Source organism: Conger conger, chromosome 4 (genome assembly GCF_963514075.1).
Source record: "Conger conger chromosome 4, fConCon1.1, whole genome shotgun sequence".
In the NCBI taxonomy this organism is placed as follows: Eukaryota; Metazoa; Chordata; class Actinopteri; order Anguilliformes; family Congridae; genus Conger; species Conger conger.
In genome coordinates this window covers 35,077,708-35,366,065 of record NC_083763.1, presented here as the reverse complement: position 1 = coordinate 35,366,065, position 288,358 = coordinate 35,077,708, and the positions used below count along the sequence as shown (strand labels likewise).

General features: G+C 40.6%; 5 protein-coding genes across 14 annotated transcripts; all 5 read right to left on the bottom strand.

Annotated features, from left to right (window-relative positions):
* Positions 1-23,689: 23,689 nt before the first annotated feature.
* On the bottom strand, positions 23,690-48,782 carry eif2s3 (eukaryotic translation initiation factor 2, subunit 3 gamma). The gene is made up of 12 exons (XM_061239949.1): positions 48,598-48,782; positions 44,320-44,383; positions 43,935-44,062; positions 40,862-40,983; positions 40,502-40,596; positions 39,928-40,086; positions 38,488-38,622; positions 38,151-38,245; positions 37,706-37,850; positions 36,507-36,676; positions 31,769-31,941; positions 23,690-24,003 (listed from the first exon to the last, which is right to left on the bottom strand). Exons 1-12 carry the CDS (start codon positions 48,664-48,666, stop codon positions 23,940-23,942), a joined length of 1,419 nt encoding a protein of 472 aa, XP_061095933.1. The 5' UTR covers positions 48,667-48,782; the 3' UTR covers positions 23,690-23,939.
* Positions 48,783-60,715: 11,933 nt separating this feature from the next.
* Positions 60,716-122,618, bottom strand: LOC133125869 (acyl-coenzyme A thioesterase 9, mitochondrial-like). Of its 5 annotated transcripts, none has more exons than XM_061237560.1 (16): positions 122,441-122,618; positions 112,999-113,093; positions 106,738-106,764; positions 101,893-101,938; positions 101,442-101,612; positions 98,462-98,499; positions 96,746-96,829; positions 95,516-95,619; positions 94,628-94,701; positions 94,468-94,535; positions 90,925-91,036; positions 85,795-85,885; positions 80,653-80,738; positions 76,895-76,982; positions 64,186-64,336; positions 60,716-63,483 (listed from the first exon to the last, which is right to left on the bottom strand). In XM_061237560.1, the coding sequence occupies exons 1-16, from the start codon at positions 122,452-122,454 to the stop codon at positions 63,425-63,427; spliced, it is 1,308 nt and encodes a 435-aa protein (XP_061093544.1). In that variant the 5' UTR covers positions 122,455-122,618; the 3' UTR covers positions 60,716-63,424. The 5 variants fall into 5 exon arrangements, 4 of the variants coding, with proteins under 4 accessions (XP_061093544.1, XP_061093541.1, XP_061093545.1 ...); XM_061237557.1 differs by lacking the exon at positions 122,441-122,618 and adding an exon at positions 122,048-122,159; XR_009708475.1 differs by lacking the exons at positions 60,716-63,483; positions 122,441-122,618 and adding exons at positions 77,709-78,009; positions 122,048-122,164 and having other exon boundaries at positions 64,291-64,336.
* Positions 122,619-125,919: 3,301 nt separating this feature from the next.
* LOC133127229 (MAP7 domain-containing protein 2-like) lies at positions 125,920-213,341 on the bottom strand. Of its 2 annotated transcripts, XM_061239951.1 has the most exons (13): positions 212,860-213,341; positions 187,715-187,851; positions 187,372-187,496; positions 186,723-186,877; positions 184,375-184,501; positions 184,136-184,310; positions 181,634-181,681; positions 168,621-168,725; positions 158,146-158,193; positions 146,091-146,169; positions 139,374-139,542; positions 137,119-137,381; positions 125,920-127,505 (listed from the first exon to the last, which is right to left on the bottom strand). In XM_061239951.1, the coding sequence occupies exons 1-12, from the start codon at positions 213,056-213,058 to the stop codon at positions 137,123-137,125; spliced, it is 1,626 nt and encodes a 541-aa protein (XP_061095935.1). In that variant the 5' UTR covers positions 213,059-213,341; the 3' UTR covers positions 125,920-127,505; positions 137,119-137,122. The 2 variants fall into 2 exon arrangements, with proteins under 2 accessions (XP_061095935.1, XP_061095936.1); XM_061239952.1 differs by lacking the exon at positions 181,634-181,681 and having other exon boundaries at positions 212,860-213,340.
* A 17,771-nt stretch (positions 213,342-231,112) lies between these two features.
* On the bottom strand, positions 231,113-256,020 carry LOC133126200 (zinc finger protein 345-like). Of its 5 annotated transcripts, none has more exons than XM_061238149.1 (3): positions 255,824-256,020; positions 246,844-247,309; positions 231,113-236,017 (listed from the first exon to the last, which is right to left on the bottom strand). In XM_061238149.1, exons 2-3 carry the CDS (start codon positions 247,220-247,222, stop codon positions 234,675-234,677), a joined length of 1,722 nt encoding a protein of 573 aa, XP_061094133.1. In that variant the 5' UTR covers positions 247,223-247,309; positions 255,824-256,020; the 3' UTR covers positions 231,113-234,674. The 5 variants fall into 5 exon arrangements, 3 of the variants coding, with proteins under 3 accessions (XP_061094133.1, XP_061094135.1, XP_061094134.1); XM_061238151.1 differs by lacking the exon at positions 255,824-256,020 and adding an exon at positions 252,947-253,014; XM_061238150.1 differs by lacking the exon at positions 255,824-256,020 and adding an exon at positions 247,761-247,870.
* Positions 256,021-265,312: 9,292 nt separating this feature from the next.
* Positions 265,313-285,827, bottom strand: LOC133126199 (zinc finger protein 345-like). Its single transcript, XM_061238148.1, has 3 exons — positions 285,757-285,827; positions 283,526-283,914; positions 265,313-270,101 (listed from the first exon to the last, which is right to left on the bottom strand). The coding sequence occupies exons 2-3, from the start codon at positions 283,878-283,880 to the stop codon at positions 268,687-268,689; spliced, it is 1,770 nt and encodes a 589-aa protein (XP_061094132.1). The 5' UTR covers positions 283,881-283,914; positions 285,757-285,827; the 3' UTR covers positions 265,313-268,686.
* Positions 285,828-288,358: the final 2,531 nt, after the last annotated feature.

Genomic DNA, 288,358 nt, shown 5'->3' with positions numbered 1-288,358 from the left:
CTCATCCGATTCCTTGATTTTCACATCACATCCATACCAAACAGATTACCCTTATGTTTTATTATGTTGCAGTTATCATGAAACTTCCCTCCTGATTAACCATTTTACATGCAATTCCTGTTACCATTACATAAGACTTAATGCAATAATACAAGGATCACATGGGCAATGTTTTCAAGGTGTTACCGGGTCTATTTTCTATCTTAATAGCAGTTTTGAATATTTAATCTAAGAGAGCAGTCACCGGTGTAATGACAGCAGTGCCCAAATGAGGGCAATGTGGCATTGTCCGGAGTCTTCCCCCTTGGAAGTGACCAGGTATGGGGTCACAGGGAGGTCACCAATGTTCGGGAGGATTCTTTTCCCATGACCCAACTGGCCTTGGACCACTCATACATCTTAACTCCCCAACAGGTAGTCTAAACAACATTGAAACCCCCAGCTCTCAGGCCCCTCACAAATGGCAGCCATTCCTGACCTTAACCACTATGCTACAGGCCGCCCCATCATATCTATGAATGCTGTAGTTGGGAGTTTTCATGATAACTGCATTATGCTGTAAATATGTCTTTGTGCCTCTCATGGTAATATACCTTTGGGATAAACCTGATTTGGGTGAATGAAAGGAAAGGAGACATCCCAGACTGTTTGGTTTCTTCTCCTTATCTCCGAAATCCAGGCCTTAGTTCTTGACTCTAAAAGTGAGTCACCCATCTATAATTTACAGCCAGGCCCACCAGGCAGGGGGCTAAAACACATGGCTTCTACAGAGACAGCTTTTGCCCAGTTTCCCCTCGGCTCCTGAATGGTTGTGATATCAAAGGTAGACTGTTACAAAAACTAGACCATTACACCAGTCGCACTGAACCAATCAGAATAACACCAAACATCTGACCTGGGATTATCATGAAACATCTTCATCCCATCTCCAATATTCCTGTTCTGGAATGTGAGAAAAGGGGGCCCCCAGGGCCCAAGAAGGCGCCTCTAAGAATCCTTCTCTAGCTCTCCCCCACAGGCATGTGTGCCAACGGTGGGGGCTAACAGTGCATGCTCCAGGAGGGGGAAGTCAGCAAGCTGACCAGCGCATGAGACCAAATGTTACTTATGACTGGCTTACAGAAGGATGCATAGCTACTGGATGTAATTAATATTAATATAATATAATAAGCGATGTGAATTTTATCATGTCAGCATGTCAGTCTTTGTCTGTCGCTGTGTTTGTTTATAGGACAAATGTTTGACAATATTTGTTATTTTGTTAATGGTAACATTTTGGAATCTTGTGGAGGGCATACAGATCTTTTCATACATTGAAACAGCAAGGTTTGATTTTTTTATTCTGAAAGTCTATGCTTGGTGATACATTGCTCAGTGAGTGAGACCTAGCTTGTAGGTTCTCATTGTGGAAATTGTTCACAGAGAAATCGTTGATCCTTAGCCTTCAATCATAATAAAGCAGCATTTTTTGGACATCTTTTTGGAGATGTTTGGGGAACTGAGCCTGGACCCCTTTGCCTGGCCCACCTTGCTGAGTGGGCCCTGGCCTGCAGGTCTTCACCATGGGATTTGCGCCTGGACCCCTTTGCCTGATCCACCTAGTTGAGAGAAGCCTAGTTTGCAGGTCTTTGCTGGAGTTCTAGCGCAGCGTGCACTTGTCTGGCCTCCAGTGCGGTGTGTGTCTTTGATCGCAGGGCAGCATTGTTTGTGCTACCGCGGTAGCCAAAATGAAAAATCTGCTGTCCACTCACTTTCTGTGGCGAACAAACATTTCGGAAATCCTACAGCATCTGTACTAGTAATTTTGGAAAGCAATAAAATCCATGAATCCAAATTGTAACTATGATCTACCATCTTGTGTTACAAAGGGCTCTGATATGGTCACTGACAGCAGAAATGTTGAACTGTTTTAATGAATGTTTTATTTCCTCTGGTTCTCTGTTTGAAACTGCAGCATCTTCATTTAGGGATACATTTGTTGATGAAGAAGTGAGAAGTGGACAGAGTTTTTCTCCTTTTACTGTAGCCGAAGTACATATAGCTCTTAAAGATATAGATCCAAAAAAAGTGGCTGGACCTGATCAATTGGATCCTTATCTTAATATTTCAGCTGATTTGATTGCAGAGCCTCTAACATATCTTTTTAACCTTACCTTGGAGCTAAATGTCATCCCTAGGTTAAAAGGAGGTTGTAAATATAAACAGATGAATTGTAGTCCATAAATGCCCAATCTGAATGAATTAAGTCCAAGCAGAGATGACTCCGCTGAGGTGGAGGCATGGCAGGAACACCAATGGGTGGCACTGTCGGGCAAGGGGACAGGCTTAGTGCTTTTTATATTGGTTTGCATCTAAGTACATTCTCAAAATATTTTATTATTATTCAGTATGCTTATACATAAGGAACAAGCCTGCTTTTGAATAATAAATAGCATGTGAATTGTGGAATTGTGTGTGTTTGACTTGTTGATGGGGGTTGGATATTGACAAAAACTTAAATCAATGGACCTTAACAAATACATTAGTGTACAAGATGTTATTATCTTCTCAACCCATTGCTGTTTCAGGAGAGTGCAAGGAGAGGGAGGTTGAGAGAGAGGTAGTGGGAGGGTGACAGGTACAGTTGTGTTCAAATAAATAGCAGTATGTCAAAAAAAGTGAATAAAGTGCAAATGTTTATAGCTTTTAGTTCAATATTTCAAATGTAGTGGAAATATTACACATTCAATTCCAAATCAAAGCATTGACAAATTTTATCAAGTCTGTATTATTCTTTTACAGGAAGCAAAGAGAATGAATATTATTATTATTAATATCTGTTAAAAAAAATGGCAGTGTCGATATTTTTCTCTTCAAACTGAATAAACTGAAGATTTAATTCAAGATTTGACTTCACTTTAAATTACTGAACTAATATTTAGTTGTATAACCATTGTTTTTAAAGCATTTGAGATCATTTTAGCTGAGCGTCCTATGATTTGCTGTGCGTCTTTATGTGTTTTCCCCTCTCCAATCAAGTTTTTCATCAAATGACGTTGTTCCTCCGAACAATGTTTGGAACGGCCCATTTTACTTAGCAATTTGGAAGGAAATATATCTTATAACAATGTGTGAAACATATGCTTCCCTTCTTCCTTAATAAAGGACAATTAATGACACCTGTTTTTTCACAGAATGAATGAATTCTCGAATTAAACTCCACACTGCTATATTTTGAACTCGCCCCTTTCAATGAATGAGTCAGTTACTCAGAACAAGCAGTGTGCATCAGTGGAGGCTCCTCCATAGAGGTGGAGGAGGCCTGGCCTCCCCAATAATTTGAGAGAAGAGAGAGATTTAAAAAAAACAATAAATATATTTATTTTATTTATTTATTTTAACAAAAAACATTTTTTATTTTTTATATTCATATTATTTTAGTTTTGTTCATAAATCTAAATTTTCCCATGGCTAAAACCCAATATTGCAATTGTAAAGCAACAGGCCAGATTTCCCTATCAGTTTGTATTAAGGGAGGCCAGGCCTCCCCTAGGAAATTAGCTTCTCATAGAAGTCAATGTAATGCATTTTTTTTCATGCCAATATGTGATTGGCCAGATCACTGAAAATTGGTGGGCAACGGAGGCCTGGCCTCACCATGCATTGTGTCCAGAGCTGAAAGATTGACATTTTGTTCGTCCAATCACATGCTACTGGTTCATTTGGAATCAACTATCCTTTCCTTTCCTATTCAACACAGAAGCCATTTCAGGAAATTTAGAGAACACCCCTGGCTATCATCCCTGAAGTGTATAGCTCATTTGGCCAAATACTTTTGCTTAAAACGACCTCGGAAGTCGGCGAGATTCTGGCGCAATTTGAGATCTTGGGCTGGAGATATGCAGATTCCAGATACTAGGGAGTGAGAATGACATTCAATAGGTCATGTTAGACACCATTTGGGATTTATTGAACAGTTTTATTTTTAATGTAGTCCATTTCGTTTTATTACAAGTCAATTTAATAATCTTCCATATCAAATTACTGAATTGTTGCTCTGTGAGGAAATTCACTCTAAATACGAATAGAGTGCTGCCCTCTAGTGGATAACGTTAACGTTAAACCCTTCACTCTAGGCATTTCTCCTTGAGTTGACAACATCTCTGAGACAGATTTCGAAAGCAAAAGCTGCTGCTGCTAATCGCTCGTTGACATTTATCTCTGAATATCTGTAGTTTGGACATTTTTACAGTTGAAGTTTAGCTCATTGTTTTCCATCCAGTTAGCTGTGTGTGTTCGAGTAAGCCTAGATTAGCCAGGCAAAATGGATGTGAGAGAGGAAAATGTACATGGAACAGGTGCTTGTGGTGGTGGCATGGGTCCATGTCTCTACCAGTGTTACACCACTAGTTCTCTGTAGTAATAACACTCCATTTTGTCTGTGTTTCTCAGCAGATAAAGCCAACTGGAACCATATTTTTACATATTTTATATTAAATATATTGAATAAAACTACATATGATAAAGAAAGTGTTATCTTATCTTTTTTATATGCTAAACTTGATTAAATTGGTGATTACATGTTGAAGCTGTAGAAGAATGAAAAATGTAAGCTAAACAAAATTGTTTTTAACTACATAATTAAAATTCCTGCCTTTTACACATGTTCACTTGGCATTTATATTACATCCAAATGTCATTTCTCAGCTTAATTATCAGGCAGGCTCATAGACTTACAGCAATGTCATTTCTTCAGGAAGGCACAAGGCTAAGCTCTGCACAATGCATTTCATCAGCCAGAACTTTCTGACTGTAGCTTACACTCCAAATAGTATGCCTTTGGCCAGCACAAAGACAGATAAGAGAACAGGGAACATTCCATCGCGAGTGAAGTGAGCAAGCGGAAAAAAATGGCCTCCTCAATTCTGGAAGTCACCAGCCTCCACTGGTGTGCATGCATGATCACTACTACTAATAACAGTGGTTCATCAGGTTACTGAAGTTCTGCTATTTTCTTGAACAACTGTGGGGGAAGTGCAGGATAAAAAGTGTGGAATAATTTAGCTTGAAGTCACCCAGGAGGATCAGGGGGGTGTCATTGACTGGTGAGGAGCTGAGGAGGATGTCCATCTCATCCAAGAAGTTCCCTAGAGGACCCGGGGGGCGATAAACAACAATAATAAACAGTTTGCACAGCAAAGTAACAGAAACCGCATGAAATTCAAAAGAGGAGGAGAGGGATGGGGAGAAGACACTAGATCTCCATGAGGATGAGATTAGGAGACCTGTGCCACCTCTGCCAGAGGTTCTGGGTGTGTGGGAAAAAGAGAAGGCAGAGGAAAGGGCAGCCGGGGTGGCCGTGTTCTCTGGTGAGAGCCACGTTTCAGTTAAAGCAAGAAAGTCGAGGTTGAGGTGGGAGGCATAGGCAGATATGAAGTCTGCTTTCTGGACGGCGGACTGGCAGTTCCAGAGGCCACCAGCCACACAGCGATCAATACCAGCCGATCTGGGAGGGAAGATGAGGTTAGAGATATTCTGCCCATGTTGGCGGGAGGCGAACCTCCTACCTGACTCGGACCTGGGGAGAGGAGAGAGGACAGGGATGGGAAGGAAACACATGGAGGCAACGAGGGAGAACAAGAGGAATACTACACAGTGGAATGAGGGCAGGCGGCAAAAACAAAATCAAACATCAGGCTCTCGGACAGCCTGGATGGACACCCGTAGATAGACACCCCCGACTTTGTACACCTGCGAATTTGTACGCCGAGGCAAGTAGCCGAGGCTGCCGCTGGTGCGCTACACAACTGCTTAAATAACACTGACACTGAATACAGAAAATGCAACCAACCCACTGCAGAACACTAATGCACACTGAAGTGAGTTCAGGTGTGCCAGTAATTATACCCTGAGCAGGGTGCAAACTATTGGCTCCTCCTACAACAAAAGCTGTGGCCTGCCAGCCAGTAAAAACAATAGCCTAGCTCACCTGAGAGAAACAAACACCTAACCCAGTTTCACTGTAATCTAAATAAACACCACTTGTATTAGCTAACAAACAAACAAACAAACAAACACACAGCAGAACACTATAATGACAACTAAACTGAATTTAGAAACAGCAAGCAAACAAATAATACTTAACTAATCCAGGAGAAAATGCAACCAACCCACTGCAGACCACTAATGCACACTGAAGCAAATAAACATCAGGTGAGAAACATGAAAGGGGAATAGGACAATAACGAGGGGGAAACGAAAACGCGGACTGGATTCACAATGACACACATGTAATACAAACGGCTCCGGAGAGTAGACAATTGCAGAGAATCAGGAGATGCGGAGATAGAGAGAGACAGGTGCGAATACTTCGCTGAAACTAAGCAAGTCATCAGTGATAGAATAGGGAGGCGGAGTTACAGAACAGAATTGAAACTGGAGATGCGTTAGTAAGTTAGTTAAGTGATTTAAATTACAAATACCCAAAACTAGTGAATGTTAGTTTGTTAGTTTGACAAACATTAGTGTGTTAGTATAATTAGCCTGTACAAATTCTATGTTAGTTGGGATTAGTATATTAGTGCTATGTACAAACATGAAATGGAGAGAAAGCAGGAAGTAAGGAATGTAAGTTTGGAAGGAAGACTGAACCCCGGAACTACCGTAAACACCCGAATAGTGGGGCACGCAGACAAGGGAGTGACTGGGCTAGAAAACATTCAGACTCAGACATCACAGGGGAAGACGAGTGCAAAGACGAACGAATATAAACAGAACCAGACATGAAATATGAAAAATAATAAATTACAAGAATAATAATAATAAACAATGATAAACTAACACACAGAACACAGGAACATAACAAGTACAGTTCCGAGTCCTAGTGTAATCATACAGATATAATCAAACCCTTGACGAATACATCAACTTCTAAACTAGCATACCACAGTTGGCAACTAGAATACCCCGAGTACAACAATACAATAACTAATACAAAAAACAACATCTATACAACTGCCATTACAGTCTATGGCATATATAAGGCTAATCATGGTGGTGAGTTAGGGAGGGAAAGGTGTAGCCTGAAGAGATGAGTCTTCGGTCTGTGCTTGAAAGAGGTCAGAGACTCTGCGGTTCTGACATCCACTGGGAGGTCATTCCACCACCGTGGGACCAGGACAGACAGCAGTCGTGAGCGCGAAGTGCAGGTGTGGTGAGGGGGAGGTGCCAGACGGCACGGAACTGGTGTATAGGTCTTGATGAGTGATTGAATATACAGGGGTTGATCCCTTTACTGCCTGGTACGTGAGCACCAAAGTTTTACATTTGATGCGAGCCATAACAGGCAGCCAGTGGAGGTTTCTGAGTAGGGGGGTGACATGTGAATATCTGGGAACATTGAATACCAGATGGGCTGCAGCATTCTGGATGAGTTGTAGGGGTCTGATGGCAGATGCTGGAAGGCCAGCCAGCAGAGAATTGCAATAGTCCAGGCGGGACAGTACCATTGCTTGGACAAGGAGCTGAGTGGAGTAGGTGGTCAGAAAGGGGCGGATTCTCCCGATGTTGTACAGGAAGAACCTGCACGCCCGGGTCACCGTAGCGATGTTTTCAGAGAAGGAACACAACACAACAACAAATACACAACAAATGCACAACAAATGAACTACATCAGACAAGGATTATGAATTTGGCAATAAACCAAGCAATTAAAGAAGGAGCAAGCAGAAAGGGTTATTAAAGCAATTTGCTTTAAAGACAATAACATCACCCAACATCATCATTATTTCATATTATATTACATCATTATATCACCCAAAAGAGATTAACCAAGCCTTTTATGAATTTTATAATAAACTTAAACATAAATCACATAGTAACTATTCACAAGATGAACTCGATAACTATCTCAAAAACATAAATTTACCTAAACTATCCCAATTAGATCAACAATTCCTGGATTCACCATTTACAGAAGCAGAAGTTCTGGCTACAGTTAATCTAATGCCTTTAAATAAAACCCCAGGCCCAGATGGCTTTTAGGCTGAATTTTATCGAGAATTCTGGACTGATCTTCAGCCAATTTTTATGTTAATGATGAACAACTTTTGTCACAATAGTATACTCCCTCAATCAATGAATCTTGCACATATTAGTGTGTTACATAAAAGTGGCAAGGACCCCTTAAACTGTTCATCATTTAGATTTATAAGTCTTCTGGACCATTATTAAGTTTAAATTATTAGCCAAAAGACTTGAATTTATTTTGCTTAAATTAATAAATCCGGACCAGTCAGGCTTTATAAAAGGGAGATATGCTGCTGACAATATAAGGAGAGTCTTAAATGTAATAAATGATTTGGACACCTGTCGAAGGCCTTCTCTGCTTCTATCTTTAGATGTGGAGAAGGCTTTTGACTGGGTTGAATGGAACTTTCTTTTCTCTGTTTCACAAAAATTTAACGTGGGCTCTAATTTCACTGCATGGATTAAATGAATTTACAAAAATCCTAAAGCAGCAGTTATAACCAAAGGTGCCAAAGGGGCAACATGGCTCAGGCAGTAAGAGCTGTCGTCTGGCAGTTGGAGGGTTGCCGGTTCGATCCCCTGCCTGGGCTGTGTCGAAGTGTCCCTGAGCAAGACACCTAACCCCCAAATGCTCCTGACAAGCTGGTCAGGGCCTTGCATGGCAGCCAATCGCCAACGGTGTGTGAGTGTGTGAGTGTGTGTATGAATGGGCGAATGGAGAAGCATCAATTGTACAGCACTTTGGATAAAGGCGCTATATAAATGCCTGCCATTTACCATTTATTCCTCTGACTTAACCAGAGGGATAAGACAGGGATGTCCATTGTCACCTTTGCTTTTTGCAAATACAAACATTAAAGGATTGGAGATTAACAATAATGAACACAAAATATCCTTTATATGCGGATGACATCATTCTATTTATAACAGATCCCAGGTAAATTATGACAAATCCATTGCTTGCCTCTTATATATGACACCAACAGAAAAAATGAATCAGTCTTGTCTTTTTCACTGGACACCTGAGGGTTTTAAATATCTGGGAATAAATATTACACCACATTTAGATAATCTGTTCAAAGAAAACTATATCCCTCTCATAGATAAGATTAGAACAGATCTGTGTAATTGGTCCACTCTACCATTATCTCTGTTGGGAAGAATAATAATGTTATACGAATGAATATAAGATTACATTTTATTTTCCAAATGTTACCATGTTACTTATCTGCAGATTTTTTTAAATCTCTGAACAAACATATTTCAAAGTGTATATGGTCTAACAAAAAACCAAGGATTAGTTTAATGACCCTCATGAAGCCAGAGCCCATCTTGATCTCCTCAATCTCCAGTACTATTTCTGGTCAGCCCAATTACGAAATCTGTGGCCTCATTTATCAAAATGTTCTTAGATTTATACTTGAACTTAGTTTTAAGATTATTTCTGATAGTGTGCTTATGTTAGATTCACAAAAGTACTGAACATAAAAAATCTTGCTTATGCAAGTTCTAAGAAGCTCATTTGTAACTTATGCACCTGTGATCTATAAATCATAAATTAACTTAAAATTAACAGCACCTGAAGTGCCTTACAATCAGCGATTTCCCCTTATATAATGCTAGCACAAATTAGGGTTTAGTCAGGAATAACCATGGACCTAAAGAGAAAAGCAAACTTTTTGGAAAACGAGACCACGGCGATGGTAGATGAGATTGAAGACAGGCAACATGTGGGTTGACAAAAAAAGCCAAACTGGTAGCTTGGGAGTGTGTCGCCGCTGCAGTGAACGAGGTGGGGCAGCAAGACAGAACTGTGGCTGATCTGAAAAAGAAATTGTCTGAACTTAAACTGCAAGGGAAAAAAAGAATAGCCATACATAACCACAGCATTAAGACAGCAGGAGGGGGGCCTGGCACACCGGAGCTCTCCCAAATGGACCAGTGCAACGTGGGAATCATTGGGGAAAGCACATACATTGACACATGCTCTGACGGCAACAGTGAATGTTTAAAAAAAAAAAGGTGAGTTTCTTCTATTTTGCTTTTTAACTTTATTTTTATTTAATATTTTTTAATCCCAACTTTACATCATTTAGTAGTAACATTGGAAATTGTGAAATTGGCGCGCGAAACCCCCACGACTGCATCACGGGAAGATGGTAAGTAATTAAGACAATGTGAAACTTGGTTGTCAGTAACTTGAACACATTGGTTGGGATACAAAATAGAAACCAACGACTAGAGAGCTCTCTTTGGGAGAAAAGCAAGCATTTTGAAGTTTAGAAAAATGGTTAAACCGATCAGAGCCATTGCTCAAGCATTGGGTATAGCTTGTACAACAACTTGGATGTCCTGAAAGAGAAAGAAACCGCTGGTGTGCTGAGCAACAGACATTGAACAGGTCGAATAACGAAAACAAAAGCAGTTCATGACAGAAGCATTGTGAGAGCAGTGAAGAAAAACCCAAAAACATTACTCAGTCACATCACAAGAAATCTCAATAGGGCAGGGGTGAAGGTATCTCAATCACTGTTCGAAGAAAACTTGGAGAGCAACAATATAGAGGCTATACCACAAGATGCAAACCATTCATCAGTAGTAAGAATCAGAAGTTGACATTATAATTTGCAAAGAAGTGCAGAGATGAACCACAAATGTTCTGGAACTGATGAGACCAAGATTAACCTCTACCAAAGTGATAGAAAGCATAATGTGTAGAGAAAGAAGGGATCTGAACATACAAACTCATCTGTGAAGCACGGTGGAGGAAGTGTCATGGCTTGGGCTTGGAGTGGGCTCACTAATCTTTATTGATGTTGTAACTCACGATGGTAGAAGCAGGATGATTCAGAAGTCTACAAAAACATTCTCTCTTCCAGCTTGTATTCAAACCAATTGGGAGGAACTTCGTCATGCAGCAAGACAATGGCCCAAGACACATTGCCAGCACAACAAAGGACTTCATTAGGGAGAAAATGTGGAATGTTTTAGACTAACCAAGTCAATCACCAGACCCAATCGAGCATGCATTTCACCTCCTGAAGAGGAGATTGAAGGGGAAACCCCCCCCAAACAAACAACTGAAAGAGGCTGCAGAAACAGCCAGGAAAAGCATCGCAAAACAAGAATACAACAGTTTAGTGATGTCAATGGGTCGCAGACTTGATGCAGTTATTGCAAGCAATGGATATGCTACCAAATATTAAGTGTTATTTACTTCAATTTACTTAAATTCTCTCTGTTCCAATACTTTTGCTCACCAAATGTTGGGTGGTCTGATACCAACGATGCTATGTTCGAAGTAGTTTAACACATCTATCATGTTCATCTTTTGATCTCACCTCAGGCCGGGTTGCAGAATCTGGTGCACTGTAAGAAGAAAAGATCTGTGAATAATTCTAGTATATACACACAATACAATGAGTCACAAGGTTTTTGACCTGAAATCTGTTGTTGAGGGCCTTGGAAATACAGGCATAACAAAATAAATACTTCACACCACACCAATGCATTTACCAACTGAATACGATGCAGTATACTGTACATCCTCACATAAAATGATCGCTGAGATATTGAATGGCACAACGCTTGAATGTTCTTGTGAGAGTAAAACATTATTCATTCGATAACTAGCGAGACAAATTAAACTGTAAAATTAACAGGAAACACTGGGGCAGTGCACACTGCTGGCTGGCACGGCGACAAAAAGTTGTGTGATGCTGATACCGTATCGCACCCATATGTAACCACGTTTTTTCCAAAATGACTGCTGATGCAGGAACCCACCATTGCAGAAAAACATGACTGACAAGTCCTTTTTTTATTTTGCCTACACAATTTTACAATTTGAAACCTAGTTACCTAGAGGGGGTGAGACCAGGGGCGGTACTAGGATTTTATTACTGTGGTGGCCAAGGGTTGTCTGGGGGTGATATCTCCTGGCTTCACACGCAAGAAACATTTTTGGGGGTTATTTATGTTTTTTTAAATTGTATCATGTGTGAAAAAAACAACGACAAAACAATATGCATTACTAGTCTATTAAGACATAAATTAATAGGCTATAGGCTACTGATACGCTAATGTACAGGATGATGGCTTTTGTCATCAAGGCCTTTCTCTGAGCTCACTAACAAGGCTATTCAGTCGATAAATGCTCTAAGCAAACAAACAAAAATGCATTATGCAAACCCTGGGTATCTTTCTCTGAATTAACACAAAGGGCACAATTTTGAGGCTCTTTCTTTGGTGCGCTGTGTGCAAAAACAGGCAGTGTGGCAAAAATGTGGCATGGAATAAGGAATAGAATGCTCTGGGACCCTTTATCCAAAGTGCTGTACAATTGATGCTTCTCATTCACCCATTCATACACACACTCACACACCAATGGCGATTGGCTGCCATACAAGGCACCGACCAGCTCGTCAGGAGCATTTTAATGTTCACAAACAAATGTAATATACTGTAATGACCCGGTAATTAGTCCAGTTAAATGTTCGGATTGTGGGAAATGTTCTCCTGTATCTGTTCACTGTATAGGTTCGGTATCTGAGCGGGCTGGGTTTTGTGGGGGGTCTTAAGAGGGTGCATGCTGGGAGAGAGGTCTCAGTTCAGGACCATGGTGGAGCCCAGTAAATGGTGGAGCCCAGTAAATGGTGGAGTATGTAATGGAAAGAATTCCCTGTTCCCCTTGTTAAAGTCCCGTTTTTGTTATAGTTCAATAAACCGTTAATTTGTGTATCTAGGTCTCTGTGTGGACTGCTGTTTTTCCTGACGGATCACTGGAATCTTGGAATTCCTTAATCGCGACGATTAATTAATACAGCACAACAATAAAGCTTCCTGGTTTGCAACCTAGCTAACTTTCCGAATGGAAGTTTTATTTGTAGGCAGTTTTCTTTTGTGGAAAGGCAGTTGTAAATACCTTAATGTTTTGCCGTTTATCGCACATAGCAGGTCGATAATACGCGGTGGCATTCTAGCTAACTTAAGCTAGCGACAGTTATTATCTGACTATCTAGCTAGCTTTTTTTTTCTCTTTTCTTTAATGAAAGAACAGATAATACAAACAATCAGGTAAACAATATTAGCACATACATAACATCAAAGGTCATACAATAAAGAGTATACAATACAGTTATTCACATACTATTACTTTAAAAAATAAAAAATAAAATAAAAAATGTGACATGCACGCACAAATAAAACACATTTAGCCAGAGGTTTCAGGGAAAAAGGATCTATAATGTTTCAATAATTTGTCATTCTTAGCAATTTTTAACAGATTGAGAGATTTGAGGAGAAATTTAAATTCAATGAGAAAATGGGATATTTCAGGTAATGACTTAGCAAACTTCTGTGAACAAAAAACTTGGCATATAAAATAATGAAATGAACTACAAATTCAAGAGTGCCATCTACTGGGTTATCATAGTAACATATAATGTCCTTTAGAGTAAAAGAATAAACAGAGTTAGCAGCTTCAAAAACATGAGATTCTAGGTCTTTCCAAAATTTTTGGGGATATTTCACAGTCAAAGAACAGATGAGATATTGTTTCTATATTATGATTGCAAAAAGAAGTATAACTACAAACTTAGAAATAAGGCAATTAACAGGGTATATCTTATGTAAAATATTGAAGTGCACTACCTTAGCTTTGTTTAGAATACAGTACTTATAGAGCCAAGCCCTTCTCCAATTAATATTTTCAAATTGCGATCTCCAGAAAAATTTGCCTCTAGGAACAGTCTTATTCTTTCTTTGAAAAGTCTGGTGAATATGCTTATTATTACACTAAATATCTGTTAGTTCAATTCCATCTAACATCAAAAGAGGCTGTCATAAAATTCTCACTATAACTTAAATGGCTTTTCACAAGTTGAGTTATTCCAGCAGGAATAGCACGAGTTAAAGATTTAAAATCTTTGAAGGGAATAGGGAAACTGTGCACAGATAAACTGTTCATAGGAGAGCATATTACCAAAGTCATCGAAAAGATGAAGAACATAATTTATACCTCTTTGGAACCATCTAGGAAAGAATAAGGATTTGTTTCTGATCATTATGTCACAATTATTCCTGAGAAAAGCTTTGTGAGGCGAGAAATTGTGTACAAAGGACAGCTTCCAAGCTAGAAGGGCTTGCTGGTGAAATTTTGATAACTTGATGGGCAATCTGTTTGGAAGAAAGTTGCATGACTAAAGAAAAGAAAGACCTCCAACTTTGCTGAAAATATAATTTGGGATGAAATACCAAACAGAAACAGGATTCTTAAGACATCTTTTTAACCAATTGACCCTAAAAGTGTTAACGGTATCAATGAAATCCAGGATTTCAAGACCACCCTCTGCTTTACTATTGGACAGAACACATTTTTTTAAGTTTATGGGACTTAGAAAGATTTTATTTACTTCTGTTGCTGTTGAATCTTTCACAAATAAGGATAAAGAAGGATACACAAAACGAGAAAGGCCTTCTGCTTTAGAAAGGAGAACTCTACCTAGGATAGACAAATCTCTTTGAAGCCAAATGTTGAAAATTAACTTGGTCTTCTTTAGTCTACCTGAGAAATGCAGATGTTGTCTAGCTATAAGATTTGTCATAAATATTCCTAAATATTTAACGGAGTCCTTAATCGGGATATTTTCAATTGCAGTATCCTCACAATCATGCAAAGCTAAAATTTCACACTTGGACATATTCAATCTTAAACCCGAAGCGTTGGAAAATCGGTTAACCAAATCAATAGCATTGGAAAAAGCGTGGTATCATCTGCCAATTGAGAGATTTCTAAAATTAAAATTCCTTTAAACTTTGTCATTTACAATATTAATTGACAATAATTTGGTTACTAAAATAAATAAAAAGGGAGAAATAGGGCAACCCTGTCTGACCCCTCTATTAATTTTGAATCTATGAGAAGTGTTAAAGTAACTTAACTGAGCTGTTAATATCTTTGTAAAACATATGGATAATGTCAACAAAGTTATTACCAAAGCCAAATGCCTTGAGAGATTGTAAAAGAAAAGTATGCTCAACTGTGTCAAAGGCCTTATAAAAGTCTAAAAACAAAATAAGAGCCTTAGAATCAACTGCATCTGCATAATCCAGCAGGTCAAAAATGAGTCTAAAGTTACAGCTAATGTGTCGATTTCTCACAAATCCTGTTTGAGTTTCAGCTATAATGGAATATAGACATTTCTTTAATCTGTTTGAATATGTTAAGGCCAATATCTTATAATCTATTGTCAAAAGAGTGATAGGACGCCAATTATCTATCTTTATCGGGTTTGGGGATAAGAGATATAATGCCCTGTTTCATTGTAACTGTCATCTCTCTCTGACTGATGCACTCTCTATACATAGAGATTAATGGACCACTAATAAGTTCCCAAAAGTGTAAATAAAATTTGACAGATAAACCATCAATACCTGGTGATTTGCCTTTCTTCATTGAAAATAATGCATCTTTAATTTCCCTAGCTGACAATTCAGAATCACAAATAGATTTAAAATCTTCATCGATTGAGGGGATATTAGTATTAATTTTTTCCAGAAAATTTGCGCTATCCTTTGCATTAAAGTTGGATTCATATAATTTTTCGTAAAATGCAGTGACAAAATTAGAAATCAACTTTGGGTCTTTAGAAGGAGTTCCATTAATATTAAGGGCAGTCAATGATTTTTTTAGAATTTCTTTTCCCATTTTTTTATAGAATCATTGAAAGAGTCACCATTTATCATCATTGAGTCATTCATTTTTGTTAAATTTCCAATAACCTCGCATACCAGAGGTCTCCTGTGTAGCACTGAATTTCAAAATAATTTGGTTATGATCCGATAAAGGGGCATGAAAGTGATCCACTTCTTTCAGGAAGAAATTAAAAAGAAGTCAATTCTTGATTTTAAGGTTAGCTTTCTATTACACCAAGTGAATTCTATTGCATCAGGGTTAAAGAAACGCCATGCCTCAGTCAAAGAGAGGTCGGAACAGAGCATGGAAACTCATCGAAATTGCTCTGAGAGGTTTGGCTGAGATTGTCTTGCTTGACTATCAAGGCAGTCCATCTACCATCGCAAGGCACTGTTTCAAGAACATCCCCTTTAAATCTATGCAACCCCAGCAGAATGATTAGTACCATGACTAAAATGAGCTAAGATACACCATAGTGTTTTCCAGAATTTTGTATCCGATTCACAAGAATGTGAATTAAATCAGCCTCAGTTCTCTTGCACAAAAAAAAAAAAAACTGCTTTCCTCTTAGTAAGATTCCCAATACCCCTGACATTTAAAGACATAACATTGAGAGTTAAACGTAAAATCCATAGAAAATAAAAAAAAGATAAAAACCTTAAGATGTGCTGAAGAATACTACCAAGAATGAGGTGGTGATAAACAACCATTTGAACTGGCTTAACACATAGTGACAGAGAAAAATACTATATAACCATGTCTAATATGGGATCAAAGAACAATCAAAATAAAATAATAATTTGAACGATCCTGTATACAGAAGCAATAAAAAAGGCAGCAACCTAGATACAATCAACTGAAGAAGAGAAACTAAAATATACTTGCCTATGTGCTTGAAAATGTAACTAGTGCAGGTCCATTAGGTAAAAAATTAAAATAAAAAAGCCCATGCATATAGTTCACGAGTCAATAAGCATTGACATAAGCATTACTCGTACAAACAACTAAACGTCCATGAGAATATTGTCGAGGACCAGGCCCTAGGCCCCCCTGATGAGAGATTGACGGGGGATGGGTTAGAAAGGAATGCATTGTTAACCCCTCGAACACGCCATCGAGGTGGTAGTAAGAACGCCCGTAAGAAGAAAAATATGTGGTTCAGAGAATGAGCAGCCATGCTTGTCAGTAGAGGAGTCTGAAGTCGGGGGACTTAGATTTAGGGTTTTAAGGAGCAAGGTTAAAGTTCTGACTGAGAATACCCCAACCCTACAGGGGAGGGGCACAATGCCTGGCTAAAGAAAAACAAAAATAAGGAAAACGGAAGGGATTAATGGCGGATGATTTACACTCAGCTATTAGCTGGATGTCCTTTGTAGATCCCTTAAGGCGCCGTGGAGAGGGGCACCTGAAGAGTGTGTTGGGATGGTGGCAGGCTTTAACGTCTGGCTTGCATGAAATCAAAGTTTGGAGGAAGTCAAGGAGAGATTATGAAACTGACACAGACACCAGTGATGAATAGGTTCATTAAAAACAACATAAGGGCTAGTGTTTTTCCACTCGTATATTAAGATGGTGGAAATTCCCAAACCAGAGGGGCCCATGAAATAAAATATTGGGGACAGTTCTTTTGAGGTATGAGAAAATGACAATTGGAAAAACAGAAATAATTAATATGGTCATTAAAAAACAGGTTATATAAGAGATAAATGTCTTCCCGCTTGACATAATGGGGGCATTTCTTATCAAAAAAGGTACACTTTTGTATGCAAAAAAGATATATAAGGGATAAGTTTTTAGACCTTAGGGCAGGATCCCAGAATTTGGCTTCAGAAGATATCTACGAGCTGGTGAAGAGAGAGCAACACAAGACAGCTGTAGTCAAGCTGGAGTGGCGCGCTCCCTCTGCGCGCCACTCCAGGATATGGATATGGAGAGAGGAGTGACGTACGCGGTGCGGACTCAGCCCAAGAGTTGTGACAGCAGGACTGATGTCGAAGAGGTGTTCACGCGCATCCCTCATCATACAGAAAAGCTGGTGAAAGAGTTAAAGGGCTTTTACAACATGCTTGGAGCCGTGAACTGCACCTGGAGGCCAACAGACGGGACGCGGGGTTCCTCCACGCTACAGAACACCTTCCTGCTGGACCCACGCAAGAACCTGAAGCCTCCCACCCTAACCTCAGTGTCAGTGAGGAGAGGCATATGCTGCGGCTGCACTGCAAAACCCCCGACGTGTTCGAAGAAATACCAGTGCACATCCCAGACAACAGGCAGGAGAAGTACGAAGTGCAAAGTCACGTCTTTCGAAAGTCTGGGTCCTGATCCTGCCCCAGATTCCCAAACCAATGCAGCTGTTCAAAGAGCTCATCAACAGCAAGGAGGAGGGATCAAATCCCGCAGAAAACGAGATGGCTATATTTAAGGCATGGGTGGTAATTATAATCTATATTACTTGTAGAAGTAGGAAAAGTAGTACATAGAAGTAATACATTTTAAGTTTCCTTTCATTTTTATGTCTTTTATTTTTTAGAAAGATACTATATACGATATAAATAAGTAGTAGACTTTAGGGGTGTTCGTACCCATTGTATTAATGGAAGTTCAGTAGCTTTTATCTCCGTGAAGGGGGAGCCATAAGATAAGGTAAAGGCCAAAGAGGAGGATGGATATTGGAGGGGTGTACCTTGATTTTTAAACATCGTGGTGGAAAGGTAATTTAGAAAGAGCTAAGAGGGGTATATGTAACTTGCATGTGATTAGCAAACTGCAAAAGATGATATGTACACTGTAATCTGTATAACTCTATTCTTTTGATTGATTATAATAAAGTATATCTTACTATAATCATATGTGATAAAGATTCTTTAGAGAAATACATTGAATACAGGACATCGATTACCAGATTTGCATCACACCCTTCACTTCGAGACTGGGCTGGAAGTTCAGTAGAACTTACCAGGGCTCCAGGACGTTCGGAGTACTTGAGTTCGTCCCCGAGACACCTCATTGTGAGGTACTGCTCGTGGGAACGTGAGGTCTGAGCTCGGCAAGGGGTCCGTGGCTCACGACAATATAACTCAGCTCGTCAATGAGCGAAAGTAGGCCTATGACTTCATCATTTTGAAATAAGAGCACAGCTAAGCATGCGACACACTTCTCAGCTAAACTGGTAATTTATCAGATACTGAGTAGGGCTGGGTATCGGCAAGGCTCTCACGATACGATTCGATATCGATACAATGGGTCACGATACGATTCGATTCGATACCGATACGATTCGATACTTGTATGGGGCGATTCGATATCGATATATTGCTATATTATATGATGAAAATGTATACAAACAGTGTATCATCTGATTATTCTGATATGACAATGTGCATTACTGATGTACTTTAGGGTACAAATTGAGTCAAATAAAAATAAATACAGAATGCACTTTAATATTCCAATTTCTCTTTATTAGCAATGAAATGAAATGTCAACTCCTAAAAATAACAACATTGCGCACAAACATAACAACATAACATAACAACATTAAATAATGAATATAGAGGGCTACAACATACATTCAAAATGGCAACTTTGCTTAACAGAGCTCCTCCACGCTTACTTCTGGATTTTAAGGTTTTTGTTTAAGAAGAGGAGCTGGTCAACATGCTCTGGTTTAAGAGCACTTCTCTGCGCAGTGACAATGTCACCGGAGGTTGAGAAGTCTCACAGCAGACCCAATAGATGTGACGACCGATTCCTTCACCTCTTCATACAGCTTCGGGACCGAGATTTCGGTGATGTGTTTGCGGGTTGGGACGATGTAGCGCGGCTCCAGTGTGTGGAGCATGTGCCTGAAACCATCGTTCTCCACAACACTGTAGGGGCGTATGTACAGATGAAAACTGCCACAGACTCAGTCATTTTTTTTGAGCGCGCCGAGGAAGAAGGCAGCTTGCAGACGAAGGCTGAATCCATTGTTAACTGGTTTGGCGCGAGATGTTTTTGTTTAACGCTAACGTTAGCCTGTGGAACATCCACGTGGTGTCTCGCGAGGTGAGATTTGTGGTGTTACCACTGTATTTCAATACCGAATGGCAAAGCTTGCAAACAACGTTGCTTTCATCAAGCTCTTCTTGCCCCTCTTTTTTTTTAAACCCAAAATGAGCCCAAACATCGGCTTTGAGTGTTGAAGGCGCTGGACTGATAACAAACGCCATTCTGCTGCTACCAGACAGCGTGTGCCTCAGAGGCAGTCACGCAGCCACTGACACAGTCACAGAGACTGCGTGACTGCCGCACGTCAGATGACTCTGGCGCCATCTAGAGGAGCGGAGTCCTAACTAATGTGCTATTTTTGGCTGCAAAATATGTCAAAACAAGGTATCGATATTAGGATTTGCCGAATCGATTCACAATCAGGAAAATTATAATCGCGATGTATCGGTGTATCGATTTTTTTGCCCAGCCCTAATACTGAATAGTCTACCTATGTTACCTCTGAGCAGTCAATCTTTTTCCCATTTTTGAAGACAAAAGGGCCTCGAAACGAGGCTTTCTTCCCTCGCTTTCTTCACGAAGGGCCAAAGCTTCTCTCGTGCAGCTCTAGCTTCGGTGATTCTCAGTTTGTTATCAATAAGAAATTTCGAACCTTTCGCCTCTCGCCATACAATATCACGGTAACGTCTCATTGCAAACAGGACGATGCTTGATCTAGCTGAGTTGTCTTGTCGTCGTTGCCCAACGCCAACGATATCGACCCCCTCCTTCAAACTATCACGAATATTGGGAGCCGTTTTCCCGAGGATGTCAACGATCTTTCTCCTGATGTCTTCCCCATCTTCCTCTCTCACGCCATGGATCTTTAGGGACCACTTTCGGCTGTAACGCTGACCGTCAGAGACAGCCGTCTTCAGTGCCTTGTTTTCTGTTTGCAGTTTATGAATCTCGTTACTCATGCTTTCCAGTGTTTGCTTCTGTTGATTAACGTCCAAAGTAAGCTGCTGGACTGTCGATGCTAACTTCTCCACCTGTCTTGAAGTAGACTCCGTTGTTTTTTCAATGGCGGAGATTTTTCGGAAAGTTTCATCGTGCTTTTCAGAGAGCGAATGGATTGCTGCTAGAATCTCAGCATTATCTCCACTGTTTCTAAGGGTGGTCAGATTGGAAGTTAAAGTTAGCTTCGGCCCCCTCTTCATTAAGTTCATCTAAATCCTGCATGATTGCTGGGTTGTTGCTAGCAACAGGCTCGTGCAACCTTAGCTTCTCTTGTGTTGTGTCCGTGAACAAACTTTACTGCCTTTTCTTCTTTTCCCCATTCAAGTTAAAATCATCTCGGGTGTCTCGGTGGCGCAGCCTGTAGAGCACTGACCGCATGCTCATTGCAAGCCGCGACGTCGGCGGTTCGAATCCGACCGTCCGACATTTGCCGCATGTCTTCCCCTCTCTTTAAACCCGAAATGAGCCCAAACATCGGCATTCTTCCTGTCTCTCTATACTATATACTGTCCAATAAAGCTGAAAAAGGCCAAAAAAATTAATCAAAAATCATATAAAAAGTAACTTGTGCGTTGCCTTATGTCAGTAAATGCGATTGCAGCGGTTGTTTAATCACAAACCCTCCTAAGAACCTGGCAGAGCAAAAAACACACGCCCTCCTACATAGCCACCATCTTGGCCCACCCGACTATCTGCAAACACAGCATTGCTGTTTAAAAGCCAGCTTCCTCTGTATCTCTGGCTGTGGTGGCGGCGGCTTGTGTTCGGCTTCAACCATTTAAGAATATCCATCGCTAAGGTATCCGCATTTTGGTTGCTTGTTCAATTGCACATTAAAAAGTTGACCTTGGTGTAGCAGCTAATGTAATGTTTCGTTTTTATGTATTTATTTTCATACACCAAGGATAATTACTTAGCTAAGTTGTAGGATTTATATTTAACGCAGTCATAATTAATTAATCTTCTGAGAACATTTTAAAACGGCATAATAAATGTTTCCTCTCGTCAAACAGATCGTAACTTCTTTGCGCCACCCATAGGTCACAATTGTCTGTTACACCAAACAAATGCTATCACCTAATTCCGCCTGCTGCATGTGATAAAGCTCAGTAAAGTCTGCTGAACATTTGTAGCGCTTTTTGAAGTTTTATTACAATATTCAATTGAGTGCAAAATATTAACACCTCGTAGAATCGGGGCTGTCTCAATCCCAAATTATTTCCTGTATTGCAAAAACAGAAATGACATTTATGTTCCAATACTTTTGGAGGGGACTGTAGGGTTATAGCACCTGTGGTGCTTGGACCCCCAATTACATTCAGCTGATTGGACAGACAGGCTTGATTGCAGCCAGCCATGTTGAATCAAAAATCCATTTATATTGAACCTTACCGTGAGAGAAGTAAATTTCCCCAAGGGCGCAGCAACAACACAACCAAGAAGTCACAAAAGATCCCAGAAGAGCGCTCAAACTGCAGGCCTCTCTCGCCTCAGCTAAGATCAGTGTTCATGGCTCCACAATAAGAGACTGGACAAAAATGGGTTTCATTGGAGAGCAGCAAGGAGGAAACCACTACTAACCAAGATAAACATCAATGCTCCTCTGACATTTGCCAAAAAAGCACCTGGATGATCCCAAAGCCTTTTGGGATAATGTTCTATCGGTGGGCAGACCAGTCAAAAGAGGAACCTTTTGATTGATACTGTTCAAATTATGTCTAGCATAAAGCAAATACAGCACGTCACAGTATGAACCTCATACCAACACTCAAACATGGTGCTGGTAGTGTGACAGTTAGGGGATGCCTCAGGCACAGGGGGCGCTTGGCAAGGGCAAGAATATTGAGAAACACTGTTCTACAGCCTTGTAAAAATGCAGATTCCCAGCTTTTATTAAAGGGCATTTTCACATTTTGGTTTCACCATGAGTGTCCAATTTTACGATCAGTGACATGCTGGTAACCCCCAACTCTCGCTTTATTAGTGGCCATTAGTAGCTGTGCTAAAGCCACAGCAGAAGACCACCATGCAGGATTCCACTCCTCGTCTTACTTTTCTTAATTGACAGAACAGGATGTGATGAAACCTGCATCTCAATTACTGCTGCAACATGCAGTTAGTAGTCATAATTAGTGAAAAGGCATCAATACATCCTGCCTTGTGTCAACAGAGCAGGCTGGTGGTGTATTGGTGAGGGTAATGTTTTCTTGGCACACATTAGGTCCCTTAATACCAACTGAGTTTAATATGAATGCCTGAGCATAGCTAAGAATTGTGGACCATTGCATCCCTTTATGGCCAGTCCACTCTTTTTCAAATGGATACTTCTAGCAGGATAATGCGCCATGTCACAAAGCTAAACTGGTTCCACAAACAGAACGGTGACTTCATGTCTCAAGAAAGATTTTCAGAAAAGCACTTTGGGATCAGGAGGAACTGCAGGTTTGCGGCAGGGAACTGCATGATACAATCGAGTCAGTATGGACCAAAAACCCTCAGGAATGTCTCCAGTACCTAGCTAAACCCATTCTACAAAGATTTCAGGCTGTTCTGGAGGCACGAGTGCTAGATAGGTGTACATAACTTCTGTATACATCCTGTACTCATTTCAACTGATTCGATTCAATTACAGTACAAACTTACTCCGGAAATGGTTTCCAAGTGATTTCACCGGTGTGTGGAAACCTGCATACCCAAAAGCCGGCATACACAGCGGGTCCCCAGGACTATGGTTTGACACTGCTTTAACATACATGTAAATGCACCCCATACCAGTTACACACAAGGGAGGGGGGTGGTGGAATTTACCCTTCATACAGAAGTAAACATCATGGTCTTTGAAGCCATAACGCACAATGGACACACATGACTATTAGCTGCAAGGTTAAATTACACGTCACAATCAGTTATGTTTGAATGCTTAAATCCTCAAGACTCCCCGTGGACATGAAAAACCTATGAAGAGGCAACCAGACCCTAAAAGAGATGTCAAACTAATTTCTGTCCAAAAATTCTTTATTAGTTTTCTTTGACAGAGGTTGGCAATGATGTACTATCAAAACATCCTATGTTCCCCACACTGTTCCTCTGATGTAAAATTAGGCAACTCCTGTGATGGAAGAAAGTACTGATTTTAAAATGAGAACTTGCCCCACAGTCCCCACCCCCACCCAACTGAGCTCCACAGGTGTGACACAGGTGTATGGGTTGGGCGGGTGAATCACAGTCATCACATTCCTGCAACCCATTAGTCATCATCCACTGTGGGTGTAATGGTCACACCTCTCCGGATCTGGCCCCAACCAATCAGACTGCAGAGAGAAAAACAAACAGCCAATTAGGGACAGGCCTGGACTTTCAATCCTCAACAAATGCCCACCTGTTTCATCACTCAGTAGTATTTCCCACTAAAAGTCTTCTTGCATTTAGAATTTACATGGCCATGGTGTATGGTAAGCCTTTTAATTCATCCCAATCGCATCACACAGCGCTGCTCAGTTTTTGTGTGCAAACCAATTTGGTAGCGCTGAGCAGCTGAATTGAAAAGTTCCGACTGATTCAACTGGTAAGCGCGGTTCGATCAAATCCAATTCTGCACCATGTCAGAGCCACCGAAATTCAAATGCAGATACGTCAGTCACCACAACAGTCTGCTGCAAGAACAGCCTAGTAGAATTGATGTTTAATAATTAGGCCTATTAATGGTTTAAAGTATTAAGTTTGCTTTATTATTATCAGCATACACCAGTGCCTTTATTTTCGAAAATACATTCGTTTTAATTTTGTTAAAATATCACAACAGCTCTTTGACATTCTCTTCATGTTCCAGGCTACATCTGTGGAGGCAGAGTTTTCTAGCCGTGGACCATTCAATACAAATACTGGCTGCGTCTCAAACCAAAGGCAGTAACCTTGATGCCACGTTGCCCAATTAGTTACTGTCCTTTAAAGGTGTGTTCAGAGGTGCTTAGACAGCACCTAATGAGACGCACTTTGAAAGCAGGAAGTGATGCGCGATTACAAGCTAGTTAGCTGGTTAGTTCATGGAATTTTCACAGAGGCTTAAAAACATTAAATATGTTATTGCAGTATATTAATAAAAAATGTTTAAATTCAACACTATAACAAATCTCCCTGTATACACTTTGAAACAGCCCTTATACAATTTTGTGTGAACTCTGCTGCCATTAACAGATGCAAATTGGGCAGTAGGTGAATAAAGATTTGTTTGAAAATATTGGTTTGAAGTGAACTGAGTGTACCAGATCATCACTCAAAATGATTTCTTTGTATGTGCTTCTTCGAGTGAGAGTGGAAAGAAAATCCAGCTGGTTGTCATAAGCAGTCTAATGCGTAGCCGGCCAAACACATTACATTACAAAGCATTTAGCAGACATTCTTATCCAGAGCAACATACAGTGAAGTGCAGATCAAAGACAGGGACAAGTGTGAAGAGGACCCGAGAGGAAAGTACAGTTCCGAGTCCTAGCGTGACCATACAGATACAATTGGAAGAATACATCAACTTGTGAAATAGAATACCCCCAAGTACAACAATATCTATATATAACTATATATAAATATACAAGGCTTGCAATTCAGTTTAAGTGAGAAGGGGGTGGGATGAACAGTCCTGACCCAACTGCTTCTGAAAGGACAATGCTATGAACCGCTGACTATCTAGTAGGCTATTGGTGAACTGAAGCCAATGTCCCTCTCTGTAGAAGGGCTCCCATCCATCCATCCATCCATCCATCCATTATCTGAACCCGCTTATCCTGAACAGGGTCGCAGGGGGGCTGGAGCCTATCCCAGCATACATTGGGCGAAAGGCAGGAATACACTCCAGACAGGTTGCCAGTCCATCACAGGGCACACACACCATTCACTCACACACTCATACCTACGGCCAATTTAGACTCTCCAATCAGCCTAACATGCATGTCTTTGGACTGTGGGAGGAAACCGGAGTACCCGGAGGAAACCCACGCAGACACGGGGAGAACATGCAAACTCCGCACAGAGAGGCCCCGGCCGACGGGGATTCGAACCCAGGACCTCCTTGCTGTGAGGCGGCAGTGCTACCCACTGCACCATCCGTGCCGCCCACAGGCTAGAAGAGCCCTAGAAGGGCTCCCCGTTTGTTTTATTGTACAATATCAATATCATATTGTTGTTGTGGTGGGTGGCTGAACAGGGGCGGGTGAAGATGAATTTTCCTACTCAAATGGTAGTCTGAAATGTTGAAAAACACATGCGCAAAAGTCATGGTTTCGCAAAGGCATGAGACCTTAACTACCAAAATATTATACAGGTTAGGCTGGTATTTAATTGAGTTATGATTATTAATTCACTCATCTTGATGTTGGTCCAATTTGCTAACATTGCGTTATGAATTCAATCGTTATTTCAAACCGGCAAATGCCGCTGTTCGATGTCACCGATGTCACCTGGCAGTTGGATTTCTTATTTCTCATTTTTCTTTTTTAATCGATATGCATTTTTTTAGTCCCGCCTTAACTAGAAAGCACTGCGGGAAATACTGTAGCTTAATCTTTAGCGCCAGTTTGTTGTCCTGACAAGTCAAACAAACATTAAAGTTTGTTTTACAAAGTAAAATTTTATAAAAAGTTTATAAAAATACAATACAACATTTTATATGCCTTAAAAACAAGCCCAGTTTGCAATTTCATTGTGAGTAAAATTGTTTTCTCCACCGTCTTTTTTTATTCATTATTGTGAATCCCTCTACAAAGAACTTCCTGGTTATAGTGACGGATATTCAGAGATATATGAGATATATATATATATATATATCATGGGTTGCTCAGCACGACAGAATAGGATCGAGCTGTGCTGACCAGTTGGATGAGTCAGTGCTATCGAATTAGGTTGTGCACATTAACTGAGGAGCACTGCATGATCCAATTGGTTTACAATGATAATTGGATTAGGGATGTGCACGGATATCCGAATAAACAATTAAGTGTGGGAGGTACCGAATGCTCGAATACTAAAAATATGTTCCATGACAGTGCGTCAGGCGGAGGCACACTCTTTGCTTCCAACAGTAGCTATATCTCTGTACTCAGTCTTCTAGATTTAAGTGCAGCATTCGACACAGTTGATCACCTCAGAAGAAGAAGTGAATGAACAGAAGAAAAATCGAAATCAAATCAATAGCTGGTGTGCAATTCTTCTAGGCATCAATTCTTCTAGGTATACTTGCACACAGTTTTTGAAGGAACCCGGCAGGTATGTTGTTCCAAACATCTTGGAGAACTAGCCACAGGAGAACTGTGGATTTAGGCAGTCTCAAATGCTTCTGTCTTTCATGTAATCCCAGGCAGACTCGATGTTGAGATCAGGGCTCTGTGGGGGCCATACCATGACTTCAAGGACTCCTTGTTCTTCTTTACGCTCAAGATAGATCTTAATGACATTGGCTGTATGATTGGGGTCCTTGTCCTGCAGCAGAATAAATTTGGGGCCAATCAGATGCCTCCCTGATGGTATTGCATGATGGATCTGCCTGTACTTCTCTGCATTGAGGAGACCATTAATTCTGACCAAATCCCCAACTCCATTTGCAGAAATGCAGCCCCAAACTTGCAAGGAACCTCCACCATGCTTCACTGTCGCCTGCAGGCACTCATTCTTGTACCGCTCTCCAGCTCTTCGGCGAACGAACTGCCTTCTGCAACAGCCAGAGAACCTGCTGCCATTTTTCTGCACCCTAGTTCCTGTGTTTTCGTGCGTAGTTGAGTTGCTTGGCCTTGTTTCCACGTCAGAGGCATGGCTTTTTGGTCGCAATTCTTCCATGAAGACCACTTCCGACCAGACTTCTCCATACAGTAGATGGGTGTACCTGGGTCCCACTGGTTTCTGCCAATTCTGAGCTGATGGCACCGCTGGACATCTTCCGATTGCAAAGGGAAGTAAGCATGATGTGTCTTTCATCAGCTGCACTAAGTTTCCTTGGCCGACTACTGCATCTATGGTCCTCAACGTTGCCCGTTTCTTTGCATTTCTTCAAGAGCTTGGACAGCACATCTGGAAACCCCTGTCTGCCTTGAAATTTCTGTCTGGGAGAGACCTTGCTGATGCAGTGCAACTACCTTGTCAGGTTTTACCATGGTGTAAGACTTCTGACTGGCTGTTCCGCACCCAGATTTAACCCTCCTACACAGCCATTTCTGTGTTTCAACCTACATATTAAATTGATGATCATTAGTTCCTGTTTGGTATAATTGGTTAATCACACACCTGACTATATGCCTACAAAATTCCTGACTTTGTGCAAGGGTACCTAGAAGAATTGATGCTGGTTTGAAGACAAAGGGTGGTCACACCAAATATTGATTTCTCTTATGTTCATTCACTTTGCATTTTGTTAACTGATAAAAAAAAACTATTAACAATTGTATTTTTTTAAAGCATTCTTACTTTACAGCATTTTTACACACCTGCCTAAAACTTTTGCACAGTACTGTATATGCTTCCCCTGGGACACGCTATTCACAAACATGGCATTATCTTCCACCGCTATGCAGATGACACCCAGTTGGATCTATCAGTCAATCCTGACTAAGTTGTCCAGCTGTCAAAGATAGAGGCTCGTCTTAGACATAAACAAATGGATGGCCCACAACTTACTCTTGTTGAACTCTGATAAAACAGAGATAATGGCAGTGGGGCCCAAGTCCATGAAATGCAAATGATCTGACGATATGCCTAACATTGACGGAACTTCAAGTGCTGTCATCAAAGATGTTGGTGTTACTTGTGATCCAGATCTTGCACTTGATACACATATTGAAAACATCTCTTGCTTTTCATTTGAGGAATATTTAAAACAATTGGAAAAAACTTTCCTTACATGATGCAGAAAAGCTAGCCCATGCTTTTGTTACCTCAAGATTAGATTACTACAATGGTATTTTGCCTGGATGTGCAAATTCCTCTCTGAAAGGGCATCAGCTAAATCAAAATGTAGCAGCTTGTATGCTCACTAGAACAAAGAGATTTGAGCAGATCAGCCCAGTGTTAGCTTCACTTCACTGGTTGCCAGTCAACTTCCGGAGCTCTAGCCCAAATTTTCTTGAGTATCTCCCTCCTGGCCCAGAGCTCCAGCCCAAGAACAGCACTGTTCCCCCACTGAGTCAGGTTCTGAACTGAAGGTTGAAGGTTTCTTCCTATTAGCCTGGGAGTTTTTCCATGCCATTGTTGCCCTAGGGGGCCAGTTGTCTGTAATGCTGCTTTGTGCCAAAGCCCCCTTGTTAAAAGCACTATAGAAATAAAATTAGATTGATTTGAGGATAAGGTCCCGTCAAGAAAATCTAAAACTACAATGATGTTTTGTTTTGTTTCTAAAAACTTAGAACAAGTCTTTTCATTAATCACTTACAAACTGCTACATTTCTTTTAATTAAAATATAATGAATTAAAACACTGCAAAAAAATTAAAAATAAGGCTGGCTTATTTGTTTTTGGAAAAGTTAATTGCCAGTTGTACTGCCGCACAATCGGAATATCATGTCACATTAGTCTAAGGTAGATGAGCATAATATACCCCCATTTTCATGATTTATTGATGAAACATTGATGTTTGTGTGTCTTTTTTTTGTAGGGTGGGGGATGGCTGGCTTCAGTTTGCAAGATTTTGTGAATGGTGACATTCTAATGGTTTACAGATTATATTCCAGTTTATTTTCAGACAGATTCACATGTACCAATAATATCAGTTATCAGCACGCAATTAAAACATGGCTTACTAATCTATATTTTCCAAAAGACAGAACTGTAATTACACTATAATCAACATATTGAGAATGAACACGGCCCAATGCAGTTTTAATTGTGGTGTATTTGGTTTGGTTTGTCTTTTACTACCTACCGTAGCTGCGCGCCAGGTATGCTGGGTAATTCAGAGACGTGTTGTTGTGATACTGTCTACTACAATAAAAGGTCCATAAACTATCCATAGTGGTCAGAGCAATCATTGTTATACAGGTGAGAATAAAAGTCCTCAGGGTATAACATTAATATGCATACTAATTCAGATTTAAAACTCCCCAACATCAACAACATAGTTCTGATGGTAATCCAGCCCCCAACAGCCACAATAAACACGTGACCTCAAACATTGTAAAGAGCGGAATCTCTGATTTCTTGCACAACCAACATGACAGAGTGCACTCCATAACGTTTGGGACAAAGACCCATTACTTATTTGCCTCTGTACTCCACAATTTGAGATTTGTAATAAAACAATTTTTTATACATTTTGTTTTTACCATGTAGAAATTACAGCACTGTTTATGCATAGTCCTCCCATTTCAGGGCACCATAATGTTCGGGACAGAAATTCTATGTAAATGAAAGTAGTCGTGTAGTATTTTGTTGCACATCCTTTGCATACAATGACTGCTTGAAGTCGCTGGGTGTCTTCTCTGGGGATGCTATGCCAGACCTGAATTGCAGCTTTCTTTAGCTCATGCTTGTTTTGGGGGCTAACGTTTTCTCTTCAGGATATGAAAGACATGCTCAATTCAGATCAGATCTAGCCACTAAAGACTTGACAATTAATTTTTTTAGCTTTGAAAATCTGCTTTGTTGCTTTAGCAGTCTGTTTGGGGTTATTGTCCTACTGTACAATGAACTGCCAGCCAATTCATTTTCTGCTTGAACTACAGCAGACAGGATGCATCTATACACTTCAGAATTAATTTTGCTACTACAGTGGTTATATCATCAATGAAGATAAGTGAGCCAGTACCTTCGGCAGCCATACATGCCCAAGCCATAACTTGCTTTGAATCTTGGGGAGTTGCTTCTCTCCTCCATAATTAGCTCTTGCCATCACTCTGATACAAGTTAATCTGTCGAGCTGACAAGACCATTTTCCAGAACTGAACCCTGGAAGTCTCACTGGCCCAGACCTGGTGGGGTTTTTTTTTTTTTTGCATTCACTAATTGTTTCACGGTGCAATATTCAATCACTGTGGTAACAAGATATACCATTTGAAAACATTAAAACTCACAACTCCATTTGTATAACCTATTCCATGATGCCATTGCTTTAGCAACAACAGTCCTTTATTGTAATGTGGGTGGCAAAACAAGTGTGGAGGGACTTTGCCTTCTCTGCCTTTTGGAAATCCACGTACTACAAGAAATAAGGTAACGTCAGTGTCCTTATCACAGCAAGGGTCCAGCAAACCAAATGCATTTTCTAATTCTAGAAACGTGATGACTTGGATAAACATTGATGGAATATCCATGTTGCCCGGTTTGCGGTTGAGTACTTCGACAAAAGTATTTGTACATAGGAATGAAGTTATCTCCGTTTTGTATAGGCCACTAACAGTGATGGAAAAAAACAAAAAAACAACAGTCCAAGTTCTGCTCACTGTACAGCCGGCTAGGGTTATGGTATTGAAGTTGAAGTGGTATTGATGATGGAGAAACATTTTAGCGAATGACATTACGTTTCCAACAGTGTATAGTTTGTTAGGGTCGCATAAATCCCAGGATTTTTTCGGCTGCGTAGCATTTCCAATACGCGCGCTGAGACTTACAGTTTGGCAAAAAAGATCTAGATTTTATGCCAAAAAAGCTTTGTGTTTTTCAGCAAAACATGTATTTTGCGATGCCTACGTCTAAATGGAGGACTTCCTTTGGGGGGTTTCCAAGGAATCCCTTTTACTAGCTAGAAAACGAATTTCCCTGAGGCGACATTAAAATTTTATATGAATAAAAAGTTCAGTTTACGTTGACTTAAGACCCATAACACTGAACGGGGTAACATAAGGAAAATAAAAAGCAACACAAAAGTGGTGAGGTAATAAAAAAAAACGTCAAACCAGACTGTACTTGCCATAACACACAGATTTACAGAAGGCTTTAAAGCAATCTGCCATGTGCATCATGCAGTTTATCTGCATATGTAACTACAAGTAAATTACAGAATACAGAACTGTATTGTAGGGTTGATTGTAATTTTGGGTGAAAAATAGAAAGTGTTGGAGAAGTATAGAAATGGGGAGAGATTTTAGGAGGAGGAGCATTACTCACCGCCAGTGTTTCTCCACTCTGCGACTCAGCGCAATCTTCTCGCCCACCTCTGTGCACACAGGGCTGGTCAAAACGATCTTGGCCAGATCGGCCTTCACCGCGCTGACTCGTCCACCCGTGGACAGAGAGCCAATATTGACCATCAGAACCTCGTTTTTAGACAGTTTCTGCACCTGGATACAACACAAAGAGGATCTTGTTAAAAAAAACAAGATTAAAATGATTTAATGCAGTTTAACAATGCAACCATGAAATCCAAATTCTAAACACTACAGTACTGTGGAAAAGTTTTAGGCAGGTGGGAAAATGCGGTAAAATAAGAATGCTTTCAAAAATAGAAATGTTAGTAGTTTCAATTAACAAAATGCATGAAGAGAAGAAGTGAATGAACAGAAGAAAAATCTAAATCAAATCAATAGTTGGTGTGACCACCCTTTGCCTTCAAAACAGCATCAATTCTTCTAGGTATACTTGCACACAGTTTTTGAAGGAAACCGGCAGGTTGTTCCAAACATCTTGGGAGAACTAGCCACAGGAGAAATGCTTTTGTCTTTCATGTAATCCCAGGCAGACTTGATGTTGAGATCAGGGCTCTGTGGGGGCCATACCATCACTTCAAGGACTCCTTGTTCTTCTTTACGCTCAAGATAGTTCATAGACATTGGCTGTATGATTGGGGCTTCACTGTTGCCTGCAGACACTCATTCTTGTACCGCTCTCCAGCCCTTCGGCGAATTAACTGCCTTCTGCGACAGCCAAATATTTCACATCAGTCCAGAGAACCTGCTGTCATTTTTCTGCACCCCAGTTCCTTTGTTTTCGTGCATAGTTGAGTTGCTTGGCCTTGTTTCCACGTCAGAGGTATGGCATTTTGGCCACAATTCTTCCATGAAGACCACTTCTGACCAGACTTCTCCGCACAGTAGATGGGTGGTACCTGGGTCCCACTGGTTTCGGCCAATTCTGAGCTGATGGCACTGCTGGACATCTTCCGATTGCAAAGGGAAGGAAGCATGATGTGTCTTATCTGCTGCACTATTTTTCCGTGGCCAACCACTGCGTCTACGGTCCTCAACGTTGCCTGTTTCTTTGTGCCTCTTCAACAGAGCTTGGAAAGCACATCTGGAAACCCCTGTCAGTCTAGAAATTTCTGCCTGGGACAGACTTTACTGAAGCAGTATAACTACCTTGTGTCTTGTTGCTGTGCTCAGTCTTGCCATGGTGTATGACTTCTGACATTAAACTGTCTTCAGCGTGGAAGCAGTTTGGCTGTTCCTCACCCAGATTTAACCCTCCTACACAGCCGTTTCTGTATTTCATCCTACATATTGAATTGATGATCATTAGTTCCTGTTTGGTATACCGTAAATCCTCAAATTTATTTACTTAGGCTGCACAAAGCACAGGCCTTTATTTGGGGCAGGCCTGTATTCAAGGCAGGCCTTTATTTCTTATTAGGCTTCTGTTGTAGAATTTTATTCTTAGAAATAAAGTAAAAGGCTACACTTAAAGTGGGCCAACACAGTTCAACACTTCCTGTAACCGTTCAGAAACGCAACTTGAGTAGCTAAACCATTAATGAAAGCCAAAACAGATGCGTCTTCATAAAATACCAACTTGCCAGACACGCCTTCAAGAACAATAACAAATTAGCGTAGATAACAGCAAATTAAGGATCTTTTTTTCCTAAAGTGCGTTTTATTGTGACATGCGTTTCGTTTGGAGCAGCATACCGGTAGGCTATCAAAAAATTTTCGCTTTGGTTTGGGATTTAATTTACTTTTGGACTGTTTGATTCTATTGCTAAATGTTGAGACTGATGGGCACTGAAATCTGGGGGGTATTTGATGGTTCACTGTTATGTTTTATGTAGTTGAAAGAGTGCCGGGATTTCCACCCGTCTGTTTATTGCGAGTCAAGGCAGCCGCTTTCATTCATTCATTGAACGTGCACTGTGCTGTAAATACATGGAAACCTTATTGCGTAGCCAAGTAGCCTAAATTGAGTTAATTTTTAATTTTGCCTGATTTACATTTCATTAAATTCTTAGGCTGGAATGCCTTGCGGCAACAATTGTGTTTAAATATATACTGCTTCAGCCTTTGGCAAGCTACTCAGAAGGGGGCGGCAAGCGACTGGTAGCTTGAGAGCAATGTGCTGGAGACCCATGGTGTAGGACAACGACTTTTCATTGGCAACAGTATTAAACCAACCAACAATAAAAAATATTAAGAAGAGCTCTTATTTCATTGAGTTAAATCGAAATAATGTCTTCTAGTGCTCATGGACTGATAGCTCTACTGGTAGGCAATATTACTTACCCCGGCTTGTATTTGGGGGCCGGCCTTTATTTGTCCAAATCGACCACGCCCCCGGCTATTACAGTGGGAGCTGATTTTGTAGGTTTGCCCACTTACAAAGAATGGAACTGTGTAGAATTTTAATCATAGGTACATTTTAACATTGAGAGACAGAATATCACAAAATAATCCACAATAACATCATATAAATTTTATATCATATTTTCACATGAAATAAGTATTTGATCCATAGAACAATAGGACTTAATACTTGGTGGAGAAACCTTTGTTGGCAAGCACAGAGGTCAGACATTTGTTGTAGTTTTTCACCAGGTTTGCACAGATCTTGGGAGGGATTTTGGTCCACTCCTCTTTGCAGATCCTCTCCAAATCCTTAAGGTTCTGAGGCTGTCGCTTGGCAACTCGAAGCTTCAGCTCCCTCCACAGATTTTCGATGGGATTTAGGTCTGGAGACTGGCTAGGCCACTCCAGGACCTTAATATGCTTCTTTTTGAGCCACTCCTTTGTCGCCTTGGCCATATGTTTTGGGTCATTGTTATGTTGGAAGATCCATCCACAACCCATTTTCAGTGCTCTCACTGAGGGAAGGAGGTCGTCGCCCAAAATTTCTCGGCCCCATTCATCCTCCCCTCGATACGGTGAAGTCGTCCTGTCCCCTTAGCTGAGAAACACCCCCAAAGCATAAGGTTTCCACCTCCATGCTTCCCAGTGGGGATGGTGTTCTTGGGGTTGTACTCAGCATTTCTCTTCTCTTCCTCCAAACACGAGTCCTTAATCCTTTGAGTTGATTCCAAATAGCTCTATTTTGGTCTCATCTGACCACATCATCTTCTCCCAAGCCTCCTCTGGAGCATCCAGGTGTTCTTTGGCAAACTTCAGACGGGCCTGTACATGTGCCTTCTTCAGCAGAGGAACCTTGCGCGCACAGCAGGATTTTAATCCTTCACGGTGTAGTGTTACTGATGGTTCTCTTCATGACTGTGGTCCCAACTTCCTTCAGGTCATTAACAAGCTCCTCCTGTCTAGTACTGACCTTTCTCATGATCATTGAGATCATTGAGATCTTGCCTGGAGCCCCAGACCGAGGGAGATTGGCAGTGACTTTGTGTTTCTTCCATTTTCTAATAATTGTTCCAACAGTTGTTAACTTCTCACCAAGCAGCTTGCTTATTTTCTTGTAGCCCATCCAAGCCTTGTGCAGGTCTACAATTTTGTCCCTGATGTCCTTAGACAGCTCCTTTGTCTTGGCCATGGTGGAAACATTGGAATCTGATTGTGTGGACAGGTGTCTTTTATACAGCTACATAACGATTTAACGAGTTGACACAGGTGTTTTTGGTAATGAGTTGAGATCAGGAGTGCTTCTCAATGGAAAACTAACTGGTCTGCGGGAGCCAGAATTATTGCTATTGTAGGGGATCAAATACTTATTTCATGCAAAAATACGATAATAAATTTATAAAAATTTAAATGATGTTGTTATTGTGGATTATTGTGTGATATTCTGTCTCTCAATGTTAAAATGTACCTATGATTAAAATTCTACACAGTTCCATTCTTTGTAAACGGGCAAACCAACAAAATCAGCAAGGGATCAAATAATTATTGCTCCCACTGTATCCGAGGCCCGGCTTCAAATAGAATCCCGGACACAATTTGAGGATTTACTGTAATTGGTTAATCACACACCTGACTATATGCCTACAAAATTCCTGACTTTGTGCAAGGGTACCTAGAAGAATTGATGCTGGTTTGAGGGTGGTCACACCAAATATTGATTTTTCTTCTGTTCACTCACTTTTCCTTCTGTTAATTGATAAAAAATAAACTATTTCTATTTTTGAAAGCATTCTTTCTTTACAGCAATTTTTCCACACCTGCCGAAAACCTTTGCACGGTACTGCATATATTCAATTTCAGTTCATCCAAACATCCAATAAATATTTTGGAGGATACTAGATTGAAAATTTATGCAGGTGATTTGCTGTAATACGCAGTCACAACATTGGAACCTTTGAAAAGTTATAAAGCTATTTTTTTAAGTTAGTTTTTAACATTTATATACAAATTTAAAAAGACAAAAACCAAACCAAATCGAATTCCAACTAAAAAAACAAAAACAAACCAACCCTAATTTCTTGGCCTTCTTTAATGGTTTAGTGCTGAGATATGAAATGCAGGTGAGAAAATTCCTTTGGAAATAATTGGGCTCTACAGATGAATGGATGAAATGGACCAACAGTGGATGCTGGTTTTTAGGTATGCAGGTTTCCATACTCTCAGCAAATGGGACAAATGTGATTTCACCAGTCAGTTTGCAATTTAATCAATCAAAAAAGAACCTCCAGTTCAAATAATTAGCCATGTAGTATCCTATACAGCACTGTAAATGAAACCATTTTTCCAGTACTGCCCACCTTGGCTGCCTTCTTGTCGCCCTCGGTGCGCACTCCCAGAAGCCTCCGCAGGAGAAAGTAAGAGATCTCCAGCTCAGTGAAAATCTCTGGTAGCGCTCCCACTGCTCCCAGCACCTGCCCCACCATGCGGTCTGCCCGGCACAGGGTTGGGTCAATCTTCGTCCCCACACCTGCAGCAGAATGACACATTCAAGTCTCAAATGCATCTACAGAACACCCAAACCTCACACACAGCTGACGTAAAGCAACCCAAGTTTGAGAGAACGCATTTAACACCTCCTAACATTGGCACATGGGGGACCAGTGGTGACAGTAGATGCATCACATTTGATTTCAAATTCAAATACGTAGCTAGTTTCTACAGGAATTTCCACATTCAAATGTGAATAACTGACATTTAATACCAGTTTCATTATAGCCTCCACCTTCTGATTTAAAATCACTCTACTATCCTAGTTATTCACATGCCGAAGATAGCAAAGCAGGAGATGCAGTGCAGTCCATAAGTGACAATGACAATTTGTATTATTTTGGCCCTGTACATTGGAATTGAAATGTAAGCATTCATGTGATGAACTGTGTAGGAATGAGTCTTTTTATTCGACAGTCACCCTTCTGGGGGAGCAGAAGTAATTGTGCCTTTCTTAATGACATTTCTTATTGACATGTTTGTGAATTACACTCCAGTGGGGCGTCTTCTTGCTGCTCTTCCTGCATTTTCAGCTGTAGGGTACTGGTGACCAAACTGCCCAATTGTCTTTTAATTAGGACAGGCTAAGCTTTGATTTCAAAGTTATCATGCAGTCAACAATAATCTAATCTAATCTAAGTCAGGGAAAAAACTTCCCGGTAAACTGGAAATATGTCTTTTGCAAGAAATCAAGACTTTCAAAGTTCCAAATGGCAAAAGCATACAATTTCCTTCCACTGCATTATTCTTATGGCTTTTCAATCTGAACTAGTAAATCAGACAGGAACATGTACAGCAGGTAAAGGTGAACCATTAAAATAAATGTTCATGTTGCAGTGAATAATTTCTAAATTTATTATATATGCGTAGTCATGTTTAGTATGCAGAAGCAAATCATTTGCTTGGCTGTTCTCAATAACTTGAAATGACTTTATCGTGAATTAATTGATAAAATCTAATCTTACAGCGCAACCATTTTTCAGACAAGAAGCAGAGCCTGAGGCCATACCAATAAGCCCTCCAGGTGCAGCATACTGCAAGTCATTGTGTTCAGCAAACAGAGAGACGATCTTGGAGAAGATGGGTTTGCACATGAGCTTCCCTTCATGGTCCTTTGACACAATACCTGGCCGCACCTCTAACTCCTGCCCCACCTGCGAAGTGGGAAAGGAAGGAAGACGGTAACTGGACTGAAACAATCACAAGAATACAATTATGCATAGATTGAGTCAAATGCATAAAAATAATTCAGACAAACACAGAAATGATCACTAATGCCAAAGGAAGCATTTAGAACATTCCCACCCACTCAAACTCTAAACTCTATTTTTTTATTGACAGCTGTAAATATTGTCCACAGAAGCAAGCAGAGGAAAACGCATGGATCCTAAAAACAATTGAGACGAGATGCCCCTTTGCAGTCCATTTAGAACATATAATGCCCACAGGCTCACCTTGAGCACCCCTTTGAGGATACTACCGCCAGCCACACCACCTTTTAGATCATCCACCTCACAGCCTGGCTTGTTCACATCAAATGATCGGATCACTGCAACATACATACAGTGGACTCAGATCACAGCAACTTAGTCATACTCAAAGACTACTGTGCAATACCTGCAACTAGCAAGGAGGTACAAGCCCCAGCATCAATAAAAGCACTGTTATGTCCATTATTTTGCTGAACCAATGCATTAGCTGGAACCTACACAGCAGCACCTTTTTATTGCAGCAATACAGATGAAGACCTCCACCTAGGACTGAAACCCACAAACCCAGCAAAAACCTCACCGATAAGCCGTGGCTCAGAGGTGAAGTCCCTCAAGGGCACGGGGATCTTCTTCACAATGTACTCGCACACCACCTCAATGTTGTACTTCAACTGGGCCGAGATGGGGATAATGGGAGCACCCTCCGCCACTGTGCCTGCAGGGGGAGATGCATCATCGAATTAAGCTTCAGCTTCAACACATGTACAGATGACCAGACATTCTCCCTTAAGAGTTCTGGCACAGTACAATGTTCTTACTGTGAAATTCTGTATTTGGCTTTTCGCCAGTCATAATGGGACCCATATTGTTCAAACGGTTCCATTTTTGACTAATCTGTGTATAGAAAATTATTCCAAAATGCTAGGGAATCATCCAGGTGCTTTTTCGACAATTGTGAGATGAGAATTGATGTTTCACTTGTTTAGCAATGGTTTCCTGGTTAATTGCAGTCATGAACTCCGGTATAGTGAGGCTAGAGAGGCCTGCAGGTCTGGGTAGCTGTCACTTGGAGGAATTTTGGCAGGCCAGCCAATCTTGTGATTATTCACCACTGTTCCAACCATTCTCCATTTAGACATAATGGCTTGGATTGTGGTTAGGTAAAGTGCCAGAGCATCAGAAATGGCTTTTTTCCCCCCTCATTTCTTTTGGAGTTTCCTTTGATCATGGCATACCAAACTTATGAATTTGTCTGAATTAAAGCATTCCTGAAATTTCACAGGGGTGATTTTGGTGTTTGCAAACTTTTTTTAAAATTGCAATTAAAAAAAATGTGTACACTTCTTTTTTGTAATATTACATCTTGTCTAAAGATCTGAAACTATTCTATGATGAAAAATGAGGAAATCAGAAAGGCAAATACTTTCACAGCACTGTATATATCCATGAAGACATGTGGTAGGCCAATATCCACAGTATTACACACATTACAGTCATTTAGCAGATGCTCTTATCCAGGAGCAATGTACAATAAAGTGCAAATCAGAACCAGGGACAAGTGCGTTGAAAACCCAAGAGGAAAGACCTAGTAGGGCAACCAGTAGTGTGGCACAATAAAAAAGTTAATCACTTCACTTAAGAGGGAATCCTCAGCCACTGACCGGACGGATATTTTAGGGGGCCTTGAGATAAGCTGGGACTGAGAAAATATGAGGGAATGCATCACTTACCCCCAAAATAATACAACTATTCACACTTATAATACACTTACACTTCACAAGATTCCAATCAATTATTACTTTTAATTCAATTATAACTGCGGTGGGATAGGCAGCAGCAGCAGCTAAGACATGGCAGGTTTTTTTGATCCATGCCTAGGCTCTCCTGTGTAAATAGTACCAATGATCAATACAATTGTACATCCTAAATTGTTGAAAAAGAGGGGGAAAGCATAACATTTAACACAATATGACAAGAGCTCGAGCATAAGCATGGAGGAGCATGGTGCGGGAAGACCCACCCTGTACAAAGGCCAGGATCTGCTCATACTGCTCCTTGGCCTGGCTCTCCTTCACCAGGTCAATCTTATTCTGCAGGATCAGGATGTGTTTCAGCTTCATAATCTCGATGGCTGCCAGGTGCTCCGATGTCTGTGGCTGTGGGCACGACTCATTCCCCGCTGAGGGGGCATGGAGGAATTGGTTAGCTTTCTTCACCCTGTTACCCAAAGCCCAACCTGTCTCACATACATGCTGTCACGGAGCAACACACCACACACCTCAGGCCCACACTGTCACTGGCCAACACACCACACACCATCACTGAGCAACAACAAAAAAAACCTCTTGCTCGCATTGGCACTGACCAGCACATCACACACCTCTTTCTCACACAGTCACTGACGAACACACCACACATGGACTCTGACCAAAACAAAACTACAAACCTTTCCCTCACATTGTCTCTGACCAACACACCACACAGCTCTATGAACAATGGCAATGGAATGGCAACTTGCCCAATCCCAAGGACCTAAGACCTAAGACCATTCATAAACAATATAAAAGTGTCTCCATGGTTCAAAAGGAGCTCACCAATCAGCAGCAGTGCAGCATCCATAACTGCAGCACCGTTCAACATAGTGGCCATCAGGATGTCGTGACCCGGACAGTCCACAAAGGAGACATGCCTAAGGAGGAGATCAGGGGAGCGCAAGATATCAGGAGGAAAAGAAAATGGGTAGAAAAAAAGAGATGAGAAGGAAAAGGAGGCAGAATGGAGGGAAGGGAGAGAAAGGGGAATCGGTGAGGCATACAGAAGATTTAGGGGGAGGCGGCAGAGACTGAGATTTGGTTCTTGTGGAATATGGCCCAGTGAAGCTGCAGCACAGAAAGACTCCAAATTATTACTTTTAGTTCCCGCCAAAACTAGATACTGAATAACAGTGCCCCTACCGGACCAGTTTGAAGTTGCCCTTGGTGCCAGGGATGTCAGTGGGGAACTCATCAGGCGTGCTGCTGCCACACGACCTGTAGCACTCTGGCCGTGGGCAGCTGGGGTCATCCAACTTATAAACCTGCAGGACACACATGGTCTGGTCATTCACATACAGGGCATGATTAAACACAAGGGTGTCTGTGACCAGACAGATGGAGGGCCCAGATTAATATGGTCGATAATGTACACGTATTTCAGCACTCCCAAAGCCAAGGGGGCAAAAAAATGAATAAAGAAATAAAGAAATAAATTAATTCATTAATAAAAAATAAAAGTCAAGCCATCAAGTCACTGAATTCATTGCAACAATCATCTCAGTTAATCCTTGGAATTACTATTTAAGGCAAAAGAAAATTAAATCCAAATTTGGCTGACACCACATGGTGGGAATAAATAAAATTGAAATGCAAAAAAATGATGTTATTTGAGTAACCTGCTCGACAGTGTTTTAAAAAAAACAAAACAAAGAAAAACAAGATTGCAAAGAAAAACCCCCCAAAAAACAAGTCATTAGCAGCAGGGGCACATAAAATGGGCTGCTGTAAATTTCCTTTACATGAAAGTGGGACACCGTCCAATGCCCTTTACGCTGATACCTTGATCAATGGGTGTTGATTTAATCTCTTATTTCATGGTTTGACCCTGATTTACAAAAGGTGCCCCAAATACAGTTCCACGTGAAAATTGTATTGTCAGAACTATAGCAAATCAGCATTGTCAAGTACGTGTCGTGAGCCACGGACCACTTGCCGAGCTCAGACCTCACGTTCCCACGAGCAGTACCTCACCATGAGGTGTCTCGGGGACGAACTCAAGTACTCCAAACGTTCTGGAGCCCTGGTAAGTTCTACTGAACTTCTAGCCCAGTCTCGAAGTGAAGGGTGTGATGCAAATCTGGTATTCAATGTCCTGTATTCAATGTATTCCTCTAAAAGAATCTTTATCACATATGATTATAGTAAGATATACTTTATTATAATCAATCAAAAGAATAGAGTTATACAGATTACAGTGTACATATCATCTTTCAGTTTGCTGATCACATGCAAGTTACATATACCCCTTTAGCTCTTTTTAATTTACCTTTCCACCATGATGTTTAAAAGTCAAGGTACACCCCTCAAATACCCATCCTCTTTGGCCTTAGCCTTATCCTATAGCTCCCCCTTCTGGACGTTTAAAAGAAACTATTCCTAGAATATTATATTTAGCTAAACTATAAAAACTTCTCTACATTTTTCTACCTTATATAGTACCTTAATGAGAAATAAAAGACATAAAAATAAAAGGAAACTTGTAAAGTTGAACTTCTATGTGCTACTTTTCCTACTTATACAAGTAATATAGATTAGAATTACCACCCAAGCTTGATTATAGTTGTTCTGGGTTGCTCTTTCGACATCAGTCCTGTTGCCACAACTCTTGGGCTAAGTCCGCACCGCGTACATCACTCTGTTCTCCATATCCAGATCCTGGAGTGGCGCGCAGAGGGAGCGCGCCACTCCAGCTTGACTACAGCTGTCTTGCGTTGCTCTCTCTTCAACAGCCCATAGATATCTTCTGAAGCAAAATTCTAAGATGCTATCCTAAGGTCTAAAAGCTTATTCCTTATATATCCTTTTTCCGTATAAGAGTGTACCTTTTTTTTTATAAGAAATGTCCCCAATATATCGAGTTGGAAGACATTTATCTCTTATGCAACTTTTTTTTAATGACCATATTCATCACTTCTGTTTGTCCTACTGTCATTTTCCTCATACCTCAAAAGAAATTTCCCCAATACTTTATCTCATGTGCCCCTCCGGTTGGGAATTTCCACCATCTCAATATACGAGTGGAAAAACACTAGCTCTTATGTAATTTTTCAATGAACCTATTCATCACTGGTATTTGTCTCCCTGTCATAATCTCTACTTGGACTCTCTCCAAACTTTGACTTCATACAAGCCAGAAGTTAGTGCCCTCCACCATCTCAACACACTCTTCAGGTGCCCCTCTCCGCGGCGCCTTAAGGGATCTACAAAGGACATCCAGCCAATAGCTGATTGTAAATCATCCTCCAACTCTTCTACAGTCAGTCCTTTGAATCTATCCAATAAATTATCAGATTATAATCAGGAAGGCCCTTAAAGCCTCTTAATATTCTTTCGGTATTGACATCCCTTCCGTTTTCCTTATCTTTTTGCTTTAGCCAGGCATTGTGCCCCTCCCCTGTAGGGTTGGGATATTCCCCGACTGCCCGCTCAGCATGTTGAATCTCCTCCAAGGTTATGCTGGAACTCATTCTATGCATGGCCTCAGTCAGAACTTTAACCTTGCTCCTTAAAACCCTAAATCTAAATCCCCCGACTTCAGACTCCTCCGCTGACAAGTATGGCTGCTCATTATCTCTGAATCACATATTTTTCCTCTTACGGGTGTGCTTGCTACCACCTCGATGGCGTGTGCGAGGGGTTAACAATGCATTCCTTCCTAACCCATCCCCCGTCAAGCTCTCATCAGGGGGGCCTAGGGCCGGGTCCTCGACATACGCTTATAAGATATCTTGAGCTTGTTGTTTATCGCAGAAAACAACGTGGTTCAAAACGTGGTTGCTAGTCAGGGATAGGCAGCATAAAATGTGATTGAAATGGAAATGTCCTATGATTTTGCTGAATATCTGTCACATGAAATTAACAGTTTCATTATCTTCATCTTCATTAACATTAACAGTTTAGTGATCAGTCTGTGCAGTGAACCTGTTGTGCCAGTAATGTACATAAATCCATCCGCACAAATTTAATGTAGGTGTTGTGAATTTTGACATCAACCAGGGGGATAAGGTCAATCTGATTAGATGAACGAGTCTCTGATTGCATATAAACAGTCAATTTCAGCCAATTGCCAATCATTGTGCAATTCTGGAGTAACCCAGAGGCAGCTGGAGTAACTGCTGAAATTCAAAGAAAGTACAGAGGTGTGCTCAATTATTTATTTGGGATTAAAACAGATGAGGCCTGAGAGAGAATGTCACCCTCCTGAATGACTCACCTTTGCATTAGCGTAGCCCAGCTTGATTGTAATGTTCCTCTCCAGCTCATTCTTGAACCTGACAGTGTGCACCCCAGAGATGGCTTTCACAACTGTTGACTTCCCATGAGCCACATGGCCAATGGTACCTGGATATCAGAGGTCATAAGTCAAATGTTATATTTTAAACTACAGAATGAAAATGTTTTCTGCTTCTCTGACAAAGCAGAATGCATTCAACGGTCTCTTAAATTTGTGTTAGACCAATGACTGCCAATATATTTGAACAATATCAAATCCAGGGGGTGTTAAATCAGTGGCAATTAATGTGTTTGAGACCCGGGGGCCAGGGTGTGAAATTCCAAGTGAACAGCTTTGATTGCAATAGGCAGGACTGGCAACTCACCAATATTTATTGTAGCCTGTCTGCTAATGATTTCCGGAGAGAGAGGCGTTAGTGTGGTCACATCCTAAGGAGAGAACAGTAAAAAAATAATGTCTGTTGAATTCAATTGACTGAAAAGCTGTTCACACAGAAATCAAAACTTGGATTGTTTGTCTGCATAGCTTTTATTCAAACTAGGAGGGACCATTTACTTGAGTGAATGGGTCTGCAGCAGACCCATTTCCTCGAGTGAATGGGTCGGCAGCAGATTCGGAAAGGCAAAAAATAGAGAAATCTTTAGGAAATATTTTGTCTAGTAAAAACAAGGCACAACCAATAAACCAAATAATAATAATTTTTTTTTATTTATTTTTTTATGTTTTACTTGAAACATTGTGTCTGCATGTGGCACATAGGTTATGCATTTTATCTGTTACTAGTCAGACAAACAAAATAAATATTATGTATGGCTGGGTATAACTTCCGGTCAGCACTCTTTGGGCATTTCAGGGGGTTAAGAATGCAAACCCCATAGAAAATTGAATACTGCAGTAAAATAGTTAAATAATTTCTGAGTTATATTACCAAGTAGGCAAGTTGAAAAAAATCACAAAGTCATAAAGGCTATAATTGCATGTAACTACTGTTCATAATTGCTCCTGAAGAGTTCATAACTCGCACGCACGCACACAAGAGCCAGTCAGGCCCTGGTCAGCCTCACAGGCGGGCCCACAGAGAGTCCCATGCGAGCCTCAAAGAGAGCCTCCAGGCAGTGCAGAGATAGAAGAGGAAGAAGCCCATGCCCTACTGAACAAAACCATTCAAACTGACTTCACTTCATTTTCCAGTCTCCACAGGAACTTAGCAGAGCATTGGTGTCTCTTGACAGAGCCTGACATGGATGACTGACTATATAAACCTACTAGTTGAATTTGTAAATAGTCATATTAGAGTTATTGTTCAAGATTATTAAAGACATTATACTTTTCGGCAACGCTTTGTAAAATACCTTGTTTACTCAAGAGTTATCATTTACATATTTTCTTCTTTCTTTCTGAACAAATTTCTGGTTATGCACGACAAGATAAAAAGACCAGGAGACATCATCTGAACCCCCCAGGCCGGCTACCTTTTCTCTTTGGACTAGTACTTAAATATTTGGGGAACATGCCACTCTGCTTGACAAGCATAAACCTTGCAGCCGCAACATCAACAATGGCGGAGTATACCAGCAAGCGATCCTTAGATCCTCCTGTGGTTAAACCAAAGAAAATGAAACCTACAGGTGCATCTCAAAATTAGAATATCGTGGAAAAGTTAATTGGTTTTCCGTAATTTAATTCAAAAAGTGTAACTCATATTCTAGATTCATTAGTGAAATATTTCAAGCCTTTTTTTGTTTTAATCTTGATAAGTTTACAGCTCACAGCTCATGTAAATAAAAAATCCAGTATCTCAAAATGTGAGAATATTACATTTCTGTATTACAATAACGTATTTAATACAGAAATGTCGACCTTCTGAAAAGTATGTTCATTTATGCACTCAATACTTGGTCGAGCAATCATGATGAAGACTGCGGACTTGACAGTTGTCCAGAAGACACTCATTGACACTCTTCACAAGGACGGGAAACCAACAGAAAAAAAACCGCAGGTCATTGCGGAAAGGGCTGGCTGTTTGCAGAGAGCTGTGTCAAAGCATATTCATGGAAAGTTGACTGGGAAAGGCGTACAAGCAACAGGGACGACAGCAGCCTTGAGAGGATTGTCAATCAAAGCTGATTCAAGAACTAGGGGGAGCTTCACAAGGAGTGGACTGAGGCTGGAGTCAGTGTATCAAGAGCCACGACGCACAGATGTGGACAGTGTCCAGGAAATTGGCTACAAGTGCCGCATTCCTAGTGTCAAGCCACTTCTGAACCAGAGACAACATCAGAAGCGTCCTACTTGGGCTAAGGAGGAAAAGAACTGGGCTGCGTTTCCTGAAGCCTTTTAATGCTATGACGTTTGTAAGTTATACCTTAAGCTCTACCTTAACGTTTCAGCGCATTTCCCGAAACGTTCTTAGCGAAGTATACCTTCTGTACGTCGTAGTTTTGTAAAGTTGGTCTGGCCCACTAAGCTATACCTTACCGAAGTTGTCAGCTCACTCCACTAGTCGCCACCACTGATATGACCACAAGCCTCTGAAATCAGCTGTTGCTCTTAGTTACATCTCAATCTGTTAAGCAATACGTACACCAATAGTTCTACAGTTCTAGTTGGCTAATAAGATTACTAAAATACCACATTAATGGGACTGTTTTCATGCAAAGAAAAAAAGTATGCGTTACAAAGGATGCATGTTGCACTTTATTGAACAGTTGCAAAATTTCCTTTTAAATGATATGTATAAAGTGATGATTTCCCACTCTCTGTGGGCTGGAGTGATGTTTAACCATAGTTCTTTCTTTGTTTTGTTGGACACCGTAATCCTAAAACTGGAAATAATTTCCATGCCACGTCCTCTAACAATATCTGCATTTCACTGCAAAGCTGTGGGACCGCTTCTTTATTATTTTTTTCCCCAACTATAGCTAATGTTATTTTTGTGTTGGTGCGTTTTGATTGTTGGTGCGCTTCTATTGAAAACATCAGCTAATCAGAAAAAAGAGAATAACACCAGTAATGTGATGGTGCTTCTGGTAAATCAACCCTGATTGCAAAGTAATTTAAGGCACCATGACAAAGATATTAAAATAATGTAAAAAAAAAAACGACATGCCAAAGAAGGCGTATTGCTAGGTGACATTGTGGTATCGCACCTGTACAAACTGTATATATAATTTGGTGAAAATGATATATACACGTTTGGATAATTTCATTTGTACACTTTTAATTCTACTGATAGGTTCCCACCAGCCGTGATGAATGCAATATTTTTAAGTATTCCTACAGTGTTTTATTCATAAAGAACACTAATTCCTCTCATAATGCAGTCACTACATGGAGTGAATAATCGATCTTAGAAAGGTTGATGGGCCTAGTAATGAATGGTAAATGTCTGCGTTTATATAGCACCATTATCCAAAGCGCTGTACAAGTGATGCTTCTCTCACACACGCACACCACTCGTCAGGAGTAATTGTGGGTTCGGTGTCTTGCTCAGAGACACCTCGACACACCCGGGGCGTTATCGAACCGGAAACCCTCCGACTGCCAGACGATTGTTCCAATATCATACTTGCCATTCTCCTGTGGTTTTCAGAAGTTAATTACGAAAATTCTGAGCTTAGAGTTGAAGTTGTTTTGGAGCGTTGACAGAATACGTGTCAGAAAATCGGAGGAGCTGGTCACTCTGTTGTTTTATTAATAATTGTATTTTTAAGCCTCTATAAAATGTATCAAAGAATTGGGTTCGAATTCAAGTACATATTGACAGCTTTCCGACCCCCTGACCGGACCGGTAAAGTATATGCATGAACATCGGGAAATTAAGTTATTTTATAAGTAAGAGAATGGCATAATTTGAGAACCGTTTCTCAGCATGACCGGGAAACGAGCTTAAAAAAATAAAAAAAAAGATAAGCCCGGCTTTGGTCGTTTGTTTCCGACATGCTGGCCACTAGCTGGACCATTTTCACTCACCCCTGTTGCTTTTCCAGCAGGGTTCTAGTGTAATAGTACAAACGATTTATTAAATATTAGAGTAATAAACTACACATGTGGAGACCTAACGTACAGCTGAGAAACACGTACTGCCAGTCAACTATATGTTATCTATCAGTTAGGTGAGGAAGTTTGTTTGTAGCTTGCCCAGCTACAAACGATAGCTAAACAATTTAACATGGCCAGATAGCGAGTTAGATAGCTACCAGGCTAGTAGTAATGTATTCCTTTGAAAAAGATTCCTCTGCAAGATTATGCTAATAGATTTCACAACCATACTCACACAGATACATGGATTACACCTAGCTAGCCATCAAGCTACGTTAATGTCGGCTAACTAACGTTACAGCGTCATTCCACTCCTATCGATAGTGAGCATAAATACGAGTTATATAGTCGTGTATTCTAACATAAATACTGCCCGAATAAATAGCCTATTTCATACTAGCAAACATTTATTTAATTTGATTCTGAACGTCTCATTGAACTAAATCACCATGCCCACGCTGTCCCCATGGTGCAGTGGTATGGCATCATGTGCTAACTCGCCGCAAGTTTTCTTGGAACCGATCTCATCAAAAGCAAACCGTTTCGCCCCAAAAAAACATGAACAACATTTAAATGCTCTAAAATGAAAATGGATACTCACTAATGTACTTAGATCTTGTCGTGAAAGATGTGGCTGGCCCAGCGTTACTCCTGACTCGTCGCCCGCCATCTTGAGTGAAAAGGAATATTGTATTCCAAGGCGATTGCCTGAATGGTTATATCTCCGAAATGTTTTTGAAAATATATATTTCACTTAGATGTTTTTTTAGGAATGTATGGAATTTTGTAAAGATATTCAGTCGAAATAAAGATGAAAAATCTTACATTTTGATTAAAATGAAAAAGGGTAATTTGATGGTAGATGATGCAATAGCTAGCTAACGTACGCGTTGATACGTGGAACAGGCTAATATGGGATAAAATACACGTTTTGTGAAACGATTAAATGCAATAACCGTAAAGCTATACAGCTGAAAGCAGTTTATTGACAGTAAAATACTAATCCTAAGTAAGTACTTTTGTATTTCATGAATGGCACAGGAGTCATAAAGAGGCTCAGTGCACATGCGCATTGTGTTTTCAGACTTTTCAAGATATTGAGATATTGTACAATACATTGTATTTAATTTGCATTTTATTATGGAGATGGCCAATAAACTGCATGACGACATCCACGGAGCTTCAGAATATGTCGATCTGTGCCGTCAGTACATGCATAAATGTCAGATATCGAGATGGGCGTATTTATGAACTAGAGACAGCTTCCGCTTACAGGTTCCATGGATTCCTATAGAATTAATACATAAATCTCATGAAGCCAGTTCGTGGAGGCTGCCATGTTTGACTATGCGGCTTTTTTTTTTTTTTTGCATGGTCGCCTAAGAATGGATATGTTTGGCATGGACACAATTTAACTGTAATATAACTAGAAGTGAAACGGCCACAGAAAAACGACAAACTAATGCTGTATTCCAATCCAACTTTCCCAGGTAACGTTCCAGGTAACATTACACGACGCCAAACGTAAACACAAAACATGGCTGACCGTGGAAAAACTGGTTGTGTTTATGTGGCAAGTGTATAACCACATGAACTGTCCGCATTCTGCACTGACCCAGCGGCAGAAATATACCACTCGTTAACTGTGCTCCGGTCTACCTACAATGGTAGCTAATCTACAAAAGTCAGTAGGCCTAAATGGTATATTTGCGAATGGTTTCAACATGTTTCTGGCATTTCAAAAAAGAAAATCCCAAATAACTTTTGTGAAGAGAAAATAACTTTCAGAGATAATTTGCCCTAGCCAGCTAACTAATAACATTGGCAACATTTTTTCCACATCGATTCACATGCAGGACAGGCTTCACTATATGACAGTATGCTTTATTTTAATGTCATGTAGGAACAAATTCTTTGCGTTTCCTTTTAGTTGATGGTTCACCAGGTAAACTTTATCATAGAAGATGTGTGCCTCCATGGACCTATTACACTGCCGCCATCCGAAATCGAGTCTGAGGTGGGAAATCCTGGACGTGAATCTCAACAACATTAATTTATTTATTTCTTATATATACACACCCACTAAGCACTTTATTAGGAACACTATACTCATACTGGATAGGCCTAATTTAGCTCTAAAAACAGCCTCAATTCTTTGTGGCATGAATTCTGGAAGATGTTGAAAATATTCCTTCATGTTGACATGATTACATCGCACAATTTCTCCAGATTTGTCAGCTGCACATTCATGCTTTGAATCTCCCATTCTACCACATCCCAAAGGTGTTCTATTGGATTTAGATCCGGTGACTGGGAAGGCCACTGAAGAACATTGAACTCATTGTCATGTTAATGAAACCAGTTTGAGATAAATTTTGCTTTGTGACATGGTGTTCTGCATTCTGAGATGCTTTTCTGCTCACCACAATTGTACAGAGTGGTTATCTGAGTTACCGTAGTCATTATGTCAGCTCAAACCAGTCTGGCCAATCTCCATGGACCTCTCTCATCAACAAGACATTTCCGTCCACAGAACTGCCACTCACTGGATGTTTTTTGTTTTTCGCACCATTCTGAGTAAAATCTAGAGGTGTTGTGCATGAAAATTTCACTGTTGCTGGTATTCATTTGTCTCGATGCAAACTGAAATGTCAGGTTCCTGTTTTTACCGGCCATTGCATCAGACTATACAACTTGTGCTTGAAACATACAAGCGATTTTGTAGCTTTAAATGGGCTGACCACGTGTATGATCTCTAATTGGCTATGGGAATATGTATGGGCTCGGCAATAATGATTATGATAGGGCTACTGTACACACACAAAAATGGAGGTACAAGACAAGAAAGGTTCTGTAGCTTTTATGGTACAAAGTGATTTCAAAACAGCATTGGGGACACTGACATAACTGATGCCACTCTGCTCCATGCTATTGTATATATTGGTAAATGTACAGGTAGGTGGAATTTCCTGCTCAGCATTGCTGCCTGTCGCACCTCCTCCAGTGCCCATGGGTCAGCTGCAGGGTCATCAGCCAGGAACCACCATTCACCGACGTTTCGCCCCTTTAATCCTGGAACATCTCCTGGTGGCGGGGCAGTGACAGGGATGTCTCCCTGTCACCCCCTGCAGCTGATGGATCTTCCCCCCTGCGGCTGTTGTTGGGGTTAGTTGTTCTTTCCCCAGCTCCTGTCCTTCCTCCTCAGCCAGAGCCAAAAGCTGCCGTTTTCAGCCTCCTCTGCCAGTTCTTTCGTCGCCTTTCTCAGCTTTCTTCCGGTCACTCCTGCGTCCCTCAAGAGGCGTGCGGTTGACAGACCCACATAGCCTCGGCATCCAACCTCCACTGGGTAGATGGTGGTCTTCCAGCCAGCCTCCCGGCACTCGGCAGCCAGCTCAGAGTACTTGGCCTTCTTGCGCTCGAAGGCAGCCTCGATCCCCTCCTCCCGTGGTATTGTGAGCTCGATGAGGTGCACCGATCTTGCCTTGATCGACCACACAACGATGTCAGGATGGAGAGATGTGGCGGTGATCTCAGTGGGGAACCGAAGCTGCCTGTCAAGGTCGACCCTCATGTCCCACTCCTGGCCAGGGAAAAAGGGCCTTGGTGTTTTACTTGAGTTGGTATATCTTCGTCCCCCTCCTTCCGTGACAAAATTGATGTGGCTCTCTGCTGGTGGTGATTCTTTGCTGCCCTGTCGAAACCCCTCCAGTACCTCGGCTAGCTTTCTCAGGACCTGGTCGTGTCGCCATCTGTAGCGCCCCTGAGAGAGCGCGGTCTTACAGCCTGACAGGATGTGCTGGAGGCTTGCGTTGGGAGCGTTGCAAAGTGAGCAGTATTCGTCGTTCCCAAACCACTGGTGAAGGTTACGAGGACAGGGAAGCGTGTCGTAAGTTGAGCGAATTAGGAAACTGAGCCTTGCCTGTGGCATCTTCCACAGGTCTGACCAGCTGATGTTCCGGTTGACAACTCCCTCCCAGGTTGTCCAGTTTCCTTGTCGGCTCTGAGACACAGCCTTGATCCTGTAGCGCTCTTCCTCCATCCTTGTCACCTCTGCCACCACCATCTCCTTCCTCTCCTTGCGGTTGGCCTTTGACCAGAAGCATGGCGCCTCTCCCCATCCTAGTCCTGCTCTTCCTGCCTGGATTCTGCCAACAATCTCCTTGTGGTCAACCTCAGCTTGAGCATTCCACTTTCGGCCAGTAGGAACCTTAGCATTTGCGTTCCTTACTGACTGATCAGTGGACTCTCTTAGCTCGAGAACCAGCCTTGTCTTCTCTTGCAAGTAGCCCAACCTGATGGACTGCAGTGGCAGCTGCAGCGTGTTCTTCCCGAAAAGGCCCGTTTCAGAGAGGCACCGTGGCAGCCCCAACCACTTTCGGATGAATGAGTTGGCTTTTCCGTCCATCTTATTTGTGGTGGATGAGGAGATCTCACTCATTTTCAGCGGCCACATCACCCTCCTGTACAGCGTGAACTGGTAGCACCAGACCTTGTACTTTCCAAGGAGTTGGCTTTGATCGATTCTTGCCAGGCCATCCGTGAGCTGTTTCATGATGGTTCTCCCCATCTGTTTGTCAGACAGTTCTGCAGTGTACTGCCTCCCCAGGCTTTTGATGGGCTGCTCAGACAGGAGAGGGATTCTCTCTCCCCCAACGACGAATATAGTGGTGTCGTTTCTGACTCCCTTTCTGAGTGACAGGCTACGTGACTTGGTGGGCTTGATCGCCATTCTTGCCCAAGACATCAATTCGTCCATCCTTTTCAGCTGTCTAGCTGTACATGGTGCTGTTTGGAGGAGGCTGGTGACGTCGTCCATGTAGCTCCTCAATGGGGGTAGCCTTTGACCAGATGGTAGTTTGATCCCTCCGACTGTTTGTCTTGGTCCGATGAGGATTATCTCAAAGGCTGCTACGAACAGGATTGGAGAGATGGCACACCCCATGGCGATTCCTACCTCTAGCTGCTGCCACCCGGTGGTGAAGTCCTGGAGGGCAAAGCACATCTGCAGATCGCTGAAATAGCGTGCCACCAGGTTCTTGATGCAGGAGGGCATATGGAAGAACTCCATGGCATAGTTGATCAGCTGGTTTGGGACAGATCCATACGCGTTGGCAATGTCAAGCCAGATGACATGCAGGTCATTCTTCTCCCGTTTGGCCTTCTGGATCTGGTCCCAGATCATTGTAGAGTGCTCTACACACCCTGGGAAACCTGGGACTCCTGCTTTCTGGCAGTTGGTATCGACGTAGCCATTCTCTAGCAGGTAGGTGGTCATCCTTCGGGCCAATACTGAGAAGAAGATTTTTCCTTCTACGTTCAGCAGGGCGATGTTTCTGAATTGGCTGATGTCTTTGGAGTTTGCTTCCTTAGGGATGAAGACCGCTACTGCTCTTTGCCACTCTGATGGGATGAGTTCTTTTTTCCAGGCAGTTCTCATTATTTATTTTGTGTATTTAGTTAGTTTGAAAATGTTTGTTTTTGTTTTGCTGTGGTGTCTTGAAAAGCTGGACGTGGTGATAATTTTCACATGGTGAAAAACCCTCTGGGGTTTTTCCTTTTCTCCCCTCTTTTTTTCTGCTTTTTGCAAGTGACGGACCCGGTGTTGAGCTGCTGGCTGGATCTTTGGAACTGTCATGGCGGCCCTGCTGCCACTGATTACTGCATCTGCAGTGGATGTCCTGGCGGCTACTACGCTCGGTCCATGCTGTGGCATGAAAAAGCCACCCAGCTCCTAGTCCAGGCGCTGGTCATTTCCCGCCTGGATTACTGCAACTCCCTCCTAGCCGGTCTCCCAGCTTGTGCCATCAAGCCCCTCCAGCTGGTCCAGAATGCTGCAGCCCGCCTGATCACCAGTCAGCCCAGGTCGGCTCATGTCACCCCCAAGGCCCTAGTGTTGGCATTTGAGGCTGCTAAGGGGACTGCCCCACCTTACATACAATCCTTATTCGCTCCCTACCCCCCAGCTAGACCACTCCGGTCTGCTAGCTCTGGTCGCCTTATGGTTCCCTCACTACGAGCACCTGGCGGTCGAGCTGCACGTTCGCGCCTGTTTTCGTTCTGGTTCCTCAGTGGTGGAATGACTTGCCTACCACTGTCAGGACAGCAGAATCCCTGTCCCTATTTTGACGCAGACTGAAAACACACCTTTTCAAACTGTACTTTAGTCCTCCCTCCTGATTTCCCCCGCCCCCCTTTCTGATATCCCTATCCCTCTTGTCTAATCCCCCCCCCCCCAAAAAAAATGATGACTATATGTTTAGAACAACACTTCATGTGAATTTTACTAGTTATGGATGTGATGCTTTAACTTTAACCTATGCACTTGTAAATCGCTTTGGATTAAAAGCGTCTGCTAAATTACAAAAATGTAAATGTAAATGATGTTCATGATCATGTCTATCTTAACAGGCATGCCAGGACCAGGAATTTTTAATGTAAAAAAATAACAATAAAGACCTGCCATATTTAAAACTGCATGGGATCTATTCCGTGTTAGGGAAAAATGCCCTTTTTAACATTTCACAGGTGAGTTGAGCGTCATCTGATGAAACAGTAAAAACAACAATAGCTATACTTGAGTTTAACTTCCATTTTTATTTGCAAATAAATAATAGAAAGTGAGAAAGCTTACCGGCTTTCTGATTTGAATCAGACATAGTAAGACTTATATCCAATTTTCAGCACTTTCTCCCAGAAGGGGGGGCTTTACCAAAACTGGCCACTAACATTTATCAGTATTTTGTCTTCTGATTACCACTTGACCTTGCTGTAAGACTGGAATGTGCTAGCTACCCCCTCCTAGGAGAAGCAGAGCTAGCTACCCCCTTCTAGGAGAAGCAGAGACATTAAGGTCAAAGGCTGTCTGTCTGCTGGGACAGAGACAGAGAAAGACTTTATTCAGCACTTAATTCAGAAAGTGGTCTAATAAGTAATAAGGATTAAAAATAAAAGGTTATTTTTAATCACGTCATTGTCTTTATGTTAACATACATTGTCAATTAAGAATCAAGACAATTACCCTTACATCCAACATAAATTTCACCACATGCAGTACCATGTAATTCCAATGGAGGGAAGAAGAAACTGTAGTATTAGATGCCATGCATTTTTAAATATGGTGGGTGGTCTTTATTTCTTGTTAAATATAAAATATTTTACAGGTTCTTGGGCATCTATTTTGATAGACGTCATCATGAACACCAGGACGTACCAAGATATTTAAAAAACAATACAATGCACCCCCCCTCCAAATGAGCTTACAAGATTTCCATTTTCATAGAATTCAGAAATCTAAATTCAGATTAAGTGCAGTAGCATCAGCCCCCATAGCCACAATTTTCTCAAGCCAGTCCCCACACTGTTCTCTGCGAGCAGCATTTTCTTTTGGCAGCATCGACTACTTTGAAAAATAATAACATTGCGATGACATTTCTATGGCTATTTTATAAACAGTTTTTGTCGATCAACAGGTGTCAGAAATTGCTACTTGAGCCCAGCAGAGGGCAGTCTCGATCGTTAAGTGTTTCTGCTTGTTATATATGTACATAATGCAACAAGGTTAGATAATTATTTTATAATTATCCCTTTCAAAACTACATCTCAACTTCAACTGAATGTGTGTGCAAACTGTGTGGCAGTGATGAAGCTTTCAGAACTTCAGTGGCATCCTCTTGTGTTTCTAACCGGACACGTTGCAGTGGGACAGCATGTCTAACCACTTTTAAGAGATATATCTCCTTACAACACTTTTCATGTAAACATCCAGAGGAAAATATGGCTTTAAAACAAAGAAAATGATCATGAAAAAATTAATAACACAGATTTCATAGTTAGAGCTATGATCATTATTCATCATATCTGAATAATAACTATAAAAATTAGTTGCAAGTCTTATTTCTGCTTAAACTAGAGCAATTTGGGTTACTATGTATAACATTGGTGTACACGCACCTTGTGAATCGGCATGCTCCACCTCGATTACACAAGATGTGATGTGGCTGTAGACGATCTCACATCCTTCGTGAATATGTCTGTATCTCCATCAATCCGTGATTTGAAGTGGTCTTCTTCTTTTTTTTTTTTTTTTTCAAAGATCACCCCAATGAATTGGGCAATGTCATTGCTGTAAGTCAGGTTTACATTTAACCTGTTTTTTCATAAGGATGACCTGGGAAGGGAAATGTAGCTCTTCTTTGGCTATATTATAAGCAGTGTTAAATTTTATTATCATTTTTTATTATAATTTTGGAGGGGGCCTGCTCTGCCAGCCACGCACTTGTCACTGCACAGGATGTGTTTCTTGGAGACACTGTGCTTTCTTAACGTTTCAATTTGGAACGTCGATGCTCCGATAGCAAAAACATGCTTTGGCTGCACACTTTGCAATAAATGCAATGCATAACGTTGCCCGTTTTGTGCCACAGAAATTCTTTGTGAAAGGCATATACAGTCCCATCCAAGCATTGGAACAGCAAGGCCAATTCCTTTGTGTTTGTTTTACACTGAAGACAATTGAGCTTGAGGTCAAAAGATTTACATGAGATGAAAGGTCCGAATTTCAGCTTTTATTTTCTGGTATTTTTATCTAGATTTGTTAAAGAACTTAGAACATATTACCTTTTGCATCAGATCACCCAATGTTTAGGTGAGCAAAAGTATTGGAACATGTAACACTGTTTCCTGTTGTGCCCAGATGTGTCCTCTAAGATTGATTGGTTAAAACAATAAATAGTACTCTTAGCGTTGGGGTTTGCCTGTGAAGACTGAATTTGTGTTAGAAAAGATAAACCAACATGAAGACTAGAGAGCTTTGGGAGAAAAGTAAGCCATTTTGAAGCTTAGAAAAGATGAGAAATCAATCAGAGCCATTGCAGAAGCATTGGAGATACTTGGAATGTCCTGAAAAAGAAAGAAACCACTAGCGTAGACATCAAACAGGTCGACCAAGGAAAACGACAGCAGTTGTTGACAGAAACATTGTGATAGCTGTGAAGAAAACCCCCAAAACATCAGTCAGTGACATCACAAACAATCTCCACAGGGAAGGGGGGGAAGGTCTCAATCAAGACTTAGACAGCAGCAATCCAGAGACTATACCACAAGATGCAAACCACTCATCAGTAGAAAGAATCGGAAGTCGAGATTACAGTTTGCAAAAAAGTACAGAGATGAGCCACAAGAGTTCTTAAACAAAGTTTTAAGGACTGGTGAGACCAAGATTAACCTCTACCAAAGTTATGGAAAGGGCAAAGTATGGAGAAAGAAGGGATCTGCTCATGGTCCAAAACATACAAGCTTATCTATGAAGCACAGTGGAGGAAGTGTCATAGTTTGGGCTTGCATGGCTGCTTCTGGAGTGGGCTCACTAATCTTTATTGATGTCACTCATAATGATAGCACAGGATGAATTTAGAAGTCTACAAAGACATTCTGTCTTCCAACTTGCATTCAAACCAATTGGGAGGAACTTCATCATGCAGCAAGACATTGTAGGGTCCTGGCACGGGCTGCCAATTAACGTAGGGATTTTACTCTATAAAACCGGGGCACCAATTAATGTAGTGTAGCATTATCACTGCAATAAGTAATCAGTCTCATAAAATTACTGTTATCAGAAATATCTTACCACAAATGTAGTATTTTCATTTACATTCAATTTCAGTAAATTCATTAAAATAACCAATATCAATGAATAAAACATACTGATAAGGTTGGAAGTTCTTTGAAAGACTGCTCTTGTCTATGTGACACCAAAATAGACACCGGATTTAGTAAAATATATTTATTAAACAAATTAAATGTACAAACACAGAACAGATATAGGGTTGGACTAACGGGAGGTTAGTAGGGTAAAGTATGTTAGGATATGTGTGTGTGCGCGCAAGCGTGCGTGTTCCTTAGACAAAGGAAAGGTAAAGTGGGAGTGTTAGCTGGGGAAAGAGAGACTACTTGCATAGTTTTACTCTATAATTACATACGCGAAAGACGGCGAATCAATTCACACATATATATATATAGCTAACAAAATGCATTCAACAGTAACACAAAGACAAATGTTACTGCGAGGTAACTAGGTGTGTCCAAAGGCCTGGTGGTGCACTGAGTCGCAGAGCAGTTGAGGTGAAGAGAATGGCCAAAGAGGGTGCGTCGATAAAGAAGTGAGAAGAAGGGGGCAATCCCGAGAACATGCCTTGCTCTTATACGGGGAAAGTTTATTGCTCCCGCCATTACAGGATTGTCTGAACCGGGTGGACGTCGCTGAATTGTCCTGTGGGATTGTGGGAAATGTGGTTCCTACAACAATGACCCACAGCACACTGCCAGCACAACAAAGGATTAATTCAGGAGAAAAAGTGGAAGGTTTTCGACTATCAGACCTTAACCAAATTGAGCATACATCTCACCTCCTGAAGAGGAGATTGAAGAGGAAAAGCCCCGAGAAACAAATAACAACTGAAAGTAACAGTAAAAGTCTGGATAAACATCACAAAAGAAGAATGCAACAGTTTGGTGATGGGTCGCAGGCTTGATGCAGTTATTGCTAGCTATAAGCAAGGGATATGCTACCAAATATTAAGTGTTATTTACTTACATTTATTTAAATACTCTCTGTTTCAATACTTTTGCTCACCAAAAATGGGTTGGTCTGATACCGAAGGAACTATGTTCCAAATGTAACATATCTAGGCGTAAATACAGGGAAATAAAAGCTGAAATGCTGAGCTCTTGTCTTGTGTTCATCTTTTTATCTCAACCCCAAATCTATTTGTATTGCAAAAAAAACAGAATTGGCCTTGCTCTTCCAATACTTTTGGAGGGGACTGTATATGTGTCGCTGCTTTTGTAATTGTACTACAATACTAAACATGTTCCCCTGTGGATGTATGCAACATTACTAACACTATTCTTGGCACCTTCCAGAACAGTAGAAAGAATTCTCCAGAGATGGGTAAAAAAAACATTTATTTTATATTTTACTTCCAATACCATCAAAAGGGAAAAAGGGTTGCTCCTGACAAGAATACACACATGCATATACACTCAGTGAGCGCCTTATTAGGTATTTATTATACTTATTTTTCTTTTGCTGCAGTAGCCTATCCACTTAGAGGTTTGACACATTGTATTTCAAACCATTTTCTGCAAACTCTAGAGACTGCTGTATGTTAAAATCCCAGGACATCAGCCGTTTTTGAGATACTCAAACCACCCTGGCTGGCATCAACAATCATACCACAAAATCACTGAGATCACATTTCTTCCCCATTCTGATGGCTGATGTGTAGATTAACTGAAGCTCCAGACCCGTATCGGCATGATTTTATGCATTGCACTGCTGCAACGCGATTGGCTGGTAAGATAATCGCATGAATAAGTAGGTGTACATGTGTTCCTAATAAAGTGCTCAGTGAATGTACACAGACGATAGCAATCTTTACAGTTGCCCAACATTACTTGAGTATAAAAATATTGAATATAAAACATTTACAAGAGGAAAATCATGTGCTTTGCATGCATAAGACCTGCAAGTCATATAACTATCATGACAACAAATCTGTGGAGTGGAGTAACATTCTGTACTCCAGATCAGTAACACCATGTTGGTTTAGTCAGTGATTCACCATGTAGAAATTACAGCAACCCCCCCTCCCCCATTTCAGGGCACCATACGGTTTGAGACACAGCAATGTTATGTAAATGAAATGTTTAGTATTTTGTTGCATGCAAAGTCTTGATGTCATGATGTCTGTGACCTATCAATATCATCAGTCTGAATATCTTATTTTCAGGTTGTCCTACAAGTGATATTAAACCCTTTGCATTTGAATGGACCTCTATGCGAATTGGGGGGTGGGACTAGATTCAGCTGTAAATTATGCTGATACAATATGCAACACATTTCTTGGTCAAATGGCTTTAAGTCATCAAGAGTCCAAGGTATCAAATGCGCCTCAATCCACCGTGCTGCTGGCAGATATGCCGTAGATACAAAAATAATTGTTTCTCTGGACAAATTACTTTTTTTTATCTACTGCACATCTGGCAGCAGCACAGTGGTTTTAGGCTCATTTTAAACCTTAGTCCAATGATGACTTAAAGCCTTTTAGATTCTACTTAAAGCCATGTGATGGTTTTATCACAAATCTCAAATTGTGGAGTAGAGGCAAATAAATAAATGATGGGTCTTTGTCCCAAACATGGGGAGCACTGTAGCCTATGGCTCAGACAAGCAATTATATAGTGCCTTTATCCAAAGTGCTGTACAATTGTTGCTTCGCATTCACCCATTCACACACACACACTCACCAATGGGAGGCCATGCAAGGCACCAACCAGCTCACCAGGAGCAATTGGGGGTTAGGTATCTTGCTCGGGTACACTTCGACGGGCAACCCTCTGTCAGACGACTGCTCTTACCTCCTAAGCCAATGTCACCCCATATGATGAAGTGTCAATTTTGCCGTACTAGTCGATGAGCTCGCAAATTCACTAAATTGCTTGCTAATAAATGAATTGTCACTGCTAATGTCCTGCTCCATGTTAATGTGTACATACACCGACGGGAAGATTAAAATCTATGTATAACTATTTAACTGGGACTTGCAATGCAATGAAAAAGCATGCCCCCTTCCTGTTTTTCTACATTATTGCATATGTCACAGCAAATGGTTTTAGTCTTTTGACAAAATGTGTTCAAATAAATAGGAGTGCATAAAAAAAAAAGTGCAAATATTTTTTATTAGCTTTTAGTTCAATATTTCAAATGTAGTGGAAATATTACACATTCAATTCCAAATCAAAGCGTTATTCTTATAGCAAAGAAAATAAATATTAATCCATTCAAAAAAATGGCAGTCAACATTTTTCTCTTCAAACTCTCTTCAAACTCTCTTCAAACTGTAAAACTGAAAACATTTTTCAAGATTTAACTTCACTTTAAATTACTGAACTAATATTTACTTGCATAACCATTGTTTTTGATAACTCTGCGTTGCATGAAGTCAACCAACTTCTGGCACCTAGAAACAGGTATTTCAGCCCAGGATGAACAAACTACATTCCAGTTACCGTGAATTTTTGGGTTTTGCTTCAGAAACTGCATTTTTAATGTCACCCCACCACTTTTCAGTGGGGTTGAGGGACTGAGCTGGGCACTCCATTACCTCAATCCGTTTTGTCTGGAACCAAGATGTTGCTCGCTTACTTGTGTGTTTGGCATTTCCTCTTCGGCATACAGCAACATAATCTCTTCAAGTATTTTGATGTATTCAAAAGTATGAAAAACATCCCCATACCATAATTTTTGTGCCACCATGCTTCACTGTCTTCACGGTGTACTATAGCTTGAAATCAGTACCCGGGGGTCATCTGACGTACTGACCCAAAAAGAACAATTTTACTCTCATCAGTCCAAAGAATGCTACGCCATTTCTCTTTGGGCCAATCGACGTGTTCCATGGCAGATTTTAACTGATTCTGCACCTGCCCTTTTTTTCCAGTAATGGTACTTTACGGGGGCTTCTTAGCTTCGATCAAATGTCTTCTGACTGTAACAACACCTACAGGTAATTGTAGATCATCTTTGATCTTTCTGGAGCTGATGAATGGCTGAATCTTTGCCATTCTGACTATTCTTCGATCCATTTTAACAGGAGTTGCTCATTTTCTTCCGCTTGTTTCAGGTTTTTGTTGCCATTTTAAAGCATATGCGATCATTTTAGCTGAGCATCCTATAATTTGCTGCATTTCTTTATATGTTTTCCCCTCTCCAATCAACTTTTTCATCAAATGATGTTGTTCCTCCAAATAATGTTTACATACTTATAAAATATATTTCCTTCTGAATTGCTAACAATGTGTGAAACATTTGCTTCCCTTCTTCCTCAATAAAGGACAATGACACCTGTTTTTTCACAGAATGAATGAATTCTCGATTTAAACTCCACACTGCTATTATTTTGAACTCACCCCTTTCAATGAATGAGTCAATTACTCAGAACAAGCAGCGTGCATGTCATGACAGTTGGGTCTGTTGTTTTTCTATTACACTACTACATCTACAAGCAAGGTACTTGCCATGCAGAAATATCACTACTACTAATAATAGTGATTCATAGTGGTTACTGATGTTACACTGCTATTTTCTTGAACACAACTGTAATATTAGACAAAAGGAAACAGAGTAAACACAAAACACATTTTTTAAAGCATTTCATTTAATGAAAAAGGTTACCAATTGCCCCCTTAGGTGGTCAACCAATTAACCAAATTGAATTGATAAATATAACTGCAAGGGATAATTATTGTGGTCCAAGCAGCATGCAGCAATTAGAAATGTTCATACTGTAAAGACACATATTGGATGAATAAGAAAAAAATCAGTCCATCACAAAACTTGACATGGTATTCTCTAGCATACACATTTGCTGCCATTATCTGCCATTAGCTTAAAAAAACAATGCAGACAAATGTTTGGAGATATTGTGATCAAATTTGAAAGGTGATTTCTGTTTTGGCTGTGGCTCCATTGTGCTTAGAAGCACGGCAGGCACTGCCACAATAATCTGTATCCACTATAAAATAAAATCTTTTCAGTGAGAAAAAGATCATCCACATGCACTGTGTTTGAGCTTCAGTAACTTTCCTTTAATAATACTTAAAGTAATAATAACTTTTAGAAAACAAACCCCAAAGGGAAGACAGTGATTATAGGTGTTGTCAAAAGGGTTCAAGAATAGTAACCATTTGATTTTGGGTATGCAAGTTTCAAGCTTGTGTCAAGAAACAGGGTGAAATTATTCTGCAAGAAGAGTGGAATATTGCACAACAGTGTTGTGAAAGACATGTCAAATTCTAGAAAGTGTTTGGTTGCAGTTACTGCGGATTAGGTGGTGCAACCATCGTGTTAAGAGTGCAATTACTTTCTTACATGGGCGATACAGGGGTTTCATAACTTTTTTCAGTAAACAAATGAAAAAATCATTTTTAACGTTAAGTGTTTTTCCCGTTACTCAGGTTCCCTAATATGATATTCTAAAGATCTGAAACCATTCGCATTTTTTACTCTTTCACGGCACTGTAGTAAAATATAATGTTGCTTGATAGATGTCTTAGTGAAACAAGGCAAGCATCCAATAATGCTTTGTTCTCACCGACATTGAATTTCCATGAATGTTAACTATTCCAAAATGCTTCGGCTCTCATTCACAAATGGCCCCTAAACATTGTACATGTGAAAATGATTTATAACACACAACTGCTGACTGAAAAAAGAGAAACTACAGTGTATTTTGTGAATGATACGAAAGCAAACCTTGGTCTAATGCACAATATCTCACACGCACACACCCAGAGTTTGGGTAAGCAGGGATTTAGCAAGGATTTGGCAGTAAGCTTCTTGGAAGGTCATCCTGTGACAGTTCAATACATCATTGGCTGCTCACTACCACGTCCAAGTGCCTCTTTCCATCCAGGTACAGCATAGACTCTGCAGGTAAACCAAGAGAAAAATATCATGTTGCATTCTTGTAGTGCATTCACCTGCCTTTAGATGGCCAGGTAACGCTCATACTCCTGAAGGTGATCTCTGTTGAGAGATGGTAAAGATGCATGTTTGACAGTGCACATAAACATAAACACTCCACGTCATCATGATATACAGGGAGACAACTGTAATCAATGTTCACCATATGGATGCATCCTCACATTGAACAGCCATTACTGTTCAGTCTGTTAGAGCTGTCTTATGTTATGGGTGTATTTGCATTTGCATGAAGCTCAACCTACACTGAATTTTTTTTTCTGTTGAAGATGCTCTACATGATGCAACCTAAAATAAAGGGGCACACCCTGATATATCAGATTATCAGGGTGTGCTCCTGATTCCTAATTCTGATGAATTTTTGGGCACCCTCTACCAATGTCTCCCTGTATTCCATAATAACTTAACATTAGAAACATGGCCACCTAGTGTACCATCTCTTCTGTAATTAAATTGCCTCTAACGAGGCTAGTGACAAGGATTACAGGTGTGACCATACACCCCTCATAAAAAATAAAAAGATTGAAAAAACAATTACTGCAGAGACCGTACAGAAAAAGAGCAATTGCAGATCAGATCATGCTGCTGACAAATAATACAGGAATTACAGACCATCCACACAACAGGACAGGAGAAGAGCTGTCTTACCTCCGTAACTCCTAGGAATGATTGCTGGTACATCCACCGGGGAGCTTAAGGTAAAATGGAAGATGTTGGTGGTGTTGTGCTGACCTGTCAAGGGGTCAAGCACCTCCGTGTGAACTCGGACCTGGATATACTTGTCCTGTGTGTAGCAAACCTGCAGGGAAGAGACAAATCTAACCATGTACAAGCTATATTACAGGTCTCTTGACAAACTTGATAAAGCAGGGATCTAATGGCAGATTCAAGCCACAGTTGTGATCATGGAATTTCCTTGGCCGTGAAAGTGAAATCATATAAGCTAATACAATCCAGTTTCATCTATGGTTTAAATTGTAGGGACAGCATAATTCCATAGAGGAATCTGAAAAGCCTGGCAGATAAGACACAGGAGGCAGAAAGAGGAAGGACCAGTAGAACCCTGTGCCACAAAAAAAAAAAGAATATTTGAATACAAATGTTTTAATAAATTTAATTTTAATATCAAACATTAGCTTTTCTGTCTGCCAAATCGCAAAGGTACCATAAACATAAATACATTGGGGACATTTACATACACGAAGCTTGCAGCGCAAAATGCGGCCTGACAAGAGTGTGTTGGTGTGGTCGCAGTCTGCCTGAAATGAATGAAATTACATTAAAGGGGAATTTAAGACACTTCGACGCACGCAGTTTGGGATCAAACTGGGAGCCCTCCGACTGCCAGATGACTGCTCTTACCACCTGAGCCAATGTCGCCATGATTCTAATGTTAAGTAAGTGCATAATTTTAACCATGTGTGCTGGTATCGCTGCGGGCCATCCACTAGACGCGGTAAAGTAAATTTGTAATTGCTATTTTAAACAGCAGAGGTTAGGGCTTGAGCTAGTTTGTTTTTATCGCTGTGTTAATCACTGAAACTGGTTGCATACCTGTCAAGTGATTGAACGTTTGTTTTAAATAGCACTGGAATTTGTCAATAGATTAGCCTTGATTTGATATTCCTTGTAAGCGATTGTAGGCAATTCCAATAGGTGTGCTCAGAGCGACACTGAGTATATTAGACTCAGGAAACTTGTCGTTAGTCAGTAAGTGCATAATTTTAACCAGGTGTGCTGGCATTGCTGCGGGCCGTCCACTAGACACGGTAAAGTCAATTTGTAATTGCTATTTTAAACAGCAGAGGTTAGGGCTAGAGCTAGTTTGTTTTTATCACTGTGTTAATCACTGAAACTGGTTGCATACCTGTCAAGTGATTGAACGTTTGTTTTAAATAGCACTGGAATTTGTCAATAGATTAGCCTTGATATTCCTTGTAAGCGATTGTAGGCAATTCAAATAGGTGTGCTCAGAGCGACGCTGAGTATATTAGACTCAGGAAACTTGTCGTTAGTCAGTAAGTGCATAATTATGATATGATATGTTGCGTCCCAGTTTGTTATGTTATGTTTCACCCCATCCCAGTCTCCCTCGAAGACGCCCCCTGCGACGTGGGCCTCCACGGTGTTGGAACCCCTCCAACCTCAGCTACCCCCCGCTGACCCCCTGTGAGGACTTTGTGGTCACAGGGGGACTATGGAACTGCCAGTCTGCCACTCGAAAGGCTGACTTTATCCCCGCATATGCCTCCCTCCAGTCCCTACAATTCCTTGCCCTAACTGAGACCTGGATCACACCTGACAACACCGCCACTCCCTCTGTCCTCTCATCCTCCTTCTCCTTCTCCTTCTCTCACACTCCCCGGCCTTCTGGCCGTGGCGGTGGTACTGGTCTTTTAATTTCCCCCTCATGGAAATTCTCTGTTCTCCCCCTCTCTGACCTGTCCATATCCACTTTTGAATTCCACTCTGTTGCAGTATCCTACCCTACTAACCTTTTTATTGCAGTTATCTATCGTCCTCCAGGGCCCATGGGAAGCTTCCTGGATGAGCTAGACACCCTTCTCAGCTCCTTCCCTGAGGATGGCACCCCACTGATTCTCCTTGGAGATTTCAACATCCACCTTGAAGCCTCCCAGGCTGCTGCCTTTCTACCACTACTCCACTCCTTCGGCCTCTCCCTGCAACAGTCTCCTCCAACCCACAAGGCAGGCAATGTCCAAGACCTTGTCTTTGTGAGGAACTGCTCACGCTCTGATTTCACGGTTACCTCTCTGCATACATCTGATCACCACTTGATATCATTCTCCCTCCCTCTTCCTCCCCATCCTCCGCCCCCTCCTCCCACCCACACTTCCTCAGCCCACCGTAACCTCCACTCCCTCTCACCCTCTTCCTTTGCCACCACTGTCACCCCCTCCTCTCGAATCCTTCTCCAAACTCCCCACTGACTCTGCATCTGCCACTCTCCTTTCATCTCTCTCCTCCGCCTTTGACTCTCTCTGTCCCCCGTCTCAAAGCCACCTCGCACATCCCCTCCCAGTCCTTGGATATCTGACGCCCTTCGTACCTCCAGGGCCAACCTCCGCGCAGCAGAGAGGAAGTGGGGGAAATCCAGAGACCCTTCAGACCTCATAACTTACCAGTCTCTCCTGGCAGCATTCTCTTCTGCTGTCACTGCCGCCAAAGTAAAATACAGAACTTCACTTCTAACCCCCGGAAACTGTATTTTCTCCTCTCTCCTCAGCACACCGCCTCCTCCACCTCAGTCTTCCTTCGCTGCTGACTGCAGAGTTTTTCGATGAGAAGGTCACAGACATCCGCAGATCCTTTACAACCACCGCCGCCCTCTCTGTGCCCTTCCCCCCCTCTAGGCCCATCCATTCCTTTTCCACTTTCTCCCCCCTTACAGACTCTGAAGTTTCTAAACTCCTGCTCTCCCACCGCCCTACAACCTGTGCCCTTGACCCTATCCCCTCTTCTCTTCTCCAGACTATCACACCTGACATTCTCCCATTTGTCTCCTCCCTGTCTTCTGGCTGTTTTCCAGCATCCTCCAAGAGGGCCACCCCACTACTAAAAAAGCCTACTCTGGATCCCTCCATCATCCAGAACTACCGCCCGGTATCTCTTCTACCTTTTCTATCTAAAACCATAGAACAAGCTGCTTCTAGTCAACTTTCTTCTTTTCTAACAACAACCTGCTAGACCCCCATCAGTCTGGCATCAGATCTGGTCACTCGACAGAGACCACGCTCCTCTCCGTCAGTGAATCACTACATGCTGCACGAGCAGCCTCCCTCTCCTCTGTCCTCATTCTTCTAGATCTCTCTGCTGCCTTCGACACTGGATCACTCCATTCTCCTGTCCGCCCTGTCAACAACGGGCATCTGTGGCACAGCCCTGGACGGGATTGAGTCCTATCTCTCTTGTCGCTCCTTCCAGGCTGCCTGGGCTGGTACGGTATCGACACCTCGGCCCCTTGCCACAGGAGTTCCCCAGGGCTCAGTCCTAGGCCCGCTTCTTTTTTCTCTTTAGACTCGTTCCCTTGCCCCCGTTATCACTGCACATGGTCTATCCTACCACTGCTATGCGGACGATACCCAACTCTTCATCTCATTCCCACCATCTGATACGCAGGTTTCAGCCCGTATCTCTGCCTGAGTATGCCTAAGTATTTTTAGTTTGGCTAGGTAAGCAGTGTTTGGCTAGTTAAGGGGTTTGCTCATACTTTTGCTTTGTTTGTTTGTTTAAAAAAAAATAAAAAAATAATTCAAATAGGCCCTGGTCCTTATCTTTGTTGTGCAGGTAGCAGTTGAAATTGTACTTCCCCTCTAGGGTCTTTCAGCGCACTTATCCCTGGTTATGGGTATTCACTTTGTTGTTCGTCGCTCTGGATAAGAGCGTCTGCCAAATGCCATTAATGTAATGTAAAGTTATTATTATGGAATACAGGGAGACTGCTTTACTGACTGGTAGTTCAAGGAGGGTGCCCAAAAATTGAGAATTAGGAATCAGGAGCACACCCTGGTAATCCGATTATCAGGGTGTGCTCCTCTATTTTAGGTTACAATTGATAGTGACTCTACAGTGCATCCAGAAAGTATTCACAGTGCTTCACTTTTCCCACATTTTGTTATGTTACAGCCTTATTCCCAAATGGAATAAATTCATTTTTTTCCTCAAAATTCTACACACAACACCCCATAATGACAACATGAAAGAAGTTTTTTTTGAAATTTTGGCAAAAACTAAGAAATCACATGTACATAAGTATTCACAGCCTTTGCTCAATACTTTGTTGATGCACCTTTGGCACCAATTACAGCCTCAATTCTTTTTGAATATGATGCCACAAGCTTGGCACACCTATCTTTTTTCTTTTCTTTTTTTTTCCCAGATTTTTCCCTTTTTCTCCCAATTTGGTAGCCAATTGTACCTCGTCTGATTCAATTGGAGGTAGTCGTATTAGATGTACCGCCCGTACCGCGTCCCTCGGCGGCCCGAATGAGAGCGACACACCTTCTTCAAGCCGTCTCGTGCCCGTTGCCGTGATTCTGAGGCGCCCGAGGTGCTTATTGTGCGGCGATCTAATAACCTAATAACGATCTAAGTCCCTCCCTCTGGAGCAGCGAGCCAATTATTGCTGCCCAACGTGAGCCGGCCAAGAATCGAACCCCGGTCCCCGGTGTGCAACTGCAGCAAACTGCAACCGCAAGTCTGCTGCGTCTTAGCCTGTTGCGCCACCGCGGCTCGGCACACCTATCTTTGGGCAGTTTCGCCCATTCCTCTTTGCAGCACCTCTCAAGCTCCATCAGGTTGGATGGGGAGCGTCGGTGCACAGCCATTTTCAGATCTCTCCAGAGATGTTCAATCGGATTCAAGTCTAGGCTCTGGCTGGGCCACTCAAGGACATTCACAGAGTTGTCCTGAAGCCACTCCTTTGATATCTTGGCTGTGTGCTTAGGGTCGTTGTCCTGCTGAAAGATGAACCGTCACCCCAGTCTGAGGTCAAGAGCGCTCTGGAGCAGGTTTTCATCCAGGATGTCTCTGTACATTGCTGTATTCATCTTTCCCTCAATCCTGACTAGTCTCCCAGTTCCTGCCGCTGAAAAACATCCCCACAACATGATGCTGCCACCACCAAGCTTCACTGTAGGGATGGTATTGGCCAGGTGATGAGCGGTGCCTGGTTTCCTCCAAACATGACGCCTGGCATTCAGCCAAAGAGTTCAATCTTTGTCTCATCAGACCAGAGAATTTTGTTTCTCATGGTCTGAGAGTCCTTCAGGTGCCCTTTGGCAAACTCCAGACGGGCTGCCATGTGCCTTTTACTAAGGAGTAGCTTCCGTCTGGCCACTCTACCATACAGGCCTGATTGGTGGATTGATGCAGAGATGGTTGTCCTTCTGGAAGGTTCTCCTCTCTCCACAGAGGAACGCTGGAGCTCTGACAGAGTGACCATCGGGTTCTTGGTCACCTCCTTGACTAAGGCCCTTCTCCCCCGATTGCTCAGTTTAGACGGGCGGCCAGCTCTCGGAAGAGTCCTGGTGGTTCCGAACTTCTTCCATTTATGGATGATAGGAGGCCACTGTGCTCATTGGGACCTTCAAAGCAGCAGAAATTTTTCTGTACCCTTCCCCAGATTTGTGCCTCGAGACAATCCTGTCTCGGAGGTCTACAGACAATTCCTTTGACTTCATGCTTGGTTTGTGCTCTGACATGCACTGTCAACTGTGGGACCTTATCTAGACAGGTGTGTGCCTTTCCAAATCATGTCCAATCAACTGAATTTACCACAGGTGGACTCCAATTAAGCTGTAGAAACATCTCAAGGTTGATCAGTGGAAACAGGATGCACCTGAGCTCAATTTTGAGCTTCATGGCAAAGGCTGTGAACACTTATGTACATGCTCTATATAGGCAGAGAAATTTCACAATTCACCAGAATAAATAATCAGCTTCACTCATAATATTTACGCCCTTGACTTGCGTGATCCACCCTTAAATGCATATGCATTAAGGACAGAAGTGCATCTTGCAATCACTCGACTTGATCACACGCATACTGTGGTTCTACGCATACGGGGTTCAATTGGAGGGGCAGGTTCTCTTTTGGGTGACGTATTATTTTTTCCATGCTGCTGCCAATTTTGCACCTCTGGGCCATTCCCAGAAACCCCTGAGAGCCTTTACTAGAGCAGCAACTGCCAGTTATTGGTTTACAGTGGGTGTTTCACTGCGATTCAAGCGCTAACAGCAGGCTGGATCCGTAACCATCATATACGTTAGTCATTTATTTCTTTTAAATATTTATTTATTTTGTTTAGCCATCCAAAATGGATGGACTTTGCCTCCCTTCATCGTTAGCTTATTGAGCATGTTTATAGCTGCAGCACGTTAACTGGCCAACTGATTTATAAAAGCAAGATGCTGGTTCCTGTGCGCTGCCAAGATTTAACCAATAAATTATCTGTTCCCAAATTATAATTAGATCGCTAACTAGCTAGCTAATCTGAATAAAATCCTTGAGGGTTTGTTGTATCTACATGTAGCTTCTCTTAGGATATAGCCAATACAATATAAAAAGTTTCTACAACTTGTGATAATTTTTCATTTTATTCCAATGTTTTTCTGACAAGGAACCAAACCTGCTGATCCTAGTCAGCAGGTTGAATTATTCATATTGTTTTAGGCTTTAGAAAAACCTGATAAAATGCAACTATTTGCAAAACCTGCAACTGCTTTTTAAAGCTGCTCCCCTCTAAACAGGCTCAGTTTGGATTTGGAAATGTTAACCAGCGAAATATTTCAAGCCTTTTTTGTTTGAAACTTGATTTCGGGATATAGCTCATGAAAAATCCAGCATCTCAAAATATTACATAACCAATCAAAAAAAAGGATTTATAATACAGAAATGTCGACCTTCTGAAAAGTATGTTCACTCTATACTTGGTCATGGGGAATCATGGGGAAGACTGCTGACTTGACAGTTGTCCAGAAGACACTCTTTGACACTCTCCACAAGGAGGGTAAGCCACAGAAGGTCATTGTTGGAAGAGCTGGCTGTTCGCAGAGTGCTGTATCAAAGCACATTCATGGAAAGTTGACAGGAAGGGAAAAGTTTGGTAGGAAAAGTTTTACAAGCAACAGGGATGACCGCAGCCTTGAAAGGATTGTCAAGCAAACCGATTCAAGAACTTGGGGGAGCTTCACAGGGAGTGGACTGAGGCTGGAGTCAGTGCATCAAGAGCCACGACGCACAGAAGTGTCCAGGAAATGGGCTCCAAGTATCACATTCCTAGTGTCAAGCCACTCCTGAAACAGAGACAATGTCAGAAGCGTCTTACCTGGGCTAAGGAGAAAAAGAACTAGACTGTTGCTCAGTGGTCCAATGTCCTCTTTTCAGATGAAAGTAAATTTTGCATTTCATTTGGAAATCAAGGTCCCAGAGTCTGGAGGAAGAGTGGAGAGGCACAGAAACCAAGTTGCTTGAAGTCCAGTGTGAAGTTTCCACAGTCAGTGATGATTTGAGGTGCCATGTCATCTGCTGGTGTTGGTCCACTGCGTTTTATCAAGTCCAGAGTCAACGCAGCCGTCTGCCAGGATATTCTAAAGCACTTCATGCTTCCGTCTGCTGACAAGCTTTATGGAGATGCTGATTTCCTTTTCCAGCAGGACTTGGTACCTGCCCACAGTGCCAAAACTACTAGGAACTGCTTTTCTGACCATGGTATTACTGTGCTTGATTGGCTAGCCAACTCGCCTGACCTGAACTCCATAGAGAATCTATGAGGTATTGTCAAGAGGAAGATGAAACACCAGACCCAACAATACAGACGTGCTGAAGGCCGCTATCAAAGCAACCTGGGCTTTCATAACACCTCAGCAGTGCCAGAGGCTGATTAAAACAAAAAAAAATTTCATTTTATGTTAAATGAATCTAGAATATATGAAAGTTTCAATTAAATTACGGAATTACGAAAATAAATTTTCCATCCATGAGCTTTGAGGAAAGGTTGCGAAAGGTTGTTAAACACTAAAAATTCAGATCGAAAATGAAATTGATCCAACAAGGTTTCGGTCAATCAAAGTTTCAAATAATCACGCTATCAAAAAGGGGACAAGTAGCTATCCGCAGGTATAGCTGGTCCTGTGTGTTACAGTTGTGTTCAAAGAAATAGCGGTGAGTTAAAAGTGCAAATATTTTTTAATAGCTTTTAGTTCAATATTTCAAATGTAGTGGAAACATTACACATTCAATTCCAAATCAAAGCATTAGCTAATTTGATCAAGTCTGGGTTATTCTTTTACAGGAAGCAAAGAAAAGGAATATTAATCTGTTCAGAAAAATGGCAGTGTCGACATTTTTCTCTTCAAACTCTCTTCAAACTGAATAAACTGAATACATCTTTGAAGATTTAACTTCACTTTAAATTACTGAACTAATATTTACTTGCATAACCATTGTTTTTCAATCTGAGTTGCATCGAGTCAACCAACTTCTGGCACCTAGAAACAGATATTTCAGCCCAGGATGAACAAACTACATTCCACAGTTCCTGTGAATTTTTGGGTTTTGCTTCAGAAACTGCATTTTTAATGTCACCCCACCACTTTTCAGTCGGGTTGAGGTTGAGGAATTGAGCCGGGCACTCCATTACCTCAATCCTTTTGGTCTGGAACCAAGATGTTGCTCGCTTACTTCAGTGTTTAGGGTCGTTGTCTCACTGAAACACCCATTTTAGGGGCGTTTCCTCTTCGGCACACAGCAACATAATCTCTTCAAGTATTTTGTATGTATTCAAACTGATCCATGATCTCTGGTATACGAACCCAACACCGTAGTATGAAAAACATCCCCATACCATGATTTTTGTGCCACCATGCTTCACTGTCTTCACTGGGGGTCATCCGATGTACTGTTGAGGACCACGAGACCCGAAAATAACTATTTTACTCTCATCAGTCCACAGAATGTTACGCCATTTCTCTTTGGGCCAATCGATGTGTTCCATGGCAAATTTTAACCAATTCTCCACCTGCCTTTTTTTTCAATAATGGTACTTTACGGGGGCTTCTTGCTGACAGCTTAGCTTCGATCAAATGTCTTCTGACTGTAGCAGCACTTACAGGTAATTGTAGATCATCTTTGATCTTTCTGGAGCTGATGAATGGCTGAATCTTTGCCACTCTGACTATTCTTCGATCCAGGAGTTGCTTGTTTTCTTCCGCTTGTATCAGGTTTCTGTTGCCATTTTAAAGCATATGCGATCATTTTAGCTGAGCATCCTATAATTTGCTGCATTTCTTTATATGTTTTCCCCTCTCCAATCAACTTTTTCATCAAATGATGTTGTTCCTCCAAATAATGTTTACATACTTATAAAATATATTTCCTTCTGAATTGCTAACAATGTGTGAAACATTTGCTTCCCTTCTTCCTCAATAAAGGACAATGACACCTGTTTTTTCACAGAATGAATGAATTCTCTAATTAAACTCCACACTGCTATTATTTTGAACACACCCCTTTCAATGAATGAGTCAATTACTCAGAACAAGCAGCATGCATGTCATGACAGTTGGGTCTGTTGTTTTTCTATTGCACTACTACATCTACATGTAAAGTATTTGCCATTCATAAATATCACTACTACTAATAACAGTGGTTCATCAGTTAGCTGATGTACTGCTATTTTCTTGAACACAACTGTATATAAGTGCACTGCTGCAGAAGACCACTTCAAAGTTTGCAAGATGGCTTTGATGATTTATATTTCCACAGGTCTGTTAAGATTCATGCTAAATCTAAAGAGCAGGTCAGTGCAACAGTGCAATTAAGCATGTTGGAAAATGTGCCAATTGAGCATTTCATTGATGAAAGTGCCAGTATCCAATTAGCAAACCATAACGGAATGGTGCGGAAAACCCGTGCAATTTTCAGGAATTGATGCGATTTCATTCTTGGGTGATCAGGAGCTGGCATTTTGGGGGGACGAGAGTGAAAGTTTGGATAACGGGGAGCTGAAGCTGAACTATAAAGAGCTGACTGAAGTTTTTTCCTGCGATGACAACATTCTGGCTGCTCATTTTAGGTCGTCCACTGTGTTTTCTGGCATGTCCAATACCATAGAAAATGATAATAAAATGTAAGCAACTGTAGGTACGAGATAAAGAGTGAAGTTCTTGCGCCTCCTTTTTTGTATGGCAAATACATGAGCTAATACATCACCTACTATCACTTGAGTGAAGCTCAGCTGTCCATAGTTCAGCTGTTGGAATAATTCAAGAACGTTTCATTGGGTTCTTCAGTGTCATCACGCAGGGATACAGCTTCGGTTTTAAATTTTGTGGAACTGGACACGGCTGGTGATATGTCAATCTGACTGTTAATAAATGTGATGACTACATGACTACATGACTCTTCTGCATACCACTGTTGTAATGTGTGGGTATTTGGGATTCTGTCACCTTCCTGTCTGCAGAACCTGTGCTCGAGACTAGTATGCATGAAAATTCCAGGAGATCAGGAGTTTCTGAGATACTCAAACCACAATCTGCCACCAACAATCATTCCACGGTCAATTAAGCCTCCAAGGTTAAGATTGTATATGCAACTGTATAACTATATAGAAAAATTTATTTCAATATTGGTATTTGTTTGTCTTTCCTTTCTAGAGGGTGGAGTACTGGTGTGTGTCTGTGTGCCTGTATTGTGCATGCTGGCGGGTGTGTATATGGCACGCCACCCAGGTAAATGGCCACCTGCTGTGACTGAGTCTGTGGTCTAGTGTAGTAAGTTCTCTATTCTGTACATTTTCATATTGCAACACATTACAGGTGTTCAGAAAATAAGTTGAATTTATTTCAAAGCTATGTGCCTGGTTACATAAAACACCTTAATTGTAATTTCCCCTTAAGGTGTCCCTTAAGTTTCCCTTAAATTTAAGAGAGTTGCACAACAAACCCTTAAGTGTGTCTTAAGGCTTTCCTGAAGTGAAATGTCAGAAACCCTCAAAAATACCCTTAAGCATTGCATTTCCCCGTAAGTAATCCGTTAAAAGCCTGTGTGTAGTATAAAACACCTTAACGATAATTTCCCTCTGTAAAATTTAAGGTTAGCTACAGATTACCTTAAGTCTCGGTCAACGAAGGAATAGCTGAGTTTTTTAGCCATTGGAGGAAGAAAATGTTCTTTCTTGAAAAAAGATTTGGACGTAAATCTATTTACGAGATCACCCAACATACCGTGTATATATTACAACTTTTAATTGCACTGCGGTTTTTTGCTAAAATTTTCAAAGCAGTGCCATGTCTACAGAGAAGAGAGTGATTATACTAGGCATACTCTTTTATTTCATATTTCAGAGTTACTTCGCAACTGACTCTCACTCTGCTACTCCATCGGTTCAGGTAGTCCACAACTGAGTCCTCTCTAAACCACCTGGGATACCAGCCAGAACCAATGAGTCCTTCCCAAGAGTATTTGACCATTTTCGTGGACTCTGATAAATTGGCTGGGCGTGGTCCACTTCCTTTCAACCAATGTAACTTGCATTAGTTTGGCTTCAACAGCGCCGTAGAATTGTAGCTGATCATTTGGCTTTCAAACGTTAATACAAAATGTAATTTTAACGTTACTCGATCGATTATGGCTTGTATAGTCTATGGGTAGCTAAGTAGCTAGCTATTACTTCAGTTCTCACTGGTTTTGCTGGATTCCCTCCAAATTGCTCAATTCTTTTTTCGCAGATATGCATATTCTCGTATTTTTTAAACAACCTCCTGAATTGTCTTCACGGCTATATTTCTAGCGTTAATCTAATCTTTATTTCCTCCCACATCTCCTGTTTTTGGTCGCTGTCACAGTTGGATTGAGCTTTTTAAAATGGTTTATATTTTCACGTATTCCCCCACAGTATACACTTCCCCTCATCCGTCCAATTCGGTTTCCTTTTTTGTTTTCCGTATTTTATATTTTCGCAAAATAAAATATAGCTAGGCTACCATAGGTTAGGGGTTAAAACCTAATGTTATTGTATAGCCTAAAAGTGATCGTAACCGATGAGATTACGCATCCATGGTTATGGTCGAATTTTGCTACAGTAAAACGTCAACTATTGCAGCAAAGCACTTAACTGTTTCCCTTACCTAAGAAAAATGTCTAAGGGTTTATATGCAACACTCTCAGGTAATCCAAGATAGTGATATTATGCTGTGAGAAGCATGTTAAACAGCCACTGCAGTGCAGTCTCTAGTGGGTGTTGGACAAAATTCTCAAAGACTGACCATTTAAAGGAGCTGAAGGTACTTCATTTAGAAATTTTGGGAATCCTCAGGGCAAAGATATGAGGCCATTTCCATTGCTTGATTTTCCCAGCAGACCAGTGTTAATTTTGAGAACAAATTTAGAATTTGTTTTAGCCATAAAACGAACAAAATCACATTTTAGTCATTTACATTGTATTAATTTTAGTCTAGTTTTAGTCAACAAAAAATCTAATTCTCATTTTATTTCACCGGAGTGTCCATACTTAATATTAAATACCAACCATTCTCTCCACACAGATTGTGTTAGATTCATTATAATTTATTCCAAGAATCATCACAGCATAGCTGTTGTTACTGTGTGTTGTTTTTTTTTTTTTTTAAGAATATTGACATTGCACACCTGAGCCCACCTGACGGCACATAACGTCATAGTTTTCGTTAACAAAATTAACACTGCAGCAGACATAGTATTCATGATACTTGCTGCACTGCAGCTTAGAGCAGATAATCACACTAAAGCTAATCAATCCTGACTCACAGGTAAGGTGACATACAGGAAGACAGATCGATCGACATGTCTCACCTGTGAGGATAGAAGCAGAAGGGAGCCTATCTCCACCGGCTTCTGGAAGAGGATGTCATCAACAGCAACAAGGTTCGGTCGACAACCACTGCAAAACACAGAGGCATCAATTACAGCACTTAAGTAGTTAACATACATTCAAGTAAAGCTTACACACTATGTGTTGACTGCGAGGATTGATAATTAAGACGATTCCATCCTTAATAATCCTCAAGTTTGGCGTCAATTATGTGGTACCGCAATATAACTGCAAAAAGTAATCAGTCTCATAAAATTAGTATCATCTAAACTATCGAACCAAAAATGAGGACATTTTATAATTATAATTATGAATATTAAAATATATTCGATAAGCTGAAGGTTGTGAGTTCTTCAAAAGACTGATTTGACTTGGCTCCCATGTTCATGTGACACCATAACAGACACCGAGTTTAATAAAATAAATTTATTAAACAGACGTACAAACACAGAACATAAAGTGTTTTGAGCTAATGGGGAAGCTAGGTAAGAGAAGGTATGGGACTTGTGTGTGCAGGTGCGCAGGCACATGTAAGCACACATGTCCCTTGAACAAAGGAAAGGTACAGGTAGCTTGCTAGGGTAGTTAAGAGTTCTGAGTGGGAGTGTTAGAGGGTTAGCTGCGAGGACAGACGTGCTTAGTTTAACTCTACATACACGAAAGACGGTGATCCTAAATGTGTATCTGTAAACACACAGCTAACAGAAGGCATTTTATTGATAACAAACAGAAACACACACATTCACAATCTCAGTTCAGAGTAAGTTAAACACAGGCTATGTTGTTCAGTCTTACTGAGTCCATATGCACTGCTGGCTCCGGGGATGGCGGGGTGCAATGTGGAGCCATGAATTGTGGATGTCTTGAGAGCGTATTCTTGAGTCTTTTTCCATGTGCTGCACGATGTCGGCTGGTCCATTCAGCCGTTGAAAGATGTCCTTTTTCCGTGAGGAAAAGTTGTTCTGCAGTTCCTTGTGGTCAGCTACGTGTGCGTACACCAGATTCCACTTAGTTGGTAATAGGCCTCTAGACTGTAGTTATCATGAGGTAAGCTTTGTCTGGGAGGCCTTGTCCCTGTGGAGAACTCACTCGGGCTCTGTGCACGTCGGGAGCAGAATGGCAACGAGAGAGTCCAAAGAAAACAGAAAAGAGAGGAAGAGTCTTATGCACGCAAAGCCCATGCATGTAAACTTTTTGTATTCAGTATTTTTATACTCAAGTAGTACAGAGCAACTGTAAAGATTGCTATAGTCTGTCTGTGATTGTTGATGCCATACCTAATAAAGTGTTCATTGAGAGCATTTGGTGGTTGTAACATACTGTTCTTTTTTTTATTTTATTATATTTTTATAATTTCTTTTAAAGGGCAAGACACTAACATAAAAGTATAAAAATGTACATGATACAATGTCTCACAATACAATAAGGGAGGAAATCAGATAACAGAAAAGCACCGACTTGTGCATGAGGGGAATTATGTAGCAAGCTACATAAAGCTTCTTCTGCAGAAAAAGCACTTTCACTGACTGAAACATTATCCTCCTTCATAGAATGAAAACCTTAATATAAAACAAAATATAAAATAATATAATGTAAAAATAATATAAAATAAAACTAAATAGAATAGTGGCATTTTTCTGAATAATTACACAACAGTGCAAATTGCAATAGGTTTATTGTTGGTTTTCATAAAAAAATGTTTCTCGGTTTATAAATAAATAAATAAACAAATAAATGCATACTTGCTAGCATTAGAGCACCTGTTATCGTGTATAATAGTGAACGGCATTACCCATTAAAATGCAAGTACGGTAGAAATACACATTAATTGTTTAAATAAATAAATAAATAAATGCACACATATACATTTTGTAACATTAATACAACCTTGTTTACAATATTATCAACACAATTGGAATTCCTAAATCACTAAACTAAGGTTGCTTGGTTTCCAACCTAACTGTCCTATTGGTGGTTTTGTTTCTAGTCATTAAAGGGCTAGAATACATTTCACTAACAAGAGAACAATTTGCATTATGCAAGATATGCATTATGTTTGATAATTCTTTTAACTTTATAAGGGTGAGTATAGGAATATCAGAAGCACAGGCGTTACATGTTTATATCGCAAATCAGTTTTTTTGGTTCTAGTGCGTGAAAGTTCCGCCACCGCTCCTAATATTTAGAAAATTAAGCACAGGAGGTTAGATTAGTTAGCTTGTTAATCTCTAAATCAGGTTAGCTTCTTAATCTCAGTTGTACAATGTGCTGGTTAGGTAAGATTTATGAAATGAGGTTAAAACACAATAACTTATCATCAGCCACATTTACTTATCTAGTTGTTTTCCAAGTTCTGAATGTTCCTAACCAATGTGTGGCGCTGTAGGCAACAGGCACTTATGAGCAGTGTGTCATGGGTTACAACAGCCTATGATATAGTGTCCCTGAGTGAGTGACTACCTGAGTGAGTGCACAGAATTAGTGACTTTCTGCCACATGTCCATCATGGGAAAAATATCCTGGGGTCATCTGGGGCAGTGTTTCTCAAGAGTTTTGGCACCCCTATGTCCACAGAAATATTCCTGGAACTACCCCCCCTCAACAAAAGACAGCATAACCTGTTTGCCTGTCATCATCACGTCTCCAACTGTACACACTCTAATGTAGTTTGTCAAACCTATTCCCCATAAACCCAAACAACCACCAAAGATTTTCAGCATTCATAACATACAGTCCCCGCCAAAAGTATTGGAACTGCAAGGGCAATTCCAGTTTTGATTTTACGCTGAATACATTTGGGGTTGAGATAAAACACGAGACAAGAGTTCAGAATTTCAGCTTTTATATCCTGGTATTTACACCTAGATTTGTGAAACTACGTAGAACATAGCACCTTTTGGTATCAGACCACCCAATTTTTAGGTGAGCAAAAGTATTGGAACAGAGAGTAAATGAAAGTAAATAACACTTGATATTTGGTAGCATATCCCTTGCTTGCAATAACTGCATCAAGCCTGTGACGCACTCTTCAGGAGGTGAAATTCATGCTCAATTGGGTTACGGTCTGGTGATTGATTTGGCCAGTGAAAAACCTTCCACTTTCTCTCCCTAATGAAGTCCTTTGTTGTGTTAGTGTATTTTGGGTCATTGTCTTGCTGCATGATGCAGTTCTTCCCAATTACTTTGGATGCATTTCTCTAAGTTGGAAGACAGAATGTTTTTGCAGACTTCTGATTTCATCCTGCTGCTACCATCATGATAATAAAAATGATCATCAATAAAGATTAGTAAGCCCACTCCAGAAGCAGCCATTCAAGCCCAAGCCACGACACTTTCTCCACCATGGTTCACAGATGAGCTTGTATGTTTTGGATCATGAGTAGATCCCTCCTTTCTCCACACTTTGGCCTTTCCATCACTTAGAGGTAGAGGTTAATCTTGGTATCATCAGTTCCAGAACTTTTGTGGCTCATCTCTGGACATCTTTGCAAATTGTAATCGCGGCTTCCAATTTTTACTACTGATGAGTGGTTTGCAGCTTGTGGTATAGCCTCAATATTGCTGCTCTCAAAGTCTTCTTCAAACAGTACATTGAGATACTTGCACCCTTGCCCTGTGGAGATTGTTTGTGATGTTACCGAGTACACCATTACCTAATATGGCCAAACTCCAGTCCTGTTTCATGTGCCATAATAGTGACCCTGCCCCTGCAGGAGATGTGTGGTAGTGCTGCTCTTACCCATAGGCGCAAGCGTTGGCCCAGGCAAGCTCATATGATTTCCTCATTAGGAAGCCACCAAAGATCCGATTAAATATGTTCCTTTCCTGAGACACACACAAACAGATGTACACATTACACATACAACTTGCATTGGAAACATTACACATGTACACACACACACAACATTAATCCAATCGGGAAAAGCTGCTATGACTGCTTAACTCCGACATTCAGTGCTCCTGCAACCGCAGGATGAGAGATAACAAAGTTTTTGTTCCCAATTCATTACTAAGCAACGCGGGAAAAGGTTTAAAATGCTGCTTTCGGGGGCTGCGGTGGTGCACAGCTAAAGTAACGGACCTTGATGCAGGCATCAGTTTGTTACAGTTGCACACCGAGGACTAGGGTTCGATTCCCGGTCCTGTCAAAAGCTGAGTTTGGCCGGCTTGCATGTAGTGGCATAATTGGCTCGTTGCTCAACAGGAGGGACTCAGCAGAGATCGCCGCGTGCATGCACCCTGGTGCACCTTGGAATTACGGCCGCAGGCTGTGAGACGAGGCAGCTTGAAGAAGGCATGTTGTTCTCCCTCTGGGCTGCCAAAGGGACGAGGTCGTAAGCGGTGTATCCCCAGCTAACACAAATTGGATTAAGGTACAATTGGCTACCAAATTGGGAGAAAAAGGGAAAAAATGGAAATAAATAAAAAAAAATAAAAAATAAAAATGCTGCTTTCGAAGGCGTACCACTGGTGTCTCCGGTCAAACAGCCCCACCTAGCCCAGCATCAAATGCAACTACAGTGACCCACTGGAGAATAAACTCAATATGTTGATAAGAAAACGGGTTTACTATCTTATATTTTGCAATCAAAATGTCATATTCCGTTGTAGCAACAACATAAGACAAAGAAAGCCTGAATCATTTTCCGATTCTGAATAGCAAAATAAACAAATTTCTTGTGTAATTATAATACATCGTTCTACTATCAATATCTGCAAGTAAATATGCAATACCTATACAATCTAACCGCGGCCTTCATTCAAGTCATTTATGGTTTTGGACAATCCGATTTGGGAAAACGGGTTCATTTGTAAAGCCTGTCCATTGTTAGAATGAGCCATGCATAAAACCACACTTCCCGTTAGCTTGTTGTGGGCGGGGGCGACATGGCTCAGGCAGTAAGAGCAGTCGTCTGGCAGTCGGAGGGTTGCTGGTTTGATCCCCCACCCGGGCTGTATCGAAGTGTCCCTGAGCAAGACACCTAACTCCCAAATGCTCCTGACGAGCTGGTCGGTGCCTTGCATGGCAGCCAATCGCCGTCGGTGTGTGAGTGTGTGTATGAATGGGTGAATGAGAAGCATCAATTGTACAGCGCTTTGGATAAAGGCGCTATATAAATGCCAACATTTACCATTTACTATTTGTTGTGGGTCGTTTCTAGGAATTGCGATTTGAGTGACATGCGGCTCATCCAGTTAGTACATTAACTAACTATCTTTTCTCCTATTTGAGCTTCCATCAAAGAGTCTGGAGGGAGGCGTAAATATGAAAGTTTCAATGCATTTGTGTTATGCACTGTTGGCTGGTAGATTAACACTAGGCATGTGACAAATCATCAGTTTTAGTAACCGGTCACCATCCCATTTTTTAAACAGTTAACCGGTTAACCGTTATCTTTTTTTTTTTTTTTTTACTGGATTACTGAGAAATTTAATTGGATTTTCAAACTTTATTTTGCAATTTTCGCTTTCAATATCCGATGGATAAATGTATTGCTTTATTTATTTTTATGTAGATACCGCACAGTGGAAAGCGAAGTTCGCCGGTAGTGTCAACAAATTCGCCTGTCAATGAATAAACATAGATGAAGAAACGCCACAGAATAAGCCATAAGTGAACTAACAGCTACAGATTTAAAACACACAGAAATTATTTAGTACTGTGGCATTCAATTCCATGCGGTGTTTGCATTCTTAACCCTCTGAAATGGCCGCAGATTGCTTGCTTGTACAACTGTAGGTGAATGTAAACAGCGTATTGTAATATTTTGTGCAACATTTGTGCAGTGATGTATCGCTTTGTTAATTTTTATGTGGATACAGCATAGTGGAAATTTATGTTCAGTTTGCCGGTAGTTTCGCATGACAACGAATAAACACGGATCTTCTGTGAACCTTAAGAAACATAACGTTACAATAAGCTTCATAAGCTAAATAGTTTTTTTAACTAACAGCTTTTGAAATTATTTGATAACTGAAATATTGTAGAATTCAATTCCCTATGGTCTTTGCATTTTAAACCCCTTGAAATAGCCAGATTGCTTGCTCGAACTACTGAAGCTAGTCGATTGCTAGTTTAGAACCGCAATAATACGCCTGGTGATGAACGTGCATTTACTTTAAACAGAGCTTACAATTTCACCATCAGAAAAAAATATCGGTTATCGGTAATACATTTTTTCAGTTTCGGTTAACCGTTTAACCGTTCACACCCCTAATTAACACATGCCGTCTGTAATTGCCATTTGTAATTGTCTTCTATGGCATCAAAGTATAGATTTCTGAGAACATCTCGGCATGGCTAAGGTATATCCTCGCCTAGCTAATACAGTGGATAGAACATTTTCCATCAGATTTACTTGACATATAGCCTGTAATTAAAGTGCAATTAATCTATGTGTTTTTTCTACAAATCTACATACAGTACTTAACCTTACCATGGTCCCTTAGTATGCAAGAGCAGTCTCACTGAAAGGCAGAAGCATGGGCGCCAAAGATCTCGCAAAAGAAGTCTGTGACAAAGTTGTGGAAAGGTACACATCAGCTGAGGGATATAAGAAGATTTCTAAGGCTTTGAAGATACCTTGGAGCACTGTTAAGACCATAATTAAGAAATGGAAAGTGCATGGCACCACTCACAGTCTGCCAAAATCAGGGCGTCCGTCTAAACTGGATAACCGGGAGAGAAGACAACTGGTCAGAGAGGCTACCAAGAATCCAATGGCAACATTGAAAGAGCTCCAGGATTTTATGGCCAACAGAGGGAAACTTGTGCATCATACAACTATATCAAAGATATTGCACACATCTAGCCTGTATGGAGGGTGGCCATTTCTCAAAAAGGTCCACCAGGAGGCCCGCTTGAAATTTGCAAAAGAACACCTTGGGGAACCTGCAACAAACTGGCAGAACGTTTTGTGTGGTCTGATGAAACCAAAATAGAACTTTTTGGCATGAATGCCAAACGCTATGTTTGGCGAAAACCCAACACCGCTCATCACCAAAAAAACACCATCCCGACTGTGAAGCATGGTGGTGGCAGCATAATGTTATGGGGAAGTTTCTCATCTAAAGGGAGTGGGGAACTTGTCAACATTGAAGGGAGGATGGATGGGGCCAAAAACAGGGATATTCTGGAGAAGAACCTGAAGAAGTCTGCATGGAGACTGAGAATGGGTCCAAAATTCATATTCCAGCAGGACAATGACCCAAAGCACAAGGCCAAAGCTACCACTGAGTGGCTTGTAAAGAACAAGGTGGATGTGCTGGAATGGCCAAGCCAAAGCCCTGACCTAAATCCAATTGAAAACTTGTGGAATGACTTGAAGGTTGCTGTCCATCAGCGCAAACCAACAAACCTCTCCCAGCTTGAACAGTTCTGCAAAGAGGAGTGGGGGAAGATCTCCAAGTCCAGGTGCGCCAACCTTGTGCAGAGCTACCCAAAAAGACTGGTAGCTGTAATTGCTGCCAAAGGCGCTTCCACCAAGTATTGACTCAGGGGGGTGTATACTTAAAAAATTAGGAAATTTCAGTTTTGTCCATTAAATGCACTCTTTTTTTTTCAAATTAAAATAATTTCACTGCATTCATATGGTATGTTGTGTTCTTTGGGTCAGGGAAAAACAAGTCCCATTTTAATCCATTAAATTTACATTCCGTGACACAAGAAGACAAAAATATTGAAGGGGGTGTATTCATTTTCTATCCACTGTATGTGGACAGTGAATCAGAAGAGTGAAGTGAGAAGAAAAAGCAATGGATTTGTATATGACACAGACTAGTAGTTACCAGTTTTCAGCTAATGTTTGCACTATTTGAATTATAAAGCTAGCTAGTTAGCGACTTTACCTTACCACTTAAATACATGTAACTTACAGTATTTGTTTGGAGGATTCATATAGCTGATATGTGCTACTGCTTAGCTAGTATTTGAGCTTATGTTTGCTGGTGTTTTCACAATTTTAAAGTATTTTTCTTTTCACCTTGCAATGTAAATTGTTTATGCCTCCTAAAGTCTAACCCATTGTCCACACTGTAGGAAGTGGTAACAGAGTTCTTACTGGTTAATGTTATAGTGCCATTCTTTTTTGTTAATACTTATTGTGATGAGTAACTGTGCTTGCTAACAGGGCTCTGGTGGAAAAAAGACAAATATAAATGCACTATACTGGACAAAATACATTTACTTCTTGTCTGGAAAGGTTTTGGGTAGTTCTTTGGACACTTAGATATTTGAAGATGCTGTTGAAAATATAGTAATTCTCACTTGAGTTTCATAGGTCAAAACAACAGAAATTTGTTGAAAAATATGTTTCTTTTATGATTTACCACAATGCACACTATATCCATTTGTATAGATTTGGAGACACCAGGGTACACTGCTTACATTTTGCTTCATAGATCTTTAGTAGTTCCATCTATCATCCTCAGATTTTGCACACTTGTGGTGAAGGGCAGTATAATACAGAAAATGCATAAGTTTACCTCCTACCTGCTTGTGATTCTAAGTATTTCATTGCAAAATAAAGGAGAACAACCTTTTTTGTATTTTCACCTACTATGTGTAGCACTTTATATCTAAATTATGAAAATATACTAGATTAAGTTGGTATTGTAAATGGTACAAGTGTTATGAAGCCTCAAATTAGAACACTGCAAAAATACCATCTGCGCAAAGGGTTAACCTCAAACACAGTCATGGACACATTACACATGGAGAACAAGGTGATCCTGCTGAAAATTGCATCTTAAACCAAAGCTAGTCAAGTTGGTTAAGTGTTGAAAAAACAGTTTAAACCAACTTTGAATCCCAACCGGTCTTGGATGGATTTTCCAGCAGTGGAGTGACATATTCCAGTGGTCCTTTTCCTCTCCTTCTCACCTGTGGGTGGCAGATCTCTAGCCCCTTCATCTTGGCGTCCTCCATCCATACAGAGTTGGGAGGGAGAACTCTGCTGCGGAAACTCACTGTCCTTCAGGGAGAACCAGATACAACCAAAGTTACCACAGGCATCAAGTCTGAAAAGTTACCACAGGTAGAGACCACAGGTTTTTATGGGTCCAAACAGTGAATCTGCTGGAACCACATTCCATTTGTTATGCTTATTATTATTTTCATAATTATTATTATTTGGGTTCCAAGCAGCACTGATGGAAGCTTGTCGTTTTGTGAGGATACTTTTTTTTCTGCCCTTTCACCTAAAATAATTGAGCTGAAATGGTCCAGAAACCCTTGGTAGGCTTGTTTGGATGGCGTATCTCTTGGATCCATTAATAATAATAATAATAATAATTTTGGGTGGGATGGGTAACTGTGGACACGGTAGTTATATGAATGATAGGTTAATAAGTAAAATCAGTGGAGATAATGGTTGAGATATATATTTTAGAGATATTGAGTTAACTTAATAGTCTATATGGCAGCCTTAAGCTCCTAGCTTTTGACTTGGGAGATTGGAATTATGATCTCAGAGCTTTCCAGTTGTTACCTTGTGGCAACGGTTAGTGGGCTATGGCAAGAAACTGTCGCTACTGTAGGACATTTTACATATGTGTGCCTCTGCAGACCCCAAAAAAGAAACAGACCGTGTTTACCATGTTGCACAGGGTCAGCAAGGTTTGATGAAAAGACAGTGCTCGTCAATGCAGAACTATTGCTCCCATCATTGCACTGCCTCTGCACAATTCTGCCACCTCAGTGGAATGCTCCCAGAACTGTTTTAAGTTTAAATATTACTGTATAGATCATGGGTTTTCCCACATATAGTGTAGGCTATACGGGCCAGAGGTACGTCCACGTCTATAGAGATAGATAGCGATCGTACAGAGACATTTGCAGTTCCTTTTGTTGAACTGTTAGAACAGAGGAGCAGTTAAAACTCTTGGAGTTAGATAAATGTGAAAACATTTAATTAACCCTGTTCCAGTAGCGCCTGGTAAGACTACACAAGTTTCTTTCACCTCTTAGATACTTCCCCTTTTTGGTGTATTTGGGGGGTTCCTACAGTTGGTGACCTCGATGTGATAAGTTTTGATCAGCGGCAGCTGGCCAATAGAGGGCACTGAGGCGCCGCCCCCACTCCCCTTCATTAAATAAGCAAAGCCAATATTATTTAGTTATTGAGTAAAATGGATAATCTGTTATACATTTATGTTCTACGTTGTCTAAGTTAGAATACATACACTTTCTGGGTGAACGATGCCGGCCAAATGAGTGTAGATGTTAATCGTTCAACTTTTGGCAAGCATGTGACCTGAGGCTGCTCTCTAAATGGTTGCTTCAGATTTTCCACGGGACACAGCTCTCTGCGCCCCAGACACTCCCAATGTTATTGATAGGGAATCTGTATTAAGTTTTTTGATCTAATGTCATTGGACAATAGCACAACCTGCTAGACCCCCATCAGTCTGGCTTCAGATCGGGCCACTCGACAGAGACTGCGCTCCTCTCCGTCAGTGAGTCACTCCATGCCGCACAAGCAGCCTCCTTCTCCTCTGTCCTCATTCTTCTAGATCTCTCTGCTGCCTTCGACACTGTGGATCACTCCATCCTCCTGTCTGCCCTGTCAGCAACGGGCATCTGTGGCACAGCCCTGGACTGGATTGAGTCCTACCTCTCTGGTCGCTCCTTCCAGGTTGCCTGGGCTGGTTCGGTATCAACACCTCGGCCCCTCGCCACAGGAGTTCCTCAGGGCTCAGTCCAAGGCCAGCTTCTTTTTTCTCTTCACACTCGCTCCCTTGGCCCTGTGATCACTGCACATGGGCTATCCTACCACTGCTACGCGGACGAAACCCAACTCTTCGTCTCGTTCCCGCCGTCTGATACGCAGGTTTCAGCCCGTATCTCTGCTTGCCTGAGGGACATCCAGAGCTGGATGGACAACCACCATCTAAAGCTCAACCCAGGCAAGACTGAAATGATATTCATCCCTGCTAAAACCTCTCCCCATCTGGATCTCTCCATTTCCCTCGGGGATACCACACTCACGCCGTCACCCAGTGCAAGGAACCTCGGCGTGGTGATGGACAGCAGACTGTCCCTCTCCGAGAACATTGTGGCGGTGACCCGGTCATGCAGGTTCTTCCTATACAACATACGGAGAATCCGCCCCTTTCTCACCCCCTACTCGACCCAGCTCCTGGTCCAAGCGATGGTTCTGTCCCGCCTGGACTACTGCAATTCCCTCTTGGCTGGCCTCCCAGCGTCTGCCATCAGACCCCTCCAACTCATCCAGAATGCAGCAGCTCGTCTGGTCTTCAACCTTCCCAAATACTCACACGTCACCCCCCTGCTTACTTCCCTCCACTGGCTGCCTGTCATAGGTTGCATCAAATTCAAAACATTGGTGCTAGCCTTCCAAGCAGTTAAAGGGTCTTCCCCAGCTTATCTACAAAAAAATCATCAGACCCTACACCCCTGCCAGACCTCTTCGTTCAGCCTCCACAGGCCGCTTGGCACCTCCCCCTCTCCGAACCTCCACATCACGCTCACGACTACTGTCTGTTCTGGCTCCACGGTGGTGGAACGAACTCCCCGTTGAGGTCAGAACAGTAGAATCTCTCCCCACCTTCAAGCGCAAGCTGAAGACACACCTCTTCAAGCAGCACCTCTCCCCATCCCTCCCTACCTCCCTGTGAACCTTAATTGTTGTCTCTGTGACTTGCTTTGTGTATCGGTATTTTTAGTTGGCTAGGTAAGCAGTGTTTGGATAGTTAACTTTGGTCACTTTTGCTCTGTTTGTTTGTTTCTTTGTTCTCAAAAAAAAAAAAAAAAAAAAAAAAGGCCCTCGTCCTTATCTTTGTTGTACAGGTAGCAGTTGAAATTGTACTTCCCTCTAGGGTCTTTCAGCAAACTTATCCCTGGTTATGGGTATGCACTTTGTTGTACGTCGCTCTGGATAAGAGCTTCTGCCAAATGCCAATAATGTAATGTAATGTAACAATAGGCCACATATCGCACATTGTAAATACCTACCCACCGGTCGAAATGAACTTCATAGCCAATAGCTTCCGATTATCTTGGTTGTGTCTTGTATCACCTGCATCAGTTTGTGATTTTTATTCAGTTTTTTGTGAATAATAGTAGTTAGCTGGTCATATATCGTAGAAGTATTGTTGTCTGTTTGTAGTTTATTCAAATTTGAATCTAGCTACACAGCACTAGATTTAAAAATACTAGATTTGAAAAGTCTAAATTTGAATAATTTGTTAGCTAGCTAGCTTGAGGCTAGCTTTCAAGTTTGTGTGACTGTCACCCATGCTCTGAGGTACTTTCAGAAGATGGCAATTTTCGGGTCTTTTCTCGGTCTTGTTATGACAAACGGAGTTGGCTAGCTGGATGTAGTGATGAAGTGATGCCTTTTATTGCTTTCCCTGTTTGCTATTAAAAAGTGTCGGCACCGAAGCATTGTGGACAACGACGGGGGTACAAGACTTAAAACATCTGTCTGAAAAATGCAAACAGCATGAAAGTAGCCACAGCAGTCTAGACAATAGCATGAGGCTATGTTGGCAGGCTTAGCATTGCTGAACATCTAGACAAAGGCTACAGGATTGGTACAATGAAGAGGTGACAAAAAATCGACACATCCTGTCCAGAATAATAGATTGTGTGAAATGTTGTGGATCCTTTATGAGTTGGATTTGTGTGGCCATGATGAGAGTGAGAGCTCCGATAATCCCGGGATATTTCGTGGGTTGGTCAATTTTGTTGCCTCCCTTGATGGAGTGTTGAAAGAGCTCCTTGAGAATACCACTGTATTTAAGGGGACTTTTTTCCCAGATCACCCAAGCGGACTGGTGTTCTTGATATAGTAGGCTATAGGCCATAGGCTGCCAACATCCAGCAATATCAGATGGAACTTTAACACCTCTGCCATCAATACCGTGTTTGAGCACAGAGAGGACCTCATTCACTGCTTTGAAAGCATGACTTTGACCCCAATACCATCAGAGAACAGGATCCTTTTTTTAATCAATATGTTTACATATCAGTTCATATAATTTCACCCTAATATGTAGGCTACTATTAGAGCAGTTTATATGTTGACAGCATCTAATCTAATCGCAATATTGCTCTGAAATTCTCAGAATTATCACCAAATGTTTGGGGTAATGTTAGCTTGCCCACTTCACAGTGATGAACGCAAAAACAAATTTAACAGACGTTGAAATTATGAAATGTCTAAATAGGTTTTATTTTCTTGCATGCTGTCAAGAAAATTATGGCCCAACGAAAAATGGGCTACTTCTCACTTTGATATCGATTTGTCTTTTTAACTGAAACAGAGGAGCATTAGATAAAACCTTTGGTTTTCGTGATTCTGGCAATGGCCAGATAACATGCAGACAAAGCCAGTGAGGTGATATGAAACCAAGCCAGCTAAGTCAGCTCTATGAAGAAAATATTTTGGATATAAAAACTCTAATTCTAATATCATATATCTAATATCTAAGTATCTAATATAAGCAACAGTAAGTTAAAAGAATAAAAGCATACAGTGAGTACAATATTTTTTGTTTTACTTTTGACTCTGTCTACATCTAGCAGTCAACTGTTTCAGCAGCGGTTCTAGCTGCAACCAAGGCTGTAGACTAGTGTGCTACCTGTTTTGCTGCTATCAATTGACAGAGAAAAAATGAATCATGAAATCCAAACTAGATAGCAAACAGATTACAAACTAACACAATATGAAATAAATATTTGTGATATGTAAATGAACAATCTAGCAAACATTAGCAGCAGTAAGTAAAAAAATAGCTGGTTCAGTTAATATTTTACAATATATTTCCTGTTATCCTAGCTGCCTACATCACTACCTGAAGAACGACCAGTTAGTTGGCAAACAGACATTGGTTTGATTTAATGAGTCAACTCTGATTGTAACGTTACATATCGTGGCGGGGCTAAACCACTGAGTGCTTACTTGCAGGGGGCACAATGGAGGGCTGTAATGTAATGTAAAAAATATCCAATCTTAACAGGCCCCATGAAAGGTATGCAAGCTCTTACTTGGACTCCAGCGTGTTGAGGAAGAGACTGTGGATGATCTTCCTCTCCTCAGCAGTGGGTGCGGCTTTCAGCAAGGAGGCAGTGCTTAGCTCCACACGCCGCTTCTTATTGGCTGAGAAGAAGAAACTGTGAGCACAACCACTGGGCCGAATTAGACTGTGAATTTAAAACTGTGATTCTGCCACCTTTTCACCTTTTCAGCTTTCTGAGATTTTACAAAATGTTCCCACTACTGCTCTGTAACTTATTTTCCAATATTTTCTAAAACAGACACCCAGCCTTAAGGCTTCAGCATGCTTCAAAAGAGCCTGTTACCACTAACCTAAATGCCTTATTAAAATAAAATAATGTGGGTTCCCCAAACACATTTGTAATGAAAGTATCTCTTTAGTTCACCCTTAAGGCAATATCAGCCTTTCCAAATGAAAACTAAATTAATCTACGAATATGTAATTGGTAGTTCCAACAATTTGTCATCATATACTTAGACTGAACTATATATATATTATTATTTATTTTTTTTCGATTTTTCCCTTTTTCTCCCAATTTATTAGCCTATTCCAATTCAGGTTAGCGTTAGATACACAGTCCACACCCCGGGCCCTGGTGGGCCGAGGAAGAGCGACATGCCTTCTTCAAGATGTCTCATCTCTCTAATCGTGCCCGTGGTTCCAAAGCGTCCAAGGCGCTTATTGTACGGCGATCAGCTAACCGCTCCACGTTAGCCGGCTAAACTTGGCTTTTGGCAGGACCGGGAATCGAACCCCGGTCCCCGGTGTGCAACTGCAGTGAACTGCAACCGCAAGTCTGCTGCATCTTAGCCTATTGCGCCACCGCGGCCCATATATATATTTTTAAAACATATTTTATTGACATTCATATATTAGAATGACATTACAGATGTTTTTATAATAACCCCATCCCAGCCTTGGACATGACAAAAAAAAAATTTGTGAGATTACAAGGTGCCTGAAAGCATCTGTCAGGTCATATTTGGGTATATCTTGGCGAGTCTAGATTTACTGGAGTGTGCCCTATGAACTATTTTGAATTATATGAGTTGAAATTTTGCACAAGATGATTTACACGATTTAATTTCTTTCAGGGCCTTGAGCCACCACTCATCAGACATGACAATATCCAGTTCTTTTTCCCATTCTGTTTTAATCTTAAACAAAGCTGGAGGTGAATCTGGAGCAAGGTCCATTTTTGTCAGGTTATCAATTCCTGAAGGGGGTGGGGCATTTGATAATGAGGGTGTGTTTGATGATTTGATGAAATGTCAAATTTGAAGAGGTCAGATTGCTGCAGGTTGAAGGCAGTTCACAACTGAGCAAAGCTGAACAATGTGCCTTCACTGTAGCAATTGCCAACTGTGGAAAGACCTTGACTGTCCCAAATAGAGAATCTGGTGTCAATGGTAGCAGGTTTGAACGGCTCATTTTTGCATATAGGAGTGTTAAGAGGAAATGTGTTCCAGCCAAGGTGTTGCTTAATTTGTTGCCATATTTTCAAGTGGATATAACTATTGGATTATCTGTGTACTGTCTGAGTTTAAGCCAACTAGCATGGCATATCAAGGCTTCCAAGAAAGCATGAATGTAATTCCAATTGCCACCACTGATTTTCAGGAGAAAAGGCTCAGTATACAATTTTTTGCATGTCAGCTGCCCAATAGTACCATTGTAAATTTGGTAATCCGAAAAACTCCCTCAGATCTGTTCCTCTGTAATAAGAGTTTTTGAAGCCTCTGAGATTTCTTTCCCCATATAAAAGAGGAAAATACGCTGTCAATATTACAAAAGAAGGATTTGGTGAGGAAAATAGGTAAATACATACAGGTACCGTGGGACAATATTAATCTTAATCCATTGTATTCTTCCTATTAATGTGATCTGTAAGTGGTTCCATTTCTGGAAATCTTCCTCAACTTTTGTTGTTAGTGCAGAGAAATTGTTGTCAAATAGCTGTAGCATATTCCATGAAATGTTGATTCCTAAACATTTAAATGTTGTTGCGGAAAGAGTGAATGGCAGATCAGACTGTGTAATGTCCCCTGCCAGCCGGTTAATAGGGAAAAAAAAACTTTATATTATATAGTTTATAGCCAGAGAACGCACCAAAGGCCTTGAGAATGTCTAAGATACGAGGGATGGTTCTTTTTGGATCCGATAGGTAAATTAGCAGGTCATCTGCATACAGGGACACTTTGGGTTCAAATCTCCTATGATAAAATAATATATGCGAGAGTGAGACTTCTGAACATGCAAAAAAGGAAAACTGCTTATCCGTCGGGTGTGGAGATCACCAAGAATCAGCATAGCCATATTGGTTCATAAATTGTGATAAGCTCTGCAACATTTCAGAAGCGATTGCATTCTTGCCGTTTCATTTATCCAAGAGGGGATTTATTACAGTGTTCATATCTCCCCTGAGTATCAAGTAATGAGAATGTAGTCTAGAGATTAAAGAGAGGAGCTTCTTCATGAAGTCTACATCATCATGGTTAGGGGCATATACATATACCAACACAACTGGATGTTGGCATAAAGTGCCAGCCACAATTACATAGCGCCCATTATTATCACAGATAGTTTCTGCAGGGTTAAAAGGAACATTTTTCTTTATCAGTATTGCTACTCCTCTTGTTCTAATTCCAAATCTAGAATGATATATTGAGTTTATCCAAGGTCAACTTAATTTCTGATGATCAATAATACATAAATGAGTCTCCTGTAAAAAAAAAATATGTCTGTGTTAAGATCTTTTAGGGGGGGAAAAAATTGTTCTTTTAACTGACCCATTAATCCCCCCCACATTCCAGGAGATAATTTTGACTGTATGTCCCATATCCTTATTTACAGTTGTACTAGGCATATGAGGGACAGTTTAAATTTAGAAGTGGCTGTGGCATGCAGAGTGGACCCATACATGTTTGTCCCCAGGCAAGTGAGAAGAAAACAAAACAAGAAATAATTTGCATATAATAAGCAAATAAAGTGCATTTCCCTTCAAAACGATGGCTTTACCGTTTTCTTGCCAAATAATAATAACAAAGTCCCTACACCAGTGGAATACATTCAAACTGGTGAATACGGCCTATGTTTAAACAAGTTCTAGGTTATAGCTTATTTAAACACACACTCATTCATTCCCCCTACTTACCCCATAGGATTAGGATGTCAACAGAGAGAAAAGAAAAATACAAAACACCAAACTATATTCTCCCACGCATTTGTACTCATGTGCGTCTGGGAGTAGGCCTATGCTCTAATGGCACTTTACAGTTCAAGCAAATTATTTGCAACTCCTTTTAAAACGATACTGGAAGGTAATTTAACATTACATTTAGGGTGACCTCGCAATTAGGGACAATGTAAACAATGTAATAGTGGTGGTGCATCACTCTGTTCCTGCTATTGCGCTGCTGGGAAACTATTGTGTTCAACCACTATAAAGTACATTTACTGTGGCTATGCAGCAGGTTATTATAGCTCACTGGAAAACCAGTGTCTAAAGGTTAAAAAATGCCACCAGCTTTACCCTCTCCTTCCTGGAACAGTTTATCCTCCTCAAGCCCCTCTGGCTTCAGTGGGTTCACATACGCTGCCCTGGAATAAGAAGTAAATATGAATGTACAGGAAGTAAACACTGATCATTCAGCAGCAATCCTCCATAACTGCAGGCCACTTCTCTACTTTACCTCTTATTCTCAGGATCACGGGCAACCAGGACAAACGTGGCATCTAACACAGGACTGTAGGCTCCATCATGGAACTGCGAAAGGAACAACAATCTGATGGTGAGGACATTTAAATTCCATTTCAGACATTCTGCATGGCAAAAATCTGTATTTTCAAGCTGCATGTTTACACACATACTGAATACAGTGCCTTGCAAAAGTATTCAGGCCCCTATAAAGATAAATATTGATTATAATGATACTAATACATATTTTTCAATCGAATACAAAACCGGATGTTGAGATATTTTTACATTGTACTCTCCCGACAGCATAACCACCCGGTCCATGATGAAAATATTCCCCAAAATGTATTGAAAGAGACTCGTGGATTTAATTGTACACTTTGTTTCTCCGACCATTTGGCAATACGCTATGCTTAACCCTTTCAGTTTTTCTCCCCCTAGAGGGCAATTACTTTACATTACAAGCATTTAGTAGATGCTCTTATCCAGAGCGGTGTACAATGAAGTACAAATCAAACCCAGGGACAAGTGCGTTGAGGACCCTAGAGGAAACTACAGTTCCGAGTCTTGTTAATCTAGTTAATCTTGTTAATTGCTAAAATATAAACTATGGACATTTCTATTTTTGAAAGCATTTTATTGTACAGCATTCTTTCACACCTGCCTAAAACCTTTGCACAGTATATATATATATATATATATATATATATATATATATATATATAGCAAAATTAAGAAATTAACCTTCACTTTAATTTGTACATATATACACACACATATTTTCCTTAAAATGTCTTATCGTGAGCAATGGATGGATAACAGAAACAATGTGTGATACCATGTGGTGGTATAAATGTTTACGTCTGCTCGGTGGTGTTGGTACCTGCGACATGTGCATTTTGGCTTCAATGGAAGTCTTGCCCACCCAGGTCACGTGACCGGTGAACTTGATGTCACAATCTGGGTAGATTGTTTGTTTTCTCATGTCTGCAAGAGCACAGACCATAGTCATCTCAAGGCTATAAAACCACTGACATCATTTTACATCATTAACCTGATTACTTGCTATTCAAACTCAATGTTTTAACAAGTCAGAGAGTATGGGAGACTGTAATGGAGATAAATGTCATGAATTCAAGCTCTCCAAATCAGTAAACACCAGAGAAAACATGCTGGTCACCTCTTTCATTGCTGCACCAGTTTTGTAAATATTTGTTTAAAGGTACAATTGGTAAGATTTTTGTGTTAAAACATTGTTAAAAGACCACTGTAAATCCCTTCCCTTCCAAATGTATCAAAACATTGTACAGCTGCACACCAGTTCAAGGTCATTGGTTGAAAATTGGTTCTAACTTATCCAAACGAAGGCTACATATCTAATCATGAAACAATCCCAGTTTGTTATCAGTAGGAACAAGCAAATTAGCTACAGTTAGCTTGAAGAATTTACAAATATCCACTTAAGCAATACGAACCTAGTAGCGATTGCACAAGCGTTGTGCTTCAGGTGGATATTTGTACATTCTGGAAGCTAACTAGCAATCGCTAATTTGCTTGTTGTGAACTGATTCTGTTTTATAACTACATAAGCAATAGTATAGAGAGTTTCAGTGATCGATTGTCTGGAGTGCAATTTGGGCAGTCCTTTTGTCTCTTTACATGTTCAATCATCCGTAAACGTTTATGTCTCTCAAACTGTAAGTAGACTATCATATCTTAGTTATATAGCCAGCTAGTTACATAGCCATGGTTAGCTAAAGTGAGAACTATAAATAGTGTTGTGTAGCACACCAAAGTCAAGATCTCATAAAGTCACCTGTTCAGCGAACATTTTCTTACTAGAACACGACAAAAAGACAAGAAGCTCTGTTGTATTTGTCACTGTCAGCTTTCCAAAACAGTGCACGAGAACACTGAACTGTATAATAACAATTTATATTACACGTTATATTCATAGACAGTGGGAAGCATAAGCAGTGTTGTGGCTTGAGGTTATCTGTTGTCCAAAATGACCTATTATACCTTTAAGTCCTTAACTTTGGCAGCACAATCAGTGGAACTTATTCAAGGTTTATGGTGCAGAACAAAATGCCTGGAAAACATCAAGCCATACCAATTTTGTCCACCAGGGCAGTGACAATGGACAGAGGAGACCGTTGCAGGGCATCATTCTTTGTGTGGGAGTAACAGATGAGTACTGTGGAGAGAAACAAAGATGAAATGTGAGAGTATGCATGCAGAAGAGTGCTTGCGTTCTTTGTCACGCATGAGCAGGCATTTGGAAGCTGGGTTTGGCCTTGATGAAAACAATATCAGACAATGGAAGTGCACATGAGATGTGTTTCCTGCAGCCTACACCCTATGGGAAGGGTGCTAACACAAGTCATTTGGACCACACTTTTAAATTAAAATCACTACATCACATGTACAATCACATGTTACTCAGTTCTGGTGGCCCCTTCACACTCCTTTGGTTTAAATATCAATCTGGTTAATTTCACAATGATGGAACTTTCAAGTTGTACAGACAGCAACATACTGTATCCAAAATTAAATAAACTCTGTCCTTCCATCCTTTGACAGTCCCATGGAAACAGCTGATATTAGGATGTTATTATGTTAGCATGTAGCTCGATTCAAGCATAATAAACCCTCTGATTGTCTCCCCCATTACCATTACATTTTTTTGAGAACAAAGAAACAAACAAACAGAGCAAAAGTGACCAAAGTTAACTATCCAAACACTGCTTACCTAGCCAACTAAAAATACCGATACACAAAGCAAGTCACAGAGACAACAATTAAGGTTCACAGGGAGGTAGGGAGGGATGGGGAGAGGTGCTGCTTGAAGAGGTGTGTCTTCAGCTTGCGCTTGAAGGTGGGGAGAGATTCTACTGTTCTGACGAACGGGGAGTTCGTTCCACCACCGTGGAGCCAGAACAGACAGTAGTCGTGAGCGTGATGTGGAGGTTCGGAGAGGGGGAGATGCCAAGCGGCCTGTGGAGGCTGAACGAAGAGGTCTGGCAGGGGTGTAGGGTCTGATGATTTTTTGCAGATAAGCTGGGGAAGACCCTTTAACTGCTTGGAAGGCTAGCACCAATGTTTTGAATTTGATGCGAGCCATGACAGGCAGCCAGTGGAGGGAAGTAAGCAGGGGGGTGATGTGTGAGTATTTGGGAAGGTTGAAGACCAGACGAGCTGCTGCATTCTGGATGAGTTGGAGGGGTCTGATGGCGGACGCTGGGAGGCCAGCCAAGAGGGAATTGCAGTAGTCCAGGCGGGACAGAACCATCGCTTGGACCAGGAGCTGGGTCGAGTAGGGGGTGAGAAAGGGGCGGATTCTCCGTATGTTGTATAGGAAGAACCTGCAAGACCGGGTCACCGCCGCAATGTTCTCGGAAAGGGACAGTCTGCTGTCCATCACCACGCCGAGGTTCCTTGCACTGGGTGACGGCGTGAGTGTGGTATCCCCGAGGGAAATGGAGAGATCCAGATGGGGAGAGGTATTAGAAGGGATGAATATCATTGATATCAATGGAATATCAATGTGCAGTGATCACAGGGCCAAGGGAGCGAGTGTAAAGAGAAAAAAGAAGTGGGCCAAGGACTGAGCCCTGGGGAACTCCTGTGGCGAGGGGCCGAGGTGTCGATACCGAACCAGCCCAGGCAACCTGGAAGGAGCGACCAGAGAGGTAGGACTCAATCCAGTCCAGGGCTGTGCCACAAATGCCCGTTGCTGACACCACACCAGGAAACCTTTTTTGTTTTGTTTGTAACACAGTTGAGATCTCAAAACACACAACTCAGAATGAGGAAAACTCAGAAGTACCTGCCAGACTGTCCAGGTCTTCCAGGATTCGGCCAAACCTACAGGAAGGCAGTGCAGAGAGTAACAGCTGCTTGAGTAAGAGAACAGCCTGAAAGTCCAGTCAGCAATGTTAATTTGCAAAATAAATCTTAAACTACTCATTTAACTAGAATACCAAAACCATAATTTATATTTCTGTGACTTTACAGACAAATAAATATTACTATCACTACGATCATTGATAATAGTGATCGTAATATTTATTTGTCCGAAAAATTGATAGTAGTGTTAGTAATATTTATTTGTTTGAAAAGTCACAGAAATATAAATTATGATTTTAGTATAGATACAGTGGGGCAAAAAAGTATTTAGTCACCCACCAATTGTGCAAGTTCTCCCACTTAAAAAGATGAGAGGCCTGTAATTTTCATCATAGGTATACCTCAACTATGAGAGACAAAATGAGAAAAAAAAATCCAGAAAATCACATTGTCTGATTTTTAAAGAATTTTTTTGCAAATTATGGTGGAAAATAAGTATTTGGTCAATAACAAAAGTTCATCTCAATACTTTGTTATATACCCTTTGTTGGCAATGACAGAGGTCAAACATTTTCTGTAAGTCTTCACAAGGTTTTCACACACTGTTGCTGGTATTTTGGCCCATTCCTCCATGCAGATCTCCTCTAGAGCAGTGATGTTTTGGGGCTGTCGCTGGGCAACACGGACTTTCAACTCCCTCCAAAGATTTTCTATGGGGTTGAGATCTGGAGACTGGCTAGGCCACTCCAGGACCTTGAAATGCTTCTTACGAAGCCACTCCTTCGTTGCCCGGGCGGTGTGTTTGGGATCATTGTCATGCTGAAAGACCCAGCCACGTTTCATCTTCAATGCCCTTGCTGATGGAAGGAGGTTTTCACTCAAAATCTCACGATACATGGCCCCATTCATTCTTTCCTTTACACGGATCAGTCGCCCTGGTCCCTTTGCAGAAAAACAGCTCCAAAGCATGATGTTTCCACCCCCATGCTTCACAGTAGGTATGGTGTTCTTTGGATGCAACTCAGCATTCTTTCTCCTCCAAACACGACAAGTTGAGGTTTTACCAAAAAGTTCTATTTTGGTTTCATCTGACCATATGACATTCTCCCAATCCTCTTCTGGATCATCCAAATGCTCTCTAGCAAACTTCAGACGGGCCTGGACACGTCTGGCACTGCAGGATTTGAGTCCCTGGTGGCGTAGTGTGTTACTGATGGTAGCCTTTGTTACTTTGGTCCCAGCTCTCTGCAGGTCATTCACTAGGTCCCCCCGTGTGGTTCTGGGATTTTTGCTCACCGTTCTTGTGATCATTTTGACCCCACGGGGTGAGATCTTGCGTGGAGCCCCAGATCGAGGGAGATTATCAGTGGTCTTGCATGTCTTCCATTTTCTAATAATTGCTCCCACAGTTGATTTCTTCACACCAAGCTGCTTACCTATTGCAGATTCAGGCTTCCCAGCCTGGTGCAGGTCTACCATTTTGTTTCTGGTGTCCTTTGACAGCTCTTTGGTCTTGGCCATAGTGGAGTTTGGAGTGTGACTGTTTGAGGTTGTGGACAGGTGTCTTTTATACTGATAACGAGTTCAAACAGGTGCCATTAATATAGGTGACGAGTGGAGGACAGAGGAGCCTCTTCAAGAAGAAGTTACAGGTCTGTGAGAGCCAGAAATCTTGCTTGTTTGTAGGTGACCAAATACTTATTTTACCGAGGAATTTACCAATTAATGTATTAAAAATCCTACAATGTGATTTCCTGGATTCTTTCCCCCCCTTCTGTCTCTCATAGTTGAAGTGTACCTATGATGAAAATTACAGGCCTCTCTCATCTTTTTAAGTGGGAGAACTTGCACAATTGGTGGCTGACTAAATACTTTTTTGCCCCACTGTATATACACACTTGTTAGTGATCTAGCTAACTAACAGTTTTCCTCTCAGGTTTATATTAGCCAACGTTAGGCTTCTAATGTTAGCTAGCTTGCTAATTGGAACAAACAACATTATCATTACCAACATTATCAGCTTGCAAGCTAATATTAGCTATTGGTAGTTACATGTATAAGACATTGCATTTACAAATTACTCCACCCTGTAACATCTAAGTCTAGGATGTACACAGGTCGTACTATCACATCTTCCACGGTCACAAACTTTATAGATTTTTTACATTTCAGCTAGCCACTTGTCCACTGATGGTATGACAGATGGATTAGCTATTGCTTTACACAAATAAATACCTGCCCCATGGTATATGGACTACACACAGGCTCTCAAAAGTCTCAACTAAACTGCAGGTATTTCTCTTGGCTTGGAAAGAGAGCCTTGGTGCTTGTAAGTATTCCCTTTCTTGTGCTAGGGCTTCTAATTTTGCAAAGCTTAATCAAGGAAATAAAAACAATTCCCAATTTCTGTTAAAAACGGTCACTGATAATTGGAAGTACTAACAAAATAATCAAAATTTGGATCCCACTGTTCTAGCCAATTATAGACCTATTTCAAAACGTCCCTTCTTATCAAAGATCCTTGAGAAATGTGTAAGCTTTCTTCTTTCCTACAGGCCAAGAAGGTATATGAGAAGTTTCAGTCTGGGTTCAGGAAGCATCTTAGCACTGAAACAGAATGATTTGTTTCTCTCCCTGGATCGTGGCTGTATCTCTATTCTTGTCCTAAAGTGCTACCTTTGATACCATAGGCCACTACATTCTCCTCCGTAGGCTGTAGGGGTGTAACGATACACAGAAGTCATGGTTCGGTTCACACCACTGTTTGGACATCATGGTTCGGTATGAGTTTGGTACAACAGGGAAAAAGGCAACAAAAAACCCTGAATGCATAGGGCCTCATTTCTCTTCAGGGGCGATGCCATGTGCGAGAACGGCAACTGTAAACCACGTAAGTGTCACAATTTGAAATATTGAAGGAGTGGAAAATACCTTTTGCCGGTGTTGCCGTGGGCAATTACCTGACACTGTTGTGGAAAGTGAGATATTTCTCTCTCAGTTCTGGCTGCGTGCCTAAAGGCAGGTGCACTTCGATGTAGCTGTCCTTCATCCTCCGCACAGGTAGCTCATCTTGGGAATGTGCAAGGTGGGAGCTGAGGGACACCCTCTCTGCCATCGCCTGTTGGTGATCCCTAGAGGGATAGAGTTCCTGTCTCACTGTGGTGATGTCTCAGAGGCTCAGTGCTAGATGAATTTAGACTGGTCTGTAGTTGAATGGCATACAAGTCAGCATCAAAATGGTGGGTTTTAGTTTTGGTAACCGACCGGATATAAGCACAGGTCCTTTTGAACTGTTAATGGCAATCATACTGCTGTCTGCAGTATGCAGAAGCTAAGGAGATTGATCTCTTGTGGTGCTCAAAGCTCAGACACCCAGACTGTACAGAGCTGAAAGAGGAAGTGGAGGCTTACCTCCAGTTGGTGGATGCTCCTACGGTCTCCATCAGTCTGTTCCTGACTGGAAAACAACCAGATCATCATCTCTCAATTGCACACATCCAGTGCCGTGAAAAATAATTCCTGATTTCCTCTATTGCATATTTATCACACTGAATGGTTTCGGATCTTTAGACAAACTATTATTTTAGACAAATGGAACCCGAGTAAAAAGTATTTAAAATGATTATTAAATAAATGGAAAAAGTGAAACATCTGTATCACTTGTGAAAAAGTAATCACCCTCTTAGCTAGCGCTTTCAGTCCCCAGCCCAATGAGAAGAACCTGCACCCAAATCCCAAGTGGCTTTGGCTTTGGTTGAGAAAATTGAGTAAGTTGTGAAAATATAGCAGGGTTTTAATAGGGGCTCAAAACAATTGTCTAGCAGTAATTTTGATCAGTTGAAAAGGTACAAGGTCAACAGCGTCATATGGCACTCTTTGGATTTGACAGAACTGTTACAGAAGTGTGCAAAAAGTGAAGTTCTAAGCGAACAGTTCTTACCACCTGACATTTTTAGGGGTGACATTGGCTCAGGCAGTAAGAGCAGTTGTCTGGAAATCGGAGGGTCACCGGTTCGATCCCCGGCTGGGCCGTGTGTCAAAGTGCACCTAACCCCAAAATGCTCTTTGCATGGCAGCCAATCACCATTGGTGTGTGTGAATGAGTGAATGAAAAGCAACAATTGTACAGTGCTTTGGATAAAATATATATATAAATATATAAATGCTATATAAAATGACCATTTCTACTGTCTGTCCACAGAATTTGGGAAGATGTTGTGCTTTTGTATTGAATGTTGTAATCTCTGCTTGTTCCTTCCTAAGGTCAGGGCTCCCTTGTGAAAGAGATAATGATCTATATGGTTAAATAAAGGAGAAATAAAATAATTAATCTTTTTATTTATTTGCTCCCTTGTGAAAGAGATAATGATCTATATGGTTAAATAAAGGAGAAATAAAATAATTAATCTTTTTATTTATTTATCTGCATGCAGTGAACTCAGAGCATTGTCTGATCATGCAGTATGACTACAGCTGTAGCTTTGCGCTCTTCAGTTGCACTTTTCCCGGTGCATTGTGCTGATTATGACACAGTGCCACATCTGACTAATACCACCACTGCAGTTACAAATGGTAGAGATTCACCATGCGTAACACTTGTATTTATAATGTTTTTGTACACTGGTCAGAATTTTGGGGAGGTAGCACGAAATTCAAGGTGGCCTCTTGATATTGGTCTGGAAAAGGATGCAAAGGCATTTCTAAGGCTCTGGGACTGCAACCACCCACAGTGAGAGCCATTGTCTCCAAACAGAGAACACTTGGCACAGTGGCAAATCTTCCCAGGAGTGGCCATCCTGCCAAAAAAAGGGCACAGCGACAAGCCATGCAGAAAGACTCAAAAGATCCCAGAAAACAGCCAAAGAACTGCAGGCCTCTTTCTTCTCAGCTAAGGTCAGTGTTCATGACTCGACAATAAAGAAAGAGACTGAGCAAAAATTGGATTAATGGGTGAGTAGCAAGCCGGAAACCACTGATAAATAAGAGAACCATCAATGCGCATTTCCAAAAAACAGATGATCCCCAAGGCTTTTGGGATAATGTTCTGAACAGATGAGTCAAAATTAGAATACAAAAAAAAAAAAAAAAAAAACTTTATGACTGCCACAAATGCAGCATTTGACATTAAGGACATCAGATAGAAAACAGTGATGTCAATGATCCAAAACACAAAAGCAAGTCCATATCTGATTGGCTGAAAAGAAACAAAATTAAAGTTGTGAAAAGGCCTAGTCAAAGTACTTGAACCCAATTGAGATCCTGTGGCAGTTTAAGCTAGCAATTTGAATCTAAAAGCAGTACTGAAGAGTAGGCTAAAATTCCTCCAAAGCGACGTGAAAGACTGGTATCAAATTATAGGAACCATTCGGTTGGAGTTATTGCTGCTAAAGGTAATGCAACCAATTATTAAGTTTAAGGGGCCAGTTACTTTTCAACATGGGTGTTTGAGAACTTTTTTCATTAAATGCCTAAAATCATAATAAAAAAGGGCTTTTATCATTTTCTCTTAGTCTAATATTAAGTTTTTTAAAGATCTGAAACCACTCAATGTGACAAATATGCAATAATAGAGGAAATCAGGTCTCAGATGATAATACAGTATGTGTGTGCACACCGGACCCATGTTCAGCAAGCTGCACAGATAGAAATACAGATTGATGTTCCGTATGGTCTCAAAACACAAAGTGCATTTACCGGACAGCCAGGAATACAACAATACAACAATTTTATTTGAATCCATACCATGAATATCCAATCATCATGCATTCTGAGATTCCACAATAACAAGGTGGCATTGTTATGGGTAGAAAGATTCAAAAGACTATTAGTGGAGATGACAGACTGAAATGGCGTTCAATCGGTTATAATCTTGTGGCTATATAAATTTAACGCCATGCAATATCTAAGTTAAAAGACGAGCTGAAATCTTTTTCCTAAATTTAGTCAATTCTTCATAAGCATACAAACACATTTGAAAGTATATATTCCAAAAACATTTCATACTGAAATTTCAATTTCAGAGCATTTTTGTTATAACCTCAATTAATTCCATGCTTGACAGTAGTTATATTGCATATAACTAATATCACATAATTACAGTTACACTGCAGCTGCAAGTATTTGGACAGTGGTACAATTTCAGTTCCTTTGGCTCTCTACTCTGGACTACTAGACATTAGATTTAAAAATAAATAATGAATCCGAGGTTAAAATGCATCCAAAAGGTATTGCCATTACTTGTGTTTGGTTCAACGGTACTTTTGGAGACATATGCCAATTCAAACAAAGGATATTTACTTCAACATACAGTACTGTGCAGAAGTCTTAGGCAGCTGTATAACATTTTGTACAGATAAGATTCTTTCAAAAATAATTCAATGAAAAGTCCTAAATAAACATACTATACATTTTATATTACATTTTAGTAATTTGGCAGAATAGTTAAAAACTGAATCAAATCAATATTTTTTTTGACCACCGTTCGGCGTTAAAACTGCATCACTTCTCTGAGATATGGAACTGCAGGAGAGCATTGGCTAAGGCAATCTGCAGGGAGGTTGTTCCGTGTTGGAGAACTTGCCACAGTTCTTCTGAGACTTTGGTTGGCTCCTTGCTTCTGATCTCAGACAGCCTTGATCAAGTTTTTATGTAAAAAGTAGTCAATTGCTTACAGTAATATGTTACTTATTTTAATTAAATACAAAAATGTCTCTGTAAAATTAAATCTTTTGGAAAATGAATATTTGGAAATCTCAAATGTGTTCTTTTATACTAACACACACACAAAATAAACATATATATATAATAAAGTCTAGGGTGCCCAAGACTTCTGCACAGTACTGCACGTTTCTTCCATGCCTCCTACAAGAAGTGGCAACATTTCAAGAAATCTATGATTTACTTACGTATTTACTTATTTCAGTTTGGTATTCCAACCACAGCATCAATCACCTGGCTGAGTCGATGTCATGCAACACACTTTTTGAGTTGAGACCATACTGAATCACAGACCAGCAAGAGGACAGACCGATGCTTGTGTAGCCATAACAGTTGGAAAAAATGTGAGTAAGAGTAAACTTTGAATTGCATAATTTGAAGTCTGGGAAAATGTCTTAATCTTATCCTTTCTATATTGTGTATCACTGGCATCCAGTATTGAGACTGGTTCCATACTAGCACTCAGTTATAGAACTGAAACACACCGACCCTCAACAGACAATGTATTCACAATGTTTTTGTTCTTGACCAATAATATTCAGTCGATTTTCCTCTAAGTTGTGCTGATCCTACTTTTATGAGTTGTTATTCTCGCAAAAAGAAGAAAGAAGAAAAAGAAGATAAAGTTCAGGTTGAAAGACTGCCTGCCACTACAGCACCTCTTTGTGCAGAAAATACTCTCATTTATACCCAGTTTGCATAGCATTAACATGGCTTTGTGCAGAAAATGCTCTCATTTATACCCAGTTTGCATAGCATAAACAGGATTAGCAGCATTGCGTGATTGTGTAAGCACAGTAGTTACACTATGGAGGCCTGCCGGTTCGATTCCACCCTGGCTGTGTCGAAGTTTCCCTGAGCAAGACACCTAACCCCTAAATGCCCCTGACAAGCTGGTTGGTGCCTAGCATGGCACCCTATCGGCATTGGTGTGAGCGCGTGTATGAATGGGTGAATGAGAAGCATCAATTGTGCAGCGCTTTGGATAAAGGCTCCACATAAATGCCAATCATTTACCATTTAAAGTGTCGGCCCACGTACATACTGCATCTGCTTCTTAGCAAACTTCTATCCAGAGCAACACACAGTAGGCCTATACGAATGAGATAATAACAATATAAACCCTGCAGTCTATCTATTAATTAATCGCACTAGTTTAAAAACCGTATGCTTCATAACAACAGTTCATGGTCAAGCATTGCTGAAAGAGTGATACAAGACATGTGGTCCCAAATAGGACACATGGACATGTTGGAAATATAGCATGCTTTCGGAAAGTGCCAAATCAGTAAGTATATTGCCTCTTGACTCTTATCAGCCAGTCACCACAGATGTCAGTAAATCCAAAAATAGACACTTTAAATAAAACATATAATCAGATTTAAGGGAGAGTTCAGTACATCCAAGAGGACAGAACCCAATGCAGACGTCCAGAGAAGTAAAGCTTAGTGAAGCTGCATGCAAAGCAGGTGCCACCTATGCTGACATTCAACTGCGACAGAATTAAGAAGGATTTATTTTATTTTTTTACCAACACACCATTGGTCACAAGTAAGTGCGGGTTTCCTGTAAAAACACAAAACAAGGTCACCACACCGATGGCACTGGGGCATTTCATCAGAAATCTATCACTTTCTGACCACACCCTTTTGGATTTGAACAGATTTTGTTTTCATGTTAACCTATATGAGAGGGTGGTTTAAAATGTGGTTTGAATAACCAGAATGACCAACCATTCAAAGTGGATCCATATTGGACCCCCCACCCTACCTAAACACCGATATTTATTAATACTGTAAATAAACATTAGTCGTGGAGAGTGGGGTGAGATTAGCCACATCTTTATCGTGAGGGGATGACAATTATGTCTCCAAGTAAGATATGTACATACATATATTTCAGGAAGTTGTCCATCACTGGAAATCACGATTATATCTTGTTATTACATAAAATAGCAATTAAATTAGACTTACCGGCAACCAAGACTCAAACTAGAAGTGTGCTCTTGGCTCAATTAGCCCAGATGAGGGGTACGTTGAGCATGAGGAGAGGATGAGTTGAGCAACATGCTCTGTAAGGTGAGTATAACTTAGATTTATCCTCAAGACCCTTGCTATGTATCCCAGCATCCTGTTGGCCTTTTTACTGCTACAGCACATCAACTAGGACCAGGACGGCTTTGATCAGAAACTATTAAGTCAAATCAGCGCATTCCAATTTTGTACCACCCATAAAGTAATCCTGCCTTATGTTTTTATTTCCCACATGTAGAACTTTATTTAGTATTTTTACTTTAATTTAGTTCATCTCAGTTTAAAGGAATTATATTGTGTAATTCAATCACTTCCTCTTTCACTACAGTATAAAAAAATGAAGTTACAATCATGCAAAATCCCTTCGCCAATCATCAGCTGGTGAAAAGCCAAAGAACTGTCAATTCAAAAGACACAGATGGTAATTGACCATCACAAGTCGGGTAATGCATAAACGGTTAACCATACTTAGCACTGTAAGGGGAATAATGAAAAGGCCAGACTTGAGACGATCAATTACCATCAGTCGGTTTTGAAATGACAGTTTGGCTTTTTCCCCATGCTGATGGGTGACAAATGGAAATACTGCGGTGTAATAGGAAGTGATAGAATAACACTATAGTTCCTTCAGGCAGAGATTCACTAAATTATGCAAATTTGTATTTAACTTTGTTTGATTTTATTTACAGTAATTATGAGGGGTTACTGTAAAATGTATTGGAACAACAAGGCCAATTCCTTTGTTTTTGCAATACACTAAATACATTTGGGGTTGAGATAAAAAAAAAAAAAAAACATTAACACGAGACATTTCAGCTTTTATTTCCTGGTATTTACACTTAGATGTGTTAAACTACTTAGAACATCGCACCTTTGATATCAGATAGATTTTTTGGTGAGCTTATAAGTATTGGAACAGAGAGTATTTAAGTAAATGAAAGTAAATAACACTTAAAGGTACAAAAGATAATTTCAGGCTTCTAACGGTCAAGAGAGGAATAGCAGCAACAACACCACAACACTGTTCATACATCCCCCTTCTCTGTAAACACACTGACATTGAAACGCGATTGACTGTGGCAATTAGGACCAATGTTTAACCAATGAGCTTGCATTATTGTAGTTATACAATGTTTTGGTACAGAGCCTTAACTGTATATTTTGAAACCTGAATTTAAGGACTATAAACACAGGCAGAGGGTGAGTCAACATGTCAGTGGGGATCATCGATAGGAAGGGATTTACAATGGTCTTGTAACAATGTTTTAACACAAAAATCTACTTTTAAAATTGTACCTTTAATATTTGGTAGCATATCCCTTGCTTGCATTACATTACATTACAAGGAATTTAGCAGACACTCTTATCCAGACTGACGTACAACGAAATGCAGATCAAACACAGGAACAAGTGTGAAGAGGAAGGACCCTAGAGGACAGTACGGTCCTAGCGTGACCATACAGATACAGTTGGAACCCTTGAAGAATACATCAACTTACAAAATAGCATACCACGGTTGGCAGCCAGAATACCCAGAGTACAACAATACAATATCTATATATAACTATATATAAATATACAAGGCGAATCATGGTGGTCAGAGACTCTGCTGTTCTGACATCCACAGGAAGGTCATGCAAGCACAAGCCATGACACTTCCTCCACCGTGCTTCACAGATGAGCTTATATGTTTTGGATCATGAGCAGATCTCTTTTTTCTCCACAACTTGGCCATTCCATCACATTGGTAGAGGTTAATCTTGGTCGAATCAGTCCATAAAACTCCTCGCCTTCCAATTCTTACTACTGATGAGTGGTTTGCGTCTTGTGGTATAGCTTCTATATTGCTGCTCTCCTTTGAACAGTCTTCTTTGAACTTGATTGAGACACCTTCCCCCCCTTCCCTGTGGAGATTGTTTGTGATGTCACTGACTGATGTTTTGGGGGTTCTCTTGACAGACAATGTGTCTCTCATCAACTGCTGTTGTTTTCTGAGATCGACCTGTTCAATGTCTGTTGCTCAGTATGTTAGCGGTTTCCGTCTTTTTCAGGACCTTCCAAACAATGCTTGTGCAATGGCTCTCATCAATGTCCCCTCTTTTCTAAGCTTCAAAATGGCTTGCTTTTCTCCCAAAGACAGCTCTCTGGTCTTCATGTTGGTTTATCTTTTCAAACACAAATGCAGTCTTCACAGGCAAATCCCAAGGCTAAAAAAGTAGCACTATTTATTGTTTAACAAATCAATCGAACAGGTCACATCTGGGCAACAAGAAACACTTGTCAGTCACATGTTCTAATAGTTTTGCTCACCTAAAAATTGGGTGGTCTGATAAAAAAGGTGATATGTTCTCAGTTGTTTAAAAAAAAATCAAGATATAAATACCAAGAAATAAAAGCTGAAATAGTATAGCAAAAACAAAGCAATTGACCTTGCTGTTCCAATACTTTTGGAGTGGACTGTAGATTATTATCCGTGTTGTTTAGTATATGCAGCCTTTTTTCTTAATTCTTATCAAAACCCGGAAGTAGTCAACCACCACCATTTTGTTGACATACAGTCAGGTCCATAAATATTGGGACATCGACACAATTCTTATCTTTTTGGCTCTATACACCACCACAATATCTAAAAAAACATATCTTGTTCGTTTCATTTCAAATCCATTGTGGTGGTGTATAGAGCCAAAAAGAGGAGAATTGTGTTGATGTCCCAATATTTATGGACCTGACTGTATAAAAACGTGTTACTAGTCTGGAGCAGTTTACTGACATTAACTACAGTCGACAGTTAACTCGTAAATATGGCAAGCAAAGAGAAGATGCACAGAAAATCGGAATGGCTTCAGTTACCCATTAGATTAATGTGTGTGTGGAGACCATACAAAAATAACTCCAAACCCCATCTCTTTGCATTACATGTTGTAAACACACAGCCATATGTTTCAAACAAGCTAACAATAGACTCACCCTGTTCCGAGCGCCAAGTTAGCTCACAATGTTCCAATTTCAGGACGAATAAATAACAAAATTACAAGCAGATCAGTTGTGGTTATTGTGTGTGTGTAAAGTCTAACACATTTTCCTAAAAACTTTCAGCACACAGTGACATGGTAATGGTGCTCTCCTATGACACTGTGGTGGGGAAGCTGTTGCTAGCGAGAGACTACGAGCCGGGCAGGCTTATATGGCTCATTGCTTGTAAAATTGTTCATGCACGTACATACATCGTTTAAATAGAAGGTATCAGTTTTTCAATAATGTTGAGATTTACCAGATAAAGATTTAATAGAGAGGCGGCACGGATGGTGTGCCGCCTCACAGCAAGGAGGTCCTGGGTTCGAATCCCCGTTGGCCGGGGCCTCTCTGTGTGGAGTTTTCATGTTCTCCCCGTGTTTGCGTGGGTTTCCTCCGGGTACTCCGGATTCCTCCCACAGTCCAAAGACATGCAGGTTAGGCTGATTGGAGAGTCTAAATTGCCCGTAGGTATGAGTGTGTGAGTGAATGGTGTGTGTGCCCTGTGATGGACTGGCGACCTGTCCAGGGTGTATTCCTGCCTTTTGCCCAATGTATGCAGGGATAGGCTTCAGCCCCCCTGCGACCCTGTTCAGGATAAGTGGGTTAGGATAATGAATGAATGAATGAATGAATGAAGATTTAATTTAAGATTTGTCTGAAAAATTGCAGTAGTTGTGCTTCAGGTGGTGTTTGGAACATCGTGATCATGCGTCTGGAACATCGTGAGCTACCATGGTCTTCCGAACACAGGGAAGTTGTGTAGTTCTTCATTTTCTCTAGAATTATCCAAGTGTTTATCCAATTATCCAAGGCCACTTCTTCATGTTCTGTTCTGAACACAGTGAGTCTATGTTATGGTACAGAGCTAATGTTAGAAGTAAATGCAAAAGAAAATGCATAAGTTATCATTAGTTGTACAGATGGAGGATGCTATCACGATTTCATGGATATGTAGATTATTTTAGTTAAAGCCGTAAGGTAGTACAATTACTAAATTTGGCTCTTTCTGGTGGTTAGTTATTCTGGTTATTCACATTTAGACAAGTTTATTAGCGAGATAGCTAGCTAAGTACTGATTGTGTAGCTCTCAAAAGTTTGGCTGATAGCCATCTGCTTCATTTGCTTGTGAAGTTGTTCGTGGTGGATTTTCTGGATTCTGATAATGTTAGTGTCGCTAAATCTTGCTAGTTTGTGATCTGATTTTTCTGGTAAGATTACATGTGATCTAAAGTGGTCTGAACGCACTTTGATGTGCAAGAACTTGATAAATTCTTATCTTGGCTTATTGCAGTTGTTGCTACATGCATGTATTGCACAGAATACCATTTTAGCTAGCTCTAGACTACAGTATCTGCTGGAGGTAGCGATCTAAACTCACAAAGCAAGATTGCTGCACTGAATAAAACCCGCAGCAACTTTTTACTTCCATGTTCCTGATTTCAGAGTTTCATTCAGCGCAGTTACAGTAACTCCGTGATCCCGCTTCACGAAATACCCCCTGAATGCTACAGTCATCTGATTTTTTATCCACCATATACAGTTATAGATTTTTGCTTCTATGTCAACAAAATGGTGGCGGCATGTCAATTATGAAAATCGAATACCATCTACACATTTAAAGTATTCAACAGGTGGTTTGTATCTCATGGGAGGTCTTCAAGTCTGTTTTCTCCATGGTCCAAACTGGATGTAATGTCTGTGCATGAAGGGCTACTGCGATACAAACTTATGGTGTGTTTCAATGATCTTACTGGTGGCTGTTGTTACATACTATATACTTGTAATATCTTAGTAAATTGTTTGTTGTTGTGAATTCTTACAATGTCCAGCTTTTGATGTCATAGAAAGAAGCTTTGGTTCCAAACAATATTCAGTAATATTTAACTTAATATTTCAGTTAGCCTATTGCTAAAAGCTGAGTGTAGTATGAATTGATGGCCTGCAGAAAAACTTCAAAAATATGTATTTTTCCACATCCAATATCTTAAGGCCGCATTTACACTGCCTGGAAAAAGTGACCCAATTCCGATTTTTTGCTCACGTGGCACAAATTGGATATGTATTATGAATGTGTAAACAGGAAAAAAAGCACATGGAATCGAATAATCAGTTTCAAGCCACAATAATACATGGAAATAAATGGCAAGTGGCATAACTACTCTCCACTGAAAAAAAGGCTCAGGCCAGAGGACACCTGCGGAGGTTACCAGCCTTTTAAGCCTTTAGGGGAAGAGTCGGAGAGCCTTGGCGATAACCGCTTGCACAACATGTTTCCACAAGAGTTTGAATTATTATTTTGAATTTGTTTGCATCCATAGCAAATACTGAAAAATTTTCGGCTGCTTATTTACTTTTGTTTCGGTAACCAAACCCTCATATAAGCATGCAAGTGTAAACACAGGTATCAGATATAGGTCACTTTTAAAAGTAGATGTAAACAGGTGGTCAAAAAAAACTGGATATTGGCAAAAAATCTGAAACTGGGCATCAAGACCTGCAGTACAAATGCGACCTGCAGTGAAGCAGCATGTCATTTTTTTTAAAAATTTTTATTCAGGGTAGTTTTCCATTTTGGAAAATGGAAAAATGGAGTTCAGGAAAATGTGCTTGATGCAGTCTCTCTGGACCAGGTGTCGACAAGCCCTCCCCAAAATATATTTTCGTAGGGAAACATTGCTGTGCGTAGTAAAGTGTCACCAAGGAGTAGAGCAGCAGCTATTATCCTTCTGATCTTTCTAAGTCACGGATTTACCTTCTGCCATGTCAGGGGCCTTTCCCTGTAAGATTCTGGACCCAAGGCACAGGGTCCGGGTCATCAAGGAAGAGGCCGTTCTTACCAACCGTAATCTGATGAGACAAAGGCATTTTTGTGACAGAGTGACATTTAAATGTGGCTGGCTACATGTAGCAGGGGGAATGAAAGGTGCAGGAAACAGAAATCCAAGAATTATTTGCTGATCTGTTGTTTTAATTATTTTCTTGCATTCACAAAATAAATATCAGAAATTATTCCTGCAAAGAAAATGTTGAAAAGAAAATTGCTCTGGGTGTGATTGCAACGGCATTATTGGTCAAGCTCAATTTTATAATCATCAGTGCTTCAAGCGTAATATTCTTTAGTCATCATTATCTGTTCTATTGGGAATGCATGACGATACACCTTTTTTGCTTTTTTGACTAGAGCTAGCTAACTTAGCTTAGGGAGAAAATATTCAGCGATAAAGAACATCCAAAACATTAGCCACATTGGATTTATTACAGATATTTTCTTTAAACGAGGGGGGTAGGACCCAAAATGAGTGTTATATCTGTCCCATTAAAGCAGGGAAACCCCTGAACAAATAGTCTGGCACAATTTCCTGTCTACTTTCAGATTATGAACAATTTTGATAATAGTGCTCAGAAAACTCAGTATTTTGTGGCTTACTACAACAGCACCACTTGGTAGACGAGTAGATATTTTGGTTAAGAACAGCCACAAGGAAGTCAAATAGATAATTTATTTTAGAAAATCATACAATGCCAAGTTGGGGCCTGGCCAGAAAATTACCAAAAAGTGTTGCATATTCAACCAAGATGGAGTTACTGCTATGCCTTGGCATGTTTTGATTATTCCAAAGAGAAGCTTAATTCACAATAAAACACAAACAATCACAAACAAAATTAAGTCAAATAGATCATTCATTAAAAAATATACAATGCTAAAGTTGGGTCTGGCCTGAAACAACCTATGTACCAAAATTTGAGTTACTGTAATGCATTTGCATGTTTTGATCGGTTAAAACAGGACCTGAATTTACAGGAACATTTACACTCACAAGTAGCAGTGTTCGGTGTGAGCTCCCGCAATTTCATTGCAAAATATTGCAGAATTTCACATCTGATTCAGCCTAAATTGACACAAAACACCATCAGCACTTCTGGGCCAAAACTTTTGTGAAAATGGCTTCTGAAATTGCTGAAAAGAAGAGCGTGGCTAGCAAAGCTGACAAAGCACAAGACAGCGGTACAGAGACAACTGAGACTGAACTCCAACGATGACCAAAGCCATTGCCACTATTACGGGATTACAAAAATTGGAGATATTACAAAATAATTGCACACGTGTTTGATTCATGCTGTGACAGGATTATAGCCTTGCATTTCCCCTAAAACGTATAGCCTAGATTTTAAGCCTAACAGACACCATATCAGAAAACATCATACTTCCCAATATGCATTTTAACATGTTGGGCAGAGGTAATTACAGTATAAGCCAATCTTTGAAGTAGCCCTACATCTTTCTCAATGGCCTACGACATGCTGTAGATCATAAATTGTCATAGAATGTACTGATATAATGTAACCCATTCATTGTTCAGGAAATAAGACACTTTGAAATTTCCATTAAACCAAGGAAGACCAAGTGAGTAATGCTCTTTACCAGCAGAGCCATGGGATACATAACAACGCACAAATCAAATAACAAAATACAGAGAAAGAAGAATCACAATCACACAATGACAAGATTGTTGACTTATGTGTTCTCATTCATCAAACTATTATGGATTACTTTATTTTTTTTTTGTATTTGTATTATTTTATGTTACAGATTGTATTCTTATTTGTTTGATTTAAGCTCTCATTATGTTATGTGCACTTTTGATATCGTGAATTGACGTGACTACCTATGGGACTCTTAATTTGACCCCTATTGAGTACAGGAACTAATATTTGGTGCCTATATAAGCCCACGTATTTTGTATACCACTGACACTGATACACTGCCGGTGCTGTGAGAGTAAATCATGTCAATAAAGACTACTTATAAATTGAACTAATCTGCGTGAATTCTCATTTTCATGGATGGATAACAGAAACATTTAATTAATCAAAATGGATCCAGATGAAGGAACCTTAACAGGTTATGGGCCCAGACGCGCAAACGTTTCTGGAGGGAGATGGCAAAGGTTAGTCTTCGATGGCGACGAAAATAACTACGAACTTTGGGAAGTAAAATTCCTCGGGCATCTTAGAATAATGGGTTTGAAAGAAACGATCCTGTCCACTGAGGATGTCAACCAAGAAAAGAATGAGGACTGCTACGTCAAATTTATCCAGTTTCTCGACGACAAAAGCCTTTCACTGGTGATGCGAGAGGCAACGGATGACGGGAGGAAAGCTCTCCAAATACTTCAAAATCACTATGCCAGTCAGGGTAAGCCCAGAATTATCGCCCTGTATACCGAACTAACTTCACTAAAGAAAGAATGTGACAAGACCATAACAGACTACATTATTCGAGCTGAGAAGACAGTGACATCTTTAAGAAATGCAAAAGAAGTGATTAGTGATGGACTGATTATAGCCATGATTCTGAAGGGCCTTCCAGAATCATACAAACCTTTTGCAATTCATACGACACAGAGCAGCGAAGAATTAACGTTTGTCCAGTTCAAATGCAGACTACGAAGCTACGAAGAGACAGAAAAATTTGACGGTAAAAATAAATCGGACAATGTGATGAGAGTGGACATATCATCCGTCACCTGCTATGGATGTGGAAACCGCGGTCATATTGCGCGTGACTGCCGCCAAAAAGGAATACCTAAGTGGTGCAGTTACCATAGGAGTTCAACACACAGTGAGGAGACATGCAGGAGAAAGAACAAGTACAAGCATGAGGCAAAACAAACAGCAGAAAGACAAGGGGAACATGAAAATGAATAAAACTTTTGTGTTCAAGGTCAGTCAAACGTTTCTCACAGACAACATTAAAAGAAATGGACTAATGGTAGACTGTGGAGCAACTTCCCACATCATAACAGAGAGAAACTGCTTCACAAAATTTGATGAGAGCTTGAAGAGAGGCGATGCAGAGGCGCTACTGCTGGACGTGGAGGGGAGATGCGTCAGGGTCACATTGAAGAAGGCCTTGTTCATTCCATCATACCCACCGAGCCTCATCTCAGTGAGAGCGGTCACAACCGACGGAGTCAAGGTCATCTTCAGACAAGGACAGAATGAACTGATAAACAAGGATGGGACTGTGTTTCGCATAGAAGAGCATGAGGGACTGTACTACTTGAAAACGGTAAATAACCATAAACAATGTGTTGATGCGTCAGTTAATGACATGATGTCCCGAGACAAAGTGAGCCTAGCTTGTGATGTTAAAACGTGGCATGAGATCATGGGACACTGTAATGTTGATGATGTATTGTACTGCAATGTTTGTACTGACGGGAAGTTCATCAACAGCAGAAATAGGAAAGCTGACCCAAAGGCTGGTGAGGCTCTAGAGTTAGTACACACTGACTTAGCAGGTCCCATTGATCCAACATCTAAAGAGCGACATAAATATGCAATCTCATTTACAGATGATTTTTCAGGGGCAATATCTGTTTACTTCCTTAAAAACAAGAGTGATACAACTCTAGCTACAGAAAAGTTCCTTGCAGACAGTGCACCATACGGTAGAGTCAAATGCATAAGATCAGATAACGGCACAGAATACACAGGCAATGCATTTCAATCACTTTTATGAGAAAAGGGCATAAGATATGAAACATCATCCCCTTACTCTCCTCATCAAAATGGTACGGCTGAGAGACAATGGCGAACCATCTTTGAAATGGGAAGGTGCCTGTTAATGGGGGCGGCCTGTAGTGTAGTGGTTAAGGTGAATGACTGGGACACCCAAGGTCGGTGGTTCTAATCCCGGTGTAGCCACAATAAGATCCGCACAGCCACTGGGCCCTTGAGCAAGGCCCTTAACCCTGCATTGCTCCAGGGGAGGATTGTCTCCTGCTTAGTCTAATCAACTGTACGTCGCTCTGGATAAGAGCGTCTGCCAAATGCCAATAATGTAATGTAATGTAATGTTAATAGAGAAGGGATTGCCAAAAGTTCTGTGGCCGTATGCCGTCCAGTCTGCAGCTCACAATCGAAACAGATGCTATAATGACAGAATTAAGAGTACACCCTACTTCATGGTGACAGGAAGAAAGCCAAACCTTTCTAAAATGTGGATTTTTGGATCAGACTGCCATACAGTGGGGCAAAAAAGTATTTAGTCAGCCACCAATTGTGCAAGTTCTCCCACTTAAAAAGATGAGAGAGGCCTGTAATTTTCATCATAGGTACACTTCAACTATGAGAGACAGAATGGGGGGAAAGAATCCAGGAAATCACATTGTAGGATTTTTAATACATTAATTGGTAAATTCCTCGGTAAAATAAGTATTTGGTCACCTACAAACAAGCAAGATTTCTGGCTCTCACAGACCTGTAACTTCTTCTTGAAGAGGCTCCTCTGTCCTCCACTCGTTACCTGTATTAATGGCACCTGTTTGAACTCGTTATCAGTATAAAAGACACCTGTCCACAACCTCAAACAGTCACACTCCAAACTCCACTATGGCCAAGACCAAAGAGCTGTCAAAGGACACCAGAAACAAAATGGTAGACCTGCACCAGGCTGGGAAGCCTGAATCTGCAATAGGTAAGCAGCTTGGTGTGAAGAAATCAACTGTGGGAGCAATTATTAGAAAATGGAAGACATACAAGACCACTGATAATCTCCCTCGATCTGGGGCTCCACGCAAGATCTCACCCGTGGGGTCAAAATGATCACAAGAACGGTGAGCAAAAATCCCAGAACCACACGGGGGGACCTAGTGAATGACCTGCAGAGAGCTGGGACCAAAGTAACAAAGGCTACCATCAGTAACACACTACGCCCCCAGGGACTCAAATCCTGCAGTGCCAGACGTGTCCCTCTGCTTAAGCCAGTACATGTCCAGGCCCGTCTGAAGTTTGCTAGAGAGCATTTGGATGATCCAGAAGAAGATTGGGAGAATGTCATATGGTCAGATGAAACCAAAATAGAACTTTTTGGTAAAACCTCAACTTGTCGTGTTTGGAGGAGAAAGAATGCTGAGTTGCATCCAAAGAACACCATACCTACTGTGAAGCATGGGGGTGGAAACATCATGCTTTGGGGCTGTTTTTCTGCAAAGGGACCAGGACGACTGATCCGTGTAAAGGAAAGAATGAATGGGGCCATGTATCGTGAGATTTTGAGTGAAAACCTCCTTCCATCAGCAAGGGTATTGAAGATGAAACATGGCTGGGTCTTTCAGCATGACAATGATCCCAAACACACCGCCCGGGCAATGAAGGAGTGGCTTTGTAAGAAGCATTTCAAGGTCCTGGAGTGGCCTAGCCAGTCTCCAGATCTCAACCCCATAGAAAATCTTTGGAGGGAGTTGAAAGTCCGTGTTGCCCAGCGACAGCCCCAAAACATCACTGCTCTAGAGGAGATCTGCATGGAGGAATGGGCCAAAATACCAGCAACAGTGTGTGAAAACCTTGTGAAGACTTACAGAAAATGTTTGACCTCTGTCATTGCCAACAAAGGGTATATAACAAAGTATTGAGATGAACTTTTGTTATTGACCAAATACTTATTTTCCACCATAATTTGCAAAAAAATTCTTTAAAAATCAGACAATGTGATTTTCTGGATTTTTTTTTTCTCATTTTGTCTCTCATAGTTGAGGTATACCTATGATGAAAATTACAGGCCTCTCATCTTTCTAAGTGGGAGAACTTGCACAATTGGTGGCTGACTAAATACTTTTTTGCCCCACTGTACAAACACAACCATAAGAAATTGGATCCTAAGTGTTAGAAAGGGATATTTGTAGGCTACAGTAAGAATAGCCCGGCTTATCTGGTGTACAACCCACAGACAAGAAACATTTTAAAACACAGACTGGTGAAATTCATTAGGAAGAACAGTGCTGAACAGCAGACACAAACTGATGAAAATGAGTTAGAAATCCAGGACTACAGTGACAGCAAAACGGATAGTGAGAACAGTGAGGGTGTTTTACAACGTGAAGGAAGCACAGAGGACCAGATCCCAGATGCAAACAAGGAGAGTGCTGAGAACAGAGGTGTCAGAACCTGATGAAACTGTGGAAAAAGTAGCCATAGAAGATGAGAAAAACAATGCAGGACCATCTGCAACAGTTAGTCAGAATCATTACTACTCAAAAAGGGAAAGGAAAGCCCCAAGGTATTTAGAAGACTATGCAACATGCTCTAAAGATGATGTGACCAACGTGAGTATTGATTATTGTTACAGGGCAGTATGTGGAGTTCCCCAAACCTATAGAGAGGCCCTTATGTCACCTGAGGCTCCCAGATGGGAACGTGCTATGAAGGAAGAGATGGACTCACTTAAAGAAAATGACACATTTGAACTGACACCTGTACCAGAGGACAGAAAGACAGTGGGGGGAAGATGGGTATATGCTCTATGCAGACACAGGAAAGATCTTCAAGGCTAGGTATGTTACTAAGGGATACAACCAGACTGAAGGCATAGACTACCACAAAACTTTTTCCCCCACAGCAAATCTCACCTCAATACGAGCATTAATGCAAATAGCTGCTCAGAACCACTTCCTTGTTCATCAGATGGACATGAAAACAGCATATTTACATGCTCCGATAGAGGAAGACATATACTTAGAGCAACCAGAGGGTTTTGAAAAGACATCAGAGACAGGGGCTAAATTAGTATGCAAGTTGAAGAAATCCCTGTATGGTCTAAAGCAGTCTGGGGGGAATTGGTAAAAACTTCTGAATGACCACATGGAACAAAATGGCTTTGAGAAAAATCAGTCTGATCACTGTGTGTACAGAAAACAGATTGAAAATGAAACGATCATAGTGATTATCTGGGTAGATGACTTGATCATTGCAGCCAGCAGTAAGGATTACCTCACCAGATTTAAAGAAACAATGAAGTCCCAGTTTAGCATGAAGGACCTAGGAAGAATCTCATACTTCCTGGGCATTTAGTTTGAGCAGGAGGAGGGAGAAATTAAAATGAATCAGAAAAAGGACATCATTAATATGCTTTGGAATGTCTAACTGTAAACCAAGAGCTACCCCAAGCGAACTTAAAGTGGAGTCTAACAGAAATGAGGAAGAAAACAACAATGAGATTGAAAACCCCAAAGATTATCGTGTTGGTAGCCTAATATATGCAACGACGTGTACCAGACCAGACATTAGCTGGATAGTCAGTAAACTGTCACAATGTCTAGCAGAGCCTAAAACACAAGACTTAGTGGCAGCTAAACATGTCATGAGATACCTAAAGGGTACAGTCGATTATGAGATAAGTTTCAAGAAAACAAATGAGGCTTTGAGACTAATAGCATTCAGTGACTCTGATTGGGCATCTTCTGTAGAGGATAGACGTAGCATTACAGGGTACTGTTTCAGCCTGACAAAACAAGGCCCTGCAATTTCCTGGAAGTCTAAGAAACAGCCAACAGTGGCACTGTCTACCTGCGAGGCTGAATATATTGCTCTAGCAAACACTACTCAGGAAAGCATGTACCTAACTCAGTTACTAAATGGTATGGACCATTGTGGCTATATTTGTACCAAGATCTATGGTGACAATCAGGGGGCCATCGCACTGAGTAAGAATCCAGTGAATAGATCAAGGTCCAAGCACATTGATGTAAAATACCACTTCATCCGTGATGCACTCAGTGAGGGACGAATACATGTTGAGTACTGTCCAACAGAAGATATGGTTGCAGACATATTGACAAAGCCTGTATCTAAAATAAGAATTGTCAAGTTCAAAAGTTTCCTGTTTGGAAACTAAATGTGTAAATATCTCACTGTAAATGGCTTGAGATGATGAGAACAAGTGGGGGTGTTATGTGTTCTCATTCATCAAACTATTTTGGATTACTTTATTTTTTTTGTATTTGTATTATTTTATGTTACAGATTGTATTCTTATTTGTTTGATTTAAGCTCTCATTATGTTATGTGCACTTTTGATATCGTGAATTGACGTGACACATAGGCCTACCTATGGGACTCTTAATTTGACCCATATTGAGTATAGGAACTAATATTTGGTGCCTATATAAGCCCACGTATTTTGTATACCACTGATACTGGTGCACTGCCGGTGCTGTGAGAGTAAATCATGTCAATAAAGACTACTTATAAATTGAACTAATCTGCGTGAATTCTCATTTTCATGGATGGATAACACAAACATTTCATTCATCAAAATGGATCCAGATGAAGGAACCTTAACAAAGATAATGGTAACAAGAAGTGGACAATAACGGGAAGAAAAACGGAATATATTACGAGAAACAAGAGCGTGTATCCGGCAAGACCTAGTTGAAAATAATTCTAGAATCCTCCACGTTATTTGAGGTTATGAGCATCGTAATGAAGCTGCTTAATCCAGTAATGTATTCATAAAACGGATCTGAAGTAATGTAGCATGACCCTGAGAGCGAGTAGGCTAAGCTAACTGATCTAAAACATTAGACTGAAAAGCATTACACGCTTATTTAATAGTGCCCTGTAAATAAACGGCGTGAACCGATAATGTCACTCGTTGTAAATCCAGTTTCGGAGACAATAGCGTTACCGCTAGGGCATTTTACACGGTAATAAGGAATTCTAGGACAGCCCGAGCATGAAGTACCTGAGCCTCAAAGTGTCTTTTTTTTTAAATCTAAAGTTTGACCTAAAGGGGTTACTATAGTCTTCTTTTTTGAAAAACTACTCGACACAACTTCCGCCGTGTAAATACATTTGTAGGCTACATTTGCGGGCCAGACACACTTCACGTTAAAAATAATTTAAGGACCTCGTGTGTCGAATGTGCTGCGACCCAAACGAAGATGGCAATTCACTTGAATGCACAAAAAATAAACTGGCCCAGTAAAACATCTAATAAAAATAAATAATAATAAAAACCTCCAATTAGGATTTTTTCGTCTTTGTAGACCGGCCTGAGACCGGATCATCCGCACCCGACCACACCTTAAATCTGCATTCCAGATGGATTTATGTTTGTGTTACTAATGCTCTGTTTCTTTCACTCGAAAAATATGGGTTGGGCGTGACAACGTAATGTCGCGCTGAAGAAAAAAAAATTAGTTAGCTATAGCGACTGGCATCGCACGAGTTAACGTCAATGTGGTGAGTAATAGCCAATTTTCTATGGAGATAGCTAACTAGTGGGTATTCTTTTTAAAATAAGTTGAAGTAATATACTAGCCAGTCAACAGCACACTCAGTGCCACAGACAACAGCGGAGCAAATGCAACTGATAGTGACAGTTCACGTCAGTTAACGAGTGTAACTCACCTTGATAACAGCATGTCCTCGGTTAACGTTACAGCAAAGTGACGGAGGAAACAAAAAATACGGCAAACTAACTTACTCAACACGTGTAATCGAAAATAAGTAGCAACCGAATTGATGGAGAGCTAGCTACTTCCAACAAACACACATCCACCTCGGTGAAGCTGGCGACGATTGGATACTTCCGGTTTGCATTTATCAAAATAAAAGTTCTGTAAAAACAATTTTTAAAATTCTGAACTGCAATTTTGTCGTTTTGTTTTAATTAATACACAATATAATTGTGATGTAATTGCAGAGCATATAAGATTGTACACTCATTTCTATAAAACCTATTTGCCAGCATTGTTGTTGCATTTCACGTGGCCCAATAATAAATGGTCTTACACTGTTAGTTCATAGATGGTTACTGCAAAAAGTACTGGAACATGTAACTGATAAATTGTTCTGAATGTCTACTCTTGGTTTTAGTCTTGGGTTTTACCTGTGAAGACTGCATTTGTATTAGAAAAGATAAACCAACATGAAGAGCAGAGAGTTGTCTTTGAAAGAAAAGGAAGCCATTTTGAAGCTTAGAAAAGCTGAGAAATCGATCAGAGCCATTGCACAAGCATTGGGGATAGCTTGTAGAACAACTGAAAAAGAATGAAACCGCTGGCGTACTGAGCAATAGACATCGAACAGGTCGACCAAGGAAAACAACAGCAGTTGATGAATATTGCGAGAGCTATGAAGAAAAAAAAACACAAAACATCAGTCAGTGACACCACAAACAATATCCACAAGGTGAAGGTATCTCAATCAAACGTTCGAAGATGACCTAGAGAGCAACATTATAGAGGCTGTACCACAAGATGTAAACCACTCATCAGTAGTTTCAATGTCAGCCCATTGACAGAGAATGGGTGGGATAAACATTGCTGTGGTTTGAGCATGTTTGTTGCTGCAATTCCTCTCTTGACCATTAGAAGTCTGAAATTACCTATTGTACCTTTAATGATGTAACTCATGAAGGTAGCAGCGGGATTAATTCAGAAACATTCTGTCTGCCAACTTACAGAGAAATGTGTGCATTAATTAATTGGGAGGAACTTCATCATGCAGCAAGACAATGACCAAAAACACACTGCCAACACAACAAAGGACTTCATTAGGGAGGAAAAAGTGGAAGGTTTTAGACTGGCCAAGTCAATCACCAGACCTTAACCAAATTGAGCATGCATTTCACCTGAAGAGATGATTGAAGGGAAAAAACCCCTGAAACAAAGAATAATTGGTGATGTCAATGTGTTTCAGTCTTGAGCAGTTATTGCAAGCAAGGGATATACTACCAAATATTAAGTGTTATTTACTTAAATACTTTCTGTTCCAACACTTTTGTTCACCTAAAAAATGTTTGGTCTGATACCAGGTGCTATGTTCTAAGTAGTTTAACGCATCTAGGTGTAAATACCAGGAAATAAAAGTTGAAATTCTGAAGTCTTATCTTGTGTTCATCTTTTCATCTCAACCCCAAATGTATTCAGTGTATTGCAAAAACAAAGGAAATGGCCTTGCTGTTCCAATACTTTTTGAAGGGACTGTATATCTGTCCATCATACTTCCCAACTGGAGCCATTGTGCCCAGGGTGTGTATCCAGAAAGGGTCTCTTCTTCCTCTTCTTCCAAGATGGACTGATTCAATGCCTATACATGTGAAACCTTGAATGTTGTGGTTTGCTTCAATAAAGTGTTTACCTACAGCTGAATTGAGAGCATTTCTTCTAATGCAGCTCTTTTCTTCTGACAGTCTTTAATGGTGTGGATGTCTAAGTATCCAATTGAACATGGGCAAAAGAGAAAATAAATTACATTCTTGGAGTTACATGTCATACGGGTCTTAATTTGGAATCGTTTACCAGTTTGTGGGTTTGTAACAGAGCTTGTAACTAAATTCTTACTATATGAAAAAAGAGGGGGGTGTAAAGTTTTCTGTAAGCTTGGGATCGGTTGTGAAAATATGCCAGTGTTGTTGAATAATCACTTAATCTGGTTACTTTCAAGGCCATATGTTAGGGGACAAATCACTATGAATGATTTATTTTCTTTTGGTTTGTCCTGTCTTTTTAATCTTACAGAATCAACTTTTTGTTTTGCACAAATCATCCATGACTCTGGGTAGCCTCAAAATGCTCAATCATGTTGAATGCTTTATCAAAATGTTTTTCATAGTTTTCATTTCTGTTTGAAATTCTGTTCACTCGACTGAGTTGACTTGAGGGGTAAACCTTTTTTCACGGTGATGTGCTAGAAGTGGAATATTTTTATCTTTTGGTTTTCTATGTAGTCGTGCTGAGTTTTAGAAAAAATCTAAAAACCTACACTGCCTGACCAAATAAAAGTTGCACACTGTAATATTTTGTTGGACTGCCTTTGGCTTTGATTACGGTGCGCATTTGCCATTGCATTATTTTGACAACCTTATGCAACGTCACAACATTTATTTCCATCCAGAGTTGCATTCATTTTTGGTCAAACAATACCATAAATCCCAAAGACTTTCAATGGGGTTAATGTTAATGTTAATGTGGTGGCCAATTCATGTGTGAAAATGATTCCAATCGATCTGGAATAGGGTAAATCTGGACTCATCAGACCACATGACCTTTTTCCATAGTTCCAGAGTCCAATCATTATGCTCCCAAGCAAATTGAAGGCTTTTTCCGATTAGCCTCACAAACAAGTGGTTTTCATATGGCCACACAGCTGTCTAGTCCGAATCCTTGCACAATGCAAGGGATAAGGGAAGTTGTTATCCTCATGTGATGCACTATAAATTAAAATAGGACAATAAATTTAAAACGTTTCGTCAATGCCCTCTTGTGCAAATTGCTTATGAAAACCTAGAAAGTGTGACCAACCACAATGTTACTCATTTAAGTAATGTATTGTCTTTTGGCATTATGTCTATTTTTTATGGTATTTGTTTTTCATTGCTGTAAAGCACTTTATTTGTATAGCACTTTTTGAACATACAGCACAAAGTTATTATTATATTATTATTGTTACGCAACAGTTAATTACACGTGGATAGGCCATCATTGAAACCTTCACCGGAACCAATGTCTGATGAGTTCACTGGGACTGTGGCTATGAGGATGTGCTTGTATGCCTTAACATGCATTTGTACTCCACATGCTACAACATAAAAAAAAGAATTCGTCCATTTTCCTCATTTATAAATTCAGAAGAGAATGGTAGACATATTTTTCTTATGGCTATCTGAACACTTTAATATAATTGCACTGTTTTTAAAACAAATCAAACATTCAATCATAGCAGGAAAACAATGTGTTTTCGTTTTTTTTTTAAATTACATTACATTTCACTAATGTACACATATGCATGGCAGGCAAGTCTAAAAGTGATATTGAAGGACATAAGGTCCCTCCGGATAGTGCAGGATACTTCCCGCTCAATAGGTGCACAGGAAAAACACAACATCATGAACACGATGAATCTTTATTCATTTTCGTCTGAAGTTCAATATCCATGCACCATGTCTACAACAAACATACTCTTATGCAAATGCAATGTGCCACTTTTTAAGAGATTCATGATATTATGATACTTTTCCTTTTTGTCGAAGATTTCTGTTTTTGTCTGATTCTGGAACACCCTATAAAATCAATCCCTTACCATCATTTGTTCAAACTTTTACACGTTTTTAAACAGTAAGACAGAACAAAATGAGGGCACAAACGTGCTAACACAGTTTCCAACACTGTGGTACAAACTGATCTACAGGATTGGACTAATGCTTACAAGGTAATCAATAATTAGCTCACATATCAGGTATATAATTATTTGTGTTTAATCCTAAGTGTCAGACAAAGGAATCACAATTGGACGTGCAGAACACACTTAGGAGGGGTATCCACCACTTAACAAATTCTTAGTCTTCAACAGTAAAATGAGGAAGTGCAACACTTCCTGTCAAGTCGATATTAAAAGGCTGAGCTGATTTTGTAAGTGTGGTTATGGAGGTTACATACTGAAAGCTGTCTGCTGAACAGGACACATGACACATCTCTACAGATACATGCTAGAGCATTTATTCAAGTATTACTCCTATTTAGGAACACCCACACACTATATCCTGAAGTTTCTGAAGAGAGAAATGTAAAGCTAATGTAGGTACAAATGCTCAAAATGCTTCACATAAATTTGGTACAAATTTGAGTGAACACTATCATCCGTTCTACAGCTGACTGTGGCCAAATTCCAGGTATGCAGCAAACTCACTCTAGACTTTTTAGATCTCAAGAAAAATCAAGTGATCAACTGTTGTAGCAGGTCTATTGCTGTGCTTTTACTAACAGAATACAAGTTATGATTACATCACTTGAAGCTGATATGCCAATAGACAGAAAATACTAGATAAGACTATACAGTTATGAAATTGCTCTTGTTTTCCATGACATATAGTTTGCCATACACTGCTATAATTCTTGAGAGAATAGTGCTGGCTTGCACATGTGTGAGCTTATGGGACCTATTGCTCTATACCAGCAAACACGCACAAATCACACCGATACAATTTTTCTGCACTCCTTAAATTTACTCGCAACAGAACATGTACACAAGCCCGTCTCCACTGCAGATGCAAAAGGTGGTTCAGCCTTATTTTGTGAATTCTGCCCTAAGTAAACAGAAGAAAAGGTCTACAGATGATTACTTTTACCTCTGGATCTGAAGCTTAACCATATGAAAGTACAGCAGCATTCCACAGAATTGTGCCAGAACAGTAGCCACGAGAAAGGCACTGTAAAAACTATTGTGACTATTATAGAGGTGGAATCAAGTGAAGCCAGGGGAAAAGTGGTGCTTCGGGGAGTAACAAACACACTTTCAGTGCATGTCATTTAAATAAGGGTCATTGTGGAGAACATAACAATACACCCCACACTCTCCACAGCAAACCAGCAATCTATCCCATTGCAGCTTGTGGCAGAGGGCCAAACAGTAGATTTCTTCCAGTGATGATGCTTATGAAACCCTTCCTGTTCCCCTGGTCAACTCCAGCATTCTGTAGAATAGAGAGGAAAGAGTCACACAGTCATTGTGTGTATGTGTGAGAGAGACAGGGAGAGAGACAGAAAGAGCATACATATGTCCGTATGTATGTAAGCCAGAATTAGTTTCTAGTTTATTTTCGGACAGGCCCAGGCAAGCAGTTGTGTTCAAAATAATAGCAGTGTGTTTAAAAACGTGAATAAAGCTCAAAATCCTTATAATAGTTTTTATTTTGATGCATTGGGAACACTGCACATTATATCCTAAATCAAAACATGAAGAAAAATATGTCAATTTTTTAATTACTTTACAGAAAATGAAGAAAAATGAATACTGGGCTGTTCAAAAAAATAACAGTGTCTGCATTTTTCTTTACAAACTCATTATTTACTGTATAAACTGAAAAATCTTCAGGATTTAGCATTCCCGTGAATCACTAAACTAATATTTAGTTGTATAACCACGGTTTCTGAGAACTGCTTCACATCTGTGTTGCATGGAATCGACCAACTTCTGGCACCTATGAACAGGTATTTCAGCCCAGGATGATTTGACAACATTCCACAATTCCTCTGCATTTCTTGGTTTTGCCTCAGAAACAGCATTTTTGATGTCATCCCAAAAGTTTTCAATCGGATTAAGGTCCGGGGATTGGGCTGGCCACTCCATAACTTTAATTTTGTTGGTCTGGAACCAAGATGCTGCTCGCTTACTGGTGTGTTTGGGGTCGTTGTCTTGTTGAAACATCCATTTCAAGGGCATTTCCTCTTCGGCACAACATGACCTCTTCAAGTATTTTGATATAGGCAAACTGATCCATGATCCCTTGTATGCGATAAATAGGCCCGACACCATAGTAAGAGAAACATCCCCATATCATGATGCTTGCACCACCATGCTTCACTGTCTTCAGAGTGTACTGTGGCTTGAATTCAGTGTTTGGTGGTCGTCTGACAAACTGCCTGCGTCCCTTGGACCCAAAAAGAACAATCTTACTTTCATCAGTCCACAAAATGTTTCTCCATTTCTCTTTAGGCCAGTTGATGTGTTCTTTGGCAAATTGTATCCTCTTCAGCACGTGTCTTTTTTTTAACAGTGGGACTTTGCGGGGGCTTCTTGCCGATTAGCTTCACACAGGCGTCTTCTAATTGTCACAGTACTCACCGGTAACTTCAGACTGTCTTTGATCACCCTGGAGCTGATCATTGGCTGAGTCTTGGCCATTCTGGCTATTCTTCGATCCATTCGAATGGTAGTCTTTCGTTTTCTTCCACGTCTCTCTGGTTTTGCTTTGCATTTTAAAGCATTGGAAATCATTTCAGCTGAGCAGCCTATTATTTTCTGCACTTCTTTATACGTTTTTCCCTCTCCAATCAACGTTTTAATCAAAGTACGCTGTTCTTTTGAACAATGTCTGGAATGACCCATTTTTCTCAGGTTTTCAGAGAGAAATGCATGCAAACATGTGCTGGCTTCATCCTTAAATAAGGGCCACCTGATTCACACCTGTTTTTTCACAGAATGAATTACCTCACTAATTGAACTCCACACTGCTATTATTTTGAACACGGCTCTTTCAATTAATTATTCAATTACACAGACTCAGGAGCATGTGTATCATGAATGTTGGGTCTGTTGGTTTTCTATGACTCTACTACACCTACTGGTAAATTATTTGCCATGTAGTAATATATTTTCTACCAAAAACAGTGATTGATCTGGTAAGTCATGTTGGACTGCTATTATTTTGAACACAACTGTATGTCTCTGGGTGAAGCAGCAATGCACCTTTTCTCTGCTGTATGAATTTGGTATGTGGACAGGTCATAGGGTCTTTATCATGCCCTAGGATTTTTTGCCAGATGCTCCTACAGTGAATCTTTAGCAACATTTCATCTTTAAACTAGCGTCATTTAATGTGTTTGTCCATAATGAAAAGTCTGTTTTATAAAGTGGTGATGTCGGCCATATTAACTGGAAAAACCTATTATTTCAAACTAGTCCTAGGATTTAAAACAAACTTGCTTTTATTTATTCTTTGGAGACTGAAGATAAATAATAATTTAAAAAATTGGGAAAGGCCAAACAATATGGCTGTCAGAGGCCAAAAAAGAAACTCTTGTATTAACATTTCTCCTGAATGCTGCATCCTAGGTTAACCAAACTTTATTTCACTCAGTATGCCATATTCTTCCTCACACAGGATTTGTTTTTTGCATAGTCTGAACCACATGTCTGAACCACATGCCTGCCATGGCATAGAGTTCTTGGAACTGATTTGTCAAAAGCAAACAATCCCTTTTCTCCTTAGACCATTGTGTCTAGTTTGAGTTAAACTTAAAGGTAAATAAGTCATTTTGGACTTCAAACGGTCAAGAGAGGAATTCCAGCAACAAACATGCTCAAACCACAGCGCTGTCTGTCCCTCCCTGTGAACGTGCTGATGTTGGGGACAGAGGGCACATGTTTCTTTGCATTGAAATGAGTTTCATGTTATTTCAGATTACATCAGTTAAACATTAGTTTATGGGTTACTACTCTTTACCATGCACAACAATTCCCAATAATTGATGGAATGTTATGCCGCAGATAACTCTCTGGACTACCGAAACTCTTAATTGTGGCATTTAAACACCCCGATGCACAATAAATAACATTATTTAAGCAAGATGCTAATATTAGCTGACTAAACATGGGTAAGAACAGCTAAAATTAACCTTAAGGCTAGCTAGTTTTGGTGGCACTTCTTCACCAGTAGCAGTGATTAAATGAAATATACAGTACTTTAGCTGGTGTCTCATCAGGTGTTGCACAATGAGCGATCAGAATGGGTGTGGCGGGTTCATTAACCATTGATATGGGTTAAATGGGTGGTTTAAATAATAACGGGAAACAATATTTTGGCCAGAGGAAAAAACTTTGTAGTTGGACTTGTGATATTTGTTATAACTACTGTCATGGTGTAAATTAAAAATGTAAGTAAAAAAAGTATGATATTTTTCTCTGAAATGTAATTGACTGAAAATACAAGGATACAAACCAAAATCGTACTTAAGTATAGTAACAAAGTACAATTACCCAAGTACTTTGAGGAATAAAACCAGCCTGAAACAACCGTGCTGCTACTAGATTGAGTTCAACAGTAAAATTAGTCAGGAGAAATGTCCTTTGTAGTATCTACAGCATATCTGGCAGCAGCAGGATGGTTTGAGGCTCATCTGATACCTTGGACCCTTGATGACATAAAGCCATTCAGCCAACAAATGTGTTTTATACTGTATCAGCATAATTTACAGCTGAATCTAGTCCCACCCCCCAATTCCCATAGAGATCCATTCAAATGCAAAGAGTTATAGTATCTCTTGTTGGACAACCCGAGAACAATATATCCAGACTCAGGTGATGTTGATAGGTCACATCAGGAAGTCATGCTATGCAATGGATATGCAACCAAATACAAAACATGACTATTTTATTTGACATTATGTTAAATTGTCTCAAACATTGAAATGGGGGGCTATGTATAAAAAGTGCTGTAATTACTACATGGTGCAACCAAAATGTTTAATAAAATATGAGAATCTGCACTTTTACCACATATGAATTGCTTGATTACAAACAGTGGAAATAAAACAATCAAAAAATCCAGAAAAAGGCAAGGTGTGTCCAAACTTTATACTGATACTGTATGTATGTATATACTGTATACAGTTGGTTCAGAAAGTGTTCAGACCCCTTCACTTTTTTGCACACTTTATTGTGAATGGGTCATTTGAATTTTAAATGGGTAAAATAGCATTTTTGCCCATCAATCTACACTCAGTAACCCATAATGACAAAGTGAGTTTTTCGAAATTTATTAAAAATCTAAAACTCAAATGTCATATTTGCATAAGTATTCAGACCAGTTTCTGTGACACTCCAAATTGTGGTCAGCTATTATTATTAGTAGTAGTAGTAGTAGTAGTAGTAGTAGTAGTAGTAGTATTGTTGCTTATTATTTACTTTATTTACTTTGCTGAATTTGTTTTGTCGTATTTTTATGTATTAGAAATTCAAGTGTGATAGGTAGTCACTGTGGACCTAAATGGAAAATAAATATATTGCAATATATTTCAGTTTAAACCTGAAAAATATTCAAATAAATATATTGGGGAAAATTAGACTTTGCTGGACAATGGCATAAGTCAAGTCATTCTTTATTTGTGTAGCCCATTGATACACTTTTAACATTTATACATTTATAAAATGTACTCTGTAAGAACTACAGCTGTACATGTGATTACCTAATACTGCATATAGTGATCAATGTCATTTACATGGTGTGCAAATGTTTGGGCACCCCTGGTTAAAAAGACTTTGACAATTTATATCTAAGTGAACAGAAGCAAACCTGACCTTGAAATGGAAGAACATTAAACATGACAAATTTCTTAAAATTTTAAAGCAAGATTAAATTTCATTTTAATTTTTTTGTTTAAAAATAACAAAAAAAGGAAAAAGCTCCTGTGCAAAGGTATGGGAACCCTGTGAGTTAGTTCTTTGTTACTCATCGTCGAGCAACAGCTTTTAAACACTTCCCGTAGCCAGGTAAGAGTCTTTCTATTCTCGCTTTTGGAATTTTTCCCCATTCTTCATGGCAGAACACCTCAGAAATATTCTTTGGTGTCCTTGCATGTACGGCATGTTTGAGATCTCTCCACAGATTTTCAATAATATTCAAGTCTAAGGACTGTGCTGGCTATTCCAGAACCTTCATCCATATTCCGAGGTACTTCATGGTTGATTTCAAGGTATGCTTTGGATCATTGTCTTGCTGAAATACCCAACCTCTCTTCAACCTCAATGCCTGGACTGACCTTCAAACATTAGCCTCTAGAATTTCTTAATTTTTGGTGGAATCCATTCTTCCTTTCACTCGCACAATATTTCCTGTGCTCCCAGCTGCCACACAACCCCAAAGCATAATGGATCCACCTCCATCTTTTTTTTAATATTTAGACAATTTTCTTAGATGTTGTGATTTTAAGAATTTAAAAGTTTCAGTGGTTTAAGGGATGCATGGTGTTTGGGCTGCCAAGATCCATCTTTCCTTGGAAAGTGGCAGAATTGTGGATTTGGACCATTTGATTGTTTAGTCTAATATTACCATGATTGTTTCCTGTTTGTAGATTCTGTAAATACATTAGAATATCATCAGCATATAAACCGATTCTTTGGTGTGTATTTAGAGATTGTATTCCTTTTATTAATATTTTGTCGTACTGCAGGAACAAGTGGTTCAATAAAAATGGCAAATAAAGACGGAAAAAGTGGGCATCCTTGCCTGGTCCCCCTTTGTAATACAAAACTTTTGGTTGTGTGATGTATTAAGTTGAACAGCCTGTGTGTATTGTTATAGGAGTGCCTACCTTTGTTTAATCTGGTTTGGTCAGAGTGAAGTGAGTGGTGTGACAGTTTCTATTCTTATAGCTAAGGCTTTACTGATGATTTTAATGTTGGTGTTAATAAATGATAGTAGCTTGAGGGGAGGGTGGGGTCTTTATCAGGTTTTAAGAGGACTGAAATTATAGCAGTGTTCATGTGAGGGGGAATTTTGGAGTTAAGTTGCCAAAAGTGTTGGGAAACCATAAGGACCTGGGGCTTTGTTAGGTATTTGAAGAAGTGCTCTATGGAATTCATCATATGGGGGCGACATAGCTCAGGCAGTAAGAGCAGTCATCTGGCAGTCAGAGGGTTGCCGGTTCAATCCCCCGCCCGGGCTGTGTCGAGGTGTCCCTGAGCAAGACACCTAACCGCCAAATGCTCTTGACGAGCTGGTCGTGCCGTGCATGGCAGCCAATCGCCGTTGGTGTGTGTGTGTGAGTGTGCATATGAATGGGTGAATGAGAAGCATCAATTGTACAGCGCTTTGGATAAAGGCGCTATATAAAAAAAATGCCAACCAATCATATGTTATTATATCTCCTGAATTATTTATGGTTGGGATAATGGATTTATCTTTTTTCTGCTGTAGCCGTTTTGCAAGGTATTTGCTTGATTTGTTACCACATTCAAAGTTGAGCCTATTACATAGGTGTTTCCTATGTATCAAACAATTGAGTTGAAAATCATGTTCTCTAAGTTCATTGAAATTGTCTTGTGTTGGATTTCTAGCACATGCATTTTGTAAGCTTTAAATGTTTTCCTCCTGATATTTTTCACGTTCTCTCTCATTCTTTTTCTTATGAGATGAATATCAGATCATTTTACAAATAATTGTCTGTCATTTCTGTAGTCCATCCAGGGGCCTTGCTATTCAAATTTAAAATCAGGTGCATTTTTTCATAATTGTTTGTAAGTTTTAAAATAAAATGAAAGTCAGAATGCGAAGAACATAAGAAGAAAGCCAATCCATATGGAAGTCACAGGGTGAAAGGCATATAGGCTTTAACTGAACAGCCTCAGAATTGACTCTGCCAGTGCATTAGAGCAAAACATCTAGAAAACAATGTTTTTTCTTCTTCTGAAGTATACAGTCAGCTCCAGAATTACTGGCACCCTTTATAAAAATTTAGAGAAAATGCTGTATACAATAAACACCGATAATAATCGTATGCTCAGTAATTCTCTTTATTAAACGTACCAGAGGTCCTGCGAGTGCAGATGGCCTTCAAGCTCATATGCCTGGTTCCTTTACTGTCTTTATATCACTAAGCCGACTCCACTGGTGAGATGGAGAACATAATAAAAGACACAAGAAAAAGGAACTTTTGGAACAATGAGGTGAAGGTGCGGGTCAACAGGGTCGGCCATCACCACGCCATCATTTTTGGAGACATTGATGTCACTGGAGGGGGGATGTGCTACTACTAATGGCTTGAGCCACACCCTGAGACCACAGCGGGGATGTAGGGACCACAGGACCACATTTCCCTGGATTCCACAGCGAACGTTTGCAGCACGGCCCCTGCATGACATCTAGGGGCAGCCTGTAGCGTAGCGATTAAGGTAATGACTGGGACACACAAGGTCGGTGGTTCTAATCCCAGTGTAGCCACAATAAGATCTGCACAGCCATTGGGCCCATGAGCAAGGCCCTTAACCCTGCATTGCTCCAGGGGAGGATTGTCTCCTGCTTAGTCTAATCAACTGTATGTCGCTCTGGATAAGAGCGTCTGCCAAATGCCAATAATGTAAAAATGTAAAAGTTACAGGTTAACCAATACTGTAAGGCAGGAAGCAATAAACTCACAGTCTAAGACCTAGGACAATCCCATTGTCCAGTCTATCTTCCTCTTGGTTCTTGATACTTGGCTTCTGCAACTGCATCTTGCCATGCTCCCGACGCTCGGACAGAGGCTGAGTTCTCCACAGTGGTCAATTTCTCCAGACATAGCTTACCTCGCTATAGTCATACTAAAGTCAAAAATGGAACCTGGTGCACGCACATTGTTGCATCAGCTCACCACTAGAAACTGCAGAGAACAACTTTCCTGAACAGTAAGACAAACTTTTGGAACCAGCAAAACGACCGTTTCGAATGGACCAGACTACATCACGCAGCACACAGGAAAGACCCCAGCTTTGCACATCTCACAGGACGTCAATTCACGGCTCCACAGTCGCTTCTCCAAGGACAGCACCCCACCATTCCTGGAGCCAGCAATGTGTGTGGACTCAGTAAGACTAAACAAACAGTCTTTAGCTTAGTCTTAACTGATATTGTGAATCTTTCTTTGTTTTATCATTTGAATGAATTCTGTGATTTGAATACTTCCATAAATGAGTTTGCATTTTGTCCTTTATTCAGACACGTGTGCGTATGTGCGCATGTGCACAGGTAAACTCATACCTTTCCTTCGCGTCCTCCCAGTTAGCTCAACCTATATTTGTTTGTTTGATACATTTCTTTTATTAAACCCAGTGTCTGTTTTGATGTCAAGTGAACATGAGAGCCGAGTCAAATCAGTCTTTCAAAGAACTTCCAACCTTCAGGTTATTTGAATATATTTGACCATTAATTTAATTTAATTTAATAAAATGTCATTATTCATTAAATTTCCACATATTTGGTTCAATATATAATAGTAATTAAATGAGACTGATAACTTTTTGCAGTTATACTGCTGTACCACATAATTGCTGCCATATGTGAGTATTATTAAGACAATTATCAATCCTCATAATCAACAGATAGCATGTTGGGGCGTACACGCCATGAATAAGTTTATCCGAAGCACCTTACAATAGCATGAGTGCATGGATTTCTCAGTATAGCTGGCACCAGTGGGAATTTAATCCATAACCATAGCAGTGTTATTGCCATTCGCTACCAGTTAAGCTACAGGACTACAGTATAGGCCTCTACTCTGTTACAGCAATAAAACTATGAAACTAAGCCTTGCTATAGTAGTTCTCACTAAAGAGAAATCGCCATCACTGAACTGTTAGTTATGTGGCCTACCTAAACACAATTACACACTGGCTAACAAATGCTACGTCTGTCGTCTCAGTTCGCACAGCCACTTATGCTGGCTTCGATATTTCATCAGCCAGTTATTTTCCACAAACAGTGAACATACAGTCAAGCAGCTCATTTTGACTTGACGTGTACCATAGTGTACTTGACGTGTTAGACAAGTGATTGGCTAACTGTCTCTGTATGGAGTTAAAATTAGCTAGCTAACGTTACCTTAATCAAGCTGACAGGCAAACATTATGTTAGCTGTACCCAGCATTGATGCTATTTCCAATATGAGTTTCCAGATCATGCTTCCACATTTTTTCTACTCCAAAAAGCGAACATGGGTAGCCGAAAAGCGAATTATTAGCTTTGTTCGCTGTTAGCTAGTCAGTCCTTTCGTTCAAACCAAGAAACACAAAACTTGTCTGTCCAGCACATCGTTTGGTCCACAACCTTTTTATGTGGCTTTTTTTCTCAACAGGCACTTTATAATACAGATTATTAGCAAAGTATATAGTCTAGCTTGTTAATATTTCTGCCCACCATTTCCTTAATCCGCCTTAATCATTACTCATACACCTTCAATGGATGACAAATTGAGAGGGCGTGTCACACACAGACCTTTAGACCAATGAAATCTATGTTTCAGACTCTTTATTCAGGCTGAATAAAATTTGCCTAAATTGATAACAAATCGAAGGGACATGTCACTATATGTAACAACTTGACACTGCAATATGCTGACCTGGGGCTGAGAAAAATCAAAATCCAATACACAAAGCGAATTCCGGTAACGAGTGATCAAAAATCGTGCAGAAGGATAATCCAATAAGCAGAGGTCAGGGTACAGGAAACAATTCGAAACACAGAACAGATTAGCAGAAAACCGCTGGAGAGAATGGTTTGCACACATTACAATCTGGCAGAGAACTGAGGGAAAACAAGGTGGTTAAATACAGAGTGATTACACAGAAATGACAAACAGGTGTGAGTGAGGGAAACAGGTAAAGAGACACAGGTGAACTGAATGATAGAATAAGGCTACCGAAAGCGAAACGGGAAAAGAGGTAGGATAACAGCATGAGGAAAACTGAAGCGCTAAAACAGGAATGCAGAGCATGAAAATTTGAATGTGTGTGTGTGTGTTTGTGCTTGACAGTGTGAGAAGGTGTGTTCTCACCTAGTTACTGGATGTTGAGCTTGTCCGAGGGTGGGCTTAGGGTTTTGATAAGCTGAGTCTCTGCACCAGGGTTGCAGAAGCCCTCGATCAGGTTCTTGTTGCAGTCACCCAAGGTGTGGGCAGGAGAGAGTCTGTGGTAGTCCACATGACCTGTCAGGTCCAGCAGGTCCTCCATGGCACAGGTGTTATTTGTGCCAATGGGGTGGACCTCATCCACGGGGCTGAACTCCGGGATGGAAATAAGGTCCTCCTTGGAAACAGGGCTGTTGAGGGGGGAGAGGAGGGGCTACAATCAGAGGTGGCATTTAGGAAAAGAGCTTCAGTGTAATTTGTCATCATCCCTTTTCCACAACCTAAATCTACAGTTTACAGATTTTATTACATACTGTCCTGTGATTCGTGAATGATATGAAACAGCCCAGCAATTAAGAGACAATATATATATTTTTAAAAATAAATTTATTTCAGGCAGCTCCCAATTTGGTAGCGTGTAGTATAGGTAGTGATAGTGTTACATACACCACCCACACCCCGTCCCTCAGCAACCCGAAGGAGAGCGACACGCCTTCTTCAAGCAGTCTCGTCTAATGCTCATGACCGTGATTCCGAGGCGCCTGAGGTGCTTTATTGTGCAGCGATCTACTAACCCTGCCAAGTCTCTGGAGCAGCGAGCCAATTATGCCACTCCACGTGAGCCGGCCAAACTTGGCTTTTTGGCAGGACCGGGAATCGAGCCCCAGTGTGCAACTGCAGCTAACTGCAACCGCAAGTCTGCTGCATCTTAGCCTGTTGTTAAGATAATATTACCACAAACTGTGGTTAGTTTGTTCAGTGGCAGCCCGTGGCAGTTTTTTATTTTTATTTTTATTTATTTTATTTTGCAAGTGTGCTCTCTCGTAGCTACAACAAAGTAGTGTCACTTTTCTTTTCTGGTGCAGAATTAGCACATCCCCCCTTATGCTACTAGCATAATTTTATTAATCATGGTTACAGTTCAACATTATCAACAAAAACAGCATTTTAATTACAATAATAATTACAATAATAAATATACTGCACCCCCTGAACTGTCAATCACAAGTTGACAACATGATAAAATAAACCCTGCCTGCTATCATGTGCTGTTGCACACTATCCACCAACACTGTAAGCTTCTTCTGCAAAGATGAGCAGAAGAAAGAACAATATAAAGGTAAGAATCACCACGATTGTGTGTATCATTAATGTTTAGTTTTTTTCTATGGGCTTTCCTTCAAAAACGACTAACTAGCGGCTAGACAGCTAGTTAGTTACCCGGCTAATGTCAGCAGATGGAAGACCTGATTGATAGAATTTGCGTCTGGAAGGAGCCAGCCAGTTAATAGGCCTACAGCTAACTTTGGTTTTTTATGTAAAATCATCACAATATGGTTACACCTCGTTTGATGATGTGATTGTTCTGTACCTTGAGCTAGCTATATAAATATAGCTAGCAACTAGCTATCTTGTACAAGGTTCATGTAGCCTAGAGATCTTTGCATTTTATGCTATATAAAAAAACCTTTTTCTATGATTACTTTTTTCTTACAGCTGCCTGTAAAATTTTGCCTAGTTAGTTAGCTAGCTGACAGTAGCTTTTGATTTCAGTGTCTTTTTTTATCATTATTTTTGTCTGCATGATTAAGACATACTTGAGGTCTACCATGGCCCAAGAGCATTTCAGTGGACTCAACCATGATGGATGTCATGTCTACCATTGCACTTTTTTTTTTGCCTATTTGCATTTTTTTGGATTCTTGTATTCTTGTCAACAATTCTCAAAAGTTTCTTAAAGTATTTATAATTATTCATATGTTTTATAAAAATATATCTCAATATTATATATTGTATTTTAGTTTTACTTTACTTATTGATATTGCTTATAAAGTGTTCAGTTAAAGTACTCAAATCAATACGCGTTTTGTGTTATGATACCTAAGTGTAAAAACGAAATATCAATAGTACATTTGGATGGAGAGCCACAGCCATTTCTGGATTGTGTTACTCAGCACTTGCTGGTCAGTTAATGCCTTTCTCTCACTTCAGTTGATTTCTTGGGTCTTTATGGTTAAAACAAAACCTAGTGTTCCCTGTGGCATTCAAGGATGAGCAGTACCTGTTCGAGTCCTTAACCAGTCTAAACCAACATCTGTCTGTTGTTAGTCTGCAAAAAGCAGTTTTTTAAAGCTAACCTGCCTATTTTTTACCTATTGAGAGAACAATTGTGGATGGCTTACCTCACATCCATGGATTGCACCTCATCAGAATATTCATCCACACCACAGCTCTGCATGTCCAGGGCCCCCAGGCTGATATAGGGTCCCACGGACAGAGGGGTTAGGGGAGCTACAGTGGGCTTCATCCATGTACTCTGTCCACGCACCTGTCCATTCACCTGCACTGCACCTGCAGAATTGAGACAAATACATCACTGGTAATGTTGTTTAAACCTTGATGCACAGGCCCAATCTGAGCTACATATACAAACTGCCAACTGAGAGATGATAGGCTTTATGGCCCTGTAGAGACAAAATTTCCACATAGATGTCCACAATGTCCATAATAAAATATAAAAAATAAGAACACAGAGAAGGGTTATGCCAAAAAGCAAGTAAACCAAAACATGCTGCACTGACAAGAGGGCTTTAGGACCATGAAGAGAAACTCAGTGCCAGTTTCTAGTACAATAATTGAATGATTGGAGCTGATCAGGACACAACCAGGCACACCTGGAGATTGTGCACTGCTCCTGGCCACACCCCCTCAAGCACACATGGGCTGCGTTGGAGTGATGAGGCCAAGAGCTTTAAGGACAGGAATCACCAAAAGCTAAGGAGAGTGTGATAGTGAACTTTGTGACAGCGCTAACTTTTGTGTTTTTCTCCAGTTTGCCAAAGGCCCGGAGTAGTGCCATGGGGTGGCCTGTAGCGTAGTGGTTAAGGTAAATGACTGGGACACGGTGGTTCTAATCCCGGTGTAGCCACAATAAGATCCGCACAGCCGTTGGGCCCTTGAGCAAGGCCCTTAACCCTGCATTGCTCCAGGGGAGGATTGTCTCCTGCTTAGTCTAATCAAGTGCCTGTATGTCGCTCTGGATAACAGCGTCTGCCAAGTGCCAATAATGTAAAAAAAAATGTAATGAGTCTACTAATCAAAGGAAAGTTTAGGAACCGGGAACCTATCAGCTGGAAGTTTTTGGATCGGCTGCCTTTGTTCTTTCCCACCACCCCTTACCCTTCACTGTTTTTGTGAGAATAAATCAACCTCAGTTTTTCAATAAAACCTTTTGCTGCCTTATTTTTGACCTGGGATCTCACAGTATTTACCAAAGTAATTATATTTTAATAGTAGCATATTTATCTACATGCTGGTAGCATTATTGGGAAGTCCCAAAGAACTTGTGTCCTTTTCTTTTTGCTCCTTCCAATCATGAGGCCTATTGCACATTGCCTTGCTGTTGCTCCAACAGAAATTTCCAAATGTAATGTTCAGACTCCAAAATGGAAAAATGCCAAAACCTGTAACAAAACATGTCACCATTGAGAGGTAGATCACTTTCATCCTGAGAGCCACAGCTTCCCCCTACAGAGTGTTATGATGGGTGGCAGGGATTTTTAATTCAGTGTTTGCTCGCTTTCCGAGCTCCAGCAATCCAGCTTTCCCACGGAGCACTCGAAAGTGGCCATTGTCACTTTTTTCGCACAGGGAGAGTCACCTATTTGCGATGACATTCACTCATTTGCTGTGAGATGAGCAAGATCTCTGACCACTGTCGAGGAATTGAAGTTTAAGGTGAAATATTTAGATTACTGAATTCCGAATTCAGTTTTAATAATTAAGACGCTTGCTCAACACATATTCAGAATACCAACAGTACATCAACTGTTAAAACCCCCAACATGTTAAATACATTTATCAGTTGAATTTGTTAATTATCACCAAAACATATCAATTATAAAATAAATGGCCAAATTTGTGGATAGGCAGAGGACAAAAAGTATAACCAAATGGAATTTTGCAAATAGTACTTTGCAAAAAAAAAGCATCCAAATTAAATATTGAATTTGCAAAGCAGGGCATAACACAACATAGCCTTGGCTAAGGTCTTATCTCTGCTCCTGAAATGCACTGTACAGATTGCCCATAAACAAAAACTACACTGAAAACAATGTTAATATTGCAATGAAAATACAACATTATATGATTTCACCAATTTTTTACACCGCAAAATTAGGCAGGTGTGAAAAAATGCTGTAAAGAAAGAATGCTTTCAAAAATAGAAATGTTAATAGTTTATTTGTATCAATTAACAAAATGCTAAGTGAGTGAACAGAAGAAAAATCGAAATCAAATCAATATTTGGTGTGACCACCCTGTGCCATCAAAACGGCATCAATTCTAGGTACACTTGTACAAAGTCATGGATTTTGTAGGCATATAGTCAGGTGTGTGATTAACCAATTATACCAAACAGGAGCTAACGATCATCAATTTAATATGTAGGTTGAAACACAATCATTAACTGAAACAGAAACAGCTGTGTAGGAGGGTTAAAACTGGGTGAGGAACAGCCAAGCTCTGCTTCCAAGGTGAGGTTGCTGAAGACAGTTTAATGTCAGAAGTCGTACACCATGGCAAGACTGAGCACAGCAACAAGACACAAGGTAGTTATACTGCATCAGGAAGATCTCTCCCAGGCAGAAATTTCAAGGCAGACAGGGGTTTCCAGATGTGCTGTCCAAGCTCTGCTGAAGAAGCACAAAGAAATGAGCAATGTTGAGGACCGTAGACGCAGCCGTCGGCCAAGGAAACTTAGTGCAGCAGATGAAAGACACATCATGCTTACTTCCCTTTGCAATCAGAAGATGGCCAGCAATGCCATCAGCTCAGAATTGGCAGAAACCAGTGGGACCCAGGTACACCCATCTACTGTGCGGAGAAGTCTGGTCAGAAGTGGTCTTCATGGAAGAATTGTGGCCAAAAAGCCATACCTCTGATGTGGAAAAAAGGCCAAGCGACTAACCTATGCATTACATCACATTAAGGGCATTTGGCAGATGCTCTTATCCAGAGCGACGTACAGTTGATTAGTCTAAGCAGGAGACAATCCTCCCCTGGAGTTAAGGGCCTTGCTCAAGAGCCCAACGGCTGAGCGGATCTTATTGTGGCTACCAACCTTGTGGGTCCCAGTTATGTACCTGTACCACTACGCTACAGGGCGCCCTACGAAAACACAGGAACTGGGGTGCAGAAAAATGGCTGCAGGTTCTCTGGACTGATGACAATTTTTGGGGATTTGGTCAGAATTAATGGTCTCCTCAATGCTGAGAAGTACAGGCAGATACTTATTCATCATGCAGTACCATCAGGGAGGCATCTGATTGGCCCCAAATTTATTCTGCCCCAAACATACAGCCAATGTCATTAAGAACTATCTTCAGCGTAAAGAAGAACAAGGAGTCCTGGAAGTGATGGTATGGCCCCCACAGAGCCCTGATCTCATCATCGAGTCTGTCTGGGATTACATGAGGAGACAGAAGCATTTGAGGCTGCCTAAATCCACAAAAGAACTGTGGCAAGTTCTCCAAGATGTTTGGAACAACTTACCTGCCGAGTTCCTTGAAAAACTGTGTGCAAGTATACCTAGAAGAATTGATGCTGTTTTGAAGGCAAAAGGTGGTCACACCAAATATTGATTTGATTTATATATTTCTTCTGTTCATTCACTTCTTCTGTTCATGCATTTTGTTAATTGATAAAAATAAACTATTAACATTTCTATTTTTGAAAGCATTCTTATTTTACAGCATTTTCACACCTGCCTAAAACTTTTGCACAATACTTACTATATGTCAAGCAATTGTACCTGCCAATTAATTCAGGCCTAAATTCACATTTCCTCATAGGGACAAGTCTTACCTAGTCCCCATGCTTCCCCCATTTTTGTCTACACTACAGCACAAAATAATTACTTCCGTCAGCAGAGCTCCCTTTTCATCCACAGGTCAGAATTCGTAGGCAGCTGGCTCCCTCTTGTGGTTAACTGTTGTATATGTAATGTATTTACATTCTACTGAAGCAGTTAGTTCCATTGTTTATAGTTTATAACGAGGCAGTACGAGCTAGCTACCAAGCTGAATAATAATAACCAAACACTTGGTAATTTAACAATAATATATCACATTCGGCAATCGGGATGGTGAAGCCAGACAGCATGCAGTGTAATTCGTAATCTCGCCAAGATAGGCATATTTTAAGGCTAAATACTGCTTAGCTATATGTATTGTGTTGCAAGAAGCTAAGATATTAACAACAATAGCCATTTCCCATTCCATGTTGTAGCAAATTAGCCTGGATCCCAACTTTTTACTTTCGAACAGTTTTCCATTAATAAAATATGATGGTAACGCATTGACTTTGGCGTAATAATACGCTGCTGAAGCTCATTAACACACCCCATGTAAAACCAATTAAAAAAAGGTCTCATAACGTCTTAAACTTAGCTAGCAATGGAACTGATTATGTAGTCTAATTCCATCGCATAGAATATTGGCATTGAAAATGATGGTAGTCTAACCAGTTGTCTATGAATTGTGATGTGATAAATATAAAATTGATTGAAATTATAAATATGCAAATAAAAATGGTTTCATCCGGCCAATAGCATCACTTTTTCTATGTGCCCGATTGGCTGAAAGATTGCTTGTGCTAAGTCGTCACAGGCTCAACAGACTCATTTTATTACAAATTTTTTTACAAATCCCCATTAATTGCCCATGGGAATTTAACCCCATACAGTAGTGTGCAAAAAAACATTTGAGAGCCCTGTCAGTTAGTATTTTGTAACTCCTCCTCAAGCAACTTACAGCTTATAAACGCTTCCTGTAGCCAGCTAAGAGTTTTTCAATTCTCGCTTTTGGAATTCCAATTCTTCCTGGCAGAACACCTCTAACTCAGAAATATTCTTCAGCTTCCTTGGAAGTACGGTTTCAGATCTCTCCACAGATTTTCAATCATTTTCATGTCTGGGGACTGTAGTGGTAATTCCAAAACCTTCATCCGTCTTTCCTGAAGGTACTTCATGGTTGATTTTGAGGCATACTTTGGATCATTGTCTTGTTGGACAAATATCTGGACTGACCTTTGAACATTAGCCTCTAGAATTTCTTGACAGTTGGTGGAATCCATTCTTCCTTCCACTCGCACAATATTCCCTGTCCATCCAGCTGCCACACAATCCCGAAGCATAATGGATCCACCTCCGTGCTTAACAGGCAAGGTGTTATTCTCTACAAAGGCTTCACCCTTTTATCTCCAAACATACCTTCTATGGTGGTGGCCAAAAAGTTCAAATTTGGTTTAATCAGTCCAAAGCACATTGCTCCAAAAGGCTTCAAGCTTGTCAATGTTTTCTTTTGCATACTTCAGACACTTAATTTTGTGTTGAGTCTGTTCTTTCTGGCAACTCTATGTAGGTCTTTGTTGTTATAGTATGTTGCATTGTTATCCTGTGAACAGCTAGACATGTGTTTGCTATTCTTTTTTGCAGCTCTTTTGCATTTCTCACCAGGTCTTGGGCCATTCTATCTGAAATCTTTCTTGGTCTTACAGACCGTGCGCTGACTTCAATTTATCTTATCTATCTATCTTCCATTTATCTTAAATTTTCTAATAATGTTTCTAACAATGGAAATATTAAGTGTAACTTCTTCACCATTTAGAGTTCAGGTTTCGCATACAGATTCATTGTAACAGACATTTAAACCAGGAGTGTATATTTGTATATTTGTATATGTATATTTGTATATCAAATATCTTGGTATTTATATATCCACTAACCTTACAGCCCTGCATCAAATCAACTTTGTCCCACTCCTTAAGACCATCACGAAACCATAGAAAGATGGACATCAATACTGCTGATATTAATGGGCCGGGTATCAGCCATCAGAAAGTCCATCTTGGCAAATTCAATTACATATTCTCCCAAATCAAAATGGTTCTCAAAATTAGATATAGCAATAAACAAATTGGCGGCAGATCACCACTACACTAACCCAAATCCTGGGCATCAGCACCCCACTCTCCCCTGAAATCTGCCTACTTGGTCAACCTCTTAACCTAAATCTCACCCCCTGCCAGGCCAAACTGCTTATCACTGCTCTCATCATTGCCAAAATGTAAATCTTACAAAACTGGAAAAACAAAAATAATATTTCCATTCTCCTTAAATATTTGACATAATATTTCTTCTTTTCCGACCCCCCTGTCCTGCTGTCATAAACTGAGAAAACTCTCACAACAACAGCATGCAGAAATGTACTGGCAGTTTTATCATATTATATATTTTTTGTCATTATGTCCATTTCTTTGTATGCCCATGCCTGTCTCCCCATTTGTTTATCCTCATGTCTGTCTCTGCCTTGGGCATCACTGTAGGGTTATTAGCACCTGGTCAGAGGGAGGGAACTTGGGTTTGGGGTGGGAGGGTCCGGGGGTGAGGGGAGGAATGGTAAGGGTGGGTGTACTTTGGGGGACACAAATGTAAAAATACCTCTGTAATTCAATATACTGTATATTGTGACACAATGAAGATGTCCCTCAAAGAGGGTACGGTGGTCGTGGGCCAAAAAAGAAATGGAATAAAAGGCTCCAAGGGGCTATTGTTTTAGCAACAATGGTTCCTTCTTTCGTAATGTGGGGTGGCAATACAAGCATAGAGCATAGCTGACTGACCTTGTAATCTTGCTTTCTAGTAAACCCCCCTTGATAGTAACAGGTAAGCTAGCTAGCTACAGCATGTTAACTGGGAACTCACAAACCACTTGCCCATTACCCAGGTGATGTATTTTTTATTATTTTATGTCTGTGTTTATTTGCATGTGTGTGTGCTTTACATTTTGTTTGTATGCTTCTGAGAATGTATAGAAAAAAAAGAAAGAAAAAGCCAGTACCTTGAGATCTGAGTAGAGCAGAAGGAAGGGAGTTCAGAAGGGAGACTGTGGATGGGGGCTCCACCTGTACTGCTTCTTTCTGTTTCAACACACAATGCACAATACATACTCAGTACTACGGGTATGCCTGTGATGGCATTATCTGTATCTGTACTCATTCAATCAAATATATATATATATTACATTATTGGCATTTGGCAGACGCTCTTATCCAGAACGACGTACAACAAAGTGCATACCCATAACCAGGGCTAAGTGCGCCGAAAGACCCTAGAGGGAAGTACAATTTCAATTGCTACCCGTACAACAAAGATAAGGACCAGGGCCTATTTGTTATTTATTTTATTTTTTTATTTTATTTAAATCAACAAATAAACAACAAAGCAAAAGTGACCAAACTTAACTATCCAAATACTAAGTGTCTTCAGTTTGCGCTTGAAGGTGGGGAGAGATTCTACAGTTCTGACCTCAACGGGGAGTTCGTTCCACCACCGTGGAGCCAGAACAGACAGTAGTCGTGAGCGTGAGGTGGAGGTTCGGAGAGGGGGAGGTGCCAAGCGGCCTGTGGAGGCTGAACGAAGAGGTCTGGCAGGGGTGTAGGGTCTGATGATTTCTTGTAGGTAAGCTGGGGAAGACTCCTTAACTGCTTGGAATGCTAGCACCAATATTTTGAATTTGATGCGAGCCAGGACAGGCAGCCAGTGGAGGGAAGTAAGCAGGGGGGTGACGTGTGAGTATTTGGGAAGGTTGAAGACCAGACGAGCTGCTGCATTCTGGATAAGTTGGAGGGGTCTGATGGCGGAGGCTGGGAGGCCAGCCAAGAGGGAATTGCAGTAGTCCAGGCGGGACAGAACCATCGCTTGGACCAGGAGCTGGGTCGAGTAGGGGGTGAGAAAGGGGCGGATTCTCCGTATGTTTTATAGGAAGAACCTGCATGACCGGGTCACTGCCGCAATGTTCTCGGAAAGGGACAGTCTGCTGTCCATCACCACGCCGAGGTTCCTTGCACTGGGTGATGGCGTGAGTGTGGTATCCCCGAGGGAAATGGAGAGATCCAGGTGGGGAGAGGTATTAGCAGGGATGAATATCATTTCAGTCTTGCCTGGGTTGAGCTTTAGAAAGTGGTTATCCATCCAGCTCTGGATGTCACTCAGGCAAGCAGAGATACGGGCAGAAACCTGTGTATCAGATGGTGGGAACGAGATGAAGAGTTGGGTATCATCCGCATAGCAGTGGTAGGATAGCCTATGTGCAGTGATCACAGGGCCAAGGGAACGAGTGTAAAGAGAAAAAAGAAGCGGGCCTAGGACTGGGCCGTGGGGAACTCCTGTGGCAAGGGGCCGAGGTGTGGATACCGTACCAGCCCAGGCAACCTGGAAGGAGTGACCAAAGACGTAGGACTCAATCCAGTCCAGGGCTGTGTCACAGATGCCTGTTGCTGACAGGGCGGACAGGAGGATGGAGTGATCCACAGTGTCGAAGGCAGCAGAGAGATCTAGAAGAATGAGGACAGAGGAGAGGGAGGCTGCTCGTGCGGCATGGAGCGACTCACTGACGGAGAGGAGCGCGGTCTCTGTCGAGGGGCCCGATCTGAAGCCAGACTGATGGGGGTCTAGCAGGTTGTTGTTAGAAAAGAAAGAAGAAAGTTGAGTAGAAGCAGCTCGTTCTATGGTTTTAGAAAGAAAAGGAAGAAGAGATACCGTGCGGTAGTTCAGGATGATGGAGGGATCCAGGGTAGGCTTTTTTAGCAATGGAGTGATGTGGGCCCTCTTGAAGGATGCTGGAAAACAGCCGGAAGACAGGGAGGAGTTGACAAGGGAGGTGACAAATGGGAGAATGTCTGGTGTGATAGTCTGGAGAAGAGAAGAGGGGATAGGGTCAAGGGCACAGGTTATAGGGCGGTGGGAGAGCAGGAGTTAAGAAACATCAGATTCTGTAAGGGGGGAGAAAGTGAAAAAGGAAGGGATAGGCCTAGAGGGGGGGAAGGGCACAGTAAGGGGGGCGGTGGTTGTAAAGGATCTGCGGATGACTGTGACCTTCTCATCGAAAAAGTCAGCAAAGTCATCAGCAGCGAAGGAGGACTGAGGTGGAGGAGGCGGTGCGTTGAGGAGAGAGGAGAAAATGGAGAACAGTTTCCGGGGGTTAGAAGCGGAGTTCTGAATTTGTGTCTGATAGTATATAAAGCCAAGACTTTCACCTTTACAAAGAATCGTCTGGCATTTCTGTTGTCCATTCGGGGGCCTTGCTAATTGTTTTGAAGTTTTCAATAGCAGAAAAATATTGAAGAATTTAGTCTGTCAGTATATTTGAGCAAAAGAGTAAAACATTTACAAAACAATGTTTTTTCTCATTTTTAAATGAAGTGTACAGTCAGCTCCAGAATTATTGGCACCCTTGATAAAAATGAAGGAAAAAGGCTGCATGTAATAATCACAGATAATAATCTATATAGTGGTTTCGTGTTTCATTTGGCGCTTCATCTGTGGGCAGCGGGATACATATATTTTTCCCCACAGTAATTAATTGTTGTTCGCACAACCACCACCAGGTGCCATATGTTAGTACTCTAATACACAGTGGTCTGATGTACGTGCAGGTTCCGACAGTAGGGGGCAGCAGCACCTTTTTTATCATGAGCTGAAAAGTCAGTTTCCAGAAGTAAATGCAGTACAAAAATACTTGCCAGAGGGAAACTGCAAATTGAGGTAGAGATATCCACAACAAGCAAAGAAGAGTCCAGGGAAGCAGGAAATCCAAAAAAGCCTAAGGCAAGGACTCAGGAGCAAGGGCAAGGACTCAGAAACAAGGGCTCGGGAACAAGGGGGCTAGAACTAGAGGAAGGAATAAAGGGCTCGGGAACAAAAACAGGACAAGACTAACTAGCAGCGTGCAACTGAAAAGGACAGGTATAAATACACAGGGGAATGAGACAAACTAGGCGGGGCATGGGAGTGAGGGCAGTCTAACAAATAAACATCAGGTGAGACACATGAAAGGGTAATAGGACGAGGGCCGCGTTGGCGCAACAGGCTAAGATGCAGCAGACACACATGTAATACAAACGGCTCCGGACTACAGAGTAGACAATTGCAGAGAATCAGGAGATGCAGAGATAAGGAGAGACAGGTGCGAATACTTCGCTGAAACTAAGCGAGTAACCAGTGATAGAATAGGGAGGCGGAGTTACAGAACAGAATTGAAACTGGAGATGCGTTAGTAAGTTAGTTAAGTGATATAAATTACAAATACCCAAAACTAGTGAATGTTAGTTTGACAAACATATTAGTGTAATTAGTACTGTACAAATTCTATGTTAGTTGGGATTAGTATATTAGTACAATTTACAAACATGAAATTGAGAGAAAGCAGGAAGTAAGGAATGCAAGATTGGAAGGAAGGTTGAACCCCGGAACTACCGTAAACACCCGAATAGTGGGGCATGCAGACAAGGGAGTGACTGGGCTAGTAAACATTCAGACTCAGACATCACAGGGGAAGACGAGTGCAAAGACTAATGACTACAAACAGAACACCAGACATGAATATGAAAAATAATAAATATAAATTAACAATAATAAACTAACAGACAAAACACAGGAACATAACAAACATAGGTTTGTATACAACATACGGAGAATCCTTTTTCACCCCCTACTCGACCCAGCTCCTGGTCCAAGCGATGGTTCTGTCCCGCCTGGACTACTGCAATTCCCTCTTGGCTGGCCTCCCAGCGTCCGTCATCAGACCCCTCCAACTTATCCAGAATGCAGCAGCTCGTCTGGTCTTCAACCTTCCCAAATACTCACACGTCACCCCCCTGCTTACTTCCCTCCACTGGCTGCCTGTCATGACTCGCATCAAATTCAAAACATTGGTGCTAGCCTTCCAAGCAGTTAAGGGGTCTTCCCCAGCTTACCTACAAAAAATCATCAGGCCCTACACCCCTGCCAGACCTCTTTGTTCAGCCTCCACAGGCCGCTTGGCACCTCCCCCTCTCCGAACCTCCACCTCACGCTCACGACTACTGTCTGTTCTGGCTCCATGGTGGTGGAACGAACTCCCCGTTGCGGTCAGAACTGTAGAATCTCTCCCCACCTTCAAGCGCAAACTGAAGATGCACCTCTTCAAGCAGCACCTCTCCCCATCCCTCCCTACCTCCCTGTGAACCTTAATTGTTGTCTCTGTGACTTGCTTTGTGTATCGGTATTTTTAGTTGGCTAGGTAAGCAGTGTTTGGATAGTTAACTTTGGTCACTTTTGCTTTGTTGTTTGTTTGTTTATTTGTTGTTTAAAAAAAGGCCCTGGTCCTTATCTTTGTTGTACGGGTAGCAATTGAAATTGTACTTCTCTCTTGGGTCTTTCAGCGCTCTTGCCCTTGGTTATGGGTATGCACTTTGTTGTACGTCGCTCTGGATAAGAGCATCTGCCAAATGCCAATAATGTAATTGGTTATAGAGTTCAAAATACATTGCTTCGTATGAAGTCCACAAATCCCTTGGCTTTCCAGCGTGTTGCTTGCTAACTGTACTGCTTTTAAATTTATATTTAGCTTTTCAACTTCTACAGTAGTCACAAGTCACAAGGCCCATAACCCTGCATTGCTCCAGGGGAGGATTGTCTCTTGCTTAGTCTAAAACAACAGTTAGTCGCTTTGGATAAAAGCGTCAGCCATGTAATGTAATATTTACGACTTTCAGATAGAAGCCTAGGCGAGGAATGTCATGTATGTAGCCTATGTTTATGAAAATGCAGGTGATGCATGTTGATAATTTGTTCTAGTGTAGCTGTTAAAAATGTGCACTATTTACATTACATTGCATTGTGATGTAGGCTACTATTTGCAATAGGCTCAATATTGAGTAATTTGTATGTATCTGTAAGCTAGAAGATGCAAAGAAAAACGTGACATTTAGTTTGTGTGGCTTTGTTGTCTTATAATGAACAACAGTTTTTAGACCATGTCAGTGGAACATGTATATTGGTTTGTTTGTATCTGCAATGTGGATAAATAAACCCTTTCTTTTTTTCTCTAACTAGTAAGAAGTCAGGGTAGGTGATGTTTTTTTCTTGAACAAGGGAAACACATCAACTTACAAGCATTGAAATCTACAGCCATTCATACAGCTGAATAGTAGGCCATACACACATTAGCACTCCCTGGCAGAGGTGGGGCGGGTACAGTTGTTTAGACTAACCAGGAGACAATCCTCCCCTGGAGCAATGCAGGGTTAAGGGCCTTGCTCAAGGGCCCAACAGCTGTGCGGATCTTATTGTGGCTACACCGGGTATCGAACCACCGACCTTGTGGGTCCCAGTGTCGAGGACCCGGCCCAAGGCCCGCCTGATGAGAGATTGACGGAAGGACTTAGATTTAGGGTACTAAGGAGCAAGGCTAAAGGTCTGACTGAGGCCATGCGTAACATGAATGTATAATAACATTCTTGGTTGAGAAGTGTGGGCTTGCTCCTACAGGGGAGGAGCATAAGGCCTGGTTAAAGCAAAGAGATGAGGAAAACAATGTGGACGATTGGGAAATAAAAGAGTATGAGGAGATGGAAAAATGTAGGAAAGATAAGGAAGAAGGGAGGGATGTTAATACCGAAAGAAGATTAAGAGGCTTTAAGGGCCTCCCTGATTATAGCACTGACAATTTGTCGGATAGATTCAAAGGACTGACTGTAGAGGAGTTGGGGGATGAATTACACTTGGCCATAAGTTGAATGTCCTTTGTGGATCAGTTACGGCGACACACAAAGGAGCATCTAGAGAAAGTGCTAGGATGGTGGAAACTCCCTACTGGAGGGGTATATGAGATAAAGTGTTGGGAAACTCCCTTTAAGGTATGGGGGAACGACAGTGAGACAGATAACAGTGATGATGAATAGGCCCATTAGATGGGGCGCGAGAGTTAGTGTTGTATTTCTGTACAAGTTTCAGGATATATAAGGAGTGAGCTTTTAGACGTTAAAAAAGGCTCTGAGGACTTCGCTTGACGAGGAGGGCGGGACGGCGCGAGACAACTATATTTGGGGCATGGGTGGTAATTATATTTTATATTACTTATCAGGTAGAAGGTAGCATTGTTAGGTGATTTAAAGTTGTAAGTTTCCTTTCATTTTTATGTATTTTATTTTTCAGTAAGATACTATATAAGGTAGGAATAAAGTAGAAAAGTTTAGGGGTGTTCGTGCCCAAAGACGATGGATATTTGAAGGGTGTATCTTGACATTAACATCTGGTGGAAAGGTGAATTAGAAAAACAAAGGGGTTATATGAACCTTATGTAAATCACGTAAATGCACCGGTATACGGTTGAAAGAATATAAAGCAATGGGTGTGACTAGCAAACTGAAAGATCATATTTAACCTGTGAACTGTATAATTCTATTTACTTGACTACAATAAAATATGCTTAATCATAATTATAATTGAGTGGAATTGAGTCAACTAGAAAAACTACAGTGAATACAGGAGATCATATAACAGTGTTGCGTCACACCACTTCACTTCGAGACTGGGCTGGAAGTTCAGTAGAACTTACCAGTTCTCCAGGACGTTCGAAAGTACTTAAAGGAAAAGAGAGTTCGTCTCCGAGACACCTCCTCGTGGGGTACTGCTCGTGGGAACGTGAGGTCTGAACGTGAGGTCTGAGCTCGGTACGGGGTCCGGGCTCACGACACCAGTCATGTACCTACAACGCTACAGGCCATTCCAAAAAGTAATTTTCCCAAAAGTCTCCAGAAAGTAATTTTTGAAATTCTAAATCAATAGGCTTGTTTAACTTGTTTAACACGTGTTTCAGTTCATCCATGTTTCTAAATATATTGCATTTAACAGATATATTGATCATGACAAGATATATAGCTACATTATTCATTTTAAAAGTGGCCTGCATGCGTTGTAGGGAATGTAGGACGGTTTATAGGCATTAAATGACAACAAAGTTTTGGCTAATGTTAGTTCAACAATTGTTGCCTAGAAGGTAGGTCAGCATGATTGGTACATCCTGTTATTATCTGTCTCCTTTAGGCCGCACACAAAACCATTAGCTAACTATTTAATTTTAGATTTATTAATCTTTTTAATTTTATTTAATTTAATTTTAAATTTTAGGCATTTGAATGAAATCAGTGAAGTAATATTTAGTCATGCGCTTTCTGTGTCCGTTCACTAGCATCACGTTGTTATAAAAATGTTGTAAAAATCCCTTGCTTTGACATGGGTAACATAAGCTACGTGCTTTTTAAAATGTAATTCCCAGGTTGTTCCTCTACATTTAATGATGTGAGACAAGCTGATCCTATAGCCTACTGTATTAATGACCTGCTTTACTGCACTTACATTCTCTTAACTGTAATGGCTATGCATGTGCATTGTAAAAATAATAATAATTTCCATTTTTTTAATGAATCTTTTTTTGGTCCATACTTTTGTGGGAGCAAATTGTGCTAACTCGCCACCAAATGCAATGTGATGTTGATTTTTCATCGGCCACCTATTTTAGTTCCAATCCTGTCAGTCACATATTTTTACTCCAGCCCTCTCAGTCAATTAAAACGAATACAAACTGCAACATGCTCAAAAATGTTAGGTGCATTCGATTATTAGCTCCCAGAGCGTCCAGTGCTCTGAATTTCCCAACGACCAGAGAGCACTCTAAATACTAACTGCTAATAAATTAACGCATCCATCTTAAGTGACTGAGACGTAGGCTATTTGCATCTGGAGTCTGCTTTGGGATGCAGGTTAAACACCCCATTCTTTTTACGGTTTGCTCTGGTAACCTACCTATTTTCTATGCTACATAATTGTTGTTTTTTGTTAACTTGCCGTTGTCTTAACCACAATTAGTCAAATGAAAACAACATAGTCTAAAGCCTATTTCACACTGATGTCTAGCTCAAATTTACAGTTAATGTCAGCGGAATCCCACCTGAAATTTGATAAAGTAGAGAAACGAATAGTGCTATGTGCTGACAGCGGAAACAAAAATGCATTTGCAGGAGGGAAACAATCATGCTTTAGTTGGCTATCGTTCAGCTTCAAAAACATTTGCATTGATATAGCGAATATAGCCAACTGGTAGTGCAAAAAATAGTAAAAAAGTATATTAAAATGTAAACTAATTTAAATAATGTTTCATTGCATCTGCTAATCATATAGACATAGTTCTATCCTAGGCAGATCTACCCTAGTTCATCATACAGGCACTGCTGCCTGACCCTGTGCACTCTATTCTATTGTAACCAACTGAAGATCCAAACCAACATTTGCTCACAACTTTTAATCATACAAATTCTCATCATAAAATATAAATCTAAATTTTACAGTAAAAATGTTTTTCCCCCACAGGGTAGTGGCCCTGTACCTCCCTACAAAAATTGGATGCTGTAATTGTATTCCTTTTGCCCATCCACCCCCCGTTCTCAGAATAAAACTATGCCCTTGTTTACATCCCCTATTTTGGAAAAGCAACATTTTTGTTATTGCCCACCCAAATAATCCAAATGCCCACTCAAAGATCCTAGTAACACCTCTGGAGCTGAGTCTTATGCTGATTAAAAGGTCTAGTTTTTACATAAGATGAGAAACACCCCCACTGGACAATCAATAATAAAGAGGTGTTGATAGCGGGGGATAAGTGGGAATGTGTCTGACATGCTATTCAGTAGCAAACTGAACGACACAGGAGGGGGAATCAAAGAGAGAGAATTGCATGTTTTAAACATAACACTCTATTCCCATAGAGGAAACTTCGTAATCTCATATATTCTTATAATCAAACAATTATCTGAGGAGCAGTATTTGCAGTGTAATACAAAAGTTCATAAGTTCATATTTTAAGGTTCACCGAAAGCAAGTATGAGTGTTCTACATTAATGTGACTATTTAAAAAAAGAAATAAATAAAGAGTTTAGACTCAGACTGCAATTCCAGTGAATGTGGGATGATAAGGCTTATATAGATGCCTTGGCTGTAACCAGTGGTGTACTTAAGTAGCCTACTTTTTTTCAGTATCTGTATCGTAAACTCACAATGTTCCAAACAGTGCAGTTCCAGATCAGCTTTGGTTTGTGTGTGTGTGTGTCAAGTGTAATTTCTTCTCAGACCTTGGAGGAGTCACATACGTGATCCATTTCAGCAACATTGTGTGTCAACATTGTTCCTCTCAAGTGTGGAAAAAATGCATTGTTCGATTTGTTCTCACAGAATTAAAAAAAGAAGGAAAGTTCTGCCATGCCTCTCAAACAGGCTGGTACAAATCTTTCTCAAAATCATTTCTGTTCTCATTATATCAATGTCATTGTGCATCTCTATATCCTCTTTCTGGAAGTTTGAGTAAAGAAAGGAATTAAAGATGAAAAATATGAAGCTGAACATCGCTGCTAGGGTAAGCAGTTGTAGGAACTACAACTTCCACATTCCCACAGGACAATTCCACAACGTCCACCCCGCATGACGTCTCGCTCAGTTCAGCCAATCCCGTAATGGCGGGAGCAATAAACTTTCCCGTATAAGAGCAAGACACGTTCTTGGGATCTCTCTCTTCTGCTTCTTCTCTTCTCTTCATTCTCTTCGCCCACTTCTTCGACGCACCCTTTTTGGCCATTCGCTTCAGCTCATCTGCTCCGAGACTCGGACAGAGGCTGAATGCTGCACAGCGCACTACCAGGCCTGTGGAAACACCCAGTTACCTTGTGGTAACTTCTTGGCCTATAGCGAGTGGAAACTGGTGTATGCGGAACGCTACATCAGTTTACTCCTGCAAAACTAACCAACGAACAACAGCAACAAACTTTTCCACCCGGAAAAGGGAACATCCTTCCAGCAACCGAGCGGACCAGACGACAACGCGCGGCTAAGACGCCCCAGCCTGCGCATCTCTCCAGTACATTCACATTACCATCGCTGCTTCTACAAGGACAGCACGTCTTTTGGATCCAGCAATGCGTATGGACTCAGTAAGACAACAAACATTCAGGCATAGCCAGTGTTTAGTTTAGTCTAACTGTTTTTGTGAATCTGTGTTTCCATATTTTCCGTCTTATCATTGGAATGTATTTTGTTAGCTATATATGTATGTGAATTGATTCGCCGTCTTTTGCGCATATATAGAGTAAACTACGCAAGTAGTCTTCTCACAGCTAACAATAACTAACACACCCACTTTCCCAATTTCCTTTGTTCAAGTGACACGGGCGCTTGCGCGCGCCGACACACACGCACACGCACACGCTCACATATCCAACTAAATTTCCTTACTTCCTTATTCATCAACCCTCTGCGTGCCCTTTCTAAGACTGGGTTGCATCAGCTGTATTTCAGTTCAAACGTAGCCTAGTTATAAGTTTATTTTGTGCACACAGTATCATTTTCCAGTAACACTGTGCCATTGTGCTACTCAGTAATCAAGTAGAGGTTTCATTTATGGATATGAAATTTCAGTGGCGATCTAGCCAGCTAGCTACGAACCCAAAAGTTGGTAACTTAACCATGAGGAGAGAATGCTTTTATCATTGGTAATCCACTTGGTTTAATAATGACTTGACGTCCAAACCAGCAGATAGGATATAACTGAAGTAATCACGGTGCCACAACATTTACTAGCTGATGTTGGAAAGTAACTAGTAGAACTAGTAGCTAACCAAGCATCTAGTTTGGACTTTACACTTTACATGTGGAGCGATGCTATACATACAACACATGATACTTGCGCATTGGACACAATCCTGCAACTGCATGCTTGTCTACACTTGTTCCGTGACACCAAAATCTACACAGGGCTACGCAAGTTCTCAGGCACGGAGCCAGATTTCTGGCGTTTGGTCATTTTTTCCACAAAATAATATTCTTGCAACAAAAAAATACATAAATAAATAAAAGAGAAACCACAACAGCCACTCCCCGACCAAGTCAAGATAATGCAAATTTTGCTACCTTTCCCCTAATATGGTATATTTTGGAGGAGCGTCTTAAAGCGTAAATGTCATAACGCGATCCCACATGTCTTTGTTTTTGTTCTGGATGCGTCCTATCCAATCACGTTCAGTCTTGCAACGATTTATTCTTCAATTACCAAGTAAGACGAGCAGGGAGCTGCTGTCAGTCACCGTGTCTTTGTGCGATGGTTTTGACCCACCTGGACTACTGCAACTCTCTCCTGTTTGGCCTTCCAGCATCAGACCCCGCCAACTCATCCAGAATGCAGCATCTTCAACCTTCCCAAACACTCTCATGTCACCCCCCTGCTTACTTCCCTCCACTGGCTGCCTGTCATGGCTTGCATCAAATTCAAAACATTGGTGCTAGCCTTCTAAGCAGTTAAGGGGTCAGCCCCATTATGGGTATGCACTTCGCACTTTGTTGTACATCGCTCTGGATAAGGGCATCTGCCATATGCCTGTAATGTAATGTGCTGGGGAGTGACCGAAAGAACGAGATTGCGGATACAAGTGGCCGAAATGAGTTTCCTCCATAGGGTGGCTGTGCTCAGCCTTAGAGATAGGGTGAGGAGCTCTGACATTTGGAGGGAGCTCGGAGTAGAGATGCTGCTCCTTTGTGTCGAAATGAGCCAATTGAGGTGGTTCGGGCATCTGATCAGGATGCCTCCCGGGCACCTCCCTTTAGAGATTTTCCAGGCACGTCCAACTGGGCGGAGACCCCGAGGTAGACCCAGAACCCACTGGAGAGATTATATATCTCTCCTGGCCTGGGAATGCCTCGGGATCCCCCAGGAGGAGCTGGAAAGCGTCGCTGGGGAGAGGGACACCTGGAATACCCTGCTCAGGCTACTGCCATCGCGACCCGACTCCGGATAAGTGGAAGAAAATGGATGGATGGATGTTTGATTTTGTTTGGTTCTATTGAAGCATTAAGTATGGTATTTTTCACATTTTGATCTCTGTAATCATATCATTTGAAGTATTGTTGTGCATTGCCAGTCAGGGGTGCCAATAATTCCCAGCTGTAGTTGGTTGAATGGATACAGATACAGATACGGATAATGCTGTGCTCACTCACCCACTGCAGCCCCCATTTGACCTCCAGGGCCTTACCTTGGCATCAACACCCTTTCTTGTTCTCTTCATGATCTCCTCAATCCTCTACAACAAAGGGAAAAAATTGTGCTTTTACAGTTCGTTTTGGGTTTTTTTTGCAGTCAATTTGTAGGTAGGTGCTGGCAGTTCAGTGTTCAACTGAGATGTTCAGTTTTGATAATCAGTTTGAGTGGTGTGTTAACAAGTGTACATTTTTTATTATGATTTGGAACATTGTCAAATCTATACAACAGGGTTGGGACCATTCATGAACTGAATTGAAAATGCATGGTAAATTCCAATTTAATTCCTGCTGTTGGAACTGGAATTGCACCCAGCTATCTAAAGAAATATTATTGGAACTGAATTGGAATGACAGGAAGCAGAATTGATTTCCTTTAAATTCCATGAAATGAAGAGGTTGTCTTGAATTGATAAACATGAATGAAACACAGGTAAACATAATGTCTTATGATCATAAATGCTGTACAGGATTAATTAGAAATTATTTTTCATTTGTTCATGAAAAGTGCCCATATGTAATTCTCTGCACATTTGTTTTCCCAAAGAATTCTGTTGAATTATGTACAGTCAGGTTGAATTGAGGTTCACATAAAAAAGAAGGCTGTTGTTTTCTTTCAGAACTTTGCATACTTGTACAAAAGTAGTTGTACAGTGCAGTCCGCATGTATTTGGACAGTGACACATTTTTGTTGTTTTTTGCTCTGTTCTCCAGCAAACAGCCATTAATATGATACACTGGCAACCTGTGTCTGTCTTCATTCTTCCTAATAACTTGCTTCTCTACTTATATTTGTTATTCTAAAAACTGCTCAGGCCTCTTATGGTTGTGGGCCTTTTTTATTTCTGTTCTGTATCTGAAAAGAATGTGTCCAGTACATCTCTCCACCTCAGCTGGTGTGTCTTGAGCGTTCTGGCGCAAAATGGCAGCTGTGCATCACCCAGGTGGGTGCTACACATTGTTGGTGGTTGAGGCGAGTTTCCTACTCATCACTGTAAAGCGCTTTGAGTGGCTAGAAAAGTGCAATATAAAATGTAATTATCTATCTATCTACCTACACTTAACTCTAATCATAATGAAAATCAATTATCAGTAACATTGCAAGAACCATGGACATGCCCAAATGAACAGTTTGGTTCATTATTATGAAGAAAAAAACAACTGGTTAACTCAATTATGTCAAAAGACCAGTAGATCAAGGATCATTGTAGTGGATGCCCGGGGAAAACCCCCCAGACAAAAGCCCAACAGATCAAAAACACTTTCCTGAATGCAGGTGTAGATGTGTCAAAGTCTACTATACGTAGAAGACTACACCAGCAGGACCACAGAGGGTACACTACAAGATGCAAACCGCTGATAAGCCTGAAGAACAGAAAGTCTTGTGGACAGATCAGACAAAGATTAAAAGATACCAGAGTGATGGAAATAGGAAGCGTAGAGAAAAAAAAGGAAATGTCCATGATCCAAAGCATACCACCTCATCCGTGGAGGTGGAGGGGGTGTTATGGCTTGGTCCTGTATGGCTGCCAGTGGAATGGGTTCACTTGTCTTCATTGATGATGTGACTGCAGACAGAAGTACAACAATGAATTCTGAGGTCTACAGAAATATTTTATCTGCTCAGATAAAACCTTATTGGATGGCACTTCATCAAGGAATAAGACAATGGCCCAAAACATACTAAAAGAGCAACAAACGGGTTTTTAACAGCCAAAAAGAGGTAAATCCTTGACTGGCTGAGCCAATCACTGGAGCTGAATCCAATTGAACATGCAGTTTACATGCTGCAGAAGAGATTGAAGGCAAAAAGTCCCTGAAAGCAGGAACTGAAGATGGCTGAAGTACAGGCCTGACAGAGTATCACCAGGGAAGATACCTAGCACCAGGTGATGTCTACACATTGCAGACTTCAAGCAGTCAGTGCATGCAAAGGATATGCCACCAAGTATTAAAAATGATTACTTCATTCTACATTATGCTTAATTATCCAATATTTTCTGATGCCCAAAAATGGGGCATCCAATATGAATATACCATACCCATAAATTAAAGCTGACAGTCACTTCAACCTCATTGTCATTGTATCCTTTCAAACTCAAGTGCTAGAGTGTCAAGAATCAGGCAGAGGGAACCATACGCAGACTCAGGGATGCAGTGAAATTACAGGTTTTAATGAAGACAGGCTGGTGCATAATCCAACAAACAGGCAAAAGTTTGAAACCGGATAGGCAGTCCACAGACAGAGCAGAGGTATAGAGTCCACAATCGAAGAGCAGAGTCCAAAGAGCCAGGCAAGAGTTTAAAAAATCCAGAACAGAATATAAAAGCCAGAAAACAGAGGCTGCAACAGCGCAAAACTCAAGGGAAACAAAACTGACAAACTAGCGATGAAATAACAAAACAGGCAGGCTTAAATATCCATCCATCCCATCCATTATCTGAACCTGCTTATCCTGAACTGGGTCACAGGGGGGGCTGGAGCCTATCCCAGCATACATTGGGCGAAAGGCAGGAATACACCCTGGACAGGTCGCCAGTCCATCGCAGGGCCCACGCACCATTCACTCACACACTCATGCCTACGGGCAATTTAGACTCTCCAATCGGCCTAACCTGCATGTCTTTGGACTGTGGGAGGAAACCGGAGTACCCGGAGGAAACCCACGCAGACACGGGGAGAACATGCAAACTCCGCACAGAGAGGCCCCGGCCGACGGGGATTCGAACCCAGGACCTCCTTGCTGTGAGGCGGCAGTGCTACCCACTGCACCATCCGTGCCGCCAGGCTTAAATATACTAACCAATTCACTAAATGATAAACAGGTGTGGGTGCTGGGGAACAGATGATGAAAGACAATGACAAACAGCTTGGACAAGACAGGAAAGAAATATATTTCAGGAGAGGGGGGCGGAGACACATAATGGGGAGAGAGGTATTTTTTTTATTGTAAATAAAATCAAACAAGGTGAAATTGCCAACACAATTTTACTTAATATAGTTCATCTCAGTCTAAAGGAACTATATTGTACCATTCCATCAAAAAGGTAACATGCAAAGCATGCCAAAATCAGCATGGGAAAAGCTGAACTGTCAAGACACAGACAGTAATTGCCCGTCACCAGTCTGGTAATGGGTAGAAATACACGGTTAAACATACAAATTTGCCGATGCAAGTGCATGTTGTCCCCACGGACAGTAAGAAAGATGGTGAGGGAGGCCATAAGTAACCCAAGGATCACAGTTTAAGAATGGCTGATTGGTTGCATCTTGGGGTCACCAATTCTCAAAAAGAACCATAAAAAGGAACCTCCATACCAACAAACTCTATGGAATGGTGGCACGAAGACAGCCCAGACTGAGCACAAAAAACTCCTATCTGGAGTTTGCCAGTATAGTATTGAATGGTGACAAAAAATCCCTTTGTAACTGCTCAACAGACCAAGAACACTCCAGGATGTAGGCGTAGATTGTCAGAGAACAGAGAAGACTACACCAGCATAACCTTACCACAAGATGCACACCTGGCAAGCCTCAAGAATAGTAAGGCCAGCTTAAGTATCTTGACAAAGCTTAAAAATGACATAGCCAAAATAAAATGGTTACTATTCTTGAACCCTTTTGACTACAGGCATAATCCTGGTGTCTTCTGAAAAACTAACTGTTTGGTTACCCTTTCAAGAATCCGAATTACTCCAAGCATTACTAAAACAAAGTTAGAGAGGCTCAAACAGTGAAAGTAGAAGCTTTTTTTCTCATTGAGGACAGTATCACCCAAAATGAGCATCCTGCATTGTTATTTCTATTCTATGTCTTGGCAGTTTTCCAAAAAGGACATTTGAAAACACATTTTATCCTGAAAAAAACTTTTTGCACTCCCCCCGCCTGTCACCGCCTGTTACCTCTCTGTTCCAAACTCCCTCTCCTTGCAGCTATCCTCAGACAGCAACACGTCGAAAAGATCATAGAAAATAAGTACAATAATCGCAATAATACCATCTTGTATACTAATATTGAGGTCAATTGATTGAAGTTTTTGTCAAATGCCCAACCCCGGCGAACACATTCCATAATTTCACATGTATTATTCAAGCAGGCTAGCGCCTTATTTATAAGCATTCGGAATAATAATAAAATATTTATTTGTATTTAGACGCTCATCAATATAAATTGGGGTCACATCACTGAAAATACCCTCGATTATGTTGTCATCAGCATTTCCAATGTTTTCCTCAGAAATATTCACTCAGAGGAGAGTTCCTTGGAACTCCTCTGAAGGAAGTCCTCTATTTAGATGTAGACTCTGCAAAATAGTTGCATGTTCTCTCCGTGCTCACGTGGGTTTCCTCCCGGTACTCCAGTTTTCTCCCACAGTCCAAAGACATGCAGGTTAGGCTGATTGGAGAGTCTAAATTGTCTGTGGGTATGAATGTGTGAGTAAATGGTGTGTGTGCCCTGCTGTCGTGAGCCACGGGCTCCTTGCCAAGCTCAGACCTCACGTTCCCACAAGCAGTACCTCACCAGGAGGTGTCTTGGGGACAAACTCTCTTTTCCTTTAAGTACTCCGAACGTCCTGGAGCCCTGGTAAGTTCTACTGAACTTCCAGCCCAGTGTCGAAGTGAAGGGTGTGATGCAAATCTGGTATACGATTTCCTGTATTCACTGTATTCCTCTAAAATAACCTTTATCACATATGATTATAGTAAGATATACTTTATTATAATCAATCAAAAGAATAGAGTTATACAGCTGACAGGTTAAACATCATCTTTCAGTTTGCTAATCACATACAAGTTTCATATACCCCTTTAATTTACCTTTCCACCAGATGTTAAATTCAAGGTACACCCCTCAAATACCCATCATCCTCTTTGGCCTTTACCTTATCTTATGGCTCCCCCTTCACGGAGATAAAAGCTACTGAACTTCCATTAATACAATGGGTACGAACACCCCTAATGTCTACTACTTATTTATATCGTATATAGTATCTTTCTAAAAAATATAAGACATAAAAATAAAAGGAAACTTATAACGTTGAACTTCTATGTGCTACTTTTCCTACTTCTACAAGTAATATAGATTATAATTACCACTCAAGCTTGATTATAGTTGTTCTGCGTTGCTCTTTCAACATCAGTCCTGTTGCCACAACTCTTGGGCTGAGTCCGCACCGCGTACATCACTCCTCTCTCCATATCCAGATCCTGGAGTGGCGCGCAGAGGGAGCGCGCCACTCCAGCTTGACTACAGCTGTCCTGCGTTGCTCTCTCCTCAACAGCCCATAGATATCTTCAACAGCAAAATTCTAAGATGCCATCCTAAGGTCTAAAAGCTTATTCCTTATATATTCTTAACTCGTATAAAAGTGTACCTTTTTTTGATAAGAAATGTCCCCAGTATACCGAGTGGGAAGACATTTATCTCTTATGCAACTTTTTTAATGAACATATTCATCACTATTGTTTGTCTCACTGTCATTTTCTCATACCTCAAAGGAAGTTTCCCCAATACAATACATGTGCCCCTCCGGTTGGGAGTTTCCACCATCTCAATATACGAGTGGAAAAACACTAGCTCTTTTGTATTTTCTTAAGGAACCTATTCATCACTGGTGTCTGTCTCAATTTCATAGTCTCTCCTTGACTTTCTCCACACCTTGACCTCATGCAAGCCCGAAGTTAGTGCCTGCCACCATCTCAATACACTCTTCAGGTGCCCTTTTTTGTGGCGCCTTAAGGGATCTACAAAGGACATCCAATTAATAGCCGAGTGTAAATCATCCCCCAACTCCTCTACAGTCAGTCCTTTGAATCTATCCAATAAATTATCAGATTATCATTTCCCCATCATCTATATTGTTTTCCTCATCTTTTTGCTTTAACCTTATGCTCCTCCCCTGTAGGGTTGGGGTATTCCCCGACTGCTCGCTCAGCATGTTGAATCTCCTCCAAGGTCATGCTGGAACTCATTCTATGCATGGCCTCAGTCAGAACTTTAACCTTGCTCCTTAGTACTCTAAATCTTCAGACTCCTCTGCTGACAAGTAGGGCTGCTCATTATCTCTGAACCGCATATTTTTCCTCTTATGGGCGTTCTTGCTACCACCTCAATGGCGTGTGCGAGGGGTTAACAATGCATTCCTGCCTAACCCAACCCTGTCAATCTCTCATCAGGGGGGCCTAGGGCCGGGTCCTCGACACTGCGATGGACTGGCGACCTGTCCAGGGTGTATTCCTGCCTTTCGCCCAATTCAGGATAAGCAGATTAAGATAATGGATGGATGGATGGATGGACTTTGCAAAATACATTTTTAGTTTTTTGGCCGATGCGCAACAGACTCCACGTTCGTATTGAAAATGCTTGTCTAATGCAAGCCTAACAAATTCTGAACCATTATCATTAGCTAAAATGCTTTTTAGTCATCATTTCTGTAACATTCCCGTAGTCGATTCTTTGATGAGCTGAAGTTATACTGAATTGTCCTACACACAGATGGGGGTAACACATATACTCTTCTACTATGTTACAAATCATGGTCAGAGATGGTTGTACTTGGGCTCATGTTATGGACATATGAGACAATGATCAACCTGTGCCAGAGTGATTACTTGTGCCAGTACTTGCCACCAATAGTAGGACGCCTGGTGTTTGATCCTGGGGGTAGCCTTCAGCGAGCAGGACTCCCAAACTGGTGATGAGTTATTGCTACCTCCTGGAGCTCCAAGCTAGCGCCACAATGGCAATATTGAAGTGCTATTCACCAGGCGGTAGCACCAGCCCTACAGACAGGTATGGACACAGCTGTGATTGATTGTCATGTGATCGATTACCTAATCACTGGGCTATATAAGAGGCCTGGTCGTCAGGTCTCTGGAGGAGAGTCGGCACTGTGACATGCTGTTTTGTGGGCAATGGTGCAGGAGCATGTGTTGCATTTGGGTTGCCAGTTTGGCCTGATATTGTGTTTAAGAACATCACACATTACACATTTTGTACATTTTTGTTTATTTTATTTTATTTTTTATAAACAGCAGTAGCCAAAACCTTATTTCTACTTTTTGTGTCTGTTCACATTGTGCCGATGGCCTCCCGAGCACAGCATCACAGGTACCTATTAAGCCATTGAGCCCTGGCAGGTGATAAATAGCAGGAAGTCAAGCTAATCTTCAGGGATCTCTACAGAGAAAGAATTGGATGGGTTGAAGATACAACAATGGAAAAAACTAAAATGGGTCCCTCTTGAGCTTTAATGTCAGTAGATATGTCACGCTGGAAGGATTTGGAGTCACAAAGGAGGTGGAATTACACCACTTCTCTGATGCCAGTGATGATAGCAATGGCACAGTGTCCTATCTCCTATTGACTAATGACCTTCTCAGTGGAATTAGGTGACACAAGTGTCAACCCAGCGGATCAAGCCTCAAGAGGGGTGTACCGTGGAGAAGTTACTTCAAATTAAGAGCTGGATTCAAGGACCAGAATACTTTGAACCCAAAGAATGAATGGCCAGAACATCCTGATCAGTCTAATCAGTTGAAGGAAAAAGATGAGATGAAAAGAGTCACAGTTTCTGTCATCCATACTCAGGAAAGCTTGGATGCAATGAATGTCATCAAATATTTCGGAGCTAAAAAAGGCCTCAGTCTAGTTCATGCGCTTGGGAGAAATGTTACTCCACCTGAGTCAGAAAAGAAGAGAACTGGACTCCAGGAAACCATCAGCTAGCAAAAGAGCGATCCTGCTAAAGTGAGAAATGCTTAAATGTAAAAATACATCATAAAAACAGAACGCTTAGTGTGGAGGACTTATCTAAGGCAGAGTTAAATCTTATTTGTTTTAGTCAAAGGCAAATGTATGGAAAAGAGATTGCAGCTTTGCAACAAGGTAAAGTTCATGTGATGAAAGACAAAGTTGGATCCTTATCTTGAAAACAGGGTGTTGAGGGTTGGTGGAAGACGAAGCTGATCCGCAATGCCAGAGCCCAAGCATCTGGTGATCTTGCATCAGATTACCGCCCTCATTCTCCAAAATATACACCAAGAGACTGGTCTTATGTGTGGTTGAGAGTATCATCAATGATCAACCGATAACGACAACCTCCTCTGGTCCTCTGTTGAAGAATCAGCCAAGCATTCCTCCAGGTGTCTTTGTCAAAGAGGACTTGTATGTACGTCATCACTGGAGACAAGTATAGTACTTGTTCTAGCACAGATGGACCCAATAATACTTACCCACCTTACAGACAAGGCAGAAATAGTCCATCCTAAGGAGAAATCATGAAGTGCCCTAATCCAGACAAAGACTAGTAGAGTGGCCCGTCACAAAGTTTTGCCTACTGCATGAAGTAAAGTAGAGACTAACTTAAACAATATAAGTGTTTAAATTAATGTAAAGTAACAGCTCTAGTTACTTGTTTAGACTAGTAAAAAGCCAGAGTGGTTTTTTTTTAGCAATGAAAAGAAGCTGTTGAGCTTGGCAGCAAATTCGTTTTTGACTGTGACATTTTATTTTTCCCAATATTGGTTTATTCTCTTATATTGCATATTTCAAAGAAAACATTAATACTAAGAATGGAGTAAATCAGGTTTGTCTTTGAGTCACGCATCAACTTTGTTGTACGTTGCTCTGGATAAGAGCATCTGCTAAATGCCACGTAATGTAATGTAATGTAACTATATGTGGAAGAGCTTACCACACAGAAGCTGAACTTAGCAGCAGTTAGCAAGAATATGATCACAATCATACGGTAGGCTACCTAGTTATTCTTTCACCTCATATAGGCTAACAAGACTAGGTTAATATGAGTGTGGTTTTCAGAGCAGTGAGCACTGGTCAGAGCTATATTATTAGCAATATTATTATTTAAATAAAAGTTTTATTGCCTGGACTAGCTTCTGGCAATGGCAACCAGCTCTAAAGTTAATTATTTTCGACCTGAAACTTATTAGCAGAAATATAACTTCTTGCAAGAGATGACCTTTAAATATGGTATTAGGTGCCAAAATATTTTGTGAAATAAGGTGAGATGAGGCAAACTAAAAAACAATGTTTTGAACATTATCAGACAATTACCCATTTAGTAGTTTACCACGTGTCCTCCTCTAAAAATCCCTTGCCCCTCTTTGGCTACCGCATGTACTGGGTAAAACAGATGCTCAATATGGATAATGACCCCCTAAATGTGGACTTAACTACAGCTTAACTTCTTCTCAGCATACAACCAGCTAGGGGTATGGTATTAAAGTGATGACAAGGAGCATTTTAGATAATTAAATTATGTTTCCAATTGTTTAAAGTTTATTTGGCTTGCATAAAACAACACACATTTTTTCAACTGTGTTTCAGTAGACACACTGAAATGTTACACACAGGCAAAAACAGTTCTTGAGACTTTATGCCTAAAAAGGTTGATGATGAACAGAAAATATATTTTGAGATGCCTAAGTCTAAATTGAAGACTGCCTTTGAAGGCCTTGGAATTAATCACTCGTCACTCATCACTAGTGAATATTTCTCAGGAAGACAGTGCAAACACCTTTGACTCCGCAGTAGAGGGCGCTTTCAGTGACTTGACACAATGTTATATTGGTAAGCATTTAAATACACTGCTTGTAAATAGGACTGCTTTTAATAATGAATGGAATTTGAAATTGTGGGACGTGTTTGACCGGTAGAAGGGGGTTGGGTATTGCACAAAAATGTCAATCAATGGTCATCAATCAATATATTAGTATACTCGTACTTGTCTTAATTATAGTTATTTTTTCTGGACCTGTTGCTGCCAGAGGGGAGAGCTAGGAGAGGGAGGTTGAGAGGGAGAGGTGGCCCCCTGGGAGACGTGACGGGAGAAGTGAGAACAAAATTTCAAGAGCATTTCTGGACACTTTTTCCAGGATAATGTATTAAACAATATATATTATTTTATACCGCATGAGACCCATAATATCATTTGGGTACCATATGCACTTTTGGAGTCTCCAAATGGCCTTTTTGGAAACCTGCAAAGCCATAGCTTCGGAACAGCAATGAAGAATGCTCATTTATATTATATATTATTATATTGTTATCACATTTGAAATAGAATTTGTCCATCATTGTGGCTGTGGCTCCATCATGTTTGTGAGCCCACCATGGACAGCCAATGTAATATTAGACAAAGGGCACCTGAGTAAACAGAAAACAAATTCTAAAATGATGATTTCATTTATTTAATAAATAAACCCATATAATTAAATAAATGAAAAAATCTTATAAATAATGTGTTTGAGTTTACTCACGTTCCCTCTATCTAATATTGAGTTGAGGAAAGGGGGTGTTAAATATAGTGTATGAATATAGTGTATTAAATGCAGAGTATTCAATTTGAGTGAACTGTGGAAACAGTAGCCTGCCGATTGTTATAAACTGCTGTAGTTATTGTTTGAGTGTAGTGAGAGCAAGAGTGCATTGTTGAAGTGGAGTGTTCACCTTCTTCCGCTGTAATCTTTCCTGTTCCTCCTGCAGTTTCAGCAGCTCGCGCTCCTGGCGATGTCTCTCTGCCTTCTTTCGCACCCGCTGCTCCATCTCCTCCCTCTGCAGAGGCAATACACACAGATTGCATACATTTTTTTTGAAAATGCAAATAAGAGCACCTACATTGGGCTCCAGAATAGTTACTGACACATAGGGTGGCCTGTAGCGTAGTGATTATGTTACATGTTTGGGACACGCTCAGTTGGTGGTTCGATCCCCAGTGTAGCCACAATAAGATCCACACAGCCGTTGGGCCCTTGAGCAAGGCCCTTAACCCTGCATTGCTCCAGGAGAGGAATGTCTCCTGCTTACTGCATTCAAAACTTCCGTCCGGTATCTCTCCTTCCTTTTCTATCCAAATCCATTGAACGAGCTGCCTCCAACCAACTCTCTTCCTTCCTCTCTCAGAATAACCTGCTGGACCCCCACCAGTCCGGCTTCAGACCTGGCCACTCGACGGAGACTGCACTCCTCTCTGCCAACGAGTCCCTTCAGGCTGCATGAGCAACCTCTCTCTCCTCTGTCCTGATCCTTCTTGACCTCTCTGCGGCGTTTGACACGGTCAACCACTCCATCCTCTTAGCCTCCCTGGCATCTACAGGGATCTGTGGCACAGCCTTAGAGTGGATCCAATCTTATCTCTCTGGCCGGTCCTCCCAGGTGTCCTGGGCTGGAGGAGTGTCAACCCCTCGCCCCCTTGTTACAGGAGTCCCCCAGGGCTCAGTCCTCTTCTCCATCTACACAAGATCCCTTGGCCCCGTTATCTCTGCTCATGGCATCTCCTATCATTGTTATGCCGATGACACCCAACTCTTTCTCTCCTTCCCCCCATCAGACACACAGGTCTCTACCCTTATCTCCGCCTGCCTGAGAGACATCCAGAGCTGGATGGGCAACCACCATCTAAAGCTCAACCCAGATAAGACGGAGGTGATCTTCATCCCTGCTTTAACCTCTCCCTTCTGATTTCTCCATCTCACTAGGGGATACCACAGTGACCTCATCCCCTAGTGCAAGAAACCTTGGAGTGGTGATGGACAACAGGCTATCCTTCTCCAAGAACATTGCTACGGTGACCCGGGCGTGCAGGTTCTTCCTGCACAACATCCGGAGAATCCGACCCTTTCTCACCACCTACTCCACTCAGCTCCTTGTTCAAGCAATGGTCCTGTCCCGCCTGGACTATTGCAATTCTCTGCTGGCTGGCCTTCCAGCATCTGCCATCAGACCCCTACAACTCATCCAGAATGCTGCAGCCCGTCTGGTATTCAATGTTCCCAGACATTCACATGTCACCCCCCTGCTCAGCAACCTCCACTGGCTGCCTGTTATGGCTCGCATCAAATTTAAAACTTTGGTGCTCGCATACCAGGCAGTTAAAGGATCAGCCCCTGTGTATATTCAATCCCTTATCAAGACCTATACACCAACAAGACCCCTCTGTTCTGCCACTTCGTGCCGTCTGGCGCCTCCCCCTCTCCACACCTGCACTTCACGCTCACGACTGCTGTCTGTCCTGGTCCCACGGTGGTGGAATGACCTCCTGGTGAATGTCAGAACGGCAGAGTCTCTGACCTCCTTCTAGCGCAGACTGAAGACCCATCTCTTCAGGCTACACCTTTCCCTCCCCAACTCACAATCACTGTGATTAGCCTGAGACCGTAATGGCACTTATGTATAGATATCGTTACTTGTATAGGTATTGTTGTTTTTATTGGCTGTTGTTGTATTCTAGCTGCCAACAGTGGTATGCTAGTTTGAAAGCTGATTGTACTCTTCAAGGGTTCTGAATTTCTGTATGTTTACACTAGGACTCGGAACTGTACTGTCCTCTCAGGTCCTCTTTGCACTTGTTCTTGTGTTTAATTTGCACTTTGTTGTACGTCGCTCTGGATAAGAGCGTCTGCTAAATGCCATGTAATGTAATGTAATGTAATGTAATGTAATGAAATATTACCTCTCACGTATCATATATGAAGAGTTAATTTGCAAAAATGGATAAAAGCCTCTCTTACAACGAATAAACAAGCTGTTTGATTGATGCTCCCTGGAGTGCCCAAAAAATATGATTTAGGATGATAAATATAAACGGAGATGTTGTTGTAAAATAATCCCTCAAATATGTAGACGAATTGTTAAACAATACTTCATGTTATTAAATGTATTCTCATAAATAATATGGTGAACAGTCGGACAAATTGCGCTGCACTGATGCCGTTTACAATGCGTCAGTCGGGCAGATACGAGCATATATATATTGTCATATATTGTTATGATATTCATATATTATGTTTTATAATGTGTTTATTGTTATACATTTTTGTTCGTTTTTTTATCTCTTAATTTTGTCACTGTGTTTTCAATGGTGCTAGACAAATAACGTGTATTATTATCATTATTATTATTATTATTATTATTATCATCGTCATCATCACATTCGTTGTGCAGAACTGTTCGTCATTTACAATCAATCAGGATAATTCCCACACCTGTAGCTTTTCAGAGGCAATCAAATGGCTGAAATCCCTTTTCTTGGCCTTCTTTTCAGCATTTGCCATTGTCGTCTTTGTGAAATGCATATTCATTAGGGGGTTTCACTGCCTATTTATAGGCAACTGTGGGCGGGACATGAAGCTGGCAAAGTTGCGCCACATTTAGAGTTGATTGTGATTTATAAAGGAAAACTGGCGTGGGACGTGCGTATGCACTGTTTTATAAATCAGAATATTTTTTGGCGTACGCACGTCCTGGGTTTCATGCTTACGCAACCTTTTGACGTGAATCCTAAGCACAGTTTTATAAATGAGGCCCCTGACCTCAACTGGGAGTTCGTTCCACCACCGTGGAGCCAGAACAGACAGTCGTGAGCATGAGGTGGAAGTTCGGAGAGGGGGAGTTGCCAAGTGGCCTGTGGAGGCTGAACGAAGAGGTCTGGCAGGGGTGTAGGGTCTGATGATTTTTTGTAGGTAAGCTGGGGAAGACCCCTTAACTGCTTGGAAGGCTAGCACCAATGTTTAGAATTTGATGCAAGCCATGACAGGCAGCCAGTGGAGGGAAGTAAGCAGGGGGGTGACATGTGAGTATTTGGGAAGGTTGAAGACCAGACAAGCTGCTGCATTCTGGATAAGTTGGAGGGGTCTGATGACGGATGCTGGGAGGCCAGCCAAGAGGGAATTGCAGTAGTCCAGGCGGGACAGAACCGTTGCTTGGACCAGGAGCTGGGTCGAGTAGGGGGTGAGAAAGGGGCGGATTCTCCGCATGTTGTATAGGAAGAACCTGCATGACTGGGTCACCGCCGCAATGTTCTCGGAGAGGGACAGTCTGCTGTCCATCACCACGCCGAGGTTCCTTGGACTGGGTGATGGCGTAAGTGTAGTGTCCTCTAGGGAACTGGAGAGATCCAGATGGGGAGAGGTAATAGCAGTGATGAATATAATTTCAGTCTTGCCTGGGTTGAGCTTTAGATGGTGGTTGTTCATCCAGCTCTGGATGTCACTCAGGCAAGCAGAGATACGGGCTGAAACCTGTGTATCAGATGGTGGGAATGAGATGAAGAGTTGGGTATCATCCGCATAGCAGTGGTAGGATAGACTATATGCAGTGATAACACGGCCAAGGGAACGAGTGTAAAGAGAAAAAAGAAGCGGGCCTAGGACTGAGCCCTGTGGCAAGGGGCTGAGGTTGATACCGTACCAGCCCAGTCAACCTGGAAGGAGCGACCAGAGAGGTAGGACTCAATCCACTCCAGGGCTGTGCCACAGATGCCCATTGCTGACAGGGCGGACAGGAGAATGGAGTGATGCACAGTGTCGAAGGCAGCAGAGAGATCTAGAAGAATGAGGACAGAGGAGAGGGAGGCTGCTCATGCGGCATGGAGTGATTCACTGACGGAGAGGAGTGCGGTCTCTGTCGAGTGGCCAGATCTGAAGTCAGACTGATGGGGGTTTGGCAGGTTGTTGTTAGAAAAGAAAGAAGAAAGTTGACTAGAAGCGGCTCGTTCTATGGTTTTACATAGAAAAGGAAGAAGAGATACTGGGCGGTAGTTCTGGATGATGGAGGGATCCAGAGTAGGCTTTTTTAGCAGCAGGGTGATGTGGGCCCTCTTGGAGGATGCTGGAAAACAGCCAGAAGACAGGGAGGAGTTAACAAGGGAAGTGACAAATGGGAGAATGTCAGGTGTGATAGTCTGGAGAAGAGAAGAGGGGATAGGGTCAAGGGCACAGGTTGTAGGGCGGTGGGAGAGCAGGAGTTGAGAAACATCAGCATTTTCGGTCCAACCCCCCACGCACCCGTCTCAGATGCTTGGTGCAACAATTAAACCTTTGTGAAAAAAGGGGTTTGAATAACATTTATTTATTCACAAAGCATATTCTTTTTAAAGCAGTATATTAGACAATGAGAGAATGTGTAAATAAATGAAAGTTTTAAAATGGTTAAAAAAAGTCGTGCCATGCAGACAGTACTAATAAATAAAGAAATGACTAATGTTAAAGGTACAATAAGTAAAAAAACATTGTTACAAGACCATTGTAAATCCCTTCCTATCATTGAAAAAGGCTCACTGACATTAACTCTCTGCCTGTGTTTATAGTCCTTAAATTTGTGTTTCAAAATATACAGTTGACGGACCTACACTCTGTACCAAAACATTGTATAGCTGTACAATAATTCAAGCTCATTGGTTGAAAATTGGTTCTAATTGCCACAGCCTATGGTGTGTGTTTGTGCAATTCCTCTCTTGACCATTAGGAGTCCAAAATGACCTATTCAACCTTTAAAACAAGCAAGCAAACAATGATCTAAATGTGTGAATTGAATAATGTGTGTTAAAGGCCATTTTTAAATGGATATGAGAAAAGCCTTATATCCTTATAAAGGTTTAGCAAAGTTTTAGCAAGAAAACATACAACGATGTACCCCTTATAATGTGGTTTAAAACAAGCAAAAAGACTGTTTTAGAAAAGGACTGTATTATATTTCTATTAAAAGCATGACTGCAGTTTGTGAAGTGACAAAGGCTAACAAACAGACAAATGTTATAAACTCGACTATAGAGCAAACAAGCAAGTGAGCATGTACGAAATAAGAAATTAGTGCTTTAATGGTACAGAGGATGCTGATATGAAGTACCAGACATATGTCATCTTTCTTAGGCATGTTGTTAGATCAACATGTTAAACCATCAGATTTTTTTGTATGCTGTTATGATTTTATTCTGGATTGGACTGGCTAATACAATAGATGCAGAACACATGGATATTGAGGTTACATTTATGCATCCATATTACCCAGTAATATCAAAAGCATAGCTTTTATTTCCCAAAAATGAAACTAATAATACACATTTTTCTGCAGCAGCAATAGGCTACTTTTTCTTACAGAACAAATTAGTGGATATTGCCAAATAAATATATAATTATAAAAAAGATTTTTTGTTTTTCTGGTTCTTTTTGACTTATATCCTTCAACAGTCTTTAAACATCCCAAACTTGACCATCATAAACTTTCACTGATCAGGTTGCTTTTATTTTTCTAAGCTATACCATTTATCTTTTTTAAATAGATAGAAGCTGTCTTTACAGAGTAGGCCTAGAAATACCGGGTAATTGCAGTGCATTGCCGGTAACAATGTAAACATTCTATAGTAAAAATTTAAATGGTGGAGCTAGTGCCAGCTGAGTTGCACATGTTTTGATCAATGATCATGTCGAGAATGACAACAAAAGAGCACATGATGATTATTATTATTATTATTTATTTATTTATTTAATGTATTTTTGATTAGAACATATTGTGAAGCATGCTTCACGGATGTGCTTGAAAATGCATCATATATCCGCAAATATCCAATCATGCCTTTTATGGCTTATAAGGTCTCTCTTATAAGGTATATAAAATGTGTTTGCTTCACGAGTGTGGGCACTGTTTTGTGAAATCTGAAACAAATTAAGAAAAATGAATAAATAAATAATAGCCAGGGATATTATCTGGAGAGCACAATCACCTACATGTCCCACATGTTCATACATTTACCCCCGTTTTGCTAATCACACATGTTTTGCTTATCAATGGCCTTACCTATAAGTCTTAGAAACACAAGAAAAGTGGAGTTTGAGTAATATAACCCTACTGTTTGAGTGATAGTGAATCAGCATTTCCATGGGTAGCTTGTTTCCGCAATGCATTACATTACATTACATTAGAAGGCATTTAGCAGACGTATAACGTACAAAGTGCAGATAAAACACAAGTACAAGTGTGAAGAGCAATGCAATTTTGAAGACTAAAGTGTGTGTCTGTGTGTGATTGATTGTGGTATACGGTTGATTAATAAGCCTGCATTTTTGTATTTAACATAAAATGTTTGGAATTTTTTTACCTAATCTGTATTACAGGCACATGTTTAATGAAAAAAAAACAACCTACGGGACAGACATCAACTCATCCCTGCAGGTGGTCTTCTTAAACTGCACACTTATGCGGTCACACATAATTACTTGTTAATAACCACATTTTATATCCCCTGTAAAACAAAGGTAAAGCTGACTCATGGCCCAGATTTTATCCTGGTTCATTAGAAAAAATGTTTATGGCTTTTGTTAAACCCTCCCATTATGCTTTTGGTTAACTTGACCCAATTCAGTGTTTGACATCTCTTAAAAACCAGTTTTATATTGATACTGTACGATTTTTCTAATTTTATAATTTGGTGGAATTAAATAGTAAATATGCAATAAACACAACTGTTTATTAACTGTATCAACTTACAACACAAATGTGTTGTGCAATGTTATTTTGTTTTGTTTTCTTCTCACTTGCCTTGCCTGGGGAAGAACATGTATGGATCCACTCTATATGCCACAGCTACTTCTAAATTTAAACAATTGTCCCTCACATGCCTAGTACTACTGTAAATAATGATATGGGACGAACAGTCCAAATTATCTCCTGGAATGTGGGGGGGATTAATGGGTCAGTTAAAAGAACAAGGATTTTTTCCCACCTAAATGATCTTAACTCAGACATTATTTTTTTACAGGAGACTCATTTGTGTACTATTGATCATCAGCAATTAAGCCGACCTTGGATAAACTCAATATATCATTCTAGATTTGTTTTTAGAACAAGAGGAGTAGCAATAGAAAAATGTTCCTTTTAACCCTGCAGAAACTATCTATGATAATAACGGGCACTATGTAATTGTGGCTTGCACTTTATGCCAACATCCAGTTGTGTTGGTAAATGTGTATGCCCCTAACCACAGCAATGTAGACTTCATGAAGAAGCTCCACACTTTAGTCCCTAGACTACATTCTCATTACTTGATGCTCGGGGGAGATATGAACACTTAACACATAAATCCACTCTTGGATAAATCAAACCGCAAGAACGCAACCCCTTCTAAAATGGCGCAGACCTAAATCACAATTTATGAACCTTGGTGATCCCTACACCCAACGGATGAGCAGTTTTCCTTTTTTTTGCATGTTCACAAGTCTCACTCTCGCATAGATTATTTTATCACAGATAAAACACTTCTTCCACCAGTGGCTACCACTGAATATTTGGCAAGGGTTAACTCTGATCATTCTCCTCTGGTATTGGGCTTAAATTTCAAGTCCCAACCCAAAGAATATTGTACTTGGAAGCTTGACACTTTTATCAGATTCACGTTTTTGTACTTGTATCACTCAATCTATAGACACGTTCCTAGATACCAACTAAACTAATTATATTAGCTCCAGTTTACTTTGGGAGACATTGAAGGCTGTCCTTATATGATAATTTCATATTCTGCACATATAAATAGGAAATAAAGAACGAAAACAAGAACTGCTAAAATCCATAGCTGACCTAGATAAACATTACACATTGGCTCCAACTGCAGAACTGTACAAAGAAGAAATAGAAATGCAAACAGAATTCAATCTTATATCGACGAAGGAGGCAGAGGAATGGAAGTATTTATTTGTCTCCCTCGAAAAAATTGGCTTTGGAGAGTGCTTTGTTTTCCTGCGTGTGTTTACATTATACATCTCCACAAACACATGTATGTACCAATACTATTAGGTCCAAATTCTTCCCTTTGGCACGTGGGACATTTCAAGGTTGTCCAATGTCCCCCCTCCTCTTTACTGAAATGTTTTCTATAGCACTAAAGACCAACAGTCTCATCCCAGAACAAGGTACAAAGGTACAAAGAACAAGGTCTTTCCACAGTTGGCGATTGTTACAGTGAAGGCACATTCTCCAGCTTTGCTCAGTTGTGTACTGCTTTCAACCTGCAGCAATCTGACCTCTTCAGGTATTTCCAAATTTGGCATTTCCTCAAATCAAACACACCCTCATTTCCAAATACCCCACCCCCTCCAGGAATTGATAACCTCATGCCTGTGACGAAAATGGCAAAGCGGCATATTTCAAATTCTTCTTCCATCCCTTCAATTCAAAATAGTTCATAGGGCACACTCCAGTCCGTGAACGATTTCAGAGTCATATCAGAAATATTAGAACAAGAAATGTAACCGTCCCACCGATTGCTATATTTGGCATACCTGAAGATGGCAAAAATATATAAGTGCGCAACTTTAATCTCATTCACCTCTGTTAAATAGCCCACTGGAGAATACTTATTTTATGGAAGAACCCAGTATCACCATCACCAACTTCATGGCTATGTGACACTATGTCCTTCTTGGGGTTAGAAAAGATTAAATTCTCTATACGGGGCTCAGCAGACAAATTCTACAGTCACTGGCAGCCCCTAATTGCTCACGTGGGGAGACTGACCGTCCCACAGAATAACTACTTACTACCCATGTGAGATGGTCAATTCAACGTAACAGCTGAACCTTACACGCTGACAGAACAGTGAATAGACTAAAGTGCCCATATAAAGTGCCCATATAAAGTGCCCATACATACAAATTAACTCTCCCCTCATATAATTATTACTGTTTATTTTATTTTATTTTTTCTCTCCCAATTATTGTTATTATGACCTTGTAATTATTTGTATTACCAGCAGGCTAATGAAGCTTGTGATTATGATTATCACTAACTGCTAACTACCATTAGGAGCCCTAAAAGCTAAACAGAGGGGAAGGGGAGGTGTGTAAGATGGATAGGGTGGGGGGGGGGGGGGGGGTGGACGAGAAGGGGAGGTGGGGGGGGGCAACAGTGGGAGGAAGAGGGATGGGATGGGGTTGTTCTAACAAAAAAAACATCTGTCATGTCATTGTAATATGTGATGATTCTTCAGAATGTCAATACAATATGTTTAAAATAAATTAATAAATAAAACAAAAATGGTCTCACAGCCCCTATGTCATCTGTTTTCAAGGAAAGCCGACTAAAACAATTCACGACTTTGGAGGGTGTAGTGACACTGTCCATTCTATCCATTCAATGTCTTTTGGGGGACATGCAAGTGGCTTGTCTCCTCCCCACTGCCACACCTACCATGTAATGGGTGTTCTTCCATTTCCTACTTTGATTCTGTTCTGATGTATGGAGACTATGCAATGCCGCACACGTTTTTTGAAAAGGTTGAGTAGCCTTACTTGACAACTTTTGTCTGCTTTCTTTCTGAAAACCTACTGCATGCCAATTCTCTTATTTCTCATATACATGCCCATCAGTGGAGGCTGGTGACTTCCAGAATTGAGGAGGCCATTTTTTTCCGCTTGCTCACTTCACTCGCGATGGAATGTTCCCTGTTCTCTTATCTGTCTTTGTGCTGGCCAAAGGCATACTATTTGGAGTGTAAGCTACAGTCAGAAAGTTCTGGCTGATGAAATTCATTGTGCAGAGCTTAGCCTTGTGCCTTCCTGAAGAAATGACATTGCTGTAAGTCTATGAGCCTGCCTGATAATTAAGCTGAGAAATGACATTTGGATGTAATATAAATGCCAAGTGAACATGTGTAAAAGGCAGGAATTTTAATTATGTAGTTAAAAACAATTTTGTTTAGCTTACATTTTTTCATTCTTCTACAGCTTCAACATGTAATCACCAATTTAATCAAGTTTAGCATATAAAAAAGAAAAGATAACACTTTCTTTATCATATGTAGTTTTATTCAATATATTTAATATAAAATATGTAAAAATATGGTTCCAGTTGGCTTTATCTGCTGAGAAACACAGACAAAATGGAGTGTTATTACTACTGAGAACTAGTGGTGTAACACTGGTAGAGACATGGACCCATGCCACCACCACAAGCACCTGTTCCATGTACATTTTCCTCTCTCACATCCATTTTGCCTGGCTAATCTAGGCTTACTCGAACACACACAGCTAACTGGATGGAAAACAATGAGCTAAACTTCAACTGTAAAAATGTCCAAACTACAGATATTCAGAGATAAATGTCAACGAGCGATTAGCAGCAGCAGCTTTTGCTTTCGAAATCTGTCTCAGAGATGTTGTCAACTCAAGGAGAAATGCCTAGTGAAGGGTTTAACGTTAACGTTATCCACTAGAGGGCAGCACTCTATTCGTATTTAGAGTGAATTTCCTCACAGAGCAACAATTCAGTAATTTGATATGGAAGATTATTAAATTGACTTGTAATAAAACGAAATGGACTACATTAAAAATACAACTGTTCAATAAATCCCAAATGGTGTCTAACATGACCTATTGAATGTCATTCTCACTCCCTAGTATCTGGAATCTGCATATCTCCAGCCCAAGATCTCAAATTGCGCCAGAATCTCGCCGACTTCTGAGGTCGTTTTAAGCAAAAGTATTTGGCCAAATGAGCTATAAACTTCAGGGATGATAGTCAGGGGTGTTTTCCTGAAAAGCACAAGTTGATAGGACACTTGTAGCCACTATGGCGAGTGTTTGTTTGACTGAAGTGACTGGCGAATTCTCAAAATGGCTTCTGTGTTGAATAGGAAAGGAAAGGATAGTTGATTCCAAATGAACCAGTAGCATGTGATTGGACGAACAAAATGTCAATCTTTCAGCCCTGGACACAATGCATGGTGAGGCCAGGCCTCCGTTGCCCACCCATTTTCAGTGATCTGGCCAATCACATATTGGCATGAAAAAAAATGCATTACATTGACTTCTATGAGAAGCTAATTTCCTAGGGGAGGCCTGGCCTCCCTTAATACAAACTGATAGGGAAATCTGGCCTGTTGCTTTACAATTGCAATATTGGGTTTTAGCCATGGGAAAATTTAGATTTATGAACAAAACTAAAATAAATAAATAAAATAAATATATTTATTGTTTTTTTTTAATCTCTCTCTTCTCTCAAATTATTGGGGAGGCCAGGCCTCCTCCACCTCTATGGAGGAGCCTCCACTGATGCCCATATATAAATCAAATGCATTGGCAAAGTTTACTGTTAGATAAAAATATAAGCCAAATTGTATAGAAACCATTGGCATGAAAGTGAAATCATTAGACCAGTCAACTATTTGCGTACCTAAAACAGACCATATTTATTGTGTTGCCACCACAACATGATGTTATCATGTTACTGTATATCACGCAAATATTGGATATTAACATAACCACAGAATTTTGAGTGTACAACCCTGTCTTTATGTTCTCAATAGCATCAGATTGGGCACATTTCATGCCAATTAAGTCTTTCAGCAGAATCCACAGGGAAGAGGGATGAAAACATGAAGAATTATCATTTTAACTGATGCATTTTAAAAAATTACATGCGATCGACCAGAATGCCTGGATGTAGCCTACACAGCTCTAACTCCAGACTGCTGGACATCTGTGAGCACAATGTCACTGTAGATCCTTAATTAGACTATTATCTGACTTATAATAGTTTCATTTAAATCAACATTGGAAGATGGCCCAAAAGTATTAAAGTGCAATTAAATTAGTAGGCTACTCCAGTTTATTTTTATTTATTTATTTTTTTCACAAATAAGATAAGACCCCAAGCAGTCAAAAGCAGTATTGGTTACACAGTTAAATTGTTTCAAAATGGGAACTGTTTACAAAAACTGATGATTTGTCACATCCCTATTGTGAAGTTGCTTCGTCGGACTCTTGCCAAGTGAAGGATACCTGTAATGGTGTGGGTTCAGAGGACCAAGCGCGACCGTGAAGGGGAGCTTTTGTGAGTGAGTGCGGTCCAAGGACCAGGTGAGTACGTCAAGGGGGTCTTTAAGTTACTCACGGACCGTAAACTGCCAATATACCCTAAAAATAAGAAACAGAAATAAAGCGGAGGCTTGGTGTGCACCAACTAAATACACATACTGCTCCAAGGGTTGTCGAACACAAAACCCTGGGCGGTCGGCAAAATGTTGTGACTGCCTAACTTCCTGGAGCAGAAACCTCCGGCTAACATCTCCCTAGTTTGGTGACATAACAGGTCATGACGACAGCTGTACTCCCAGCAGACTCCACCTCTAGCCCTACTAGCAGTGAGAGAGCTACAAAAACGAGGCGAGAAGGAAATAGGTACAACCAATTCAATACTGACTTCACAACAATACCGACTTCACCGTTATTGGTGGCATCTTTGGATTTCCAAATTGCAAAAGAAGGTGAGGTCCTGCTGCACATGTTACTAAATGTTGCACATGTTTTCGCTGAACCAATGGCATCATAAAATAGTTCACCAGATGGAACTGTGGAAAGAATGAATGCAAGTAAAACCACTCAGGCGAAGGTAACTTAAGACAATGTGAATGCATTAATTTGCTTCACAGTTGTTTTTGTTCTGAATGCAGTTCAACAAAAAGCTTATTAAATAAGGAAACAAAACCAAGGATATACACAGTTCTCCCCAAAGAATGTAACAGTGGCTGTGTGCATGTGCCCTCACTTGCACTACTGTGTAACAAACATAATAGCCTCTGTCACCTATATGCCATTGCCGCTCTACCACCATGCAATCAGGGCAAGTAAATCATAGCTTCAGTGAAACAGCAGAAACAGTAAGGCATGTCTAATCAGAAAAGCATCAGCACTTACTCTGTCAAAGCTCTTTTCTTCAGTAACAGACTTTCGGTTCAGCACACACTGTAAGCCAAACAATTACAATCTTGTCTTAATGCATGTGCATAACTTTTGTTTTTTGTGTGGAACTTAAATGTGAAAAAAACTGTTCATTCTAATGACTAATGTGTGACTGTGCCTGTGAGCCATGCTGGAGTCCTAGTACAGCCAGGGCATGTTGGAACACAGTTATAACCATTATAAATGCATTAGCCACAATGACTTTTGGTGTAACATTGTAGAATCCATAGCGACCACACACTTATTTGGTTCTATTTAGCACTTGCTCTAAATAGGATCCATGTATTCCGAGACATCAATTACATATTAATGTTGTCGTATATGGTTATAAATATAGACCATTCCTACAGGACAATTATCAGATGAAAAATGTAACTAGTAAGAAATGTTGGCTTCACCAACCTTTGACTTGTATTAAAACAAAGCAATTTTCTAATCCATTTTCTGACATTTCAACGCTGTTTAAACAAGCCCCAGAGCTGTTTAAACTTGGCCCATAGTTGAGTATCCTAGAACTGTACTGATGGTCTATAGTCATACCAAACACATATTCTTTCTGGATGAAAAATTTGCTCTAATACAGTGGTACTGGTAATTTGTAAACCCTTTAAAATGTGATCACATCTTAATCTATGTCCTAAAACTTTATCAAGTGAACCAAGTACAACATAGAATTTCTTCTTCTTTAACCATTCTTTGGTAGACTTACTTTTGTGTCTAGGGATGTCTTGCTGCACGACCCATCTTCTGTTGGGCTTCAGTTCACCAATGGATACCCTGACATTCTCCTGTAGTATTTGCTGGTACAATCCAGTATTCATAGTTCCATCGATGATGGCAAGCCCTGGTCCCGAGGCAGCAAAGCAGCCCCAAACCATGACACTGCCACCACCATGCTTTATGGTTGGGATGAGGTTATTATGTTGGAATGCAGTGTTTTTTGTTTTTTTTGCCAAACATAATGCTTCTAATTCAAACCAATAAGTTATATTTTCGACTCATCCGTCCACAGAACATTCTTCCAATAGCCAACTGGCTCATCCACATGGTAAACTAGCAAACTTTAGAAGGGCCTGACTCCAATTACCCCTTTAAATGAACTGATAATCCTAAGGGTTCACATACTTTTTCCATAAAAGTATTTCATGTTGGATAATTTTGCTCAATAAATAAATTATGAAACTATAATGTTTTTTGTGTTGTGTTGTTTGCTTTACCAAGTTTTACGACTCAGATGAAGATGTGATCACATTTTAGGTCAGATTTATAGATAAACAGATATACAGATAATTCTGGTAAGGGTTCACAAACTTTATAGCACCACTGTATGTGTATATATTTTTAATTAAGCAAAAACCTAAAAGTGTCTCCCCGATGTCACAAACCACAAAATCTGAATTGTGGAACCAAGATTCTTGTGTACCGTTTCACCCCTACTGGTTACCCATTTAGCCCGGTCAGAACTTTTCATTTCATATTTCCTCTTGTAGTTAAATACAGTTAAATATAGTCATACACCTTAAAGATAGAGATCTTTCATTTTAAACACATATTTTCTTTTGGAGGTTATTTTCATAAAAAAAAATGTTCTTATCTATTCAGAGAAAATTAAATGTAAGGCAGATCACTGGCCTAAATTATTTCTTGTTCTTGACCCTTGTGGTTTGAAGGTTATTTTGGGGGCAATTTTTTGAGCAACACGACTTGTCCTTCAGGATTGCACAACCTTTGGTTAATAAAAAAAGATTACTGAGGAAAAGCATGCACTTGCATTATTGTACCCAATGGCATCGCTCGACATGCAAACTTTTTCAGGAGCAGAGAGCATACCCGAAAAAAGGCCGGTGAAGTAAAATTTCATTGATGCATGCAAAAGCAGTTTTTTCAAATAAGTGTGCTTTGTGTTACTTGTGTTTTCCTTTTATATCAAGGGTAATATTGAAAACTTTTTAAGATGTAGCAAAAATGTTTTTATGTTATCACAACTAGATTGCAACAAATTTCATGGTGATTGACATCAGTTCTAAAATATAATTTCACTTGCTCCTATCGACAGCATTTCTATAGTCATAACACTCCTGACTAGAGAATAGAAGCAAAAATATAAAGTAGAAAATAGAAGGTAGAAAATGTAGTTTTAAAAACGAAAGGCATATAGATGAGCTAGAAATTGGAAAGCAACAAATACCATTGGCTTTTCCACCTTTCATGATTGGAAAAAGAAGAGGACTTTATTGAAAGATGAAGCTGGTTTACAACAGTGGGTTTTAACAGCAAGTTTTAGTTATTCAATTATAACTAACTCTGCTTTCATGCAACTGCAGTTAATGGACTAATTATCGTGTGATTTTACTGGGTTTTACTGTTTAGAGAGTTTAGGCTGGTATCCCAGTAGAGGTGTTTGATGTTGTCCCCAAGTACTCTTGTAAACAGCCAAGTGCAGCATCATAACCTGACCTCTCTCTCCAGCTGTGCCTGCACCTCCATCCAGCGGCGCTCCCTTTGCTGTCTTTCCTCCTCCTCTTTGCGCTTCCTCTCCTGCTCTTGTCTCTCCTCTGCTGCCTGGTGGGCCTCCCCCTCCTGCTGTGCACATTCCTCCATCTTCCTCTTCAGCAGCTCCTCAGTCCTCATCCTGCAGCATGAAGACCCAGTCATTAATGAGCACACACACATTAACAATCACCCGTCTTGCTCACCTCTCCTCCTCCTCCTGCTCAAGTCGCTGCTTTTCTTCCTGCTCTTTCTGCAGCCGTGCCTGACGGCGGCGCTCTGCCAGCAACCGTGATGCCTCCTCTGCATCTGTTGTTCCAGCAACTGGCTTCCCTGTCAGTGTAAGCAGCGATGGCTCCGTTACACACACGTGCACACACAAACTAAATGATGCAGAATTTGGGGCTATGCTAATGTTAATTGTTAATTATCTATTGCCAGCAACCCCTCCTGCTCAATCACCCAACCTCAACCCCATTGAAAACTTGTGGGGTGCATTAAAAATGCAGTTTCTGAAGCAAAACCGAAAAATTCACAGGAACTGTGGAATGTAGTTTGTTCATCCTGGGCTGAAATACCTGTTTCTAGGTGCCAGAAGAACAAGAAAAACAATGGTTATGTAACTAAATTAGTTTAATTAGTTCAGTAATTTAAAGTGAAGTTAAATCTTGAAAAAGTTCTTCAGTTTATACAAGCTTGAAGAGAGTTTGAAGAGAAAAATGTTGACACTGCCAACACATTTTTTTGAACAGATTAATATACCTTTGCTTCCTGTAAAAGAATAACACAGACTTGATCAGATTTGCTAATGCTTTGATTTGGAATTGAATGTGTAAAGTTTCCATTCCATTTGAAATATTGAACTAAAAGCTATTAAAAAATATTTGCACTTTATTCACTTTTTTTAACGCACTGCTATTTATTTAAACACTACTGTACAGTCCCCTCCAAAAGTATTGGAACAGCAAGGCCAATTCCTTATTTTTTTGCCAATACACATTTGGGGTTCAGATAAAAAGATGAATGTTTTATTTCCTGGTATCTACACTACTTGGACTACTTAGAACATAGCACCTTTGGTATCAGACCACACAATTTTTAGGTGAGCAAAAGTATTGGAAAAGAGAGTATTTATGTACATGAAAATAAATAACACTTAATATGTGGTAGCATATCCCTTGCTTGCAATAACTGCATCAAGCCTGCGACCCATTGACATCACCACACAACTGTTGCATTCTTCTTTTGTGGTGCTTTTCCAGGCTTTTACTGCAGTTTGTTACTGGTACCTCGTTCAGTTGTTTGTTTTGGGGTTTTTTCATCTTTAATCTCCTCTTCAGCAGGTGAAATGAATGCTCAATTTGGTTAAGGTCTGATGATTGACTTCCACTTTTCCCCCCTAATGAAGTCCTTTATTGTGTTGGCAGTGTGTTTTGGGACATTGACACATTTCTCCGTAAGTTTTTGTAGACTTATGAATTCATCCTGCTGCTACCATCATGACTTACATCATTGTTCCTCCACCGTGCTTCACAAATGAGCTTGTATGTTTTGGATCTTGAGTAGATCCATTCTTTCTCCATGCTTTGGCCTTTCCATCACTTTGGTAGAGGTTAATCTTGGTCTCATCAGTCCATACAACTTTGTTCCAGAACTTTTGTAGCTCATCTCTGTACTTCTTTGCAAATTTTAATATCACCTTCTACTGATGAGTCGTATGAATCTTGTGGTATAGTCTAGTATGCTGCTCTCTAAGTCTTCTTTGAATGGTTGATTGAGCTACCTCCACCCCTGCCTTGTGGAGATTGTTTGTGATGTCACTGATGTTTTGGTGGTTCTTCACAGCTCTCATAATATTTCTGTCAACTACTGCTAGGTTGACCTGTTCAATGTCTGTTGCTCAGTATGCCAGCGATTTCTTTCTTTTTCAGGACATTCCAGGTTATTGTACAAGCTATCCCCAATGTTTGTTCAATGGCTCTGATCGATTTCCCCTCAAAGCTTCAAAATGGCTTGCTTTTCTCCCAAAGACCGCTCTCTGGTCTTCCTGTTGGTTCATCTTTTCTAAGAGAAATGCAGTCTTCACAGGCTAAACAGAACTATTTATTGTTTAACCAACAGCACACATCTGGGCAACAAGAAAGACCAGTCAGTCACATGTTCTAATACTTTTGCTCACCTAAAAATTGGGTGGTCTTATACAAAAGGTGTTATGTTCTAAGTTGTTATAATATAGATAAAAAGGAAATTTAGATTCAAATATCGATACCAGGAAATCAAAGCTGAAATTCGGATCTGTCATCTCATGTACATCTTTTGACCTCAAACTCAATTGTCTTCAGAGTATAGCAAAAATAAAGGAATTGACGAATTGTTCCAATACTTTTTGAGGTGACTGTATTCCGAGTATTTAATGCCGAGTACCAATACCAACAAGTTGTATTGGTGAACCCCTAGACTGAACCCTCCCATACCCTGGTTGACACAATTGCCAATGGAGCTACTCGGCAGTCAGCACTGGCACGTCTTCATTTGATCCGAGACCATGGGTCACCTGTACTCTTGTCCAAACTCAAGTCTCTGCTGCTGGACTTTGGCATCTTTTTCTCAGGGATATCAGTCTTCCTCTCCTGGAAACCAAGACCTCTGATGTCCCGGGTGGCCTTCTCCTCCTCCTTCATTTGGGCACGGCTATTTGAGGATTTAACCCTGGAATGGCATGGACACCATCATCCACAGTGACATTCAGTTCATCAAACATCCATTCTAACATGCTGACAACCTATTATGAAATCCCAATAAGGATCAAACAACATCCTCACAACTGCCTATTATTAAAAAACAGCATCATAACAACAAGCTGAGAGCCTTTAAGTACACCAAAAATGAATGCATAAATGTGCAGTGAAACCTTCAACAATGATTTTTTAAATATATTGACTATATTGACTGAAATATATCTAATGACTGTATCTTTGGCAACTAGTTCTGTGAGGCAGCACAGAATGGGGAGTATAATGGATGGCGGCAGCGGGGGGGATGGCATTTGAAGGTTAAAACAAATAAGATGTAAAGAAAATCCTCTTTGGCCCATCTCTGACAAGGACTGCAGAAGTAAATTACCCTAACAGCTAACTGACTGGTAAGTTGTAAATGGTCCCTTCCCATGAAACAGTAAATCAACAAATGAGAAATAAAAAAACCTCCTTGGTCTGCTCTGGGCGCGAGGAGATGACCCATTGGTGGGTGTGGCTGGGGACTCTGCTCGTCTGGCTGGTGCCGTGGATACAGGAGACAGAGCACCTCTTACTTCTCCTGGCATGTTCGTCTGAGAACACAAGTCAGATACTCAATCAGATATATTACACTGTTCCTGTTAATACCCACTGCTAAATGTACATGCTGTGACTGTGAGCCAGACTGCAGTGCATATTTACAATGTATGAGTCAGGTATACAGTGCAGTACACTTGGACATAGTATATTTTATATTTAGTCAGACTGACACTCGTGCTGTGAAGAGTGAGGTCCTTGAAGGGGGACTGACCTGTGGTATTTCAAGGGGCACAGTAGTGCACAGTAGTGTAGACTCCATGGACAACCCTTGGGATGCATTGTTGGCCTTCCCCTGATCCAGGCGACCCAGTGGAACTCTTTCGGGGGACCGGTGGGAGTTGAGGGATACTACACAAGGGCCAAGAGGGGACACTACTCAGTCAGTGATCAAAGAAAGAAACATTTAGAACAGTACATGGAGACAGTGATGGGGAAAAATGCTACCTAAATAATTCCCAGTTGTTCAGCTCTGCTCTGACAGCCCCATCTCCCACATCATAACCCACCCCTGCAACATTACCAACACCATAACTGAGACTACAACATAAGCTATCCCAAACCAACTCCACGGGAGTGTACTATGAAGGGAGTTTAACTTCGCGTAACCTGGCTTCACAAACCAAACAACCGCTATCATCCTTAACCGGCTCTACAAAGGTGGTTACCAACTTGCTAAGTGAAGATGGGGCTTGTTAACCAAGAGCTGTGCGCATTCCCGTAAAAGTTGTTGGGTCTCATTCATGAAACGTTAGTAAATCTATGTTCAGATTTGCACATAAACGTCCACGCTACTAAAAACCTACTCCGGATTCATGAACGCCGCGGGAAACCCAGATCTGATCGTAAACACATGTGTATGATCCTGAATGCCAATCCATCGTAAAGTGAAAGCGCGCTCCCGGTAATCAGCAATTAGCATAAATCCCCGCCCATGAATAGACAATGATTGCCATATAAGGAGGTGTAGACGCATCCAGTCGACCTGTCAGTCATCATGGCGCAAACAAGGAAAGAGAGAAAAAAAATATATATAAAAAAATCATTTTCCGAAGCGGAGATCGAAATCATCTTGGGTGAAATATATTTTATTGGGTAAAAAATATTTCATTTTCTTCTATCAGTAGTGGTGTTGTGACAGGGACAGGCAAAGCGAAGGCCTGGAAGGAGGTGACAGATGCTGTTAATGTTGCCTCTGTAGACAATAGAACCATATCCAAGGTTAAACGTAAATGTTTTGACATGAAACTGGAGGCAAAGAAACGCATAAGCACACAAAAACAACATGCATCAGCCACAGGAGGAGGAGGCTCACAGGCACAAATATCACCTGCTGACGAGCGCATCGCTGGCATTATTGGGGAGACCTCTCTGTTAGGAATTATACCTGACGGAGACACCGACATGCCTCCACTGGAGACAACATCAAACCCAGATGGTAAGGTGATAATTGTTGTATCATAATACATTCTGAAAACCATCACTGATAGCTTAGTGGTTAGTGTAGTTTAACCTAGGTCGTACAGTCCCACCAAACAAACAGAACATTTGTGGGGGTTTCTCTTCGGATTGAATGAAGTGGAAACGGGAAACCAGTAATGTTATATTGTGCGATATGGTGCGTAATGGATATCAGTGTCAGAATGTAGAGCTATTTAACATTCATTTCAAGAAAGGATACGGATAGCGTATAGCCCACTGCAGTTTTGTATGCATCGTCTTCAAATTATTTGAATCTTAATAGCCTAAAGCTCTGTTTTATACTGTACAGCTCCAAACAACTCTTCAAGGGTTCTGAATTTCTGTATGTTTACACTAGGACTCGGAACTGTACTGTCCTCTCAGGTCCACTTTTGCACGTGTTCTTGTGTTTGATTTGCACTTTGTTGTACGTCGCTCTGGATAAGAGCGTCTGCTAAATGCCACGTAATGTAACGTAATGTAATGTAAAAATAAGTCCGTCTGCAGCCAACGTAAATTAATTTTTCAAATAAGATTTATTTAATGTTTCTTTCAAATGAAAAAAGAGCCACACATAAAACGAAAAAAAACAAACGTTGTGTCATATTTCTAGCTGGCGAGTGCTCCTCCCATGATGTGGCTCCACCACCTGCTGCCGCCGCTGCTGCTCCTGCTGCACCCAGGTACCGAGGCCGAAGAGGTGATCCGGCTGTCCTTACGGATGAGGTCCTGTGGAATCAAGAAAGTCTACTTACAGCAGTCAACCAAATCAACACGTCCCTCCAAGAAATTAACACCAGCTTGAAGGAAATCTGCAAGGCACTTTTGCGTCCTCAACAATAAAGTGTTATGTTGTCAATATTGTGTGATGTCTGTGTTTATCCTGGGAAAACACTTATTTACTACAAGATAATCAAGCTACTCTCTTTTACTCTGATAATTGTATACATTTTAAAGAGCATGACCTGAAAATGAACTGAGGTAGCCTACTGAAACAGGATGTTGTATATACATATAAAACAAAATACAAATGAAACTAACTTTTTGCAAAGCTTGTCGTCCTAAAATGTGCACAGCTTATTCAGTCTTAGCAACACTTACCTTAAAATTGCTCTACAAGTCGCTGGCGTGTCTGTATAGCAGCCGCATTTCGAGGCCCAAGAGCTGGTTCCGGAGGCAGTCGTTCCTCTGCATTGGGGACTTCAGGCAGGGGAAGGCCCTGTTTAATGGCCACATTGTGCAGGACACGGCAGGCTAATATTATTTTGCACACCTTCACAAGTGCATAAAGAAGGGTACCACCTTTATTGTCCAGGCAGATCCATCTTGCCTTCAAGACCCTGTTTGTGCGCTCCACAACGGCCTGAGTAGCAGCGTGTGCCTCACAGATCAGTTGCACATTAACGGAATGAAAGTTTTTCCGGTTTATGTAAGCAAATGCATCACAAAGAATGTGTAATCTATTGAGTTGTTTTTCATAGATAATTCACAATCATGAACCTAATCTGGATCTTAAACCTGCTAATTGCCAACTAATTTAACTAAATGTATTATATTTTTAATTGTCATGTTCATATCACGTGTTTCAAAGGCATCAGCGTATTGTTTACATAACAGAGCGCAATATGAATAAAAACGTAAATTTCCAATAGTGACAAGCATTATTTATGTGCATTCTTGAATTTACACAAGCACTACGCGTGGTCAGCAGCAGGTGTAGATTTTGTTAGTAGCTACGAAAATTACGATAATTATAAACGTATATAGGCTATCATACCACTCTTAACGAATAAATCTACAATCTCACACACTTTCCTACAGTTTATTTCTGCTGCAAGAATTAGGACACACATACTAGAACTTTTAAAACTTAACTTGATATTCACAGATTGATATTATCTATATAAGATATTTCAAATTATTGTGGAAATGAAGCTAATGAAGTTAAACTCAAGAAGGAAGTAGGCTATTGACACCAGTGGAGGCTGGTGACTTCCAGAATTGAGGAGGCCATTTTTTTCCACTTGCTCACTTCACTCGCGATGGAATGTTCCCTTTTCTCTTATCTGTCTTTGTGCTGGCCAAAGGCATACTATTTGGAGTGTAAGCTACAGTCAGAAAGTTCTGGCTGATGAAATTCATTGTGCAGAGCTTAGCCTTGTGCCTTCCTGAAGAAATGACATTGCTGTAAGTCTATGAGCCTGCCTGATAATTAAGCTGAGAAATGACATTTGGATGTAATATAAATGCCAAGTGAACATGTGTAAAAGGCAGGAATTTTAATTATGTAGTTAAAAACAATTTTGTTTAGCTTACATTTTTCATTCTTCTACAGCTTCAACATGTAATCACCAATTTAATCAAGTTTAGCATATAAAAAAGATAAGATAACACTTTCTTTATCATATGTAGTTTTATTCAATATATTTAATATAAAATATGTAAAAATATGGTTCCAGTTGGCTTTATCTGCTGAGAAACACAGACAAACACTGGTAGAGACATGGACCCATGCCACCACCACAAGCACCTGTTCCATGTACATTTTCCTCTCTCACATCCATTTTGCCTGGCTAATCTAGGCTTACTCGAACACACACAGCTAACTGGATGGAAAACAATGAGCTAAACTTCAACTGTAAAAATGTCCAAACTACAGATATTCAGAGATAAATGTCAACGAGCGATTAGCAGCAGCAGCTTTTGCTTTCGAAATCTGTCTCAGAGATGTTGTCAACTCAAGGAGAAATGCCTAGAGTGAAGGGTTTAACGTTAACGTTATCCACTAGAGGGCAGCACTCTATTCGTATTTAGAGTGAATTTCCTCACAGAGCAACAATTCAGTAATTTGATATGGAAGATTATTAAATTGACTTGTAATAAAACGAAATGGACTACATTAAAAATACAACTGTTCAATAAATCCCAAATGGTGTCTAACATGACCTATTGAATGTCATTCTCACTCCCTAGTATCTGGAATCTGCATATCTCCAGCCCAAGATCTCAAATTGCGCCAGAATCTCGCCGACTTCTGAGGTCGTTTTAAGCAAAAGTATTTGGCCAAATGAGCTATAAACTTCAGGGATGATAGCCAGGGGTGTTCTCTAAATTTCCTGAAAAGCACAAGTTGATAGCACACACATAAGAGCCACACATAAAACGTAGCCACTATGGCAAGTGTTTGTTTGACTGAAGTGACTGGCGAATTCTCAAAATGGCCTCTGTGTTGAATAGGAAAGGAAAGGATAGTTGATTCCAAATGAACCAGTAGCATGTGATTGGACGAACAAAATGTCAATCTTTCAGCCCTGGACACAATGCATGGTGAAGCCAGGCCTCCGTTGCCCACCCATTTTCAGTGATCTGGCCAATCACATATTGACATGAAAAAAAATGCATTACATTGACTTCTATGAGAAGCTAATTTCCTAGGGGAGGCCTGGCCTCCCTTAATACAAACTGATAGGGAAATCTGGCCTGTTGCTTTACAATTGCAATATTGGGTTTTAGCCATGGGAAAATTTAGATTTATGAACAAAACTAAAATAATATGAATATAAAAAATAAAAAATATGTTTTTTGTTAAAATAAATAAATAAAATAAATATATTTATTGTTTTTTTTAAATCTCTCTCTTCTCTCAAATTATTGGGGAGGCCAGGCCTCCTCCACCTCTATGGAGGAGCCTCCACTGATTGACACGCAGGGTTCAAGAAGATTGCATTATGTTGGCTAATGTATTCTCTCCGTTGAGAATCTAGCTTACATTTTTCGTATAGTATGGTTTTGTATAGTAACCACAGAGCTAAAACTATCCGACTCCACCTTGCAAAAATACCCCCGAGCTCTACAGGAGTCGTTCATTTCCAAGGAGTTGATTGGTCAAAGGGCAGTGATTTTATAATATAAGCCAATAGCCTGAACATAACCTGCCCTGGACCAGGTTAGCCACACATATGTTGCCCTAGCAACCCAGATTTAAAGTCACTCAGCTTCACACTAAACCCAGGGTTAGAGCTGAAGTTGCCTCGCTAACCCTGTAATCTCGCTCTGTACCTGCAACATAACCAACAACAGAACCAACCCTTGCATGAAACCGACACCTGCAAGATCACCAACATCATAACCTACCCCACTCCATTATTCATTTCGAGGGGTCAAATTGGCACCATAATATTTTTGAGGATGTGGTTAACCATTTTATTCTCAGTCTCTGAATGGCTTCTTTGACTTTAATTGGCACAAATTTGGTTCCCATGTTGATAAACAGCTATAATAGTTTCCTAAGGTGATTGAAAGACTAGAAGAAAGACTAGGGCTGTGACCGAAATGGCTCACTAATCACTAACTAGTAAACTAGATTGGCCATCTTGTTCGAGTATCCAAATTCAAAAATCTAATTTTACTCACATTTTGAGGGCACTAGAAATATCCCACAATGCAAATAAAATCTAGTGAAGAACTGTGGTCACTAGAAAGGTCGATACAAACCACAATGCTTTGCGACCAGCATTTTCCCTAACATTTTTTCATTCTCATTTTAAGCTGTGAGAGATGATGGCGTGGTCCAGGAGCAATTCAAATGATCTATTTTGGCAGTTGCACCAGGGCCCCTGGTTTTGGGGGGCCCATGTCTCTATGTGTCTTATATCAGTACTTCAGTTACTACCGTAAATCCTCAAACTGTGTCCGGGATTCTACTTGAATTCTATTTGAATCGTGGTCGATTCAGACAAATAAAGGCTGGCCCCCAAATACAAGCTGGGGTAATATTGCCTACCAGTAGGGCTATCAGTCCATGAGCACTAGAAGACATTGTTTTGATTTAACTCAATGAAATAAAAGAGCTCTTCTTAATATTTTATATTGTTGGTTGGTTTAATACTGTTGCCAATGAAAAGTCGTTGTCCTACACCATGGGTCCAACACGTTGCTCTCAAGCTACCAGTCGCTTGCCGCCCCCTTCTGAGTAGCTTGCCAAAGGCTGAAGCAGTATACATTTAAACACAATTGTTGCCACAAGCCATTCCAGCCTACAAATTTAATAAAAAGTAAATCAGGCAAAATTAAAAATTAACCCAATTTAGGCTACTTGGCTACGCAATAAGGTTTCCATGTATTTACAGCACAGCGCATGTTCAATGAATGAATGAAAGCGGCTGCCTTGGCTCGCAATAAACAGACGGGTGGAAATCCCGACACTTCAACTATATAAAACTTAACAGTATCAAATACCCCCCAGATTTCAGTGCCCATCAGTCCCAACATTTAGCAATTGAATCAAACAGTCCAAAAGTAAATTAAATCCCAAACCAAAGCGAAAATCTTTTCATAGCCTACCGGTATGCTGCTCCAAACGAAACGCATGTCTCACAATAAAACGCACTTTAGGAAAAAAAAGATCCTTAACTTGCTGTTATCTACGCTAATTTGTTATTGTTCATGAAGGTGTGTCTGGCAAGTTGTTATTTCATGGATTCTGGACTTGCATGTGATTTATTGTGTTTTAGAATATTTGCAATAAACTAAGTCTGTTAAGACTGACGCTATGACTTACCAAACGGTGTTCCTGATTAGCTTATCACTAACTGATTTCTGAACGGTTACAGGAAGTGTTGAACAGTGTTGGCCCACTTTAAGTGTAGCCTTTTACTTTATTTCTAAGAATAAAATTATACAACAGAAGCCTATACAAATTATACAAGTGTGAAGCGGCCGGGATGAGAGTCAGCACCTCCAAGTCTGAGGCCATGGTTCTCTGCTGGAAAATGGTGGATTGCTCCCTCCGGGTTGGGAACGAGTCTTTGCCCCAAGTGAAAGAGTTCAAGTATCTCGGGGTCTTGTTCACGAGTGAGGGTGGAATGGAGCGTGAGATTGACAGGCAGATTGGTGCAGCGTCAGCAGTAATGCGGGCATTGCACCGGACCGTCGTGGTGAAGAGGGAGCTGAGCCGGAAGGCGAAGCTCTCGATTTACTGGTCGATCTACGTCCCAACCCTCACCTATGGTCACGAGCTTTGGGTAGTGACCGAAAGAACGAGATCGCGTATACAAGCGGCCGAAATGAGCTTCCTCCGTAGGGTGGCTGGGCTTAGCCTTAGCGATAGGGTGAGGAGCTCGGACATCCGGAGGGAGCTCGGAGTAGAGCCGCTGCTCCTTCGCTTTGAAAGGAGCCAATTGAGGTAATTCGGGCATCTGATCAGGATGCCTCCCGGGTGCCTCCCTTTGGAGGTTTTCCGGGCTCGTCCAACTGGGCGGAGACCCCGAGGTAGACCCAGAACCCACTGGAGAGATTATATATCTCTCCTGGCCTGGGAACGCCTCGGGATCCCCCAGGAGGAGCTAGAATGTGTTGCTGGGGAGAGGGACGCCTGGAATACCCGGCTTTGCCTACTGCCACCGCGACCCGACTCCGGATAAGCGGGTGATGATGGATGGATGGATGGATGGATGGAGAAGCCTACTAAGAAATAAAGTCCTGCCTCGAATACAAGCCTGCCCCAAATAAAGGCCTGTGCTTTGTGCAGCCTAAGTAAATAAAAGACCCCGGCCACAATTTGAGGATTTACGGTACATATGCTTTAACAGTGTTGTGTGTTTATATATCCTTAAATAAGTAAACTTGCCTTGGTCATGGTTATTACAATTACAAAGATATTTTCTTGTACAATATGTGATCGTGCTAAATTTATACTGTGTGTCTATTTTACAGAAAAAAGGCTATAATATATAAACTATTGAATTAAATAACTGGTTTTCTGCTGTAAACTTTGCGTTCCACCAATGTTAAGTCAGGGGGCTGTTTTAAAAACCTTATGATATAGAAAGTATAAATTGTATCCCTTAACAAAGAGGAAGCGACCAAATAGGTCCGTTTAGTTTTATCAACTGGAGGAGGAGTTATGTCCATAATAAGAATAAGTACCTGTAATAAATATAAATATACTGTCCATCCATTCATCCATTATCTTAACCCGCTTATCCTGAACAGGGTTGCAGGGGGGCTGGAGCCTATCCCAGCATACATTGGGCGAAAGGCAGGAATACACCCTGGACAGGTCACCAGCCCATCGCAGGGCACACACACCATTCACTCATACACACATACCCACAGGCAATTATTGGACAATCCAATGAGCCTAACCTGCATTGTCTTAAAAATATCTGTCTAATGGTGCTGTGTGTGTGTGCGCATGAGTGCATAGGTTATATGCATTTGTATGCGCCTGCCTGCATCTTGGTTGTAATTTTTGTCAGAGGAAGGGCCCATAAAAAAATCGCACCGGGGTCAATCCTAAATAGCTGCCACCACTGACAACTACCCTTCACTGTATATTATATTCATTATTCAATCATTCAAAACCCTGTTCACCCAGTAGGTGGCACTGTTTTTTTAGCTAGCTAAAATGCTATAATGTCTTATAGTTGACAATTAACGTTATGTGTAATGAATGTCCTGTTCAATTTTCAGATAAATAGACATTTAGATGTGTAGGGTGGATATGTTGTAGATGTTTACTCAGTGGAAATGTGTTCTTTTACATAAAATAAGCTAACATGTAGTTTCATGTTTTAAAATGATAAAAATATGAGTTGTAACGTGTAATAATTAATGAGTTGTAATTACAGTGCAATGTTGTATAAACTAAATGTTTTTCACAATGACGAGTATTAAATGTGGTATTTATTTGCATATGTTATTGTCTGTATAAGTAGTTTCTAGACGAAAATTGATCAGCATCATTGTGTAGCATTAAAAAGACAGAGCAATTGCATTGTTGATTCAGCAAAATTGTTTCAGAATAGCATCACATTAAAACAAGTGTTTATAAATGATACAATATAAAATATATCACTACTACCCTAGGCTACATATCACACCAACTAGTTCTTGTTATCTTAATCACATTGATTGGTACCTCCCTTACCAATCAACTATCATAATGAATATTGACATTGTGCTGGTCCAATTATTGATTTCAATGTGTCATTTTCAAATCTTTTTCCCTACCAATGCATTGTAGTGTTACGAACGGTGGTTAAGTGAAAGATAGCGAGTAACAGTAGCAAATTAAAAAGTTAATTCCAAGTAGATTTAATTCCTTTTACTTTAAATATATATATATATATATTTCAGTGTTTCATTTAGTGTCCAATTTAGCATGTTTCTGGTTTATTTTGTTATTTTTTTAATTTTAGCTAAAAAAGAAAGGTAGTACATTTAGTCAATTTCGCTTTCTATGATTAGTTATTCTGATTAGTTATTCACTTTAAAACCAGTTTCCTAGTGAGCTAGCTATATTGACCGCCTCGGTCTTGTTTCAATCGTAGAGAAAGGAGATCCGCTTGTTGTGTACCTGACAGTTTCTCTATTTCATAAGCATAGTTAAAACATGCTTTAATTACATTGTAGAAAACTTGATATACTTCAATAGGAATTCCATCAAATTTGAATGAATGAATTACTGATAACTGTTCATCTTCCCCCATAAGGCCTTCACATGACTTACACTGAGAGGAAGACTGCTTATTATAATCTTTTGGAAAAAATATTTTACAGTGGTCCTGACACAAATTAGGCGACTAGATTTGCTAAATGTTTTTGGTCTCTTCTTCAAGTAGAGAATTTATGATGATTCCCTTTTTGATGATTCCCTCATTTTGTATATTTTTCTTATAAGAATCTTGATGTTGAAGTTTCAGGAAATAAATAATAAATTGTTCTCCAAGCTCCATCCATTGTGCTTTATTATTGTAGTTTGTGTTAGTGGCCCTTTCTTCAATCAGTTCTTCAATTTCTTTTTGTTTTTCTTCTACGTGCTATGGTTAGATGAGACCAAAATATTACATTTTGGCAATTTTACATTTTGGCACCCACCCATCAGTACCACAGCTTGGCTGATAAGAAAAGGGTAATACACTCTAGAATGAATGATTGTGTCATCTGCATCCCTCAGTTTGCACCAAGTTTTTATAAAGCACAACTGTTCCACCCGAGAAATGGCTCAAAATCAAACTGTACAAAGGGAGAAAGCACTTTATTTGCTTCCAAATTGAGGGTACATCAGTCCCACACTTCTAGGAGCGGATTGCGATTTCAGCTGGTTTTTTCATTTAAGCATTGGCACACAGCAATAATGGGCCAACTTCATCGCCATGAAAACATTCATGAGTCTCACTTAAAACCTCTGCTGCATTCTGTAGTACAGAGTCACTTTTAGCAACAGCAATCGCAGCTGTAAATAGCGTGAATCAATTAAATTCTTTATGGGACTCCTTTTGGGACAGGGGTGAGCTGTACAAGTGTGATGGGCTGCAGCTGAACCGGAGGGGAACATTTGCACTGGATCAGTGTATGCTTAAGGTAGCACAGGATTATTTAAACTAGGGACTTGGGGGGCAGGAAGGATAGAGAATATGATGGGCAAGGAGATACAGACTGCCCAGACAGAAACATCAAAGGCTACATGTAATGCTGAGAGCAATAACAAAATCTTTTCAGGGCAAAAATCAAGTAATGGTGGCTTGGGACAGCAGGGAGTGAGGGAACAGGAAAGGATGTGTAGAAGCAATAAACTGAAATGTCTTTGTTTAAATGCTCGATGCATAAAAAATATGTTTTTGGAACTTGAGGCAGTTATTATTAGTGGAGGCTATGACATTGTAGTGATTACAGAGACATGGCTTGGGGATGAAGATGGGGATGAATATAATATAGAGGGGTATAAACTTATTAGAAAGAACAGATCTAGTAAGAGAGGTGGGGGTGTTGCTGTTTATGTAAGAGAAAATCTTAGTGTGCAAGAGATTCCAGACCAAAACATGCCTAGTGAGGATATTTGGATTAAGCTTACTGGGGAGGAAAATGAGGGTCTTAACATTGAAGTGTGTTACTGACTGCCGGCTTCAGCTAGTAGTGTAAATACAATGCACTTAAAAAATATAAAACAAGCTTGCCAGAGAGGCAAGACTATTATCATGGGAGACATCAATTACCCGAATATTAACTGGAATTTGGTGACCAGACAGGGTAAAAGCGAGGAAGAATTTTTGGATGTTATAAATGACCTTTTTTTGTATGTCAGTCAGCCTACAAGAGGGCAATCAATTTTAGATCTGGTAATATGTAATGATTCAGACAGAATTTGCAGGATCGAGGTAATGGAACCACTTGGGACAAGTGACCATTCCACAATATTTTTTTAATTAAGAGGGGTTCCTCCAAGTCCAGGATTTTTGGCGGCCAACTTTAGGGCCAAATTTAATGTAGACTGGGAGCAAGTTCTTGATTGCAGGACTGTGAATGAAAACAAAAACGCTTCTTGCGATACTGCAGTAGGAAAAGGAAAATTAAAGAGGAGGTCAAGTGCATTAAGAATAACAAAGGAGAACTTCCGTATAACAATAAAGATATTGCTGAGGCCTTAAATTGCCCTGGAGGAAGTGCAGGTGGGAGGGAGGTTATTAGTAGGCCGGAAGGAAATATTGGATAAATTACATAAACTAATGACAAATAAGGCAGCAGGCCCAGATGGTATATTCCCAAGGGTACACAAAGAGTTAAGTGAGATCATTTTTAAACCACAGGCAAGTATTTTTAGACAGTCCAAACTGAAGAAATACTGGATGACTGGAAACAAGGTAATATAATACTAATATATAAGAAAGGGGACCGTACCGATCTAGGAAACTACAGGCCTATCAGTCTAACTTGTATCACATGTAAAATACTAGAATCTATAATGAAGGACAAACGAATTTCTTGAAAAGAATAATATTCTAAGGGATAGCCAGCATGGTTTTCGAAAGGGTAGGTCATGCCTGACAAACCTTTTGTCATTCTTTGAGAAAGCTGTTTTGATGATAGCAGGGTATATGATATTATATACACAGATTTCCAGAAAGCATTTGTTAAGGTACCACATGACAAATTCATTATCAAAATGGGGACGGTACGAATTGTAGAAGCCATTTCTAAGTGGGTTCAGAATTGGCTATTGGGAAAGGACAGTAGTAGTAGGAGGGACCTTATCTGAGCAGGATATTGTGGGAAGTGGAGTCCCAAAGGGATCGGTGCCAGGGCCACTGCTCTTCCTCATTTACATAAATGACCTAGACATGGGTATTGAAAGTAATTTAGTTAAATGTGCAGATGATACAAAACTAGGAGGTTTAGCTAACAGTATAGACTCTATTAAAGTAATCCACAAAGACTTAAACAGAATACAGAAGTGGGCGGAAACCTGGCAAATTAAATTCAATATAACTAAATGTAAACTTCTACATGTGGGAAATAAAAATATAAGGCAGGATTACATCATGTGGGTACAAAATTGGATATTGCTCAAGTGGAAAAGACTTAGGGGTCATTGTTGATCAAAGCCTTTCGGGTTCTAGTCAATGTGCGGTAGCAGTAAAGGAGGAGTATTGATTAGAAGTCCAAGGAAGTTATGCTCACCTTATACAATACTCTTGTTATACTACACTTGGAGTAGTGTGTGCAGTTCTGGTGACCGCACAATAAGAAGAACATGGAGGCACGAGAGAAAGTTCAGAGAAGGGCTACAAGATTGATTGTATAAAAAATTGGTTGAGTTCGGTTAGCAGAATGAGAGGACACAAATGGAAATGGCCATTTCGTACCGATATTAGGAAGTATTTTCTCACACTGCGAGTGGCCAATGTGTGTAATAGCTTGCCAGGGCTTGCAGTGGAGGCAGAAACACTCTGGGTTTTCAAGACCAGGCTTACTACAGTGTTAGATTCTATTTAGCTTTTAGGCAAATTAGGCAGTAGGTACACTTAGGGGTAGGAAAAGGCAAGCATTGCTGGGCTGAATGGCCTGTCTGCCATTATGTTATGTTAATAAACGATTCTACATTGCCAGAGCCATATGGAGCCAAAATGGCAGACCGGCAGTGACGTCACTCTAACAGAACTTCACAGCTCTGCCGCCTCCTGACATCCAGGAATGTGAATAGCAGGCACTGTTATACCTGTCATTTTAGCTTGTGTGTAATTCAAAGGCACACGTTGCTGTCTTGATAGCCCCAGGTCTAGTTTGGTTGTAGCCTCATTTATAAAACTCTGCGGAGAAGAGTTTATAACACCTTGCGTATGCCTGCCAGTGAGCAAATTCCTTTGAGAAATCCCAAATCAACTTGGAATTGTCCATACGTGTACAAGCCCAACACACCACCTAGTTCACTCCCACAATTACCATGAATGGTTAAAGAAATGCCCTTAATTAATATTGATAAGCATAGAAATTTACTTGATAATCCCTATGTAGGCTATGTCTGTGAATGGCAATGTCAGAGCTCAAAGCTATGAAGAGAAATTTAGAAAGATAAATAAGAAAGATAATTTGGACATTGATGGAATTGATTCAGAAAATTTGCACATTTGTCCTCGTTTAACCAAACTGAGTTGTAAATGTTTCCAAAAAACTCCTAGCCAATAACCGATTCTTTTTTCTGAAGCTGAAATGGTAAGCTCTGTTTAAAATAAATGCACATTCACCTCCAGCCATATTATTGTGGTTTAAGCAATACGGCAATAGACTGTTTAGGTTCTAAACTAGCAACCAATCTGTGGCCATTTCAGGGGGTTAACCCTCGGCGGTGTCACCGGCAACACCAACCAGATCAAATCAACTTTCCTTTCAATTTGGAGGATTCACTTTGTGAGATTTGACCATAGAGATGCAACAAACATAATGTCAGAAACCTTAGAATCCTGACTTTGCAATACACCTATACACATAATATTAATAGTTTTAAAACATTTTAAATTAGATGAATAAGACCACTGTGATTTCTTAATCTTTGCTCATTAATATGTGTGTTTTCCCTTGCACAAAGTCAAGCCCATGTCATTCAAATTGAAACGAGTTGATAATTATTCTCTGGCAGGGGAGGGGTGATGCCATGCACAACAGTAAAGCACAATACAATGACATACAGAAATATAGGCTATTTACTTCTTTTGAGGTAAACATTTTTCATCACAGAACACATTTCATTATGGAAAATGGCATGGATGACTGGACATCATTAGTAAGTGCATTTCTTCCATGTCTACTGCAACTGCTCCAGATTTGTTTCAATATTCAGCAATATATGCATCTCAAAATAATACAGTTGTGTTCAAGAAAATAGCAGGATAACATCAGTAACCTGGTGAACCACTGTTATTAGTAGTAGTGATATTTCTGTATGGCAAATAATTTACTTGTAGATTGTAGTAGTGTAATAGAAAAACAACAGACCCAACTGTCATGACATGCACACTGCTTGTTCTGAGTAATTGACTCGTTCATTGAAAGAGGTGTGTTCAAAATAATAGCAGTGTAGAATTTAATTAGAATTCATTAATTATGTGAAAAAAACAGGTGTCATTAATTGTCCTTTATTAAGGAAGACGGGAAGCAAATGTTTCACACATTGTTATAAAATATATTTCCTTCTGAAGTAAAATGGGCCATTCCAAACATTGTTCGGAGGAACAACGTCATTTGATTAAAAACTTATAAAGAAGGGAAAACGTATAAAGAAGTGCAGCAAATTATAGGATACTTAGCTGAAATGATCTCAAATTCTTTAAAATGGCACCGAAAACCTGAAACAAGTGGAGGAAAATTAGCAACTTCTGTTAAAACAGATCGAAGAATAGTCAGAATGGCAAAAATTCACCATTCATCAGCTCCAGAAAGATCAAAGATGATCTACAATTACCTGTAAATGCTGTTACAGTCAGAAGACATTTGATCGAAGCTAAGCTATCACCAAGAAGCCCCCATGAAGCACCATTGTTGAAAAAAAGGCATGTGCAGAATCGGTTAAAATTTGCCAAGTAACACATCGATTGGCCCAAAGAGAAATGGCTGTTAAGTGATTGAACATTTGTTTTAATAGTGCTGGAATTTGTCAGTAGATTAGTCTTGATTTGTTATTCTTTGTAAGCGATTTTAGCCAATTGAAATAGGTGTGCTCAGAGTGACACTTGCGTCGCCCCATCCCAGTCTGCTCTCTCCCTCGCAGAAGACACCCCCTGCGACGCGGGCCTCCACGGCGTCGGAACCCCTCCAACCTCAGCAACCCCTTGCTGACCCCCTGTGAGGACTTTGCGGTCACAGGGGGACTATGGAACTGCCAGTCTGCACTCGGAAGGCTGACTTCATCCCCGCATATGCCTCCCTCCAGTCCCTACAATTCCTTGCCCTAACTGAGACCTGGATCACACCTGACAACTCCTGCTGCCCTCTCATCCTCCTTCTCCTTCTCTCACACTCCCTGGCCATCCGACCATGGCGGTGGTACTGGATTGTTAATTTCCCCCTCATGGAAATTCTCTGTTCTCCCCCTCTCTGACCTGTCCATATCCACTTTTGAATACCATTCTGTTGCAATATCCTACCCTACTAAACTCTTTATTGCAGCTATCTATCATCCGCCAGGGCCTCTGGGAAGTTTCCTTGATGAACTAGACACCCTTCTCAGCTCCTTCCCTGAGGATGGCACCCCACTGATTCTCCTTGGAGACTTCAACATCCATCTTGAAGCCTCCCAGGCTGCTGCCTTCCTTCCACTACTCCAATCCTTCAACCTCTCCCTACAACACTCTCCTCCAACCCACAAGGCGGGCCACAATGTCCTAGACCTTGTCTTCGTGAGGAACTGCTCATGCTCCAATTTCACGGTCACCCCTCTGCATACATCGGATCACCACTTCATCTCATTCTTCCTCCCTCTTCCTCCCCATCCTCCCCCCCTCCTCCCACCTGCACTTCCTCAGCCCGCCGTAACCTCCACTCCTTCTCCACTTCTTCCTTTGCCACCACTGTCACTGCCTCACTCCCCCCTCTTTCGAATCCTTCTCCAAACTCCCCACTGACTCTGCATCTGCCACCCTCCTTTCATCTCTCTCGTCCGCCTTTGACTCTCTCTGTCCCCTTGTCTCAAAGCCACTTCACACATCCCCTCCCAGTCCTTGGATATCTGACACCCTCCGTACCTCCAGGGCCTGCCTCCACGCAGCGGAGAGGAAGTGGGGAAAATCCAGAGACCCATCACATCCTCCTCACAACCTCCTGGCGGCATTCTCATCCGCTGTCACTGCTGCCAAGGTAAAATACTATCAAACACAAATTCAGAACTCCACTTCTAACCCCCAGAAACTGTTCTCTATTTTTTCCTCTCTCCTCTCTCCTTTTCATATTCATGTCTGGTGTTCTGTTTATTTTCATTAGTCTTTGCACTTGTCTTCCCCTGTGATGTCTGAGTCTGAATGTTTACTAGCCCAGTCACTCCCCTGTCTGCGTGCCCCACTATTCGGGTGTTTACGGTAGTTCCGGGGTTCAACCTTCCTTCCAATCTTTCATTCCTTACTTCCTGCTTTCTCTTCATTTCATGTTTGTACATAGTACTAATATACTAATCCCAACTAACATAGAAGTTGTACAGTACTAATTATACTAACACACTTATATGTTTGTCAAACTAACAAACTAACATTCACTAGTTTTGGGTATTTGTAATTTAAATCGCTTAACTAACTTACTAATGCATCTCCAGTTTCAATTCTGTTCTGTAACTCCGCCTCCCAATTCTATCACTGATTACTTGTTTAGTTTCAGCGCAGTATTCGCACCTGTCTCTTCGTATCTCTGCATCTCCTGATTCTCTGCAATTGTCTACTCCCTAGTCCGGAGCCGTTTGTATTACGTGTGTCTTTGTGAATCCAGTCCGCATTTTCGTTTCCCCCTCGTTATTGTGCTATTACCCTTTCATGTGTCTCACCTGATGTTAGACCGCCCTCACTCCCATGCCCCCCCCTAGTTTGTCTCATTCCCCTGTGTATTTATACCTGTCCTTTTCAGTTGCACGCTGCTAGTTCATCTTGTCCTGTTTTCTGAGTCCCAAGCCCTTTATTCCTTCCCCCCCTTCTAGCCTCCTTGTTTCCTTGCCCTTGCCCTTGCCCTTGCCCTTGTTCCTGAGTCCTTGCCCTTGTATATTTGGATATCTGGTTTTCACCCCTGCCTGCTTCCCTGGACTCTTCTTTGCTTGTTGTGGATATCTGTGCCTCTGCCTTGTTGGACTGACCCCCTGGGTTTTGACCTTGGCCTGTTTTTTGACTCTGCTCTGTCTGCCCCTGCTGTTGCAATTAAATCTGCTATTTTTTCTTGACCCCTGTCTGCTTTTGGTTCCTCTGTTCCCCCCAGGCGTAAAAAGAGCGAGCCGCTTCTAGTCAACCTTCTTCTTTCTTTTCTAAAAACAACCTGCTAGACCCCCATCGGTCTGGCTTCAGATCTGGCCACTCGACAGAGACCACAGTCCTCTCCGTCAGTGAATCACTCCATGCGGCACGAGCAGCCTCCCTCTCCTCTGTCCTCATTCTTATAGATCTCTCTGCTGCCTTTGACACTGTGGATCACTTCATCCTCCTGTCCTCGCTGTCAGCAATGGGGATCTGTGGCACAGCCCTGAACTGGATTGAGTCCTATCTCTCTGGTCGCTCCTTCCAGATTGCCTGGGCTGGTACGGTATCAACACCTCGGTCCCTTGCCACAGCAGTTCCCCAGGGCTCAGTCCTAGGCCCGCTTCTTTTCTCTCTTTACACTCATTCCCTTGGCCCTGTTATCATTACACATGGTCTATCCTACCACTGCTATGTGTACGATACCCAACTCTTCATCTCATTCCCACCATCTGATACACAAGTTTCAGCCCGTATCTCTGCTTGCCTGAGTGACATCCAGAGCTGGATGAACAACCACCATCTAAAGCTCAACCCAGGTAAGACTGAAATGATATTCATCCCTGCTATTACCTCTCCCCATTTGGATCTCTCCATTTCCCTCGGGGATACCACACTGACACCATCACCCTGTGGTGATGGACAGCAACTCCCTCTTGGCTGGCCTCCCAGCGTCCGCCATCAGACCCCTCCAACTTATCCAGAATGCAGCAGCAACACTCAAATGTCACCCCCCTGCTTACTTCCCTCCACCTGTCATGGCTCGCATCAAAACATTGGTGCTAGCCTTCCAAGCAGTTAAGGTGTCTGCCCCAGCTTACCTCCAAAAAATCACCAGACCCTACACCCACGCCAGACCGCTGCTATGCAAGGCACCAACCAGCTCCTCAGGAGTTGGTGCCTTGCTCAGGGACACTTTGACACACCCAGAGTAGGATTGAACCGGCAACCCTCCCAACTGTCAGACGATTGCGCTTACCACCTGAGCCAATGTCGCCCCGTAGAAAACCACCAGTGGGAAAAAATGGAAGGTTTTGAGCATTCAATTCACTTGCTGAAGGGGAGGGTAAGAAAGCTCCTAATACAAATATCAACTCAAGGGGACTGCAGTGAAGGCCAAGAAAGGCATTTCAAAATGATTGGTGATGTCAATGGATCATAGACCTGAAGCAGTCATTGCATTTACGGGATAGCCTATCAAATATTCAATTTTATTGCTTTGATTTTCTTTTTAGTTCATCCACTTACTTTTTCACAGCTTAAATGGAGGACACAACATAAAGAAGTGTTTTTATTTAAAGATTAAACATATCATGTAAATACCATGAAATAAATTTTGATTCTCTGTACTTTTGTCTTTTGTTCATATTCTTATCTCAAATGCAAATGCCTTTAGTACGGGACACTATTTCATCTATTCTGAAATCATAGTATATGGTAATCAGGTTGTGTATGGCAAAAGAGTAATAAGTAATGTGCATTGTGTGTTCAATAATGTGCATTTTAGGCATTTATACAGAGGCACTTACACCTACCAAACATATCAACTGAACAGAACAGCACACTGAGCAACATAAAATGAAACATCTGTACAATTAATCAGTGAGACCATACCAGCTGTCCTGGTTGTAGTTATATAATGTTAGCTAGTTCGGCATGTGCTCTTTGAGGTAGCGGATAACATTAGCAAACTTGTTAAAAACATTTTTGAACTTAGTTCTGGGTAGCAAATTCAGTCACTACTGCAAATCAACCAAATTAATGTCAGTGTAACATTTAGTGACAGCTGTAGTGTTGGTTATTCAAGTAGACTATGCCAATAAAACAAAACATACCGCAAAACAAACGTCTCTCCACTATTCTCCACATTTAACGTTACCTAGCTAGCCAGTTGGGTATCTTCTCTTTAAGGTAAAATAGGCTATAGCTAACATCTTAAAAATGTTTGCCATTTTAGCTAGCTGGCTGGTTATGTCTTGTGTTTTTCCAACGAGCTGATGGGTTGTTTCACCGTTAAAAATGTGGCAGCAGTACTGCATAGTGACATGTAAAGACAGTTCCAGCCCCCGCTGTTGGAGAGGACTTGTAATGGAGCATGAATTCCTGGCTGATCCCTGTTTAAACATTTCCCAGCACTATGCAATAGGCCCAGGAACCCTAGTGCTTGAATTAGGTTCAAGCAATAGTTGTGGCACACAGTGGAAAGAGAGCTAATGACTGTTAAAAGTTTGAGGGGTGGCATGAAAAGTATTTTAAGTATTTTGAAAATACAAATATACAGATACAGATTACATAGATATTTTTTCCTGCACCATAAAATACAAATCAAAAAATGCTATTTCGTATTTCAAACATGTATTTCAAATACATGTCTCAAATACTGCCCATCCCTGCCTGTAAGAACAGTAATGTCAGTGAGAACAATTGTTAATAAAATAAAAACAGTTTTGCATTAAATAGGTGAGAGACGCATGAGTCAGTGGAAGCAGATAATGCTGCAAGCACTGTTGCTGTGCGTGTCTGTCTGTACATGTCAGAGGCACAAATGTTGTCAACTGTTGTCATCTATTCTTATACAGTAACCAAACATGTCCAGATTGTCTGACGGGATTGGGTTGGTGGTGGGGCTTTCCTTTTTTCCCCCCTTACAGCTAACAAGTCAGTCTTTGCATTTGTTGATAGCATTACCTGGAAATGTCAAAGTTACAGCAGCTCATAGAACTCTGAAAGGAAAGTTTTTGTTGTTAAAGGATTGTCTCAGATTAGTATCTCTGATTATCGTCTGAAATGGCCATTACTTGATAAATAGCCCAGTCAGTAGAACTGTTCTATACAGGCAATATCACGCTTGAGGTTTTGCTGTTGTACTTTTGCACACTTTATTGTGTTGTAGATTTAATTTTAAATGGATAAAATTGCAATTTTTGCCCATCAATCTACACAACAACAAAAAAAAACAAAAGCATAATGATCATGTGAAAACATGTTTTTAGACATTTTATCAAATTTCTATAAAATCAAAAACTTGATTTTACATACAAATTTACATAATACATATATCCAAATTGTGGTCAGGGGTCATCCTGTTTGCGAATGATCCTCTGAATGTGTCTAGAACTTGATTGGAGCCTACCTAATGGCAAATTGAATTGGACATAATTTAGAAAGGCACACACCTGTGCATATAAGGTCCCAGAATTTGCATTGTATGTCAGGACAGAAGCCAAGCCAAGGAACTCTGTAGACCTCTGCGATAAAATTTGGATCAGGCATAGATCAGGGCAAGGGTATAAAACCTTTTCTAAAGCTTTGAGTGTTCCCACGAGCACAATTGCCTCAATAATTGTGAAATTAAAGATGATTGGAAGCACCAGGATTCTTCCTAGAGTTTGCCGTCTGGCAAACTCAGTAACCCAGCAAGTCACCTCCTTGGCCTTAGAACCTTAGAATCCTTAGAACCTGCCAGAAGGACAATTATCACAGCAGCACTCCATCAATCAGGCCTTTAAGGTAGAGTGGCTAGATGAAAGCCTCTCTGGAGTAAAAGGCATTTGACAGCCCCAGGACTCTGAGAGCATGAGTAAATTTAAGTAAACAAGTAGACATCTATCAACTATTCTCCGAGTTAGCACGTTTTTAGAATTGGAAACTATTATTAATTTGCTTTGCTGGACCCTTGCTGTGACTGACAATTATTTATGTAGTCTGTGGATTTCCAAAATGCAGAGAAGGTGAGATCTCCCAATGTTTGTCTTGCCTTTCACATGCTACAAAATAAGGAACTGTTGTCGCTAACCCAATGGCATCTTTAAAAATGTTATATAGATGGAAGTTTTAACACATTGAAATGGTATATCCTGCTACCATAGTGCACTGTGAAAAAAATAATGAATGCAAAAAAAAAAAACCCTGGTAAGGGTTGAAGTGAATAGTACAGTTAAGTTTGTAGTTTCCTCCCACAGTACAGACTGTGGGAGGAAACCGGAGTACCCGGAGGAAACCCACGCAGACACGGGGAGAACATGCAAACTCCGCACAGAGAGGCCCCAGCCGACAGGGATTCGAACCCAGGACCTCCTTGCTGTGAGGCGGTAGTGCTACCCACTGCACCATCCGTGCCGCCCAGGTCCAATCATCCATCCATCCATCCATTATCTGAACCCGCTTATCCTGATCAGGGTCGCAGGGGGGCTGGAGCCTATCCCAGCATACATTGGGCGAAAGGCAGGAATACACCCTGGACAGGTCGCCAGTCCATCACAGGGCACACGCACCATTCACTCACACACTCATGCCTACGGGCAATTTAGACTCTCCAATCGGCCTAACGTGCATGTCTTTGGACTGTGGGAGGAAACCGGAGTACCCGGAGGAAACCCACGCAGACACGGGGAGAACATGCAAACTCCGCACAGAGAGGCCCCAGCCGACAGGGATTCGAACCCAGGACCTCCTTGCTGTGAGGCGGTAGTGCTACCCACTGCACCATCCGTGCCGCCCAGGTCCAATCATACATAGCCTAAATATATTTTTAGGTTAATCATGTTTTGAGCTAGGCAGGATGGCCTGGTTTTACATTTACAATTGTAAATTGTGACTTGTCAATTGGCCTTTGAGTAGGCTGATCATCCACACATTGCATGGGAAAGCCAGAAAATGTGCAATATGCCATAGACTGGGCTGATTAGGCAGATGGTGAAGGGGAAAATTGTGGACTTGTTACCTAGAACTCTGAATGTAATAAACCTGCTTTATGACAATGTCTTTTCTAAACACTACAATATACAGTATATTTGTATACAAATAAAATTAAGTTTACTGATGTAGTGCTGCATCAATTTTGCACAAACTGTTACAAACTGTACTTTTTTTTTGTACTATATTTATATCTAGGGATCAGTTTGAGTAGTAGAAACTGTACATTTACTAGGGGTGTTCTGAGTACTCGGATGAGATGAGTACCCATTATGTTTAATGACATTTAGGTCATTATCTGTGGTGATTGGAGAATTGGTGTATTTTATTTCTATATTTTCATTGGCTGCAGTAGCTGTCCATCAGTAAAGAATACTGTTGTGATATAGGCCAGTATTATTAAACAGCTGACTTTACCGCTTGAAATTAGACAGCGCCATGGTGCTGATCCGAATGAGGGCAAGGGTCCCATACAACGTTGCACAAAAAAGTATCATCCTGAATACATTGCACAGGGAACTAACAAGTGCTCAGAAAAACTTAATTTCACAATTGGCTACCCAGTTTGTCCCTTCAACTCATTTAAGCATGCAAGGAATCTGATTTCTGATTTAGAATATAATTTGTCTATTAATGCAAGCAGCACTGGCAAGCCATTTGCCATGTCTGTAGCTCACAGAAAAAAACACATTTCTTTTATTGGATTAAAGTTGTCCATCTCCACTGCAGTTCTCCATCATTTATATCCTGTAGAGGCCGATCTCTGTAAATTTAAATGGCAGGAAAAAAATGGTTGCAGACCACCCGGCAGAAATCACTGTCAACACAGCTGCCCAGACATTTCTTGAAATTAATCAATAGGTTCTTTTAAATAATTATTATGCCAAAAGTCTTCCCTGAGCTGGCATTTGGAGGAGAGGAGATAAAACCAGCCTGGGGATATTATGGAATGTAATGTCAATGTAATTATATCAGACAACAAGCAAGTATTCATTCATGGAAGTCTATTGGACCTGTTGCTTTACTGTAAGTTCTACATTGACATGTTTTTCGTGTGCTGACATTCTGCAATAGCCAAAGTCATAGTAGCCCACTGTATGTTAAGGTCATAATGCGTTTCAAACAACTCTGGCTCATGCTGCCATTTCACTAGCTCCCGATAATACATTAGCCTACATTTTTCTTAGAATTTAACCTAATAATATTCGATAAGAGAGAATGAAGACAAGTTCAACCGAGTCCAATTGATAAAATTGGCGAAAGTGGCAAGGGCTTGTGATGATGAAAAGGCAGTTGATGTAAGTTTAGTTTGTGATATAAAAAACTAAAAGAATTGGGTGCATGAGCTTAAAGGCGATTTGCACATTCAAAATGGAACACGATTTGATCACAGGACCTCGGGTACGTTTAATAAAGAAAATGTCTGAACATACGATTATTATCTGTATGTATTGTATGTAGCATTTTTTCTTCATTTTTATGAAGGGTGCCAGTAATTCTGGAACTGACTGTATTACGTCATAAGAAAAATGAATGTTTTACTCTTGTGCCCAAAAAAAGTCAATTCTGAGGCTATTCTGTAAATAGATGGCTTGCTCTCTTGCTCAGCTGTGCCAGTTCTCGCCTATATGCCTTTCACCCTGTGACTTCCATATGGATTGGCTTTCTTCTTATGTTCTTTGCATTTTGGGGACTTTTGGCCTGACTTTCCTTTTATTTTCTGCAATTTAAAACTTCTTAATTTTGAATAGCAAGGCCCCTGGATTGACTACAGAAATTACAGACAATTCTTTCTAAAGGTGAAAGTCATACAAAGCATTGGGACTGATCAAACAGCTACTGGATGAAACCCCGCCCACTTTTGGGTTAATTCACAGCCACTGACGAGTACCGATACAGATAACATAGTTGGTTGAACGGATACAGATACAGATAATTGCATTAATTATGTGGGTTTTTTTTAATTGAATGTTATTTTAATTAAATTAATATTAAGAAATGCTGTTTCACTAACATTTTATTAATTTTATTGAACAATTAAACTAAAATGTATTATTTCAAATAAAGCAGAATAAATCTATTTTTACAGCGGTCACTTTTTCCACTCGCTTGCCTTGCTTGGGAAAATGAAATCACTTAAACTAGTAATCAAATATGTATGATCTAATAAGGCTGTTTCCAGCAGGCAAATAATAAAACGGGATAAGACCACTGTCTCCTTCCTGTCAACGCCCAAGGCAGAGAAATGCAACATTTGGACTCCAGATCAGGCCACTGTCTCTCCCTTGTCACTGCTTTGGTTCCTCCCTTGTCTCAGTGAGGTAAATAATTGATCTCCTACTGAATGCAGCAGTGGCAGGGAGGTGTCTTTCTCCTCCCCCCTCTTTTTGTCGCTGTGTGTGTGTATGCGTATATATATATATATATATATATATATATATATATATATATATACGCATATATATATATATATATATAGGGTGGTTATTAGATAACTAATAGGGGTTTAATTTCTCTAAGGGAGAGGCAGTGGTATTATAGTGAACACCCATAAAATTGACTCTACCGAGACAGCGGGACAATAGCCCCAAATGACCCTGCCGCAGCAAAAAAAAAAAAAAAAGACCTGATCCTGATTCCTATGACACTGTTAAAAAGGAACTCCAAAAACAATGATGCTGTCACAAAAGGATTTGCTTCTGTCCTGCTGTTAAACTGTTGCCACAAAGGGAGCTACCCAAATCCAGCTACTGCTCCCAAAAACAGAGCCACCCTATCCCTGCTGCCTAAAATGGACCAGCTAATTAAGGCCCCTCTGAAAATAAAATTAGTTTTCTGGATGAGAGCTCCCCTGCATTGTAGCCTCCCCACCCCATTTCATCTTTCTTTATTCTCTCTTCTCCCTCCTTGTACTGCAATCCCTTTCCCCAGTCCCCTGACTCACCTTCCTGGCCTGCAGAGAGGGTGGGGCCCCCCCATGTCCACCGTTTTGGTCGGTGATCCAGCTGCAGGCTGCGCTCCATGGACCTTTTCATCAAGGCCTCTAGCCGCTCCTGCTCGTTCCGTTCCAGCACCGGGAAGAAGAGACATTCTCTCACTGAGCCGTCGCTACGGCGACGCGGGCCAGAAGCTGGCTGCTCCATGGCCACCACCCTCTCCTGTGCCTCGCTCAATCTCTCCCTCAGGGAAAAGGGGGAGTATTTGCCTTTCTGTCTCTCACCGTTTCTCCTTTTCCCTTCAAAGAAAGGAGCGATAATGACTGTCTCTTTCTCTTTCCGTCTCTCCCTCTCTCTATCCTTCCAGTGCAGATGTCTTCCTCAAAGTGCAGACGGAGAGTACAGCAGCGAGCCCTCCCCCTCCCACCCCCACACACATACACACTCACGCAAATGCACACACAGCCAGGAAAGCTAAGGCACAGGTTGCTCCACTGTTGTGTGACTGAGCCAAGCGGCAACAACAAGCCTCCCAAAGTGAAGCCCTATTCCCAAGTGGCTGAAGACTGAACTGCAGTGCCTGGTTGCAAAAATAACTTGAAACCCCACCCACCCCATTGTAAGCCAATGGTGAGAGCCCAATGTTCTTTGTGGAAATATAAAGCAATACATTTTTTACATTTTTAAATAACTGCAGCAATATTACTGTTTGGTTTAATTTCAGTGCATGCAATCTGCCACATGAGTGCTTCTATAGTAGGACTAGCTCTATTTGAATAGATTTCACATTTTTTATTATTATTATTATTGGCATTTGGCAGACGCTTTTATCCAGAGCGACGTACAGTTGATTAGACTAAGCAGGAGACAATCCTCCCCTAGAGCAATGCAGGGTTAAGGGCCCAACGGCTGTGTGGATCTTATTCTGGCTACAGTGTGATTAGAACCACCGACCTTGCATGTCCCAGTCATTTACCTTAACCACTACGCTACCGGCTGTCCCATTCTTATAAACCAGACTGGTGAATCTGGGTACTCTTAAATACACGCCCCTTCTCAAGGGTAAGTATAACACAGCGGGAATGTCGGATATTAAAAAAAAAAATGTGCATATTGTTGTAAAAAGATAAAGTTAATTTAGGTAAAATATCCTATTCCCGCAGTGTTATACTTACCCCCGAGAAGGGGCGTGGCTATGGCGGTGACTATGTGTTGTCAGTCTATAATAGTACTAATGTGCTAAATGGATTGCGCTTGGGGGGCAAAGCACCTCCCAAATCCAGCCACGCTGATAATTTCATTAGTTTGGTTGAACACAATTTTCTTTCAAGTTTCCGCAACGAGCATGTGTATGGTCATTATACCATGGTGCAAGGTTTTTTCTGTGAGATTATCTTCCTTTTAAGGGGTGGAACAGCATCCAGGGTGTGGTGCAATGTGAATGATCCAGGAGGCACAGCAATAAAGATGTTCCCAGTATCAGAGGAGATTGTATGCCTCAAAGGAAATTGAATCTGAGTTCATGTTACAGGCTAATGGAAAGTTGAAAGTGATGGGATAATGGGCTGAAAGTATAGGATTGTGGGGCATAGAAGCTATATGGCTAATTTCAGCACCATTCGTTAACACTAGATCAAGAGTATGATTGCAGCAATGGGTGGGTTGATCTACAAATTGAGAGAATCCAAAGGAGTCAATAGTAGACAGAAATGCGACCTGAGAGAGTCGTTTTCATTGTTAATTAAAGTTAATTAATATGGACAATGCCCACTATCAGAACCTTTTCTGTGTTGACAAACAGGTTAGGTAAGACATCTGCAAATTCAGATAAGACAGTGTAAGTCCCAGGTGGCCTATAAACTATTACAAGGTAAACGGTTGAATTGCTGTCTTTTCAGGATGTGCAAAGCTAAGTACTAGCGATTCAAATGAAATCAAAAGTAATTAAAGTTAAAGCCAGGTTTAAGGGTAGCATGCAGTTTGGGGCTGTGCACCAGAAGATCAAGGGACCTGACTATTGTAATAGCTAGGCGGGGTTGCTTCGTTTAAAGCAATACATTTTTTGGGTTTCAAACATCGGATGATGAATTGATGATCAGTGATAGTTGTTAATGATCTTATATTATTTAACCCAATCTTAAGGACCAAATTCCTGCAAATATTTTCTTTACCAGGTTTAATTTATCAAATTGTTGGGCCAAATACCCCTCGTTGATTTCTAAGAAATGTGGAATTCAAAATCGGGGAACTGACACGGTCTCAATAGAATTGAACTTGAGTGGTGGTTCAAGGGAAGAAGCAGACCTGTGTAGGAGAATCTGCTGTCTGGCCTCGTCCCTGGCGATTCAGGGTTGAGCGTTTTACTCTTTAGGCCAAATTAATAGATATAAGAGCTGCGCCCTCCCTGCACCTTGTCATATAGCCAATGTTGTTGGGGCACCACTCAGACAGCCAACGATTTAGTGATGTTAGCCTGCTTGTCACCTTATCCCCCGCATGGGGATATGACCAGAGTTAGTCAGCTTGGTTATCTCCGATTGTCTCATATGGACATCGACTTGAATAACAATTCTAGACTTTACTTCTACTTTTACCTTTAGCCAGCATTTTCAAATTAGCTACGATGTTGGTTGTTCTGGCCCCAGGAAGACAATTCACAATGGTGGTTGGAGTCTCAAAATAGAGTCGACGATTACCAAGACTCTTTCAACGGTTTTCTCAGCAGGTGCATTACTGAGTGGGGAAACATGAATGGGGGTACAGATAAAATGAGTGCTCCAAGTGGAGAAAGAGTAACTAAACATATTCTCTTGTATTCTCATATTCATATAAAGAGAGCAAAGAGAGCCAGAGTCTTGGTAATGTGTAGCTACTTACGTTTGGAGTTTGAGAGAAACCAAAAGCAGACACAGGGGTCTAGAAAAAATGGCAGGTTTTAATGAGGGTCAGACAGAGCGTAATCCAAACAGGCGATGGTTCAAAACAGGACAGAGGTACAGAGTCCACAAAAACAAGCGAAGAGTCCAGGGAAGCAGGCAGGGGTCATACACAGGAATCCAGGAAACAAAAACCAATGATACAGAATGCCACAAGGGCAAGGGCTCGGGAATAAGCGGGCTAGAACTGGGGTAAAGGAATAAAGGGCTCAGGACTTGGAAAGCAGGAAATGACGAACTAGCAACGTGCAACTGAGAAGGACAGGTATAAATACACAGGGTAATGAGACAACCTAGGCGGGGCATGGGAGTGAGGGTGGTCTAACAAATAAGCATCAGGTGAGAAACATAAATACAATAATGAGGGGGAAATGAAAACGGGGACTGGACTCACAAAGACTCACATGTCATACAAACGACTCCGGACTAGGGAGTAGACAATTGCACAGAATCAGGAGATGTAGTGATAGCGAGAGACAAGTGCGAACATTTTGCTGAAACTAAGCAAGTAATCAGTGATAGAATAGGGAGGTGGAGTTACAGAACAGAATTGAAACTGGAGATGCATTAGTAAGTTAGTTACGTGATTAAATTACAAATACCCAAAACTAGTGAATGTTAGTTTGTTAGTCATACGAACATATTAGCGTATTAATATAATTACTTCTGTACAAATTCTATGTTAGTTGGAATTAGTATATTAGTGCTATCTACAAACATGAAATGGAAAGAAAGCAGGAAGTAAGAACAGTGAGACAGAAGAAATCGTGGGAAACCAGAAAATTCCAAAACCACCCGAATAGTGAAGCACGCAGACAGGGGAGTGACTCGGGATCAGAAACATTGAGATACAGACATCACAGGGGAAGACGAGTGCAAAGACTAATGAATGTAAAACAGAAAATCAGACATGAATATGAAAAAAAATAAATTTACAAAAAAAACCCCAAAAAAACAGACAGAAATCAGGATCATAACAGAAAGAGTTTAATCCACAAAAAGTGGGTAGAATTAGGTCTCAGAGTAGTGGTCGAAGCTGGTGAAAATATAAGGAGTATATAAAAATATACAAAGCAGGAGGACTAGAGAAGGTAGAGCAGTAGTAGCAGTACACCAGCAACATTCAGACAGGAAGTCTGAGAAGTTGAATACAGGTTGACATGGCAACAATCAGATGCCAGCACGCAGCACATATTTAAACTCTCAGTTTTGCAATCAATATGAACACTGCATTCACTGGTGACTACAAGGTGCACACTGGTACTGTTGAGTTTTCAACTTGTACAGCTATACGTGCACCAGCAGAAGGACAGTAATGTATATTTTTCAACCCTGTCCATCACATGGGCTCATGACAGCCTGGAGTAGAGTGCTCACATTTGCCACCTGGTGATAGTTGTGTGAAAAACAACCAAAGGATTGTGGGTAATCTTGCTACAAATGACTGCTCAGCCTGTTACCGGGCAAAAGAAAGAATAGAAGTCAAATGGGAATTTAATTTAATGCACAACTTAAATTGTGATAACAATCATTATAAATCAAGAGGCACGGCAACTAATATTTTCCCATCTGAAACAGAGCAAAGGTTTTTTCCCCAAATACAAATTATAAATCCAAACCTGAGCAAAGCAATCCGCTATATGTGGTGAGTCACCGCGAAATGCAATGCGGCTGCTCCCTGCTGTTGGAATCTTGCTAGTATTTTTTCCCGCCAGTGGCGTAAGCAGAACGCTAAATGAAACACGAAACCTCTGTAAAATAACATAAATGCACATTTAGTTGCTTGCTTGTTTTAAAATCCAAGCTTACAGAAAATTTCAGAACAGGAAGGAATATTTTTTAATGGAAACATTGGCTATATTCTTGCAGTTTGAGAGTTACAACAGCGGTCCAGTGCTGGACATGCATAACTTCATATTTGCAAGGAAAACAAGATGGTCAACTTGTTGACCACTGCTAACTTTAGCCTTTTTGTGACAGGATGTTATTTTAATTTCCCATGGTATGTAATCATTGAAAATAGACTTGCATCTTTACAATAAGGTTCATGAATTGGCATTAATTAATTAATTAATAATTTAGTTGCTAACATTAATTGATTATGGACAATTACTTTATAAAAGCATGAAATTAACTTTTCATTATTTAATGCATTTGCAAACAACTGACTAATTTGTTACATGACATTTGTACATTAGCAAAGCATAGGATTAACTTATAGTTAACCAATCACAAATACATTAACTGACTTTTTAATTCCAATATGATTTGGCAGTGTAGTTTTTATATGCAATTTGCACAAGAGGGCATTGAAGAAATATGATGAAAGTATTAAATATGTCCATTCTTTACTTTTAGATGGAAGTGAAAGGTTTTAATTTATCGTAAGGACTGATAGACTATTTGGGTATATTAATTTAGCTAGCTAGCTTACATTAACTTGCTAGTTTGCTTTGTAAAGGACATTATAGTTGAACTATTATCTTAAGTTCACTAGCTAGAAAAAATGATCATTGGATAAGTCCACATCCTTACCTTAGCTATCAATAGTTGATATAAATTAGGTAGCTTGTGAAAAATGTAGTCTCCCAAGATGAGAACATATCATGGAGGTAGCTATGGTAACGAACAACGTGTGGAAAGTAGGAGGACGGTCTGTCAATCATAGCGAATTGTCAGTTCTCATTACCACGCTCAGACAGGTTGGGTGAACTTTTAGTTTGGGAAAAATACGTTTTAAAATACATTTACAGTACTGTGCAAAAGTTTTAGGCAGGTGTGAAAAATGCTCTAAAGTAAGAATGCTTTCAAAAATAGAAATGTTAATAGTTCATTTTTATCAATTAATAAAATGCAAAGTGAGTGAACAGAAGAAAAATCTAAATCAAATCAATATTAGGGGAGACCACCCTTTGCCTTCAAACCAGCATCAATTCTTCTAGGTTCACTTGCACAAAGTCAGGGATTTTGTAGGCATATAGTCAGGTGTATGATTAACCAATTATACCAAACACAAGCCATAGGAAGGGTGTACCTTGATTTTTAAACATCGTGGTGGAAAGGTAATTTAGAAAGAGCTAAGAGGGGTATATGTAACTTGCATGTGATTAGCAAACTGCAAAAGATGATATGTACACTGTAATCTGTATAACTCTATTCTTTTGATTGATTATAATAAAGTATATCTTACTATAATCATATGTGATAAAGAGTCTTTAGAGGAATACATTGAATACAGGACATCGATTACCAGATTTGCATCACACCCTTCACTTCGAGACTGGGCTGGAAGTTCAGTAGAATTTACCAGGGCTCCAGGACGTTCGGAGTACTTGAGTTCGTCCCCGAGACACCTCATTGTGAGGTACTGCTCGTGGGAACGTGAGGTCTGAGCTCGGCAAGGGGTCCGTGGCTCACGACAAAGGGACAGAAGCATTTGAGTCTGCCTAAATCCACAGAAGAACAGTGACTAGTTCTCCACGATGTTTGGAACAACATACCTGCCGAGTTCCCTATGGGGTTGTCAGAAGTGCGGGGCAGATGGAACCATGCACAGACTCAGGGATAACAAGAATAACAGGTTTCATTGCAAAGGTAGGTAAAGGGGCAGACAGAGCGTAATCCAAACAGGCTCAGGTTCAAAACCAGGTAGGCAATCCAGAAACAGGGTAGAGGTACAGAGTCCACAATCCAAGAGCAAAGTCCAAAGAAGAGCAAGGCAGGAGTCAAAAGAGAAAACCAGAAATCCAAAAAACCACAAGAGCAGAGCAGAGGCTAATGCAAAGGAAACAGACTTGACAAACTAGCCACAAGAGAACAAAACAGGCAGGCTTAAATGGACTTACAAATTAACTAAACAATAAACAGGTGTGTGAGCTGGGGGACAGAAAATGAGGAATAGGTGAGAGGAATTGACAAATTACAGGAAGGAAGTCCAGACTCAGAGCTTTTATTAAAGGATATTTTTTCCACATTTCGGTTTCACCATGTAGTAATTACGGCACTTTTTATAGGTAGTCCCCCATTTCAATATTTGAGACAAATTAACATGTCAAATGAAAGAGTCATGTTTTGTATTTGGTTACATATCCTTTGCAGACTTCCTGATGTCTGTGACCTATCAACATCATCAGAGTCTGGATATCTTATTTTCAGGTTGTTCTCCAAGCGATACTAAAACACTATGCATTTCAATGGATCTCAGTGGGAATTAGGGGGTTGGACTAGATTCAACTATAAGTTACAGTGAAGTTAAAAATTTGGGCACCCTGGTTTAAATGTCCGTTACAATGAATCTGTTTGTAATCGATAGCAAACTTGAACTCTAACTGGAACAGACTTCCATGGTACAGGGTTAAACATGAGACCTTTCTGAACATTTTAAACCAAATTGCATTTTATTAAAAAAGGAAAAGGGCCCTATGCAAATGTTTGGAACCCTTTTGGGTTTTCTTTACTTGTTTATAGATGATTACTAAGGCCCATACCCAGGTGATTTAGTCAGTAGGACTTCAATGAGTAGATGAGTATAATTCCAGGGCTGAGCGTTTTATTCTGTAACTCTATGCCTTTTTTAAATAAAAACCTAACCCAGGGACAGAGGTTGCAAATTAGCCTTGGCTAGAAACCCTACATGCAACACATCTGTTTCATGGTGTTGGAACTTGTTATAATGTGCTCTGCATTGTCCCTGTCAAATAAACCAATAAATAAAATAAATAAATAATGTATCCAACTGCAGTGGCTGTTCTGTCTGGTGTTAACATGGGTTCCTCTAAACAGTTGTCCAAGGATTTCAGAATGAAGATGGTTCATTTCCACCAAGAAGGTTTTAAACCTATTTCCACTGTCAGAAATATTAGAAAATGGAAGATAAATGGAACAGTTGAAGTCACCTGTGAAATGTTAAAAAGGGAATTTTTCCCTAACAGTTTGGCAATGAGGATGGGATCGCTAACTTGGTTCTTCCCTATACAGAACAGTCTCGGAGTCTGTGAAGCGGACAGACAGTGTACACTGCCAGGGGTTAGAGTCCCTTGAACCGAAAACCCACCCCACAAAGGGATTGTAAGCAATCACCTATGGGGAAGGATGACGGTATCCGGTCCAGTTCTGAGAAATTCAAGAGGCTAATGTTCAAAGGTCAGTCCAGATATTGAAGTTGAAGAGAGGTTGGGTATTCCAGCAAGACAATGATCCAAAGCATATCTCGAAATCAACCATGAAGTACCTCCATGAAAGACAGATGAAGGTTTTGGAATGGCCACAACAGTCCCCAGGCTTGAATATTATTGAAAATCTGTGGAGAGATCTCACGCACACTTTAGTTTCTAAAGTTTGCAAAGAATGGTGCAAAAAAAAAGAAGAAGAAAACTGCTTTTGTCCATTAAAAGCATATCATTTTGCCCTTTATGATGCTTCAAGATTAAACATTTACACTTCATTGAAAAATAATGGAAACATATTGTGACACCTAAATATGTAATAACTCTGGTATGCTTTGCTGTACTCTATAGAGTATGCAATCTTTTGTTGCATGGGATGATGTTTTACTAATGTCACTATTTCTAATCAATCTAGCACATATCAATGCTCCCATATGAACAGCTTGCAAGCTGCCCTCAATAAAATCGAGGGCATATTAGCTAAAATACTAAAAGTGGTCGATTAGGACCAATGTGAAAATAACAATATAAAAAATATTATTAATGCAAATATTGAATCATGTGGCAGGAACTCAATGCATAAAAGCATGCAGATGTGGTCAAGTGGTTCACCTGTTGATCAGACCAAATGTCAGAATGGGGCAGAAATGCGATTTAAGTTACTTTGACCGTGGAATGGTTGTTGGTGCCAGACAGGGTGGTTTGAGTATCTCAGAAATGTTCTGCTATTTTCACACTCAACAAAAAAAAGTTTCCAGTGAGCAGCAGTTTTGTGGGCAGAAATGCCTTGTTAATGAGAGAGGTCAGTGGAGAAGGGCCAGACTGGTCAAAGCTGACAGGATGGTGACAGTAATGTTCTACAAACAGTAATATGTAGAAGAGAATCTCTGAACACACAATGTGTCAAATCTCTAAATTGATACACTACAGCAGCAGAAAACTTAATAAGTCTAAAACATAAGTCTAATAAATACCTAATAAAGTGCTCACTGAGTGTAGAGGATAATATGATGAGGTATCTTAAGATAATAATAGATTCAACAAGGTGAAAATGTAACTGAACGCAGAAAGAAATTCACACTTCAAGTGGAGCAAGAATTAAAACAGAAGAATCAAAAAGGGGTAAATTCAGCCCCACATGAATTAGCAAAGACAAAAAAAATGCATGGCAAGAAATCTGGTTAACTATTAATTCCTCCATACTTTCCACGAAATGAACTCCAGACAAATGAGAGGAGAGAAGTTCACCTACTTAGCAAAATGGAGTTTTGAATATATAATGAGAATCTCAGAGCCACTGGCTCTCTTCCTAAATCACGCTAGGTAGTTTCTGACGGAACGTTCCAAGGTGCATAGGGAAATCAATTAACTTAAAACTATCAATGGCACAAATGGCTCAACCTACTAATTGATTCTTTATTATTTAGCATTATTACGTGCAGTAGGAGAATACACAACATCGCTTACAAGATCTGTGACAAACATAATATCCGACGATCAAGATGCTGCTGAAAAATTCCATCTCATCAGACATTTCCAATACGTTCTTTCTTGGTGGAAAGCTGCAATTCTTAATCGAGTTGACACCTTCAGAACTCTCTTAAATAAATCATGAGCTAAGTCCATTCTTGACACATCATTTTTATACAATGCACTTATTCTTACTTTTTTTAATTTTATTTCAGCATTCTTAGAACACAATTTTTACTCTGAGCAGCTTTATACATACTAGCCCAGAGCTACTGAAATATTGATGAATACAGAAATGCACACAAATTTGTTCAGCTCATGTTTCAGAAATTAGACCCTGTGTATGCTCCCTATAGGTTTCTTTTGGCGTCATATAGACTCAGAAGGTAGCCTACCATCACAACAAATCATTCCATTCATTTTCTCTTGCGTGATGTATACAATCTGGTGAGTGCTGTGGTACATTTGACAGTTCTGTATTTAAGTTGAATAATGTCCCCAGTTATTCTATGCTAATGAAGCTCGCCTGTCTCACAAAACTCAGATCAAACTTTCAAACTAGGCTTTGAGATCAAATATTAATCAATATATAACATGGCTTATTTCTAGCCTCAGACATATTTTTGTGGACTATTTTAGAGAAATAAAATAAACTTTATCTAGCAAACAACATTTGGTTCTGAGATGGTTCCCCTAACTGATTAATTACTGATATTAGCTTGAAGTAAAATTGTTTTCCCAAATTTTATAATAAAGTTTTTTGAAAACATTCTCTGAACGTTTGGAAACACCATTCTTGGAAAGTTTGGTGCGGCAAGTCTTTTTTTTTTGTGATTAAATGTTTTTTTATTCAGCAAAAGATTTCAAACAGAATATTGTGGCACTTTTAAATGTTAAAGGTTCTAAGAATATTTTTGGAAACATTGTTGGGTCGTATATTATTTTGTGTTATGTTTTTAAAAAGCTCCTAGAACGTTTTTCCCACGTTGTAGTAATGTTCTTTGAAAACATTCATGGAATGTTTTTCAGCAAAACATTCTCAGGAACATTCTCAAACATTCTCAAAATGTTCCATCTTTTTATCAAATTACATTACAGGAACATTCTTGAGAAAACTATTTTGTGACCTAACATAAACAACATCCTGGCAATGTTATAAAAATGTTGCAGCCAACACATTCCATCTGTTACAATTATGGTTTTTAAAAAAACATACGGCAACTATGTCCTCTACACTGTTCGAAAAAACATTCTAAGAATGTTGCCATTAAAACATTCCACTGTAACTTCGTAAGAATGTACAGCAAATACTATAAATGTTGTGGTAATATTCCCTCTTCGCTAGGTGTCAACGGTTGTTCTGTTTTGCCAAAACCAACAAATTCAGTGCGTCTACCCAGTCAGGTGCCGACAGTGTTCCACGATAGGCTATAAGACAGACCCTTGCAGTGGCGGCTGGTGGTCATTTACCAGGGTGGGGTGCCATGCCCACACACTCATGCACACAGATACACACCAGTACTCACCTCCAACCTCTATAATCACAAAGGAAAGACAAAGCAGTGCCAATATTAAAATAAACATTTTTGTATATAGTTACTAATCTTAACCTTGGAGATATATACTATATTGGGTTAATAGAACAATGAAAACCAGGAAAATAGTAAGCATGCTGTCCCAAATAGCCTACTTGACGCCTGTGCCACATTACCAATGAACCTATAAATATCAAAAATTGATAAAGGTGAAGCACTCCTTTCAGGTTAAAGTTGTAAAATAGGGCAGACTGGGCATAAGATAAGGAAAACCATATCAATACAAATGATGGGGAAAAAATATTTTATTACAATCTGAAGTACAGATAGGAAGAGGGGAAAGGGACTAGCAGCATCAGGTTAGTATTATGTTCAAGTAGCAAAAACACTATTAGAAAGATTACAAAACTTAATCAATGTCAAAAATATATTATGTACAAAGTATGAAGAAAGGAAAAGTAAAAAAAAAAAACAGACTCACCATACTGCATAGAAACATTTTCACACAGCTCAGTAAATTTATTAAATGCCACAAGTCAAACATAAAGGTAAAACACATGCATATCTTCATTGATTGCGGTCTGTATTCCTGTACAAAAATGTGAATATGGTTCCAGTGTGCAATCAACTTATATCCATAGACCAGGAAAATGGATTAATTCTCAGGGGCTTAATCCACCTATCCCCCCAAAACAATAAACCACTGTGTAGAAGTTTGATTCATGAATAACATATATTTCCAGGCTCATAAATGAAGAAAACTGAGTACTTTCAAGGAAGGGGGTGGCACATGGCCCAAAAAATTGACCATATTACTAAGAAACAAATGTCTAAGTTAGCGGGAAAACCATGTCTAACAATTACAGCTTTACAATTTTGGCATTTCAAAGACACGTATAGCACAATGTATTTACATTCCAGCTGACAAAATCTTTTGTAGTGTATTTAATCTTCATAGCCAATGTACTTGGTGTGTAAAACATCAAAATCCTATGACAAATAGAAATAGGTCAAAAAGTAGATAGAACCTTATCAATGTACAAGGTCAATTTCTGTTTGGTTTTAAAAGGTTCTCTCTAACATTGCACTGAGGTTTAGTTTTGATTGAAAACTCCATACATTTAATAGATGAAACATTTGCAAAGTGTTCTTAAAGTAAAATGAGTCTGAAATAACACTATTCAACAACTTTCTAGTATTGGGTAGGTAGTAAAATGTTCAAATTGGTCTCATCTGACCAGAGCACTCACTTCCAGTCATAAATTTCATGGCATTTGCCAATCTTCATGAGACGGGTGCGTGGGGGTTGGACCCAAAATGCACGACTCAGAAACAATAATGGAATAAAGTTCCGTCAGGGCTTTATTTGGGACGAATCCCAGGAGCGTAGTCACAACAAGCAAAGTCCATACACGTAGGTCCAGCCAAACAAACGATAAACAAACAAAAAGCACGGTGCCGAGGGAAGAGGCAAACTTGTAGTCGGTAAACGTGCAGGGAGGTCCGGTAGCAGGAGAGCTGTCAGCGGGGCAGATGTACAGGCGGACGGCAGGCAGAGTCGTAGTCGGGGGCGATGCGGAAGTCGAAACCATAAAACAATCAGAGAGAGAGAGAAAAGGAGGAACGCAAGGTTTGCGGAAAGACATGTAAAAGTGTATGTTTAAACAGTAACCAGTCTACGTAACAATAAACATAAATCAAAACATAACACAAAACGAAACTAAGACGATGACCAATCAACAAAACAAGGTAATATAATCGTAACGAAACATAACTAGACATGACGAGAAAATAAATCGTAACAAGAAATAAACTAAACAACATGACGAACCTAGACTAACATAATACATGATAAGACAATACAAGACTAAGACAAAATGAATAAACATAAAACATGGCGAGACAGACCTGAAACATGACAGGACCCCCCCCTTAACGACCGACTCCTGGCGGTCCTTTGAATTTGTCAGGGTCGTCACGATGGAAGTCCTTGATCAATGTCTTATCTAGGATGAGACTGGGAGCTACCCAGGAACGCTCCTCAGGGCCATAGCCCTCCCAGTCAACCAGATATTGCACACCACGGCCCCTCTTACGAATGTTCAAAAGCTTTTTCACGGTGAATGCAGGGTGGTTATCAATGATGCGGGGGGGAGGATACAGGCTTAATACATGAAACGTGGAATGTGGGGTGAATTTTAAGTGAAGCAGGAAGTGACAGTTTAACAGAGGATGGGTTAATAATGCTGTGGATCTTAAAGGGACCAATGAAGCGGGGTTGCAGTTTGTGAGAGGTGGCTTGGAGGGGAATGTCCTTAGCGGACAGCCAAACGGAGTCACCTGGTTTGTAGGCTGGAGCTGGTGTGCGGTGTCGATCCGCGAAGCGCCGATTACGGTCTGCCGTGCGTAAAAGCGCGGCCTTGGCATCCCTCCAGATTTTAGTGCAGCGCTTCATGTGGATGGCGAGGGAGGGAACGGCGATCTCGGCTTCCTGGTCAGGAAACAGTGGAGGTTGGTAGCCAAGAGAGATCTCGAAGGGAGACTTTCCGGTGGCGGCGGAGGGCAGGGTGTTGTGCGCATACTCAACCCAGGTGAGCATCTTGCTCCAAGAAGCCGGATTCTGGGTTGAGACACAACGAAGTGCGGCTCTCGGTGGCCCTCTCGGTTTGCCAATTGGACTGGGGGTGATAGCCGGATGAGAGGCTGGCCGTGGCACCGAGGGCCAGACAGAAAGCTTTCCACACTTGAGAGATGAATTGTGGACCCCGGTCGGATACAATGTCTGAGGGGATTCCGTGGATGCGGAACACTTCCTTTATCAGAACGTCCGCAGTCTCTTGGGAGGTGGGTAATCCAGGTAGGGGGATGAAGTGGGCTGCTTTACTAAATCGATCCACCACGGTGAGGATGGTGGTGTTACCTTCGGAAGGGGGAAGTCCGGTAACGAAGTCCACCCCAATGTGGCTCCAGGGTCGGCTGGGCACGGGCAGAGGTTGGAGCAGACCAGCAGGGGCTTGGTGGGAGGCCTTGCTTCTGGCACAGGTGGTGCATGCCTTGATGAAGTGTCTGGTGTCGGGGATCATGGAGCTCCACCAAAACTTTCGCTTAAGCACCGCCAAGGTGCGGGTAAAGCCGGGATGGCAGGACAGGGGAGATGAATGAGCCCACTGAAGCACCTGTGTCCGAGCAGCTGAGGGGACGTACAGGCGTGTTCCGGGATTGGACCTGGGATCGGACTCCTCCCTTAGAGCCCTCTGGATCACCGTCTCAATCTTCCAAGTGACTGACGCGACAGTGCAGGAACTTGGGAGGATGTTCTCCGGTGCCTCACGCTCGGGACTGGTGTTAAATTGTCGGGACAGGGCATCAGGCTTAACGTTCTTGGAACCTGGGCGGTAGGTGAGTGCGAAGTTGAAACTTCCGAAGAATAGTGCCCATCTAGCTTGGCGTGAGTTGAGTCTTTTAGCTGTTTGGAGGTACGCCAAGTTCTTGTGGTCAGTCCAGACGACAAAAGGTTTCTCAGATCCCTCCAGCCAATGCCTCCACTCCTCTAGTGCCAGTTTGACCGCGAGGAGTTCTCGGTTCCCCACGTCAGTTTCTCTCCGCTGGTGAAAGCTTTTTGGAGAAGAAAGCGCATGGGTGTAACCGGTTGTCGGAGGCAGAGACTTGTGACAGCACAGCTCCCACCCCAGTGTCGGACGCATCCGTCTCCACAACAAACTGGCGGGTGGGGTCGGGGTGCACCAGGATGGGAGCGGAGGAGAACAGTCTCTTGATCTTGGTAAAAGCACCCTCCGCTTCGGGACCCCAATGGAATGGCATGGCAGTGGATGTAAGCTTGGTGAGGGGAGAGACAACCTGACTGTAGGACCAGATAAATCTTCTGTAAAAGTTGGCGAATCCCAAAAAGCGTTGGAGGTGTTTTCGAGAGACAGACGTGGGCCAGTTAGTGACCGCCTGAACCTTCTTGGGATCCGCCCTGATCTGTCCCTTTTCCAAAATGAAACCTAGGAACTCGACAGTGTCAGTATGGAAAACACATTTCTCTGCCTTGACGAACAGTTTGTTCTCCAATAGTCTCTGGAGAACTTGCCTGACGTGCATCTCATGTTCCTTGGCATTGGTGGAGTAGATCAGGATATCGTCGAGGTAAACAAATACGTGTCGGCCCAGTAAGTCCCGAAGAACATCGTTAACTAACGCCTGGAACACGGCAGGTGCGTTAGTGAGGCCGAATGGCATGACCAGGTACTCAAAGTGTCCAAGGGAGGTATTGAAGGCGGTTTTCCACTCATCACCTTCTCGGATACGAACCAAGTGGTAGGCATTGCGTAGGTCTAACTTGGTGAAGATAGTGGCATCATGTAGAGGATGAAAGGCGGAGTCCATCAATGGCAAAGGGTATTTGTTCTTGACAGTGATGTTGTTAAGCTCCCTGAAGTCGATGCAGGGACGCAATGAACCATCCTTCTTCTGTACAAAGAAGAATCCGGCGCCCACGGGTGAAGAGGATGGGCGAATCAGTCCATTGGCTTGGCAGTCCCGGATGTATTTCTCCATGGCTTCCCTTTCAGGTCTGGAGACGTTGTAGAGACGGCTTGAGGGGAGTGTGGATCCGGGTAGCAGCTCGATGGCGCAGTCGTAAGGTCGATGAGGAGGAAGTGTCTGTGCTTGTGTCTTGGAGAAGACTGTGCCTCGGTCGTGGTAAGGGGTGGGCACCTTCTCCAGAGAGGGCTTGGGGACTTGTGGTGGGTTGGGAACACCCTCAGCTGGTGCAGGAGCGGATCGCAGGCAGGATTGGTGACACTCACGACTCCAGGCTTGAATCTGGCATGAACTCCAGTCAATGGTGGGGTTGTGTCTCTGGAGCCAGGGTAATCCCAAAATGAGCTGGTCGTTAGGGGACCGGATGACACGGAACTGAATCATCTCATGGTGGTTCCCAGAAATGATCAGCTGAATGGGTTTGGTGATGTGGGTCATGCGGCAGAACGTCTTTCCGTCCAATGACCGAGCATTCTCGGGGTGGGGTAGTGGGAGGGTGGGAATGTTCAGTTCCATGACCATCACCTCGTCTATGAGGTTCGCATCCGCTCCGGAATCCACCAACGCGTTAATCTGGATTGCTCTGTCGGGAAGCATCAACATGGAAGTCGAAACCATAAAACAATCAGCGAGGCAAAAGTACAAAGACGGTAGGCGAGGACGTGGTCAAAAAACAAACGATGGTCAACGAAACAGAAATCAATAAACAATGGTCGGTAAAATAGGCTTGGATCTTAACGTGAATCAATCAGAAATAATGCTCAAGAGTTGCGTAGTAAAACTAGAGGCAGACAATTTCGCCGTGAACAGTAGCGCAACTGGGATATAAATGCAGGTGTAGACAGGTGTAGACAATTAGTAGTAGACAATTAGAAATGGAATACAGGTGCGATGGATGACAAGTTTAACAAGGTGATTAGTAATCGTTAGTAATAAACCTATCCTGCCCTAGCATTAGTAAATTAGAAAATGACATGCACGAGAAACGTAAGGTAACATGAACACATGATTAGTTTGTTAGTCTCTACCCAATCCTGATCTAGCGTTAGTAGTTTTAGTAAATAGACAAATGGAAACAATTAGGGAGTGAATGACAGGAAGAGAGAGAAAAGGCGGAACGCAAGGTTTGCGGAAAGACATGTAAAAGTGTATGTTTAAACAGTAACCAGTCTACGTAACAATAAACATAAATCAAAACATAACACAAAACGAAACTAAGACGATAACCAATCAACAAAACAAGGTAATATAATCGTAACGAAACATAACTAGACATGACGAGAAAATAAATCGTAACAAGAAATAAACTAAACAACATGACGAACCTAGACTAACATAATACATGATAAGACAATACAAGACTAAGACAAAATGAATAAACATAAAACATGGCGAGACAGACCTGAAACGTGACACTTCAGACACTTGGTTTTGTTTATTGTGCTCACAAAGGGCTTTTGTCTTGCCACCCATCCAAATAATTTGTTGGTACACCATTTTACTCACCATCTTACTTGTCCATAGCAACAACATGCACTTGCATCCTCTTCCTGGCAAGTTATATACTCAGTGAGCACTTTATTAGGTATTTATTTATATATATTTAGACTTATTTTTCTGACTTATTAAGTATTCTGCTGCTGGAGCCTATCCACTTAGAGGTTTGACATGTTATGTGTTCAGAGATGCTCTTCTGCATACCACTGTTGTAATGTGTGGTTATTTGCATTACTGTCACCTTCCTGTCAGCTTTGACCAGTCTGGCCCTTCTCCTCTGACCTCTCTCATTAACAAGGCGTTTCTGCCCACAGAACTGCTGCTCACTGGATGTTTTTAGTTTTTTGCACCATTCTCTGCAAACTCTAGAGACTGTTGTGCTTGAAAATGCCAGGGGATCAGCAGTTTCTGAGATACTCAAACCACCCTGTCTGGCACCAACAATCATTAAACACTCAAAGTCACTTAGATTACATTTCTTTTCCATTCGGATGGTGAACATTAACCGATGCTCCTGACTCATATGTGCATGATTTTATGCATTGCACTGCTGCCACATGACTGGCTGATTAGATAATCACATGAATAAACAGGTGCACAGGTGTTTCTAATAAAGTGCTCAATGAGTGTAATTCTTTATTATTGCCCTTAAAGTGCTATGTGGTATGTTTAACTGTTCATGGATTTTTTTGTAACTATTACCAGAATTTTGAAGGTGAATTACCATCTGTATCTTTTCAATTGACAATTCAGGATTTTCCCATGCTGATGGATGACAAAGGGATTTTGCTAACTTTTTGCCTCCTATATTCTGTAGTGAAATGGGAAGTGATGGAATGGCACATTATATTTGAAATTATACTGAAAATGAAGATTTTTTTTTGACAATTTAACTTAGATTTTATCTACATGAAAAAATGTATATAGGGGTGCGATAGCAAATATGCAGGTTTTCAAATCTTTGGCAGTGGTTAATGAAAAATCCTATGACTTACATCAGTAGATTCTACTCCTTCAGATGAACAACTGTGAGGGGAAAATGCCCTTTTTAACATTTCACAGGTGAGCATCGTCTGATGAAACAGATCCCAGTAAAAACATTGATAGCTATACTTGAGTTTAACTTTCGTATTTATTTGCAAAGAAATAACAGAAAGTGAGAAAGCTTACCGGCTTTCTGATTTGAATCAGACATAGTAAGACTCTTATATATCTCCAGAAGAGGGGGGCTTTACCAAAACAAAAAGACATGAAGCTGGCCACTAACATTTATCAGTATTTTGTCTTCTGAATACCCCTTGTTGACCTTGCTGTAAGACCGGAACGTGCTAGCTACCCCCTTCCAGGAGAAGCAGAGACATTAAGGACAAAGGTTGTCTGTCTGCTGGGAGAGAGACAGAGAAAGATTCCTAGTAAGTACTTCATTCAGAAAGTGGTCTAATAGTAATAATAATTAACACTAAAATGTTATTTGTAATCATGTGATTGTCTTTATGTTAACACACATTGTAAATTAAGAATCAATTAAGAATTGTTATCAATTATTGCCATTTTTACTGAAACAGATATAACTTTTGAATGCTTTAGGTAATGGTAATTACCGCTTGCGGGTATATTTATCTGTGTTTTGTTTTTATTATATGCAGCTTTTTTTGTTCATTTCTATCAAGGGTGCCAATAAGTCAGGAGCAGACTGTAGGTAGATACCAGAAATTGGGACTCGAGTCGCACATACACTCCAGACTCGCCTCGGACTCGTCAAAAAATGACTTGAGACTTGATTTGGACTCATCAATAAGGACTCGTGAACAATAAGAGTCTGCCAAATGGCATAGTGAATAATGTCACAGCCAATGATTCTTTTAAAATTATTTATATGAAACATATTCCTTAGTTAAAACATACCCAACGTGGTTTTACGCGCCATACTGTGCACCTTTTAGTTGCAACTATGCTGTATTTCTTGCATAGCTCGCTAAGATTACAGTTCCGCATGTTGTTCTGCCTTTGAGTTTAAATAATTCAGGCTCATCGAGCCAAACAAAATGATTGCAACTAGCAAAATGTGGAGAATTAAAATAAAAGATGTGAGAGCAACCACGCCAATTTCAACAGACATTTGAAAACTCATACGGAAATGTAAGTCAGTTCACCAGCACCGGGGCTGATCCCACCACTGTTCACTCTTGCATTAACGTAACTTGGCAAAACTGTTGTGTTGGTCGAATGACGCGTTTCAGATTCAGTATATTTGTGTCACTGTTTAATCAGCGTAACAGAAGTGCATATTTTCTTATTTTTGGCTTGGCTTGCATTTCAAATGGTTGATCTTGAACAGCTATGCAAGCTAGAGAACCATGAGCGTAAAGTACAGCAATGTTAAAACAAACTTCTTCAGGTTGGTTTGAAAAACGGTGACATTTTCATTGTCACCGTTCACACAAGCAGCTGCCCCATGTAATGGGATTTTGATGTGGAGCCTGATCAAGGGTTGCACTATTTTAAAGACCTTTGAGTATGGTCTTTAAGATCGATATGCAAGCAGGACAGCGAGTGATTTTTAATGTCTTGTTAGGTGACGTTATGTACTAGTTGCGTGGACATTGTTTGGTATTTCAGTGTCATTAACTGTATTTTTGAGAGAGCTTGTTTGCAATTGACTTTAACATTAAAAGCTAGTAGAACCCAAGTTTGGCATGTACTGTAGTTGAATGTGCCTTTGAAATTATTTATAATTTTACTACGCAACAGTGCAATGGCATTCCGGATTTGAGGTTTTCCTACAGCATAATGTAGATGTAGTCCCAAAAATCCCAAAAGAGTATATTAATAAACCAATCCTGCAACGTGATTCAAATTTCAACACTTTCACATTCATTTACAAATGATTATTCTTGAGTTGCACATACAGATTAAGCCTAGTCCTAGACTAAATTTAATTGGAGATTATCCATACAAAACTGCATTTAGTTCAGGATTAAGCTTAATCTGTGTTCATGTAACCAGCCCCTATTCTGTTATTGACCATCATCTTAAATTACCTACCACACCAGACCTGAGGTTTCGGCAAGCCTTTCTCCAGCCATCTTGAGAAAGGCTTTGCCAAAACGTTGGCTCAGGCGTGGTAGTTCATTGATATATGAATAAATAAATTAAATAACCACTATCTTTTTGTGTGCCCCTGATACTACCGCTTCTTCAATTGACACACACTTGATGTAATATACAAAATATGTCTTTTACACTGGTTTCTATATCTTCAATTAGCATAGGAATCGTGATGAATTTCTATAGCCATACTGTTGTTTAGGCTGCACCATTCTGCAGACTTGACTCGGACTCTAGCTCAGAGACTTGAGACTTGATTTGGACTCTAGCTCAGAGACTTGAGACTTGACTCGGACTTGCATTTGATGACTTGTGAACATCTCTGGTAGATACAGTGGTAATATATATAAATATAGTGTACAGCACTTCTTGTGATAAAAATGCACTAAAATATAACCTAAATAACGAAAAAATAATAGCTTTTGACATAAGCTTTTTTTCTCCAACATGCGTAGTGAGCTTTAATAATGATTCAATAGAATCAACCAAAGTCTTACATTTTTTTAATTAAAAATATATTTCCCCAAAAAGGGGAAGCCCTGGCAAAGATGTGTTTATACTTTGTGTAAACACCCCTGGCAAAGATGACAGAGATGAGTCTTTTCCTATAATTTGTGATAAGGTTAGAGAACACATTTGGAGGGATTTTTGACCATACCAATCCTTCATGCAGAACTTTTCAGAATCATTGAAATCTTTGGGATACCCCCTCTTCAGTTCAGACTACATGTTATTTCAAGGGATTTAAGTCTGGAGACTGAGATGGCCATTGCAGTACATGGCTGTTGTTTTTGCTAAACCATTTCTGTGTGGATTTGGATGTATGCTTGGAGTCATTGTCCTGCTGGACAATCTACCTACGACCAAGACTCTTCCTTGCAGAGGCTAACAGATTTCCAAGTACTTTGTTGGTATGTTGGTGCCATTTCATGTTTTTTTTAGACTTGGTGACCTCAAGAATAAGTCATAAAACCTGGAATAAAATGTCACAAAGCATTTGAAAAAAGGGGTGAACAAGTGGTGTACATAATAATGTGCACAGGGTCTGAAAGGTTTAAGTATTCTTCCCCATTATATTATTGAGCAAAATTGTGCATTCAACTTTCTTAAGACCAATATAAATATATTAAAGATTCCCCTATGTTGAATTCAAATCCACCTGTGTTCACTTGCTCAACTACCAAGTAAATACATCATATTTTGTGAGGTCTCACTACTGCCCTGAAGACCAACAAATTGCCTATGGATCTTGACAAGCGGAAATTGAGTTGTATAGAGGCAAAAAGCTGGAGAAAGTTATAAAAAGGGTTTCAAAGCTTTGGATCTTCCTCGGAGCACCATCAAGTCCATTTGAACAAAATGGAAAAAATATGGTGCATCCAGGATCAGGCTGACCTGCCAAACTGGGCAACCAGATGAGGAGGGCAATTGAGAAGTGACCAAAAGGCCAGCTACAGCTGAAACCTGTCCAGAGATCAAAAATCTATCTTCAGCACTTCATAGTTGACCTCTTTCTGAGAAAGGCCAACATTAAGTCATACCTGGAGCATGCCAGAAGCCGTGTGACCTAGTATGGGGACTGCCCTGCATGTGTTTGCTGGTGTATTGTCAGGGCTGACTGATATACAAAACTCTTGCCACACTCAGAGCAGTAGTAGGGGTGTTTCCCTGTGTGTGTTGGCAGGTGTTTTGTCAGGTCTGATTGATAAATGAAACTCTTTCGACACACTGGGCAACCGAATGGGCGCTCCCCTGTATGTGTTCGTTGGTGTTTCGTCAGATTGGATGCACATCGGAAACTCTTCCCACACTGGGAGCATGAGAATGGGCGCTCCCCTGTGTGAATACGTTCATGTATTGCTAGGAGTGATGCAAACATATAACTCTTCTCACACCGAGAGCATGGGAATGGGCGCTCCCCTGCATGAGCTCTCTGGTGTGTTGTCAGCTGAGACAAGTTTATGAATGTTTTCCCACAAAACGGGCAGTGGTATGGGCGTTCACCTGCATGTGCACGCTGATGTTTTTTCAAAACTGAGGCAGATATGAAGCTATTTCCACACTGGGAGCAGGGGTATGGGCGTTCACCCGTATGAATACGCTTATGAGTTTTTAAAACTGATCCTGATGTGAAGCTCTTCCCACAGTAGGAGCAAGTGTATGGCCGCTCCCCTGTATGAATTCTCTCATGTTTTTTTAAATCTGATGCACATCTGAAACTCTTCCCACACTGGGAGCAGGGGTAGGGGCGCTCCCCTGTATGAATTCGCTCATGTTTTTTCAGATCTGACGCAGAAGTGAAACTCTTCCCACACTGAGAGCAGGGGTATGGACACTCCCCTGTATGTATTCGCTGGTGTTTTGTCAGTTCTGATTGGTACATAAAGCTCTTCCCACATTGTGAGCATTTGTGTGGACGTTTCCCTGTATGAAATCGCTCATGTCTTGTCAGTTTTGATGTAGATACAAAACTCTTCCCACACTGTGCACAGTGGTATGGACGCTCTTCCAAATGAGTTTGTTGATGGTTTCTTAAATGACTTGTCTGACCAAAACGCTTTCCACACTGGAAGCACTGGAAGGGGCGCTCCCCTGTGTGAATTCGCTGGTGTGTTATCAGTTTTGATGCACACCCAAAACTTTTCCCACAGTGGGAGCATATGTGAGCCCCTGTCGTGACTGTGTGGGATGGTTTTGGAGTGGGGGTTGTCTGAGGGGCTGCAGGGTGCTGATATGTTCTGCTGCTGAGAAGCAGTGTGTCCTCTGCTCTGATTCCTCTTGAGCTTAGAATCCTGCTGTGCTCCTCTGGGTGAACTTTCTCCAAGTGCCGGTGCAGGGTAGCTTCTTCCACATGAACAAATGGGCACTGCGAGCAGGCAAAGACCTGAGATGGCACCTCATCAGTTAGCCCTGAAGAGACAGTAGAAGATACAACATATTAAATGAGAACAATAAAGAGACATAAAAAGGTCATCAATAAATACACACAATACAAGTGTCACTTTAGTACAGATGCCAGACAAAACCAAAAGGAACAAAAGTCCAAATATTTGTATAATAGTGTTAATGCAATTCATAAAGCAAGTTTCGTAACTTGAAAAAAATGAATGGAACTAAAAATGAAAAAGTTGAAACTGAACAGGAACTGAAAGTGAAAAGCATTAGCTCTAGCATTACTGCCCCCCTTGAATATGCACAACAAATAGGGGAAAGCCCCCCATTAAGCCCACCAAAATCTAAATGAAGACAATATTCAAATAAACAGTACCAATGTTTTGTCAAAAAGGCAATAATAAATGGGAAGATTGATCTATCTTTAATTACAAGGCAAAAATACATTTAAGTCAGGCGTGTGCTTACTTTTTCCGCCTGCACCCTAAGACCACAATTGTTCCCAATAAGTAATTAAGTAACTTTTCCTTGAAAGTAGATTCTTAATGGTTCCCTCACAATATTCTCTGCATGCCTTTGCAGGGTGACCACCCGGTCCCGCATTTTGCGGGACAGTCCCAAAAATAGAATGTTCGTCCTGCATCCTGCGCTAAGAGAATAATGTCCCACATTTCAAGAGCATGGTAAAAAAAAATGTTAAAAACTTTAAAAAATGTAGTTCCTTTAATGCGTCGCTCGAATTACCCTCTTATATGTAAAAAAGCTGCCATTGGGGAAACGTCATTGGTTAAATAACATGGAGCTTATGCGCAGCCGTGGCATGGTGCCTTGTTTTTATGTGGAGAAGACAGCCGAAAGTAAAGTTTAGCTATCAAAACAAAACAAGAAAATGGAAGAAACAACAGAGACTGGGAGAGGAGATATGCGTGGCTGAGATCTGTTTCAGACGATCCCCACAAGGGCATGTGCAGGATTTGCCACCGGAGCTTCACCATCACCCATGAGAGGGGGACGTTAAGAGGCGATGGTGAGGCCCACAAAAAAATAATAATGTGCAGCATGGATTATCATACAGATCTGGCGATTGTAGATCTAAACTTTTACCCCACCATGTTCCCCATTCAGAGATAGCTAAGAAAATAGCATGCGGATGCCCCAAGAGTGCAGCTATCATTACCAATGTACTTGCACCAGCATCCGTGGAGACATGCTTGAAACACTTAAATATACCAATGGTGGGCGACAAACCAGATTCTCTTCCATTTTTCTCAATTGTGTCAAACCATGGTACTACCAAACTATTCCCACTAGCGATTTTACACCCCAGAGTTTCCCATGCAGAACAAATTGTTGGACTTCGATGATGACCACAAGGAAGACTCCGATACAATATTTAACCAGGGTTTCGAGACTCAAGGAGAGCAGCCTGGCTTTAGAACGGGTCTCTGAATACTCAGCAGATAACGCCAGCTTGAATTATGGCATACATAAATCTGTGTATAAAAAGTTAATTCCCAAGCTTAAAGTGGACATTGAGAGCATAGTCACAAAAATATACAACCACATTTCAGCATCTGCTAAACGTGTCCAAGAACTGAAGGACATTTTTGTGGATGAGGATTTTGTAGATGAAAAGTACTAATGGCTTCACAATTGCTTGCCTACTGTCAAAAGTAGGCAGATCTCATCCTTGGCTCTCAAAAGAGAATTCAGCTTCCAAGAACTTTGCAAGGCAGTAAAGCTCTTAACATGAGCAGCAAACCTTTTGATGATAGATGGTTTTCATAGGGGCCTGGACCGATGAAAGGAACTGCTGCAGCATTGAGCTCATCAAAAGCAAGATACAAATGAAGGCCCTGCTAGATGCTGCCCATTCCAACAAGAGATAAAAGTTCAAGCACTGAATCAGGTAATTTTACAAGCTTGTTTTAAAAGCAACAGTTCAAAATGCAACAAAGTATCCTTACCGGTAATTATGTCTTCCAGCGTAAGATGTGTTTTTTAAGCCTAATAACATAAGATAAACATTCCAAACGGACAATTTATAGCAGATTAATAACAAAATGTGCTATATATACCATTGAATATGAAATCAAGGCATTTCAATAAGAAATTAAATTATAAATAAATTATTCATTTATTTTTTTTCCCTCTCCCACATTGTCCTGCAAAAGAAGTTCTGCTGTCCTGCGACTGAACAATTTTAACCTGGTCACTCTATGCCTCTGCCATATGTTGGAAATCTCTGTAGCTGTATTTTGTATTTATTGCAGCTCTATTTTCATACCAATTTTTTATCCCTGTATGAAAAGAAGGCCTAAACCTAATATTACTCGATACGTAATATCATGAACAGTAACAAAGGGATTTTTCTTCACCATTCAAAGGATTCTTCTGTCATCCACTACACTGGTCTTCCGTGGTCTACCAGGTTGTTTGCCATTGCCATTATTATGTTTTTACTAAATACAGGAAACACATAATATTTATCCTTCATTTAGATCAAGTGAGTTGATAATTATATAGCCCACTGTAAATGAAATGGATAACGTACTATGGAAATTTGTACGATTCAAAAATAATGTTGGGATAAATACATTTACTTTTTAAATATCTTGTTTCAGTTTAGAATCTTCACCTTTCATTTTCACGGTTTTCTTTTTCAGTTTCATGTCTTTCAACCAATGTTTGAAGTGAAATGTTTGCATTTACCGAAAGAGAGGAAATTAAATTGATCAGCCCTAATGCTAACTGCTCTCCATTCAAGGCGAGTCAGCACAGATATGTACAGTTCTGTTCAAGAAAATAGCAGTACAACATCAGTAGCCTGATGAACCACTGTTATTAGTAGTAGTGATATGTCTCCATGGCAAATACTTTACTTGTAGATGTAGTATTGTAATAGAAAAACAACAGACCCAACTGTCATGACATGCACGCTGCTTGTTCAATGAATGAGTAATTGACTCATTCATTACTCATTCATTGAAAGGGGCGTGTTCAAAATAATAGCAGTGTGGAGTTTAATTACAGAATTAATTCATTCTGTGAAAAAACAGGTGTCATTAATTGTCCTTTATTAAGGAAGAAGGGAAGCAAATGTGTCACACATTGTTATAAAATACATTTCCTTCTGAATTGTTAAGTAAATTGGCTGTTCCAAACATTGTTCGGAGGGACAACGTCATTTGATATTGAGGTTCAAATTGAGCTATTTTCAATGGAAGAGCCAGCTAACGCAAACGTATGTGACTAGATCTATCATAATCAGAAGGAAGTAGCGATGGCCAATTTCATATGAATCAATGTTATGTAAAAATTCATGCATTCGTTTTTGCCTGCTCTTATGTGTAGAACAATACCTTGGCTTTCATAATCTGTACCGGAGTTGTGCATTGTTTGGAGGTTAGCCAGTCAGCAGTCACCATGCAGTCACATAATCATATCAGCTGCGTTTGCAGCTACAAGCTAATGTATTTGGTTACATCTAATTTTACTCAAGAAATGTCTTTGCTTTCATGAACTATATCTTACTCTGACTCAAATTCTGTACTGGTATTCTGTTTGGCTACTAAGACCACGCAGCCCACACGTAGCGACCACTGTCTTGGCTTTCATGATTTGTATGTCTCAATGTCAAATTCAGTTGTCATATTTTTAAATGCTTAAAACTTAAGATGACGAGGTAGCAATAGAGTTTCGCATCATTTGGAGGCTAGCCAGCTGGTCACAGTTCACCAGTCTACTGGCTAACAACCACATCAGCTGCGTTCATGGCTAGAAGTTAATGTTATTTTGCTCAAAAATGAATTTGGTTTGTATGTCTTAACCCTTTAACAGGCACACTAAGAAATACATTTGAAAAAAATTATTGGTAAAATTATGTTCCTGGCTGTATGCAATATAAAATCCTGTATCAGTTTATGCAGTAGTTGTTCTATTTGCTTTACACTTTTTACTCATCTCATATGTCTCATCTCATCTCATTATCACATCTCATCATAAGTGTAGAATCCACCAAATAGTGGTAAAGATATGTTCTTTGACACCGCTGCTGTGTTATTACTAAAAAATGGAAAATATGATTGCTTTTTATATACAATTGTTGTCCATATTCTATGAAAAGCTGCAATAAAAATATTCTTAAAAAAACAAATAGAATATAATAGAAAATGCTCAAATGCATCTAATAACAACATCTGTATAAAAATGTAATAAAAATGTAAAGGAGAGTAGTCAATAAAATGTAAATAGAATAGAAGTACAATATAATGAACTGAACTGCTGGACACTACAGTGAAGTCGGAGACATGTTAAGTAAACAGACAGCACGTTTTCACATCACACTTGTGTAAGTTGCATACAGGACCAGAGTGTGACCCTATGAGTGTGACTCTATCAAACACATACATTCACCTCTGGTGATATGCAACAAAGCACTGCTTTTTGTTGTTCAAACAAAGGAACAACTTCCCATCTCCACACTTGGAACACCGCCATCGCGACACTCCATCTTTGCACAAGTTGCATCTCGCTCGCTGAGTGCCAAATGTAGGCAAGTGTCTGATTCCATCGTAGCGGGGGTTTGGGCAACGGACTTGTGGCTTGTGCTTTGCATTTGGGGGCCGGCCTGGCTGGTTCCTTGTTGGTTCCCTTCAACGTAGCTGCCACCAACAGATGGAACGTCTTGAAGGGTATCAGTTTCTCTTTGAGAAGGTTGCGGTCCCTCTTGTAGATGAGCCATGCATTGGCGATGCTCATGTCGGTACCAGCGCCGTGCCTTCATTGGCGTTTTGTAGAGGTGCACAAGCATATCTGAGAGATCGTGCCCCCCATCGCTTGATTGTACGCCAGTACGATGGATGGACACTGCACGTTGACCTTCTGTTGTGCCTCCTTTGTGAATCTTTTCACTGAAGACAGCAGCTCTACCCCACAAGCGTTGCTCAGCAAGGTGACACACTTGTTGTCAAACCACTTCACTGCAATGACTCCCTCTGATGAACGGAAATCGACAACACCACTGCCTTGCTTCACCATCTCCTTGTCGCTCATCAATGTTGCACCACCTGAAAGACATGGACATATAAGATAATTTCTTTGTGTATGTCTCCTAATAACACTAATACAATTCCCATGTATATCTGCATCAGAAGAGAAAATGTATGTGCATGATGTGTGTGTATGCACATGTGTGGCTGTGATTGTATAATGATTAACATATCACTGAAAGTGTATTACCTGTGCGGTTTGCTCTGACAGTACCCACACTTCTCATTCCCAGGTTGGTGTGCAGCATCTTCACCAAGTTGAAGCTGGTAAAGAAGTTGTCATAGAACACCACAGTTGCCTCTTTGTTTGCGACAGTGTTGAGAGATCTTGGCGCCTAGGAGGAGGTCTTCCAAGGTCTTCCTCTTGAATGTTGCAGAATGTTGTGGCCCCTTGGTACATTATGAAGTAGTGGATGATGCAAGAGGAGCTGCCCTGACAGAAGATCTTGAACCCCCACTTATCCGGCTTGTTTTGAATGTACTGCCGGAGTTTGCCAGCTCTGGTTCCCTTGTATGCCACCATCACTTCGTCAAAACTCTGCCTATTGCTGGGGGGGAATCAGGAGGCATTGTTCTCTGAACATGTCAAAAAGAGGGCGGATCTTTTGGTAGCAGTCAGTGCTGCCCTCCGTCTGGAAGTTGTCGCTGAAATGGACAAATCTTCTGAGCACTTTGAAACGCCTCACTGACATGGTATCAGCCACTGGTGGGAAGCGTGACTCAAAGGCCCAGTAATCTTCCAGAGCGGGAAATTGGAAAACACCCATGAACAACAACACTGACAAAAAATCCTCAATTTCAGCAGTTGTGGTGTTGACAGATGCCCCGGTCTGTTGAACTGAATACCGGTTGGTATGCTGAGTTATATGCTCAATCATCTGGTCAGTGAAGAGCCTCTTGAAATATGCAAAGGGCGACTGGACTGAGTCTGGAATGGTAAAGACAGGCTTGGAAAATTGAAAATTGGAATGTCCTTCTTGACCCACTGTCTCTGTTTGGAGGAGGAGGAGAGGGATTTTCAATGCAGTCTGAAGGGACCTCTACAAGCCTGTTCTTGTTCCTCTGTTTCTTTGGCGGTGGCGGTAAATCTTTGTTGCATGGAGTGACATAATCTGCATCATCTCCATCCTCTGGATCACTGAGATCTTTAACCTCAAAATCACATGGATCAGTGGGTACAAGTGCAACAGTTGCAGGCCTGCTGCGTCCATAAAATGTGCGACACTCCATTACGCCTGAAAGATAACAGACAGACATCAAGGTACAACATGGCTATCCAGTGCAACATGGCTATCACAAATACAACATGGCTATCCAGTGTCCCACTTGAACACTTTGAACACCTTGCACCTTGCCTATACAATAGACAATAACAATTGACTCTTTACAAGTGTTTACTTGAATGTACTGCCTAGAAGTAGATAAAGGACAACTGATAGACTGCTAGACTATAGATAGTAAATTGCCAGATTGGGAACCTTATACTTATACTTATAGTTGTGAACCTAGGACCTGAAATGAGGAATTGATTAGAACTGATAAGACACTGCGATAACAAGAATCCCAATGTACCTGCACTGGTTATACAGTACTGTGCAAAAGTCTTAGGCACCTGTATAACATTATATACAGATAACATTCTTTGAAAAAAATGAAAGCTCCTAAATAAACATACTACACATTTGACATTACATTTTAGTAATTTGGCAGAATAGTTAAAAACTGAATCAAATCAATATTTTTTGTGACCACCCTTCGGCGTTAAAACTGCATCAACTGCATCAGCCAACGCTGATCTGCAGTTCTATAAGACAATCAGCAGGGAGGTTGTTCCAAGCATGTTGGAGAACAGTTGCCACAGTTCTTCTGCAGACTTTGGTTGGCTCCTTGCTTCTGATCTCAGACAGCATTGATCAAGTTTTTATGTAATAAGTAGTCAATTGCTTACAGTAATATGTTACTTTTAAAAATTAAATACACAAACGTCTCTGTAAAATTAAATCTTTTGGAAAATGAATATTTGGAAATCATACATATAATAAAGTCTAGGGTGCCTAATACTTCTGCACAGTACTGTATATGGCAAAATAAACTTTCTATTCTATCTCTAAGTCCCATCAATTACAATCCTAGAAAGAAAAGAAGAGATTTAAATGAAGTTTACCATGCTAAATAAAACATGGACAAATACGTCTGTTCAATTAAAGCCTCATATACTCGTTACATTTGCTAGAGTAAAATTGTTCCTAGTTAGCGACCCATCTAGCTAGCTAGCTAGCTATTCAATGCATAGTGTTATTCAATAAGGCTCAGCAACGAGAAATAATGAGTACTACTAGCTCATATCTTATTACGTAAAGAGTAAAAGGTAAAACACATAATGTTACAATTCAGTCTATCAAGGAAATTGGCGATTACATTATAATCGCACGCAGTGTTTATGCTGAGCTAGCTAGCCAGGCTCAGTTTACCCTTATTGGGCAACTCAACCAAGCAGTCACACACTTTTTCCGGGGTAACATAGCGATACATTTTATTGTCAGGTTTCTGCCTTTCAACAAAAATATAATCGTTAAGGGGTCTAGAACATGAAATCTGATTAAAAAAAATTCTTACCTCAACTTTCCCCGTCACTTCGATTGATCTTTGAAGAGCCGCTTAGCGCCAATATACTTCCAGTTTTTTTTCTCAGCTTTCAGACAATGATATATGTAGAACAGTGCCACTAAGTGGATATAATCGGCATTACACACTCCATTCAATGAGTGGAACAAGGACTAACAACCAAAGATGGGTTTTGCCAAGTATTTTTACAGCAATTTAATCACGAAAAAAGGTAAACCGTGCGGTTACAATGCTTGTTAATGTCAAAAGTAAAAATATAGTTTTAATGGGTTTATACATAAGATGACATGGTATAGCCTCGGAGTTTCGTTGTGGGGCGGCCTGTGGTGTAGCGGTTAAGGCAAATGACTGGGACACGCAAGGTTGGTGGTTCTAATCCCGGTGTAGCCACAATAAATTCCGCACAGCCGTTGGGCCCTTGAGCAAAGCCCTTAACCCTGCATTGCTCCAGGGGAGGATTGTCTCCTGCTTAGTCTAATCAACTGTACGTCGCTCTGGATAAGAGCGTGTGCCAATAATGTAATGTACTGTAATGGTAGTCTCCCAGCCTCGTGTAACTACCATCTTGCGACAAAACTTTGAAGCTGTTTTTTCTCAAAAACATGGTATGGTGGCACACAACTCCCATGATATCTGGAGTAGAGAGATAACTTTGGTATTGTTAGAAAGCTCACATTCGTTCTAAGAACATTTCCAGACCAGCTTGTAAGTGGTGAATAAAACACCAGGGAGGTACACTCACTGAGCACTCTATTAAGATCACTGTACTAATACTGGGTAGTGCCTCTCTTTGCTATTAAAAATGATTTGTGGCATGGATGTTCAAAAAAAAAAAGTTCCTTTGGTATTCTGCTTCATGTTGACATGATTGCATCACGCAATTTCTGCAGATTTGTCAGCTGCACATTCATGCTGTGAATCTCCCCTTCTACCACATCCCAAAGGTATTTGGTATTGTGATGTTTCTTAAGACACATGATCTATAGGCCAGCCTGGGCACTGTAAAACCGAGTAGCCTAGACTAGCCTACGTCAATAAAGTAGGTGATGAAGAGAAGAGTGAATACGAGAGCAAGAGAGCCTACAGCGAACATCGGACTGTCCATTTGTCATACATGCCCCGTATCAGCTCCAAAAAAAGATAACGGAGTCGCCTGCAGAGTGCAGGCTTCAGACAAGGCCTCTTGCAGGTTATTTTTCGTAAATGGTCTGGAGTAGACAGTGCTAATATTCCTGTATGCAGCTCAGTGTGTCAGTAGAGGGTAGCCAGCTCTCTTTGCAACTTCTTGTTGTTAAGGGCTGTGGACCATAGCTTGATAGCACAGCCATATTGGGCCAATGACAGTGAGCAGTCCACCAGCTGTGCGGCAATAAGATGGTCACTTTTGGAGAGCCAGTCCTCTACTTGAGCAATCATGGTGATCAAAGGAGTTAAACTAGGAGCAGCCGTTTTAACTTCAGTCCATATGCCAGTTTTGAAGGGTTCTGTGTTTAACTCAGTGAACTTATCCAGCTACCGTTAGTTCAGTATTCATGCTTCTCACAGCCTACCTACTGAATTCTAACACACATTCTATGAGCCCCACTGCAAGTTATCTAATATTATGGCCATAATACCAAAGTACTTATTCTAAATGGCTACATACCCAAAATACAGTGCTCAAAAAAATTAAGGGACCACTTAAGGGACACAAGGCCTGTGCGACCCTCCAAGGATATGCCTCCCCAGACCATCACTGACCCACCGCCAAACCGGTCATGCTGGAAGTTACAAGCAGCATAACGTTCACCACGGCTTCTCCAGACTCTTTCACGCCTGTCACATGTGCTCAGCATGAACCTGCTCTCATCTGTGAAGAGAACAGGGCGCTAATGGTGGACCTGCCAATTCTGGTGGTCTCTCGCGAATCCCAATAGAGCTGCATGGTGCTGGGCTGTGAGCACAGGTCCCACTAGAGCACGTCGGGCCCTCATGCCACCCTCATAGTTTGGTCAGAAACATGCACACCAGTAGCCTGCTGGAGGTCATTTTGTAGGGCTCTGGCAGTGCTCCTCCTGTTCCTTCTTGCACAAAGGAGCGGATACCGGTCCAGCTGCTGTGTTGTGTCCCTTCTACAGCCTTGTCCAGCTCTCCTTGTGTAATGGCCGGTGTCCTGGCATTTCCTCCATGCTCTTAACAGACACAGCAAACCTCCTTGCAAGCGCATGTATGGATGTGCCATCCTGGAGGAGCTGGACTACCTGTGCAACCTGATTGGGTTGCAGGTAAGGCCTCATGTTACCAGTAGTGACAAGGACACTAGGAGAATACAAAACTACAGAAGAATCAGTCAGGAAGGATTAGGAGAGAGCAATTGTCTGTGGCCACCACATGCAAAACCATTACCTTTTTGGGGGTTGTCTTGCTTTTGCATCTCCATTGCACCCGTTGTCACTTTCATTTGCACCAAAGCAGGTGACATTGATTCACAATCACTTCTGCTTCCTAAATGATATCCCTGAAATTTAACTGACTTGGTGCTACACTGTGATAATTAAGTGTTCCCTTAATTTTTTGGAGCAGTGTATATTAATACTGGTTTTGTGTGACACAACAGTGTTTCCCACATCGACTTGTGGGTGGCCGCACAGGTATATTAATGGCCGCCAAAGTATATTTGGCGATCCATTTTAGCATTTACTCAGCAGATATGAGAATTCAAAAGTATTTTCAAAGAATATGGCATTAAGAAGAGAGACGCACTGCACCACAGGTAACTTAGCCAACGTTAGCATTGAAATGTCAATAAATAAATGCATAAGCCTCAATAATTACGTGTCCGTTAATTTGATGTGAAATTACTACTGAGGTTTTGAATGTTTTTAATATGGCCGCCAAATAGCATTGATTTCAAAATGTTTAAGCATTTTCCTGTTGTTATTTCCTCATTGTATCAGATTTCAAAATTGTCACAATCGACTGTTTTGGGCAAAATAAGTTCAATTGGGAAGTAAGTTTATATGTTCATGCCCAGGTTGTCATAACTGTGGAATTGCCTTATACAGATGGCTATTTGTAAAGTCAAGCATTTTGTGCATACACTTAAATAGATTAAACAACTGACCTTTGGTCAGATAAAAGGAATATTGTATAAAAGACAGTTATAATGATATTTACAATCATATTTACCTTTGTTATGATTCCGGGGGGTTGTGACAAAGGGTTGAATTGAAGTTTCTGCAGATGAATGGATGAGTTTGTTCTTCATTCCTCTCTCCGCTAGAGTAGTGTCCTCAGTTTCAACTCCCTCACTCTCTTCATCACTCTCATTTTCTTTTTTCACATAGACTTGTAGCACTTCATCTTTCACACCAACTTCAGTCTTTATTTCTGCACTCCCAATTTCCCAACATTTTTCACTTTCCTCATCCTGCTTCTCTTCTTCCTTGATTTTGGAAAGCAGGAGTTTCTCCTCTCTACTCATACCATACCCAGTCTTCCTCACTAATCTTTCCCCTATGTCTTCACATGATGTCTGCCCGACCTCTGCGTAATCCATGCTCTCCATCACCTTTGCCTTAAGACACGGGGCTTAAAACCTCTGAAGAACGCAGAACAGATTTGGTCTGGCTGTGGGGTGGGATCCACTGCTCTTCTAAAGTGTAGAACAGACAGGAAAGGATATGGTCATCCATCAAGGAAAGGGTGGTGGGGGAAGAAGAGAGGTAATTTACGTATACAGTGTAGTCCATAAGTATTTGGTTTATGGACACTGGATTTGAGATTAAATAATAAATATGAGGTTCAGACTGACTGCTTTAATTATAGGCCATTTATATCCAGCCAATGAACCATAAACATTCCCTACTTCATGCTGCAGCCTAAAATTGTACAATTTAAGGATGGAAGACAACATTTTTGAATGCTGTGAGAAATTATCCTACTTAAATGCAAGTGCAAAAGGTATGTAATATTACCTGGCAGTTTTATGTTTAACCCTGAAGCGACCAACTAGCATTATATCCATTATATATTATGTCCCCAGACATATACTTTTATTTATATAGTAATGGTAATACATTCATTCATTCATTCATTATCCTAACCTGCTTATCCTGAACAGGGTCGCAGGGGTGCTGGAGCCTATCCCAGCATACATTGGGCGAAAGGCAGGAATACACCCTGGAGAGGTCGCCAGTCCATCGCAGGGCACACACACCATTCACTCACACACTCATACCTACGGGCAATTTAGACTCTCTAATCAGCCTAACCTGCATGTCTTTGGACTGTGGGAGGAAACCGGAGTACCCGGAGGAAACCCACGCAAACACGGGGAGAACATGCAAACTCCACACAGAGAGGCCCCGGCCGACAGGGATTCGAACCCAGGACCTCCTTGCTGTGAGGCAGCAGTGCTACCCACTGCACCATCCGTGCCGCCTTAATGGTAATAGTCCTTTCCAAAAGTATTGGAAAAGCAAGGCCAATTCTTTGGTTTTTCCATACACTGAAAACATTTGGGGTTGAGATGAAAAGATGAACACGAGAGACGAGTTCAGAATTTCAGCTTTTATTTCCTGGTATTCACACCTAGATGTGTTAAACAACTTAGAACATAGCACCTTTGGTATGAGACCACCCAATTTGTAGGTGAGCAAAAGTACTGGAACAGAGAATATTTAAGTAAATGAAAGTAAATAACACTTAATATTTGGTAGCATATCTCTGGCTTGTAAATAACTGAAACCAAATTACATCACCAAACTGTTGCATGTCCAGGTCTGGTGACTGACTTGGCCAGAGAGAATGTTTTTGTAGACTTCTGAATTCATTGACTGATGTTTTAGGGTTTTTCTTCACAGCTCTCACAATGTTTCTGTCTCAACTGCTGTTGTTTTACTTGGTTGGCCTGTTTGATGTCTGTTGCTCAGTTGTCCAGCGGTTTCTTTATTTTTCAAGTTGTTGCACAAGCTATCCCCAATGCTTGTGCAATGGCTCTGATGAATTTCCCTTCTTTTCTAAGCTTCTAATTTTCTTGCTTTTCTCCCAAAGACAGCTCTCTGGTCTTCACGTTGGTTTATCTTTTCTAACACAAATGCTGTCTTCACAGGCAAAACCCAAGGCTGAAACCAAGAGTAAACAAGAAACACCTGCCAATCACATGTTCCAATACTTTTGCTCAACTAAAAATCAGGTGCTCTGATAGAACATGTCACCTTTTGTAAGTTGTTTAACAAATCTAGATTAAAAATACTAGGAAATAAAAGCAAATGAATTCACTTTGCTGTTCCAATAATTTTGGAGGGGACTGTAGCTTTCTATAGGCAGCCTGAACATTTGGCTGTTGAAAGTTTTGTCATACCAGAAACGAATTGCGTCATACAGGATAATGTTTACTTTGTATTAGCTACCTCACAATGTCATTCGTTATCTGGAAAGACATATTTATGATTTTATTGCTTTTAGGTACAGTGGGGCAAAAAAGTATTTAGTCAGCCACCAATTGTGCAAGTTCTCCCACTTAAAAAGATGAGAGAGGCCTGTAATTTTCATCATAGGTACACTTCAACTATGAGAGACAGAATGGGGGGAAAGAATCCAGGAAATCACATTGTAGGATTTCTAATGAATTAATTGGTAAATTCCTCGGTAAAATAAGTATTTGGTCACCTACAAACAAGCAAGATTTCTGGCTCTCACAGACCTGTAACTTCTTCTTGAAGAGGCTCCTCTGTCCTCCACTCGTTACCTGTATTAATGGCACCTGTTTGAACTCATTATCAGTATAAAAGACACCTGTCCACAACCTCACAGTCACACTCCAAACTCCACTATGGCCAAGACCAAAGAGCTGTCAAAGGACACCAGAAACAAAATTGTAGACCTGCACCAGGCTGGGAAGCCTGAATCTGCAATAGGTAAGCAGCTTGGTGTGAAGAAATCAACTGTGGGAGCAATTATTAGAAAATGGAAGACATACAAGACCACTGATAATCTCCCTCGATCTGGGGCTCCACGCAAGATCTCACCCCGTGGGGTCAAAATGATCACAAGAACGGTGAGCAAAAATCCCAGAACCACACGGGGGGACCTAGTGAATGACCTGCAGAGAGCTGGGACCAAAGCAACAAAGGCTACCATCAGTAACACACTACGCCGCCAGGGACTCAAATCCTGCAGTGCCAGACGTGTCCCTCTGCTTAAGCCAGTACATGTCCAGGCCCGTCTGAAGTTTGCTAGAGAGCATTTGGATGATCCAGAAGAGGATTGGGAGAATGTCATATGGTCAGATGAAACCAAAATAGAACTTTTTGGTAAAAACTCAACTTGTCGTGTTTGGAGGAGAAAGAATGCTGAGTTGCATCCAAAGAACACCATACCTACTGTGAAGCATGGGGGTGGAAAAATCATGCTTTGGGGCTGTTTTTCTGCAAAGGGACCAGGACGACTGATCCGTGTAAAGGAAAGAATGAATGGGGCCATGTATCATGAGATTTTGAGTGAAAACCTCCTTCCATCAGCAAGGGCATTGAAGATGAAACGTGGCTGGGTCTTTCAGCATGACAATGATCCCAAACACACCGCCCGGGCAACGAAGGAGTGGCTTCGTAAGAAGCATTTCAAGGTCCTGGAGTGGCCTAGCCAGTCTCCAGATCTCAACCCCATAGAAAATCTTTGGAGGGAGTTGAAAGTCCGTGTTGCCCAGCGACAGCCCCAAAACATCACTGCTCTAGAGGAGATCTGCATGGAGGAATGGGCCAAAATACCAGCAACAGTGTGTGAAAACCTTGAGACTTACAGAAAACGTTTGACCTCTGTCATTGGCAACAAAGGGTATATAACAAAGTATTGAGATTAACTTTTGTTATTGACCAAATACTTATTTTCCACCATAATTTGCAAATAAATTCTTTAAAAATCAGACAATGTGATTTTATGGATTTTTTTTCTTTCTCATTTTGTCTCTCATAGTTGAGGTATACCTATGATGAAAATTACAGGCCTCGCATCTTTTTAAGTGGGAGAACTTGCACAATTGGTGGCTGACTAAATACTTTTTTGCCCCACTGTATATAATGTAGATTGTTATTGTGCATTACAATATAACGTATACGTTTTCAAATATTTTTAAAGAAAAGAGAAACCAACACATTCATAGCTTTTTGTAAATATAATTATTATATTATTTAATAATATTTTTTATATCTTGCAAGTACAGTTTCACATTTTAATGTGGCAATCTACAGTGTGTGCACCATAATTTATCAGTGACACATTTTTTAATATTTTGCTTCTGTACTCTAGCAATCTGAGTTTGAACTGGTACAATGACAATGAGGTTGCAAACTGTCTGTTTTAATTTGAGGGTATTCTCATCCATATCAGCTGAACAGTTTCAGATTTATAAACTATTTCTGCAGACTTCAGAATACATTGTTCTACTTCTGTCAGCAGTCACATTATCGATGAAGACTAGTGAGCCCGTTCCACTAGCAGTCATACAGGCCCAAGCCATAACCCCCTCCACCATGTTTCACAGATTAGGTGGTATGATTTGGATCATGGGCATTTCCTTGGATCATGGGCATTAAGTGTCTTTATTAAGCATATGCAGTGTGAGAGTTAAAGGGAAACTTTGCATTATTTTAGCCCAAATTTCACTTTTACTATTCCACTGAAGCAAGAAGGCTACTACAGTTTGCAAGATGGGATAATATTAAACTCAGTCAGTATGGCAAAATTAATTGGTCTAAAGCGTCACCGTATTGTAGAAAAGGGACTCAAAAATGCACATTGCTTGACGATTTACTTCCTAATCTAATTTTATCATAACACATGTGTACTCAGATATATAAAAATATCTTCATGTGTAGCTCTTTGTAAGGGGGTTTGTTATCCATTATGATTTCAAACGCTCCTCACTGCAATGGCATGATTTTCAGCGGGTGATTGACCAGTGTTCTTTTATTGGTTTTTATCCATGTAGTGACAGCATATACCCTTTTTTTATATATATAAAAAAGGTATAATCGTAACAGGTAACCGACTGCAGGTACTTCTTTATTCAGGTTAAAGAAGGAACCAAACATTAAATTAAAAATAGAAATGGGATACTATATCAATACTTAAAACTTATAAAGCAAAAAAGACTGGATCCTTGTGAATAATTATTGTGATTATTGTGTTTCGTTTTTTTACATAAATATATAATATTATGTTATATAATATTATTTTCTTCTCTTCTTTTTCCTTATCATTTTGAATGTTATACTTGATGTACATTTAAAAAAAAACTCTTCAAAGCAATAAGAGTGAGCATGACGTGTCTGCAGCTCAATGTGTATGTTCTTATTTTTTCATGCATGGTAGGTTTGATAGATGCAGTGACAGCATATAGCTAGCTTTAAAAAAATACATAGATACAAATTCATTAAAATGATATCAATATCAATATCGCTGCTGTGTATATCTACATTGGTGGGTCAGGCCCTATGACAGTGCATGTCGAAAGTGCTGCGACCAAAACGGTAGTGATTGAAACAGGCACATCCGTCCAGAATTCAACAGGTCGGGACTCTTCACGGTAAGATTTAATGAGAAAGGAATACACCGACATTAGGCTATACCTTTTTTCTGACTTAACCAGACGATTTCATTTTCATTTTTGTGCATTCGCTGGCTCGATTTCCATGTTAGCATAACATGTTAGCATAAAGACTTGAAGCCTATGGGAGTCAGTAGCCTACCTCCTTCAAAGTGAAGAAATACACCTAACAGCAATGTCAAAGCTGTGTTATTTACACAAGGTATCATGTGTATTTTAAATACACGAGCGGGAAAAGAATTGTAAAAACGAGTGACGTTGTTTTCAGAGAGGTTAGACAGTTGGAACCGCTGAACACACATGTATCCTTCCATCTTCCGCTGGTTGAGCAGTATTTAGCATGTTTAGATATTTCTACAGGCATAGACCAACTGCACGTATAGCATTACTCAACAATATATAAATAAATAATAATAATTATTATTATTATTAGTGTTGGTGTAGTTGTTTGCTCATGCATGACTATGATAATACTGTAATGCATTATATAGTGATAAATAAAGGCCTGGGATGTTTTTCCTATTTATTTTTGGGAGATGGAAAAATGTTTCAAAAACTCCAGGATTGGTTCAGTATAACACAGTGTCTTCGTGCGCTTTCCTCTTCGCAACAAATCCCATTCTAGTGCAGCTAAGACATTCAGCATAGGTTGGCAAGCCCCACATTTACACCACCAGTCCTCACCAGATCTCTCTCCCCTCTGCCCCTTGCGCTTCCACCGGCTCAGAGACTTCGGCCTCCCTTCTTGCCCCCCACATCCAAAAGCAGTAGTTCCTCATCTGTAAACTCAGGCTCAAATAGATAAGGTTCTGGATCATTGTCTGTCCAGAAAAAAATAATCTTCATCCTTTCTGACGAAGTCAACCATGATCAGAATGAAAGTGTTAGCTAGCTAGCTAGTCTCCTGAGTTTTGTTTACAAGTGAGTGAGCACACTGTGCCGGATCTAGCTCTACCTTCAAAAGGTGCGCAGATAATCGTGCTCAACCAGTGGAAGACGGAAGAGGATACATGGGCAATTCCAGCATTATGGATGTGATATTTGGACACAAAATGCCTCTTCTTACATGATAAAAGAAAGTTAATACATATCATAGTATTCACTTGGCAGCGTGGAAGGGTAAAATAATAATAAGCCAGAGAAAATGTGACAAATAACTTGCGTTATGGATGTGATGCAAAAAGTCATGTATCTTGGGGAGACTATACACTTTCTAAAAACTGTGAATACTGGAAGATTAGACATCCATGTAATGGTGGAGGCTTGGCTAAACATAAAAATAGCAATTTTTAAAATACTTATATCTTCATCTTGATACCAGCGTTATGGATGACACCATTGTGTTATGCATGTGACAAGCACATTGTTTGACAATCTAGCCTACTTCCCAATCATATTTTATCATAACACATTTGTTGTCATCTGAAATGGTTCTGAATATCAGTTTTGATATAAAGAAATCCATCAGCAATGGTTTTGAATGTTTTCAAGATGGCTGCCAAACAGCATTAATTTCAACGCTAATGGGACTAATAAATCAATTTTCTGCATTTTCCTGTTGTTAGCCTACATTTAATCAGATTTCAAAATGGTCACAATCGACTGTTTGGGACATAATAAGTTTAATTGGGAAGTAAGTTTTCATTTCAAATTTTTTCATGCTCAGGTTGAGTTTCCCACGTGTGTTCACTTCTCTGAAAACAACTCTTTTTTTACTATGTTTTTCCTGCACGTGTATTTAAAATACACATGATACCTCGTGTTAAGACAGCTTCGGAGTTGCTGGAAGGTGTATTTCTTCACTTTGAAGGAGGTAGGCAATGACTCCTATAGGCTTCAAGTCTTTATACTAAGCTAAAAAGTCTGAAAAAGGTATATTTTCCAAAATTTTGGTGTGTTCCTTTAAGAAATGTTCGCAACTTGGCCAGTTTATTAACAATTTTTAAAAGTAACCATTAGTTACTTTTTTTTTTTGCGATTAACCATTTTCTTTCTTAGAAAAATACAACGAACAAAAAATAGGCAATGCTCCTTCTCCCTTTAATATGCCCTCTATAATATCACGATGAACGTTTACTATAAATATAAAACTGTCGTCAAGCCAGCCCCCAAAAATGTAAACAGAAAGAAACTATTCCTACCTTGAGCTGAAATGCGCGTATACCACAAGAATCACAATGAAGTGTGCACTTGACAGATGTATAATTTCAAAATAAAATAACTTCAAAAGTGATACTGAGTTAGTTTATTTTGATTGTTGAGACACTTTTCCTGAACATATACAACGAATAAGCACAAAAACCAAAATGTTTTTTTTTTTTTACAAAAACAAGTGTGCATCAAAATCATGAACACAAGTCAACAACTGAAGAGACCAGATGAATAGAAATGATAAGCACTGGTGTGAAAAATGAAAGACAGTATTGTGAATTAATTTATGCATTGGTATGTCTTTGAAATGCAGTAGTTAGCCTACTACAGAATAAAAAAACAACAACAGAAACATTGAGGGGGGTTTTGGAATTTAATTTTTCATTTTTACAAATTGTAGTCAAAGGTAAAATAGGTAATGGGGGGGAGGGGCAATGTTATGTAGATCAAAAATCTTACATGATCAAGAAAAAAAATCTGGAATCCAGATTTATTTTTATGATTTCACTGGTACATTTTCTGTTTACACACAGGAGTTTTTCAATAACTTATTGTTCACCTCTTCTCTCATGACTGCTCTCTACATTAAAGGTACAATAGGTCATTCCGGACTTCTAACGGTCAAGAGAGGAATAGCAGCAACAAACACCTTAAAACCACAACACTGTTTATCCCTCCCCCTTCTCTGAAAACGAGCTGACTTGAAACCCCATTGGCCGTGGCAATTAGAGTACATTTTCAACCACTGAGCTTAAATATTGTACAGTTATACAATGTTTTACTATATAATGTCCGCCGTCAACTGTATATAAAAAAAATATTTAAAAAATCCCCCAAAAAAACCCTTCTCAATGTTTTTTTCTTCTTTCTTTTTAGTTATGCAAAAACACAATCATTTTGGTTTTTGTCCTTATACGTTGTATATTTTCAGGAAAAGTGCCTCAACAAACGATATAAACTCTAACTCAGTACCACTCAAAGTTTTATTTTGCTTCTGTCACGTGCACAAACGTCTCTTCGTGATTCTCGTGGTATACGCGCTTTTCGGCTGAAGGTTGGACTTGTTTCTCTGTTTACATTTTTGGCGGCTGTATGGACGGCATTACAAATAAACGTGAGAACAGGGCAGTGCAATGTTACTGTTAATATTAGCTAGCTGTCCCTTATTGTTCAACGTGAAAGCCAAGCACTGTATATAACGTTAACGTGTCTGGTTAAACTTCGTATTGGCATATTATGTCGTCAAATTTGTTTATAAGCAAACGTATTCAGCGAAGGTTTTGGTGTCCTAACAGATCGCCGGGCGATTTAGAAACCCTACCACGAGTTTGAATTTAATTGTACTTAATGTAAGCTAGCTAGAATTCAGATTTTTGTGGCAACGTTAAAATGTGAAAAGTAAAAGCTTACCTTGATTAAAGTCGGAATTTTATTCATTCCCCTGTCTCGACCGAACGTACGGTATGCTTAACGACTGATGGCCAATAGTGTTGGAATAATCCGCTTCTCATCGTACCAAACGCCCCAATCCACACATAGGCCCCGTTCCACACAGAAATAAAGTGCTCCCTTCACTTCTTCCCATGGAGTGGGAGTGAGATAGCCGTCCAATGACGTGAATTAGGAACTGGAGAGCTTGGGAAGGTCCAGGCCATTTAACTGTATAATAACGGGAAGGGAAACGTAGTCACGTGGTTCCGTTCAATCCCATTCAATTCGGTTCTTCCCATAGAACTGTACTTTAACTGGAACGGAAACGTGGTCACGTGATTCCATTGAAGCCCATTCTTCTTCCAACACTGAAAGAGAGACCGATGATTACGAGTCCACATTCAGTGTCATAGCATGTTGTTATTTTGATATTATAACTGTCAATATAACTAATAATAATGTTACATGCAGAATGATTGTGTCCATTCATTGTTCATGGTGATGAATAGATGAATACATGAAAAATAAATAAAGCTGGCATATGGCATATGCTGATATGATTCCATCATATTATTTTGTTTACATCGTTATTTTTATACTAATGGCCTACTGTTATTAAAAATGTTCTTACTTGTAATATTTCTGTCTTGGCAAGATTTGCAAGCTGTTGATGATGAAGACTAATCACATATGACAAATAAATAGGCCAACATAAATAATAAGCTTAATATATTGAATGTGTTCTTTGTTTTTGAGACAATATACTATGGTGCTGATGATGAAGAGGATAAACCTGTCAATTACAAAAAAAAAAAAAAATTAATATAAAGTTGTAGCCTACATTAGACTAATCAACAGATTTTATGTATTGTTTTGAGTTTCATCCATGGATAATTTATTGACTACCCTGCAAGTTTAGTTCAATGCACTTCCTTTTTAATTGCAGGCTATTTGTGTCATTGGGTATTAGTTTAAAGGACAGCCACATTAAGTTACATTTGATTATGATGAAGTTAGCTATCCTCCAATGTTTTGGTTCACTTTTCATAGCTTTGGGGCTGCTACTTCATGATAGAGTATTAGCAATTTATCCGATCTTTGTATTTGTTCTAATGACCATTGGTATGCACTATTGTATACTGATTAGGATAAAGGTGTTGGGCAACTGAATGTAATTTACTCCCAATAGAGCTCAACAGTGAGTTTCCAGAAGTGAAAATTCCATTAATATTCTGAATCAAGGATTTTGATTATAAGCCATAATGTGTCGTAACTAGTGCTGTCAATCGATTAAAAAAATGTATCGAATTAATTACAGGCTTTGTAATTAATTAATCTAATTAATCGAAATTAATCGCACATAATGATATTTGCCGTGAGAAGCAAAAAAATATTGTAAAAATGTTTGAATGCAAATGGATTGTAGTAGATGAGTGAATAAATGAACATAATAGACATTATTTACTTTAAAAGATCAACATATTTTATTTCACATCTTTTATTTCACAAACGGCCATAATATTGAAACTCCGACTTCCCAGTACAAATGGAACGCACCATAAGATATGACCTAATGCCTATGCAATAGACCGTTCCCCTTATCGCAATGCATCCTGGGTCCTGTATCCAGGAAGCAAGAAAACCCATTGGGTTATATGGGAGTTTGACGACAAATTATGGAAAATCAAATTACATCTTGTGAAAAATCTTTACGTCTTTCAACTCAACCTGACCCCAAGACTCATCCATGAGGTCCGGGTCTAGTTTTGAAGTGTTGCAGAGGCAAGAAATCGCTGCAGAAGTTGCGGATAAATGCACGCATCCCCGCCGGCGGCAGGCGGGGCCGGGGGAGGACGCTCTTACCCAGGCAGCCGGTCTTATGGGGCTCCACCGGAGCTCGCTACAAGAGGGTCGGCGGCAGAGGAGGACCCCGCGCGTTCCTCCTCTGTGCCGACCCTCTCGTAGCGAGCTCCGATGGAGCTACAAGACCCAGTGCCCGTGGAAGAGCATCCTCCCTCGGCCCCGCCAAATTCAACTTCTGCAGCGATTTCTTGCCTCTGCAACACTTCAAAACTAGACCCGGACCTCATGGATGTGTCAGGTTGAGTTGAAAGACGTAAAGATTTTTGCAAGATGTAACTTTATTTTCCATAATTTGTTGTCAAAACTCCCGTTTTTCCACCGGGCTCACTGCTATGTGTTTTGCGTTGAGGTGATATTTTAGGCTCGAGTTACTCCGATGGTACGCGAATTCCTTGCTGCACAAATTGCACAGAACCGTACTCCTGTCAACAGTTCCATCCGGCCGTTTTTTGAATGTATATTTCCCATTCAATACGCCAAGCAACGTGTTCTCATCAGCCTCCATCTTGTTTGCAAAGCTACTGGCCAGTGACGTACGGGGTCAAGGGCATCACAGCGCATAATTAATTGCGTTAATTTTTTTAACGCGTTATTTACTCTATAATTAATTAATCGAAATTAACGCGTTATTTTGACAGCCCTAGTCGTAACCATCCTAGGTAGACTTACTACGAGCTATGAGATTGTGAAACGATGGTATATGCTCCTGTAGAAGCCACAAGTGCGTATGATATCAACCTTGTTTTAAGAAAAACATGTTTTATTCGCGATGTCATAGAGAAATACGACACTTCCCACAACAGCGTGTGTAACAGCGATGTCTCTGATCGGTGCAGCTCACTGTTACTGTGGAACAATTTTCAGCACCCACGAACGTCACTGTCGGTTACAGAGTTACTGCTACCACTGAACTCTACGATCGTTTACGTTACGTTTACCACAGAGCAACCATGATTTCCCTCTCTGACATGATGCCTTTTTTTTTGGAGTTGAGGACAAGAGTGTCCAAATTGGTTTTAATTGGTTTAAAATTTTCTTTACAGTTTAAACACTTTTTTAAAAAACATTTAAAGCCAAATACAAAAAACTATTACTAACATAATATCTAATTTAACACATTTATTTTTTTATTTTGACTAATTTTGGAAAATTTATTTTGGAAAATTAAACAAATCATTACAATTAATAAAACATTCAAAAATGTACAAAAGATAACAAAATCAATACAGAAGAATTAAAAAAAGGGAAAAGTGAATAACAAATTTCCAAAGGGGATATTAGTAAGTCAATTTAGTAAGTCAATTTGCTCAGGTTAGAGCAGGTGCTGGGGAACAAGAGCCCCTCGAGGGGGGCGGACTATAAATAAGCCAAACTTCTTTTCAGGTAAATATTTTTCATCACGGAACACGTTTCATTATGGAAAATGTCTACTGCAACTTCTCCAGCTTTGTTTCAATATTCAGCTATATGCGCATTTGTAAATCCCCACACTCTAACCATTGCATCTCAAAATAATACATACATGAGTGGCATAGCCAGGATTCTAAAACTGGGTGTCCACCCAGGAAAAGTTGATATGGCATACCCTCCTACTGCAGAGGGGTTGGGTTTCAATTGCACCAGTCACATCCTGGCCCCGGTCCAGACTTTGTCCTCGTCAAGCACCCTCCGAGATTCTGATTTTACAATGCCATACCTGCCTAACCATGTACTCACATCATGGTCCTGCACAGCTTCATTATAAAACTGCACAGTGACCACTTTTTAAAAACAAGTAACCTTATGTCCACCTTAGATCCACCGCTTCTTCGCCGACACACTTGTGGGGAATCGGTGCAACCACCGGCATTGATGGACGCCTGAGCAGTGATTGCAGTCAGGAACAAAGCACTGTACCATGCTGATGACTAACGTTAGCTAACGCCTTATTTGGCCCCCACATAGGTTGTATTTTTATTTTTATACAGTCTATGGTTCAAAGTCGTTAGTATCATGCGCAATGGTTTATGGGATGAGTAGTTCCTCCCTTTTTTGCTCCAAATCAAATGTTTTATGGTCACAATCTTGTAGTTGGTTGGCTTGGTTCCAGGCTTAAAAGTCTTTATATAAGGATTTTCTGAAACGTCAATGGAGTGAATGGAATGGAAATTCACTTCCAGAAACAGAGCTGTTCAAAAAGTGGCCGGTCACCGTTGAGCTCTATGGGTCAGATAATGAAACATCTGTTGTTTCTGTTAATAGGCTTTGCCTTAGAGCTAGGAGGGGTCGTTGTGAAAAATCTACTTACCTGGCACATCCACATACAGTGCATCCGGAAAGTATTCACAGCGCTTCACTTTTTCCACATTTTATTATGTTACAGCCTTATTCCAAAATTGATTAAATTAATTTGTTTCCTCCAAATTCTACACACATTACCCCATAATGACAAAAAATTTTTAATAAATTTGCAAAAAAAAAAAACTAAGAAATCACATGTACATAAGTATTCACAGCCTTTGCCATGAAGCTCAAAATTGAGCTCAGGTGCATCCTGTTTCCACTGATCAACCTTGAGATGTTTCTACAGCTTAATTGATGGTAAATTCAGTTGATTGGACATGATTTTGAAAGGCACACACCTGTCTATGTAAGGTCCCACAGTTGACAGTGCATGTCGGAGCACAAACCAAGCATGACGTCAAAATAATTGTCTGTAGACCTCCGAGACAGGATTGTCTTGAGGCACAAATCTGGGGAAGAGTACAGAAAAATTTCTGCTGCTTTGAAGGTCCCAATGAGCACAGTGGCCTCCATCATCCGTAAATGGAAGAAGTTCGGAGCCACCAGGACTCTTCCTAGAGCTGGCCGCCCGTCTAAACTGAACAATTGGGGGAGAAGGGCCATAGTCAGGGAGGTGACCACAGAGGAACGCTGGAGCTCTGACAGAGTGACCATCGGGTGATGGTCACTCTGTCAGAGCTCCAGCGTTCCTCTGTGGAGAGAGGAGAACCTTCCAGAAGGACAACCATCTCTGCAGCAATCCACCAATCAGGCCTGTATGGTAGAGTGGCCAGACGGAAGCCACTCCTTAGTAAAAGGCACATGGCAGCCCACCTGGAGTTCGCCAAAAGGCACCTGAAGGACTCTCAGACCATGAGAAACAAAATTCTCTGGTCTGATGAGACAAAGATTGAACTCTTTGGCGTGAATGCCAGGCGTCATGTTTGGAGGATGGCCAATACCATCCCTACAGTGAAGCATGGTGGTGGCAGCATCATGCTGTGGGGATGTTTTTCAGCTGCAGGAACTGGGACACTAGTCAGGATTGAGGGAAAGCTGAATGCAGCAATGTACAGAGACATCCTGGATGAAAACCTGCTCCTTGACCTCAGACTGGTGCGACGGTTCATCTTTCAGCAGGACAATGACCCTAAGCACACAGCCAAGATATCAAAGGAGTGGCTTCAGGACAACTCTGTGAATGTCCTTGAGTGGCCCAGCCAGAGCCCAGACTTGAATCCGATTGAACATCTCTGGAGAGATCTGAAAATGGCTGTGCACCGACGCTCCCCATCCAACCTGATGGAGCTTGAGAGGTGCTGCAAAGAGGAATGGGTGAAAATGCCCAAAGATAGGTGTGCCAAGCTTGTGGCATCATATTCAAAAAGACTTGAGGCTGTAATTGCTGCCAAAGGTGCATCAACAAAGTATTGAGCAAAGGCTGTGAATACTTATGTACATGTGATTTCTTAGTTTTTTATTTTTAATTTTAATTCGCAAAAATTTCAAAAAAACCTCTTTCAAGTTGTCATTATGGGGTGTTGTGTGTAGAATTTTGAGGAAAAAAATTAATTTATTCAATTTTGGAATAAGGCTGTAACATAACAAAATGTGGGAAAAGTGAAACGCTGTGAATACTTTCTGGATGCACTAGCCATTAGCCCTCCTATTGTCACCTGGTGTTGAAAAGTAGTAGTGACAATAAGTTTTAGTAATTTAGGAGTTTACCCTCAGACCCCAGAGGGTTAAAAGCACAACTTCTTAGCATCAGTATGAAACCGCCTAGCAACAGTCCTTGCAAAATAAGTGCCAATTCCTCTCAAGTTACTCCTCAGCCATCTGAAAACATCTCAATTTGTTTGGTGAATCTTAGTTACCTCTTGAATATTACCTCAACAACATCAGTGATCTCCTCTTCTTTATCAGTGATATAAATACAACATTATTTCTCAACCACTGTGCCACCTTGAGATGCCAGAATATAATCCAGAGTAATGCGATTTTGCAAAATAACAGCTCTGGCCACCACCATTTCAGCAGTGACACTTTGCTTTGGCTGTGTCATTGGCTACAGATTCGATTATTATTACCATGTGTTGCGGCCCCCCAAGGTGCCCTCAGGGTACCACTGGGCCAACCTGGCACTCACCAAGGGCCTGCCGCTGGAGGATACCTCTTGGTCAGGTGATTGAAGGAAAGTATTTGCCTGCTGATATGCTGGAGGGCTTTAGGGCCATGAGAGAAACGCAGTACCAGTCTTGAGGACAATAATTGAATGATTGAAGCTGATCAGGACTGAACGAGGCACACCTGGTGATGGTGAACTGCTCCTGGCCACACCCCCTCAAGCACAGATGGGCTGTGTTGGAGTGATGAGGCCAAGAGCTTTAAGGACAGGAATTCTCAAGAGCTAAAGAGAGTGTGTGATGGTGAATTCTGTGACTGTGACTGATTTTTGTGATCTTTTCTCCAGTTTGCCACAGGCCCTGAGTAGTACCGAGCTCACTAATCCAAGGAAAGCTTGGGAACCGGGGACCCACCTGCCGGAAGCTTTGGATCGGCTGTTTTTTTTGTTCTTTCCCACCGCCCCTTGTCCTTCACTGTTTTTTGTGAGAATAAATTAACCTCAGTTTTTTCACTTAAAACCTTTTGCTGCCTGGTTTTTGACCTGGGATCTCACATGTGGTGGAGAATGCAGGCACAGTGACCCAGCCCGAACTGAGGGATGGCAGAAGGAAGATGGATCCAGCCCTGAGAGAGGTGCTCACAGCAGTGCTACAAACCCAGCAAACGCTCCAAAGGGCAGTGACTTCCCTACAGGAAGGAAATGGAAGTACCACAGGTGTGTAGAGATGGAAGACCCCTGTCAAGAAACCCCTTACCACCCGGCGACAGGGGAAAGAGGGACATCGAGATTGTCCTGAGAGGGCAGCCAATGCCAACAGGCGGTTCGGCCATCTCCCCATTTCCATGTGGCTACCTTACGGCCGGATGGGTCGAGTCCTGTGAGTCAGCCCCCCGGTTCCCACTGTAGGTCCAGGGCAGAGACACGGAGACCCTGCTAGATTTGGGGAGTGGCATCAAGAGGCCCAAGGTGACCTGACTCGTGGGGTAGCTCTTGTCGTCGTCATGGATACAGGACACCACCACAGGGTCACCTTGGGCCTCTTGATGCCACTCCCCGAATCTAGCAGGGCCTCCGTGTCTCTGCCCTGGACCTACACTGGGAACCGGGGGGAGTCCTGTCGGACTTTCGGAGGTTAAATGACATATATGTTTTTGATGCCTATCCGATGCCTAGGGTAGATGAGCTCCTGGAGAGGCTGGGTCCCGCGAGGTTCATTAGCACTTTGGACCTCACTTGGGGGTATTGGCAGGTACCCCTTACCGACCAAGCTAAGGAGAAGACGGTGTTTTCAACCCCAGATGGCCTCTTCCACTACAAGGTTCTACCATTTTGTGTCCATGGAGCCCCCGCTACCTTCCAGCGCCTAATGGACTGAGTCCTCAGGCCACACAGGGAGTATGCAGCATCATACCTGGATGACATTGTGGTCCAAAGTCCGGATTGGAAGACACACCTGGAATGTCTGGAAGCAGTCCTAGGGGCGTTACGGACAGCGGCGTTGACGGCCAAAGCGTCCAAGTGTCGCCTTGGCTTAGAGGTAACCAATTACCTTGGCTACACAGTTGGAAGGGGCTGCGCACGACCCCAAGCCTCAAAAGTGGAGGCAATCGCCACGTGGCCCCGCCCGGAAACGAGGAAGCAGGTGAGGACATTCTTGGGGCTAGTGGGTTATTACAGACAGTTTGTGCCAAACTTTGCCTCACGAGCAGCACCCCTCTTTGACCTAACCAAGAAGGGGGGAAAACACCGAGTGTGCTGGACGGTGGAGACGGAAGAGGCCTTCCAGGGACTGAGGGATGTCCTGTGTCATGAACCTGTGCTGGCCACAGTGAATTTCTCCCTACCCCTTGTCCTCCAGACCGACGCTTCAGAGGTCGGCTTGGGTGCCGTTCTGTCGCAGGTGGAACACCCGGTCACCTACATCAGCCATAAGTTGCTCAAGCACGAGCGCAACTATGCGACAGTTGAAAAGGAGTGCTTAGCCATAAAATGGGCTGTAGACCACCTAAAATATTACTTGATTGGAAGAGAGATCACACTGATAACTGATCACGCACCACTAACATGGATGTCACTGAACAAGGACAAGAACTCCCGAATAACTCCAGAATAACTCCCGAATTCAACCCCAGGACCTCCTTGCTGTGAGGTGGCAGTGCTGCCCACTGCACCATACGTGCCGCGCTAAACAGTACATAATTAGAGAATATTTTGTTGCCATGGAACAGAAATAGCGTTAAATTTGTGGCTCATTATTGGCAACAGTTCCTTCATATAAGCTGAGGCTTTTTCTTACTTGGCATCATTTTAGGAAAAGGGAAAACATGGCAGTGGCTTATTCATGAGAGAAACAATTTTTTGAAGCTATCTAATGCCATTTATCTAGGGTTAACTCCCTTTTACTTTGTCCATTTATTTACCTCAATAATTTACAATATTGTTTCCACATGGGATGCTGGTCTTTTTTTATTTTCCTGAGCGTTATCTTTAAATGTTTTTTTTTTCATCAAAACACCCTTTTACAAAGTTTACAATTATCACACAAATTATTTCAGAAATCAGTGGTGTAATGAGTATACACACGTATATCATGCTGGTGTCCCTTTTAAGGGGATGAAACAGAGGACTTTCCATTTATTATTTATTTCATAATCTTTAACATACCTTTAGTCAAGTCCAATATGCTTATTAGCAATTAATGTATACATTACCTGTTAAATTTGCATGTAAAATAAAAAAATGTATCATTATTGTCCCAAATAGTCTACTTGCTTTGCCATCACCTAATGTTTATAAATGTCTGGCCTAGTTAATCCATCAGACGATTTGAACTGATTTACAGTACGCACCCCCTGGCCCAATGGCCTAACTAACCCTACAACAGATAACAAGCAACAATTGAATACCCAGAACACAACACTGTTTGTCCCCCGTACTTCCCCCAAGGGGAATTTTTGCCAGCAACTATTCCTATTAGAAGCACCAGGTCTTTTCCATGCCTTCAGATTCAAAATGTTCTTGCATCCTCTTGTAAATTCACCTATAAACAGCATATCAATCACAACAATATCTAAGGATGTGGTAAACCCATATACTTACTGTTCAAAATTCAGATATGATACGCTGCAAACGGGTGATTGATAAAGATCCTGCCGACTACACCAATTGTTGAGCAGAGGAATTTCTCTTTTAATGACCAGGCACGACCAGGTATATCAAGAAGAAAATGATTTATTTTGATTATTTTACTTTAATCAAAAAGTGTCTTGCTAATACATAGATTACCCTACCTCTGATTGGTGCACAGTTAATACATAAGCATAGAGTGGAAAAGAACAACATACATAATTCTACCTCTGATTGGTACATGGTTAATACATTAGCATATAGTAAAATATAACAAAGTCAATGATTGATTAGGTCTCATCATATAGCATGCATATTGGATGAGAGCATAGTGACTCCTAGCCTTCAACCTCACACAAACAGTTCACTTTTATAATAATTATTTGGTCTTTCAGAGTCAGGTTTTCCAGGATTTGAGATGTGTCTCTCTTTAGTGACAAGGGCCATATATCCTTGAGCCTGGGATGCAAGTTGGCCAAAGGTCATGGGCCTGCAACGTGAGGGAGAGAGAAGGAGAGAAAAGGAGGGAAAGGAAGAAAGACACACATACACACACACACATTTGCAGGCTATATTTTGACTGCTGGTTGGCATTGGGTGACTGAGCGAGATATAGATAGGGAGGCCCTGCATTCCTAGCCTGGAAGGCCTGGGATCTATTCCCACACCTGCTTCTTGAAACACCTCATGAGGGAATTTACTGAGTGTATATAGGAAGTTTCAATTCATGTGATTATACAATGAGTATGCAATAAGAAACACTCTTCCCTCCAATCCATATACAGTAGATACTGCCCACTGCCATTACGTATGAACACCAGTACACCTACTTATTCATGCAATTATCTAATCAGCCAATCTGTGGCAGCAGTGCAATGCATAAAATCATGCAGATACGGGTCAGGAGCTTTAGTTAGTGCTCACATCAGAATGGGGAACAAATGTGATCACTGATTTCGACAGTGGCATGATTGTTGGTGCCAGACTGGCTGATTTCAGTATTTCTGTAACTGCTGGGATCTTCATGCACAACAACCTCAAGAATGGTGCGGGAGAAAAAAAAAGAAAAAAACTTCCAGTGAACGACAGTTCTGCGGAAAACACCAAAACTGAATAGTTGAAGACTGGAAAAACATAGCCTGGTCTGACAAATTTTGATTTCTGCTGAGGCATACAGATCATAGGGTCGGAATTTGGCGCCAACAGCATGAATCCATGGACCAAACCTGCTTTGTGTCAACAGTCTTGGGACACTTTGGGCTCGTTAATACCAATCAATCATTGCTTTAATGCCATAGACTATTTGAGTATTGTTGCTGACCATGTGCATCCCTTCATGGCCACAATGTACCCATCTTCTAACAGCTACTTCCAGCATGACACAAAGCAAAAGTCATCTCAAACTGGTTTCATGAACAGGACAATGAATTCAGTGTTCTTCAGTGGCCTTCCCAGTCACCAGATCTGAATCCAATAGAACACCTTTGGGATGTGGTAGAATGGCAGATTGGATTGACAACATGAATGTGCAGCTGATGAATCTCCATAAATTGTGTGATGCAATCATGTCAACATGGAACAGAATATTAGTATTAGTATAGTGTTCTATACTGTAGGTAGACCAGCTTAATATGCAAATATTTAATCAGCCAATCATGTGACAGCAACGAAATGCATAAAAGCATGCAGACACGGTCAAGAGGTTCAGCTGTTTTTCAGACCGTTTTTCAGAGTTTTTGCTGGTGCCAGACAGGGTGGTTTGAGTATCTCAGAAACTGCTAATCTCCTGGGATTTTAAAGCACAAAAGCCAGTTTGCAGAGAATGGTGCGAAAAACAAAAAACTTCCAGTGAGCAGCAGTGTGGGCAAAAACGCCTTAATGAGAGAGGTCAAAGGAGAAGGGCCAGATTGGTCACAGTGGACAGGAAGGTGACAGTAATGCAAATAACCACACATTACAACAGTGGTATGCAGAAGAGCATCTCTGAACACACGCAAAGGCGTCAAAAGTGGATAGGCTACATCAGCAGAAGACCAATAAGTTAAAAAAAAGAAAAAAGAAAAACAACAAGTCTAAATACCTAATAAAGTGCTCACTGAGTGTATATAGATCTCAGTCTCAACCATACACACCAAGAACCCACAGCTATTTACACATATAAAACACAGAGCAGGGAGAGACAGAAACACCATACATGTGTTATATGTATTTGGCAGTGTGTGGAATCTGGCTCAGTTGCGTACCGACTCAACCAGTTGGCATGGCCCCAAATTGCCATGATTACAACTCAGAGCAAGCCCTGCCACAAGGTATAAAATGGCTATGGTACCATAGGTCTATTCACTGCCTGTGATCCTTCTTCCAGATATTGAAAGTAATAGTTTGTACAAGCCTGTGAAGGCCAAGAAATATAACTTCTCAGAGATCATAAGAATTTGAGTTGAACTGCACTGGGGTTGAATTGCAGTGAATTTTGTCACTGGGGGTTAAATAATTGTAGGGAATTAATAAAATAGCTTTTCAAAAAAAATTTTTAATGACACAATGTAAAAATGTAGTATTTATATGAAGCGTAAATGTTTGTCTCTATTAATATTTAGATTGTGTCCTTCATTTTTTCAACATTCAACATTTCACTTCATTGATTTTCTTGAGTTGTGGACAAAATTATGAAATCGCCAATGTAAAGTCACTTAAATTCAGTCAGTCCTTATTTTTGAGGTATATGAAGATCCTCCTATTTGTACCATTTTTTTTTAGCTACTGTGGATGTTTTCAGCATGGCATTGTGTACTCAGACATCATCTCAAACCTCAAACAAAAAATGGGCCTGAATGCTTGACTGTTATGCAACATTTCTATTGTAATGTGGTCTTTTCCAGGATGGCAGAAGGGGTCACTGAATGGTTTGATGAGTATGAGAATGATGTTAATCATATGCTATGGCCTTCGCAGATCTCAACCCAAATGAATAGTAAAGGAGCTTTTCGACAACATGTTCAACAGCACTCTCCACCACCACCATCATAAAAACACCAAATTAGGCAATATATTTTGGAATCCATCCAGTAGACTTCCAGAGACTCATAGAATGTATGCCAATGTGCAGTGTATCTGTTGTTAAACTTGGCTACAATCAATCAAATGCTGACACGGAAGATCCAAATACACTGGAGTGCTCACGGTTATATTTGTAATGGTGTTGAATTCTGAATTCTGGTGTTGAACTACTTTGCAGCCTAAATACACAGCCTGAAATTCACAGCAGGAATAATGTGCAGGATTGTCAAAAAATGTGCACAATTTCCTGTAATTCCATATGAAATTTTAGCCGGAAGAAAACCCAAGAGAAAAAGAAAGGTAACTGAATCCAGCGCCAACTGTAGTCAGGAAAACAGATCCATAAGAATTTAAAAACAAAGCAAAGTAACACCCAATCATAATATTTTGTAACGACTGATCCCTACTCTTTGTGAATTCGCATGTGTACTCTTAGAGTGTTTGACTGACCAAAACTCTTCCCGCATAGTGAGCAATGAAATGGACGCTCGCCAGTATGTATCCGCTGGTGTTTTACCAGCTCTGATTGATACATGAACCCTTTCCCACATTGAGAGCATTGGTGTGGACGCTCACCAGTATGAAATCGCTCGTGCGCTGTGAGTTTTGATGCTGAAACAAAATTCTTTCCACATTTTGAGCAGTGGTATGGGCGCTCCTCTATATGAGTTTGTTGATGTTTTCTTAAATTACCTATTTGACCAAAACACTTCCCACACTGGGAACATTGGTATGGGCGCTCCCCTGTATGAGTCCGCTGATGTGTTGTCAGGTTTGATGCACATCTGAAACGTTTTCCACATTGGGAGCATTGGTATGGAGACTCCCCTGTATGCAGTCGCTTGTGCACCGTCAAGTCTGACTGATATACAAAACTTTTGCCACACTGGGAGCAATGGTATTGACGCTCCCCTGTATGTGTTGGTAGGTGTTTTGTCAGGTCTGATTGATATATAAAACTCTTCCCACAGACTGGGCAGTTCAAGGAGTGCTCCCCTGTATGAGTCCGCTGGTGTTTTCTCAAGTTTGATGCACATCTGAAACTCTTCCCACATTGACAGCAGGGAAATGGGCGCTCCCCTGTATGAATTCGCTGGTGTATTGTCAGGTGTGATGCAGTTACAAATGTCTTCCCACAATTGGAGCAGTGGTATGGCCTTTCCCCTGCATGTGCACGCTGATGTTTTTTCAAAACTGATGCAGATATGAAACTATTTCCACATTGGGAGCAGGGGTATGGCCGCTCCCCAGTATGAATTCTCTGATGTGTTTTCAAATCTGATGCAGATGTGAAACTCTTCCCACAGTAGGAGCAAGTGTATGGCCGCTCCCCTGTATGAATCCGTGCATGTTTTTTCAAATCTGATGCAGATGTGAAACTCTTCCCACACTGGGTGCAGGGGTATGGGCGCTCACCTGTATGAATTCGCTCATGTTTTTTCAGATCTGATGCAGAAGTGAAACTCTTTCCACACTGGGAGCAGGGGTATGGACACTCCCCTGTGTGAATTCGCTGATGTGTTATCAGATTGGATGCATACCTGAAACTCTTGCCACACATGAAGCATGCGTGAGCTCCTGTAGTGCTTGTATGGGACGGGTTTGGGGTGGGGGTTGTCTTAGGGGCTGTGGGATGCTGATATGTGTCGCTGATGGAAGGCATTGTGTTTGCTGCTCCAGTTCCTCCAGAGTTCAGAATCCTGCTGTACTCTTCTGGGTGAACCTTCTCCAAGTGCCGGTGCAGGGTAGCTTCTTCTATGTGAACAAATGGGCACTGCGAGCAGGCAAAGACCTGAGATGACACCTCATCAGTTGGCCCTGAGGAGACAGTAGGTGACACAACATATTAATCTAGAGAACAGTAAAAAACTTAAACAAGCATTGAAAAATAAAGCAGAACCATAGAGATCTGAACTTCAAAAATCTGGTCAACCGGACAGGGTATGGAATTTGAAGTATAACCTTAATACAAAATGACGACCACAAAACCCAAATTAATAACACTATTAATTGAGAAAAAAAACCTATTGTATCAAAATTAGATAAGGGAGTGAGCTTAACAGTTGTCGCTAAAGACTAGCCTACAATGAAAGTATCACTTTTGTCATAAAAAAGGACCAGGGCAAAATTTGCTGTTGGATGGAGGTGTGAAACAGAGTAATAATTTTAAATCCAGCAAAGATTGTGTCGCACTGATGGCTACGGTGGTGACTTTCACTGTTGCTTTGTCAACATCACTATAGCACAACTATAAACAAAATTGAACATTATTTCATTTAGTCACCAAGTGTCACCTTCGATAATGAAATATAACTTGCATGTGGATAAAGTCACCTACTTAACCCACCTTTAAAATGGTATTGCTTTTGCTACCTCTCAAACAGTTTTGCATCCAGAATAAACAGCATTAAAGTTGGGTCACCAGTCAGAAACAATGTAGCCAAGGTCCTTAAGGAAAGACAGGAAAGAAAACGTGTTTAGAATGACTTTTTCTGGGCAAAACATTGCCACGATGGGGATACTCCAACAACCTTTTCCTCCACCATCCTCAAATTCTGTGTGTGGTACTTATTATTATAGAATTACTTGGATCTTATCGCACAATATGACAGTAATGAAAGATTGCTGGATATTGTCGGGGCAACATCGCACACTGTGGCATATACTAACTAGAGGTGCATCAATTTGGGGTGTGAATGGTTAAACGTTATAACTGATAACTGATTTGTAAACATTTACAAAAACTTGCTAACCGATAACCAATTTTGTTCTGAAGCGGAAAAGGTTAGCTTAGTTAAAAATTAATGTGCATTCACCACCAGGCATATTATTGCGGTTTACATTCTAAACTAGCAATCGACAAGCTACAGTAGTTCTAGCAAGTAATCTGGCCGTTTCAGGGGGTTTAAAATGCAAAAACCACAGGGAATTGAAAGCTACAGTTTGAGAGTTTGCTGATTGCTGCAGCTATTGGTTGACTTATCGCTCATTGTTTATGTTGTGTTTTTCTTAACCTTCACAAAAGATCTGTGTTTATTCATTGACATGCAAATTCAAACTACCGGCAATCTCAACGTAGCTTTCCACTATGCTGTATCTACATAAAAAAATTAACAAAGCAATACATCATTGGACAAATGCTGCACGCAATTTTACAATATGCTGTTTACAATCTAAACTAGCATCGACAAGCTACAGTAGTACTAGCAAGGCTTCTGCGGCCATATCAGGGGGGTAAGAATGGAAACATTGCAGGGAATTGAATGTTACAGTACTGTAGTTATCAGCAAAAAGCAAAAATTCCCTGCTTTCAGCGAAAAAATTGACCAAGTAATCTCACCACCACGACTGACCCGCGCCATATAAAATGCATTACAATTAGATAAAAATATATTTAATTGTTCAGAGACCTGTATTGGCATAAAAATAAAAGCATTAGACCAGGCAAATATTGTGTGACCACAGAATTTTGAGAGCACAACCCATCTGTAACCAATCAAGTCTATCAGCCATAGGGAAGAGGGATGAGAACATGAAGAATTATAATTGTAACCAGTGTGTTTTTAAAAATGACACATGATCGAACAGCATGCCTAGACGTAAACTACAGGGATGTACCTGCAACTGCAACCGTAAAAATAAAGTTTGAAAATGCAATTACATTTGTCAGTACTCCAGCAAAAAAGCAGGTCATAAGCAGTATTGGTTACACGGTGAACAGTTGGGATGGTACAGTTTACAAAAACTGTCAAAACCAGTCCCATATGGATGGGCCGAAACATCACAGTCACAAACAAAATGAAGTCAAATGGATAATTCTTTCAAAAATGTATACAAAACTAAAGTTGGGTCTGGCCAGAAAATGAAGTGAAAATGAAAGTGTTCATTATTGAAACCAAGTAGATGGTAAGGTAGAAAGTATCCAAAAAAACTAACAAATGCACTATATTTGTACATATGTAGGCCTTTTATTCATTTTGAAGAATATAAAGTTTCATTTTGGTAGTAAACCTTCTAACTTACCAACTACTAGGTTGAATATGCAACACTTTTGGGTCATTTTCTGGCCGAACCCAACTTTGGCAGTGTATAATTTTTTGTTTGACTTGATTTTCCTTGTGGCTGTTCATAACTAAAATATCTACTAGCCTTAGAAGTTTGGAAGTCATACACCAAGTGGTGCTGATGTAGTAAGTAGTGGTCGACCGACACATCGGCCGGCCGATTAATCGGGCCTATATGGCAACTGCTCTAGAACCACACAAATTGTAAATAGTAGTTTTGAACAGGAATAGCAGTGCAGGAATGCTGTAAAAACACATACTAATCTATTGTAACAACATTTTTGGATCATTGAAATTTGTTCATCTAGGTCTTGGTTATCAGGAGATGACAAAATATTGTAGTCCAATTAGAAATATAAAAGAAATGACAAAAACCTAGTACTGTCACTACTATTTTTCACCACCAGCTGACAATGGGAGGGCTAATGGCCTTTCTTCTAATTATGTGGTATGCGGTCCTGTCAGGTTTCTACCTCTAAGACAAAGCCTTTCCACAAAGGCATACTCAGGAAGCCATTTAGAAGACAGATACAAATACATTTTTTGATTCAGTAATTTATTGAAATCACCACACAAACTACATACAATGAAGTTGGCATTCACAAATACCTGAAAGTTTTGAGTGCCATTTTTCAAAACAGTTCCTGTTTGGCTGCAAGCACAGGGGGACATCACACTCTTTGCACTTCCACAGTGTTCTGTTTTTTCCCCAATTCCCTCCATCCTCCTGAGCATGCACGTCTTGCAAAAATGAGGTATTATTTTGAGACGTAATGAGGGTAGAATCGTTCATAAATTCAGAACAGAGTGGTAACTTACAAACGTGCATTACTGAATATTTAGATGAACACAGAGAGAAGTTGCAAAACAGCACACGTATTTACCAATATATTCGTAAGAAATACACTTGCTCTTGAAGTTGGTCTGTTTAGCAAAGTTATTTCTGCATTTTACTCGAACATAGATACAGTATGCTAATATTGATTGTGTGAGGACACCCAGTTTTAGAATACTGGCTACGCCACTACACATCACGTATGTATTATTTTGAGATGCAACGGTTAGAGTGTGGGGATATATCTGAATATGGAAACAAAGCTGGAGAAGTTGCAGTAGACACAGAAGAAATGCACTCATGACATCCAGTCATCTGCGCCATTTTGATCTGATCTTGTCGGTGTCGACCCTAGAGGGTTAAAAGATCAACGCACAACTTTCACATCTTCCTACCCTTAGCATTCAACAATTAGTTTCAGTTGTGCCAAAAGCAACTGATTTTTAATAAGTTTTTATGCAACAACATAGTTCTACAACTTTCGGTATGTCGACATTGGCTCAATGGAAAACAATATTATTATTGCCACATGGGTTTAAACGCCAGTCCCATTCTGAAAGTTACAGCCCATTATGTTATATTAATGCAGACCAATATGTAGCCTATAATGATTAAGACATGATAATGAGAAAGAAATAGTCTAACTACTAGGAAATTAAATAGTTTAACAATGATGGCAAATCTCCCTTTGTAGCATTTTCTTCTCATCTTGTTACAGAATGCAGCTATATAGATTTAGGAAGACCCTGGATCAGTACAAACTATGTTTCACACTAGTGCAAAACGGCTTCAATTCAGGCTATTTACTGAGCGAATCAATTGTTTGACTGGTAATCTGGCAAAGAAAACAGAAACTTTATGCCGATCATACGTTGAAAAGTAATGTTACTGAATACCCTACTTCTATCGCATGGCACACCACTGCCATTTAATACAACCGGTTACAGGATAAGATTACAATCTAATATTCAATTAAATTCAATTAAATAAAATTTTATTTGTATAGCGCTTTTTACAAAGGGCCTTTGTCGCAAAGCAGCTTTACAGAGAAACCGGGCCCCAAGAGTATGTCTAGGGCAACAGTGGCAAGGAAAAACTCCCTGGAAACAGGAAGAAACCTTGAGCAGAACCTGACTCAGTAGGGGAACCCATCTGCCGCTGGTTTGTAGAAACAATGGTTTTAAACAGAAAACCAGATTAAATAAAAGTACATAAATATCCAATAACTTGAAGCACAGATGTGGTTGAGGGATGGCAGGAACACCAATGGGTGGCACTGTCAGGCAAGGGGACAGGCTTGGTCCTACAGCTGAAGCTGAGCAGTGGCAGGAGGGAGTTGTACGGCTGGTCTTGGGCTGGAGCTCCGGGCCCGGAGGGGGTGTGCAGGAAAAGTTGGGCTAGTGCTCCGGGCAGGTGCCCGGATACAATATAAATTGTTACGTGCATGGAATAGTGGAATTACTCAATTGGATTCCTGGGTTTTTTATTTTCCATTTTATTAATTACAGATGGCTGGACAGAAATCAAATGCCTTATGGCAGTATTTTATTGAGCCAACACCAGAGAAGGCCAAGTGCAATATCTGCAGCCAGTTGGTGAGCATGGGAGAAAAAAAAAACCCCACCACAAACATGTGGAGTCACCTGAAGGCTCCCCCTGCCAATGAAGAAACAACTCGATCTGCCTCACAGGGATTCCAGCCTACTTTAACACAAATATTTGATACTGAAAATGGCAAAATTCGGATCTCAGGCCAAAACAAATGACACTTTAATAACAGCCACAGATACCCAGCCCTTTTACGGTTGTTTCAGATGTGGGCTTTAAGCAGTTGTTGGCTGTAACAGAACCAAGATATAGCATGAAAAGTGAAAAGTACTACTGCACAGACATGCTGGAGAGTGTGCACACAAAGGTTGTGGAGAAAATCAAAATGCTGATTGCACCAAAGAATTCTGACCCCCATCTGCCTTTAACCACAGACTGTTGGTCTGGAGAAAGGGAATCATTAATGAGTCTAACATGCAATTTAATTGACAACAACTGGGAAAGGAAACTCCTAAATATCAAGGCCATGTTTGGCTCCCATACTGGGGACGACATCAGCAAGATGTTTCTTGACATGATGGACTGTTGGAATATCAACCCAGAAAGAGTGGTGCTTGTGCTTAGAGATAGTGGGGCAAACATGGTAAAAGGCATGAGACTGGCAGAGATGCCAGACCGCAGCTGCAGTGCACACAAGGGCATCAACAGTCAGAGAGCTGTGGTGGACATTATTACGAAGTTGAAAACATGTGCAACGCACTTCAACCACTCTGTGCTAGCAAAACAGCATCTGATGGCCATTCAAGAAGACCTTGGCCTCAACCAGCATGGGATCATTCAAGCTGTTCCCACCCGCTGGAACTCCACTCTGCACATGTTGCAGAGGATGCTAGAGCAGAGGCGTGCCCAAAATGTATGCAGGAAAACATGGGAAGTTTACATGCCCAACTGCTGAACAATGGGATATCATCTCAAATTTGACACTGGGTCCTATTGAAGAAGTGACGCTTGAGATGAGAAGAGCAGAGCCCTCTGCCTCATGTATTATCCCAAACACTGCAGCACTGCAGATGCTCTTTCAGGCAGAGGGTCTCACTATCAGGGGGATCAGAAGACTGTTGCAGAGCTTGGAGAAAAGATTGGAGAGACCAAATGTTTGGTGCTGGCAACACTGCTTGATCCTCAATACAAGAGCCATGTCTTTGCAGCCGAGGACACACTGAAAAATGCGAAACAATGTCTATGAGAGAAACAAGCCCTTGCCTCTGAATAACAAGCCATGAGGTCAAATTAATTAATAAGTATATTGTCCTCTTAGATGGGCTTGTTCTGGCCATAGATGAGCCACCCTGCTCTCTGAATATCGGCATCAGCATTGGCCATTAAGAAACCCATATCGGTATGTAGATGGAGATGGAGATGGAGATGGAGATGACTTCCCAGCTTTCACAATTATTCATCAACAAATATGACCTCTGTTGTTGGAAGCAGAAGTTAAAAAAGTATTATTTTTAGAGGTATTCAATAAGATAGCAGGATTACCTCCTCAGACATTCATGTTTAGTGTCATTTAAAAGAGACTAAAACCATGAATCTTTTCACAATAATATAATGGTGCTTAGCCCGGCTTTCAACAATATATGGTCAAATTAATTAATAAGTATACTGTCCTCTTAGATTGTTCTGTTCTGGCCATAGATGAGCCACCCTGCTCTCTAAATATTGGCATCAGCATTGGCCATTAAGAAACCCATATCGGTAGTATGCAATGAAATATTGAAAAGAAATGCCCATTATTGAATGACCACAACTTTTTTCTGAGCAGTATTATAATCGAAAAATCAGAAAGTACACAAAATTGTGTCAGACTTCATATCTTCAAGTTTTTCCACTTGCGAGTGACCTTTTAGGTACAAAATAAATTGCATCGTACATAAATTGCTGATGGCATTTCAGTTGTCCTTTTCTGACACTCTAAAATGCTAAGGATACCGAGTACTGCTGGTTGCTAGCTTACTATAATAATGAGTTAAAGGTACAATAGGTAAGATTTTTGTGTTAAAACATTGTTACAAGACCATTCTAAATCCCTTCCTATCATTGAGAAAGCCTCACTGAGATGTTGACTCGCCTGTGTTTATAGTCCTTAAATTCAGATTTCAAAATATACAGTTGACGGTCCGACACTCTGTACCAAAACATTGTATAACGGTACAATAATTCAAGTTCATTGGTTGAAAAGTGGTTCTAATTGCCACAGCCAGCGTCAACGTCAGCACATTCACAGAGAAAGGGGAGGGATAAACATAGTGGTTTTTGTGTTTGGTGTTTGTTGGTGCTATTCCTCTTGACCGTTAGAAGTCCGAAATGACTTATTGCACCTTTAAGAGACAATGCCTGGCACTGTTTCTTAAGATTTTAGTCACAGAACTCACACAACTGGTATGGCAACCATACCAGCTTTGTTCCCTTTGTATCAGCACCAAATCAATATTTTAGGTGAAAAAAATTACCTGGAATGACTCAGTGGAACTGAAAATTTACTATCGCCCCCCCCCCCCCCCCATTTTTTCAAAATTGCATAATTAAAATTACATATACCCAACCAAGTCAGGCAGGTTGCGGTAGAGTGCCGATGCACTGTTCTAGCACCGGACGTACCAAATGTGACTCAACTCTGGCCCATATACGGCTACCAGATTTCCCAATGTTTTGTGCTTGGAGTTGAGTTGGGCCGATCTTAGCTGACAATCATCTCCATTTTCTCTAATAAGCACTCAGGCCTTTTTTGGGCAATGTGTGGCAAACCAGATTTGGCAGAGTTGTGGACATATAAATAGTAATATTACTACTACTACTACTGCTGCTACCACGGGACGGTGGTACTGACTTTGACGCTCAGGTGGAAAGAGCAGTAGTCTGTTTAGGGTCCTCGCATGGGCCGCCAAATAACGTAGGGATTTTACTCTCTACGAAACCGTGGCGCCAATTAATGTTATGTAGCAGTATAACTGCAAAAAGTAATCAGTCTCAGAATTAATAATTAAAATAACCAATATCAATGATTAAACATACTGATAAACTGAAGGTTGGAAGTTCTTTGAAAGACTGCTCATGTCTATGTGATGCCAAAACAGACACCGGGTTGAATAAAATATATTAATTAAACAAATGTACAAACACAGAACAGATGAACTAATGGGAAGTTAGTAGGGTAAGGTATGTTAGGAATGTGTGCATGTGCGCACGTTTTCCCTTGAACAAAGGAAAGGTAAGGGTGGCTAGCTTGGGTAGTTAGCTTGGGTTGTGTGGGAGTGTTAGTGTTAGCTGTGAAAAAGAGAGGCTATTGCATAGCTTACTCTATGCATACGCGAATGGCGGCGAGTCTATTCACGTGACCAACTAACAGAATGCATTCCAACGTTAATACAAAGCAAATATAAAAAACAGTTTCACAGTATCAGTTAAGACGAAGCTAAACACTGGCTATGCCTGAATGTTTGTTGTTGAGTCTTACTGAGTCCATACGCATTGCTGGGTCCAAAAGACGTCCTCTTACTGAGTGCAACAACCAAGGCCTCTTTGTGAAACAATTATTCTAATTTGTTAACCAAATATTTTGCTAATTATTGGTAAATCTCACTATATTTGTGTACGGTTTATATTTATACATTTTTTTTGAAGACAATAATAACCCCATAATGGCGCCTACCTGTATGTTTTTTTGTAGTTCTTAGCTCTGATCATTTGCTAAAAATCACCGCTCGCCTATTGAACAGATTGAACTTTCAACTTACAGCTAAAATGGAGGACTGTGCCTCCTTACACATCCTGGTGTTCTTGTCAACCATTGCAGGTCATTGTGATGTGGGGAGGAGGTGAACGCAAACAGAGAGGGGGTTTTGGTGAAGATAGTTTGATTCACAGCTTAGGGGAAAACAGTTGATGGTTGTCAGTGACTTAGAGGCAAGATTCCCGCACGTGGTAAGACACGGTCATCATTAGCACCAGAGGATTTTGATTTGCTTGGTTTTTCTTTTGTTTCTTTTTTCTTAAAAAAAAATTAAACTACCCTTGAAAGCACAAAGAGAGTACACCGCCACAGAAGGCAGGACGATTGGGCTGGTCCTGGTAAGAATAAGGGGGCCATCTTCCAACTGAGGTGAGTCACCTGTGGAAATGGTGGATGTTTCCCGTGCCCTTTTGGTTTTTTTCCTTTTTCTATTAGGTCCACAGCACACACCTTAGGTTCGGAATCTAATGAGTCTAACTGGGAGCATTACAGTTTGGCCAGCACCTTATAGGCTTAATTTGATCAATACGTTTCCCAGCAGCTAGAGGGATTCGTAACAGGGTCCAAGATAACAAATGAGCCTCAAACCATCATGTTGCTGGCAGATATGCAGTAGATACTACACAAATATTTCTCCTGACGAATTTTCCTCCTGAAAATATTCAGGAGAAACAACCCTTGATGTATCTACTGTATATCTAGGTTTGAGGCTTGTTTGGTAACCTGGACCCTTGATGACTTAATGCTCTGATGATATTGATCGGTCACAGACAACATGACATGCAAACGCAATCAAATACAAAGCATTACTCTTATTTGACATTATGTTAATTTGTCTCAAACATTGAAATTAGGGACTACACATAAAAAGTGCTGTAATTACTAGGCTACATGGTGAAACCAAAATGTATAAAAATACCCTTTAATAAAGCTCTGAGTCTGTGTTTTGATCAGAAACAATCAGAAACACCGCAAAAGGGCAACGTGATTCCAAACTTTTGACTGGGGCTGTAGCTCATTAATGTACTGTAGCTAATGCTCTACTAAATTGCATTAGCATAACATTTGTTAAGCTGGCATAACAGTGTAAGATATTTCACCCCTTCCAAAAATCAGACAATATGAACAGTTATGTCTGATTTGCCAAGTGTATATGGAGAGTAGCTAGGTCTAACTAGAGTTCTTAAATCGTCTCCAAAGCTGTATCGCCCCCACTATTGCCGAGTCGTTTCAATTGGCTGAGGGGGAAAAAAAGCCATTCTTTACACATCTACATAGAAAATGGTTATTCTGGACTTTTTCATATTCCATTACGATAATGAAGACTTGTAGAGATGCAGAACAACTGTAATGGCTTTTCAATTCCATGTCTGAAAGCGGTTCAGTCCAGCCGACGGGTGTTCTCAGTTTATGTGCGTTTATTTACAATCATAGCAGAAACAAACAAAATCATATTAAATCAGGAGTAGCTAATCAAAGCACAACAGGATCCCACAGGTAATTCCACATACGGTCAAAGACACGCTCCATGAATACCGTCCATACACTTTACACAATAGGCTTTTCCCTGCCGCTTTACCGAGCCAACTGCTACTCTCACCTGAATGCACATCTCAGTCACGGTCAAATGGCCAGGCAAAAAGGAACAAAAACATAAGCATCAATTAACAGTATTCATGAAGCTTAAAAACAGGTCCAACAACAACTCTGATAGTCTTTTATGTTCATGTTCTTTTCATGGATAAAAGGAACAGTTATCAGTATCGTAGGCCAATTGCCCAGTTGAAAATGGACTTGGTAGGCAAGAAAAATTCTATTTGGTATTGTCCTAAAATTTATTTTCAAAATAAACCGAAGTGTCATCATGAACGGGTAAGGAACATAGCCTCATTTTATCATTTTCCATATTGATCTAAATGAACATATGAAAAGAGCTCTACTGTATACGGCGAAACACCTTTGGAGCGGCAAGCCACACGCTCCACGTGTGCTGGCCAATCTCGGCTTTGGCAGGACTAATGCCTGCATCAAGGTCCGTTGCTTTAGCTGTGCGCCACCACGGAAGCTTTTAATCGCTTGTTACCACAGGAGACTACTGTCAGTGCCTCACGGTAGTTTTCACACTTTTAGCTTAGCTTATTGTTACTGTATATCGCCTCAACATATTGAGCAAGATTGGCACCATAACAAGTTCAAGTTAGTTGCTAAGCACACTAAGCACGCTCAGTATCTAACATTATCTTAAACCCATGGCGATCTCTCAGGGGGGATTTAATTCTCTTAGGCAATGTCAATATACATATCAAACTGTTGTGATGTGAAATAAATATGCTGCCTAACTTTTTCTATTGCTGTAATACGTTCATTAAAATCATTGAACCTGTAAGCACTCATGCATCACAGTTGCTAATCATTCATGGTTTTATGCACGGATGTAAAAAGGGGAAACCCAAAAAACAGGCAACACCCATGGCTAAATCCAAGAGTAGACATTCAGAACTATTTCTTGTTTAACCAATCAACCACAGGACATATCTGGGCAACAAGACAGTCACATGTTCCAATACTTTTACTCACATAAAAATTGGGTGGTTTGGTACAAAAGGCGATATGTACTAAGCTGATAAAAAATACCAGGAAATAAAAGCTGAAATTCGGATCTGTCATCTCATGTACATCTTTTGACCTCAAACTTAACTATCTTCAGTGTATAGTAAAAACTAAATAATTGACCTTGCTGTTCCAATACCTTTTGTAGGAGCCTAAATGCAGTTTATTTAAGTTAAAATGATTTACTTTACAATAAGATAAATATGATTTATAATTTCTTGATATAAAAATGTTAAAATGCATTGATTTGCGCTGTAAGGTTAAGACGGGAGTTTAATATAATCCTGATGCCCACTGTTAAGTGCTTTTATTTTGATATGTGGGGTGAAATAGGGAAAAACAGATGGAAGATTGGGGCGAAATAGTTTTTTGACCTCGCTCTCGCGTTCTCTCGCTCTCTTTACAACCTTGAATTCTGTATTTTGTGGATAACCTTTTTTATTTTTGTAATGATTGCTTCAAGAATTTTCAAGTAAACAGTTAAATGCAAGAAGTGGACTCGTGGAATATTTTTCAAGTGTTCTGTGGATTGAGGGAATATATTGAGCGTCAAGTTAAAGCTTCAATTGGAATTTAGGAAACTACACCTTTGGAAGTGAATGTTGGCGTACACAATCCATAAGTCCATTAGAATATATTGAATCAAATAAATACCCTTTTTAAAACATTTAAATGAAGCAGAATTCATTTTGAGTTGGGGGTCACACACTACTGTCATGCTACTAGCTCAGCTTTGTTAAAATGGGATAACTTTGAAAAGCTAGATGACACCGATGTAAGGTTTATGACATGTGGGGCAAAATTTGTTTATAATGGCGGCACGTTCGCAACATTGTCCTATTTAAAACAGCATCCAACTGTTGCTGCCGCATCAACACACAAAGAAGCACCCCGCCAAACAACATCGGGAGATTCCTACAGTAGGCTAAAGTGTGACCCTGGTGGTTAAAGATGTGCTTCCCATTAGTACAGTTGAGGGAAGTCACCCAACGGCAGTCTGTTTCTCCTGTCAATGGATACTGTTATTAAATTTGTTATTGGTACTGTTATTTAATGATTTTGTAATCTTGCAAATATTATTTACCACACTGCACCATTATTGTTTGGTAAAATTGCATTTCACCAAACCTAGCCTAATTTGTTGACAGTAAACTTTACGGTCATTTATGTATTACTTTTGTTAATTGCAGTATAGCAGTAACAATGTACATACTAATAGAATGCTATCAGGCCCTGCAACACTAATGACACTCACGCTCACGACTATTGTCTGTTCTGGCTCCACGGTGGTGGAACGAACTCCCCGATGAGGTCAGAACTGTAGAATCTCTCCGCACCTTCAAGCGCAAACTGAAGACGCACCTCTTCAAGCAGCACCTCTCCCCATCCCTCCCTACCTCCCTGTGAACCTTAATTGTTGTCTTTGTGATTTACGTAGTGTTTCGGTATTTTTAGTTGGCTAGGTAAGCAGTATTTGGATAGTTAACTTTGGTCACTTTTGCTTTGTTGTTTGTTTATTTGTTGATTTAAAAAAATAAAAATAAAATAAAATAAAATAGGCCCTGGTCCTTATCTTTGTTGTACGGGTAGCAATTGAAATTGTACTTCCCTCTAGGGTCTTTCCCCCCTGGTTATGGGTATGCACTTTGTTGTACGTCGCTCTGGATAATAGTGTCTGCCAAATGCCAATAATGTAATGTAATTCACAGGTTTGGCTTGCCTATCACTTCATAGTTATTGGTAAGAAGATTTTAACATAATATCTGAGATTATCAGGGTCCCTGTTAGGTTAGTGAATTCAGTAAGATATGGGGTCCACTCCGCTCAATAAACATACGGTAAAAAAAAAGAAATGAATGCAGTGAATAAATCAGGAATCAATACAGTGTATGGTTGATTCCTGCTTTTTGAAAAATTTGATTTTCTTCACTGACAGATATTGTGATGCATGGACATATAGCAAAATCGCCAGAATTGTGATACGATCATATGTGGGCAGCGTATCGTGATTGTATCGTAACGTTACTCTGTGGTTACCATCCCTAAGTTTCTTTGAGAATGAGTTGGCAACACTGGCTTAATTTCTGGAAGATTACCAATAAAAAAATGTCCACAACAGGACATTCTGCCTTTTTGAACTCCCTAAGCCAATCCACTAATGTGTTGTTGAACATAACACACAAGGCAAAGTTTCTTTTCAGTTTGTCCTGAGTGCGGATTTTCATATATCATCTTAAATAAGGTCAGTAAATGTTCTGTATGTTGAAAATTACAACTGACTTTTGAAAAGAAATTTTGCTGAGAAAACATCTGCACAGGGCAAAATAAATTACCATTTTAACCATCTTTAAAATTTATAATTTTATAATTAATATACAATTGTGGAAAATACCTTCATTATGATTCCAGGCGGTTGTGCCAAAGGGTTCAGTGCTATCCAAGAGGCAATTCTTCATCATCCTCTCCGATTGAGTGGTTTCATCGGTCTCACTCTCTTCATTGCTCTCTTTTTCTTCTTTCACACATAGTTGTATTACCTCTCCATCTTCCATACCATCCTCACTCTTTATTTCCTCACTCTCAATTTCCCTACTTAAACCATCTTCATGTTCCTCTTCCTCCTCCTCCTTTATGTTGGAAAGTATGTCTCTCTCCTCCCTGGTCAACCCATATGCAGTTATACACTCAAACCGCTCCTCTTCACTCTGAGATCTCTGCTCCACCCCTGTGTAATCCATATTGTCCATTAGATTATCTGGATAGGTGAAATTTATAAAGCTCCTGAGAGAGAGAGGGGGAAAAAAGTATCTTTAAAATATATCTTTTAAGATAAAACTTGTCTCAAAACTTTCCCCGTTTTTGTATTTAATTCTGACAACAATCACTCCTACAGACAAACTTTTAAGATAGACCTACTGGACATTTCTTTTCTACCATAAACTTCTCTACTTCTTTTATGTACAAATGTACAAATGTGAGCACCATTCTATTAAGTTCGTAAATTAATCAAGCTACTTATTAGGTCTGGGTATGGGCAAGTACTTTGCAATAAGATTTCTATCACAATGCACATACGACAGCCAGCAAATTATGATTCACAGTGACAGCCAGTGAATTATGACGGACACTCTGTACCAAAACATTGTATAGCTGTACAATAATTGCCACAGCCCATGGTGTGGGAGGGGTTTCAATGGTCAATGGTCATTCAAAGACCAAGAACTGGACTGGAAATAATTTTATTTTATATGAATACTCAAATTCAGAAGTTGACTGTAATTCAAGTACAGTAAAACAGTGAACTTCTACATGGCTATAGATTACAAAGTTTATTTTTTTATAGAGAATTTATATACATACCCCTGCAAAAGTATTGGAACAGCAATTCCTTTCTTTTTGTATTAAATGGAATGCATTTGGGGTTGATATAAAAAGATGAACACAAGACACAAGTTCAGAATTTCAGCTTTTATTTCCTGGTATTTACATGTGTTAAATTGCTTCGAAGTCCTGCATAGTCTGCCTTTAAGAGTAAGCCTTTACATTTTTTTTATTATTATTATACATTTTGTAATATGTACATATGAAAGAAATCTTCAATTTACATTTTAGCATGTCTTAATATATGCTGTTTATTTCTCACTTGACTTCAAGGTAAACCAAACTTTTGACTTCAGTGACTCTTCAGTAACCACTTGAGGAATTTCTGGCTTTTTTAATCTTAAGTGAAACCAGACTTCTTTGAATTGAATAATTCAGGATTCTTTCATTTACAGATATTACAAAACAAAAGGGCCCAGCACACACAGAATGGAACTGTCTTTGACTTTCTGATTACTAGATTGTCATTTATATTTTGTCTAGTTTATAATTACCTTTACTGGATTGGAGAATCCCTTTAATTTGGCCTTAAATAGGCTAAGAAATGACTCATCGACTGATCTCGTAAACATTTTCTATCATTATGTCAACAAACATAGTTTAATACCCTGAAATTCAGCCATTTTGGTGCCTTTTTGGTGTGCCGCCACAAGATTGCATTGGCTCCATCAGGACACCGCACTGGAATTTTCTTCTTTGATTACAATTATCCTGCTGTTTCTAAAATAAACGAAACATTTCCCCCTGAACAATGTAAAACTAAAAGCTTGCATGCTTTCAATCGTACGTTTATTGAGGAACATGCCGATGGCCGAAGATGCATATTGCGCTGGAGCCATTCTGGGAATATGGCAAATGTCTATTGAATAGGCAAAAACGAAAAGTAACTTGCATGAAAACCAAGAAACATGGCGTAGCTAACGGTATTGTTCTCGGGTTCAACAGTACTGCAACGTAGTTAGACATAAACTCAATGTTTTCACGACACGTCATCGGGACTAGCTGGCTACGTTGTTTACTTTGTCCTCTTGTCTATATCATATAGTATATGTAATAGCTAAGGTTAGCTATTCTAACGGTTTTGACACAGCCGATTAAGTAGCTCTGAAACCAGGTGGCAACGTTAAAGCGTGGCAATCTAAATGATTAGCCACAAGTAAAATATTAGTGAGTTTCGTTCGATATGAGGAAATAGCTTTGTACTTATATGTTTTAATCACGACGTTGACAGGGAAACGTTACCTTGGCAGTAGTCGAAAACGTTCTTGTATAGCAGCTTGTGTTGAGCCCACTGAAGTACTGATTCCGCCTGTGCGTTCTTCTTCTTATTTTTGGCGTGTAATGGCTGTTGCTCAGCAACAGAAAGGTGACCGCCACCTACTGCAATGGAGTGCGGAGCGGGATTATTAACAGATTCCACTTCTGGGCGTGAGCCTTTTTTTATGTCTGTGCTGTATCTGAAAACCATGTGTCCAATATACTGAACTCATACGCTCGATGATCCAACAGAAGGAGGAGGAGGGCAAGAGGACATGTGGATTGGCTACAACAGTGGATAGCTGGGTTTGCGAGAGATTAGCCTTGATTAATCAAGTGGCTGGCCAGCATTCGGTACCAATAGCTAGCAATTTGATTTCAGTCTGCCCTAGACTGCCTGGAAGGAGCACAATTCTGTAACATAAGCATGCATACTAACAAACGCATCAATTAATTGTCACTTGTATTTTTATCAGACATCTTAAAGGTACAATAGGTAAGATTTGTGTGTTAAAACATTGTTACAAGAACATTGTAAATCCCTTTGTGTCACTGACATGCTGACTCACCCTCTACCTTTATAGTCCTTAAATTCAGGTTTTAAATTATACAGTTGATGGACCGACACTCTGTACCAAAACATTGTATAGCTGTACAATAATTGCCACAGCCCATGGTGTAGGGGGGTTTCAACGTCAGAGTGTTCACAGAGGAGGGATAAACAGTGTTGTGGTTTGAGGGTATTTGTTGCTGCAATTCCTCTCTTGACCGTTAGAAGTTACCTATTGTACCTTTAACTTCCTTTAACATTTCCAATTAATTCTCTATGGTAAATCTTAACACTACGGATATAACGTGGCCACACGTTGATATTGTGGCACTGTTCCTACCTCAATAAATAACACTGTCTCGACAAATTCATATGGAATATTCATGAACTGTTAACATGGTCGCCAACGTACATTTCAGTAAGTCTTTCTATATAATTATTTAACTATTAACAAGTTCCTATTCATGAATTTCCATCACCTGACCAAACTTTTTTTGTTGCTATTTCGTTGCTTTATTGATGACCACATGATGACTGCTTACCAGCAGTAGGTACACTGTTAAAACTTGTCTTGTAAAAAAACAGTAAACAACTAGCAGCAGGGTTGCCATTATGTTACTGTAAAATTAACATTTTCATACTGTCACTGAAATTTACGGTTTTGTACTGTTAATGAAAAATACAGTATGAACTGTTTTTTAAATTACTTTTCCTGTTAAAAGAAAACAGTAAACAACTGGCAGCAGGGTTGCCATTATGTTACTGTAAAATTAAATTTTTTTACTGTCACTAAAATTTACGGTTTTGTCCTGTTCATGAAAAATACAGTCTGAACCGTTTTTTTAATTACTTTCACAGTATTTTACAATTAACTGACTATTTAGTTTGTATTTTTTACATACATTTTAATAAACCTTTTTTTATTTTTAACCTGAAGTAATACTGACTTAGCAGGTTATACACATAGGAATAGTCACACTACATACGATTAAAGGCACTTTTAATAAGGAAAAGGCTATCATAGACCTCACTGGTTGTCAATCTTCACAAAATCTCTGTCCAAAGCTGGATACAAGCACAGAATGCAAACCATAACAAAATGTTCTTTGTGAATGAAGAACAGAGCTAATTCACTGATTTTTCAATAATGTGAAAAAAACCCACAGCTTCTTATTGCACTTTTTATTTTAATATAAAGTCGAAAACTTCACATGCAGAACAATTGCATGTTAAACAAGTGGTAACACAAACCTGAGACAGAGCCTTCTCTCTCAAAATGCCTTTAGCTTTTTGCTGAAAATAGTGCAATAAAAGTACAAGGCACTTAGGCTCAGAAATATTGACATGATCAGCTACTGTATATCACCTTTTTTGATTAACAATATATTGAAAAATATGAAACAGTGTTTAGAAAACTAAACCAGGTGACCAGAACAGAACAGTTCAGTTGAAGAAACCACATCATTTGCTGTTAAGCAGCTTTTAACCAGGGGACTGTTCCACAAAGCAGGATTAGAAAGTTAGCCAGATACAGTAAGTGTGAAAAGATTACATTATCGTGATAGGGTTTTGAATCTGTAAAGCAAAATTTGAATTAGCTATTTGAATATAGCAATTGAAATTGTACTTCCCTCTAGGGTCTTTCAGCGCACTTACCCCTGGTTATGGGTATGCGCTCTGGATAAGAGTGTCTGCCAAATGCCACTAATGTAATGTAATGTAATGAATATGTTCATGCTAACAAACCAAATTTCAGAAGTTATAGCATTTTTAAAGTCATCTGGCAAACTTACAAACCTTGCTTTGTGGAGTACCCACAGTTAAAGACAGTTCAGCTACATCATAGAATTACAACAAAACTCTCAGATATGATCTTGCCCTATATCATGTAACATCTGAATATAATAAATATATTGCCCAGCCCTAAGGCATATCAGTGGTAAAAAAAGAACATTAAATAAAAAAATGTTTTGTCAATATAATGCTGTCTATCAAAAACAGTTAAAATAAAAATACAAATATAATGAACACCACCAG

Excerpts from the sequence above, each read along its gene's own strand:
- LOC133126200 (XM_061238149.1), bottom strand. The coding sequence starts at position 247,222 with ATGGAGAGCATGGATTACGCAGAGGTCGGGCAGACATCATGTGAAGAC. Across the intron at positions 236,018-246,843 it reads CCCCCGGAATCATAACAAAG|GGCTAACTGATGAGGTGCCA; the intron begins GTAAATATGATT and ends CTGTCTCTTCAG.
- LOC133126199 (XM_061238148.1), bottom strand. The coding sequence starts at position 283,880 with ATGGACAATATGGATTACACAGGGGTGGAGCAGAGATCTCAGAGTGAA. Across the intron at positions 270,102-283,525 it reads CGCCTGGAATCATAATGAAG|GGCCAACTGATGAGGTGTCA; the intron begins GTATTTTCCACA and ends CTGTCTCCTCAG.
- LOC133125869 (XM_061237557.1), bottom strand. The coding sequence starts at position 122,097 with ATGATCCGGTCTCAGGCCGGTCTACAAAGACGAAAAAATCCTAATTGG. Across the intron at positions 101,613-101,892 it reads GGAGCATCCACCAACTGGAG|GGATCACCAACAGGCGATGG; the intron begins GTAAGCCTCCAC and ends CTATCCCTCTAG. Across the intron at positions 64,337-76,894 it reads TTCTGCTTCTATCCTCACAG|GTTTGCTACACACAGGACAA; the intron begins GTGAGACATGTC and ends TCTTCCCTGCAG.
- LOC133127229 (XM_061239951.1), bottom strand. The coding sequence starts at position 213,058 with ATGGAGCAGCCAGCTTCTGGCCCGCGTCGCCGTAGCGACGGCTCAGTG. Across the intron at positions 184,502-186,722 it reads GAGTTTGGACAAGAGTACAG|GGAAGCCAGTTGCTGGAACA; the intron begins GTGACCCATGGT and ends TTACACTGACAG. Across the intron at positions 146,170-158,145 it reads GAAAGGGTGTTGATGCCAAG|AAAGAAGCAGTACAGGTGGA; the intron begins GTAAGGCCCTGG and ends GTGTTGAAACAG.
- eif2s3 (XM_061239949.1), bottom strand. The coding sequence starts at position 48,666 with ATGGCGGGCGACGAGTCAGGAGTAACGCTGGGCCAGCCACATCTTTCA. Across the intron at positions 40,984-43,934 it reads TGGGCTACGCTAATGCAAAG|GTTTATAAGTTGGATGACCC; the intron begins GTGAGTCATTCA and ends TGTGTCCTGCAG. Across the intron at positions 36,677-37,705 it reads TGCACCTGGAGGGCTTATTG|GTGTGGGGACGAAGATTGAC; the intron begins GTATGGCCTCAG and ends ATTCTGCTGCAG.